The sequence below is a fragment of the Oncorhynchus masou genome, chromosome 3, assembly GCF_036934945.1.
Source record: "Oncorhynchus masou masou isolate Uvic2021 chromosome 3, UVic_Omas_1.1, whole genome shotgun sequence".
Lineage (NCBI taxonomy): Eukaryota > Metazoa > Chordata > Actinopteri > Salmoniformes > Salmonidae > Oncorhynchus > Oncorhynchus masou.
The window spans coordinates 42,481,813-42,770,170 of record NC_088214.1 but is presented as its reverse complement, the minus strand read 5'-3'; the positions used below and the strand labels follow the sequence as shown (position 1 = coordinate 42,770,170).

General features: G+C 42.5%; 9 protein-coding genes, 1 long non-coding RNA gene, 4 other non-coding genes and 3 pseudogenes across 23 annotated transcripts; 10 read left to right on the top strand and 7 right to left on the bottom strand.

Moving 5' to 3' along the window:
• Positions 1-47,389: 47,389 nt before the first annotated feature.
• On the top strand, positions 47,390-79,688 carry LOC135517201 (receptor-interacting serine/threonine-protein kinase 2-like). 3 transcript variants are annotated; one of them, XR_010452012.1, is made up of 13 exons: positions 47,390-47,688; positions 48,078-48,231; positions 50,305-50,460; positions 53,963-54,120; positions 55,119-55,168; positions 55,544-55,705; positions 56,498-56,583; positions 57,007-57,111; positions 63,874-63,964; positions 64,209-64,415; positions 72,739-72,948; positions 76,228-78,169; positions 78,227-79,688. XR_010452012.1 is itself a non-coding variant. In XM_064941296.1 (12 exons), exons 1-12 carry the CDS (start codon positions 47,492-47,494, stop codon positions 76,662-76,664), a joined length of 2,013 nt encoding a protein of 670 aa, XP_064797368.1. In that variant the 5' UTR covers positions 47,390-47,491; the 3' UTR covers positions 76,665-79,688. The 3 variants fall into 3 exon arrangements, 2 of the variants coding, with proteins under 2 accessions (XP_064797368.1, XP_064797381.1); XM_064941296.1 differs by having other exon boundaries at positions 76,228-79,688; XM_064941309.1 differs by lacking the exon at positions 72,739-72,948 and having other exon boundaries at positions 76,228-79,688.
• Positions 79,689-87,277: 7,589 nt separating this feature from the next.
• LOC135517244 (Y+L amino acid transporter 2-like) lies at positions 87,278-97,607 on the top strand. Its single transcript, XM_064941373.1, has 10 exons — positions 87,278-87,441; positions 87,890-88,414; positions 89,679-89,804; positions 90,626-90,770; positions 91,478-91,601; positions 92,904-93,007; positions 93,394-93,490; positions 93,705-93,854; positions 94,044-94,227; positions 95,843-97,607. Exons 2-10 carry the CDS (start codon positions 87,907-87,909, stop codon positions 95,935-95,937), a joined length of 1,533 nt encoding a protein of 510 aa, XP_064797445.1. The 5' UTR covers positions 87,278-87,441; positions 87,890-87,906; the 3' UTR covers positions 95,938-97,607.
• A 12,336-nt stretch (positions 97,608-109,943) lies between these two features.
• Positions 109,944-115,269, bottom strand: LOC135517356 (uncharacterized). 2 transcript variants are annotated; one of them, XR_010452026.1, is made up of 5 exons: positions 114,749-115,269; positions 113,957-114,067; positions 113,785-113,861; positions 113,311-113,445; positions 109,944-111,151 (listed from the first exon to the last, which is right to left on the bottom strand). It is a non-coding gene; the product is annotated as an uncharacterized LOC135517356 (long non-coding RNA). The 2 variants fall into 2 exon arrangements; XR_010452027.1 differs by lacking the exon at positions 113,311-113,445.
• Positions 115,270-120,429: 5,160 nt separating this feature from the next.
• On the bottom strand, positions 120,430-123,806 carry dcun1d1 (DCN1, defective in cullin neddylation 1, domain containing 1 (S. cerevisiae)). The gene is made up of 7 exons (XM_064941478.1): positions 123,652-123,806; positions 122,535-122,748; positions 122,204-122,372; positions 121,832-121,962; positions 121,646-121,728; positions 121,379-121,475; positions 120,430-121,069 (listed from the first exon to the last, which is right to left on the bottom strand). The coding sequence occupies exons 1-7, from the start codon at positions 123,652-123,654 to the stop codon at positions 120,993-120,995; spliced, it is 774 nt and encodes a 257-aa protein (XP_064797550.1). The 5' UTR covers positions 123,655-123,806; the 3' UTR covers positions 120,430-120,992.
• Positions 123,807-132,344: 8,538 nt separating this feature from the next.
• eif4a2 (eukaryotic translation initiation factor 4A2) lies at positions 132,345-142,095 on the top strand. 2 transcript variants are annotated; one of them, XM_064941393.1, is made up of 12 exons: positions 132,345-132,451; positions 133,348-133,408; positions 133,550-133,615; positions 133,742-133,874; positions 134,065-134,204; positions 134,612-134,780; positions 134,916-135,025; positions 140,033-140,176; positions 140,519-140,656; positions 140,782-140,871; positions 141,166-141,245; positions 141,349-142,095. In XM_064941393.1, the coding sequence occupies exons 3-12, from the start codon at positions 133,610-133,612 to the stop codon at positions 141,491-141,493; spliced, it is 1,155 nt and encodes a 384-aa protein (XP_064797465.1). In that variant the 5' UTR covers positions 132,345-132,451; positions 133,348-133,408; positions 133,550-133,609; the 3' UTR covers positions 141,494-142,095. The 2 variants fall into 2 exon arrangements, with proteins under 2 accessions (XP_064797465.1, XP_064797456.1); XM_064941384.1 differs by lacking the exon at positions 133,550-133,615.
• Positions 133,152-133,210, top strand: LOC135519091 (small nucleolar RNA SNORD2). Its single transcript, XR_010452267.1, has one exon. It is a non-coding gene; the product is annotated as a small nucleolar RNA SNORD2 (small nucleolar RNA).
• LOC135519079 (small nucleolar RNA SNORD2) lies at positions 133,571-133,641 on the top strand. The gene has a single exon (XR_010452264.1). It is a non-coding gene; the product is annotated as a small nucleolar RNA SNORD2 (small nucleolar RNA).
• LOC135519096 (small nucleolar RNA SNORD2) lies at positions 133,932-134,001 on the top strand. The gene has a single exon (XR_010452268.1). It is a non-coding gene; the product is annotated as a small nucleolar RNA SNORD2 (small nucleolar RNA).
• LOC135519086 (small nucleolar RNA SNORD2) lies at positions 134,468-134,538 on the top strand. Its single transcript, XR_010452265.1, has one exon. It is a non-coding gene; the product is annotated as a small nucleolar RNA SNORD2 (small nucleolar RNA).
• Positions 142,096-148,939: 6,844 nt separating the features above from the next.
• Positions 148,940-161,618, bottom strand: LOC135517263 (lactosylceramide 1,3-N-acetyl-beta-D-glucosaminyltransferase A-like). Of its 2 annotated transcripts, none has more exons than XM_064941407.1 (2): positions 161,242-161,618; positions 148,940-151,365 (listed from the first exon to the last, which is right to left on the bottom strand). In XM_064941407.1, exon 2 carries the CDS (start codon positions 151,027-151,029, stop codon positions 149,866-149,868), a length of 1,164 nt encoding a protein of 387 aa, XP_064797479.1. In that variant the 5' UTR covers positions 151,030-151,365; positions 161,242-161,618; the 3' UTR covers positions 148,940-149,865. The 2 variants fall into 2 exon arrangements, with proteins under 2 accessions (XP_064797479.1, XP_064797487.1); XM_064941415.1 differs by lacking the exon at positions 161,242-161,618 and adding an exon at positions 161,111-161,225.
• LOC135507378 (E3 ubiquitin-protein ligase TRIM39-like) lies at positions 156,608-187,875 on the top strand (annotated as a pseudogene).
• On the bottom strand, positions 170,159-171,906 carry LOC135518461 (uncharacterized; annotated as a pseudogene).
• A 2,774-nt stretch (positions 187,876-190,649) lies between the features above and the next one.
• Positions 190,650-193,754, bottom strand: LOC135507369 (protein DVR-1-like; annotated as a pseudogene).
• A 1,815-nt stretch (positions 193,755-195,569) lies between these two features.
• LOC135517222 (F-box-like/WD repeat-containing protein TBL1XR1) lies at positions 195,570-232,893 on the bottom strand. 4 transcript variants are annotated; one of them, XM_064941351.1, is made up of 16 exons: positions 232,699-232,893; positions 232,535-232,570; positions 231,436-231,497; positions 222,645-222,737; positions 218,422-218,567; positions 211,431-211,665; positions 210,378-210,510; positions 208,838-208,979; positions 208,317-208,380; positions 207,888-207,985; positions 204,443-204,625; positions 203,949-204,023; positions 203,609-203,736; positions 203,019-203,184; positions 202,583-202,684; positions 199,668-200,403 (listed from the first exon to the last, which is right to left on the bottom strand). In XM_064941351.1, exons 4-16 carry the CDS (start codon positions 222,700-222,702, stop codon positions 200,320-200,322), a joined length of 1,614 nt encoding a protein of 537 aa, XP_064797423.1. In that variant the 5' UTR covers positions 222,703-222,737; positions 231,436-231,497; positions 232,535-232,570; positions 232,699-232,893; the 3' UTR covers positions 199,668-200,319. The 4 variants fall into 4 exon arrangements, with proteins under 4 accessions (XP_064797432.1, XP_064797423.1, XP_064797407.1 ...); XM_064941360.1 differs by lacking the exon at positions 199,668-200,403 and adding an exon at positions 195,570-199,661 and having other exon boundaries at positions 232,535-232,893; XM_064941335.1 differs by having other exon boundaries at positions 232,535-232,893.
• Positions 232,894-243,000: 10,107 nt separating this feature from the next.
• On the top strand, positions 243,001-244,790 carry LOC135517311 (calcium-activated potassium channel subunit beta-2-like). The gene is made up of 4 exons (XM_064941505.1): positions 243,001-243,080; positions 243,298-243,465; positions 243,865-244,060; positions 244,506-244,790. Exons 1-4 carry the CDS (start codon positions 243,019-243,021, stop codon positions 244,788-244,790), a joined length of 711 nt encoding a protein of 236 aa, XP_064797577.1. The 5' UTR covers positions 243,001-243,018.
• A 2,504-nt stretch (positions 244,791-247,294) lies between these two features.
• On the top strand, positions 247,295-269,049 carry LOC135517190 (phosphatidylinositol 4,5-bisphosphate 3-kinase catalytic subunit alpha isoform-like). Of its 2 annotated transcripts, none has more exons than XM_064941284.1 (21): positions 247,295-247,643; positions 248,612-249,022; positions 249,196-249,405; positions 249,660-249,910; positions 252,022-252,267; positions 252,581-252,666; positions 252,791-252,896; positions 253,406-253,558; positions 253,805-253,939; positions 255,996-256,120; positions 256,355-256,436; positions 262,329-262,493; positions 262,787-262,890; positions 263,161-263,332; positions 263,559-263,665; positions 263,842-263,963; positions 264,139-264,217; positions 264,772-264,942; positions 265,302-265,419; positions 265,674-265,825; positions 266,114-269,049. In XM_064941284.1, the coding sequence occupies exons 2-21, from the start codon at positions 248,671-248,673 to the stop codon at positions 266,382-266,384; spliced, it is 3,207 nt and encodes a 1,068-aa protein (XP_064797356.1). In that variant the 5' UTR covers positions 247,295-247,643; positions 248,612-248,670; the 3' UTR covers positions 266,385-269,049. The 2 variants fall into 2 exon arrangements, with proteins under 2 accessions (XP_064797356.1, XP_064797346.1); XM_064941274.1 differs by having other exon boundaries at positions 247,295-247,661.
• Positions 269,050-269,583: 534 nt separating this feature from the next.
• Positions 269,584-283,776, bottom strand: kcnmb3 (potassium calcium-activated channel subfamily M regulatory beta subunit 3). Its single transcript, XM_064926915.1, has 4 exons — positions 283,691-283,776; positions 273,582-273,785; positions 271,390-271,564; positions 269,584-269,979 (listed from the first exon to the last, which is right to left on the bottom strand). The coding sequence occupies exons 1-4, from the start codon at positions 283,774-283,776 to the stop codon at positions 269,584-269,586; spliced, it is 861 nt and encodes a 286-aa protein (XP_064782987.1).
• Between the last annotated feature and the right edge of the window lie 4,582 nt (positions 283,777-288,358).

Sequence of the window (288,358 nt, the reverse complement as noted above, 5' to 3'; positions counted from 1 at the left end):
GTGCAGACACAGGCAACTAACCATAGACAATAACCCACGAAATACCCAAGGAATATGGCTGCCTAAATATGGTTCCCAATCAAGGTCAGGACGCCGTGACAGTTACTGGTATTACTATCACTGATGTTATTATAGAAACGTGTCTTGTTTAAAGAAAATGATTACTAATCAAAACCATTTCTTAATATTATCATGAATGATCCCTTTCTATCTTTGATTATATATGTCAATGAAATTGTAAAATTACATTCTGGAAAGCCTGAATTCTCATTAAAATATAGGTAACACCATTGACAAAAAGGCAACACATTTTCTTTATGTAGTAAAAATATACAAATATATTAAGCTGTCATTTATGTTGATATACATTGTTAAGGGGTTATTAATAACTATCTGGCTAAGTTGTGGTTACAAAAAAAACGATATATATATATATTTTTTAAATAGCTGGTCAATAATTCATAGGATGACCCAGTTCCACCTCTGACACCACTACGCTGATGTCGGCTAAAGCGGATCTGATTGAATAGAGCCCTAAGTCAAGCAGTAGCAAGCAGCCTTTCCCTGATACTAACAAAGTGCCGCTCAGCAGTTCATGAATTTTTGCTGTAAAAGCCGATGGTGTAACACACCACAATAAACCCATGTCACACCCTGGCCTGACCAAATAAAAGAAGACAAACACAATATACTTCGACCAGGGCGTGACAGAACCCCTCCCCTAAGGTGCGGACTCCCGGACGCACATCAAAACAATAGGGGAGGGTCCGGGTGGACGTCTGTCCATGGTGGCGGCTCCGGCGCGGGACGTGGACCACCCTTTATCAATGTCTTAGTCCCTCCTCCTCGCATCCTAGGATAGCCCACCCTCGCCGCCGACCATGGCCTCGTAGTCCTCACCCAGAACCCCACTGGACTGAGGGGCAGCTCGGGACTGAGGGGCAGCTCGGGACTGAGGGGAAGCTCGGGACTGAGGGGAAGCTCGGGACTGAGGGGAAGCTCGGGACTGAGGGGAAGCCCAGCACTGAGAGGAAGCCCAGCACTGAGAGGAAGCCCAGCACTGAGAGGAAGCTCAGCACTGAGAGGAAGCTTAGGCAGGTAGTTGGATCCGGCAGATCCTGGCTGGCTGGCGGATCTGGAAGAGTCTGGCTGACTGGCAGATCTGGAAGAGTCTGGCTGACTGGCGGATCTGGAAGAGTCTGGTTGACTGGCAGATCTGGAAGAGTCTGGCTGACTGGCAGATCTGGAAGAGTCTGGCTGACTGGCGGATCTGGAAGAGTCTGGCTGACTGGCGGATCCTGGCAGACTGACGGATCTGGCTGTTCCATGCTGACTGGCGGCTCTGGCTGTTCCATGCTGACTGGCGGCTCTGGCTGCTCCATGCAGACTGACAGCTCTGGCGGCTTCTTGAAGACTGGCAGCTCTGGCGGCTCCTTGCAGACTGGCAGCTCCTTGCAGACTGACAGCTCCTTGCAGACTGGCAGATCCTTGCAGACTGACAGCTCTGGCTGCTCCATGCAGACTGGCAGCTCTGGCTGCTGCATGCAGACTGACATCTCTGGCTGCTCCATGCAGACTGACAGCTCTGGCTGCTCCATGCAGACTGGCAGCTCTGGCTGCTCCATGCAGGCTGGCAGCTCTGTGTGCGCTGTAGAGGAGAAAGGCTCTGGCAGCGCCGAACAGGCGGGAGACTCCGGCAGCGCAGGAGATGAGGAAGGCTCGGGCAGCGCTGAACAGGCGGGAGACTCCGGCAGCGCAGGAGAGGAGGAAGGCTCCGGCAGCGCTGGAGAGGCGAGGCGCACTCTAGACCTGATGCGTGGTGCTGTCACTGGTGGTACTGGGCCGAGGACACGCACAGGAAGCCTGGTGCGGGGAGCTGCCACCGGAGGGCTGGTGCGTGTAAGTGGTACTGGGTAGACCGGACCGTGCAGGCGCACTGGAGCTCTTGGACACCAAGCCTGCCCAACCTTACCTGGTTGAATACTCCCGGTCGCTCTGCCAGTGCGGCGAGGTGGAATAGCCCGCACTGGGCTATGCAAGCGAACCGGGGACACCGTGCGCAAGGCTGGTGCCATGTAAGCCGGCCCAAGGAGACGCACTGGGGACCAGATGCGTAGAGCCAGCTTCATGGCATTTGGCTCAACGCTCAATCTAGCCCGGCCGATACGCGGAGCTGGAATATACCGCACCGGGCTATGCACCCGCACTGGGAACACCGTGCGCACCACAGCATAACACGGTGCCTGCCCGGTCTCTCTAGCCTCTCGGTAAGCACAGGAAGTTGGCGTAGGTCTCCTACCTAGCGTGCCATACTCCCTGGGAGCCCCCGGCTGACTCCCGGGCTTCCTTGCCAACCGTGTTCACTCATAACGCCGGCTCCTCTCTCCGACTGCCTCTGCTCTCCTAAGTGCCTCCACCTGTTCCCATGGGAGGCGATCTCTTCCAGCCAGTATTTCCTCCCATGTGTAGCAACCCTTGCCATCCAAAACGTCCTCCCATGTCCATTCTTCATTTTGTTGCTCCTGCTGCCGCTGTTGTTTCTCCTGTTGCTCCTGCCTGTTGACACGCCTCTTGGTCCTGTTGTGGTGGGTGATTCTGTAACGGTTCTCGTCTGTCGAAGGAGAAGCGGACCAAAATGCAGCGTGGTGGTTATTCATGTTCTTTATTGAAAGGGAACTCAACATGAAATAACTAACAATACAAAACGACAAACGGAACGTGTAAACCTATACAGCCTATCTGGTGAACAACAAACACAGAGACAGGAACAATCACCCACGAAACACTCAAAGAATATGGCTGCCTAAATATGGTTCCCAATCAGAGACAACGATAAACACCTGCCTCTGATTGAGAACCACTCCAGACAGCCATAGACTATGCTAGATACCCCCACTAAACCACAAACCCAATACCTAACAAAACCCCAAGAAAAAACACACCACAATAAACCCATGTCACACCCTGGCCTGACCAAATAAAAGAAGACAAACACAATATACTTCGACCAGGGCGTGACAGACGGGTTCTGTATGCAGGATCAACTTGAGATCTACATCTTGATTGATGATGTGCTGTTGCACTCAGCTGCACTGCGCTTCCCATGTTAATATGGCCCTCTGTGAGGGGCAATCTTTAACTTCATAATGTTATTTACTGCCACAGCACTGAACCCACGTGCAGGTATGTTCGGAGTGTTATGGTATTTGGGTCACGGGTTGGTCTGAATGCGACATCAAGAAACAGGATGTTATCGACATGTATGCCCTCCCCCACGCTAGACTTGGCTAAGGACATGTGGGGTCAATTGGAACAACGACAGCTGGGAGCCTTCCATCCTTCTTGCCAAACACCACCCATTCCTCTTTAGAGGGCTCTAGGCTATGTACAGTGCACAACCTGCAGCCTACATTGATTTATTTATTTAAAAGCCCCCACCAGTAGAAATCAATTTTCTTTCGAGCTGAGAGACGATGGCCAGAGCATTTAAGGATTTTAACGATTTAAGTCAATATGTCATCGTTTTAGTCCAAAGTATGATATATTTGGGCTGCCACTTCGTGCAAAACCGTGTGAATGTGGTGTCCTTTCCTGATGAAACAGTATGACATACAAATTATTTTCAGCCTGCGTTTCTTTTCAAGCCTGGGCTTTATTTGAATGTTACCACCCACCAGCATGTTTATTAATCAGAAACGGCTGCAAAGCTATTCCTGTGACTGAGTTGATCCAAACAGCCTTGTGTCCACTTGGCCGCATGAGCCATGGTGCAAATTAAAATAGGGAGTGCAAATTTGTTTCAGCAACTCCACCTTTTTTTTTTTACACGAAAATGATCATAATCCATTGGATAATTTGTAAATGTTCACTTTTTTTTTTAGCTTATTTTTCACATTTTATTGGTCACATACACATGGTTATCAGATGTTATTGTGAGTGTAGCGAAAGGCCTGTGCTTCTACTTAGACAGTGCAGTAATATCTAACAATTCCACCACACCTACCTAATACACACATATCTAAGTAAAGGGATGGAATAAGAATATATACATTTAAATACATGGATGAGTGAACACCAAGCGGCATAGGCAAGATGCAATATATAGTATAAAATACAGTATATACATATGGGATGAGTAATGCAAGATATGTAAACATCATTAAAATGCCATTATTTAAGTGACTAGTGATCTATTTATTAAGGTGGCCAATGATTTCAAGTCTGTATGTAGGCAGCAGCCTCTCTGTGTTAGTGACGGCTGTTTAACAGTCTGATGGCCTTGAGATAGCTGTTTTTCAATCTCTCGGGTCCCAGCTTTGATGCACCTGTACTGACCTCGCCTTCTGGATGGTAGTGCGGTGAACAGGCAGTGGCTCAGGTGGTTGTTGTCCTTGATCTTTTTTGGCCTTCCTGTGACAACGGGTGCAGTAAGTGTCCTGGAGGGCAAGTAGTTTGCCCCCGGTGATGCGTTGTGCAGACCGCACCACCCTCTGGAGAGCCCTGTTGTTTTGGACGGTGCAGTTGTGATACATCCTGACAAGATGCTCTCAATTGTACATCTGTGAGGGTCTTAGGGGCCAAGCCAAATTTCTTCAGCCTCCTGAGGTTGAATCAGCGCTGTTGCGCCTTCTTCACCACACTGTCTGTGTGGGTGGACCTTTTCAGTTTGTCTGTGATGTGTACACCAAGGAATTATAACATTCCACCTTCTCCAATGCTGTTCTGTTGATGTGGATAGGGTGGTGCTCCCTCTGTTGTTTCCTGAAGTCCACGATCATCTCCTTTTGTTTTGTTGACATTGAGTGAGATGTTGTTTTCCTCACACCACACTCCGAGTGCCCTCACCTCCTGCCTATCATCTGTCTCGTCGTTGTTGGTGATCAAGCCCACTACTGCTGTGTCGTCTGCAAACTTGATGATTGATTTGGAGGCGAGCATGGCCATGCGGTCGTGGGTGAACTTTTTTAGAAATGTTCTAAATTGCGTGATATTAGAGAGACATGAGTAAAAGAGACTTGAAGTTGTGTCTCCTCCTGTCTATCATGAATTGATCTATATTTTAAAAGGATCTCTTACAATTTTGCACTGATTTGCTTCATTCTGCTACACTCACTGTGCTCTTCCAGTGGTTGGCATGCTAGTTTCAAGTGTCCTTTGACTAGGGTTTGAGTCCCAGCCATACAGGGATGGAACTCATATATTACATGGCTACTAAGTGACCCTTCACAAGTGGCTTGTCCTTTTTATACTGAAACAGCAAATTCTTACACTGGCCTTGTTCGAATACCAATACTTACGTCCTAAAAATTAGGCAACAGCTGATTAATTAGATGCAGTGTTTTCGGAAAGTATTCAGACCCCTTCCCCTTTTCCACATTTTGTTACGTTACAGCCCTATTCTAAAATGTATTAAATGAATAAATGTCCTCATCAATCTACACACAATGGCCCATAATGACAAAGCAGAAACAGTTTAGACATTTCTTTTGACAAAAGTATTAAAAATAAAAAACAGAAATATCTTATTTACATAAGTATTCAGACCATTTGCTATGAGACTCGAAATTGAGCTCAGGTACACCCTGTTTCCATTGATCGTCCTTGATGTTTCTACAGCTTGATTGGAGTCCACCCGTGGTAAATTCAATTGATTGGACATGATTTGGAAAGACACGTCTAAATAAGGTCCCACAGTTGACAGTGCATGTTAGAGCAAAAACCAAGCCATGAGGTCGAAGGCAAGATTCTCTGGCCTGAATACCAAGCGTCATGTCTGGAGGAAACCTGGCACCGTCCTTACAGTGAAGCATGGTGGTGGCAGCATCATGCTGTGGGGGTGTTTTTTAGCGGCTGGGACTGTGAGACTAGTCAGGATCGAAGGAAAGATGAACGGAGCAAAGTACAGAGAGATCCTTGATGAAAACCTGCTCCAGAGCACTCAGGACCGCAGACTGGGGCGAAGGATCACCTTCCAACAGGAAGTCTCTGTCCCTGAGTGGCCCAGCCAGATCCCAGACTTGAACCAGATCAAACATCTCTGGAGAGACCTGAATAGCTGTGCAGCAACGCTCCTCATCCAACCTGACAGAGCTTGAGAGGATCTGCAGAGAAGAATGGGAGAAACTCCCCAAATACAGGTGTGCCAAGCTTGTAGCGTCATACCCAAGAAGACTCAAGGCTGTAATCACTGCCAAAGATACGTCAACAAAGTACTGAATACTTATGTACATTTAATATATGTGTATATATATTTTTAAACATTTGCAAACATTTATAAAACCTGTTTTTGCTTTGTAATTGTGGTATTGTGTGTGCAGATTGATGAGGGGGAAAGAACAATTTAATAAATTTTAAAATAAAGCTGTAGCAAAATGTGGAAAAGTGAAGGGGTCCTGTCACGTCCTGACATTAGTTCCTTTTTATGTCTCTATTTTGGTTTTGTCAGGGCGTGAGTTGGGCATTCTGTTTTGTTCTGTGTGTTGTATTGCTATGTGTTTGGCCTGGTATGCTTCCCAATCAGAGGCAGCTATTAATCGTTGTCTCTGCTAGAGAACCATACTTAGGTAGCCTGTTCCCACCTGTGTTTGTGGGTAGTTGTTTTCTGTTTTTGTAGTCAGTACGAGACAGGACTGTTTGTCATTCTCTTGTTTTTCCATTCAGTGTTCAATTCATAATAAAAGATGAACACGTTGTTACGGTTTTCTAGGTGTGAAGGAGAGTCGGACCAAAATGCGGTGTGTAGATTACGATCCATGTTTAATGAACTGAAGAAATGCGAATCAAAATACAAACACTACAAAAACAATGAACGTAACAAAAACAGCCTAACAGGTGCAAACTAATACAGACAAAAGGACATAAGGACAATCACCCACAAAACTCAGAATATGGCTGCCTAAATATGGTTCCCAATCAGAGATAATGATAAACACCTGCCTCTGATTGAGAGCCACTTCAGACAGCCATAGACTTATCTAGAACACCCCACTAAGCTACAATCCCAATACAAAACACACCACATACAAAAAAACGTTACACCCTGGCCTGACCAAATAAATGAAGAAAAACACAAAATACTTCGACCAGGGCGACACACGTACCACGCTGGACCTTGGTCCTCACCTTCTTCAACCCACGACAGACATTACAGGTCCAAATACTTCCCGAATGCACTGTAGATAAAAAGGTGCAAAGTTATGTGCAGACACAAAACATCCACAAATTCAATATTTCTCTTGGTCAAATAACATACAAACCACTTAAACTGTATCGTACAAATTCTGGTCATCTAGGTTTGGCACCTGTAGACCTTCCATCACCATTAAGAAAAACAATGCACAGTACAGTAATTTAGTACATTGTGACATCATGTGGTGATGATGTTATGGTTTTCTTCTGGTGAAAGAGAGGAGGACCAAAATGCAGCATGGTTATATTCATACATTTTTAATGAAAGATGAACAATATACAAACCAAGAACCATGAAAAACCAAAACAGCCCTATCTGGTGCAACAGAGACAGGAACAATCACCCACAAAATACCCAAAGAATATGGCTGCCTAAATATGGTTCCCAATCAGAGACAACAATAAACACCTGCCTCTGATTGAGAACCACTCTAGGCAACCATAGACTTGCCTAGAATACTATACTACACACAACCCCATCAATCTACAAAACCCCTAGACAAGATAAACACATAATCACCCATGTCACACCCTGGCCTGACCAAAATAATAAAGAAAACACAAAATACTAAGGCCAGGGCGTGACAGATGAGGCTCAGTTAGTAGAGCATGGTGCTTGCAACACTAGGGTTATGAGTTTGATTCCTAAGGTGGACCAGTACGAAAAAGTATGAAAATGTGTTGTAATCACTACTGTCAGTTGCTCTGGATAAGAACATCTACTAAAATGTCAAAGGAAGCAATAGACCATTTCCATTTACACATAGAAATAAGTTGCATTTGCAAAGAATTTCAAGAAAATGGAAAACATATATCAAGCAAGTATTATTAAATTCCACAAGTATTATCAGATTAACTGATTTTTTTACAGATAATTATCAGACTGTTGCAAATGCTGGTAAACACTCAAATACAAATACACTTTGGTTTTTCACCAAAGTAGTGCACTGGGCATTTACTAGTCCTGTATTAGTGGACCCCGCAGTGGAGAAAAAAATCGCAGCACCCCCACCCTCAAACTACTTTTTGTACTGCACTTTTTTTTAAACCAGAAAATTATCACAATCCATTGGGTAATTTGTCATTTTCAATGATTAGCAGTGTTTTGAGCTAGTATGTATTAAAATAGATATGTCATTTTTTATTTACGATATATTAACAGATTGCATCAAGATTAAAGGTGTTTTCAGAAAGTTTTGCTTCACTCCCTCACACCCCGTGACGGGCTTAGTGATTTGCAGGCACCCGCATAGAGGCCAGTCTAAGCAGATTTAAGTAAAAACTATAACTCGGCCATTCAGGAACATTCACTGTCTTTTTGGTTAGCAAATCCAGTGTACATTTGACTTTGTACCTGGGGTTATTGTCCTGCTGGAAGGTGAATTCCTCTAATAGTATTTGGTGTAAAGCATACTGAAGCAGGTTTTCCTCGAGGATTGTATTTGTGCGTACCTCCCGTTTCTTTTCATTCTGAAAAACTCCCTTTTCCTTACTGTACCACGATGCAGCCACAACCTTGCTTGAAAAATAAGGAGGCAGCTACTCAGTGATGTGTTTGATTGCCCAAAAATATATGGCTTTGCATTTAGGCCAAAAAGTATTAATTTTCCATGTTTTTTGCAGTATTACTTTAGTGCCTTTTTGCATACAGTTATTTTGATTTTTTTTTAAATCTTTTTTTATTCTTCATTTGGTCATTATTATGGAGTCACTACAATGTTGTTGATCCATCCTCAGTTTTCTCCCATCACAGCCATTTATTTGGGCTGCAATTTCTGAGGCTGGTAACTCCAATGAACTTATCCTCTGCATCAGAGGTAACTCTGGATCTTCCTTTCCTGTGGTGGTCCTCATGAGAGCCAGTTTCATCATAACATTTGATGGTTTTTGCGACTGCACATTGAAGAAACTTTCAAAGGTCTTGAACTTTTTTTCGGATTGACTGACATTCATGTCTTAAAGTAATGATGGACTGTCATTTCTCTTTGCTTATTTGAGCTGTTCTTGCAATAATATGGACATGGTCTTTTATGGACTTGTATACCACCACTACTTTGTCACAACACAACTGATTGGCTCAAACACATTAAGAAGGAAAGAAATTCCACAAATTAACTTTTAATAAGGCACGCCTGTTAATTGAAATGCATTCCAGGTGACTACCTCATGAAGCTGGTTGAGAGAATGCCAAGAGTGTGCAAAGCTGTCATCAAGGCAAAGGGTGGCTACTTTGAATAATCTCAAATATAAAATATATTTTGATTTGTTTAACACTTTTTTGGTTACTACATGATTCCTTATGTGTTATTTCATAGTTTTGATGTCTTCACTATTATTCTACAATGTAGAAAACCATTGAATGAGTAGGTGTGTCCAAACCTTTAACTGGTACTGCATATCTCGGTACATCAAATCAAATGTTATTTGTCACATGCGTCGAATACAATAGGTGTACAGTGAAATGCAGTGAAATGCTTACTTACAAGCTTACAACAAAACATGTGTGTTAAGTAAAACAGATAAGTAAAAAAGAAAGTGAAAATAAAAGTAACAAATAATTAAAGAGCAGCAGTAAAATAGCAATATACAAGGGGTACCGGTACAGAGTCAAGGTGCGGCGGCACCGGTTAGTCGAGGTAATTGAGGTAAAATGTACATACAGGTAGAGCTAAAGTGACTGTGCATAGATAATAAACAGAGTAGCAGCAGTGTAAACAAAGTGTCTGGGTAGCCCTTTGATTAGCTGTTCAGGAGTCTTATGGCTTTTGGGTAGAAGCTGTTAAGAAGCCTTTTGGACCTAGACTTGGCGCACCGGTACCACTTCCCGTGCGGTAGCACAGAGAACAGTCTATGACTATAGTGGCTGGAGTCTAACAATTTTTAGGGCCTTCCTCTGACACCGCCTGGTATAGAGGTCCTGGATGGCAGGAAGCTTGTGCCTCCTCCACGGACCAGGCCTCTAGTAGGTCTCCCCAGCCTGGTGAGTCCGTTGCCTGCTCCACGGGCCAGTCCGGGGACCGCAACGTGGGTGCCCAGTCCGGAGCCTGCAACGAGGATGCCCAGTCCGGGGCCCGCAACGAGGATGCCCAGTCCGGGGCCCGCAGCGAGGGTGCCCAGTACGGGGCCCACAGCGAGTGTCCCCAGTCCGGGGCCAGCAACGAGGGTCCTCAGTCCGGGGCCCACAAAGAGGGTCCCGAGTCCGAGGCCAGCAGCGAGGGTCCCCAGTCCGGGGCCAACAACGAGGGTCCTCAGTCCGGGGCCCACAAAGAGGGTCCCCAGTCCGAGGCCCGCAGCGAGGGTCCCCAGTCCGGGGCCAACAACGAGGGTCCCTAGTCCGGGGCCCACAGAGAGGGTCCCCAGTCCAGGGCCAGCAGAGAGGGTGCCCAGTCCGGAGTCGGCGGCGAGGGTCCCCACACCAGAGGCGACACCAAAGCAAGGTGAGCCAGAGGTGGAGCGGGGTCTACGTCCCGCACCAGAGTCTCCACCGCGGATAGATGCCCACCTGGATCCTCCCCTATAGGTTCAGGTTTTGCGGCCAGAGTCCGCACCTTTGGGGGGGCGGGAGGGGTTATTGTTACGCCCTGACCTGAAGCAGGGACAGCTGTCTATCGTAGGCAGCCTTCTTTCCCTGTTGTTTTGTGGGTAGTTGACTTTTGTTAGTTGCACTATAGCCCTGTGAGCTGCACGGTTGTTTCTTCGTTTGTTGTTTTGTTGGCGACATTTTAATTAAAAGGAAAATGTACGCTCACCACGCTGCACTTTGGTCCACTTCTTATGACGCCTGTGACAGTTGATGTGTTTTACTTTCAACATATCAACATAAAAGAATGCACTGGCACATTTGAGCTAACTTGTTGCAGGTGCATGGTAATGTTAAAGGAATTTGATTCCTATATGTTCATCAACCAATTCAAATAAAACAAATAAAAGAATTTGTAAGATACTTATTTGCATAAAATGGACAGACCAGTCTCAAAATCAATCAATAGCGTTTATTCTCGAGAGTACTGATCGTGGTACAATTTACAACAGGTTATATACTAAAAATGACATCATAGGTTTTATTCTGTCCTTCCTCCACTCCGATACAATGGTTGTATAGTTCACAAGCCTTCCCACATTGTCCATCACCTGATAAATAATCTACTACTAGCCCAAGGTCTCTCCTCTCCCTGTGTAGAGACAGGATGTCCTGTAAGGAACACAGCATTCCAGCCAGTCTGATGATATCTCCATTAATTTCTAACAAGGAACAGACAGTCCTTCTAATTCTGGACGAAAACTACACACATTACATTCAGCATTATGATTATAATAAGATTCAGCGAGAGTGCCTTTTTATGTCTCTATTTTGGTTTGGTCAGGGTGTGATTTTGGTGGGCATTCTATGTTTTGTTTTCTAGGTTTGTGCTTCTATGTTTTAGCCGAGTATGGTTCTCAAGCAGGGACAGCTGTCTATCGTAGGCAGCCTTCTTTCCCTGTTGTTTTGTGGGTAGTTGACTTTTGTTAGTTGCACTATAGCCCTGTGAGCTGCACGGTTGTTTCTTCGTTTGTTGTTTTGTTGGCGACATTTTAATTAAAAGGAAAATGTACGCTCACCACGCTGCACTTTGGTCCACTTCTTATGACGCCTGTGACAGTTGATGTGTTTTACTTTCAACATATCAACATATCAACATAAAAGAATGCACTGGCACATTTGAGCTAACTTGTTGCAGGTGCATGGTAATGTTAAAGGAATTTGATTCCTACATGTTCATCAACCAATTCAAATAAAACACTCTGACCATTTTTAAGAATTTGTAAGATACTTATTTGCATAAAATGGACAGAGACCAGTCTCAAAATCAATCAATAGCGTTTATTCTCGAGAGTACTGATCATGGTACAATTTACAACAGGTTATATACTAAAAATGACATCATTGGTTTTATTCTGTCCTTCCACCACTCCAATACAATGGTAGTATAGTTCACAATCCTTCCCACATTGTCCACCACCTGATAAATAATCTACTACAAGCCCAAGGTCTCTCCTCTCCCTGTGTAGAGACAGGATGTCCTGTAAGGAACACAGCATTCCAGCCAGTCTGATGATACCTCCATTAGTTTCTAACAAGGAACAGACAGTCCTTCTAATTCTGGACGAAAACTACACACATTACATTCAGCATTATGATTATAATAAGATACATACATCCATACAGTAACATAGTAGTATTCTGTTTAGTCATAGTTCTGATTGAAATGTATACATAATTTAGTCATTATTCATAAAAATCCCTTAACAGGTAACAATTAGATAAGTTGAAAGAAAAAAAGAAACCCACACACTGCTCTTGCTCGTATCACTTTTTTTTATTGAAGCTTACATGTTGGCCTCTTGGCCTTCGTCAGAGTTCTTTGCTCTACTACACTAAATAAACAATTTCATGTGAAATAATAATAATTTATTACATTTCTATAGCGCTTTTCATGACAATCTCATCAAAAGCACAAAAAAAGCAAGATCAAGGTTAGGTCACAAGGTCAAGTCTTTGAGCGCATGCATCCTCCAAAGATGGAGAGGGACAGTTTATGGCGGCTTGACCGGAGGAAGGTGGTCAGGGAGATGGTTGATGAAGAGATGGAGTCTGGTGACGATCTTGTAGAGGGCTAGCTACTCTGGGAACCAGCCCGAGTTGTGTAGCCAATGGATTTCTCCTTCAAAATGTATGGTACATGGGTATTGCCTCAGCACCTCTGTGTGCCAGAAAGCTCACCACTCACTGTTCAGAATAGTAGCTAGCCAGTTGACATCATTACGAGCCCTCTGCCTCAGCCCTCATTCCTCTATTGCATCTCCCATTTCTCTCAAGCTTCAGGTGACTCTTCAATTAATACATGCTTAGTCCTATAGTTAACTCAAGTTTACTCCAAATACATCATTCTAAATGCTTGCTACTTAGCCAGCTAATGTTTGCACAAAACAACAACAGTCCGGCACTCCGCTGTTGGGAAAGTTCACTGGGTGGGGCTACAGAACAATCCTTTCTGGTTCATCTGCGAAGCCATAACTGATGGTTTGCTCAAGACAGCAGGGAACTCTGAAAAAGAAACGCACTCCAACTGGGAATAATCTTTTTAAACGGTCATCCATCTTGGAATTACAAGTCGAAAACACTGGCATCATCCTACTGTACATGCCGTCATGAAATGGATTAGCGCAAACCCTACCCTTGTAATGAAGGTAGGCCTTAAGGACATGCACAGTAGAAAGCCATTATTAGCAAATATCACTATCATGAGGGTGTGCAGAAAGGAATATATTAAGGTTCATGTGATTTAATTTCAATACATTGCCAAATTTGCTGCTTGAAATTAAGTTGCAATTTGTTTGCTTCATGTTATGTATCATCCTAGTATAATGTAATGCAGTTCAACATTATCACCACAAGGTGTCAGTGTTCGAATTTGTTTAGTCTAGCTTTACTGTAAACAAACGACTAGCTTGTCACGCCCTGACTATAGAGAGCCCTTGGTTCTCTATGGTGTTGTAGGTCAGGGAGTGACTAGGGGGTGTTCTAGTCAAATATTTCCATGTTTGGGTTTTAGTATGGTTCCCAATTAGATTGGGGATCATACTTACGGTCTCCCTGTACCCACCTGCATTTGTGGGATAATGTTTTGAGTGAGTGCATTCAGCACCTCGTAGGTCACGTTCGTTGTAGTTTGTTTATTGTTTTCACTGAAATAAAACATGTAGAACCCAACTCACGCTGCGCCATGGTCCGTCCTTCAAAACGATCGTGACATAGCTAGGTCTCGTAAACATGAGGTCGAATAATAAATGACTTGCACAAGTCGGCGGTTCATTAAAACTGCAGTATGTTTCTTAATCAAAACTAAGTGGGCAACAGATCTGAGTAAAATATAGTTGCGTTTTGGAAAAAGCAGACAAAAAGTGTAGTGACAGATTGGTGAGGGAGGAGAGAGGGGTTGTTAGTGGAGTAATTACTGCTGCTAGCTAACTGTTTAAGTAAACAATGTGGCCGTGAAACATTGGACTCATATGCTACTACATAGTTATATTGTTGGGTGATCTATCGAGCTAGCTGGCTAACAAAGTAAGCTGATCTTTCTCTACCTTCACATCACGCTAGCTTTGCGGTGTTATCTACTGTGCTAGCCAAATGTAGCTTTGGGACACAACATCTGGAGTCGATACACAGTGACTCCCGGTGTTGTGTCCCAACGCTAAGCCAAATGTAACACCAGATCAAATGGAGAATAAACGGGAAATAAACATTGTCTGATGATTTTGTTTAGTGGATCTGGTATCAACAAGTTAATGTGTATGTATATAAGTAATTTGTTTTGTTTTAAGGTTGGATCAAGAAATACGAACTTGTAATAATTATAGCTATCAATTATGGTGTGCTGCAGTGCCCAATGCTTACTGGGGAATTTCTTGATTGCGCATGCTTATAGAATGTGTTGACAGTTGAAAAGGTCTATATCTAGTCATTTACTTTGAATAGATTGTGATGGTAGGTCTCAATAGGTGTTTGGTAGTCCTTTACAGTTCTTTCTGATTGCTTAGGCACTATCTTTGAAATTGTAGGCTATTTTTGCAAAACTCTACACACTAACCACAAAACCTTACACCAATCCAGCAAAACATTATACCTTTCTTTTAAAAGCAAACAATTCTTGCAAAACTCTTCAAACTCTTTTTTTAAAGGTGTTTTTGCAGTCAATACAGTACACATAAACCATCATTTGAATAAGCACACAAAACACCAACTACGCACTGATAGCATAAATGAAAAACACTTGAGGCTTTTGCTCTTTTATTTATTATTCTCAAAATGTTCTAACACTTCTCAAACAAAAGCTCTGTAGAAAAAAACGAAACCAGTTGTGCTAGAAAAATCAGAACAGAAAAAAATGAGTCTACACACCTACTTTGTGGGTCAAGCCATAAGACTTCATCCACATCACATGCGATAGGCAGCGTGGAGTGCCGTATCCAGGCCTGGCATGACCCCTGATCGATGTCTCCACAAGCCTCTTCCATTGCCTGTAGAAGGGGGTATGCGTTGGTGGGGCTGGCAATCATACACCATCCAACGGCATTCAGAGAAGAATAATTCAATAGGATTCAAGAACGGAGAGTATGGGGGGAGATTGAGTGCGATGAAAAGTGGGTGACCTGTGAACCAATTGTGGACCAAAGCAGCCCGGTGGAAACTAACATTGTCCCAGATGCTAACGTACCTGGGCTGCTCAGGACCCTGGTAATTAGGGATTAGTCTGTTGTGGAGGGTGTCCAGAAATGTGATAATGTGTGCAGTGTTGTAAGGGTCTAGGATTGCACATATTAGATACAAGTTGACGTAGCTGTCAGACGTCTTTGTCCTCGTCTTGTCGTGTCCCGTGTATATATCTTGTTATACATTTTTCTTTGCATATCTTTTTTATATTTTTCTAAACCTCAACTTCAAAAAATTCTCCTGCAAACTGCCTCACCCAATGTGGTATGTGTCTGCTATTTTCTAAAGTATTTTTCTTTACTTTCGAACCGGAATCCCCCAACAGAAGCTAGCCAGCTAACTAGCTACTAGCTAGTAGTCAGCTAACCACTGCTAGTGGTCATAAGCTAACCTCTAGCTCGGAAGTTTGCACAACGCGATTCAAACCAGAGCATACCGAACTTATTTTCTCTCCATATCCCCGGATTACTACCGCAAGCTCTGAACCTTTTCAACTGAATCATCAAAGCTAGCTCGCTGCAATCCGAGTGGCTACTCCTGTCGCTGTCCCGAAGCATGCACCAATTAGCCTGGAGCTAGCCCACGCTAGGCCCATCTCCCAGCTAGCTGAAGAGGTCCATCAGCCACTCCTTGGGCTACAATACCAATTTTGCCAATTGGCCTGGACCCCTTTTACTACACAAAGCCCTGCTAATCCAGCACGACTGGACTTCCGACGTAATCTGCCTGAGGGTTCTTTTTCCAACAGGCTCCTCCGTCACGACGTCCCCTGAATGCCCAACTGTTAGCCTGCTATCCGCGGCCTGCTAGCTAGCAGGACTGTTATCGGACTGTTAGCTGAATAGGTCCATCGGCCAATGTCTTGGGACACTATACCTATTTTGCCAATTTGACTGGGCCCCTTTACTACACGGAACCCTACAAATCCATCACGGCTGGTCTGCCGACGCAACCGCACAAGGAGGCACCACACGAGGAGGCAACAACAGACTTCTTCCGTTGCAACGTCCCTCTAAGGCCCTTCTGCTAGCTTGCTAGCCCTGGCCCGCTAGCTGTCTGAATCGCCGTGTCTCCAGTCAGTTTAACTACTCCCTGGACCCCTATGATCACTTGGCTATGCATACCTCTCCCTAATGTCAATATGCCTTGTCCATTGCTGTTCTGGTTAGTTATTATTGTCTTATTTCACTGTAGAGCCTCTAGCCCTGCTCAATATGCCGTAGCTAACCCTTCAGTTCCACCTCCCACACATGCGGTGACATCACCTGGTTAAAATGATGTTTCTAGAGACAATATCTCTCTCATCGTCACTCTATGCCTAGGTTTACCTCCACTGTATTCACATCCTACCATACCTTTGTCTGTACATTATGCCTTGAATCTCTTCTATAGAGCCCAGAAACTTGTTCCTTTTACTCTCTGTTCCAAACGTACTAGACGACCAGTTCTTATAGCCTTTAGCCGTACCCTTATCCTACAACTCCTCTGTTCCTCTGGTGATGTAGAGATTAATCCAGGCCCCTCAGTGCCTAGCTCCACTCCCAATTCCCCAGACACTCTCATTTGTTGACTTCTGTAACTGTAAAAGCCTTGGTTTCATGCATGTTAACATTAGAAGCCTCCCCCCCAAGTTTGTTTTATTCACTACTTTAGCACACTCTGCCAACCCGGATGTCCTAGCCGTGTCTGAATCCTGGCTTAGGAAGACCACCAAAACCCCTGAAATTTCCATCGCCAACTAACATTTTCCGACAAGACAGAACTGCCAAAGGGGGCGGAGTGGCAATCTACTGCAGAGATAGCCTGCAGAGTTCTGTCATACTATTCAGGTCTGTGCCCAAACAATTCTGCCCCCAGCTGTGCCCTGGACACCATATGTGAATTTGATTGCCCCCCATCTATCTTCAGAGCTCGTGCTGCTAGGTGACCTAAGGTGACTGGGAGATGTTTAACACCCCGTCCTTCCTACAATCTAAGCTTGATGCCCTCAATCTCACACAAATGATCAATGTACCTTCCAGGTACAAAATCCGTAAAACACGGGCACTCTCATAGATATCATCCTAACCAACTTGCCCTCCAAATACACCTCTGCTGTCTTCAACCAAGATCTCAGCGATCACTGCCTCATTGCCTGCATCCGTAATAGGTCTGCGGTCAAACGACCACCCCTCATTACTGTCAAACACTCCCTAAAACACTTCAGTGAGCAGGCCTTTCTAATCGACCTGACCCGGATATCCTGGAAGAATATTGACCTCATCCCATCAGTAGAGGATGCCGGGTTATTCTTTAAAAGTGCCTTCCTCACCATCTTAAATAAGCGTGCTCGATTCAAAAAATGTAGAACCAGGAAAAGATATAGCCCTTGGTTCACTCCAGACCTGACTACCCTGTGGCGTACTGCATTAGCATCAAATAGCCCCTGTGATATGCAACTTTTCAGGGAAGTTAGGACCCAATATACACAGGCAGTTAGGAAAGCAAAGGCTAGCTTTCTCAAACAGAAATGTGCATACTGTAGCACAAACTCAAAAATGTTCTGGGACACTAAAGTCCATGGAGAATAAGAGCACTTCCTCCCAGCTGCCCACTGCACTGAGGCTAGGATACACTGTCACCACCGATAAATCCACGATAATTGAGAATTTCAATAAGCATTTTTCCATGGCTGGCCATGTTTTCCACCTGGCTACCCCTACCCAGGACAACTGCCCTGCACCCCTCCACAGCAACTCGCCCAAGCCTCCCCATTTCTCATTCACTCAAATCCAGATAGCTGATGTTCTGACAGAGCTGCACAATCTGGACCCCTACAAATCAGCCGGGCTGGACAATCTGGACACTCTCTTTCTTAAACTATCTGCCACAATTGTTGCAACCCCTATTACTAGCCTGTTCAACCTCTCATATCGTCTGAGATCCCCAAAGATTGGAAAGCTGCCTCGGTCATCCCCCTCCTCAAAGGGGGAGACACTCTAGACCCAAACTGCTACAGACCTATATCTATGCTACCCTACCTTTCTAAGGTCTTCGAAAGCCAAGTTAACAAACAGATCACCGACCATTTCGAATCCCACCGTACCTTCTCCGCTATGCAATCTGGTTCCCGAGCTGGTCATGGGTGCACCTCAGCCACACTCAAGGTTATAAACGATATCATAACTGCCATCGATAAGAGACAATACTGTGCAGCCGTATTCATTGACCTGGCCAAGGCTTTCGACTCTGTCAATCACCACATTCTTATCGGCAGATTCAACAGCCTTGGTTTCGCAAATGACTACCTCGCCTGGTTCACCAACTACTTCTCTGATCGATTTGACACACTGAACTCTGAGGGCCTGTTGTCCGGACCTCTGGCAGTCTCTATGTAGGGTGCCACAGGGTTCAATTCTTGGGCCGACTCTCTTCTCTGTATACATCAATGATGTTGCTGATGCTGCTGGTGATTCTCTGATCCACCTATACATAGACTGTATACCATTCTGTATACTTCTGGCCCTTCTTTGGACACTGTGCTAACTGACCTCCAGACTAGCTTCAATGCCATACAACTCTCCTTCCGTGGCCTCCAACTGCTCTTAAATACAAGTAAAACTAAATGCATGCTCTTCAACCGATCGCTCCTGCCCGCCCGTCCAGCATCACTACTCTGGACGGTTCTGACTTAGAATATGTGGACAACTACAAATTCCTAGGTGTCTGGTTAGACTGTAAACTCTCCTTCCAGACCCACATTAAGCATCTCCAATCCAAAATTAAATCTAGAATTGGCTTCCTATTTCGCAACAACGCATCCTTCACTCATGCTGCCAAACATACCCTCGTAAAACTGACCATCCTACCGATCCTCGACTTCGGCGATGTCATTTACAAAATAGCCTCCAACACTCTACTCAACCAATTGGATGCAGTCTATCATAGTGCCATCTGTTTTGTCACCAAAGCCCCATATGCAACCCACTACTGCGACCTGTACTCTCTCGTTGGCTGGCCCTCACTTCACTCTCGTCGCCAAAACCACTGGCTCCAGGTCATCTACAAGTCTTTGCTAGGTAAAGCCCCGCCTTATTCACTGATCAACAGAGCAGCACCCACCCGCAGCATGCGCTCCAGCAGGTATATTTCACTGGTCACTCCCCAAAGCCAATTCCTCCATTGGCTGCCTTTCCTTCCAGTTCTCTGCTGCCAATGACTGGAATGAACTGCAAAAATCACTGAAGCTGGAGACTCATATCTCCCTCACTAACTTCAAGCACCAGCTGTCAGAGCAGCTCACAGATCATTGCACCTGTACATAGCCGATCTGTAAATAGCCCATCCAACTACCCCATCCCCATACTGTATTTATTTATTTTGCTCCTTTGCACCCCAGTATGGATCTCCAAATTTTAATTCTGTACAATAAGCGCCCAACACATAAGGCGCTGGTTCTGGTTGTACATCCGATGGAGAAACACTAAGGGGTTATGATCAGTATATACAATCACTGGTAGGGCACTGGAACCAATATATACCTCAACGTATTGTAGAGCCAACAACAAAGCAATAACTTCTTGTTCTATTGTGGCATAGTTTGTTTGATATTTATTACATTTACGTGAAAAATAACAAACAGGATAATCCACTCCACTCTTGTCCTGCTGCAGTAGAACAGCACCAGCACCTCTGGCACTAGCATCTACTTCAAGTTTGAACGGTTGTTCAAAATCCGGAGCAGCAAGTACAGGGGTACTATATAAGAGTGCTTTCGCAGAGTCAAAAGCTCTCTTACAATCAGGGGACCACACAAATGAGCAAATCGGTTAGTGGAGCAACTACCGCAGAGAAGTTCTTACAGAAACTACGGTAGTAGCCAACCATCCCTATAAAGCAGCGTAGCTCTCGTCTGGTGGTAGGTGCGGGAAAAGCAGTTATAGCCAAGACCTTGGCATCAACAGGGCGCACCTGTCCATGGCCGACCTCTTTACAGAGATAGGTAACAGTAGCCTTCCCAAACTCGCACTTTGCCAAGTTCAGGGTTAGAGAAGCAGCTGCCAACCGTTCACATACTACCCTTAGAGAGTCAACATGATCTGACCACTCAGATGAATAAATTACTAGGTCATCAAGGTATGCACTACAATTAGGAACGCCAGCTAATACAGAGTTAACCAGTCGTTGGAAAGTGGCTGGTGCATTTCGCGTCCCAAAAGCCATGACTGAGTACTGTAGGAAGTTGTCTGGTGTCACAAAGGCAGAAATCTCAGAAGCACGTGAAGTTAACAGAACCTGCCAGTAACCTTTTAAGAGGTCCAACTAAGTTACATACTTAGCAGCACCAATAGTGTCGATACAGTCGTCCAGTCTGGGTAACGGGTATGAATCTGGCATTGTAACAGAATTTACCTTTCGATAATCTGTACCATCAGGTTCAGGAACCAGAATGCAAGGAGAACTCCAAGGGCTTGAACTTGGCTTAGCCAGGTCATTCTCCAACAAATATCTCACCTTATCCCTCATTATCTTCCTCTTGGAAGCGTTGATACAATATGGGTGTTGCTTGATAGGTGTAGCATTTCCAACATTAATGTCATGTTCCAACACGTTTGTGCGAGTAGGAACGTCATTAAAGAGACATGGAAAACTGTGTAGTAGCCTCATAATATCGTTGGACTGTCTGTCCGTTAAATGAACCAGACCGGATTGGATAGACAGCAGCATTTCTGAGTTGGGCAATCTAACACACTGCTGTTGAGTATTGCGCAACTCCAATCCATCAACATCATCAATATGACAGTCCACTATCATAGCAGTAGTAGCAAAGGAGACAGCAGTACCTTCCTCTGTTTTTGAACTATCTAACTGTGTGATGGGTCGGGTGTGGTATGCATTCAACATGGCACACACGAGATTGGCGTTGTCTATCAGGAGTTTGAAGCACATAGTCAGTTTCACTTATTTTCTTCTCTATGAAATAAGGACCAGAGAAACGAGCTGACAGTGAAGATCCTGGAACAGGTAATAACACCAGTACTTGGTCACCTGGCTGTAGTGGACGAGAAACAGCCTCTTTATCATAGTGTCTTTTCATGCTCCTCTGTGAGGAAGACAGAGCTTCCTTTGCGAGAGCACAAGCTTGGTGTAGGCACTCACAAAAGTGACTAACGTAGTCCAACATATTCTCATCTCCTGTACACAACTCTTGGGACAAGAACTGTTCTTGACACTCCCCAACCCGGATCCGGGATCGTGAATAAAGCCTCAGGCTCATTAGCATAACGTAACGTTAACGATTTCTGAAAATCGCAAATAAAATGAAAATAATACGCCTGCTCTCAAGCTTAGCCTTTTCTTAACAACACTGTCATCTCAGATTTTCAAAATATGCTTTTGAACCATAGCAAATCAATCATTTGTGTAAGAGTATTGCAAGCTAGCTTAGCATTTTGCATAGCATTTAGCACGCAACATTTTCACAAAAACCAGATAACCAAATAAATAAAATCATTTACCTTTGAAGAGCTTCGGATGTTTTCAATGAGGAGACTCTCAGTTACATAGCAAATGTTCAGTTTTTCCTGAAAGAATCTTTGTGTAGGAGAAATCGCTCCGTTTTGTACATCACATTTGGCTACCGAAACGAACCGAAAATTCAGTCACCAAAACGTCAAACTTTTTCCGAATTAACTCCATAATATCGACCGAAACATGGCAAACGTTGTTTAGAATTAATCCTCAAGGTGTTTTTTCACATATCTCTTCATTGATATGCAGTTCGTGGAAGCCTGCTTTCCCCTCAGAATCGCATGGAAAAATACCAGCAGCTGAAAATGACGCACCAATTTCGACGGAGGACACCGGGCGGACACCTGGAAAATGTAGTCTCTTATCGTCAATCTTCCAATGATATGCCTACAAATACGTCACAATGCTGCAGACACCTTGGGGAAACGACAGAAAGGGCAGGCTCATTCCTCTCGCATTCACAGCCATATAAGGAGACAATGGAAAACAGCCTCAAAAATCCTGCTCATTTCCTGTTTGCCGTTTCATCTTGGTTTTGCCTGTAGCTCCCGTTCTAGGGCACCCACAGACTATATCTTTGCAGTTCTGGAAAATTCAGAGTGTTTTCCTTCCAAAGCTATCAATTATATGCATAGTCGAGCATCTTTTTGTGACAAAATATCTTGTTTAAAACTTGTTGCCATACACATAATCGTTAACAGAAACTGGTTAACCGATTTTGTCTTCGGTAACAGTCCAACACAATCAACCACCACCTGCTCGAATGGTTCACCTATGACAGGTATGGGACAAAGAGGAGCGGGAGGAATAACCTGATTTGGTTTTCCTGTTATCTGACATGTGTGGCATGTCCGACAGAACTGAGCCACATCTTGTTTTAAACCTGGCCAAAAGAAATGTCGAAGGATCCGATCATAAGTCTTTGTGATTCCTAAATGACCAGACCACTGGTGATCATGAGCAAGAGATAACACATTTTGTCGAAAGGATGTAGGAATCACTATTTGGTAAACAGCATTCCAATCTCCACTCGCGTCAACGTGAGATTTCCATTTACGCATGAGGAGATTACCATCAATGAAGTAAGCCACGTTCTTCTTCTTCACATCTTCCAATGAGACAACACTAGAAAAACATTTAGCAAGCTTGTTGTCAACCTTTTGGTTAGCAATCAGCTGCTCACGAGTGACTGGTAACTGTATTGCATGAGCAATACATTGTTTGATTCTTTCCTGGGCTGTTTGTCAGAGGTGATCAGCTTCCCAGAGGTATCACACAACCCATCCTCTTGATCAACCTCTTTGAACAGAACAGTGTTCGACAAATCTATCACGTCACCCTCTTGTCTTCAGGCCATTTCAATGCAACAGCTATACGTTCAAATACACAAAAATAGGAGTCAACCTCCGACTCTCTGAACAAAGGTACTAAGGCAATCTGCCTACTAATGTCAAACGTGTTTGAGGACACAGCTGGTGAGGACAACTCACTAACAGTGACAGCAGGACCGGAGGCTAGCCTTGCTGTCTCTGCCTCCAGCTCCATGTGGAGCATTTTGAACTCCATCTGACGTTGTTCTTTATCTGCCTCAATTTTACTCCAAATCTAACTGCCGCTGTTCTCGTTCTTTATCTGCTTCAATTTTCCACATCTCCAAATGCCGTTGTTCTCTTTCTTTATCTGCCTCAATTTTCCACATCTCCAAATGCCGTTGTTCTCTTTCTTTATCTGCCTCAATTTTACACATCTCCAAATGCCATTGTTCTCTTTCTTTATCTGCCTCAATTTTACACATCTCCAAATGCCGTTGTTCTCTTTCTTTTTCTGCCTCAATTTTACACATCTCCAACTGAAGAGTCTCTCGCCTAATTTGGGCTCTCTATTCCGCCTCCAGTTGGAACTGTGTTGAATGGACATCCCTCCTGGCATCAGCGGTTGACAGTGGATCAAAACGGGCCAATGTGGCTGGAGCTTTAGCCTCAGACACCAATGGGCTTACAGGAGCAGCAACATCCGCTACAGGGGTAGTAGGCTCAGGCAGCGGTAACACAAGCACCTGCACTTCCAACAATACATTTAACACTAGCTGTTTAACCTCTGCTTTAACTACATTCTGTGGAATCGATACTGAATAATTGTCAGCCAAGGTCTGTAAATCAACTCTACGACATTTATCAAAAACCTCCCATGAAGGGTTATCCAAAAAGGACTTCTTAAACTATTTCACAAGAGCCAACAAAAATAGCAAACACTAATGCTACATCAGCTATAACGCTCAACAATGAACTATACCACTACAACAATCTGCACGAGCAGCATGGGTGTCAGTAATGACAAATCCCGGACGAGCCCCCACTTATGTTATGAATCACCACTTATGAATCCCGACAGTCTAGGGGAGATGGTAACGAGACCCGTAACATAACTCATGCAAATTATAATAGTGAAAAAGTAAGTACGAAATAACCACAGACAACTAAATTATCATCAAACACATGGTTTATTAGAAAACACACGGTAATGGGGGGGAAGCAGGAAAAGGGGCTGAGCTGGACCCAAGGAAAGAAATAATAAGTATTCAAAAACACCCCTAAGCTAGACTAGCCTATTTCAACAACAACTAACTAACCAAAAAAAAGTGGGTGGTCCGCCCAGTTCTAATTAGTGTATTTAACAAAGTTTACCTACGGGTAGTGTATGCCCATGGGCGACTTGTCTTCCCCCTTTTCCCACCAGCAAACAAACACAAACACCATAACCAAAAACAATACTCACAGGTGAGGACAAAGTGATATGGAAGTGCTCAAACAAAAGAGAGCTCAATACATAAAGAGAGACAGAGACGTAGTAGAGAGTGAAACAGAGAGATCTACAGACATGGCATTTACAGAGAGATTGAGCTCCAGAGCCAACAGGGGTTTTAAACCAAGGGAAAGGAACTGTGATTGGGTAGGAAACAGGAGGAGGTGTGTCTTCTCATTGATGATTGGTGACTGATTGGGGAGTGATGATTTTCACCTGTGAGGGGAGACGGATAGAAAAGAACACAGGATACATACACACAGGAAACCTGTATCCGTAACAACATCTATCACTCCAATGTTTAATTGCTATAACGTAATTACCTCACCAGTATGGCCTATTTATTGCCTTACGTCCCTTATCTTAACCTATTTCCACACACTGTATATAGACTTTTTTCCTATTATTGACTGTATGTTTGTTTATTCCATGTGTAACTCTGTGTTGTTGTATGTCGAACTGCTTTGCTTTAACTTGGCCAGGTCGCAGTTGTAAATGAGAACTTGTTCTCAACTAGCCTACCTGGTTAAATAAAAAAAATAAAAAAATGTTGGAGGATGTCATTTTGACTAATAGCCGCACATGTTGTTATGTTGCCACCACGTTGTCCCGGGACGTTGATGATGGCAAGGTGTCCGATGACATTTCTGTTTTTTTGTTTGAAACCTGCCTCGTCCACATATATTAGCTCATGATACACAGCATCTGCTTCTATCTCCACGACTCTCTGAAATAGACGAGACAAAACAATGTTGCACAGTACGAAAAGACAGGGATTAGTCAATATGATGTAGCACCATACACTTCCAGATCCAGTACCAATGATAGGATAGTATAGCTTACCTGAACATATTCACATCTCAGTTGATTTACACGGTCTGAGTTTCTTTTGAAAGGGAATCTGTACAGTTTCTTCAACCTAATTCTATTGCGTTCAATCTAATTCTATTGCGCAGAGAGACTCACTCTTTTGACGTTTTGGAATATGGTGTTATCTGCCATTATGTGGTCCTACAGTTCTCGGAGTCTGATGCAGTTATTTGCAATGCCCATATTTACAATGTGGGTCTCCTGGTCTGGGCTGAACAGTCGACCTCTTCCACCAGATACTGGTTTTCTTGCACTTCTGTAAAGACATTTGAATGGTTTTAGTGATAGATCCTTCTCATTATGAAAGTACAGTACATATAACTGTACCAGTAAGACTACAGCACTTAGTTACTTACCGGTTTTCATTTCGAAATATCCAGATGATACCTGCAACAGTATAGCGGCTCAGATGTGGTTGAACCCGTTGCCCAGCATCCCTCATGCTCATCCCATGGTTGACAACATGGTCAACCACAGTCGCTCTGATTGCATCAGTTTTTGTGTTCCTGACTCCCCTTCCTCTTTACTGTCCTCTCCTTCTCCCCCGTCCTACTTCACCACTTCCTCCTCCTCCTCTTACTACTTCTCGTCCTCCTCTTCCTCCTCTAGTTCTCATCTCTCTTCCTCTCTGACCAATATTGGCCTCCATTGTTGTCCAAACCTTATGTTTACCTGTGGCTTATTTATAGTGCTCAAGCTCTGATTTGTAAGTGAACTCGTTATCTAAAAGTGTTTTCACATGTGTCAATGTGGAAAGGCAATTGGCGAAATAGTGTAGCAATGTGTTATAAAATGCCAAACTGAGTGTAAAGCAGAGAACGTGCACTCAGTTTGGCACACTTGCTAAATGCATTGGCTGCAAGTTTGAATGGTTTCAGAGATGGCTTCAAGAATCATTGTTAGTGTTTAAGCATTCAGAGAAAACTGTAACTGCCATTTCCCCGAAAGTCAGACTTCCCACACGCCAACACATATTTCTCTGCCTAGGTTAGCCAATGGTTATTCAGAGAGAACTGTAACTGCCATTTCCCCGAAAGTCAGACTTCCCACACGCCAACACATATTTCTCTGCCTAGGTTAGCATTGGCTTTCACCAAATTGTGTGTGGTTATCCTTAGATATTTTTTTCTTTTTTCTTTATTTAACTCGGCACGTCAGTTAAGAACAAATTCTTATTTTCAATGATGGCCTAGGAACAGCAGGTTAACTGCCTTGTTCAGGGGCAGAACGACAGATTTTTACCTTGTCAGCTCAGTGATTCAATCTTGCAACCTTTCAGTTACCAGTCCAACGCTCTAACCACTAGGCTACCTGCCACTCCCAGATATATTCTCCAGACTTATAAATAGGGAATTGTTGATATATTGTCAAATTTTTATGATAGATGACATTTTGTTCTGAAAAAAAATGCATTTTTCTTTTTACCTTTCTTTAGTCAAATCAAATGTTATTGGTCACATACACTTGGTTAGCAGATGTTATTGGTCACATACACATGGTTAGCAGATGTTATTGGTCACATACACATGGTTAGCAGATGTTATTGGTCACATACACATGGTTAGCAGATGTTATTGGTCACATACACATAGTTAGCAGATGTTATTGGTCACATACACATGGTTAGCAGATGTTATTGGTCACATACACATGGTTAACAGATGTTATTGGTCACATACACATGGTTAGCAGATGTTATTGGTCACATACACATGGTTAGCAGATGTTATTGTGGGTGTAGCGAAATGCTTGTGCTTCTAGTTCCAACAGTGCAGCAATATCTAACCAGTCATCCAAAACCGAATGCACACAATCTAACTAAAGGAATGGAATAAGAATATACACTACCATTCAAAAGTTTGGGGTCACTTAGAAATGTCCTTGTTTTTGAAAGAAAATCACATTTTTGGTCCATTAAAATAACTTCAAATTGATCAGAAATGCAGTGTAGACATTGTTAATGTCGTAAATGACTATTGTAGCTGGAAACAGCTGGCTTCTAATGGAATATCTACATAGGCGTACAGAGGCCCACCATCACTTCTGTGTTCCAATGGCACGTTGTGTTAGCTACTCCAAGTTTATCATTTTAAAAGGCTAATTGATCATTAGAATATACTTTTGCAAATATGTTAGCACAGCTGAAAACTGTTGGACCATTTTAGTTTGTCCGTGAAATGTACACCGAGGAACTTAAATCTTTCCACCTTCTCCACTGCTGTCCCTTCTATGTGGATAGGGGGGTGCTCCCTCTGCTTTTTCCTGAAGTCCACGTTCATCTCCTTTGTATTGTTGACGTTGAGTGAGTAGTTGTTTTCCTGTCACCATACTCCGAGTGCCCTCACCTCCTCCCTATAGGCTCTCATCATTGTTAGCAATCACGCCTACTACTGTTGTGTCATCTGCAAACTTGATGATTAAGTTGGAGGTGTGCATGACCACGCAGTCCTGGGTGAACAGGGGGTGTATGTGTACTCCCTGTTCACCCATGATTGTATGGCCATGCACACCTCCAACTCAATAATCAAGTTTGCAGATGACACAACAGTAGGAGGCCTGATTACCAACATTGACGAGACAGCCTGCAGAGAGGAGGGGAGAGCCTGGGAGTGTGGTGTCAGGAAAATAACCTCTCACTCAATGTCTACAAAACAAAGGAGCTGATCGTGGACTTCAGGAAACAGCAGAGGTAGTATGCCCCATCCTCATCAACAGTGAAGAAGGTGGAAAGCTCCAAGTTCCTCAATGTACACATAATTGACAATCTGAAATGGTCCACCCAGACAGACAGTGTGGTGAAGAAGGCGCAACAGTGCCTCTTAAACCTCAGGAGGCTGAAGCAATTTGGCTTGGCACCTAAAACCCTCACAATGTTACAGCTGCACAATTGAGAGCATCCTGTCGGGCTGTATCACTGCCTGGTATGGCAACTGCACCACCCACAACCACAGGGCTCTCTAGAGGGTGATGTGTTCTGCCCATCGCATCACCGGGGGCAAACTACCTGCCCTCCAGGACACCTACAGCACTCGATGTCACAGGAAGGTCAAAAAGATAATCAAGGATGACAACCACCCAAGCCACTGCCTGTTCACCCTGCTATCATCCGGAAGGCGAGGTCAGTACAGGTGCATCAAAGCTGGGACCAAGAGACTGAAAAACAGCTTCTATCTCAAGGTTATCAGACTGTTAAATAGCCATCACTAGGCAGCTTCCACCTGGTTACGTAACCCTGCACCTTAGAGGCTGCTGCCTCATATACATAGACTTGATATCACTGGCCACTGTAATAATGGAACACTAGTCACTTTAATAATGCTTACATATTTTTGCTTTACTCATCTCATACGTGTATACTGGTTTCTATTCTACTGTATTTTTGTCAATGCCACTCCAACATTGCTCATCCTAATATTTATATACTCCTTAATTCCATTCTTTTACTTTTAGGTTGTGTGCAATGTTGTGAATTTTTAGATATCACTGCACTGTTGGAGCTAGAAACACAAGCATTTCGCTACACCCGCAATAACATCTCCTAAACATGTGTATGTGACAAATACAATATGATTTGATTTAATCTCAGTTAAAGCACCCGAGAGAGCGAAACAGCTCCTCTCTGTCTCAGTTTGTGTAGATTCTGATGCTGTGGAACAAAAGAGTATGGCTTGTCATACTATTTCTGACCAGACATCAGATGCATAGAGGGGCGCTGTTTTCTCCGGTGACATAGTTTCAGCAGAGAATAATCATTTATTTGAATTAATAGGATCCCCATTAGTTAAAACCAATGGCGAAGGCTAGTCTTACTGGCGTCCATAATGAAAAATACAGATAGACTTTACAATTGACATACATTTAAAAACATTAACATGTAGTGTGTGTGTGTGACGAAGCAAGAGGGCACACTCATCAAAATCAGTCCAGAATAAACCCAATACGTTTCTATGGGCATATTATGCAGATCTAAGCTTGTCACCTGCATTCCCTCCTTTGGGACAAAGACTCCCATTGTTAGGGTGGAGACATGAGTATCTCGCCATTATATACAGATCTCTGGTTTCAGCCTCTTGCGAATTGGAATGTTGGCGTGTGCACAGTGCAAGGTCAGGATGCTGGATTGTCTTAAAGTTGAACCGTTATTCGTTGTCTGAAGAAGAGGACTAGGAATCATCAGACCAAAGCGCAGCGTGGTAAGTGTTCATGCTTTTTATTGGAACTGAACACTATAACAAAAATAATAAAGAGAATAACCGAAACTGTCCTGTAAGGTGCAAAACACTAAACAGAAATGAACTACCCACAAAAAACATGTGGGAAAACGCTACCTAAGTATGGTCAGAGAAAACGATAGACAGCTGTCCCTGATTGAGAACCATACCCGGCCAAAACAAAAACATTGAAAAAAAACATAGAATGCCCACCCAAATCACACCCTGACCAAACCAAAATAGAGACATAAAAAGCTCTATGGTCAGGGCGTGACAAGTAAATAGATGTTTCGCCAAACTTATATAATTACTCCCGTTTAAATAAAGTCATTCAAAACATTTCCCCAAGGAGCATGACATAGACACAGAGGATCATTACCTTCTTTTAAAAAAATAACTGTATTGTTTCGAACCACATGTGTGTAGGCCTATGCCTAATTACGAAGCCCGCAATTTGGGAAGTGTGCGTAAACGGTCTAGCTGATTGAGTTGCGGCTGTCAGGGAAAAGCATCTAACATATGTGTGAAGATAATGTGTCTTGAGTATAAATTGATGCATCAAGAAGAAGAGGGGTGTGTGGTGAAGATATGGTTCCTCTACAGAATACATGCATATGCACGAAAGCGCCCATTTTGGCAACGTCTGATTTCTGATTGTATTAACTCACCACATACACCACCAATACGTTGAGCTTCTCACACCATTGTTCCTGTTCCCAAGAAAGCTAAGGTAACTGAGCTAAACGACTACCGCCCCGTAGCACTCACTTCCGTCATCATGAAGTGCTTTGAGAGACTAGTCAAGGACCATATCACCTCCACCCTACCTGACACCCTAGACCCACTCCAATTTGCTTACCGCCCAAATAGGTCCACAGACGACGCAATCTCAACCACACTGCACACTGCCCTAACCCATCTGGACAAGAGGAATACCTATGTGAGAATGCTGTTCATCGACTACAGCTCGGCATTTAACACCATACTACCCTCCAAGCTCGTCATCAAGCTCGAGACCCTGGGTCTCGACCCCGCCCTGTGCAACTGGGTACTGGACTTCCTGACGGGCCGCCCCCAGGTGGTGTGGGTAGGCAACAACATCTCCACCCCGCTGATCCTCAACACTGGGGCCCCACAAGGGTGCGTTCTGAGCCCTCTCCTGTACTTCCTGTTCACCCACGACTGTGCGGCAACGCACGCCTCCAACTCAATCATCCACTTTGTGGACGACACAACAGTGGAAGGCTTGATTACCAACAACGACGAGACGGCCTACAGGGAGGAGGTGAGGGCCCTCGGAGTGTGGTGTCAGGACAATAACCTCACACTCAACGTCAACAAAACTAAGGAGATGATTGTGGACTTCAGGAAACAGCAGAGGGAACACCCCCCTATCCACATCGATGGAACAGTAGTGGAGAGGGTAGTAAGTTTTAAGTTCCTCGGCATACACATCACAGACAAACTGAATTGGTCCACTCACACAGACAGCATCGTCAAGAAGGCGCAGCAGCGCCTCTTCAACCTCAGGAGGCTGAAAAAATTTGGCTTGTCACCAAAAGCACTCACAAACTTCTACAGATGCACAATCGAGAGCATCCTGGCGGGCTGTATCACCGCCTGGTACGGCAACTGCTCCGCCCACAACCGTAAGGCTCTCCAGAGGATAGTGAGGTCTGCACAACGTATCACCGGGGGCAAACTACCTGCCCTCCAGGACACCTACACCACCCGATGTTACAGGAAGGCCACAAAGATCATCAAGGACAACACCCACCCGAGCCACTGCCTGTTCACCCCGCTATCATCCAGAAGGCGAGGTCAGTACAGGTGCATCAAAGCTGGGCCCGCTTGACTGAAAAACAGCTTCTATCTCAAGCCCATCAGACTGTTAAACAGCAACCACTAACATTGAGTGGCTGCTGCCAACACACTTACTCAACTCCAGCCACTTCAATAATGGGAATAGATGGGAAAGGATGTAAAATATATCACTAGCCACTTTAAACAATGCTACCTAATATAATGTTTACATACCCTCGATATTCATCTCATATGTATACGTATATACTGTACTCTATCATCTACTGCATCCTTATGTAATACATGTATCACTAGCCACTTTAACTATGCCACTTTGTTTACATACTCATTTCATATGCATATACTGTACTCGATACCATCTACTGTATCTTGCCTATGCTGCTCTGCACCATCACTCATTCATATCTTTATGTACATATTCTTTATCCCCTTACACTGTGTATAAGAAATTAGTTTTGGAATTGTCAGTTAGATTACTTGTTGGTTATTACTGCATTGTCGGAACTGGAAGCACAAGCATTTCGCTACACTCGCATTAACATCTGCTGACCATGTGTATGTGACAAATATCATTTGATTTGATTTGATTTGACAGTTAGTCAATTAAATCTGTATCGAAAGATAGTTCATCTATATTTGATAAATCTTTCCAACACTCCCGGCCTCGATAATCACCAAGCCTTGGTGTGAAAGAGCAAAATATTCAGATTTTATGATTCCATATATACAGTGAAAACATCATAAAAATAGCTGTCTGTCCAGAGCTCACTGGCCCAGGAAACTCTGGGGGCCAGGATTAGGCAATAGTTGATACAATGTTGCAAGTTCGTTAGCCACAGCTCAAGACAAATAGAAAGGGAGGCAGACAGGCGGAGTAGAGAGATGGATATATTCTATAGTTTTTATTTGTTGGCTTTAGGCCTGTATATTTGACTTAGTTGATGATTGAAGTTTGGCCTACTGCTGCATTGGCTGTAGTCTATATCTCCGAGTTCTATGTTCTCATTTCTTTAGCTGCCATTTTTATTTTATTTCTTTATTTCACCTTTATTTAACCAGGTAGGCCAGTTCTCAACTACAACTGCGACCTGGCCAAGATAAAGCAAAGCAGTGCGACAAAAACAACAACACAGAGTTACAAATAAACAAATATGCAGTGAATTTGATTTATTTTACCTTAACTAGGCAAGTCAGTTAAGAACAAATTCTTATTTTCAATGAAGGCCTAGGAACAGTGGGCTAACTGCCCTGTTCAGGGGCAGAATGACAGCTTTTTACCTTGTCAGCTCAGGGATTTGATCTTGCAACCTTTCGGTTACAAGTCCACCACTCTAACCACTAGGCTACCTGCCAATAACATGATAGAAAATCTATGTACAGTGTGTGCAAATGTAGAAGAGTAGGGAGGTGAGGCAATTGTCACGCCCTGACCACAGAGAGCCCTCGGTTCTCTATGGTGTTGTAGGTCACGGCGTGACTAGGGAGTGTTCTAGTCGACAACATTTCTATGTTTGGGTTTGAGTGTTTGAGTAGTTCCCAATTCGAGGCAGGTGATTATCGTTGTATCTAATTGGGGATCATACTTAAGGTGTCCCTGTTCCCACCTGCATTTGTGGGATATTGTTTTGTGTATGTGCTTGTTGCACAACGTAGGTCACATTTCATTGATGGTTTATTGTTTTGTTGGAAGTTTCACTGTAAATAAAGATGTGTTACTCTAATCACGCTGCATCTTGGTCCGTCACAACTGTGACAGCAACAAATAGGCCATAGAGGTGAAATAATGACAATTTAGCATGAACACTGGAGTGATAGATGTGCAGATGATGATGTGCAAGTAGAGAGCACCTCTGAGATCTGCAGATCCTCTGAGCTGGTGAAAGAACAAGACCCACGGCTTAATGAAGTCACGACAGGGAGACTCTGCATCGTGGTCACATCCGTTCCCTCTGAGAGGGTCTTCTCGAAAACGGGACAAATAATTACTGAGAGAAGAAACCCCATCAGCCCCTCAAGTGAGGCAGCTTGCATTTCTGAATGCAAATCTCTCATAAAAACTAAATATGGTCGGCATTGCTGTGTGCTTGTTATAGCATGGCAATAAAGGAGAGACAGAACAGAGACATCAGTTTAATGTTTTAAGTGGGGTGCTGCAGTTTTGCACATTGTTATGTATTTTTCTTTGACATGGTGCAATATTCTATTATTAAGTTGTTCAGATTGTATTTGTTTTGAATTGTTACATTATTATGCACTTTGTTTATATACATTAAAGTTATAATTTAAATGCACGTGTAATAGTATCTTTCTTTTTTACAAATTTTTATTTAAATTTGTGGGATGCTGCAATTTTGTAAATTATTATGTTTTTTTCTTTGATATGGTGCAATATTCTATTATGCTGTTCAGATTGTATTCATTTTGAATGGTTAGATTCATATGCACTTTGTTAATATACACTAAAGATATACTTTAAATGAAAATGTTTAATAGCATTCTTTTTCGTAACAAACCAATGCATTTTTATATACATTGTGGTTAAGGTAGAGTAGGATTTCATTTAATAATTTAATTAGAATTGTATTAACACCAATCATAGTCAAACTATCGCAAACTGTTTGACTTTAAAAAATACAAAACATATTTTTTTAAAGAGCCATTTGGGAGCCAAAAGAGACGGCTCTTTTTTGTTACGTGTTAGTTGTTGACGTGCCAGACTGGTTTGTTTTTTCTGTGGTATTTCACAAAGATGTTTATTGTTAAACATAATTCTTGTGACTGTTTTGTGCGTTTTGCACTTTTGTCTCAATAAAGTGTGCGCTTGTTTCACAAAATCACAGAATCTTACACCTACCATGGAGTCAGCAGGAGCAGGTACCCCGATCAGAGGAGTTGAGGAATGCGTCCAGGAACACGCGGCAATGCTACATCATCTCGGTGCCATGATGGATCACGTTGTCCAGACCATGGACCGCTGGGAGAGACAGGAAGTCTCTACCCTTCCCGTCCGGATCCAGCTCCAGTGGAGTGCATCTTTCCCTTCCCAGGGAGTATGATGGGACGGCCGGCACAGTGCCAGGGGTTCCTTTTACAACTGGACCTATACCTGGCCACCATTTACCCAGCTCCCTCAGGAAGGGAGAGAGTATCCGCCCTCCTCTCATGCCTCTCGGGGAGAGCTCTGGAGTAGGCAAACACGGTGTGGGGAGAGGAAGACGTGGCATTAGACCACTTTGAGGAGTTCACCCGCCGCTTCCGGGCCATCTTTGACCATCCGCCTGAAGGTAGAGCGGGGAACGACTCTTTCATTTGAGGCAGGGGACGAGGAGCGCACAGGATTTCATGCTGGAATTCCGGACGCCGGAGCAGGATGAACGACAGGGCCCTCATTGACCAGTATCGATACAGCCAACATGAGGACCTGCTGATCATCCGTGGACGTCCTGAGGGGGCTCTGTCGGTGTCCATCTCCCAGCACTCCCGCTCCGGTGCCCATGGAGTTGGGAGGGGCTGCGCATAGGAAGGCTGGGGGAGGGGCCTTCACGTGCACCATCTGTGGCCGCAGAGGGCGCACTGCCGGTCGGTGCCGGGTTGGTCCCTCTGGGAGTCGAGGCAACAGGCAGGGCACTCTGGTGGGTACCCCAGGTGAGTCTGCACCACTCTCATCCAGAGTCCTCTGTTGTCCAACTGTTTGTACCTGTTTGTTTCCCTGAGTTCTCCCCGCATTCCCAGCATAAGGCGCTTGTCGATTCAGGCGCAGCTGGGAATTTTATTGACAGAGCATTAGCTCTTAGTTTAGGGATCCCCATTATTTCTGTGGATAGACCATTCCCGGTTCACGCTCTGGATAGTCGACCATTAGGGTCCAGGCTAATCAGGGAGGCCACCATCTCCCTGGCCATGGAGACGCAGGGGGGTCACGAGGAGAGAATCAGTCTCTTTCTCATTGACTCTCCTGCATTTCCAATGGTACTAGGTCTTCCCTGGTTGGCTCGTCATAACCCCACATTCCTGGCAACAGAGGGCTCTCACAGGGTGGTCGCGAGAGTGCTCGGGGAGGTGTGTAGGGGTTTCCGTTGGTGCTACCACGGTGGAAAGTCAAGACCAGGTCTCCACCGTGCACCATCCCCCAGAATATGGGCTCTCGCCTTCTGTAAAATTAAGACGACCCAATTACCACCCCATCAACGGTGGGATTGTGTGACAAATCTCCTGGTAGACGCTGCACTTCCCAGGAGTCATGTGTATCCCCTGTCACAAGTGGAGACGGTGGCTATGGAGACATGTCTCCGAATCCCTGCGTCAGGGGTACATTTGGTCCTCCCACCTCCTCGAGTTTCTTTTTTGTGAAGAAAAAGGATGGAGGTCTGTGCCTGGGCATTGACTATAGAGGTCTCAATCAAATCATGGTGAGGTACCTCTTATCGCCATGGCGATTGAGTCAATGCACGGGGCGCACTTCTTCACTAAACTGGATCTCAGGAGTGCGTACAATCTGGTGCGTATCCGAGAGGGAGACGAGTGGAAGACGGCGTTTAGTACCACCTCAGGGCATTATAAGTACCTCGTCATGCCGTACGGGTTGATGAATGCTCCATCAGTCTTCCAATCCTTCGTAGACGAGATTTTCAGGGACCTGCACGGGCAGGGTGTAGTGGTATATATTGACGACATTCTGATATACTCAGCTACACGCGCTAAGCATGTGTCCTTGGTGCGCAAGGTACTTGGACGACTGTTGGAGCATGACCTGTACGTCAAGGCTGAGAAATACCTGTTCTTTCAGCAGGCCGTCTCCTTCCTAGGGTATCGCATTTCCACATCAGGGGTGGAGATGGAGAGTGACCTCATAGCAGCTGTGCGTCATTGGCGGCGATTCTTAGGGTTTGCCCATTACTACCTGAGATTTATCCGGGGTTTTGGCCAGGTGGCTGCTCCCATTACCTCACTGCTGAAGGGGGGTCCTGTACGTCTTCAGTGGTCGGTTGAGGCGGACAGGGCTTTTGGGCAGCTAAGAGCTCTGTTTACCTCGGCTCCCATGCTGGCCCATCCGGATCCCTCTTTGGCATTCATAGTGGGGGTGGACGCGTCAGAGGTTGGGATCTCTCAGCGCTCGAGCATGCCACCGAAGCTCCGCCCCTGTTTTTTCTTCTCCAAGAGGCTTAGCCCGGCGGAACGGAATTATGATGTGAGGGATCGGGAGCTGTTGGCTGTTGGCTGTGGTTAAGGCTTTGAAGGCGTGGAGACATTGGCTTGAGGGGGCTAAACACCCTTTCCTCATCTGGACTGACCACCGCAACCTGGAGTACATCCGGGCAGCTAGGAGACTGAATCCTCGTCGGGCAAGGTGGGCCTTGCTCAATCTCAAAGGTTCTTTGTAGATCCTTTTGAAAACCATGCAGGGTTTTTTATTCTGGTTATCCATATAATATTGTTAAAATTCTTTATGTTTTATTATTATGCTAATTGACAAGTTGAATTAGATGTTCCAGCTCTGGTGAAGAAAGCGTTGGGTAAATTAAAATCGGCGAAGATCACAAGAAGTGGGCTTGTTTTGATTTCGTGTGTTTCTGACAATCAGAAAAAGGGCTGTTGGATCTCACTCAAGGTCACCTATTAAAGGAGTAATTTCTTGTGTTTCGTAAGAAGTTGATATTGAAATGTTAAAATACATTTCTGGAGTGATTGATGTACGCTGGAAGAATCATGTGGTAATTTGCAGGAAAGAGAAGAGATTGTCTGTCTTTGTGGGTTTTTTTATGTGGAGTGCAGCTGGGATATGTGTACTATCCAGTCAGGGCCTTCGTATCCAGACCTTTGCAGTGTAAGCGATGTAAAATGTTTAGACATGTAGAAAGTGTCTGCAGATGGAAGGAGCTGATAAATGGGACGTGTGGGGAAAATCCCCGTGATGGAGACCGTTTAGCAGAAGAGAGTGGCCAAGGAGTAACGTGTTGTAACTGTGGTGGAGAATATAAGGAGACATCCTTCGAATGGCCAAATCTCCTACACAGAGGAGGTAAAAAGGGTAGAAAGGTCAGATGGTAGTGAATGCAAGTAGCTCTATATTGCAACACACACATTGTTTCATTGAGTGAAATGTTTGCCCTTTGATTGTTTACTTTTATAAATTAACCATTACTTATGCCACCAGTAGGCCTAGTAAATTAACCTTAATATCTGTAATTTGGTTACATTCATTTCTGTTAATGCGCGTATTAATTACAGTCATTACATTTACATGCCCACTAATAATTCAATATTAAACCGATTATGGCAGTAGGCAGGCTATGCAATAGCCATGTAAACACCTTTTTTTGCTGACCTTAAATTGGCGTGAGGTCAAAATCAAAAGTAAGCATACGCTGATTAAAACACCTGGTTTTCTGAGCAATCTTTTGCATTATTAGGGCATGTAAACCTCTTAAATCAGTGTTCCAGCGGTGCATTTGATCTGCATGTTTTAGCACCAACCGAGTGAGCCTCCCTTTTTAGTGCGAGTGAAGTGTCGTTTGGGACCAGCAGCAGCTTTCCCAGAAGGGCGTTCGGGGCGGCGCCCCACTTGTGATTGATAAAAAATAAATAAAATACAATTGTATTTTAAAAACATATATACACTGAACAAAAATGTTTAAAAATGTAAAGAAATTCATTATGCCCAGATGTGCATCTGTTTGTCAAAAAATTTAATAAATAAGTAAAAGGAGTGGATCAGGAAAACAGTCACTATCTGGTGTCGTGACTGTCATCTATACTGTCATTTATGTTTGATTGTTACCCAATTTAAATTAATCATGTAACAATTAACTCATTAGGATTCGGGGCACCACGAGAGCGGTTCTTTAAAGAGTTACCATGTCCCGAATTAAACTCTAAAAGGTCTTTACCTATCACTGACAACAATACGGGAGCTTGGAGTCGAGTGAGAGCGAGAGAGAGATGTTCATGTGTATACTTTACACATGAACCGCCGACCGCTTGGAGTAAGAAATCATGTATTTACATGAAAATCCTTGGTTTCTGGTTTCTCGCGGTAGACAGGGCCTTCTCGGAAAGAGTGTTGAGCCTTTTCCAGGCACGCTTGTAAGGCTCTGATTGTCCAAAAGGGGTTGACCCGTCTTCTACTGTTGTTCTCCTCTGCCGTCGTCCGGTATCCAGTGACTTCTCGTGTAGTCCTGAACAGAACTACAGAGTTCATTCTACTTCCATTCAAAGATACTTCTTTGAAGATAGGCTTTCTAGCCTTGTCGATGGTTCCCACTGGGGTGATAAGAGTAGCGTACCATGGTGATTTTAGAATAGTAATTTCTCTACCGTAACCCGCCGCCAACGTTGTTTTAGGGAATTTGGCAGGACGTACAACCGGCCTCACAACCGCAGACCTCAATATCCGGCTTCTTCACCTGCAGGATCGTCTGAGACCAACCAACCAGAGAACTGATGAAGCTGTGGGTTTGCACAACCGAATAATTTCTTCACAAACTGTCAGAAACCATCTCAGGGAAGCTCATCTGTGTGCTCACTGTCCTCACCAGGGTCTTGACCTGACTGCAGTTCGGCATTGTAACCGACTTCAGTGGGCAAATGCTCACCTTCGATGGCCACTTGCATGCTGAAGAAGTGTGCTCTTCACGGATGAATCCCGGTTTCAAATGTACCGGGCAGATGACAGACAGAGTGTGTGGTGTTGTGTGGGCGAGTGGTTTGCTGATGTAAACATTTTGAACAGAATTCCCCATGGTGGCTGGCGATGGTGTTATGGTATGGGCAGGCATAAGCTACGACCACCGTAGACAATTGCATTTTATCGATGGAAATTTGAATGCACAGAGATACCGGGATGAGATTCTGAGGCCCATTGTTGTGTCGTTCAACCACCGCCATTACCTCATGTTTCAGCATGATAATACACGGCCCCATCTTGCAAGGATCTGTACACAATTCCTGGAACCTGAAAATATCCCAGTTCTTCCATGGCTTGCATATTCACCAGGCATGTCACCCATTGAGCATGTTTGGGATGCTCTGGATCGACGTTTACGACAGCGTGTTCCAGTTCCTGCCGATATCCAGCAACTTTGCACAGCCATTGAAGAGGAGTGGGACATCATTCCACAGACCACAATCAACAGCCTGATCAAATCTATAAGGAGATGTGTCACGCTGCATGATGCAAATGGTGGTCACACCCAATACTGACTGGTTTTCTGATCCACGCCTTTATTTTTTATTTAAAAAAAACATCTGTGACAAAAGATGCATATCTATTTTCCCAGTCATGTGAAACCCATAGATTAGAGCCTAATGAATGTATTTAAATTGACTGATTTCCTTATATGAACTGTAACTTTCTTTTAAATTGCTGCCTGTAGTGTTTATATTTTTGTTCAGTGTAATTACAGAATACAGCTTCTTCACAATAATTCGTAAAGCCGGAATCACCTTAGAAGCTCAGATATAAGGGAATGTACACAACCGTTCAAAAGTTTGGGGTCACAAAGAAATGTCCTTGTTTTTGAAAGAAAATCACATTTTTTGCCCATTAAAATAACATCAAATTTATCCTAAATACAGTATAGACATCGTTAATGTTGTAAATGACTATTGTAGCTGAAAACGGCAGATTGATTATGGAATATCTACATAGGCGTACAGAAGCCCATTATCAGCAACCATCACTCCTGTGCTCCAATGGCACGTTGTGTTAGCTAATCCAAGTTTATCCTTTTAAAAGGCTAATTGATCATTAGAAAGCCCTTTTGCAATTGTGTTAGCACAGCTGAAAACTGTTGTTCTCATTAAAGAAGCAATAAAACTGTCCTTCTTTAGGCTAGTTGAGTATCTGGAGCATCAGCATTTGTGGGTTCAAATTACAGGCTCAAAATGGCCAGAAACAAATAACTTGCTTCTGAAACTCGTCAGTCTATTCTTGTTCTGAGAAATTAAGGCTATTCCATGCGAGAAATTGACAAGAAACTGAAGATCTCGTATAACGCTGTGTAATACTCCCTTCACAGAACTGCGCAAACTGGCTAAATTCACTAACCAGAATAGAAAGAGGAGTGGGAGGCCCCGGTGCACAACTGAGCAAGAGGACAAGTACATTAGAGTGTCTAGTTTGAGAAACAGACGCCTCACAAGTCCTCAACTGGCAGCTTCATTAAATAGTACCCACAAAACACTCAACGTCAGCAGTGAAGAGGCCACTCCAGGATGCTGTCCTTCTAGGCAGAGTTCCTCTGTCCAGTGGCTGTGTTCTTTTGCCCATCTTAAATCTTTTATTTTTTTTGATATGGCTTTTTCTTTGCAACTCTGCCTAGAGGCCAGCATCCCGGAGTTGCCTCTTCAGTAATAATAAGTTGCATAGACTCACTCTGTGTGCAATAATAGTTTAACATGATTTTTGAATGACTACCTGTCACACCCTGACCTTAGAGAGCCATTTTATTTCTCTATTTGGTTAGGTCAGGGTGTGATGTTGGGTGGGCATTCTATGTTTTGTTTTCTATGATTTTGTATTTCTAAGTTTTGGCCGGGTATGGTTCTCAATCAGGGACAGCTGTCTATCGTTGCCTCTGATTGGGAACCATACTTAGGTAGTCCTTTCCCTCCTTTCAGTGTGGGAGGTTAATTTTTTTGTGGCACATAGCCCTTAAGCTTCATGGTTGTTTTTGTAATGGTTTTTGTCCGCGTCATTTCTAATAAAGGGAATATGTACACTCACCACGCTGCACCGTGGTCCACTTCCTTTGACGGCTGTGACACTACCTCACCTCTGTACCCCACACATACAATTATCTGGAAGGTTCCTCAGTAGAGCAGTGAATTTCAAACACAGATTGGTAGATGGGTAAAAAAAATAAGCAGACATTGAATTAACTTACACTTTGGATGGTGTATCAATACACCCAGTCACTACAAAGACACAGGCGTCCTTCCTAACTCAGTTGCTGGAGAGTAAGGAAACCGCTCAAGGATTTCACCAGTAGGGCAATGGTGACTTTCAAACAATTACAGAGTTTGATGGCTGTGGAGAAACCTGAGGATGTATCAACAACATTGTAGTTACTCCACAATACTAACCTAATTGACAGAGTGAAAAGAAGGAAGCCTGAACAGAATATAAATATTCCAAAATATGCATCATGTTTGCCACCACTCACTAAAGTTATACTGCAAAAAATGTCCTGAATACAAAGGGTTATGTTTGCGGCAAATCCAATACAACACATTACTGAGCACCACTCTCCATATTTTCAAGCATAGGGGTGGCTGCATCATGTTATGGATATCAAATCAAATTTCAAATCAAATCAGATATATTAATAAATCCCTTTTTACATCAGCAGATGTCACAAAGTGCTATGCAGAAACCCAGCCTAAAAGCCCAAACAGCAAGCAATGCAGATGTGGAAGCACGGTGGCTAGGAAAAACTCCCTACAAAAGGTAGGAACCTAGGAAGAAACCTAGAGAGGATCCAGGATCTGAAGGGTGGCTAGTCTTCTTCTGGCTGGGGGGGGGGGGGGGGGGGGCGACGATGCCCCCGGACAAGGCCAAACAGGCGTGAAATAACCCTTCCCACTTTGCCAAAGCACAGCCCCCACACCAATAGTGGGATATCAACAGACCACAAACGTCCTGCCTTGAGACAATGCCGAGTACCAACTATGAAGAGGTTTCATCCAAATATCGGATTAGATGATAAACACGATTTTCACTGTTCATGACTTTTACTTGTTTTTAGCAACCAGAGAAATATGTCTTAATCCGGTTTTAATCGAGTTATCTAACTAGATAACAACCAAAATATGAGGTGTATCCACTTATGTCTTGACCTCGGCATGAAAAATACATCTTTACCTGGTTATAACCAACTTCACAACCAGAAAATGACGGCAATAAGAGGTTCCTGTGTCATATGTTTACCGCTTGGTTACTTGTGCAGGTTAGAAAAGTCCCACATACTGTACTAGAAGAATCAGACCGTAATTCAAATCATGGCACATAATGGAATTTCTTCACTGGGTTTCAGAAGTGAGTTTCAAAGACTTTAACATGAAGGTTCAAAAGCTCTGCCAAAAGACTGGTGGGCCTAATGCATATAACCCAAACACTGAGAACAAACGGAAAACTGCCTCTACTGATGTAGGAATTTCATTTTTATCTGATTTTTCCACTCAGTCCAGGTGTTCTTGAGATCAGATTCAATAACCACCAGCCAACCATAACTGCCCTGCCAATTACTACAAAGTGTATTGGACAGCAATAATCAAACAAACTGCCGGTGTGAATAGCCAATCCACTGTAAATGTGGGACGTTGAACATGTGAAGAGACATTTTTGTTGGTGCTTTTGCCCAACATCTTTCCTCCCTGCCCTTTTCTCTCTCTCTCTCTCTCTCTCTCTCTCTCTCTCTCTCTCTCTCTCTCTTAATGTGTCTAATCAAACACAAATCTGACCCAATCAGGACTCTGCTCTCAAGCACTGTATAGGGCCGGAAAGCTATAGGAGAAGAATATAATATATGTCCAGGACATTGAGTATCCTTTTGAGTCGAAATGGAAGAAAAGTAGGCCAACTGCGTTCCGCCTTTAAAATGAAAAAGACTCCAAGAGGAGTTTGGAAATTGATGTTTATAACACAATCTGTGTACCTTTTTATCGCATATGCACATCTTGGGATTGATTCTTCTTGGCAAAGTATTTGTATTTTGTGCTTATTTATGTAAAAAGTACTTCAGTCAGCAAACCTTTAAAATCATTAAGAATGTATTTGACACACAGTAATATAGTAAAAAATCCCCATCAAAATCCGTCAATTTAAGCCAGAGAGAGATCTGTTTTTTTTTTGCATGTGTTGCGTCCCAATCCACCTCATCCGCCAATATCGGCCTTCCGCATCTGTGGTGGAAGGTGGCCGAGTTACAGTGGTGTTTGTCAGATCATGAGACATCTCGAAAATGGGTCTTCTCACTCTATGGAAAGGGGACACTCACAAACACAATGGCGTTCTCCGTTTTGCTCTATGACCCCAACAAGTGTCACGGGACTCAACCGAAGGTAACCCATGGTAACATTGTGCGAACAATAATAAGGGGTTAAATACAAATATTTCCTGAGCATTCTTATATCTCCTAGACATAGACCTTACTCAATTCAATTACATTTACTTTATTACCTTACTCCCTGTGATACATTGTTTTACTTTTATGAATGTGTTATTCAATGCGTTTCTATGGCCTTAGTAGTAAAGGCCAAATTCAATATTTTATTTAAAAAATAGTTTCATATATATATTTTTTATACCTAAAGGGGTCCTAAAATTCTAAATCAAATAGCTAAATGACCCATGGTATGAACATCTTAAAACAATTCCATATGCTAGCTTAGTACCACCCCAACGGCTTAGACTTTTAGAGGTTAATCAATCACACCCTTTCCCTTTTTCGCCTCTCTCAGAGTAGTGTTTCCTGTTCTTAGCCCATGCTGAGACTTCATGGGAAGCATATGGAGCTTTAGCTATCTGTTAGATGGAAGAATAATAGGAAAATGGAAATAATATGTATATCTGAATATGAATATCTGGGGGGGCAGGTAGCCTAGTGGTTAGAGCATTAGGCCAGTAACCGAAAGATTGCTAGATTGAATCCCAGAGCTGACAATGTAAAAATCTGTCGTTCTGAGCAAGGCAGTTAACGCACTGTTCCTAGGCTGTCATTGTAAACAATGTTTTTTTTCTTAACTGACTCACACATCCCAAAACATGCCGACAGATCTACCATCTACCAATTATCTTTAGTCTGTCCATGAGAGATTATATAAAGTGGAATATTGGAATGTAAACTGACACTTAAATACATTTCAACTCAATATCTAACATGGTACGTAACAGTTCAGCCTAGAGTTAACTGTAAGAAAGTGTGTTTACAGTACCACCTTGTGGTTGAGCAGGGGAAGTTACGTTATTCCCATTTGCCTACCGGTACCATCTGGCTTTTGCTCCCATGTTTACGTAGATGATGATCCTTTTGGCTGATGGAAGAATTGAAGAACTAAAGTTTATTCCTTGATTTTTCGATTCATGTCACTTCAAGATTTTGTGTTGTGTGTGACTCGATTAAAAGATCGATCAAGTTTATTTGGATGGCTTGTTGCAGGGAGGTATGCACCTGAATAAAGTACTACAGTACCTGGCTTTGTAGAAAATATATTGATGTAAAACAGCTAGAGAAAGATAAATATTGCGGTATATTTCCACTTGATAATTATACCTCGCGGCATTAGATAAGAACAGAACAAGTTTCGGAAATCTAAAGGCCGCCTACCCATAGACAATGTAATCTCATGTCGGACTTCTTCTGCAGGGTCAAGAAGAACATGCCCCGATGCCGTGACCAATCATTTATATTTACAATAGATTACTTTTATGGGGCGCTGTTTTGAAGACACCGTGCATCCATCTTGTCACTCGTTTTTGCCAAATGTATAATATTACAGACGCCTTAATGTATACTTTTAAAATAAATCATGTGAGCGAAACAGTAAAGAGATGACCAATGTTACTATCCCCAATGCAACAAACATATTTAAATGCACGTAATTTTTTCCTTTAAACATGTCATTTAAATACTGTAGAATACAATTAATTCCTATGGAGGACTGCTAAAACTGGGGAGTGCCAAATATGGCCGACCTGTGGATTCAAAGGCCCTCAATGGCCAATGCATAGTATCCGCAATGCATTATACACTGCTCAACAAAAATAAAGGGAACACTTAAACAACACAATGTGACTCCAAGTCAATCACACTTCTGTGAAATCAAACTGTCCACTTAGGAAGCAACACTGATTGACAATAAATTGCACATGTTGTTGTGCAAATGGAATAGACAACAGGTGGAAATTATAGGCAATTAAGCAAGACACCCCCAATAAAGGAGTGGTTCTGCAGGTGGTAGCCACAGACCACTTCTCAGTTCCTATGCTTCCTGGCTGATGTTTTGGTCACTTTTGAATGCTGGTGGTGCTTTCACTCTAGTGGTAGCATGAGACAGAGTCTACAACCCACACAAATGGCTCAGGTAGTGCAACTCATCCAGGATGGCACATCAATGCTAACTGTGGCAAGAAGGTTTCCTGTGTCTGTCAGCGTAGTGTCCAGAGCATGGAGGCGCTACCAGGAGACAGGCTAGTACATCAGGAGACGTGGAGGAGGCTGTAGGAGGGCAACAACCCAGCAGCAGGACCGTTACCTCCGCCTTTGTGCAAGGAGGAGCAGGAGGAGCACTGCCAGAGCCCTACAAAATGACCTCCAGCAGGCTACAAATGTGCATGTGTCTGCTCAAACGGTCAGAAACAGACTCCATGAGGGTGGTATGAGGGCCCGACGTCCACAGGTGGGGGTTGTGCTTACAGCCCAACACCGTGCAGGACGTTTGGAATTTGCCAGAGAACACCAAGATTGCCAAATTCACCCTGTGCTCTTCACAGATGAAAGCAGGTTCACACTGAGCACATGTGACAGACGTGACAGAGTCTGGAGACGCCGTGGAGAACGTTCTGCTGCCTGCAACATCCTCCAGCATGACCGGTTTGGCGGTGGGTCAGTCATGTGCTCGCCAGAGGTAGCCTGACTGCCATTAGGTACCGAGATCCTGCAAGTGTTATGTTTGCGGCAAATCCAATACAACACATTACTGAGCACCACTCTCCATATTTTCAAGCATAGGGGTGCAAGAGGAAGGCATTGATGCTATGGACTGGCCCGCCCTTTCCCCAGACCTGAATCCAATTGAGCACATCTGGGACATCATGTATCGCTCCATCCAACAACGCCATGTCGCCAGGAGTTGGTGGATGCTTTAGTTCAGGTCTGGGAGGAGATCCCTCAGGAGACCATCCGCCACCTCATCAGGAGCATGCACAGGCATTGTAGGGAGGTCATACAGGCACATGGAGGCCACACACACTACTGAGCCTCATTTTGACTTGTTTTAAGGACATTACATCAAAGTTGGATCAGCCTGTAGTGTGGTTTTCCACTTTAATTTTGAGTGTGACTCCAAATCCAGACCTCCATGGGTTGATCAATTTGATTTCCATTGATAATTTTTGTGTGATTTTGTTGTCAGCACATTCAACTATGTAAAGAAAAAATTATTTAATAAGAATATTTTCTTCATTCAGATCTAGGATGTGTTATTTTAGTGTTCCCTTTATTTTTTGAGCAGTGTATGAACTGGTGACAGCGTCCAAGATGGTCAACCGTTGTTTTCAATGTAATCTTCTCACATTCGCGTACACCGTTTCATGGTTGTTGCCATCGTTCTAGATCCGGTTTTAGAGAGCTGATAACACCTGCATTCAGTGCTCACTGGAGCAGCGACGTCGTCATCCAGAAACATGACAGATAGTGGATTCATTTAAAAACATGTCATCTTTGGCTGTGAGTGCAAAAAAATGTTTTAGCAGCCTTTATGACACTTACGTGAATCATTTAATGGGTCTTTTGTGTACAAAGGTGATGTATTATTGGAAATTTTCAAATTTAACTTATCTATAGACGGGTTGGTTGTTTAAGCAACAAAACCAATGCGGGCACAACTATGGGGAAAAACAGATGTGGTTGGCATGCGAGTCAAACGTCATCAAGTGAGGTGGCTATTGTACCTAAGCTGAATGGATAATTTATCAATCGATGCTCTGCTCTGTCACTCCACCAATGGGTTCTTTCGTTTCGTCGGGAAACCGGAACCCCCAATTCCCCTTTCTCTTTTAGGCAAAGGACAAGCCTTTTGAAAGAGTTCCTTTTTTTCTAGGCTCACAATAATTATGGAGCAGCACCACATGGGCTGTGTGAACCTTTGTAGTCTCACGAGCAATCTACCGGTGATCTCCTATCAAAAGCTGACGGATTTACATTACCTGAGCAAAGGTGGGTTCGGAAGCGTGTTCAAGGCACAGCATTCCGATTGGCGGACCACCGTTGCCATCAAGTGCCTGAAATTGGATTCTCCTGTTGGCGAAAGGTATTTTTGTTCAAATCATTCTACCAGATTAAGTAGGACTATGCCATTAGGTTTTATCTGGCTAGAATCAGTCATTGCCTACGCAAATTAGATGTTGATTCATTTATCCAGAGGCCCCTGCGATTGCCTTACAGAATGCTGCTGCTGTCTACATTTTGGACTGACAATGACGCTATGTCAACAATCAGTAACAGCAACAGAGTGGTAGAGACCTTGTTTTCTTCTCATGCATGCCCCTATGAATGGGAGACAGTGAAATAAAAAATTATGTCACTCGAATGTACTTTCTCTATACACATGAGAAAGCAATAGGAATGTTAATTCATGTGCCATCATGACACCATGACAGTAATGCCAAAAGGTTATCTAATCTAGGACTGTGTTTGCAGGGAGAGGAATTGCCTGCTGGAGGAGGCGGAAGTGCTCCACAAGGCCAGATTCAACTACATCATCCAGATCTTTGGCGTGTGCAACGAGCCTGAGTTCTTCTGCATCGTCACCGAGTACATGAGCAATGGCTCGCTGGATCAGCTGCTTCACGAGGTAGGCCTACATACACTTAGTAAGAACAGTGTACGTGCATAAACAAGGGAGTCGGGACTGAGTCTCTTGCCATATCAGTCTATGGGGTGGAATTTCTTTCTCCAACTGTTTCAAACAGAGTTATAGTATGAGTTCAATCATTTTCAATGGAGAAGCAGCCACTGAAGCGGCCAGCAGCATACCACCTTGCATCCCACTGCTGGCTTGTTTCTGAAGCTAAGCAGGGTCATGATTAGATAACCTTTTGGCATTCCCAGTTAGTCCCTAGATGGGAGATCAGATGCTGCTGGAAGTGGGGTTGGAGGGCCAGTAGGAGGCACTCTTTTCTCGGGTCTAAAAAAAGATCCCAATGCCCCAGGGAAGTGATTGGGGACACTGCCCTGTGTAGTGTGCTGTCTTTTGGATGGGATGTTAAACAGGTGTCCTGACTCTCTGTGGTAACTAAAGATCCCATGGCACTTATCGTAAGAGTAGGGGTGTTAACCCCGGTGTCCTGGCTAAATTCCCAAGCTGTCCCTCATACCATACTGTCACCTAATCATCCCCAGCTTACAATTGTTCACTCATCCCCCTCCTCTCCCCTGTAACTATTCCGCAGGTAGTTGCTGTAAATGAGAATGTGTTCTCAGTCAACTTATCTTAGTTAAATAAAAAATAAAAATGGACAATTCAGGCTTTGGTATCAGATTACTGCTATGCTCCTACTAGGACGGGAAATGCGAGTGCTGCAATGTTGGTACAAAGTGTTTATGGCTCTTTAGCCGTAATCAGGATATTTTTGACTAACCTTTTCTTGGCAATACTTTCTTCGTTCTCAATACAGAAGAAACCTGTCCATTTATAAGAGGCTGTGGTACTCCAAAAACCTGTTATTATTGTATATGGCGGCGAACCGTCATTCAGGGTAGGTGGGGCCATCTGTTTTGAGCCCCACATTTTTTTGCCAACCCCCCCCCCCCAAAACAAATGTTAAAAATTAATACAATATTTTTTTTTTTATAAATAATAAATAATAATATATATATATATATATATATATATATATATATATACTACCGTTCAAAAGTTTGGGGTCACTTAGAAATGTCCTTGTTTTTGAAAGAAAAGCACATTTTTTTGGTCCTTTAAAATAACATAAAATTTATCAGAAATACAGTGGAGATATTGTTAATTTTTTAAATGACTATTGTAGCTGGAAACGGCAGATTTTTTAAATGGAATATCAACATAGGTGTACAGAGGCCAATTTCAGCAACCATCACTCCTGTGTTCCAATAGCATGTTGTGTTGGCTAATCCAAGTTAATAATTTTGAAAGGCTAATTGATCATTAGAAAACCCTTTTGCAATTATGTTAGCACAGCAATAAGCTGTTGTGCTGATTTCAAAGAAGCAATCAAACTGGCCTTCTTTTGAGTATCTGGAGCATCAGCATTTGGGGTTCGATTACAGGCTCAAAATGGCCAGAAACATTTAACTTGCTTCTGAAACTCATCAGTCTATTCTTGTTCTGAGAAATAAAGGCTATTCCATGCAAGAAATTGCCAAGAAACTGAAGATCTCGTACAACGCTGTGTACTACTCCCTTCACAGAACAGCGTAAATTGGATCTAACCAGAATAGAAAGAGGAGTGGGAGAACCCGGTGCACAACTGAGCAAGAGGACAAGTACATTAGTGTCTAGTTTGAGAAACAGACACCTCACAAATCTCAACTGGCAGCTTCATTAAATAGTACCAGCAAAACACCAGTCTCAATGTCAACAATGAAGAGGCCACTCCGGGATGCTGGCCTTCTAGGCAGAGTTCTTCTGTCTACTGTCTGTGTTCTTTTGCCCATCTTATCTTTTCTTTTTATTGGCCAGTCTGAGAGATGGCTTTTTCTTTGCAATTCTGCCTAGAAGGCCAGCATCCCGGAGTCGCCTCTTCACTGTAGTATCAAAGCCAATGACGAATTTTCGAACCAATACATTCTGCTTCACTTTCTCGTTCTCTCCCTACTATTTCCACTCTACCTTCTGTGTAGACTTTTTTCACATGTACTCTTTCCCCTTGTCTCCTCCCACACTCTGTAGAATAACCTTTACCCCCTGCTGGCCTGGTCGTTGAGGCTGCGTGTCCTGTATGAGATAGCTCTGGGGGTGAACTTCCTACACAACATGACCCCCCCCCTCCTGCACCACGACCTCAAGACACAGAACATTCTGCTGGATGGGGAGTTTCATATCAAGGTGTGTGTGTGTGTGTGTGTGTGTGTCAACCTCAGTCTTATTAAGCTTGGACTCACATTATAAAGTCTAATTCCTGTTTGCAAAGGCAATTTGTTACATTTTAAATTACATTTAGTATGACAGTTGTCTTCATGGTTTCAATTAGTGATGCACCGATATTACATTTTTGGCTGATACCGACATTCCGATATTTTCCTTGCCATAGAAACTGATAACCGTTATTTTAAATGTATGCAGGCTTTTAAGCATTCTAGTACAGTTAACGCACACACACATGGACACAGCGGTCTAAGGTACTGCATCTCAGTGCAAGAGGCGTCACTACTGTCCCTGGTTTGAATCCAGGCTGTATCACATCCGGCCGTGATTGGGAATCCCATAGGGCAGCGCATTATTTCACTTATAATTCACTGTATCACAATTCCAGTGGGTCAGAAGTTTACATACAGTAAATTGACGGTGCCTTTAAACAGCTTGGAAAATTCCAGAAAATTATGTCATGGCTTTAGAAGCTTCTGATAGGCTAATTGACCTCATTTGAGTCAATTGAAGGTGTACCTGTGGATGTATTTCAAGGCCTACCTTCACACTCAGTTCCTCTTTGCGTGACATCATGGGAAAATCAAAAGAAATCAGCCAAGACCTCAGAAAATAAATGTTTGACCTCCACAAGTCTGGTTCATCCTTGGGAGCAATTTCCAAACGCTTGAAGGTACCATGTTAATCTGTACAAACAATAGTACACAAGTTTAAACACCATGGGACCACGCAGCCGTCTTTCCGCTCAGGAAGGAGAAGCGTTCTGTCTCCTAGAGATGAACGTACTTTGGTGCGAGAAGTGCAAATCAATCCCAGAACAACAGTAAAGGACCTTGTGAAGATGCTGGAGGAAATGGGTACAAAAGTATCTATATCCATAGTAAAACAAGTCCAATATTGACATAACCTGAAAGGCCACTCGGCAAGGAAGAAGCCACTGCTCTAAAACCGCCACAAAAAAGCCAGACTACGGTTTGCAACTGCACATGGGGACAAAGATCATACTTTTTGGAGAAATGTCCTCCGGTCTGATGAAACAGAAATAGAACTGTTTGGCCATGATGACCATCGTTATGTTTGGAGGAAAAAGGGGGAGGCTTGCAAGCCGAAGAACACCATCCCCACCATGAAGCACGGGGGTGGCAGCATCATGTTGTGGGTGTGCTTTGCTGCAGGAGGGACTGGTGCACTTCACAAAATAGATGGCAGCATGAGATAGGAAAATTATGTGGATATATTGAAGCAAAATCTCAAGACATCAATCAGGAAGTTAAAGCTTGGTTGCAAATGGGTCTTCCAAATGGACAATGACCCCAAGCATACTTCCAGAGTTGTGGCAAAATGGCTTAAGAACAACAAAGTCATGGTATTGGAGTGGCCATCACAAAGCCCTGACCTCAATCCTATAGAACATTTGTGGGCAGAACTGAAAAAGCGTGTGCGAGCAAGGAGGCCTACAAACCTGACTCGGTTACACCAGCTCTGTCAGGAGGAATGGCTATCCGAAACGTTTTACCCAAGTTAAACAATTTAAAGGCAATACACTCAATTAGCATTTGGGAGCATGTAAACTTCTGACCCATTGGGAATGTGATGAAAGAAATACAACCTGAAAGAAATTATTCTCTCTACTATTATTCTGACATTTCACATTCTTAAAATAAAGTGGTGATCTTAACTGACCTAAGACAGGGAGTTTTTACTAGGGTTAAATGTCAGAAATTGTGAAAAAGTGAGTTTAAATGAATTTGGCTAAGGTGTATGTAAACTTCCAACTTCAACTGTATGTCCTCATTTACCAGTAAAACATAATCAGAACTTATTTCTTTCACTTACTTTCTGTGCTGTTTCATTTGTTCAGTTGTTTCATTCTCAACCAGGATTTCACTGCTTTACATGAAGTTTCAGCTCTGTCTGTCCATGGCCTCTCTTCCTCAGTGCGTACTGTCACTTTGTCCGTTTCCAACCTGACCAGCTGTGTATTTAACACTTCACGTAAACCCTGTTTCTTGTCTGCATCGAAGTAGTGGTCCTTGTACATAGCATCGAGCATGGTGGCGACACAGTAAAGAGAATGCGACTGAATCGCTTCACAGTCTGTGTCTGCAGTTTTGTTGAGCAGGTATTTCAACGCCATGACAGCGGGTATCGCGTCTGCTGCAGGCGCAGTAGATGTGCTTATTTCTCGAGTCAGCTGTTCGAATGGAGCTAGCTAGTGTGTTCATGTTCTCAAATGCCATTGAAGTGGCAGCAGCGGTATGACAACCAGCACATTCATGAGCGTGCAATACGACTTTCCTCAGTACGAAATCCTAGACGACCCACTCTGCTGTCCGACTCGGCATGCTCATGGGGCAGATATCGCTGGTCCAAAAATGTCAGTCGTGAAGCTAAGAGCAGTGACTCTATTACTGTGGAACTCCGGTAGAGCAACATCTGAACCGGTGCTTGACCAGTCGGCGAAAGCCAGTGGGGGTCAGGAGAGAGGGTTAGAATATGAATGAATTGGCACTCCATTATCCAAAGCAACCATCCTGCATCAACCAATTGGATCTTAATTTGTCCTTTATTTTCATGCTAGTTGCCTAATGTGTCTTTTAACTTGGCCCAGATTTAATTTGGTTGTGCACCAACTCCACTTTCCAATGTCACTGACAAATACTCAATTAACAATGAACAATTGTAATTTTGAGAGGGAAAAGCGAAAAATAATAACTAGCTCGCAACATGTTTTATAATTTTAAAAGTAGATCTCATGCTAGAAAAAGTTGGAGACCCCTAATGTAGACCTAAATATTTGGTTAGTCTGATTGTCAGTGTCTTTTTGGAAGTCCAGGGTTGTGTTCTGTAGGGAGAGAACGTTGAGCGAAGTGGGTCGGTACTACTTGGACTCCATGTCCAATAAGAAAATTGATTTTCACGTTTTCGCTGCAAAACAGTTTGTTTACGTGTGCCCTACTGAACACGACCCAGCTCTCCAACAGGTTGTTGTCATTGTTGTCTACACCCCAACAGGTTGTTGTCATTGTTGTCTACACCCCAACCAGATCACTCTTCTGCCACATCTGGTCTCTTGGCCTATCCACCCCTACAGGAGGGCAGCTCCCGCTCAGCCCCGTCCAAGCTCTTTCCTGTTCTGGCATCCCAATGGTATAACCAGTTTCCACCTGATGCTAGGATAGCAGAGTCCATGCCCATCTTCTGGAAATGTCTGAAACCCTAACTCTTCAAAGAGTATCTTTAAATAAGATATCTGTCTTATTCCCATAAGTTTACACTTGTCTTTTCCTATCTGTACTGACTTTGTTGACAACATCTTTATTGAGGAAACATGTACCTAGGGCTACGACTTTGATACGCGGTTGTCTCACCTAGCTATCTTAAGATGAATGCACTAACTGTAAGTCTACCTGGGTAGGAGCATCTGCTAAATGACTAAAATGTAATGTAAATGTCTGTCCAGATAGCAGACTTTGGCCTGTCTAAGTGGCACCAGCTGTCGATCAGTAAAGGCTCGGGATCCAAGCCACCTGAGATGGGAGGCACCATCATCTACATGCCCCCAGAGGAGTACGAACCCTCCAAGAACCGCTGTGCAGTCGTCAAACACGACATCTACAGGTGAGCCAGCCAACCAGAACCAGGGTTTGAGTTCTAGCTATGTTGACAGATCTCTTTGTGGTTTACAGAGCATCTCTGGCATGACAATGAAAATCCGTGCACTCGGCTAAAGTATGAAGTGATATGACATCCGGGCTACCGAGGAAGAATATTAACATTTCTTCAGACCACTATCTTAAAGGTTCCTTCACGATTCAATGTGTAATATAAAATCTAACCAGATCTACTCAATGATTTAATTTTTTTTTTTTTGCAGTAATAATGACTGACAATAACTCCCTTAACCAAATCCTATGTGAGTCAAATGCAATTTGAAACGTGGGTGAAATTTGAATAGAAAATATGTTTCTCTGGAAGTTGAGCAGTCTTTCTGTGGTGACCCACCACTTTACAACACAACTACAACATTCTCAGTGTATCTTTTTAAAGGGAGAGGAGCAGAAGTGTGTCAGCCAGCTAAGGATTTTTGACATAACTTTCTAAGAAGTCTCTGTACTGCAAGGCACGTTTATTATTTAACCTACGGTAAAACTACAAGGCACGTCTATTACTTAGCCGACGGTAAATTGGACCGCATTCCTCACAAACAGTGAGGTACTTTGTGTTAAGCTCCAATTTCAATTTCATCTCAGTGATTGACTATAGGGAGCTTGCCCTTTCTAGATGAACGCCCCCTTAAATGAATCCTTTGTAAGAGCGAATATGTCAAAAAGGAAATGTAGAAAAAAATATATGACACTAGCCCTTCAACTTCCCCTAACCTCTGATTTACATTCACTGGGGCTTTTGGGACTTGAACAGATGTCATTATGACTGAGTCATTTTGTCACTGGAAATTGTGTTGGTGTAAGACTGAGGAAATTAAATGTGTGACTTCCTCCCTTTAAGGGAAGGCCAACTCATCTGACATAAGTGTTTTTTTGTCCCCAGAGGTTGCTATTCTAACTGTGGGCCAAATAATGTGATGTTCCTGTTTTTCGTGATGTTCCTGTTTTTAGTTACGCTATCATTATGTGGGAGGTGCTATCCAGGAGGATACCATTTGAAGGTAAGTCATTGTGTAGATTCTTTCTTTACTGTTAGAATACATTGCATTTGCCAACATTAGTTCTGTATAAGAATCATGGATGTTAATGACCTCACTTTTGTGGAAGCATATACTGTAGCTTCATTCAAAAAATGTAATTTTGTCAGCTATAATGCTTCCATACATATAGATTAGCCACATGACCTCACTGTGTTTGTAGTCAGTGACGTATACCAAACTCATGAGTTGATGTTTCTGGTCCTCTGCATGCTCAAAAAAGGAAAAACAAAGACCAAATATAGTTGGTGGCAGCGGTGGGATTTCCAGCCTCAAGTGATATTAAATCTTCATTCGGAACTAAAACGCTGAGTGAGAATTGGTATGTTTTCTGTACAGAGGCAACCAACCCCATGCAGGTCATGTTCAGCGTACTGCGTGGGATACGTCCCGACATAGGCCTGGACTGTCTACCAGGGGACATCCCCAGCAGGGAGACACTCATCAACCTCATGACCTGCGGCTGGACCGCCAACCCTGACGAACGGCCCTGCTTTCTCAGTAAGAGACATAATAATAATAATAGTATATTTATTTTCTATAGCGTTTTTCATTACAAGTAGAATCTCAAAGTCACTTAAATCAAATAAGGGAGTTCTTGGGCAATAGTCTTCCACAACTTCAGATGCAGTTTGGAAAAGCAGTATCTTAAAGGGAGAGAGCATTGATGGTGCAGCCAGGCAGGGAGGTAGAGATCCTCTGACAGACAGGTCCCAGAGTGCTTCATCGGGCACCTCGTCGTCTTCGACGTTCACAGCTCTTCCTTTGTAGTTAGGCTGGATCTTCCACCACAAGAAGTGTAGCACCCACCTGGGTGATGCTTCGGCGGCAGTAAGACCACCACACCTCGGCAGTAGTCCGGAGAAGCTCTCCATCCCCTCACACCCAGTCCACTTCCCTCCAGGAACCTGGGCAGGCCAACAAGCTGATGCTGCTGATCGGTGTTGCTGCATCGTTCAAATCATATTTTAGCTTGCGAGCTCTAACCTTTGACCTCAATTCATTTGTAAGAGCCATGACCTCCAACTCATTACCTTAACGTAGGATGAAGTTGCCCCTAGACTCAGATCAGTTTGGTGCTTTCCTAACCCAAATGGTTAGTTAAGGTTCTGTCTGATTCTGGATCTGCCCCTGTCACCTTACCTTGTTACTTGGAGCTGAAACCGAGCTTGATCAACATGTCTAGCGCAATATTTCAATGTATTATCAATGTATTATCTATGTAGGTGTTGCAAGTATACATTTGACCCTGAAAGCTACAGAGCCATAACCACTTCTCCCTGTCTTGTGCAGTGTGTGTGATAGAGCTGGAGCCAATACTGAAGAGGTTTGATGAAATTGACATCCTGGAGGCTGTGCTGGAGGTCAAGAAGTCAAAGGTCAGTCAGTGCGAGACTGCACAGGACACAGGTCACAAGGAAAATAATTTGGCAGGATATGTTTGGCAGTGCAAACACGTTTGTCAATATATATACAGAGTTCCAAGTCATTCAGTGTGACTCAAGTAACACTGTATGTGTGTATTGCGAAAGGTTTTCGATTGCACAAATTTGATGACATCAGACCTGACCAGGGTTTGCAGCGTCGTGTTTCGTGATATGGCTTGAAATAGATGACTCGACAAATGACGAACAGAGAGAAAAATGGATGACTTGACGTTTCGGTACAAATAATCCGGCACCGCCTACTTTTACTTTATTCTTCAATATTAGAAGGTGGAAGAAAATGTACACAGTGATTTGCATCTGTTTGTGGCATCGTATATCATATTCCCTCTCTTTCTCGTCCCCCTCTCTCTCTAGCTGATGAGGAGGGCAGGCTGCTACTCTGCCACACCCGTGGCGGGTGAGAAGGGGAGGGAGGAGAAGATTTTAAACATTCTGAAGGACAACCCCAGTCCCTGGCAAGTGAGTACACTTACCTTTGAAACAGCACCATCCACGGGGAATAAAGTTCTGTCACTGCAATGGATTTCCGTCATATAGATTCTGGAGAGGACGTTTATGAGATCGGTGTAGATCAATAAAAATCTCTTGGGGGGGGGGGGCTGGTTTGGTTTGAGATGACACAGCTTAATGCAGACAGAATACAAAAGTATTCTCAAATATGAGATTTTCTCAGTTATGCCGTGTGCACAGAACTGACATGCATGATTGTTGCTGAAACGCCAATGTTCAGATGAAGGGAATTTAAATAGTTTATAATGTACTTCACAGCGGCGCTCAACTCAGACAGCTGTATGTTGCGTACTCTAGCTGCTGGATAAGTAATTCAAAGCCTCTACTTTATCACTCAGGATATAACTTTCCAGTACTACTATATTTGCCATGTAACATTGTTAAAATAACATCAGACAACACCATAGTAGAATAGTTTACCTAGTCGGCTTGAGGTTGTGTGTTTTAAGCGAGATAAATATTCCTCTCGAGGCGCATTCAAGTTGTGACAGCCATAGGAGGGAAACGTATTCTGAAAGCATTCAATGCACTACAAAGCACCCCCACACCTCCTCCCCCATGCTTCACCGGTGGGAAACACACATGCAGAGATCATCCGTTCACCTACTCTGTGTCTCACAAAGACACGGCGGTTGGATCCAAAAATCGCAAATTTGGACTGATCAGAGCAAAGGACAGATTTCCACCGGTCTAATGTTCATTGCTCGTGTTTCTTGGCCCAAGCAAGTCTCTTCTTATTGGTGTCCTTTAGTAGTGGTTTCTTTGCAGAAGTTTGACCATGAAGGCCTGATTTCACACAGTCTCCTCTGGACAGTTGATGTTGAGATGTCTGTTACTTGAACTCTGTGAAGCATTTATTTGTGCTGCAATCTGAGGTGCAGTTAACTCTACTGAACTTATCCTCTGCAGCAGAGGTAACTCTGGGTCTTCCTTTCCTGTGGCGTTCCTCATGAGAGCCAGTTTCATCATAGCGCTTTATGGTTTTTGCAAATGCACTTGAAGAGACTTTCAAAGTTCTTGAAATTTTCCGAATTGACTGACCTTCATGTCTTAAAGTAATGATGGACTGTGGTTTCTCTTTGCTTATTTGAGCTTTTCTTGCCATAATATGGACTTGGTCTTTTACCAATTAGGGCTATCTTCTGTATACCCCCCACCTTGTCACAACACAACTGATTGGTTCTAGCGCATTAAGAAGTGAACTTTTAACAAGGCACACCTGTTAATTGAAACGCATTCCAGCTGACTATCTCATGGAAGCTGGTTGAGAGAATGCCAAGAGTGTGCAAAGCTGTCAAGGCAAAGGGTGGCTACTTTAAAGAATCTCAAATATAAAATATATTTTGATTTGTTTAACACTTTTTTGTTTACTACATGATTCCATATGTTTTAAAATGTAAAAAATAAAGAAAAAGCCTGGAATGAGTAGGTGTGTTCAATCTATTGACGGGTACGGTGTATATTATACTGAATAAAAATATCATCGCAACATTTTCAATGATTTTAATAAGTTTCATTTCATATCAGGAAATCAGTCAATTTAATTAAATTCATAAGGCCATAATCTATGAATTTCATATGACTGGGCAGGGGTGTTGGATCCGTGTGGCTCAGTTAGTAGAGCATGGCACTTGCAACACCAGGGTTGTTGGTTCAATTCCCACAGGGGACCAGTATGAAAATATAGGCACTCACTCTGGATATGGGCATTGTCGCTCTGGATATGGGCATCTCGTAAATGACAAAAATAAAAAAAACATATGTAATTGCAGTCATGAGTGATCCTTGAAGGGCATAGGCCCACCCACTAGGGAGCCAGCCCTAGCCATTCAGAAGGAGTTTTTCCCCACCAAAGGGTTTTATTACAGACAGAAATACTCCCCAGCATCCCCCATCAGACGATCCCGCAGGTGAAGAAGCCGGTTGGACGTACTGGCAAATTCTCTAAAACGATCTTGGAGGCAGCTTACGGTAGAGAAATAAACATTCAATTCTCTGGCAACAGCTCTGGTGGACATTAAAACTTGAGACATCTGTGGCATTATGTTGTGTGAAAAACTGCACATTTTAAAGTGGCCTTTTATTGTCCCTAGTCAGGTGGATGGATTATCTTGGCAAAGGAGAAATGCTCACTAATAGGGATGTAAATACATTCCTGCACAACATTTGAGGGAAAGAAGCTAATTTTAGCAAATGTATAAAAATATAAAATCTGAAATACATTATTTACCTAAGTATTCAGACCCTTTGCTATGAGACTCAAAATCGAGTTCAGGTGCATCTTGTGGTAAATTGATTGATTGAACATGATTTGGAAAGACACCGGTCTATATGAGGTCCCACAGTTGACAGTGCATGTCAGAGCAAAAACCAAGGCATAAAATCGAAGGAATTGTCTGTAGAGCTCAGAGAGAGGGTTGTATCGAGGCACAGATCTGGGGAAGGGTTCCAAAAAATGTCTGCAGCATTGAAGGTTCCCAAGAACACAGTGGCCTCCATCATTCTAAAAAGGAAGAAGCTTGGAACCATCAAGACTATTTCTACAGCTGGCCACCCGGCCAAACTGAGCAATCGCGGGAGAAGGGCCTTGGTCAGGGAGGTGACCAAGAAACCGATGGTCGCTCTGACAGAGCTCGGAGAACCTTCCAGAAAAACAACCATCTCTGCAGATCCCAACAATCAGGCATTTATGGTAGAGTGGCCAGACGGAAGCCACTCTTCAGTAAAAGGCACATGACTGCCTACTTGGTGTTTGCCAAAAGGCACCTAAAGACTCTCAGACCAAGATTCTCTGATCTGATGAAATCAAGCCTGAATGCCAAGTGTCACGTCTGGAGGAAACATGGCATCATCCCTAAAGCATGGTGGTGGCAGCATCATGCTGTGATGATGTTTTTCAGTGGCAGGGACTGGGAGACTAGTCAAGATCGAGGGAAAGATGAAATTATTAAAGTACAGAGAGATCCTTGATGAAAACCTGCTCAGGACCTCAGACTGGGGTGAAGGTTCACCTTCCAACAGGACCACAAGCCAAAGCACAGACCCAAGACAATACTGAAGTTTCTTTGGGACAAGTCTATGAATGTCCTTGAGTGGCCCAGCCAGAGCCCGGACTTGTACCCGATCGAACATCCTTGGAGAGACCTGAAAATAGCAGTGCTGCAACGCTCCACATCCAACCTGGCAGAGCTTGAGAGGATCTGCAGCGAAGAATGGGAGAAACTCACCAAATACAGGTGTGCCAAGCTTGTATTGTCATACTCAAGAAGACTCGAGGCTGTAATCGCTGCCAACGATGCTTCAACAAAGTACTGAGAACACTTATGTCAGCACACTTATGTCAATGTGATATTTCCGTTTTTTTATTTTTAATACATTTGCACACAAAAATGTACTGAACGTCACTACTTTTTAAATGCACTTCAAATAAAGTTTGATTTATTCACATTCTTCAACTTCATTTTTTTGATGGAGATGTGAATCCAACATATTAAGAACTTGTAGATAAAATGTGAAATCAACCAACATCCTTCAAGACAACATCAAAAGATAAAAGTGTATTATTAATATGGTGAATTTGGCATCCTATTTGTAAGGCGAATAGTAACTACTTCTAAACTTCCAAAGATCCAGTCAACCATGGATGAATGACAGTATACCCTAGCTACTCGATAAAATGATGGTGTCCTTTGCTGGACACATCAGATGTCAATGTAGCCTACATAAACCCAAACTCACTCCACATTCAGCTTGGGTAAGAAACGTTTGTTACTTTCAACTATTCAATGTTATTTTGGTAGAATACGCAAATGAATATGGAAGCAGATCAATGTCAAAATGTGTTGACATGATAGCTAAAACTGAAACATACACAGCTTGTTTGTTACCAAAGCTAAGCAGGTTTATAGAGGTAGGCATCTGGATGGTACACTCCTGGATGGTAGACCAATTCTAACTTAAGTGCATTACCCTTCTTAACAGTAGGAGTCACTGTTCAGGCAGGAATCGTTGGACTGTGCCTTCTCCTTGTCACGGTTTTCTGTATGCGAAGGAGTGTCAGACCAAAATGCGGCGTGGCTATTGCGATCCATGCTTAATGAAAACAAAGTGAACACGAATCAAATACAAAAACAATAAACGTAATACGAAAACCAAAACAGCCGAACACTGGTGCTAAGTAGCACACGACGGGAAAAGGACATAAGGACAATCACCCACAAAACCCAACACCAAACAGGCTAACTAAATATGGTTCCCAATCAGAGACAATGACTAACACCTGCCTCTGATTGAGAACCATATCAGGCCAAACACAGAAACAGACAAACTAGACACACAACATAGAATGCCAACTCAGATCACACCCTGACCAAACAAAACATAGAAACATACAAAGCAAACTATGGTCAGGGTGTGACACTCCTTTAATTTCAATATACAGTATGTCTTTATTTAGATTGATGGCATGGCGTTGAAACAATGACATTGATTTAAACATTCCATTGCACTATCAACATTGAAACAAGACCAAATAACATGTGTCTAAATCAAATCTTAAATCCAACATAATTTCAACCAATAATACAAGCATTTGGAACACCTGCTTTTTCCATGACATAGATTGACAAGGTGAATCCAGGTGAAAGCTATGATTCCTTATTGATGTCACTTGTTAAATCCACTTCAAATCAGTGTAGATGAAGGGGTGGAGACAGGATAAAAAACACTGCTCAAAAAAATAAAGGGAACACTTAAACAACACAATGTAACTCCAAGTCAATCAAACTGTCCACTTAGGAAGCAACACTGATTGACAATAAATTTCACATGCTGTTGTGCAAATGGAATAGACAACAGGTGGAAATTATAGGCAATTAAGCAAGACACCCCCAATAAAGGAGTGGTTCTGCAGGTGGTAGCCACAGACCACTTCTCAGTTCCTATGCTTCCTGGCTGATGTTTTGGTCACTTTTGAATGCTGGCGGTGCTTTCACTCTAGTGGTAGCATGAGACGGAGTCTACAACCCACACAAGTGGCTCAGGTAGTGCAGCTCATCCAGGATGGCACATCAATGCGAGCTGTGGCAAGAAGGTTTGCTGTGTCTGTCAGCGTAGTGTCCAGAGCATGGAGGCGCTACCAGGAGACAGGCCAGTACATCAGGAGACGTGGAGGAGGCCGTGGGAGGGAAACAACCCAGCAGCAGGACCGCTACCTCCGCCTTTGTGCAAGGAGGAGCAGGAGGAGCACTGCCAGAGCCCTGCAAAATGACCTCCAGCAGGCCACAAATGTGCATGTGTCTGCTCAAACGGTCAGAAACAGACTCCATGAGGGTGGTATGAGGGCCCGACGCTCTACAGGTGGGGGTTGTGCTTTACAGCCCAACACCGTGCAGGACGTTTGGCATTGCCAGAGAACACCAAGATTGGCAAATTCGCCACTGGCGCCCTGTGCTCTTCACAGATGAAAGCAGGTTCACACTGAGCACATGTGACAGACGTGACAGAGTCTGGAGACGCTGTGGAGAACGTTCTGCTGCCTGCAACATCCTCCAGCATGAGCGGTTTGGCAGTCATGGTGTGGGGTGGCAATTCTTTGGGAGGCCGCACAGCCCTCCATGTGCTCGCCAGAGGTAGCCTGACTGCCATTAGGTACCGAGTTGAGATCCTCAGACCCCTGGTGAGACCATATGCTGGTGCGGTTGGCCCTGGGTTCCTCCTAATGCAAGACAATGCTAGACCTCATGTGGCTGGAGTGTGTCAGCAGTTCCTGCAAGAGGAAGGCATTGATCCTATGGACTGGCCCGCCCGTTCCCCAGACCTGAATCCAATTGAGCACATCTGGGACATCATGTCTCGCTCCATCCACCAACGCCACGTTGCACCACAGACTGTCCAGGAGTTGCCGGATGCTTTAGTCCAGGTCTGGGAGGAGATCCCTCAGGAGACCATCCGCCACCTCATCAGGAGCATGCCCAGGTGTTGTAGGGAGGTCATACAGGCACGTGGAGGCCACACACACTGCTGAGCCTCATTTTGACTTGTTTTAAGGACATTACATCAAAGTTGGATCAGCCTGAAATGTGGTTTTCCACTTTAATTTGAGTGTGACTCCAAATCCAGACCTCCATAGGTTGATAAATTTGATTTCCATTGATCATTTTTGTGTGATTTTGTTGTCAGCACATTCAACTATGTAAAGAAAAAATTATTTAATAAGAATATTTAATTCATTCAGATCTAGGATGTGTTATTTTAGTGTTCCCTTTATTTTTTTGAGCAGTGTAATACTTTTCAAGCCTTGAGACAATTCAGAAATGGATTGTGTTTGTATGCCATTCAGAGGGTGAATAGGCAAGACAAAATATTTAAGTGCCTTTGAACGGGACACGGTAGTAGGTGCCAGACACACCGGTTTGAATGTGTCAAGAACTACAATACTGCTGGTTTTTCACGCTCAACAGTTTTCCGTGTGTATCAAGAATGGTCCACCATCAAAAGGACATCCAGACAACTTAACATAACTGTGAGCATTTGAGTCAACTTGGGCCAGCATCCCTATGGAATGCATCCCTATGGACACCTTGTAGAGTCCATGCCAAAACAAATTGAGGCTGTTCTGAGGGCAAAAGGGGGAACAACTCAATATTAGGAAGGTGTAGTAGATTGGAGCGTTAACCCGATTTTCTTACCGTCCTTCTCTCACTGCCATAGGGAAGTTCTGGCTCTGGGTCTTGCTCCTCCCAGGACACGGACATTTCCCGACCGAGCTCCCTCACTAGCACCAATGCCCCACATTTTAAAGGTAAGCCTACCTCCTTTCCTGTACTGTGATTGACAGCTGCAAATGACTGCTGAAGAGTTTCCTGAGTACTATTCTGTTGCTGCGTTGTATACTCTTCTCTTTTGAAAAGACTTTGAATTGATACATCTTTCCTCAAGTTAATAAGGAGAATATCCTCCTCTTCCCTGGAGGAGCCTCCTCTGATTGACACCCATCTCTCCCCATCTTCCATTCCCCCCCAACCCCTCCTTTTCATCCCTCCTAGAAGTATCCCTCACGTCGTTCATGTCCCACAACCTGGAGCCCCTCAGAAAGCAGACCCTAGAGGACAACCACCTCAACGACTACCCCCAGAGTGCCAGGCCGCTGAATAACCTCAATATTCCCCTCAAACCAGGCCTGCCGGAGACGGAGTGTGTGATGCACCTGGACAACCTCACCCTGAAGTCACAGCCATACCAACCACAGCCAGGTGATAGAAGTTCACAACCAAATCACAACATGACTAACATTACACCCTCCTAGTCTCACTACCTACAGTGCCTTCAGAAAGTATTCATATCCCTTGAGTTATTCACCATTTTGTTGTGTCACAGCCTGAGTTCAAAGTGGATTAAATAAATATATACATATTTAATCCACAATAGCCCATACTGACAATGTGAAAACACGTTTTTCAACATTTTTGAATATGTATTGAATCAAAAATACTGATATCTCACTTACATAAGTATTCACACCCCTGAGTCAATACTTTGTAGAAAATCTTAATCAAAGATTATTTTTGTTGTTGCATACACATTTTGTAGATGTTATTGCGGGTGTAGAGAAATGCTTGTGTTTCTAACTCCAACAGTACAGTAATATCTAACAATTCAGAACAATACAAGTCCAAAAGTAGAAGACTGGAATTAAGAAATACACTGAAAAAATATATAAAAGCAACATGTAAAGTGTTGGTCCCATGTTTTATGAGCTGAAATAATAAATCTACACACAAAATAACACCAAAAGCTTATTTCTTTCAAATGTTGTGCACATATCTTTATATCCCTTATTAGTGAGCATTTCTCCTTTGCCAAGATAATCCATCCACTTGACAGGTGTGACATATCAAGAAGCGGATGAAATCGCATGATCATTACACAGGTGCACCTTGTGCTGGGGACAATACAATGTCACTTTAATTTGTGTAGTTTTGTCACACAACACAAAGCCACAGATGTCTCAAGTTTTGAGGGAGCGTGCAATTGGCATGCAGGAATTGGCATAACTGCAGGAATGTCCACCAGAGCTGTTTCCAGAGAATAGAAGTTTCTGCCTCCAATGTCGTTTTAGAGAATTTGGCAGTACTTCCTACCAGCCTCACAACCACAGACCACATGTGACTATGCCAGCCCAGGACCTCCACATCATGCTTCTTCACCTGTGGGATCATCTGAGGGGGTTGGGCAAGTGCTGAGGAGTATTTCTGTCTGTAATAAAAGCCATTTGTGAAGAAAATAAATAATTGGCTGGGAGGGCATTGTCATGTAGGAGGGTCATGTCAGGATGAGCCTGCAGGAAGGGTACCACATGAGGGAGGAGGATGTCTTCCCTGTAATGCACAGCATTGAGATTGCCTGCAATGACAACAAGCTCAGTCCGATGATGCTGACACACCACCCCAGACCATGACGGAGCATCCACCTCCAAATCAATCCCACTACGGAGTACAGACCATTCCTTAGACGAAAAATGGGAACCCGCCATCACCCCTGGTGAGACACAACCGCAACTCGTCAGTGAAGAGCCCTTTTTGCCAGTCCTGTCCGGTCCAGCGACGGTGGGTTTGTGCCCATAGGCGACATTGTTGCTGGTGATGTCTGGTGAGGACTTGCATTACAACAGGCCTACAAGCCCTCAGTCCAGCTTCTCTCAGCCTATTGCGGACAGTCTGAGCACTGATGGAGGGATTGTGTGTTCCTGGTGTAACTCGGGCTGTTGTTGTTGCCCTCCTGTACCTGTCCCGTAGGTGTAATGTTCGGCTGTACTGATCCTGTGCAGGTGTTGTTACACGTGGTCTGCCACTGCGAGGATGATCAGCTGTCCATCCTGTCTCCATGTAACACTGTCTTAGGCATCTCACAGTACGGACATTGCAATTTATTGCCCTGGCCACATCTGCAGCCCTCATGCCCCCTTGCAGCATGCCTAAAGCACGTTCACGCAGATGAGCAGTGACCCTGGGCATCTTTCTTTTGTTGTTTTTCCAGAGTCAGTAGAAAGGCCTCTTTTTTAGTGTCCTAAGTTTTCATGACTGTGACCTTAATTGCCTACCGTCTGTAAGCTGTTAGTGTCTTAAAGACCGTTCCGCAGGTGCATGTTCATTAATTGTTTATGGTCATTGAACAAGCATGGGAAACAGTGTTTAAACCCTTTACAATGAAGATCTGTGAAGTTATTTGTATTTTTACAAATTATCTTTGACAGACATGGTCCTGAAAAAGGGCTGTTAATGTTTTTTCTGAATTTATGTACAGTGCATTCAGAAATGATTCAGACCCCTTGAGTTTTTCCACGTTTTGTTACGTTACAGCCTTATGTAAAATGTGATATTTCATTTTTATTTTGCTTTGTCATTTCGGGGTATCGTGTGCAGATTGATTTAATACACTTTAGAATAAGTATTCTGACCTTTTACTCAGTACTTTGTTAAAACACCTTTGGCAGTGATTACAGACTCAAATCATCTGACGCTACAAGCTTGATACACCTGTATTTGGGGAGTTTCTCCCATTCTTCACTACTGATCCTCTCAAGCTCTGTCAGGTTGGATGGGGAGCGTTACTGCAAAGCTATTTCCAGGTCACTCCAGAGATGTTAGATCGGGTTCAAGTCTGGGCCACTCAAGGAAATTGAGACTTGTCCAGAAGCCACTCCTGCATTGACTTGGCTATGTGCTCAGGGTTGTGGTCCTGTTGGAAGGTGAACCTTCAATCCAGTCTGAGGTCCTGAGCGCTCTGGAAAAGGTTTTCATCAAATATTTCTCTGTACTTTGCTCCGTTCATCTTTCTCTCGATCCTAACTAGTCTCCAAGTCCCTACCGTGACCATTGGGTTCATGGTCACCTCCCTGACCAAGGCCCTTCTCCCTCGATTGCTCAGTTTGGCTGGCCAACCAGCTCTAGGAAGACTCTTGGTGGTTCCAATCTTCCATTTGAGAATGATGGAGGCCACTGAGTTCTTCGGGACCTTCAATGCTGCACACATGTTTTTGGTACCCTTCCCCAGATCTGTGCCTTGACACAATCCTGTGTCTGAGCTTTAAAGACAATTTCTTCAACCTCATGGCTCGATTTTTGCTCTGACAGGCAATGCCAAATGTGGGACCTTTTTATATAGACAGGTGTGTGCCTTTCCAAATCATGTCCAATCAATTGAATTTACCACAGGTGGACTCCAATCAAGTTGTAGAAACATCTCAAGAATGATCAATGGAAACAGGTTCCACCTGAGCCTCATCGCAAAGGGTCTGAATACTTATGTAAATAAGGTATACATTTGCAAAAAATATGTTTTTTTGCTTTGTCATTATGGGGTATTGTGTGTAGATTGAGGGGGGAAAGATGTGTAATCAATTTTAGAATACCTTCCGAATGCACTGTGTGTATTAGCTATTTGACACTTGGGGGGTCAGAACAAAACGGAGAACACCATCCTGACTTTGCATTTCTGTAAAGTAAAAATATGTACAAAAAAATGTAGAAAATAAATCAAACTTATGTTACTTTAATATTGCTATACATATGTACAGTTGAAGTCGGAAGGTTGCATACACTTAGGTTGGCCTCATTAAAACTCGTTTTTCAACCACTCCACAAATTTCCTGTTAACAAACTATAGTTTTGGCAAGTCGGTTAGGACATCTACTTTGCATGACAAGTCATTTTTCCAACAATTGTTTACAGACAGATTATTTCACTTATAATTCACTGTACCACAATTCCAGTGGGTCAGAAGTTTACATAACCTAAGTTGACTCTGCCTTTAAAAAAGCTTGGAAAATTCCAGAAAATTATGTCATGGCTTTAGAAGCTTCTAATAAACTAATTGACATCATTTGAGTCAATTGGAGGTGTACCTGTGGATGTATTTCAAGGGCAAACCATCAAACTCAGTTCCTCTTTCTGTGACATCTGTCAGGATTTGGCCAGGGTTGTTCCGGTTTTTGGTCACTAGATGCCCCCATTGTGCTTTTTGACCTTTTGCTTTCCCTTGATCCCCATTATTATTTGCACCTGTGCCTCGTTTCCCCTGATTGTATTTAAACCCTTAGTTTCCCTCAGTTCTTTGCTCTGTGTTTGTATGTTAGCACCCAGCCCTAGTAATCTGTGTACTCTTGTTGATCCCGGTGGATGCTCTTGTGGAATTCTGTTTTTTTTGTTCTTGTTTATTTATTTTTGAGTATCTTTTGAGGCTTTTTATGCTTTACCTACCACCTTGTGGATTTACCTTTTTGTCTTGGAGGATTACCTTGTGGATTACCTTGTTCTTGTGGAATTCCTTTTGAGGTTGTGGAGTTACATGTTTTCCTGAAGGACTTCACTTCTTACTTTATTAAATACACCGTCTCAAGTACTGCTGTGTCTGCCTCATCTTCTGGGTTCTGCTGACTATTCCTGGCTCAGTTGGTTAAGTGACTGTTTCTCACTCCGGAGACCCGGGTTCGTAACCGGGTCCTGACAGAAACACAGAGCCAAAAATGAACCCAGAGGCAGCCAGTTCCCAGGACCTTGTTGCCATGCTGTCCCACCACCAGGAGACTGTCCAACGCCACAAAGCTGCCCTGGTTCAGCAAGAGGCCTTAATGGCCAGACATTCTCATCTTGTCGGAGATGCTGACTTCCATAAAGCAGATATCTGATCGACTTACCCCGGCAACAGTTCCCGTCCCAGTACCTCAGATTCACGTACCCATGGCAGTTAACCCCCTGGCTGAACCTCGTCTTCCACCTCCCCAACGGTTCTCAGGTGATCCAAGTGCTTGTAAAGGGTTTCTCACCCAATGTTCTCTCTCCTTCGAGCTGCAACCCTCGTCGTTTCCCACCGACCGGTCTAAGATCGCATATATCATCACCCTGCTGTCGGAAAAAGCCCTGGCCTGGGCTACTGCTGTGTGGGATGCCCATAGTTCCTGCTGTGCCAGCTACTCTGCCTTTGCTGAGGAATTCAAACGAGTGTTTCAAGGCCCAAGCAGTGGTTCCGACTCAGCCAAACAGCTCCTGACTCTCCACCAAGGTCGGCGCAGCGTGACGGACTATGCCATCCAGTTCCGCACGGTGGCAGCAGCGAGTGGCTGGAACAACGAGGCGCTCACGGTGTGCTTTCTGAAAGGCCTTTCCGACACTATCCAAGATGAACTGGCCACTCGGGAACCACCGGACAATCTCGAGTCCCTGATCAAGTTGGCCTCACGCATTGACCAGCGTCTGAGAGAGAGAGAACTCAACCGTAGACCTCTAGCCCCTATCAGTCCCAGCTCCGAGTTCCCACCTTTATCCTCGCTGGCTCCACCGGAACCCATGCAGATTGGACGCATCTCCCAGGCTGAGAGAGACCGCCGGATGAGGGAGCGACGCTGTCTATATTGCGGCAAACCGGGCCATTTCCGTTCCACGTGTCCCGGGCTCCAGGGAAACGCTCTGTCCCGTACAGACCGGGGGGGAACTGTAACGGGAAACACAACCTCCTCCCATCCGTCCAACTCCCGTCTGCTCATTCCAGTCACCCTTTGCTGGGACAACCACAAGCTTCACCTTCAAGCCTTGGTAGACTCTGGAGCCGCAGGTAACTTCATGGATGGTGTCTGGGCGAAGGAGAATGGCGTTCCCTCTGAACCTCTAAGTGACCCCATGAGGGTTACTACATTGGATGGAAGCCCTTTGGGATCTGGACTTGGGATCTGGACTTGTCACTCATGTCACTACCTCCTTGCAACTTTCAGTTTCACAACACCAGGAATTGATGAACTTTCATTTGATCTCCTGTTCCGAGTTCCCTCTCGTCCTTGGATACCCCTGGCTTCACAGCCATAACCCTCACATCGACTGGTCTGTGGGCACTATCAAGCAGTGGGGTCCTACGTGCCAAGCTACTTGTATTTTCCCGAATTCCCCGAGTTCTACTCCCGAGTCTTTAGAATCCATCGACCTGACCCGAGTTCCCAAGTGTTACCATGACCTCAAACTGGTGTTTAGCAAACAGAGGGCCACCATGCTACCACCCCATAGACCTTATGATTGCCCCATCGACCTGTTTCCGGGCACTTGCCCCCCCAGGGGTCGGATCTTTTCCCTATCTCCACCCAAACGAGCTGCTATGGATACCTACATCAAGGACGCTCTGGAAGCAGGCCTCATGCGTCCATCCACCTCCCCGGCGGGAGCAGGGTTTTTCTTTGTGGCCAAGAAAGACGGTGGATTACGTCCTTGCATCGACTACCGGGGACTCAATGCCATAACCGTCCGTAACCATTACCCGCTACCCCTTATGGCCACAGCCTTCGAGCTGCTCCAGGAAGCAGTTGTTTTCACTAAGCTTGACCTGCGGAACGCATACCATCTTGTGCGGATCAGACCTGGTGACGAGTGGAAGACCGCTTTCAACACGCCTACTGGTCACTATGAATACTTGGTGATGCCCTTCGGCCTGACCAACGCCCCAGCGGTGTTCCAAGCGCTCATAAACGATGTGCTTAGGGATATGCTTAACATATTTGTTTTCGTTTACTTGGATGACATCCTCATCTTTTCGAGCTCCCTTCAATAACACACAAAGCATGTCAGACAAGTACTCAAACGCCTCCTAGACAGCCATCTGTACGTTAAGCCGGAAAAATGTGAATTCCATTCATCCCGAGTACAATTCCTGGGATTTGTAGTGGAACCCGGTCGAGTCCAAATGGACCCCAGGAAGGTAGGGGCGGTAGCGGATTGGCCCACTCCCAAATCCGTTAAGGAAGTTCAGCGTTTCCTGGGCTTCACAAACTTTTACCGCAAGTTCATCAAGAACTTCAGCTTGGTGGCAGCCCCTCTCTCAGCTTTAACCAAGGGTGGCAATGCAAGGTTTTTGTGGGGAAGAGAAGCTGAGACGGCCTTTCAAGGACTCAAGCAGCGCGTCCTCTCTGCTCCCATCCTGATACTACCGACTACGGATGAACCGTTTGTGGTGGAGGTAGACGCATCAGAGGTTGGTGTTGGAGCTGTCCTGTCTCAGAGGGGTGAAGACAAGAAGCTTCATCCGTGCGCTTTCTTCTCACACCGGCTTACCCCGGCTGAGAGGAACTACGATGTGGGGATCGTGAACTCCTAGCGGTTAAGATGGCATTGAAGGAATGGAGACACTGGCTCGAGGGGGCTTCTCACCCTTTTCAAGTGCTTACGGACCACAAAAATCTGGAGTATATCCAGCAGGCGAAGCGGTTGAACTCTAGACAAGCTAGATGGTCTCTTTTCTTCAATCGATTCCAGTTTATCCTCACCTATCGGCCCGGGTCGAAGAATCTCAAACCGGATGCCCTGTCCCGAGTCTACGCTCCTGCCATTCGAGATGACACAGACATGCCTGTCCTTCCTGCTGCTAAGATCGTGGCTTCGATCTCGTGGCAAGTTGAGGATACCGTGAGACGAGCTCAAGCTATCGAACCGGACCCGAAAGGAGGTCCTGCCAATCGGTTGTTTGTCCCCAAGGCAGTGAGGACTCAGGTCCTTCTGTGGGGGCACTCCTCTCGCCTCACCTGTCACCCGGGGGTAGGTCGCACCTTGGAGTTCATCCAGCGTAAGTTCTGGTGGCCTACCATAAGAGAAGACGTTGCCACTTTCGTCAATGCCTGCCCCGTGTGCTGCCAGGGCAAATCTTCTCACCTCCGCCCTCAAGGACTCCTTCACCCTTTACCTGTTCCCCACAGACCCTGGTCCCATATCTCATTGGACTTTATTACTGGCCTTCCTCCATCCCATGGCAATACTACTATCCTAGTCATAATCGACAGGTTTTCAAAGGCGGCCAGGTTCGTCCCTCTGACTAAGTTACCTTCTGCCAAGGAAACAGCTGAGTTGGTAATTAATCATGTGTTTCGAGTCTTCGGCATTCCTCAAGATATGGTTTCTGACAGAGGTCCCCAGTTCGCCTCAAGGTTTTGGAAGGCCTTCTGCCAACTCATGGGAGCTTCTGCCAGTCTAACTTCAGGGTACCATCCGGAGTCCAACGGCCAAACAGAGAGGATGAATCAAGAGCCGGAAACCATCCTCCGATGTATGACTCGTAACAACCCGTCCACATGGTTGTCCTTTATTGTTTGGGCCGAATACGCGCACAACACCTTGCGCTCCTCCTCCACTGGTATGTCCCCGCACGAGTGTCAGTTTGGCTATGCCCCTCCATTGTTCCCGGACCAGGAGGCAGAAGTCAGAGTGCCTTCAGCCTTGAAGTTCGTCAGACGCTGTCGGCTTATGTGGAGGAAGACCCGTCTTAATCTTATGCGTTCCTCACAGAGGTACCAACAACAAGCCAACAGACATCGCCGTCCCGGGCCTACCCTGCGCCCCGGCCAGAGAGTCTGGCTCTCCACAAGAGACTTACCACTACGGGTGGAGTCTCGCAAGCTGTCCCAAAGATACATCGGTCCCTTTAAGGTTGCCAGGAGAGTTAACCCAGTTTCTTATCGCCTACACTTACCCAGATCCCTTAAGATTAATCCCACGTTTCACATTTCCTTATTAAAACCTGTTGTTTTTTCTCCCCTTGTCCCGGCAGACAGACCTCCCCCTCCGCCTCGTGTCATTGGAGGCCAGCCGGCTTATACCATCCATCGGATACTGGATTCCCACCGGGTGCAGCGGTCCTGGCAGTATCTGGTGGACTGGGAAGGCTATGGTCCCGAGGAGCGCTCCTGGGTTCCTGCCAAAGACATACTGGACCCTGACCTCATTCGTCAGTTCAGGGCCCTCCACCCCGACAGAGCTGGTAGGAACGTCAGGAGCCGTTCCTAGGGGGGGGGGATTCTGTCAGGATTTGGCCAGGGTTGTTCCGGTTTTTGGTCACTAGATGCCCCCATTGTGCTTTTTGACCTTTTGCTTTCCCTTGATCCCCATTATTATTTGCACCTGTGCCTCGTTTCCCCTGATTGTATTTAAACCCTTAGTTTCCCTCAGTTCTTTGCTCTGTGTTTGTATGTTAGCACCCAGCCCTAGTATTCTGTGTACTCTTGTTGATCCCGGTGGACGCTCTTGTGGAATTCTGTTTTTTTTGTTCTTGTTTATTTATTTTTGAGTATCTTTTGAGGCTTTTTATGCTTTACCTACCACCTTGTGGATTTACCTTTTTGTCTTGGAGGATTACCTTGTGGATTACCTTGTTCTTGTGGAATTCCTTTTGAGGTTGTGGAGTTACATGTTTTCCTGAAGGACTTCACTTTTTACTTTATTAAATACACCGTCTCAAGTACTGCTGTGTCTGCCTCATCTTCTGGGTTCTGCTGAGTATTCCTGGCTCAGTTGGTTAAGTGACTGTTTCTCACTCCGGAGACCCGGGTTCGTAACCGGGTCCTGACAACATCATGGGAAAATCAGCCAAGACTTCAGAAAAATAATTGTAGACCACCACGTGTTTGGTTCATCCTTAAGAGAGCAATTTCCAAATGCCTGAAGGTACCACATTCATCTGTACAAACAATCGTACTCGAGTATAAACACAATTGGACCACGTAGCCGTCATACCGCCCAGGAAGGAGAAGCATTCTGTCTCCTAGAGATTATCATACTTTGGTGCGAAAGGAGCAAATCAATCCCAGAACAACAGCAAAGGACCTAGTGAAGATGCTGGAGGAAACTGGTACAAAAGTATCGATATCCACAGTAAAACAAGTCCTATATCGACCGCTCAGCCAGGAAGAAGCCACTGCTCCAAAACCGCCATAAAAAAGCCAGACTGCGGTTTGCAACTGCACATCGTACTTTTTGGAGTAATGTCCTCTGGTCTGATGAAACAAAAATATAACTGTTTGGACATGATGACCATCGTTATGTTTGGAGGAAAAATGCTTGCAAGCCGAAGAACACCATCCCAACCATGAAGCAAGGGGGTGGCAGCATCATGTTGTGGGGGTGCTTTGCTGCAGGAGGGACTGGTGCACTTCACAAAATAATGGCATCATGAGGCAGGAACATTATGTGCATATATTGAAGCAACATCTCAAGACATCAGTCAGGAAGTTAAAGCTTGGTCGCAAATGGGTCTTCCAAATGGACAATGACCCCAAGCCAACTTCCAAAGTTTTGGCAAAATGGCTTAAGGACAACAAAGTCAAGGTATTGGAGTGGCCATCACAAAGCCCTGACCACGGTCCTGTAGAAAATGTGTGGGCAGAACTGAAAAAGCGTGTGTGAGCAAGGATGCCAACAAACCTGACTCAGTTACACCAGATCTGTCAGGAGGAATGGGCCCAAATTCACCAAAAGTATTGTGGGAAGCTTGTGGAAGGCTACCCGAAACATTTGACGCAAGTTAAACAATTTAAAGGCAATGCTACCAAATACTAATTAATTGTATATGTGTGTGTGTGTGTGTGTGTGTGTGTATATGTATGTATGTATGTAAACTTCTGACCCACTGGGAATGAGATGAAAGAAATAAAAGCTGAAATAAATCACTATTATTCTGACATTTCACATTCTTAAAATAAAGTGGTGATCCTAAGACAGGAAATGTTTTACTAGGATTTAATGTCAGGAATTGTGAAAAACTGAGTTTAACTGTATTTGGCTAAGGTGTATGTAAACTTCCGACTTCAACATGTGTGTATGTGGATGGTATATAAAACATTTAAATATGAATAAATAATGAAATATCACATTTACTTAACAGCCCAACCCATTCTGTTTGGGTGGACCATTTCAGATTGTCAGTGGTGTGGACGCAGAGGAACTTGAAGCTTTTCACCTTCTCTACTCCGTCGATGTGGATAGGGGCGTGTTCTCTCTGCTATCTCCTGAAGTCCATGATCTGTTCCTTCATTTTGTTGAGGGAGAGGTTATTTTCTTGGCTCCACCGCTATCCTGAAAAAAATTCCTCAGTCCTTAACGATTACAAGGATACCCATTACATGATGCAGCCATCACTGTGCTTGAAAATATATAGGGATAGTGGTACTCAGTAATGTATTGGATTTGCCCCAAACATAGCACTTTAAATTCAGGACAAAAATAAAATTGCTTTGCCACATTTTTTGCAGTATTACATTAGTGCCTTGTTGCAAACAGGATGCATGTTTTGGAATATTTGTATTCTGTACAGGCTTCCCTTTCACTCTGTCAATTAGGTTAGAATTGTGAAGTAACTATAATGTTGCTGAACCATTCTTAATTTTCTCCTATTTTCTCCTATCACAGTAACTGTCTTCAAATCACCATTGGCTCCCTGGTGAAATCACTGAGTGATTTCCTTCCTCTCTGGCAACTGAGTTAGGAAGGAGGCTTGAAACTTTGTAGTGACTCAGCGTATTAATACAACCATCCAAAGTGTAATTAATAACTTCATCATTATCAAAGAGATATTCAGTGTCTGCTTTGTTTTTTTTTTTTACCAATCTACCAATAGGTGCCCTACTTTGAGAGGCATTGGAAAATTTTCCTGGCCTTTGTGGTTGAATCTGTGCTTGAAATTCACTATTCAACTGAGGGACCTTACAGATATTTGTGTGTGAGGTAGAGATTGGGTAGTCATTCAAGTCATGTTAATAACTATTACTGAACACAAGTGAGTCCATGCAACTTATATTATGTGATTTGTTAAGCACATTAAGCTCCCGAGTGGCACAGTGGTTTAAGGCACTGCAACTCAGTACTAGATGCTGTATCCCAACCAGCCTTGATCGGGTGGCACACAATTGGCCCAATGTTGTCTGGGTTAGGGGAGGGTTGGGTTAGGCTGTCATTGGAAAATAAGAATTTGTTCTTCACTGACTTGCCTAGTAAAATAAAGGTTACATTTTAAAAAAGCTAATGTTTACTCCAGAACATATTTATGCATGCCATAAAAGGGATTGAATACTTATTGACTCAAGAAATTTAAGAATTTAATTTTAATTTTATGTAAAACGGAATTCCAATTTGACATTATGGGGTATTGTGTGTAGATCTGTGACACCATATCTAAATTGTCAAATAAGTCTTGGTGCGTATATTTTCTTTAGGCACTGTATATTACCTCTCATCTAATACCTACTTTGCCCCCCACCTTCCCCAGATTTCACCCTGCCATCAAACCCCCTCGGCCACAGGCTGGGCCCCATGGCATGCTGGATCGCGGCACGGCGCGAGGAAATCGTCTCCAAGATGACGGAGGCCTGCCTGAACCAAAGCCTGGACGCCCTGCTTGCGTGCTCTCTCCTGATGCCCGAGGACTACGAGCTGGTGGTGAACCGGGCCACCCGCACTGCCAAGGTCCGCCAGCTCCTTGACACCTGCCACCGTCACAGCGAGGACTTCTGCCGCGTGGTGGTCCGCAAACTCAAGGACAACAAGCAACTGGGCCTGCAGCCATACGCCCCAGAGCTCGGCTCCCTTGTGGCCGCACCAAACACCAGCACACCCCCACTCTCGGTGTCCGACAACAACCCAAGGAATTACTGGGACAGAACTAGTCCAGAGAAGACCAGACACCAGAAAGACTATAAACTGTAACAGACTGTAGGTGGTGGAAAAATACCCTACTGTCTCTTAGTCCTGGGTCATTTTCATTAGGCAACACATGGAAGAAAACTAACTCAAACTGAATAGACTACCTGAATGTTTTCCTTTGCACAATTTTTTTGAAACTTTTTGCTACAGTGTGCCCTAATGAACATGACCCTGGGTTTTTACTGTGAACTTTGACTTTAGTGGGGGATGGTAAAGCCCAGCTGTCTCTCACATTGCTTATGGTGGTACCCACTCACACAGAGCAAAACTGTATGTTGCTACTGTTCATCAAACTGTTGAGCAAAAATACTTAAAAAAACAAAATCACATCATCTTTAGAAACATTCCCGTTCTCTAAAAAGCAGAGGATGGGTTGGGATTGACAATCAAAATCTGTGAGTATTTAATCCAGGCTTTGAATAATTATATAATTATAATTAATAAAATTATAATTATATTATGGATTTTATATAATTTTTCTGGTAAATCATTTTGTTCTCTCAAAACATTCCCTTTGTTCTGAGTGATTGGGGTACAGGCCCTGGAGTCTTGAGTTCTGCTTCTATGCATCCTTCTGTTCTCTCCCCTCGGCACGGTTTTATCCAGAGAAATATATCCAGACAGACTGTAACATCATACTCATCTACAGTATGGCTCTGGTTTTACTCTTATTTTCAGTGGACAGTTTAGACTCATCTGTAGCTCTCCAGGTCCGATAAGATACTCGACTGGAGTTCTACCGTGTTGAGGTCACTGTAGCTCTCCAGGTCCGATAAGATACTCGACTGGAGTTCTGCCGTGTTGAGGTCACTGGAGCTCTCCAGGTCCGATAAGATACTCGACTGGAGTTCTGCCGTGTTGAGGTCACTGTAGCTATCCAGGTCCGATAAGATACTCGACTGGAGTTCTGCCGTGTTGAGGTCACTGTAGCTCTCCAGGTCCGATAAGATACTCGACTGGAGTTCTGCCGTGTTGAGGTTACTGTAGCTCTCCAGGTCCGATAAGATACTCGACTGGAGTTCTGCCGTGTTGAGGTTACTGTAGCTCTCCAGGTCCGATAAGATACTCGACTGGAGTTCTGCCGTGTTGAGGTTACTGTAGCTCTCCAGGTCCGATAAGATACTCGACTGGAGTTCTGCCGTGTTGACGTTACTGTAGCTCTCCAGGTCCGATAAGATACTCGACTGGAGTTCTGCCGTGTTGAGGTTACTGTAGCTCTCCAGGTCCGATAAGATACTCGACTGGAGTTCTGCCGTGTTGAGGTTACTGTAGCTCTCCAGGTCCGATAAGATACTCGACTGGAGTTCTGCCGTGTTGAGGTCACTGTAGCTCTCCAGGTCCGATAAGATACTCGACTGGAGTTCTGCCGTGTTGAGGTTACTGTAGCTCTCCAGGTCCGATAAGATACTCGACTGGAGTTCTGCCGTGTTGAGGTCACTGTAGCTCTCCAGGTCTGATAAGATACTCGACTGGAGTTCTGCCGTGTTGAGGTTACTGTAGCTCTCCAGGTCCGATAAGATACGTGACTGGAGTTCTGCCGTGTTGAGGTCACTGTAGCTCTCCAGGTCCGATAAGATACTCGACTGGAGTTCTGCCGTGTTGAGGTTACTGTAGCTCTCCAGGTCCGATAAGATACTCGACTGGAGTTCTGCCGTGTTGAGGTCACTGTAGCTCTCCAGGTCCGATAAGATACTCGACTAGAGTTCTGCCGTGTTGAGGTCACTGTAGCTTGGTCTCAACTGGATCAACCCCCATTCCCTTTTGTTTGTCCCCAAAAAATTGCACTAATATCATTGTGTTTTGGGTATTTCTTTACCACTGCCTTTCCAAGCCATGTTTTTATTTCTCTTGTAGACTGTGCACGTTCTGTTCATAGGAGCTTTAGTCGACATAGGATGGGCCAAAGCTGTTGAGGCCTTATCTCTTTATATGATATGTACATCCCCATCGAGAAGAAAAAGAAACGCACACCTATTAAGGCGAGGTGCTGGCTAGCGGATTAGAAAACTTGAAAATAAAGGAGAGTCGCACACTCTAGGAGCTCAGATGCAAAAATGTAATGTCCGACGGTATAATCATCAGGGTATAATCAAACACTGCGAGATGGCTTGTTTATATTGTGTCAAAAGACACACAGGTGTCTGTAATCATGGCCAAGAGTGGCCTAATATCCATTGGTTAATTCTCAAATATTAAAATTGCATACAAAGAACAGCATACAAAAAACAAATGGATAGCATACGAACATAAATAAATTTTAGACTACACAAGCTTACAAACAATTACAATGGCAAAGTCACAATAATCAGGTCTCAACGTAGACTTTGATCTGAAGCCATTATTGTGACTTTGCCATTGTAATTGGCCACACCAGATACTGACTGTTACTTTTGATTTTGACACCCCCCCTTTGTTCAGGGACACATTATTCCATTTCTGTTAGTCACGTGTCTGTGGAATTTGTTCAGTTTATGTCTCAGTTGTTGAATCTTATGTTCATACAAATATTTACACATGTTAAGTTTTCTGAAAATAAACGCAGTTGACAGTGAGAGGACATTTCTTTTTTTTTTGCTGAGTTTAGTAACATTTCCTACAACAGGAACTAACCCTTAGAGCTGGGGTTGGTTATCCTGCACTTCAACAAAAACATTCAGCCTCTGATTGTGTGTCTGAAGCTAAAGGGGAGTCAGTCAGGCCTGCCCAAGGCCCAGGGTTCCTGTCTGGAAGCTGCTTTCCACTGTGCCTACAGGCCTAGGATTATTGCAGTTTAGCTGAAGTTGAGCCCAAAAACACAATTCCCATAGATGGGTTAGCTGACAACATCACTGCAATGGAGCAGAAGTCCAGATCGCTACTAACAATGACAAAAACTGCCATGTGGGGAATCGTAAATGACTCATTTCAGCTAGTTTCATATTGTTCTTGATACCTTTGTCTTGTTTTGACTTATTTTATGTCAATGTTAATATGGATACAGTTAGCTAGCTAGCTAACCAACAACTGTAACAATGTATTTGAGACAAGTGCTCAAATGTATGTATGTTTTCAATAAACATTGGAGACGAAAAGCAGCTTACATGTTGTCAACAATCTAAGCCAACCACGTCTGTTTTGCCACATAGTTGTGCCCGCATTGGTTGTGTTGCTAAACAACCAACCCGTCTATAGACGGCCTCATAGATAAGTCAAATTTGAAAATTGCCAATAATACATCACATTTGTACACAAAAGATCCATTCAATTATTCACGTAAGTGTCTTAAAGGCTGCTAAAAAAAAATTGCACTCACAGCCAAAGATGATATGTTTTTATATGAATCCACTATCTGTCATGTTTGTGGATGACGTCGTCGCTGCTTGCTTCTGCTCCAGTGAGCACTGAGTGCATGTGTAATCGGCTCTCTAGAACGATGGTAACAACCATGAAATGGTTGTCTAAAATGGGCCAAAGGAAATTGTTTTGTAGGAAACTTCATGAATTGCATGGACTTCATGTTTCATATTCAGTGATCCATCCTCGGTTGTCTGCACAAGACAGGTCTCAAGTAGCAAAGGGAGCTTCCTGGCACACATGACTGGGAATTGAAGCATACTGTAGCTTTTATACTAATGGAATATATACTGTATATACCGTAACAGTGATTACACTGTAAAGTCACAGTCTAATGTAACTATCTGCTCTAGGTAGGCAGTCATTTATAGCCTTGGGGCTGTCGTCGAAGGGGCCAACTATACTGAACAAATATATAAATGCAACAATTTCAAAGATTTTATTCAGTTACAGTTCATTTAAGGAAATCAGTCAATTAAATTCATTGGGTCCTAATCTATGGATTTCACATGACTGGGAATACAGATAAGCATCCGCTGGTCACAGATAAGTAGGGGCATGGTTCCGAAAACACGTCAGTATCTGGTGTGACCTCCATTTGCCTCATGCAGCGTGACACATCTCCTTTTCATAGAGTTGATCAGGCTGTTGATTGTGGCTTTTGGAATGTTGTCTGGAACACGCTATCGATCCAGAGCATTCCAAACATGCTAAACGGGTGACATGTCTGGTGAGTATGCAGGCCATGCAAGAACTGGGACATTTTCAGCTTCCAGGAATCGTGTACAGTTCCTTGCGACATAGGGCCGTGCATTATCATGCTGAAACGAGGTGATGGTGGCAGATGAATGGCACGACAATGGGCCTGAGGCTCTCGTCACGGTATCTCTGTGCATTCAAATTGCCATCGATAAAATGCAATTGTGTTTGTTGACTGAAGCTTAGGCCTGCCCGTACCATAACCCCACTGCCAACATGGGGCACTCTGTTCACGACATTGACATCAGCAAACCGCTCACCAACACGATGCCATACACACCATCTGCCCAGTACATTTGAAATCGGGATTCATCCATTAAGAGCACACTTCTCCAGTGTGCCAGTGGACATCGAAGGCGAGCATTTGCCCACTAAAGTTGGTTAGGACGCCAAACTGCAGTCAGGTCAAGATCCTGGTGAGAATAACGAGCATGCAGATGAGTTTCCCTGAGACAGTTTCTGACAATTTGTGCAGAAGTTCTTCAGTTGTCCTGGTGGCTGGTCTCAGACGATCCTGCAGGTAAAGAAGCTGGATGAGGATGACCTGGGCTGGCATTGTTACACATAGTCTACAGTTGTAAGGCCGGTTGGACGTACTGCCAAATTCTCAAAAACAACTTTGGAGGAGGCTTATGTTAACATTAAAATCTCTGGCATTATCTCTGGTGGACATTTCTGCAGTCACCATGCCAATTGCGCGCTCCCTCAACTTGCTGTGGCATTGTGTTGTGTGAGACAACTGCACATTTTCTTTACATGCCACACTTGTCAGGTGGATGGATTATCTTGGCATAGGAGAAATGCTCACTAACAGGGATGTAAACAAAGATTTGAGACAAATGTGTCACGCCCTGATCTGTTTCACCTGTGCTTATCTCCACCCCCTCCAGGTGTTGCCCATATTCCCCACTTATCCCCTGGGTATTTATACCTGTGTTTTCTGTCTGTTTGTGCCAGTTCGTCTTGTTCGTGCAAGTCAACCAGCGTTAGCTGTCTACAATGCACGCTCTCACCTGTAGAGGCATCAGCAGGGTCCCTGTGTCATGACTGTTATGCCATTTTCATCTGCTTCAACCTCTGCTAACACATACCCAGAAGTGACTATGTGCCAAAACACACTGCAGTTTAAGTTGATCAATTTCCTGATAGAACTATTAATTTTGCGTGGTTCTCTCACTCACCAGCCTCTCTTTCTTCCTTAGTTTCTGTTTCTCTCTGCCAGTTCATGCATTGACTCCATATAGGGAACTAATGCAGAGATGTGTTGTTTCTAGAGGCCTTATCATCACTGCACTTCCTTAAATGGGTGCTGAAGGCACTGTGGCTAAGTATAAAGACCTCGGGTCCGTGCCCGACATTTGTGACCCTCCGGAATCGAGGAGCACATGGGTGTGGTTAATCTAAGTGTTCTTACCTATTTTGTATTTGTGCTGTTGTATATTTAACAAGGCACATTGTTTGCCCCCATGATAAGGGTGCTCTTTGTAAGTTTGTTTTCAGTGTTTGTTGAATTGGAACATGTGCTGTGCCAATGGTCTGTGGTGTAGGGCGGCAACTGGCGAGCCAACGCCAGCCAGGAGAGAATCTCTTCCACAATCCTCTAGACTTTTACTGCCATATCATTGATACTCATCCAATGTATTATTTTCCACAATTGTTTTCCCATGTGATATTTGCACAAAACTCCAGATTTGATCAACTTAGATTGTAATTCGATTGAATTTGCCAATATATATTGTGGGGCAAAATATTGTGTATCTACAACTCTCATTGGATATGTGTTTCACATTTTTTATTCCACTATTCTATTTATCTTTAGTCTAACTCTTGCATTGTTCAAATCCATTATTTGTCTGTTATGTTAGAAAAGTGTCTGAAGAATATATATATATATTCCTGGACAGACTTGTTTTCTCAATGTCTATTTATGTACTTTTTTCACATCTACAATCAACAATCAAAGATCCTGCATACATAATATGTATGTACACTCCACTACATATTTATTTGGACAGTATAGACACTTTTTTTTAATTAGGCTCTATACACATTTTGGATTTGAGATAAAATGTTTCATATGTGGGGTAAGTACAGAATGTCACCTTTTATTTGAGGGTATTTTCATACATATCTGTTTTACCGTTTAGAAATGAAAGCACCTAGCCCGCCCCATTTGAAGTTTCTATAAGTATTTTTTTCCTGTAAGTATTTGGACAAATTAGTATATTCAAGTTGTCAAAAGTTTAGCATTTGGTCCTGTAATCCTAGCACACAATGACTACATTAAACTTGTGGCTAAACAAACTTGTTGGATATATTTGCAGTTTGTTTTGGCTGTGTTTCGGGTTTATGTTTTGCCAAATGGGAACTGAATTATAAATAATGTATTGTCATTTTGGTGTCACTTTAATTGTAAGTAAGAATATAACATTTTCTGAACACTTCTACAGAAAACAAATTTGCATTGTCATTTCATAAAATGTCCATAATATATCTGGCATTAGCAGTGGAATGATAGTGTTTTACAGTATTACCTACCTGCCAGTGGCTTTGATATTCGCCTATTGATTTATCATGTCCTCTCGTTATCCGTTCAGCTATTATTAATAAACAGATGTTTTCGTCATGTCCCAAAAAACTTACCGACACTCGCGAATAAGACCATAGAAAGTTGATTCATTTAAACGATACATACGAAGTTGATTCATTCTTGTTTTTACAAAACGAACGATTCACTTCGGGTTTGTGTTAGTTTGGATTCGGTTCAGTCAGCCTGCAAACACTTCTAAAGTAGCTAAGATAAACATGACTAAACTAAAAAAAAATGTGTGAGCTTGCTTCAGCTGAATAAAAAATATTTGTAGCCAACCAGAGCCATTTGATATACACTGAATGTACAGACATTAATATTGAGTTGCACCCCTTTTGCCCTCAGAACAGCCTCAATTCATCGAGGCGTGGACTTAACGTATTGAAAGCGTTCCACAGGGATGCTGGCCCATGTTGACACCAATGCTTCCCACTGTTGTGTCAAGTTGGCTGGATGTCCTTTGGGTGGTGGACCATTCTTGATACACATGGGAAACTGTTGAACATGGACAAACAGGTGCGCCTCGCACCTACTACTGTACCCCGTGCAATGGCACTTAAATCTTTTGTCTTGCCCATTCACCCTCTGAATGGCACACATACACAATCCATGTCTCAAGGCTCAAAAATCCTTTAACTTGCCTCCTCCCCTTCATCTACACCGATTGAAGTGGATTTAACAAGTGACATCAACAAGGGATGATAGCTTTCACCAGGATTCACCTGGTCAGTCTTTGTCATGGAGCAGGTGAGCAGGTGTCCTTAATGTTTTGTACACTCGGTGTATTCAATTAGTAAGTTATTTCAAAAGTCATGAAATGTATTTGGTTGTAAATGTTGTACATCAAGGGTGGCCAACCATCCTCCAGCAGAGCTAATGGGTGTGCAAGCTTTTTTTTCCAGTCCCCCTTTAACAAACCACATTTTAGAAATGAGCTGCTCAACTGGACCAGATGTGTTTGAGCCGGGCTTGATCAAAAGCCTTCACACCCATTAGCTCTCCAGATGAAGGGTTGGCCACAGGTGTTTTATAGAGTTGCCTAACAGGTGTTCTACTTTGCGTGGGGTTAAGTGCCTTGCACAACCACAGGAGATGGTCCATGGGATCAGAGAGCAGCCTCCCAGTGTCAATACCACATTACACTTACTTCGTTAAACGTACATAGAGGCGCCGCTAATGGTTGGTCATGGAAATATTGTTAGAAGTCATGGAAAAGTCCTAAAATTCCATCGGTCAAAATGTGTATGAAACCTGTACTGTGAAACACTATAATTCCACTACTAGCGCCAGATCCAGTATATTATGGAAATGTTCTAAAATTACAATGCAAAAATACAAAGAAATCCTGTGTAGCAACTTTCATATGGATAAACATGAATCGTCAATAATGCTGAGTGAGAAAGTTAGAGGAACAAAGACCATATCCCCCCCCAAATGCTAACCTCTCACCATTACCAATAACATGGGATGTTCCTCTATCTTTCTCACTCATCATTATTCACTCATCATTCATGATTATCCAATACATTACTTACTATTCATTTCTAATCCGCAACGCAACCAAAACAAATGCACCCAACAAGTTCCTAGGAATATGGGACCAAATAAAACTTTTGACTACATTTAATACACTATATGTGAATTTGTACAAATACTTATTAGCCTTTAAAATGGGGTCGGGGCGACTAGATACACAGAGTGCGTCTACTGTATTTCTAAACACTAAAACAGAGTTGGAGTCATTGCAGCTAAAGGTGGCATAACTAGTTGAGTGTAAGGGGGCAATTCATTTTTCACACAGGTGCAGTGGGTGTTGTATCACTTTGTTCATGAAATAAATTAATTAAGTATGTAATTGTGTTATTTTTCACTTCAGTTCCCTTTATCTAATATTAGGTTTTGGTTGAAGATCAAAAATTTGCAAAAGTAGAGAAAATTATAAAAGGGGACAAATTCATTTTCACCGCACTGTATGCTTTGACGTTTTAGATACCAGTGTGCTTTGTCATTAAAACCTCTTAAGGATCTGACCCTCTTTTTTCTTCCTTTTTTCCCACCTAAATGACACCCAAATCTAACTGCCTGTAGCTCAGGACCTGAAGCAAGGATATGCATATTCTTGACACCATTTGAAAGGAAACACTTTGAAGTTCGTGGAAATGTGAAATTAATGTCGGAGATAATACAAATTTAAAAAAGTGCATTTAAAAAATATAGTTTTTCATGATGTTTAAAATGCAATAGAAAAGCTACAATGTATTATTCCAGGTTAGGTGCAATTTAGATTTGCCACTAGATGGCATCAGTGTACGTGCAAAGTTTTAGATTGATCCAATGAACCATTGCATTTCTGTTCAAAATGTTCTATCAAGTCTGCCCAAATGTGTCAAATTAGTTTGATACATTTTCAAGTTCATAACTGTGCACTCTCCTCACAATAGCATGCTTTTCTTTCACTGTAGTAGCTACTGTAAATTTGACAGTGCAGTTAGATTAACAAGATTCACGAGAATTTAAGCTTTCTGCCCTTATCAGATATGTCTATGTCCTGGGATTTTTTTGTTTGTTACTTACATTAGCCTACGTTAGCTCAACCGTCCCGCAGGGGGGGGTGTAAAGTGTAGATTTCTTTCCTATTTTTTCTTCTTTGATTGATTTTCACTGATTGCCATATTATGAATCCATATTCCCTACCATGCATGATTCCTTCTATCCTGGAAGACATATTGTGATAACAGAGATAGCAATGCTCTGGTTTCAATACTGTCACGAACTTGATCGAAGTCCGTAACAAAAAGGGAGACAGACAACGTGGCGATAAGGAATTCCAAAAATATATTTATTAACAGAAGTAACGTAAATACAATTAACAACGGTGTGTGTAGTCAGTCATCAGTAGTGTAAGTGAGTGTGGTTGCGTGCATACATGTGATAATGAGGGGCGTTGAAAGGTGCCAAAGCCAACAAACAAACAAAACAGCCACAAAAATGCCACAACCAAAATCTGACCGTCTGCATGGAGAGTCTCCTCAATGACTGGGGAAGCTGTGTATTTATCCCAGGACACACCCGGGCCCAGGTGTGTCCCATGTCGCTGACGACCCTCCCAGCTCCGCCAGCCGTCATAAGGAAAACAAGAGCAAAGAGAAAGAATACGGCAGACAGTGTGGGAGGGTCGTCACAATACTCCCTATGTCACAGTTTCGCAAACTCGTTCCTCGGGACCCCAAGAGGTGCCTGTTTAGGTTTTAGCCCTAAGCACTACAGAGCTGATACATATAATCAAGTAATCATCAAGCTTTGATCATTTGAATCAGCTGTGTAGTGTTAGGGCAAAAACCAAAACGTGCACCACTTGGGGTCCCAGGGACCAAGTTTGGGAAACGCTGCCCTATGTAGTCAGTCACACTTGATATTCTATTTTCTTGTATATCACCTTATAAGACCTTCCATAAATCAGCCTATTGTTGTCCTGCAGGCCTCTTTTCTTCATTACCCCCACCACACTACTGTTCAGACATGGTATCATGACTTCCTGTGTACAGTCAATGTATAATGTTTCCCTTGTATTAGAGGCCATGTTTGTTTGTGACTGCCATGTTGCGAAAACTAAATGGTCAGGGGCCAAACTGTGATATATTTCATCATTCAAGTCTCGGCCTAGTCTTTACAGTACAGGAATGTGCAGCTACAAAGTAATTCAAGGACACTTGAGTGGGATCAATGGTGGGACTCGACTCCACAATAATATCCACGTAAACATTTTTGGTTTGGTTTTACTCGGCCCAGTGAACTGCATCCGGCATTTATCTGGACTACCTCAGGGCAAGAAGAGTGGGGGTGGGCTCTCTTTCGGAGTACCGACATTCTCCCGAAATAGCAGGAGAGAGGGCGTCATCGCTGGGAAAACAGCCATTGCACTGGGATTGCAACACTGACTGTCCTGTTGCTACCTCTCAACTGTGTGAGCTCCTCCAGTTATATTTGAGTCAGGAAACTCATCGTGGGGACATGACTGGTCGACGTTTGAGCATTCAGCCTTAGAAGAGGAAAATCCCTGATTCTCTGTTGTGACCCTTGTTCTCTTGAAGTCAACAGGTGCAGTAAATGTATATTTTTTTTTTACTATGTTTTATCACTAGATCATTGGGTTTATCGATTTGTTTTCTACCCGTGACTTGGACTCTTTGTGTAGACGACCATGGTAGAGGAGACTTACTTGTGACCAGAACATTGTGTCCATTTGTACAATTACAATTGGATAGAATGTATATTTGACCCTTCTGAAGATGTAAGAGAGCAGGTGCTCTGGCTCTCCTTTAGAGGACATGGCAGGATAATTGTTTTGGTTTTAGTATCAGGCAGCCCCTTAGACCAATCCAAATTTAAAGAGATACTTCACCCCAAAATCAAACAAAACTAAAGTGAAAGATTGGCACTTTATTTAATGTAATGGGTTTTGGAATTAACTGAGGGTGGGCATTGTCTAATATTTGAATCGTAATACATTTGATTAACTTGACCTTTAACCTCCTGTTTTCCTCAGCTCCACATTAAGGCAGAATGAGAGAGAAGCTGGCTGCCATGTCACGATCGTTGTGCCCCGGCTCGCAGGCCGAGGCCAGCGGCGACCTAAAGACACCGAACGGCGGCGAAGAAAAGATGCAAATGAAGCGCGAGATTTCCCTCCCCAATGGCATCTGCCTCATCGTGGGCAACATGATTGGCTCTGGAATCTTTGTCTCGCCTAAAGGCGTCCTCATGCACAGCGGCTCTTACGGGCTATCGCTAGTCATCTGGGCTCTCGGCGGCATCTTTTCCGTTTTCGGAGCACTGTGCTATGCAGAGCTGGGAACCACGATCACCAAATCGGGCGCTAGTTACGCCTACATCCTGGAGTCGTTTGGCGGTTTCCTAGCTTTTATCAGGCTGTGGACGTCCATCCTGCTCATTGAGCCGGCCAGCCAGGCGGTCATCTCGCTGACCTTCGCCAACTATCTAGTGGAGGCGTGGTACCCCACCTGCCAGCCACCCTACGACGCCATCCGCCTCATTGCTGCTGCCTGCATCTGTAAGGGACTTGCCTCTGTTTGTTTTTACCACTAACATTAAGTTACAAATGGAAGACTTTATGGACCAGTTTCCCGGACAATGATTTAACCTAGTCCTGGACTAAAAAGCTATTTGTCCATGTCCCAGAAACTGTCTCTTTGGGTTTTATCAATTTCTATTGGGGATAACTAGGGTCTAGTAACAATGACTATTTTAGGTAAAGACTCAAAACATTTCCAGACTTGTTCTTTGAGAGGCTTCTGGTAGAGGTGTGTCTATTCATGTCTGTCTAAACATGTGATTGTGAAGAATAGAATTGACTTTACTCGATTTTTTGGAATGAAGGGTGTTTTGGAAAGTATTTGTTTTTGTGTGTGTAATGGTACTGTATGTGCCTTTACTAGAATGAGGCCATGTTCAGATAAACCACTCTCTTTAGTCACGCAAACACATCCTCGACTCAATGCCCAGTCAGAGCATTAAAATAGCCCTGAACCCACTTTGCTTTGTGCAGCTCCTCTTGGCCATCTGAAATTGGCACTGAGCTGGTATTTAGGTTAGAGAGCAGCAATGCCGTGATTCAGCCACACTGTCCAGACTAGAGTTTCCCTCAGCCCAGAGACATCTGCCACTAGTGCAAGAGGCTTGACAGCCAGCATGAATCAGCTATGATCTGGGTCTCCGGTTCATTTACCAAGTAACTACAGTGCTTGTCTGTGTAAAACAGGCCCCACTTAAACGGTTATCTCCTCGTCAGGACGCATAATTAGGAAAACTCTGGGCCCTAGATTGGTTTGTCGGACGTTTGGTTTCTCCTCGCAAGCACACGCACACACACACACACACACACACACACACACACACACACACACACACACACACACACACACACACATTTGACTCATCATTATGGAGTGAGAGTGAGAGAGAGAGAGAGAGAGAGAGACACATTCCATTAAAACATGCCATTATTTTTCATCTGCCAGTACTGTACCATCTCTGTTCCATCAGTTTCATGGCAGTGAAGGGATGTGAGGTGCTTGCTTTTCCCTCTGCTTCAGTTACCATTGGTCTCAGTTACACAAACAGTACAGATTGTTCTGTGACAGAGATCAACTATTTGGGGATTTGGAAGGGGTAACTAAGGAGCATACTGATATTACAAAAAAAAATGTTCTACTTTTCTTCTGTTTTGTCCTTTTCTTTCTCCTACTTTGCATCCGTTTCCTACAGAATATCATCTCTCTCCCCCCCAACCCCCCCTCTCGCCCTCTCTCCGCCAGGCATGCTTATCTTTGTAAACTGTGCCTATGTTAAGTGGGGAACCATGGTCCAGGATCTGTTCACCTACGCCAAGCTCATGTCACTCATCCTCGTCATCATAATAGGTATCATGAAGATAGCCAAAGGTAGGAGAGATTGTGACGTGGAGGGGATTTGGGCGGAAGATTCACTTTTATTTTTTGCTGATTGTAGACTTACTCCAATCCATTTTAAAAACTTGTTAGCTAGCAATGTCCACTATAACCTGGCTAACATTTTCGGAGAATGTAGCACTGCTAGCAGAATGGCTGCTTCTGTTAGCAGCCATTTTAAAGAATGGGGAAAGTGAGGGAGAACACCCCTCTTTGTGGCAGGGAGAGCCCTTTCCCCATGCTTTTGAATGCATTGCTAACGGAAACAATCCCTTTTCACTAGCATTGCTACATTCTCCGAAAAGATACTCAAGAGAATTCGACAATAAGATGATTAACATCCCTTTAAAAGGTGGAAATCTGCAGTACAAACATTAGCAAAGCATACACCCAGCCTCAGCTTTGGTAAAAACTGAGGGATGAAGCTGAAGAAGTGTAACCACACTCAAATTCATAGACAAAGCTATGGTTACAAGGACTGAATATCCCTGATATCAAAAGTATGCGTTTGATGCTATTTAGTGTTTGTTTACAATTATAGTATTTAGAAACAATGGAGTGAAAGATGCTTTATATTTTTGAACTACGCTCATGAGGCATTTAGAAGATACTGTATATAAGGAATCACTGGGAATATTGTATATCGTTAATTAAAAAATCCCCAAAATAAATCACCAATCTCAGATTGCCCATTTGAATGTTCAGAGTGACAAGGGGGGAGGGGGGGGGGGTCTAAAGATATGCAACAGAAGGGATTAATGCTACATTTCTCTTTCCCTCTGCCCCATCTCCCTATTTCTCCCTCCTGCCTGTAGGAGAAACCCAGAACTTTCAGAATCCGTTTGAGGGTTCCTCCACGGAGCCTGGGTCTATAGCTCTGGCCCTCTACTCTGCTTTGTTCTCCTACTCTGGCTGGGACACACTCAACTTTGTCACAGAGGAGATCAAGAACCCAGAGAGGTAATATTATTTTATAACGGGGCCATACTGGGTCATGGCATTATACATGCATGATTTTTATTCATATTTTTTTAGTCGATCGGATCCATCTTAGCCCAGAGAGTGGTGGACTTGTTCGCAGGCGTTATACACCCAACAAAGTATACATCTCCTCTCTTCCACTCTCACAGCCTTTGCCCATTATAAACTCAAACATATTTCAGACTGTACTGTGTATCACTGTACTCGTGCCTGGTTTAATTTGAGTTCAGCCCATATTCAGAGAAGCTGCATCAGTAGTGTCATCCCCAATCAGCCATGCCCCCTTCACCCAACACTTTCTGCCCTTAGAGCAAAGACAACATCACTATTCATGATTGGACTGTATATTTGGATGGTGTTACGATGATTACGCACCCGGAGTAAAATGGGAGCCATGCTCAAGGCCTAGTTTGGCATGGCGGTGAAGAAAGGACAAGGTCTTGAATAGGGACAAATGTTAAAGAGCATTGGGTTTATTTATACTTGGGTCTATTGTACAAGAGTATAATGATGACTGATATTTCTTTATTGATGACAGCTTCTTTTGGTAACAATCACCAGTTTTTCCCAAACATTTAAAATAAATACTTGTGTATAAGAAGTATTGAAAATGGCCTCACCCACTAAATAAAAATGATGGATTTGTTTCGCTGACCTATTGACCTCTGACTTCTTTATTGCTATAGGAACCTGCCTCTGGCCATTGCTATCTCCATGCCCATTGTGACCATCATCTACCTGCTTACCAATGTGGCCTATTACGTGGCTCTGGACATGTCCTCTCTACTAGCCAGTGACGCTGTCGCCGTGGTGAGAACCTCCTGACCCACATGCTAAAAATAGGGCCAAATATGGGGGCTGTTAAGATCATGTGACCCGTCTCTGTGTCCATGTTGTTAGAGAGTACTATAGTGCAATATATCAGATAAACCGAGATGACCATTTGAATCATTTCAGGAAATGTAGTTATTTTACTAGAAGACACGTTGTTGCATGCAACATAAGTGATAGCACTGAATTCTACGGTGTATTTTAAATATAATAATTATATACCTTTGATAATATACTGAACAAAAATATAAATGCAACATGCAAGATTTTCAAAAATATCAGTCAATTGAAATAAATTCATTAGGCCCGAATATATTGATTTCACGTACAGATATGCATCTGTTGGTCACAAATACCTTTAAAAAAAAAATTTGCCTCGGGATCTCATCACGGTATCTCTGTGCATTCAAATTGCCATTGATTAAAAGCCATTGTGTTCGTTGTCCGTAGCTTATGCCTGCCCATAGCATAACCCTACCGCCACCATGGAGCACTCTGTTCACAACATTGACATCAGCAAAGTGCTCGCCCACACGACACCATACACGTGGTCTGCGTTTGTGAGGCCGGTTGGACGTACTGCTGAATTCTCTAAAGCGAGAGGTCTGCTGGGTGCAAACTTGAACGTTGTGTAAATTCTGTGCAACTTCCAGCGTGCGTTTACTGTGAACACTAAGGTTGTACCCACTTTAAGTTAGTTTCAGACAGTGGTCAAGTAGGCTTTACAAAATAATGCATTTTATTATTCCCATACCATTATTACAGAGAATCAGACAAATTATGCTACCCTCTGCTTATTGGCTACTTATATTATTCAAGCCTGTCTCAAAATACAACACTGCCCCTTTAAGACCAAGCTTATGGGGAACATTGGTTGGATGCGGCTTATGGTAGAGAAATTAACATTCAAATTTCTGGCAACAGCTCTGGTTGACATTCCTGCAGTCACCATACCAATTGCACCCTCCAAGGCAGTGTGTTGTGTGACAAAACCACACATTTTAGAGTGACCTTTTATTTTCCCCAGCACAAGGTGCACCTTTGTAATGATTATGCTGTTTAATCAGTTTATTGATGTGCCACACCTGTGAGATGGATCTTGGCAAATGAGAAATGATTCGTAACAGGGATGTAAAAATTTGAGAGAAATAAGCTTTTTGTGCATATGGACATTTCTGGGAACTTTTATTTCAGCTCATGAAACATGAAAGCAACATTTTACCTGTTGTGTTTATTTTTGTTCAGTGTATTTTACTGAAACCATTTCGTCTAATCCCACAGACTTTTGGAAATGCGGTCCTGGGACCGTTCAAATGGATCATTCCCATTTCCGTGGCCATGTCCTGCTATGGAGGACTCAATGCCTCCATCATCTCTGCCTCCAGGTACTGACCACATTTTTCTGAAGTTTAAAGGGATAGTTCACGTTTTTGAAGCTTTAGCTTTTAAACATTTTTTTTATATGCATCTAAAGTGTTGTTGTTTCATCAAAACTTTTTTAAGTTTGTTAGATTGTTATTCAGCAACCAATGTCAACAATCACTCAGCGAGCATAATTGGAGCATGTAGCATGCTAGTAAAAACATATTGAACTAGTTAGTGGTCATTGAAAGCCAGAGCTTTATCCCTTCAATGACTGGCAATGGACGTTATCTGAGATATTTGAATGTCCTACAATCAACCTGTGGTTAGACCACCTCAGATATTAAAATCAAGTTTTACGTCCGAAGCGCTGAAACATTCCATTGTGGCCGCTGAATGCCCTGTCCAGGTTGTTTTTCGTGGGGGCGAGAGAGGGACACCTTCCAAACAGTCTGAGTATGATCCAGGCGGAGCGCTACACACCTGTCCCCGCCCTCATATTCAACGTGAGTGACATCACATCTCCATAGAGCATAATGCTCTCTTTTTGATATCTTACTGTATAGTATATCTCTCAGGTCACAAGTGCAGGCCATGGCCCTCCTAAAGCAACCACAAAAGGAATCTGTGATCCATCTTTCGAGAAACACTCGTCTATGGTGCATTCAGATCAGACCCACAGTGGAATGTCACTCATCCCTGGGTTGTTTGTTCTTCCAGGGGTTGATGGGCTTGATCTTTCTGTGCGTGGAGGACGTGTTCCAGCTCATCAACTACTTCAGCTTCAGCTACTGGCTCTACGTGGGCCTGTCTGTGGCCGGCCTCATCTACCTGCGCTTCACTCAGCCAGACAGACACAGACCTGTTAAGGTAATGTTAGAAAGATTGGTGTCTGAATTTGAGTCTTGTGTGTTTGATTGGCTTGTCTCTCTCTCTCACACACATACAGACGAGAGAGAGGGATGCCAATGGATGAGTAAACTTGCATCTGCATAGTTGTGCATCATCACCATAGCTTGATTCGCTGTACCCTGGCTAACCACTGGCTCCTCTCCACAGCTCTCCCTGTTCTTTCCCTTTGTTTACTGCCTGTGCAGTCTGTTCCTGGTCATCGTCCCTCTGTACGGCGATACCATTAACTCCCTCATAGGGATCGGCATCGCCCTGTCTGGAGTGCCTGTTTACTACGTGGCCATATACCTGCCTGAGGACAGTAGGCCCAAGTTTATATGCAAAGTAAATGGTAAGGATCAGAGTTGTAGACACACAGACACAGGGCTGGTTTCCCAGAGACATTTTAAAAGTACTTCAGGACTTGAAAGCTAAATGGAAATGTTTTTTTGAAAGTGCTTTCTAGTCCAGCAGTTGGTCAAACCGTCACCCATTTTTGCAGACTATCACTGTAAGATATTCATATGCAGTGTAGCTAGAAAGTAACTGGGAGTTTTGTAATTTTGAATTCTAATTCTGCCATTTCACGTCTGAACAAAAATGATTTCAATGTGTGTGAAGCAGACTGGCGTGTTCACACATTTTTCACGTGTTTGCGGATTTATATGAGTAAGAATGAAAAGTTGAAAGTGTGACCCAAAAATCTAAAGACGTATCATTTTCAAGCATGATAGTAAAGGGTGCTAAGTTGGAAATCTGTAGGAACACCTGAGTTTATTGGGTGGCTGATTAACAAAGAGTGCCGTTGTAGGCAAGAGATAGACATAGTCAGTGTACAAAATATTAGGAACACCTAACACCTTCCTAATATTGAGTTACACCCCCTTTTCCTCTCAGAACAGCCTCAATACCTCGGGGCATGGGACTCTACAAGGTGTCGGAAGCGTTCCACAGGGATGCTGGCCAATGTTGACTCCAATGCTTCCAACAGTTGTGTCAACTTGGCGGGATGTCTTTTGGGTGGTGGACCATTCTTGATACACACGGGAAACTGTTGAGCGTGAAAAACCCTGCAGCATCTGGCACCTACTACCGTACCCCATTCAAAGGCAGGGTAGCCTAGTGGATAGAGTGTTGGACTAGTAACCGAAAGGTTGCAAGTTCAAATCCCCAAGCAGACAAGGTACATCTGTCGTTCTGCCCCTGAACTTGCAGTTAACCCACTGTTCCTAGGCTGTCATTGAAAATAAGAATTTGTTCTTTAACTGACTTGCCTAGTTAAATAAAGGTAAAATAAAATAAAAAGGCACTTAAATATTTTGTCTTGCCTATTCACCCTCTCTGAATGGCACACATATACACAGTCAATGTCTCAATTGTCTCAAGGCTTAAAAATCCTTCTTTAACCTGCTTCCTCCCCTTCATCTACACTGATTGAAGTGGATTTAACAGGTGACATCAAGTGATCATCATGGATTCACCTGATCAGTCTATGTCATGGAAAGAGTAGGTGTCCTTAATGTTTTGTACACTCAGTGTATTTACTATTGATGGTGAAGGGAAGGATAAATAACTCCTTTTGGGGTTTTCAGAAGGTTATCATCACTGTAGCAACCACAGCTCTGTCTGTTACAAATTGTTTGCTGTGCACCCTATCCATGTTGACCAGTGAACAACAAGTCCTCTGAGTGTAATTTGATTAGACTGTTTTTAGACTCGGTGGTTTGTTTTTGGCTGTGGATCTGGGGACTAGGGGTATATCAGCAAATGTGGTTCAGGGAAATGTTTTGTCAGTCCACAAATGTCACACTTTGTCCCTGAGCTTATCAAGCCCCGATGTGACTTAGTAGTCTGGTGTATTACATGAAAGAAACCACACATTAAAATGTATTTGGGCTTTTCCAACATAAACTCTGCCTGACCACTTGTTTACATTTCTCTTCATCTCTCTCCCCTCTCCTTGCCAGCCTGGGTCACCAAATACACCCAGATCGTGTTGTACTGCTGTCTGACTGAACTTGATGTGGAACCAGAGAAGCGAGAAGACAGCAAAGCTCAGTGAGGAGGCCTGGTGCCCCCCCCCCCCCCCCCCCCATGCCACGCATGATGCACATGCCTGGAACACGAAACCTGACTGAGCCGTGCGTGGACAAAGGCTGCACTGAAGGGTTGGCTGGTGGGGGCTCGATGCCTGCCCAACTACCACATTGCGTTCTCAAAGGCTTTCCATGTCTTGAGGACAAAAGAGGAGCTGGTACTTGATCATGTGCGAAAGGAACTGATAACTGTGGGAATTGTTTTTGTTTTTTGCCGAACATATTATATTTTCCTGTAAGAGTATGACTGCTCATTGCGTAATATGCTCATGGTAATATAATATCATGTGCTTACCTGTGTTCTTCTTCAAGTGTTTATACCTTAATGTTCCTCCAAGAGGTTTACCTAGTTCTTTCTTTGGATAGCACTTACAGTACACGTCCTACAGTTCTGACAGTCAACAGTCTTTGGCTTGTGTCTTCTTGTGCCGAGTCACTAAGTGGTGGTCTGACAATGTTATGACTTACAAAACATGGCCGAATGGACCAATCGGTATGCTGTAAATTACATACAGTAGAACTAATCACATAACACATGTATTAATTGCAATATGAGCTCTCAAACAGGGATTTGATTATTAAAGTGTTTGGTTTTGAATTGCTCAATGATTATATTTCAACATGCTAGTTCCTAAAACTGTTGTGGCCTACCATTTTATTTAGCTAGGCTTGGGCTCCAATGCAACCCATGTTTATCTCAATATCAAATCATTTCTGGGTAACAATTAAATACCTTAATGTGACTGTTTTTCAATTAAAATGGACAAAAAGAAACAAAATAGCTTCTTAGCAAAGAGTAATTTCTCAAGCAAGAATTCTGCTAGGATTATCTGTGAGTGGTCTGAGTGGGGAGGGGAAAACTGAAAACTAGCCTTTATTGACAGAGGTTTGAAACTTTCTTTTTGGTCTATTAACCAATTTACCACCTGGTGATGTCACCGGGCAGACCAATACGCCATCCCACCAAATCAGGCTGAAATTTCAGGCAGTCTTTTAAAAACAGCTTTTTACATGAAAATGGCATTATCATAATTTTCACTATTTCGCAGCATTATTCCAACTTCATAGTGCAGACTTATATATAAAACACAGGAAATCACATTTTTGATAACACTAGGCCTTTAAAGCTCGGAGTTACTCAGTCAATAGCACTGTATATCACTTTTATAGTGGCCTGAATCGTGTTTTATTTTATGTTTTCATGAAGCTAGAGACTTAAAGTAGTCGTCAGGGCTATTTGTAAAGTATAATCTTTCAAACCGTTTAGATGTTAGGCAATCTGGCACACGTGGACCACTGTCACAACTTTTCTTTGTTTCCTCAGCCCACCTTCTCCCTTTACCAACCTTGACCCTATCCCTCTCTCCTTTACTCCATGTCTTTTCCCTTGATCATTATGTCTCTCTGTCTCGCTCTTCCTCGTTCTTGGGAGATGTTACAACACCTGATGAGGGTGTAGTTGTAACTTTTGACATTTTGATACAGATTTGATTGATCCTTACCCAAAAGGTGTTTCTCTCTTGTTCCATTTTTCGTTCTTGAGCATACGAGTGAAAGCTGTGATTAGTCAAATCATGTGTTGTTTCCTTGTTACCATTATTTTCTAGTATGAATTAAATATTGAATATCCATTTTCCCCCATGCCTTTTCATTTCCAAGGCTCATAATAAACAGAAATACCTTATTTATATAAGTATTCAGGCCCTTTGCTATGAGACTCAAAATTGAGATCAGGTGCATCCTGTTTCCATTGATCAGCCTTGATGTTTCTACAACTTTATTGGAGTCCACCTGTGTTAAATTCAATTGATTGGACATTATTTAAATCACACACCTGTCTATATAAGGTCCCACAGTTGACAGTGCATGTCAGAGCAAAAACCAAGCCATGACGTCAAAGGAATTGTTTGTAGAGCTCCAAGACAGGATTGTGTCAAGGCACAGATCTGGGGAAGGTTACTCAAAAATTGCTCAAAAAAGGTCCCCAAGAACACAGTGGTCTCCATCATTCTTAAATGGTAGAAGTTTGGAACCACCAAGACTCTTCCTAGCTGGCCTCCCAGCCAAACTGTGCAATTGGGGGAGAAAGAGCTTGGTCAGGGAGGTGACCAAGAACCTGATGGTCACTCTGATAGAGTTCCAGAGATCCTCACTTGGAGATGAGAGAACTTTCCAGAAGGACAACCATCTCTGCAGCACTCCACCAATCAGGACTTTACGGTAGAGTGGCCAGGCGGAATCCACTCCTCAGTAAAAGGCACATGACAGCCCGCTTGGAGTTTGCCAAAATGCATCTAAAGGACTCTCAGACCATGAGAAACAAGATTCTCTGGTCTGATGAAACCAAGATTGGCCTGAATGCCAAGTGTCACGTCTGGAGGGCGTTCTTTTTAAAATTCTTTTTAAAATTCTTCAAGCTCTGTCAAGTTGGTTGTTGATCATTGCTGAACAGCCATTTTCAAGTCTTGCCAAAGATTTTCAAGTCGATTTAAGTCAAAACTATAACTAGGCCACTCAGGAACATTCAATGTTGTTTTGGTAAGCAACTCCAGTGTATATTTTGCTTTGTGCTTTAGGTTATTAACCTGCTAAAAGGTAAATATGTCTCCCAAAATCTGTTGGAGAGCAGACTGAAGCAGGTTTTCTAGGATTTTTCCTGTGCTTAACTCTAATCTGTTAATTTTTTATTAAAAAACATCCTAGTCCTTACAGATGACAAGCATAGCCATAACATAATGCAGCCACCACGCTTGAAAATATGAAGAGTGGTACTCAGTGATGTGTTGTATTGGATTTTCCCCAAACAGAACGCTTCATATTCAAGATTTAGTCCATTTCTGTCTTCAAATATTTGTTTTCTGTACAGACTTCCTCCTTTTCACTCTGTCATGTAGGTTAGTATTGTGGAGTAACTACAATGTTGTTGATCCATCATACCCTTTCTCCTATCACAGCCATTAAACATTAAACAGCCATTAAACTGATTTAATGTCTCCTATGACAAAATGTTGAAATCCCTGAGCGTTCTCCTTCCTCTCCGACAACTGAGATAGGAAGGACGCCTTTATCTTTGTAGTGACTGGGTGTATTGATAGACCATCCAAATTGTAATTAAGGGATTTTTAATGTATGCCTTCTTTAATTTTTAACCATCTACCATCCGAACATCACACTTGCTGACAGGTACAGGAGGGCAACAACAGCCCGAGTTACACCAGGAATAGACAATCTCTCCATCAGTGCACAGAGTGTCCTCAATAGGCTGAGAGAGGCTGGACTGAGGGCTTGTAGGCCTGTTGTAAGGCAGGTCCTCACCAGACATCACCGGCAGCAACGTCACCTATGGGCACAAACCCACCGTCACTGGACCAGACAGGACTGGAAAAAGTGCTTCTCATTGACAAATGCGGTTTTGTCTCACCAGGAGTGATGGTGGGATTTGCGTTTATCGTCGAAGGAATGAGCGTTACACCGAGGCTTGTGCTCTGGAGCAGGATCGATTTGGAGGTGGAGGGTCCGTCATGGTCTGGGGCGGTTTGTCACAGCATCATTAGACTGAGCTTGTTATCATTGCAGGCAATCTCAACCCTGTGCATTACTGGGAAGACATCCTCCTCCATGTGGTACCCTTCCTGCACGCTCATCCTGACATGCCCCTCCAGCATGACAATGTCACCAGCCATACTGCTCGTTCTGTGCGTGATTTCCTGTAAGACAGGAATGTCAGTGTTGTGCCATGGCCAGCAAAGAGCCCGGATCTCAATCCCATTGAGCACGTCTGGGAACTGTTGGATCGGAGGGTGATGGCTAGGGCCATTCCCCCCAGAAATGCCTGGGAACTTGCAGGTGCCTTGGTGGAAGAGTGGGATAACATCTCACAGCAAGAACTGGCAAATCTGGTACAGTTCATGAGGAGGAGATGCACTGCAGTACTTAATGCAGCTGGTGGCCACACCAGATACTGACTGTTACTTTTTTTTGACCCCCTTTTGTTCAGGGACACATAATTCCATTTCTGTTAGTCACATGTCTGTTGAACTTGTTCAGTTTATGTTCATACAAATATTTACACATGTTAAGTTTAATGAAAATAAACACAGTTGCTGAGTTTAGAACCCTCTGTGGAAAGGGTTCTACATGGAACTCATAAGGGTTATCCTATGGGACAGTCGCATAACCCTTTTGGAACCCTTTTTTCTCAGAGTGTAGGCCAGTGACACAAAATCTCAATTTAATCCATTTAGAATTCTGTAACGCAACAATATGTGGAAAAAGTCAAGGGGTGTGAATACTTTCTGAAGGCACTGTATGCATTAATTGCCTGGGTAAGCAGGCACACAAGAGGCACTGAAGGACCCTGAGTCCTGTGAGCACTGCAAACTGCTGACGAGGGCAGGTCTGAAGAGGACACTTAAACAGGCTTTGTTCTTGGTAGTCCCTCTCGCCTCCGAGCCAAGAGCAACAGCTGAGGCTCAGCTCCCTGTAACCGAGCCCAGTTGGTGCGATGCCATGGATAGCCTCGACTCAATCTCCTCACTGTCTGATGATGTAGTGTCAGGGGAAGGCGAGTTAGGGGATGACGAGGATTAATCTCACAGATTTCCTCGAGATAGCTCAGGAGATGGTGGCCGACAACCCTGTTCTCCCGCCCTCTCAGGCCCGCAGGCCTGACGGTGCAGAGAGCAGTGGAGCTGCTTCATGTCTGCAAGTGGGCCGCGGCACAACTCAGGACCTATTAAGGGGCCTATACGATGGGAAGAGACTCACGTCCCATACAGCCCCGATAATATACTGTAACTGCTCCCCACAGTATCAGCTTGCCTCAGGGAAGTTAAGAGCTTGTGGGATAAACCCCTCACTAGCAAGATTCTTGCTAGTGGTACACTGAGCATGGACATGTACAATATGGAGGAATCCGGGTTTGGCAACCCTCTCACCGTGGAACCGTTACCGACACCAGCGCCTCACTCCCTAGGAAGATGGAGCGCTTTACTGCCTCCGTTTTTTTAGAAGACATACAGGGCATCAGCCAAAGCAATCAGAGCTCTCAATGTGACGTCTTTATTGTAGGCATATCAGGCTGAGTTACTAGAGTTGGTGGAAACTCTGGCCCTATACGCTTGGGAGGAGATCTATATGATTAAAGACCTGAACTTCCATGACACCCATAGTGCCATTCAAGGCTGTGGTCGTACCATGAGAAAGGTGGTGGAAGGAGAAAGGGAGCTTTGGTTGAGCTTATCCATCTTAACGGACAAAGAAATATTTGACCTCCTGGATGCCCCAATGACACCCAAGGAGTTGTTCAGGTCCACTGTCGCTGCAATGTGGCAGAAGTGTGACATGCGCCCAGTGGTGGAAAAAGTTCCAAATTGTCATACTTGAGTAAAAGTACATACCTCTCTGCGCACAGATCCCGTTAGCGGGATTAAATTCGACAACATACGATGAGCGCTACATAAATAGTCATATTAAACATTCCTGAAAATACAAGTGTCTCACATGGTTCAAAAGCCTAGAATCTTGCTAATCCAACTGCGTTGTCAGATTTCAAAAAGGATTTCCTGTGAAAGAATACAATGCGATTATCTGAGGACAGAGCCCCATACCAAAATACTATTTCAACTAGCACAAGCGTAACAAAATCACAAATTGCAATAAAATAAATAGTTTACCTTTGACGATCTTCCTCTGTTTGCAATCCCAAGGCTCATTGTTACACAATGAATGGTCTTTTGTTTGATAAAATCCATTTTTATAGCCTAACAGGAAACATTTTGTGAACCGCTTGAGTCGTGAATTCCGTCTCATTCAATTTGACGAAACAGTCGATGTAAATACACACACTAAACGTGACTTTATCCAGTCATCTGGTTGTTTGTAACACAACCAAACTTGATGGGTCATTTCGCGGGACGTATTGACTGAAAGAAACCGATTTGAAGACAACAAGTAATGACCTCATTGTGCACCAATTATATGACCGCTGTTTCATTGATTGACTGTATCTTAACCCAATGACCACGGATCGTCTTGAAATCTAGCTTGGTAGATAGCCAATGAGCTGAGGCAAACGGCAATATGTAATGGTTGTGTTGGAAGACCAACCCATGTAGTAAACTCCGGCGTAAAGAGGGTAATTCACCATTGACCTCCGATCCAATTCACCATACCGGAAGAAGCCACGCGTGTTACGCACAGCACTATTTTGGTAAAGCGCATCTTCAACTGTTTATATATCAAACAGTATGGCGACTAAGTCAGGGAAAGCTAAATCTAAGTCTAGATATACAGCCAGCAATTGTGCAAGTTCTCCCACTTAAAAATATGAGAGAGGCCTGTAATTTTCATCATGGGTACACTTCAACTATGACAGACAAAATTAGAGTAAAAAAAATCAGAGAATCACATTATAGGATTTTTATTGAATTTCTGCTCCCTAAAACACTTCTGCGAGCAGGCCTTTCTAATCGACCTGGCCTGGGTATCCTGGAAGGATATTGACCTCATTCTGTCAGTGGAGGATGCCTGGTCGTTCATTAAAATGGTACCAAGAATATGCATATCCTTGGTTCTGGGCCTGAGCTACAGGCAGTTGGATTTGGGTGTGTCTTCAGGCAGAAATTGAAAAAGGGTTTTTAGAGGTTTTTAATAGAGAGTTCCTCAAGTAAAAGTGAAAGTCGCCCAGTAAAATACTACTTGAGTAAAAGTCTAAAAGTATTTGGTTGTAAATATACTTAAGTATCAAAACTAAATGGAATTGGTCAAATATATTTAAGTACCAAAAGTAAAAGTAAAAATATAAAATATATTAAGCAAAGCAGATGGCACAATTTTCTTGTTTTTAAAATGTATGGATAGCCAGGGTTACACTCCAATGCTCAGATATCATTTACAAATGATGCATTTGTATTTTGTGAGTCTGCCAGACCAGAGGCAGTAGGGACGACCATGTGTTCTCTTGATAACAGAGTGAATTGGAACATTTTCCTTTCCTGTTAAGTACTCAACATGTAATGAGTACTTTTGGGTGTCAGGGAAAATGTATGGAGTAAAAAGTACATTATTATTACTTCAGTACTTTACACCAATTAATGCACCAGAATTAAGGCGAAGCCCGTTGGTTCCTGCATCTCTCCCCAGACTCACAGCTGGGAGGGGGCAACAATGCAGCAATCTGCCAAGACTCAGGCTCCTGAACCAGGCCAAACCTGTAGGGAAGCAGTCTCACGATGCAGCCAAAGCAAGGATCCGACCCTATAACCCTCTTAAGGGAGGTAAGAAGAAGTGTTGTGTTCGAGACCACCTAAAGCGAGACCGATTCAAGACCAAGACCGGAGCAAATAGAGTCCAAGTCAAGACCGGGGGGACAAGGGTTCCGAAACTGAGTCAAGACCGAGACCAGAAAAATACGAATCCAATTCAAGACCATGATTGTACTTTTTTCAAAACACCACCATAATAACAGTTCAAAATGTAAAGTATTTCTGTGTTCATATTTTAGAACAACATATGGATTCTTTAGACATTCTGAACAGTGAAAAAATGCATACTGAGGGAAAATAATGGCACTTTACAAATTATTACTAACCCAAACACAGTGAGGATGGGCCTTCCACACCTTCAGAGAAGTGCTAAGAATGTATTAAATAATTATTATAACAATATAATAATATTAATCTCATCAGTTTTCTTTGTTGGAAAGGAAAGGGTTAACACTGAAGAGAGAAAAAAGATCCAATCAGGATTTTTCTTTGCTGGTCTCTGGTGAGATACATCTAGCTAGCTTCGTCAGCCATTGGCTAGGCCATCAGAAGCTAGATAAAGGCATCTGCCATTTAACTGTATTAGGGAAACATTTTGGAGAGAAAGTGGAATCAACCAATCACGTTTTGACTTAATGGATGGGACTGTTTTTACAGAAACGTCTAGAAACTTCTGCCTTCTTGAAGGCCAACAGTCTGTCTCTCCACAACAACGCCGGATTCCTGCCGTAATCCCTGGACCACTACTTCTGATCTTCACAGCTAGCTTGCACCCAGTACCGAAGCTATCCCTGAGGCCCACCTCCCGGCCTACTCAGCTGTTCACCCGAACCCCACTCATACATGGCTAGAGCCCAATACTCCACCGGATCCTTGCTGTAAACTCTGGACCTTGGCTAACGCCACTGCCACTGAGCTAGCACCAGTTAGCCGTGAGCCAGGCACATCTCCCTGCCAACCCTGAGCTGACCTCCCCTACCACCCCCGGGCTACTAACTTTAAACGCTGTGTCGCTAGCATAGTGGCGGCTTCCCTGTCCCATCTACTGCTGCCCCCTGGACACAGTGATCACTTGGCTACATAGCTGATGCCTGCTGGACTGTCCATTAATCACGGTACTCCATTCTGTTTGTTTATGTTTTATCTGTTGGCCCAGCCGCAAACTCAGGCTCTGTGTGTAGTTAATCTGACCCTCTCTGCCTAGTCATCGCCTTTTTACCTGCTGTTGTTGTGCTAGCTGATTAGCTGTTGTTGTCTCATCTGTTGTTTCAGCTAGCTCTCCCAATCAACACCTGCGATTACTGTATGCCTCGCGGTATGTCTCTCTCAAATGTCAATATACCTTGTATACTGTTGTTCAGGTTAATTATCATTGTTTTAGTTTACAATGGAGCCCCTAGTTCCACTCTTCATGCCTCTGATACCTCCTTTGTCCCACCTCCCACACATGCGGTGACCTCACCCATTACAACCAGCACGTCCAGAGATACAACCTCTCTCATCATCGCCCAGTGCCTGGGCTTACCTCCGCTGTACCCGCACCCCACCATACCCCTGTCTGCTCATTATGCCCTGAATATATTCTACCATGCCCAGAAATCTGCTCCTTTTTGGTAGATTTGCAGTGGTCTGATACTCCTTCCATTTCAATATTATCGCTTGCACAGTGCTCCTTGGGATGTTTACAGCTTGGGAAATCTTTTTGTATCCAAATCCGCCTTTAAACTTCTTCACAACAGTATCTCGGACCTGCCTGGTGTGTTCCTTGTTCTTCATGATGCTCTCTGCGCTTTTAACGGACCTCTGAGACTATCACAGTGCAGGTGCATTTATACGGAGACTTGATTACACACAGGTGGATTGTATTTATCATCATTAGTCATTTAGGTCAACATTGGATCATTCAGAGATCCTCGCTGAACTTCTGGAGAGAGTTTGCTGCACTGAAAGTAAAGGGGCTGAATAATTTTGCACGCCCAATTTTTCAGTTTTTGATTTGTTAAAAAAGTTTGAAATATCCAATAAATGTCGTTCCACTTCATGATTGTGTCCCACTGGTTGTTTATTCTTCACAAAAAATACAGTTTTATATCTTTATGTTTGAAGCCTGAAATGTGGCAAAAGGTCGCAAAGATCAAGGGGGCCGAATACTTTCGCAAGGCACTGTATTTAAAAAAAAACTGAAATATCACATTTACATAACCATCCAGACCCTTTACTCAGTACTTTGTTGGAGCACTTTTGGCAGCGATTACAGCCTCAAGTCTTCTTGGGTATGACGCTACAAGCTTGGCACACTGGCTCGGACTCTGGCTGGGCCACTCAAGGACATTCAGAGACTTGTCCCAGCTGTTTGCTTAGGGTCGTTGTCCTGTTGGAAGATGAACCTTCACCCCAGTCTGAGGTCCTGAGCACTCTGGTGCAGGTTTTCATCAAGGATCTCTCTGTAATTTGCTCCATTCATCTTTGCCTCGATCCTGACTAGTCCCTTAGTCCCTACCACTGAAAGAAATCCCCACAGCATGATGCTGCCACCACCATGCTTCACCGTAGGGATGGTGCCAGGTTTCCTCCAGACGTGATGCTTGGCATTCAGGCCAAAGTGTTGAATCTGGGTTTCATCAGACCAGAGAATCTTGTTTATCATGGTCTGAGAGTCTTTGGGCGCCTTTTGGCAAACTTCAAGCGGGCTGTCATGTGCCTTTCACTGAGGAGTGGCTTTGTCTGGCCACTACCATAAAGGCCTGATTCATGGAGTGCTGCAGAGATGGTTGTCCTTCTGGAAGGTTCTCCCATCTCCACAGAGGAATACTAGAGCTCTGTCAGAGTGACCATCGGGTTCTTGGTCACCTCCATGACAGGGCAGATAGGGAGTGAGAGGGGGGTGGTACAACCCTGGGAGGAAGGAAGGGACAGAGGGGAGAGAGGCAGAGAGGGAGGGAGAGTGGGTGGTACAACCCTGGGAGGGAAAGAGTTCTCATTCCCTTAAATCAATCAAATATATTTATAATGCCCTTTTTACATCAGCAGATGTGCTTATACAGAAAACCCAGCCTAGGTAGAAGTACAGTGGCTAGGAAATACTCCCCAGAAAGGCAGAAACCTAGGAAGAAACCTAGAGAGTAACCAGGCTCTGAGGGGTGGCCAGTCCTCTTCTTGATGTGCCGGGTGGAGATATATAAGAGTACATGGCCATTACGGTCAGATTGTTCTTCAAGATGTTCAAACATTCATAGACGACCAGCAGGGTCAAACAATAATCACAGTGGTTATAGAGGGTGCAACAGGTCAGCACCTCAGGAGTAAATGTCAGTTGGCTTTTCATAACCGAGCATTGAGAGGTTGAGACAATAAGTGCAGGAGAGAGAGAGAGAGAGAGAGAGGGGCGAGAAAGGGTCAAAAGAGCAGGTCCAGAATAAGGTAGCTAGTCCGGTGAACAGGTCAGGGTTCTGCAAGCAGAAACTGGACATTGTCCGACAAGGTAGCACATCCGGTGATTGATTACCTTTAGGTTTTATTTTCCTCTCTCTATCCCACCATAAATAGGGTAAAGGAAGCATTCTCTTTTTTTATGTGCATAGCTGACTATTTTATTATATATTCAATTAAAACAAATGCTCATATCTTTGAGTTACTCTACTTACTTTATGTTTGCATATAAGCAATGTAAAGAGGCTGTGTATTCTACAGGGAAACCCCTAAAAAAATATTGTTTTATTTATTGTATTTTATATTGCATTGTCGTCTAACTCAAAAAAAGTTGCATGAAAAAGAATCAAATCAAATAACTCAGGTGAGTGTTTTGTTGAAAAAGGTGTACTGTACTCGTGGTCATATTGCAAAACAACTTGCAGCCTTGAATCACTCCCATTTTGTGGTGCTGAATTAAACCAAAATGAATATAGAACTGTTGTTTCCGATCAACAAATATGTTAGAATTAATGTTGTTGTATTGTACTGGAATACATGACAGCAAACTATAATTTAATGGGTTCAAATAAGATAAACTATTATAATAGGATTCTGACTAGGGGGCCAAGACTATTGGATCCAACAGGATTACTTTGGATTTCCAATAGGAAAAAAGTAATCCAATAGGAATCTGATAGAGGTGACAAAAATCCTATATGATTGACAGAATCCTATAGGATTCTATTGGAAAAATCACTATTCCTATAGGATTTTTTTGACTCGGGTCTACTTAAAAAGCTACTGAGAGATTCTGGCATTTAAGCCCTTGTTGTAATATCCAGTCAGACGATCTGGTGGATACCATTTTTATGTCTCTGCGAGCTGATTGAAGGATTTTGGCGGTAGTTTCATGTGCTATTGCTAATTAGCATTAGCGCAATGACTGGAAGTCTACAGATATAGTAGCAATGCTACTGGAATCCACAAGTTCATCTTTCTCTGAGTCAGTAGAACAAGGGCTTGAATGCCAGAACCTCGCAGTATCCCTTAAAATACTGTCGGGAATTCATCTTGCCTTGGTCTGCAAACGTGATTAAAGATGTGCATTAGCCTATTATAAAGGCCATATGAGCAGCTGCAAGGAGTGTTGTTAGTAAAATAATTCAAGTTTCATTAAAAACTGTATTTTGTTGTGTCATGTAGGTAGCAAGCCATGCATGATACACATATACTGAGCTGTCCATAGTGCTGAAGTTAGAGATCAATGTACCGGTAATGCAGAAGCCTACTGATCGCCAGCAGACCACATCAACTCGTGACACATGGCCATGGGTACGTGCAGGGCCTTCAGAAAGTATTCACACCCCATTACTTTCTCCACATTTTGTTGTATTACAGATTCATTTAGAATGGATTAAATTGAGATTTTGTGTTACTGGCATACATACAATATCCCATAATGTTAAAGTGGAATTATGTTTAGATATTTTACAAATGAATACAACATTTAAAGCTGAAATGTCAATGAGCATTCAACCCCTTTTTTATGGCAACCCTACATAACTTCAGGAGTCAAATGTTGCTTAAACAAGTCACATAATAAGTTGCATGGACTTACTGTGTGCAATAATAGTGTTCAACATTATTTTTTGAATGACTACTTCATCGCCAAGAAACAGAAAAGAGCTAAGCACAGGCAAAATCCTAGAGGAAAACATAGTTCAGTCTGCTTTCCAACAGACACTAGGAAACAAATTCACCTTTCAGCAGGACAATAACCTAGGACATTGAATGTCCCTGAGTGGCGTAGTTAGAGTTTTGACTTAAATTGGCTTGAAAATGGCTGTTTAGCCATGATCAACAATCAACTTGACAGAGCTTGAAGAAGTTTTAAAGAATAATGGAAAACATATTGTACAATCCAGGTGTACAAAGCTCTAAGAGACTTACCCAGAAAGACTCACAGTTGCCATAGTGAAGATACCAACGTGAGGAAATAACACATATGGAAACATGTAGTAACCAAAAAAGTGTTAAACAAATCTAAATATATTTTGAGATTCTTCAAAGTAGCCACCCTTAGCCTTGATGATGGCTTGGGGTGAGTTGGACAGCAGAGTGAAGGAAAAGCAGCCAACTCAGCATTTACATTTGCATTACATTTAAGTCATTTAGCAGACGCTCTTATCCAGAGCGACTTACAAATTGGTGAATTCACCTTCTGACATCCAGTGGAACAGCCACTTTACAATAGTGCATCTAAATCATTTAAGGGGGGGGGTGAGAAGGATTACTTTATCCTATCCTAGGTATTCCTTGAAGAGGTGGGGTTTCAGGTGTCTCCGGAAGGTGGTGATTGACTCCGCTGTCCTGGCGTCGTGAGGGAGTTTGTTCCACCATTGGGGGGCCAGAGCAGCGAACAGTTTTGACTGGGCTGAGCGGGAACTGTACTTCCTCAGTGGTAGGGAGGCGAGCAGGCCAGAGGTGGATGAACGCAGTGCCCTTGTTTGGGTGTAGGGCCTGATCAGAGCCTGGAGGTACTGCGGTGCCGTTCCCCTCACAGCTCCGTAGGCAAGCACCATGGTCTTGTAGCGGATGCGAGCTTCAACTGGAAGCCAGTGGAGAGAGCGGAGGAGCGGGGTGACGTGAGAGAACTTGGGAAGGTTGAACACCAGGCGGGCTGCGGCGTTCTGGATGCATATGTGGGAACTCCTTCAAGACTGTTGGAAAAGCATTCCAGGTGTAGCTGGTTGAGTGAATGCCAAGAGTGTGCAAAGCTGTCATCAAGGCAAAGGGTGGCTACTTTGAAGAATCTAAAACATCATTTATAATTTGTTTAACACTTTTTTGGTTACTACATGATTCCATATGTGTTATTTCATAGTTTAGATGTCTTCACTATTATTCTACAATGTAGAAAATAGTAAAACATAAAGAAAAATCCTTGAATGAGTAGGTGTCCAAACATTTGACTGGTACTGTATATGGCTGACTTGGTTAAATAAACATGGTTTCTACCGACTCCTTGTGGATTTGTGTACAGTAACTCGATAAGAACCATATTCTCCTTCAATAATTATGAATGCCAACATGAGTTTTGACACATAGCCCTAAATATATGCAAGTGCAAGCAAACAAGCTGCTCTGAGGTAGGCCTTCCTTCAGCACTTTCAAAATGGATACCGACAGAAATTCAGGTAGATGTTAGATCAGATAAATTCAGCAAGATGTTGATGCCTTAACTTTACTCTTCTTTAAGTCACCACACACAGAGAGAGAGAAAGAGAGAGATGCGGTTAGCTTCTTGAAGTATTTTATTAGGCCTATTGTGGTCTGAAAAGGAAGGAAAACACAATCACGAGGATCCACTTTTATAGACAATATACAGACGCACAGACAGCGCATTGCGCAAACAAAACAACCCTCCAAATATTATCTGAAATCACATTTGTCCATTACTTAACTTTTTGTTGAAAAAAAATATTTGAATAGGAAGAGACTATCACTGGCAAACATGGTTACAGACCCAACAACATTATATAGTATCCCCTCCTAGCGGTAGAAAAGCACACGAGCTAATTATATAATACACAAAGTAAGCAAAACAATGAAATGCATAATTCCAACATTGCTTAAAATGATTAGGTACTAATGAGATAGACCTATATAAAAATTGTGATGTACAAACTACGGCATAAGGGAACGATGAGCGGATAAGAGGCAAGCCGTAATTTCGATTAAGACATTCAATGATGAGCAAGCCAAGACGGATGTGGTTGACATGCCTATTTGTTCAACACTTTTGAAATGGTCAGCGACAGCATTCAGAACATCAGCCATTCTTACAGTATTTTCCCTGTACACCAAGTCAGAACTGTAGGATAAATAACAGGGGCATATAAGGAGACAATGAAAGCTCTTATAATATTCAATGATGACATTTCTCTAAAACAGGCTAATCAGTCCACCAAGTCAGAACACAAGGCTAAATTCTGAGAGGGAAAGGGTGTGATTTAGGGTGACACACATGGGCTACTAACAGCCTACTACACAACATCAGGTGGCATGGCAGTCCTTGTGGGCAAACTTTGTCATCAAACTTTGTCATCAAGGTCTGGCATTCTCTGGATTTATGGTGCTTTCAAGACAACTGGGAACGCTGAAAAAAACGAGGTTGAATCATGACGTCAGTGACCTTCAGGTCAAAAAGTCGGAGCTCTAGAAAGAGGCCCGAGTTCTCGACTTGGAATTCAGAGTCGAATACAAACCTCTGTAGCATCTCTTTAATTTGTTTTTACTGAAACAGAATTAAAAATATCGTAGAAAATTCAGTAAGTAGTATAATAGTTCAAATTGGCATACTGTATAAGTTGCAGCACATGATGTGCCATAAAACATGTTAACCTGTTATGCATTGAATCCTAATCCATCAAACCTTCTGGACAGTTTTCACAGTCAGATGAAATTCCAGATTAGGTTGCTGCGCACCAATGACGTCATAGAGCTAGAAGAGAGAATATTTGACGTAATCTAAAACTCATCTGATCCATATCTTATTCCAACAGAAATAATATTATTATAATAGATAACTAATATTTAGTGGAACTATATATAAACTATATACAGTGCCTTGTGAAAGTATTCGGCCCCCTTGAACTTTGCGACCTTTTGCGACATTTCAGGCTTCAAACATAAAGATATAAAACTGTATTTTTTTGTGAAGAATCAACAACAAGTGGAACACAATCATGAAGTGGAACGACATTTATTGGATATTTCAAACTTTTTTAACAAATCAAAACCGGAAAAATTGGGCGTGCAAAATTATTCAGCCCCCTTAAGTTAATACTTTGTTGCGCCACCTTTTGCTGCGATTACAGCTGTAAGTCGCTTGGGGTATGTCTCTATCAGTTTTGCACATCGAGAGACTGAAATTTTTTCCCAATCCTCCTTGCAAAACAGCTCGAGCTCAGTGAGGTTGGATGAGGAGCATTTGTGAACAGCAGTTTTCAGTTCTTTCCACAGATTCTCGATTGGATTCAGGTCTGGACTTTGACTTGGCCATTCTAACACCTGGATATGTTTATTTTTGAACCATTCCATTGTAGATTTTGCTTTATGTTTTGGATCATTGTTGGAAGACAAATCTCCGTCCCAGTCTCAGGTCTTTTGCAGACTCCATCAGGTTTTCTTCCAGAATGGTCCTGTATTTTGCTCCATCCATCTTCCCATCAATTTTAACCATCTTCACTGTCCCTGCTGAAGAAAAGCAGGCCCAAACCATGATGCTGCCACCACCATGTTTGACAGTGGGGATGGTGTGTTCAGGGTGATGCGCTGTGTTGCTTTTACGCCAAACATAACGTTTTGCATTGTTGTCAAAAAAGTTCCATTTTGGTTTCATCTGACCAGAGCACCTTCTTCCACATGTTTGGTGTGTCTCCCAGGTGGCTTGTGGCAAAATTTAAACAACACTTTTTATGGATATCTTTAAGAAATGTCTTTCTTCTTGCCACTCTTCCATAAAGGCCAGATTTGTGCAATATACGACTGATTGTTGTCCTATGGACAGAGTCTCCCACCTCAGCTGTAGATCTCTGCAGTTCATCCAGAGTGATCATGGGCCTCTTGGCTGCATCTCCGATCAGTCTTCTCCTTGTATGAGCTGAAAGTTTAGAGGGACGGCCAGGTCTTGGTAGATTTGCAGTGGTCTGATACTCCTTCCATTTCAATATTATCGCTTTCACAGTGCTCCTTGGGATGTTTAAAGCTTGGGAAATATTTTTGTATCCAAATCCGGCTTTAAACTTCTTCACAACAGTATCTCGGACCTGCCTGGTGTGTTCCTTGTTCTTCATGATGCTCTCTGCGCTTTTAACGGACCTCTGAGACTATCACAGTGCAGGTGCATTTATACGGAGACTTGATTACACACAGGTGGATTGTATTTATCATCATTAGTCATTTAGGTCAACATTGGATCATTCAGAGATCCTCGCTGAACTTCTGGAGAGAGTTTGCTGCACTGAAAGTAAAGGGGCTGAATAATTTTGCACGCCCAATTTTTCAGTTTTTGATTTGTTAAAAAAGTTTGAAATATCCAATAAATGTCGTTCCACTTCATGATTGTGTCCCACTTGTAGTTGATTCTTCACAAAAAAATACAGTTTTATATTTTTATGTGTGAAGCCTGAAATGTGGCAAAAGGTCGCAATGTTCAAGGGGGCCGAATACTTTCGCAAGGCACTGTACATACAGGTCATTGCTACCAGGGAAATACACAAAACAAAAATATAAACGCAACAGGTAGTGTTGGTAGTGTTGCTTCATGAGCTGAATTAAAAGCTTCCAGAAATTTTCCAGAAGCACAAAAAGCGTATTTTTCTCACATTTTCTGCACAAATATTTGAGCATTTCTCCTTTGCCAAGCTAATTCATCCACCATCATCCACTGGTGTGGCATATTACAAAGCTGATTAAACAGCATGATCATTACACAGGTGCACCTTGTGCTGGGGACAATAAAAGGCCACTCTAAAATGTGCAGTTTTGTCACACAACACCACAGATGTCTCAAGTTTTGAGGGAGTGTGCAATTGGCATGCTTATTGCAAGAATGTCCACCAGAGATGTTGCCAGAGAATTGAATGTTAATTTCTCTACCATAAGCTGCCTCCAATGTCATCACAACCGCAGATCACGTGTATGGCGTCCTGTGGGCGAGCGGTTTGCTGATATCAACATAGTGAACAGAGTGCCCCAGGGAGTCAGTGGGGTTATGGTGAGGGCAGGCATAAGCTACAGACAAAGAACACAATTTAATTTTATAGATGGCAATTTGAATGCACAAAAATACCATGATGAGATTCTGTGGAATATTGTGAGGTCCATTTCTTTTAAAGGTATCTGTGACCAACAGATGCATATCTCTATTCCCAGTCATGTGAAATCCATAGATTAGGGCCTAATGAATGTATTTCAATTGACAGATTTCCTCATATGAACTGTAACTCAGTAAAATCAATGAAATTGTCGCATGTTGCGTTTCTATTTATGTTGAGCAGATGCATCACTGTTAGGGTTGAGTTTTTTTTATTTTATCAAGCAGACCACCATAATTGCAGAAGGAAACATTACCTGACTCAAGACTGGATCAACTGTAGTCTTATTTAGCTCCTGATAAGAAGTGACAGCTGTTCGAAGAATTGCAAATCCTATTAGGGTAAAGAGTATTAGATTAACTCAGTACATAAAGACAATTATTAAAGTATCATAATTAAATGCATGTACTTCATGCTTATATACCCACCACTAGTAGCTGTGCCAGTACCAAATGGTGGGTCCACATATGGAGTAGTGGGAGCTGGAGGTGTTGTTACCTGTGTTGTGCTGTTCACTTGTCCCATTGAAGGTGTTGGAGCTGATGGGGAAAATATTGACGTGAAATTGTATTTCATTAGCCTGAATTCCAGACCTGTTTTATGCTAACGTTTCACTCCTTGTACTCAGTGTCATTATGGAAAACATTACAAAAATGACAAGGAGTGGAATGTTAGCCCAAACAGACTGGTACCCAGTCTAGTATCTCATATCTACTGTATGACCACAACCAGCAATAAAAAAATGTTTTCCACAGTAGTCATCACACTTCTCTACTTTCTTCTATAATTCTAAATTCCACACACAAAATGATCCAGTTTCAATGATCTGATTCTACCTTTATTTAACTAGGAAAGTCAGTTAAGAACAAATTCTTATTTTCAATGACAGCCTAGGAACAGTGGGTTAACTGCCTGTTCAGGGGAAGAACGACAGATTAGTACCTTGTCAGCTCGGGGATTCGATCTTGCAACCTTTCGGTTACTAGTCCAACGCTCTAACCACTAGGCTACCTGCCGTCCTATTGCATTGTTCTATTATTTTCCGACCATAATAAATAAGTTAGACTTACTCATGACTAGAAGACACACTGACTATTCCATGTCTTCACTGATGTCTGGGTTTGGTCATACTTTAGCAATCATTGTCCTCTGGACTAAAGGTCTCACACGCCTTTATTTTGATCATAAACACAAAATAAAATATTAAATGGATAACTTACCAAAGGTTTGCCCTGCAGACAACACAAAACATCCACCACAAAATAATAGGAACAGCATTATGTTGATTCAGATGACAGAACACCGACTGTGTTCTGGTGTGACGAGATTCAGTTCAGCGAGTCCATCTGACAATCTTTGTGTCGCCTCTTTTCTTTGTGGGAGTTGCCTTTTGAACAATGCTCAGGTTTTCAAAGAAATCATTTGTGGCACAAGTGATTTGAGCCAAAAAGTCAGGCAGCCTCTATTTGAATAGCTATGAGGAAGTTGTTTCATATATCAGACACACCGTTTGATTTATTTTTTCATTTTAAGGCCTTTTTCGTTCTCATCGCTGCAACTCCCCAAAAGGGCTCGGGAGGCGACGGTTTCGTCCTCGCCAAACCGTGCTTCTTAACACCCGCCCGCTCAAACCGGAAGCCAGCCGCACCAATGTTTCAGAGGAAACACCGTCCAACTGACGACAGAGGTCAGTCTGCAGGCGCCCGGCCCACACAAGGAGTTGCTAGGGCTTGACGAGACAAGTAACCCCCCAGCCAAAACATCCCCTAACCCGGATAATGCTGGGCCAATTGTGTGGGCCCTATGGGACTCCCGATCACGGCTGGTTGTGATACAGCCCGGGATCAAACCCAGGTCTGTAGTGATGCCTCTAGCACTGCAATGCAGTGCCTTAGACCACTGCACCATTCGGGAGCCCCTTTACCCATTGTATATCAAGACCTCAAACAGCCACTCCTCAGTAAAAAGCACATGACAACCTGCTTGGAGTTTGCCAAAAGGCACCTGAAGACACTCAGACGATGAGAAACAAGATTCTCTGGTCTGATGAAACCAAGATTGAACTCTTTGGCCTGAATGCCAAGCGTCGCGTCTGGAGGAAACCTGGCACCATCCCTACGGTGAAGCATGGTGGCGGGAGCATCATGCTGTGGGGATGTTATTCAGCACTATCATGCTGAAACATGAGGGGATGGCGGTGGATGAATGGCACGACAATGGACCTCAGGATCTGTGCATTCAAATTGCCATCAATAAAATGCAATTGTGTTTGTTGTCCGTAACCTATTGTTATAGTATATGACATTAGTGGTTATGTAGCCTGTGTTATAAAGGCAGTTGACATAAGGGCACATTACAACAAAGTTGCCTGTCAACGTCTTATGTAACTGTTATAAAGGTTTTACTATGAATGCATACATAAGGGGGACGACAGTAAAGTGTGACCCAATAATTCAATGTTTTGCAATTCATGGTTTGTTTTCTGTCATAGAATAATGGTAACACGCTTGTTATCATGCTGGGAAACCAGTTCTTTGTTCATGGACAGGATCCGTGACTAGGCCTCTTCAGTCCTATCGTTCAGAAACGCCCCTTTGAAGCAGGCTGTGGAGTGTATTGTTCCTGCCCTAAAGATAGAATCCTCAAACAAATAAACACGTAAATACACACCCGCACGCACTGTCAGGGAATGTTATTAATACAAGCAGCCAATGTAAGCCAGGTGATGAACTGAAAAGGAGAGAGATAATGATAGAGCTTAGGACAAATCTAGAACACTGCACATGAGAAAGGCAGAGAAAGAGAGAAAGAAAGAGAATGGTAAAGTAACACAAAATGGAAGTTAAGTACACAAAAGGCGATTACAAACTGGGTGGTTCGAGCCCTGAATGCTGATTGGCTGAAAGCCGTGGTATATCAGACTAAGGGCGGTATCCAGGCACTCCGCATTGCGTCGTGCGTAAGAACAGCCCTTAGCCGTGGTATTTTGTCCATATACCATACCACCTCGGGCCTTATTGCTTAATTATACTCCAGGTTCATAAGCGAGTGAGAAAATGATGGCCCAGTGGAAAACCCATGCTCACGTAATGGCTAGGGCCAGGAGTTTTTCCCTGGTCAGGTCCATGTCGTCTCCTGACACTCCTCACCTTCAAAACACAACAGGCATAGAGGCCTGAGCTTCGTAGGAATCAGGTTGTCTCACTAGGAACGTTTCCTCATACTGTACGTACTGGATTCAGTCACTTGGTTGAAGGATTTGCGATGCGTCGCGCCTGTTGACGACGTGGAGCGTGTTCTCCAGCGCTCGGATCACCTTCTCCTCTTTCTCTCTCGGTCAGCCTTACAAGAAGCACATCACCCATGGTAGAAACATATTCTCAGTTGATTTGGAAACAAAGTTCCATTCTCTTAAAACAATTAACACAAATGTCAAAACTAAACTCAGCAAAAAAGAAACGTCTCTCTCAGGACCCTGTCTTTCAAAGATAATTCGTAAAAATCCAAATAACTTCACAGATCTTCATTGTAAAGGGTTTAAACACTGTTTCCCAAGCTTGTTCAATGAACCATAAACAATTAATGAACATGCACCTGTGGAACGGACGATAAGATCACCGTCTGTAAGCTGTTGGCAATTAAGGTAACAGTTATGAAAACTTAGGACACTAAAGAGGCCTTTCTACTGACTCTGAAAACACAAAAAGAAAGATGCCCAGGGTCCCTGCTCATCTGCATGAACGTGCCTTAGGCATGCTGCAAGGAGGCATGAGGACTGCAGATGTGGTCAGGGCAATAAATTGCCATGTCCGTACTGTGAGACGCCTACACAGCGCTACAGGGAGACAGGACGGACAGATGATCGTCCTCGCAGTGGCAGACCACGTGTAACAACCCCTACACAGGATCAGTACATCTAAACATCACACCTGCGGGACAGGTACAGGATTTGCAACAACTGCCCGAGTTACACCAGGAACGCACAATACCTCCATCAGTGCTCAGACTGTCCGCAATAGGCTGCGATAGGCTGGACTGAGGGCTTGTAGGCCTGTTGTAAGGCAGGTCCTCACCAGACATCACCGGCAACAACATCACCTACGGGCACAAACCCACTATCGCTGGACCAGATAGGACTGGCAAAAAGTGCTCTTCACTGACGTTGCGGTTTTGTCTCATGGTCGGATTCGCATTTATCGTCGAAGGAATGAGCATAACACTGAGGCCTGGACCGGGATTGATTTGGAGGTGGTGGGTCTGTCATGGTCTGGGGCGGTGTGTCACAGCATCATTGGACTGAGCTTGTTGTCATTGCAGGCAATCTCAACACTGTGCGTTACAGGGAAGACATCCTCCTCCCTCATGTAGTACCCTTCCTGCAGGCTCATCCTGACATGACTCTCCAGCATGACAATGCCACCAGCCATACTTCTCATTCTGTGCGTGATTTCCTGCAAGACAGGAATGTCAGTGTTCTACCATGGCCAGTGAAGAGCCCAAATGTCAATCCCATTGAGCACATCTGGGTCCTGTTGGATCGGAGGGTGAGGGCTAGGGCCATCCCCCCCAGAAATGTCAGGGAACTTGCAGGTGCCTTGGTGGAAGAGTGGGGTAACCTCTCACAGCAAGAACTGGAACATCTGGTGCAGTCCATGAGGAGGTGGCCACACCAGATACTGGCTGTTACTTTTGATTTTGACCCCCCTTTGTTCAAGGACACATTATTCAAGTTCTGTTAGTCACATGTCTGTGGAACATGTTCAGTTTGTCTCAATTGTTGAATCTTATGTTCATGTAAATACTTACACATGTTAAGTTTGCTGAAAATAAACACTGTTGACAGTGAGAGGACGTTTCTTTTTTTGCTGAGTTTACATAGCATTGTCAAAAGTCAAAATTGGCTTTATCGTAAAAATGTATGAAAACTAAAATGTTTTTCTTGGTCTTAATTTAAGGTTAGGGTTAGTAATGAGGTTGTTTAAAATCAGATGTTAATAAGACAAATTGTAGAAATATATTAAATATACACGTCTACCAGCCTTGCGACTGTGATATATAGGCCTAAAGGCCGAGACAATAAGACATGGTGGCAGAATAAATTTAACAACACCGGTGTTGTTTCACAAAACCGGACAGCAACCTCTTTCCAATGAAGCCCACAAAGCATATTGAATGTACAGTAACAGACAGTTACATGACCTACAGCATGATCAAGCAAGTTAATGTTTCCGAAATTTTACAACCACTAAACAACTATTGATTAAGAACCACAGGGAGTTACCACAAGTCGCAAAGAAAACAGGGGCTGCCTCCACTATTCCAGCATCATCAAATCACCTCTACTTAGTCTAATACAGTGACAACTAAAATATATTTAAAAAACAATTTAGTCCAATCAACGTAAGCTAAATATGATCTGGCTGTCCATGGTTCTGTACGCTCCTGCAAGTGGAAAAACATGTTGACTCACTTTACTTGTAGATCAACACCAATACCATCCTCCTCTCTTTCATGTTGATGAAACGGTCTGTCACTCAGTACAAGGTTTTAATTTTTGTTCTCCTAGGCTCTGGCTAAAATGCTTGCTCGCTAACCTAACTTCCATTCATGGCCAACGTTAGCTAGTTAACAGTAGCCTTCTACATCTAGCTACATATTGAACCTCCATCCTCTCAGGACAGGGGCACAACAATGTATGAATTAATGGTTGGATCAGAATTGCATTATAATTATTGTCCAGTAGAGAATTAAGTAAAACCACAAGTCCAAATCCCTCTCTCCATCCATGGCTAATTTAGGAAAGGGACCATTTTAGCTAGCCACCAGAGGACAACATCACAACGAGATGTAACAATTTGTTTTATGTCTATGCGCTCTAAATGGGATTTGATAGGAGTGATGCCAAATCCAAGCTGGTTTCCCATTACACGTTTTTTTTGGTGAGCCAGGACCATTCAAGGTTGAGCTCGCTCAGTTTAGCTCAAGGCTGATTGGCAAGGCTGATTTGTAAGGGGAGGCCAGATGCTCGCTGGCTTCCCTTTCCTTCAATGCTACGGGAGGCAACAATTTCGTACTCAGTTGGACAGCATCAGATAGATGGCCTACACGTAGAGAGATAGTGGGGCGCTGTTTCGCTCGCTCGGATGCTTTCTCCTGTGAGATACATTCAGCCTCTTACAAACACAGAGACGAAAGACTTTTTCGGGGGGGCTGGCTTCCCTTGGCATCCATGAACACACGCTACTGCTCGTTGATGAGAGGTCGAAGGAAAATGGCAAGAATCATGCAAGCTAACAGGTGGGCCACAAACAGGTAAATAATTGCACAGTACAACAGTGGTGTGCAGAACGGTATCTCAGAACGCACTTGCCGGTCATTGTCACGGATGGGCTAATGCCTTGACTATCACATCTGGTTCTACTCCTATCCGCTAAGAACAAAAGCGGCTCCAATGGGCACGCGATCACCAACCAACACTTGAGTGGAACAACATCACCTAGTCCGACTAATCCCTGACCCTGTTGCGTCATGCTGATGGCAGAACCAGGATTTGGCGTAAAGAGCAGAGTCCATGGCCGCATTTTACCTGGTGTCAACGGAATATAATCACTCATTCGTAGAATGCAAATTGACAGCAAGAAGCCCAAACAGATGTCATATTTGACTAAAACAATTTAAAACCTTTCTTCGTATTCGATCACATCCCTCTCTATGAGTGGGAATATGTAGGAACAGAAAAATAAAATATGTATAACCCCCCCAAATTGGAAGAATAGTACATCCTTTCAGCATATGCCAGACAAGTTCATATGAAATGCAACTTTCCGGTATAAACTTTTTCATAGAAAAATTACAGACCAGTGTGCATCATCAACACACAAAGAGCCTTGGACACATTAAAGAGATACCAAATTGAAACATTTTATTACCTTATACGTGTATTGAAAAGCATTATGCTTAAAACCAAAAAAAATATTACAATCAATGCTTTTGTACTGGTCAGTCACACAAATGTCTCATAAAACAAAATTCATAGCAGGAATGCACACAAAGTATTAAAATTCTATTTCATATTTAAAGAATGACATTCCCTCACGGACCCTTGTATTTAGAATACGATACAATTGTATTTGTCTTTTCGGGGTGTTGGTTTGCTTCACGCGAACCTTGACCGCGTATACTAAACACTGGGACAGGAACTGTAAGGTCCAGGATGGCGACTCCTCTCCAGGAGGCTAGAGTCGACGCAAAAAAGCCCCATACTAAAGATAAAAGCCCAAACCACCACAAGACGACTGACGAGGAGACATGCCTTTTACATAGTCTTTGTGTAAAACATCTCAGTCCTGAGGGTTGGAAAAGGCAACATAGATCTCAGCTCAGTGCAGTCCCCTGTGCTCCGTTGCACCGCCTTGGTTGTGTTTTTTGTATAAACAAACGTATGGACGTTCCGAGTTTGGGAACCTAGACTGCTGTGCTTTTGGTACCGATGTGCGGCCGCGCAAACTCCACAAAATCGTCAATGAGGACTGGCCACGCTCCTTGGAGGGAAGAGACAAAAATGACAGAAAAACAATGAAATGTCTCTATTAGACCCATGAGGTAAAACATTGACTAGACAATATTCTCACTAATGTTTCATGCTTAACATGAAACTTGCTTTATCTTAAAAATGGAAGCACAAAAGATGCTGGATTAAGAAAGAAAACAACCTTTAATATCTAGTGATTATTGGAAGAGGCAACAAGTGGGCTGGCTCCATATTGTTCTATTCACAACCAATTCCATTGTCATGCACCAGACCTGAGGCAATGGATAGCTATAGTTTAAAAAATGTTTTGAACACAAACCTTCCTCGTCATAATTGGACATGTCATCAGTTATCATTGTGCTGAAGTCTAACAAGAGGTTCCAGGTGTCCTTAGGGATTGATCGTTTATGGTGCTCCTGCAGGGGAAGTAGAGGAAAACATCCAAATGAGCATCAAGAGAAACAACTAACCTCCATTTATCGTCCAACATGTTTATTGAAGCCTTCAACTGAAGCAAACCCACAATACCATTTCCCTTCGGGGGACCAATAAAATGTATTAAATTAAGTGAAAATAAATAACTTACCACTAAAAATGTATTCCACAGGTCCAGGAATTTGAATCTTCCAGCCAGTACTAAATTCCAATACGCAATTGCCATTTCTAAGTCTAGAAAATGCACAACAATGAGCACATGTCTGAGAGAAATCCAAGTCCAAGGAGCAGAGTAGACTATGAAATTAGATCAGGAGAGTCAAAATTGATTGCTTACCCAAACCTTTCTGGCCAGGATTCTTTGCAAAGTTAAATGTAAATTGGTAAAAGTCCTTAAATTTCCCTTGGTCCTTTAACTCTTGCTCCATTTTTGGTAGTTGGGCTTTTAGTTTCTCTATACTGTCACACCTGAGGAGAACAAAATAAGCTTTAGCACCAATTACTGGTTTAAGTGTTAGCCTACCCGATGTGGAGAAAGAGCTTAACCTACATTCAGTTACACAACTAAATGGCTGATAGTGATGATGGATGACAATTTCCTCTATAGTTACATGATGAAACCAGGTAACACAAAAACATGTCACTTAGAGTCAGTCACATTGGACACAGAAATAAAGTGAAACCTATCTCTTGCAAAGCCAGTCCTCACCCTTGTTCTGCCATCCCGTCCATGAACTCCTGTCTGGAGAACTCGCACTGTGTTGCTGCCCGGAACTTCCAGGCAATGAGGAGCACACTAATACTGGCCGGGTCCAGGCCCAAGTCGTCACAGAACTGCTGGATGCCATCTATACCGATCTTGTTGTCATCTTGTGGGTCTAAGTAAAGGATAAAGGGGGTGGGTTCAATTAATACTTTCATCACTGTGAGCAACAGCATGCATGGCATACAGCAGTTTTTTTTATTATTTTTTTTACAGCCAGTAATACTGCTGTTTTAACTGTCTTAAAACCTTCACAACCTTGAGTTATGACACTTACCTCTGTATCTGTTGTAGAGCTGTTCTAACTTTTTCTTGTCTAATGCTCCTTTTAGATTCGAATGGTAGAGGTCTGGATTTTGGAAAAAGTTGTCTGTGGCGACATCTAGTTTCCAGTCATTCTGTGACAGACAGGTCAATGCAGTCTTCTCATTCGATTGTGTGAAGATCATGAACTGTCGAACTTTATCCTTCTGTGAGGACTTCAGCTTGTTCTGTGTAAAGAGACATTTTCAGGACAAACAATATGGAGTACGCAGGTTAAAAGACAACCTGTAGCTTTCATTCTGACAATGCTTTGTCAAAACTAAAAACCATTCATTGTAACTCCTGCGCATTTTCCAAATGACACCCTGAGGTATAGCTCTACTCAGGCTCAGAATTGTGAGAACTTTCAAAACTGTATAGCCTTAGGTAGAAATCCCATTCCTGGCAGCATTCTGCAAACCTAACAATACATGCATCCATTGCACACTTCTTCTGATGGTATCTTGTCAATAAGCACAACCTTGAATGCATGTAGTCAGTTGTGTAATGACTTTCCTCTAGGTATCTACTCAACATAACGTAACACTGCTTAGTCGACTATGCATGCGAGGTTTGGGTGCAGAACATTGTTACCATGACATACAGAGTACAACAATTAAGTTATTGTACCATTCACACATTCTAATCCAGTATGCACTACTTAGTCAAGGCGTTAATAGGCAAAACAAACAGGCCTACTCAAAACTATGATCCGCGACGGCGCATACATGTTCATTTTAAAGACAAACTAGCGGAGATTGGCCGGGTTCTTTAGCAAAGTTAGATTGCTAAATTGACTCTCTAGTATATGTTGTTGGCTATAGCGGTCTGACAACCTAGCTATGCTGCATTATTGACACGCTAGCTAGCCTGGTGGTTCAATGACAATGAACCGAAATCCAGCAGAGTTGCTAAAAAAAAACTAGCTAGCTAACAGTAACAGCTAGCGTTAGCAGTGTTTAGGATGAAAAACAAAGGTAACAGATAACCGTTTACGCAAGTTTGTTTAAATTCAGTGTTAATGTGATAAACTAAGGAGGGGATAACTACAAATAGACACCAAAACGAAATAAACAGAACATATTCCTCACCATGTTTGTAATTGCCCGACTCTCGTTTTCCCACCGCTGTGAAGCAGGCAAGAATAACTAGCTAAACTCTTCCGGGTCACGGATTTTTGCAACCCTTCAGAATAATGGTGTGTTCGTAAATTCACTTTGGAATGGCTGAGTGTGATCTGGGCGTTCATATATTCAGAGCTTTTCGCACTCGGAGCGCACACTGGACCCTCTGGCCGAGGAGTAGGATTGATCCGAGCGTTCTGACCTCACAACGGCAGTCAAGCACCCAAGCTAAAGTTGGCTAGCTAGCTAGAAACTTACAGACACAAGTGAGAGAACTCACTTTGACAGTTTTACTCGCCTTAGCATACTTAACTCGCATGTAACTATGTCGCTGGCAACAGTTTAATGACGTTTTGTTACACCGGTCATATTGAGCGTTCGTAACTTCATCAGTTTTTCTGCACTCTGGCACACTCAGACGAGAGCGCTCTGAAATAGGAGTAGATAGCCAGAGCGAATTTATGAACGCACCCTAAGAAATGTATAAAATTTCCCATCCTGTCAACTTTGTAAATTAATTATTATGGGAAATGGGGACCATTGTCGATATATTTTACAATAGTTATCATACAAATAACGATTAAAAAGATTTATATAAAATGTGTTTTTTTTTCAAGACTATATTATCAACACATGTTTTGTGTGTGTAATCTTATAATTTATTGGACGGTACACAATTTTCTGTACTTTGTGTCGCAGTGAAATGGTGGCCCATTCTACTCAGGAGTATTTATACACTCCAAGTCATTGTGCACAGTGGAAACCCGTCATTCAAATCAGCTTTTGCAGTTCCGATTTTTTCCCGGCACAAATCATTCTTCATTGACAGTATGGCCAATGTTGAATGTTTATCATTTTAAACTAAGAAAAGAGAACCTTATTCTTAGACTTGGGACCACACAGCCACTCCAATGAATAGCAGGCTCAGGATTGGAGAGCCCCACCTGTTTTGAGCTCCACATTTTTAGTAAACCATTTTTGGGGGGGGCTTTCCTGTTTTGCATGTTATTTTGGCATTCATATCACATATCAGTTTGCAACAATGTAAAAAAATATATATATCACTGAGTTAATAAAGCCACATACAAACATGGTCTCTTATTTGTTTTCTTGAGTAAGGCAGCTTCAAAATGCAGGTGTTTCAGCCGAGCTCAGTGCTTTCTGTGGTGGTGCCAAGTCTAAGGTTCGAGCTCGAAAATTCAAGCCCCTTGAGTGCTGCCATAAGAGTTACATTAGAAATGCCCATCCATGAAGGCTCAAGGTCCTTGGCCACAGATAAAATGATGTCAAATCACATTATATATACAGTAGCTTTGATTGAACTTTCAAAATCTTAGCAGTCATCATCATGAATCAAGTCAACAATCTACTGGCAAATCCTTTTTAATCCTTGTCATATGAAGAGAAATAACGAAGATAAATTATATATAAACTGTATCGGTGCTCATCGGCCATTGAACATAAACATTACACAACAAGTTGGAAATTGGAAATTCAACAATGAGTGGTTTGGAAGGAATCCGTGTCTAGCTGCAAGCATTGCAAAGCAATCATTAGCCTGCTATTCAGTGGAGTGGCTGTGTGGTCCCAAGTCTTAGATCAAGGGTATCTTTTCCTAGTTTACAATGATAAACATTCAACATTGGCCATGCTGTCAATGAAGAATGATTGTGCCCCATGTAGGTTATAGGCTACATGTGGTGCACATGTAGCCTATAACCTGTTTTTAAGAAACGTAATCATTGAATATTGTAAGAGCTTTCATTGTCAGCTCATATACCCCCTTTATTTATCCTACGGTTCTGGCTTCGTGTACAGGCAGAACACTGTAAGAATGGCCCATGTTCTGAATTCTGTCGCTGTGCATTTCAAAAGTGCTGAACAAATATTTATATTGACTACATCCGTCCTAACTCGTCCATTAATGTCTTAATCGAAATTACGGATTGCCTCTTATCCGCTTTTCGTCCCCTTATGCCATAGTTTGTACATATCAATTGTTAGTAGAAACCACATTTGTTGAAGCAAGTCAGCCATATCAGCTATGTTTTTTTTAAAGGCTGTAAATGAGGCTGAATTAACGGTTTCACTGCCAGACAAGGCTCCACTAATGGCCAGGTGTAGCAGTGGTATAGTGTGATTAATGTATTGTTTAGTGTTGTGTTGTGTAATGATTTTGCTGGCATGCATCCCACATATTATTTTTTTTGCCCCAAAGATTTACTTGCTAAAATCGGCACTGATTGTGTGGCCCTTAAGGCCAGGTACAATAGACTGAAAATACATTTTTGCATCTACCTATCAATTTTGCATTTTGGTGGTATTTTGGTCCATTAACATTAGTATTTTCAAAAGGTAAACTGAACAAATTCCAAAATTTTCGGAAAATTTATATGTCTTCAGTTGGTCATACTAATTTTAAATTGTATTACATTCAGATTTTTTTTTTGTCACTGGCCTACACACAATACCCCATAATATCAAAGTAGAATTATATTTAGAATTCAAAATGAAAATTCAAAATGAAAAGCTGCAAAGTCTTGAGTCAATAAGTATTCAAACCCCTTGTTATGGCAAGCCTAAATCAGTTCAGGAATAACAATTTGCTTAACAATTCACACTCTGTGTGCAATAATAGTGTTTCTCATGATTTTTGAATGACTACCTCATCTCTGTACCCCACACATACGATTATCTGAAAGGTCCCTGAGTCGAGCAGTACATTTCAAACACAGATTCAACCATAAAGACCAGGGAGGTTTTCCAATGCCTTGCAAAGAAGGGCACCTATTGGTAGATGGGTAAAAAAAGCAGACATTAAATATCCCTGTGAGCATGGTGATGTTATTAAATACACTTTGGATGATGTATCAATACACCTAGTCATTACAAAGATACAGGTGTCCGTCCTAACTCATTGCCAGAGAGGAAGGAGCCCGCTCAGGGATTTCACCATGAGCCCAATGGTGACTTTAAAACAGATACAGAGTTTCATGGCTGTGATAGGAGAAAACTGAGGCTGGATCAACAAAATCGTAATTACTCCACAATACTAACCGAATTGACAGAGTGAGAAGGAAGTCTGTACAGAATAAAAATATTTCAAAACATACATCATGTTTGCACCAAAGCAATAAAGTAATACTGGAAAACAAATGTGACAGAGAAATTTGTTTTTTTGTCCTGAATACAAAGTGTTACATTTCAGGCATATCCAATACAACACATTACTGAGGACCACTCTCCATATTTTCAAGCATAGTGGTGGCTGCATCATGTTATGGGTGTGCTTGTAATCACTAAGGACTGGGGAGTGTTTCAGAATAAAAAAACAGTATGAAGCTAAGAACAGGAAAAATCTTAGAGGAAAACCTGGTGCAGTCTGCTTTCCACCAGACACTAGGAGATTAATTTGCCTTTCAGCAGGACAATAACCTATAACACAAGGCCAAATCTACACTGGAGTTGCTTACCAAGAAAACAGTGAATGTTCCTGAGTGGCCGAGTTACAGTTAAATCTGCAGTCGTGGCCAAGAGTTTTGAGAATGACACATTAATTTTCACAAAGTCTGCTGCCTCAGTTGGTATGATGGCAATTTGCATATACTCCAGAATGTTATGAAGAGTGATCAGATGAATTGCAATTAATTGCAAAGTTTCAATGCATTTCAATGCATCCAATGCATTTCAGCCCTGCCACAAAAGGACCAGCTGACATCATGTCAGTGATTCTCTCATTAACACAGGTGTGAGTGTTGAGGAGGACAAGGCTGGAGATCACTCTGTCATGCTGATTGAGTTTTAATAACAGACTAGAAGCTTCAAAAGGAGTGTGGTGCTTGGAATCATTGTTCTTCCTCTGTCATCCATGGTTACCTGCAAGGAAACACGTGCCATCATCATTGCTTTGCATTAAAAAGGGCTTCACAGGCAAGGATATTGCTGCCAGTAAGATTGCACCTAAATTAACAATTTATCGGATCATCAAGAACTTCAAGGAGAGCGGTTCAATTGTTGTGAAGAAGGCTTCAGGGTGCCAAAGAAAGTCCAGCAAGGGCCAGGACCGTCTCCTAAAGTTGATTCAGCTGCAGGATCGGGGCACCGCCAGTACAGAGCTTGCTCAGGAATGGTAGCAGGCATTTTCATCTCACTGTGCGTGCAACTTTTGGAGGATGGCCTGGTGTCAAGAAGGGCAGCAAAGAAGCCACTTCTCTCCAGGAAAAAACATCAGAGATAGACTGATATTCTGCAAAAGGTACATGGATTGGACTGCTGAGGACTGGGGTAAAGTAATTTTCTCTGATGAATCCCCTTTCCGATTGTTTGAGGCATCTGGAAAAAAGCTTGTCCGGAGAAGACAAGGTGAGCGCTACCATCAGTCCTGTGTCATGCCAACAGTAAAGCATCCTGAGACCATTCATGTGTGGGGTTGCTTCTCAGCCAAGGGAGTGGGCTCACTCACAATTTTGCCTAAGAACACAGCCATGAATAAAGAATGGTACAACACATCCTCCGAGAGCAACTTCTCCCAACCATCCAGGAACAGTTTGGTGACAAACATTGCCCTTTCCAGCATGATGGAGCACCTTGCCATAAGGCAAAAGTGATAATTAAGTGGCTCGGGGAACAAAACATCAATATTTTGGGTTCATGGCCAGGAAACTCCCCAGACCTTAATCCCATTGAGAATTTGTGGTCAATCCTCAAGAGGTGGGTGGTCAAACATAAATCCACAAATTCTGACAAACTCCAAGCATTGATTATGCAGGAATGGGCTGCCATCAGTCAGGATGTGGCCCAGAAGTTAACTGACAGCATGCCAGGGAGGATTGCAGAGGTCTTGAAAAAGAAGGGACAACACTGCAAATATTGACTCTTTGCATCAAATTCGTGTAATTGTCACTAAAAGCCTTTGACACTTATGAAATGCTTGTAATTATACTTCAGTATCCCATAGTAACATCTGTCAAAAATATCTAAAGACAGCAGACTTTGTGAAAATTAATATTTGTGTCATGAAAATACCTGAAAATCTATGGCAATATCTTAAAATGGTTGTCTAGCAATGATCAACAACCAATTTGACAGATCTTGAAGAGTTTTGAAAATAATAAATGGGCAAATGTTGCACAATCCAGGTGTGGAAAGCTCTTAGAGACTCTACCCAGAAAGACTTACAGCTGTAATCGCTGCCAAAGGTGCTTCTATAAAGTATTGATTTAGGGGTGTGAACACATATGTAAATTTGATATTTCATTTTACAATAAATTTCTAACATTTAAAAAATTGTGTATGTGTAGAATCAATTTAATCCATTTTAAATTCAGTCTGTAACACAACAAAATGTGGAATAAGTCAAGGGGGATGAAAACTAGGCACTGCACATCAATCACTTCAAAGCTCACTACATTAAATGAAACATAATTTAAAAGGCCATTTCATAGAGTGTTACAAACTGCACTAGGCCTATATTTAATAAATTACTTTGAAGAGATGGTGATTGGGTCTAAATAGGAGTTTGTTGTTTGGTAGTCTAAATTCAGTGTAATTGTCTTTAACATTAACTTCTTATGGCGAGGGTTTCCACTAGCGGCACCCCTCGACAACATTCTGCTGAAAAGGCAGCGCGCGAAATTCCAAAATATATTTTTTAATATGTAACTTTCATACATTAACAAGTGCAATGCACCAAATGAAAGATAAACTTCTTGTTTATCTACCCACCGTGTCCCATTTCAAAAAGGCTTTACAGCGATCTACTGATATATCTACTAATAATATGCATATATTAGCAACTGGGACAGAGTAGCAGGCAGTTTACTCTGGGCACGCTTTTCATCCAAACGTGAAAATGCTGCCCCCTATCCCAAACAGGTTAACTGCCATTTCCCCGAAAGTCAGACTCTTCCCACACGCCAAATCATTTTTTTCAGCTCCAGAAGCACCTGTATTCACCAAATTCTGTGTGGTTATCCTTGACGGGAATTGTTGATATGTTGTCCTTTTTTTTCTAGATAACATTTTCTTTGGAAAAATCTTTACTGTTTAATGATAGAAAGATGAAAAAAGTATTTATCCACAATCTGCTCTGGACAAGTCTGGTCCTGGAGTGTCTTAACAGAATAAAACCAAAAATGTATTCGTGCAATATGTAAATATGCACATATTTAATGACATATTGCCTCACTTGCATATTTTTATACAATATTTCAGAACTATTTTAATACAATAAAGTTTTATATTTGTGTCTACATTCAACTGGTAAAATATTAAGTGGGGGGTGAGGGGTTATGAGGGTGTGTTGCCTGGCCTTAAATCAAATCAATCAAAATGTATTTGTCACATGCTCCGTATACAACAGGTGTAGACTTTACCGTCCTCTGTTCTCTGTCCTCCATCCTTTCTCCTCCATGACCCAGAAACCGATAAGTGGTCGAGGAGTGTGTCAATTCGCTAGTAGGCAAACAGAAGTGTCTCCCCCTCCTCGATAACCACCTTTCATGTTTATCCACTACTGCCTAGAGTTTTGAAATCTGCCACACCCCCTTTGAATCAGCTTTTATTTTGTCATAAGATTTTTTTATTTATTAACCTACACACAACAGAAATATAAACTAAACATGTTAAATGTTAGTCCAATGTTTCATCAGCTGAGATCCCAGAAATGTTCCATAAGCACAAAAACCATATTTATCTTACAATTTATATCCCTGTTAGTGAGCATTTCTCCTTTGCCAAGATAATCCATCCACCTGACAGGTGTATCAAGAAGCTGATTAAACAGCATGATCATTACACAGGTGCACTTTGTGCTGGCAACAATAAAAGGCCACTCTAAAATGGGCTCCCGAGTGGCGCAGCGGTCTAAGGCACTGCATCTCAGTGCAAGAGGTGTCACTACAGTCCTTGGTTTTTAATCCAGGCTGTATCACATCTGGCCGTGATTGGGAGTCCCATAGGGCGGCGCACAATTGGCCCAGCGTCGCCCAGGTTTGCCGGGGTAGGCCGTGATTGTAAATAAGAATTTGTTCTTAACTGACTTGCCTAGTTAAATGAAGGTTAAATAAAAATATAAGAATAATAACATTTTAAAAAGTGCAGATTTGTCACGCAACACAATGTCACATTTGTCTCAAGTTTTGAGGGAGCGTGCAATTGTCATGCTGACTCCTCGAATGTCCACCAGAGCTGTTGCCAGAGAATTCAATTTTTTTTTTTACCATAAGCCGCCTTCAGAGATGTTTTAGAGGATTTGGCAGTATGTCCAGCCGGCCTCACAACCGCAGACCATGTGTATGGTGTTGTGTGGGAAAGCGGTTTGCTGATGTTAACATTGTGAACAGACTGCCCTATGGTGGCAGTGGGGATATGGTATGGGCAGGCATAATCTACGGACAACGAACATAATTTGAATGCACAGAGATACCATGACGAGATCCTGAGGCCCATTGTCTTGCCATTCATCCGCCGTCATCACCTTATGTTTCAGCATGATAATGCACAGCCCCCTGGAAGCTGAAAATGTCCCAGTTCTTCCATGGCCTGCATACTCACCAGACACATCACCCATCAAGCAGCCATAGATTAGGTCCTAATTTATTTATTTAAATGAACTGATTTCCATATATAAACTATAACTCAGTAGAATCTTTGAAATTGTTGCATCTAAACACTAGGCAGGGTAGCCACAATGGACAGTAACATCTCATCCTGTGTTCTTGGAATCTAAGAACATGGCAACCATGTTCCGTGTATGTTTGATGGAACGTTGATGGAATATTCTCCTAACCCTCAGAAAATGGTACACATGAATGCTCTTATTAAAACACCCCATAAAACCCATCTAGAACATTTGTTGTATATTCGGAGAACATTTGCCACCATGTTCTGCTAGACATTAAGGGAATGTTCTCCTAAGACCAAAACATATATATATATATTTTCTTAAGTTCTCAGGTTTTTGCTAACATAGATAGAATGTTCACCTAACTACTGGAAAGAATTGACACTCAAACAGGTGAACATTGTGAGCTGGGTTTGCACCTGCAGGTTTTACACAAGTGAAATACTGTATTTAGCTATCAAATGCAAGACTTTGTAGTTGGGGTTTTAGTTGTGAGATTGATAATGACATACATTTCTGGGCGGGAATTCATTGAATTGAATGCTTTACTTTACACAACAACAAAAACATGTATACATTTTTTTTCATGGGCCTGGGCTGGGAAGGCTATAAATCTAGTTAGAAAATAATTCAAAACATTCCAAATGTATGAGTGGTAAAAAAGTGCATGAACTATACATGAGAAATGAGGAACAGAGGAGACTGTGAGGTTAGAAATGATTTCATAAAGTTGATATGTTGTATTGGCAAAGGTGTATGCACCATTTTGAGTAAATTCCCCATAGAATTTAGCATGCCATAAATTTTGACATGATGAGAACGCCGTAGTAACCCAAATGCATGCAACTTGTGCTGCAATATCCTTCCGCTATAAAATATAGTCTACCTATTTTGTTGTTTTCGCGTTGTAGAACGCAGCGTCACAGTATTAACACACAAAACACAAATATTAGTGTACTAAAAATATTGTCTTTGTGTGGAGAATGTCTTGTCTGTCCCGAAAAATGACCAGATTGACTCTTTACATAGCAGTGAAAATAGTCCGGCCATATAAAATCGCTTGTCCTCCCGGCTGTAGATCTCTTCCAGTCGCATGTTGAAGTTTGAACTGATCATGTCTAGCGATTCTCCTGATTACAACAGGTAAAAGCCTTGTTTCCTGGTGTCACCTTAAAATGACATGCATTTTCCATTCATCTTGTAGCTATTCGTAGGAAACTAGCTAGCTAGGTGATTTACAACGTTGGACCCCATTGGCATTAGCTTGCTAGCTAAATGTTAGTTAACGTTAGCTAGCCACGTTAGTGTTCGGTCAAGATGGTAGTTTACGTCCGCCTCATGGTTAGCTGATGCAAAGAACATGCAGGAAAATATACAATTTGATTATCTAGACACAATGTTGACATGCCTACACTCAGTGAATGTGATGCTTACCACTAAAACCAGCTAGACAACGTCATATAGTGTCATCAACGGCCTAGTTCCAACCTAGGTTGACTTAAGTTTCAGCCAGACTAGAGTAATCAATTTATGGCTTTGACTCCAGCTAGTTTGGCTAAATGATCTAGGTAGTTGGCTGACGTTAGCTAGTCCGCTTGCAAACATTGCAACGCACTTACTGAGTTGGCGGCAGGAATAGAAGGGGAGAAACTGTGTTGATCTTATTGAATTTCATAGGCTTATCAGCCCCAACGAAGATTAGTTAGCTAATGTTATGTAACTTGTGCCCTATCGGGATGCTGACACGTGCGAGACAAACCAACCAAATTGGTGACGTTGGGACACCACAGGTCTTACTCCATAAGCAACACTAGCTAAATGTAATTTAGATTCTACTGATGTAGTGTGGGATGATGGCATACCATCTTTCGGGACTGACCCTGGAATTTCAACTCATCACACTTTCATGTTAAACTTTGCTGATGTGGATTTTCCTGTCATTTATTCACCAACCCTCTCCCAATAACCATATTCAGGTTAATATGAATGTTTTTTGGTTGCTCCGTTTGTCTGACTCTGCCCCTTATTTTCACCTATAGCTCAAGAGATCGTGAGCATGACGCAGGGCCAGAGGGGATGGAGCCTGATGGTGTCATCGAGGTACGTTTTCAACTCACTCCTTACTGAATCCAAATTACTTTGGTTAAAATAAATGCTGGATCTCAGATTATTGGTGTAATCTGTCCATGACTGCTTTGGTCTGAAAGTTTACCCGACTCCTTGCACACCACTTGATTTCAGTTCCCTTCTGTAACAAGGGTTGAGTGAAATGATGGCATTTCATCTTTCGGGACAGACCTGATGATGGTGACTACTTTTTATACTGATCACTCAACCTCCAGCATAGACCTGCAGTTGACTCCCTGTAATCAACTACTTTTGTCGTCTTTATAATTTGTACACTTTAAACTAAATACTAATGTCATTGTGCAGAGCAACTGGAATGAGATTACAGACAACTTTGATGACATGGCCCTGAAGGAGACACTCCTTAGGGGTATTTATGCGTATGGTTTTGAGAAGCCATCAGCCATTCAACAGAGGGCAATCATTCCTTGTATCAAAGGTATGTAAATCAATGGTTTGTTTATACCAATAAATTAAAGTTAAACATCCTCTTATTCATTGAAATGATGGCATACCATCATTCAGGACTGCAGTGGAGAACTTATATTTAGTCTTACCGATCACTCAAGTGAATTTGGACTTAATTTGCATTCTGATCATGAAACCCCTTTGCTCCCACCCCCACCCAGGCTACGATGTCATTGCCCAAGCCCAGTCAGGCACTGGCAAGACTGCCACGTTTGCCATCTCTATTTTGCAGCAGCTGGACATGGAGCAGAAAGAGACCCAGGCCTTGGTACTGGCCCCCACCAGGGAGCTGGCTCAGCAGGTATGCTGTACCTGAGGTCAGGATAAACTTAAGTGTGTATCAGACCAAGGCGGCATATTAAGTCTCAAACAAAAAGGTATTTATATTTTCCCCACTTCCTCCCTTCATGCAAAATCAACAAATTGGACTGAAGGAGGTGATGGATCTCTTAGGATCGGTGTAGTCTCTGTCCATGGCTGCATTGCTCTGAAAGTTGACCTGACTCCTTGCACACCACTTGTTATGGGGGGGGGGGGGTTCAGTTCCCTTCTGTAACGAGGGTTGAGTGAAATGATGGCATTTCATTTTTTGGTACAGACCTGATGATGGTGAATGCTTTTTAGACTGATCACTCGAGAAACCCTCAAGTCAATATAATGCATTGATATCGAGTGTATATCACCATTAAACATTTTGACTCGTTTCAGATCCAGAAGGTGATTCTGGCTCTGGGAGACTACATGGGGGCTGCCTGCCACGCCTGCATTGGGGGCACCAACGTCCGCAACGAGATGCAGAAGCTGACGGCCGAGGCCCCCCACATAGTGGTTGGGACTCCAGGCCGGGTGTTTGACATGCTTAACAGGAGATACCTGTGTAAGTACTCATCAGTGTAAGTATCTGCCATCTGACCAACTCATTTCTCTCGTCCATTGGTAATCTTTAGAGGCCTTCCTAGCTTGTTGATAACAATGCATGTGCTAAATTGCAGTCTTGTCTACTATATTATAGCTCCAAAATGCATCAAGATGTTTGTCCTGGACGAAGCTGATGAGATGCTGAGTCGTGGTTTTAAGGATCAGATCTATGAGATCTTTCAGAAACTGAGCACAAACATTCAAGTAGGTCTCTTATCTTTATATACACACGGAACATGTATACATACACACATATGTAAAGTGTTGGTTTCGTGAGCTGAAATGAAAATATCCCAGAAAATGACCATACTAAAAGCTTATGTTTCAAATGTGGTGCACAAATTTGTTTACATCCCTGTTAGTGAGCATTTCTCCTTTGCCAAGCTGATCAATCCACCCGACAGGTGCTGTATATCAAGAAGCTGATTAACAGGGATGCAAACCAGTCACCTTTCAGCGAAATGTATCGGTTTGAATCCAAAACAGGTAACCTACGTGGTCTGTGTAGATCAGATGAAAAAAGGCTCAGCCAATTGTTCACGTAACCGAATCCAGCACGTGACTGAAGAGACAACAAACTTGCTAGTTACAGCATCAGCGAGCGCTCTGGAAAGACAGCGGCGAGTGGAAAGGCAGTTTGCCAGTTAGATAAGCGCGTCCCCTGAATGATAACGAAGAGGTAGGTGAGAAGCCTGACCACGGGGGGGAGGGAAGGTGATGAAGCGTACTTCATGAGCTGTAACTGAATACACTGGCGTTATTTGTAAAGTTTGAGGTGAGGGAGCAATTGTGGTGGAACAAGAATTGTTAGCATTAAGTATCTTGCTGGCTGGATTGAATTCTCCATTAGCTAGCCAGAGAAATGTTGAGCAAATTAGCTGATCAAATTTAGTTTATGATGTGACAATTAGCTGGCTAAAGTCAGACTGCTTGCTAACGTTAGTAACAAACAATTCGCTATAGTATTAAGTGGTATATGACTCTTTGACATTCCTCAAGTTAGTTGCTTACTGGACCCTGGCAATCTGTGAAATGTTAGTTTATCTATGAACTTGTGTTTTCCTTCTACGGTATGTGGTTAATCTTCAGGATGAAGAATTGGGTCAAAAATGAGGCGGTAGTTGTCAAGACAAGTGGATTCAGGGATCAAGTGTAGCTGGAGCTGGGCCTGGCTTAAGCTGGATGCCACTATAGAGGTGAAGGGAACACCACACACTTCCCCCTCTTTCTCGCTTGTTCACTTTTTCAATACAGTGGATAAAAAGGGCTGTGCCAACAAAGGGGCTCTTGCTGGCACATTGTAGAACCCATGTACACTTTGCCTGTGGAAAATGTAATAACGTGTAGTTTAGCCCAGAGATATTGCTTTTGTTGTGTTGAACTTGACAGTAACACGTTCGAGGGAAGGGGGATTATTATGTTTTCATTCAGTGAACGTTATTTTTGCACACATGTAGCCTTGTGCACTTGATTGACTTTTTTCTGTAGTTGTCGCTATAAAAGAGCAAAAATACAATGTGTATTTCATTCTCTTTCTGACTGTCTCAGATGATACCGCAGGTGAATGAATTTCTACTCGAACTGTCTCAGGGAAGCTCATCTGCATGGTCGTCCTCAGTAGGGTCTTGACCTGAATGCAGTTTGGTGTCGTAACTGACTTCAAAGTTGTTTGAAGTTAACGTTGTGACGCGTGGCCCATGGTGGCGGTAGGGTTATGGTATGGGCAGGAATAAGCTATGAACACAGCGTTTTATCAAAGGCAATTTGAATGCAGAGACAGTGACGAGATCCTGAGGCCCATTGTCGTGCCATTTAATCCGCTGCCATAACCTCATGTTAAAGCATAATGCATGGCCCCATGCTTGAAGGATCTGTACACAATTCCTGGAAGCTGAACATTTCCCAGTTCCATGGCCTGCATACTAACCAGACATGTCACCCATCGATAATATTAGGGATGCTCTGGATCAATGTTATCCAGCAACTGCAAAACCTGGACCCGTACAAATCAGCTGGGCTTGACAATCTGGACCCTCTATTTCTCAAGCTATCCGCTGCCATTGTCGCAACCCCTGTTACCAGCCTGTTCAACCTCTCTATCATATCGTCTGAGATCCCCCAAGGATTGGAAAGCTGCCGCACTCATCCCCCCTTCAAAGAGGGAGACACCCTGGACCCAAACTGTTACAGACCTATATCCATCCTGCCCTGCCTATCTAAGGTCTTTGAAAGCCAAGTCAACAAACAGGTCACTGAACATCTCGAATCCCACCGTACCTTCTCCGCTGTGCAATCTGGTTTCCGAGCCGGTCACGGATACACCTCAGCCACGCTCAAGGTACTAAACGATATCATAACCACCATCGATAAAAGACAGTACTGTGCAGCGGTCTTCATCGACCTGGCCAAGGCTTTCGACTCTGTCAATCACCATATTCTTATCGGCAGACTCAATAACCTCGGTTTTTCCAATGACTGCCTTGCCTGGTTCACCAACTACTTTGCAGACAGAGTTCAGTGTGTCAAATCGGAGGGCATGTTGTCCGGTCCTCTGGCAGTCTCTATGGGGGTGCCACAGGGTTCAATTTTCGGTCCGACTCTTTTCTCTGGATATATCAATGATGTTGCTCTTGCTGCGGGCGATTCCCTGATCCACCTCTACGCAGACGGCACCATTCTGTATACTTCTGGCCCTTCCTTGGACACTGCTATCTAACCTCCAAACGAGCTTCAATGCCATACAACACTCCTTCCGTGGCCTCCAACTGCTCTGAAACGCTAGTAAAACAAAATGCATGCTTTTCAACCGTTCGCTGCCTGCACCCGCACGCCCGACTAGCATCACCACCCTGGATGGTTCCGACCTAGAATGTGTGGACATCTATGTACCTAGGTGTCTGGCAAGACTGTAAACTCTCCTTCCAGACTCATCTCAAACATCTCCAATCTAAAATCAAATCTAGTCTGCTTTTTATTCCATAAGAAAGCCTCCTTCACTCACGCCGCCAAGCTTACCCTAGTAAAACTGACTATCCTACCGATCCTCGAATTCGGCGACGTCATCTACAAAATAGCTTCAAATTCTCTACTCAGCAAACTGGATGCAGTTTCACAGTGCCATCCGTTTTGTTACTAAAGCACCTTATACCACCCACCGCTGCGACCTGTATGCTCTCTTCGGCTGGCCCTCGCTGCATATTCTTCGCCAGACCCACTGGCTCCAGGTCATCTACAAGTCCATGCTAGGTAAAGCTCCGCCTTATCACTGGTCACGACGGCAACACCCACCCGTAGCACGCGCTCCAGCAGGTGTATCTCACTGATCATCCTTAAAGCCAACACCTCATTTGGCCGCCTTTCCTTCCAGTTCTCTGCTGCCTGTGACTGGAATGAATTGCAAAAATCGCTGAAGTTGCAGACCTTTATTTCCCTCACCAACTTCAAACATCAGCTAACCGATCGCTGCAGCTGTACATAGTCTATTGGTAAATAGCCCACCCAATTAACCTACCTCATCCCCATACTGTTTATTTATTTACTTTTCTGCTCTTTTGCACACCAGTGTCTCTACTTGTACATGACCATCTGATCATTTATCATTCCAGTGTTAATCTGCAATATTGTAATTTTTCGCCTACCTCTTGCCTTTTGCACACAATGTATATAGACTCTTTTCTACAGTGTTATTGACTTGTTTATTGTTAACTCCATGTGTAACTCTGTCTGTTCACACTGCTATGCTTTATCTTGGCCAGGTCGCAGTTGTAAATGAGAACTTGTTCTCAACTAGCCTACCTGGTTAAATAAAGGTGAAATAACAAACTTCCCACAGCCATTTTTAAGAGGCGTGGAAAACATTCCACAGGCGACAATCACCAGCCTGATCAACTCTATGCGAAGATGTGTTGCGCTGGTCGAGGCAAATGGTGGTTACACCAGGTACTGACTGGTTTTCTGATCCACCCCTAACTTTCATAAATGCTGGGTTTTAACAATTTCTTTTTGTACTTTTTTTTTTTTGTGTATTTTGCATGAGGCAAATTGTGGTCACCAGATACGGACTTTAAAAAAAAATAAATCCTCGCCCTTAACTTGGTATCTGTGACCAACAGATGCGTATCAGTATTGTGAAGTCCATAGATGGACTTATTTCAGTTGACTGATTTCCTTATGAACAAAACGCAACAATGTTAGTTCATAAGGAAATTGATCAATTTCATTAGGCAGTAATCTATGAATTTCACATCTGGGCAGGGGCGCAGCCATAGGCCCACCCGCGTATTAGCCTTGCCCAGTCTCTTAGTAGCCAGGCCCAGTCAATCAGAATTAGTTTTCCTCAAGGGCTCGTATTACAGACAGTCCTCGTTTCATCAGTTGTCCGGGTGGCTGGTCTCGGGACAATCCCGCAGGTGACTAAGCTGGATGTGGAGGACCTGGGCTGGCGCGGTTACGCGTGACCTGCGGTTGTGAGGCCGTTTTGGCTGCACTACCAAATTCTCAAACTGTTCGAGGTGGCTTATGGTAGATTAACAACATTAAAATCTCAGACAACAGCTCTGGTGAACATTCCTGCAATTTGCATGCCAATTACACACTCCCTCAACCTGAGACATTTGTGGCATTGTGTCAACTACACAAGTTATTGTCCCCAGCACAAGGTGCATCTGTAGTGATCATGCTGTTTTAATCAGCTTCTTGAAGTGCTACATGTGTCAGTGCTACATGATTATCTTGGCAAATAAGAAATGCTGACTGAAAGGGATGTAACAATTTTATACACTTTTTGGACATTTTCTGGGGTCTTCAGCTCAAACATGGGACCAACACTTTACACGTTTAACATATTTTTGTACAGTAACTCAGTAAAATGTTGTGCAAGTATACACAGCTGTTTTGCATTTGCTGAAGAGCATAGAAGCTGAACCTGTGACCTTATATTCGCACGGCAATCATATGGGATTGTTTTCCCTAGTCACTTTATGTGTAAGTGGGGTGACTGGTTAGCCTGGTTTCTGCCACAATGCCAGCAGAGTATTGCGTGGAAGGAGAGCACTACGCACTGTGCTGGAAATGCGTCGTGGTCTAACCTCGTTCTTAATATCCGTTAACGTCTGTCTCGGCCCAGTGTGACAATGAATCGTCCACTTTGGATGCCGAAGTGAATGTCTCCAGTTCACCTTGTTACAAGTGTTTTCTCCGGTGTCTCCACAGGTGGTCCTCCTCTCTGCTACCATGCCTGCGGATGTCCTGGAGGTGACCAAGAAGTTCATGCGAGAGCCCATTCGCATCCTGGTGAAGAAGGAGGAGCTTACCCTGGAGGGTATCAAGCAGTTCTACATCAATGTAGAGCGCGAGGTGGGTTGTGCTCACCAATGCCATGGCTCTACATTTATTCAGTTGCAAATATTGAGTTCCTGTAGTCCAACCAAGTATATAGCATTTCCCTTCTTTTAAAGCACCCCGCTAAAATTGTTGGGGGTGAAGCCTCTGGGCTTGACCCTTGCGGACATGTGAGCATCGGTACACCATAGGAAGAGAAGTGAAGGCAGCGTCGCCAATGAGACTAGGGCGAGCCGTTTACTGTCTTGTGTCTCAAGGTTCTGTGCTACAATCTAATGATCCATTTAGAAATAATTTGTCATAAGGCTAGCCTGGCCCGCTCAGTAAAATGACCTGTACCCTTCCTGTTTCTTCCAGGAGTGGAAGTTGGACACGCTATGTGACCTGTACGAGACTCTGACAATCACTCAGGCAGTCATCTTCCTCAACACCAGGAGGAAGGTTGACTGGCTGACGGAGAAGATGCACGCAAGGGACTTCACTGTCTCTGCTCTTGTAAGATCACCAGACATATTGCTATGAGAATTATAATGCAGCTCAAAATGCCGTCATGTTGGACAGTTGTATTGTAAAGTTCAGGTTGAATGAACATGTTTTAAATGTGTTTTTTTTTTTTTTAGCATGGAGACATGGATCAGAAGGAAAGGGATGTGATCATGAGGGAGTTCCGGTCTGGCTCCAGCAGAGTGCTCATCACTACTGACTTACTGGTGAGGCTAGAATATCACTCTGCTCTGTCATTAGTGATGATTTTTAACATTGGTACATGTTGCGTTATCCCAAAATGCAACCCCAAAGGTTTTATCCTCTGCGATGGCCCTGTTATGGCTTTGAGCTAATACCTTTTGGGAGATAAAAGGTCTGTTCTCCACCACGGGTTTCTCTCGCTGTAGGAATCTGTTACTTAATGTCAGACTACATTTTAAAATCAAATGTTCTTTTGATATTCATGTCGGTGCCTCAACTTTGCTTCTTTCTAACTAGTGTTTGTGTTGCTATTCCAGGCTCGTGGAATTGATGTGCAGCAGGTTTCCCTTGTCATAAACTATGACCTTCCTACAAACCGAGAGAATTATATTCACCGGTATGTAGTCTGAAGTTGATGCCGTGTGGTATGACTGAGTCTTTAATGTATTTGCGAAGTTTGCTCCTGGACCTGACATTGTGTTCCCCATTCATTTCTACAGAATTGGTCGCGGTGGCCGTTTTGGCCGAAAAGGCGTGGCTATTAACTTTGTGACCGAAGAGGACAAGCGTATCCTTCGGGATATCGAGACGTTTTACAATACGACAGTTGATGAGATGCCTTTGAATGTGGCTGACCTGATTTGAACCAGTGATTTGAGAAATTTAATTTTTAGCGCGGTGCTAGCGGTCGTACACTTGCATTGTGCTTACGTTATTGTTCGAGGTAAACTTCTCTCAATGCTATGCCTGAATCAGACTTCGGATATTTTGTAGGATAAGGCGACATCGATGGTCTCTGGTGGACAGTTGTAGATTCAAACCTTTTTAAAGAGTTTGTTGGTCAGAGCTACGAAAGCCTTGGCGACAGGTAATATTATGGTTGTCATCAGTTTATTTCGGTGTTCAACAAAGGTTTGTGTAGTAGATGTGCTTGACCGTTTAGTGATCTTCTTGTGGACAAAACGGTATAAGTGCTGTATTAATAAGTCTGCCAATTATGTTACGCTAACAAATGTTCTGTGTAATTGCAATTCTGCACTATTTGTTAGATTTAACCCTCCTATTTTATGCAATGTGTCAATTTAAGTGTACTCTATTTTATCACTTTGTCCAAGTCCTTGGTTTTACCATATTTTGCTCACATGCAGTTTACCTCTTTGTTTTTCCAGAACACAACGTTTAGAGCGTGTAGCTATTTTCCCTTAAACTAATGAATGTATTAATAAAACCGAACTTGCTGTACTAAATGATAGCATGCATTGTAATTTATGACATTTTTAAATAGTTGGCGAATGACCTTTTCTAACCTCTCCCTGGGGACCTCAAGCAGTTTCATGCATTTATCTATACCGGAGCTACTTGCGCACCTTTTTTTTTTATCTTGTCAACTGATATCAGCCCTTGTTTAGATCTAATCAAGTGTTCTATTTCAGGGCTACAATCAGGGAGGGAGGCTTGAGTTTTGTGGTGGTGCATTTTCTGACACGTGGTTGAGGGTTCGAGACCTGCTCCCTGCTTGTTTCATTACATTGGTGTCAAGTGATCGGACCTTGCATCCACGACAGTGAGCGCCTATAATACCCTGACTACATCTGCAAAAATAAATGTAGAAATCTGTTATTGCACCCACACTGCTCGCGGGTGTCAACAAGCGTCTGCGTTGTCAAGGGCTAAAAAAAGAAGTCCTTTCTATTTTTGGCGCAGATTGCGCTGCAAGTCCTTCCTCTCCCATCTCCTCGGTTTAAAGAAGCAGATACCCACGTGCCAGCTCCTCTGGTTATACCCACGTGCCAGCTCCTCTGGTTATACCCACGTGGGTGATTGAGAGACGAGCTGTGTTGCCGGTCGTCGTGGTGATGCTATGAAAGTTTAGATAAACCACAACCATGGTTTAGTTCTCTCTAACTCGCCTCAAAACAGTGGAACTGGTGTTTCATTGTTCCCCTCTGAACAGGGACTAATTTAGACCTGGGACACCAGGTGGGTGCAATTAATTCAGGTAGAACAGAACAGCAGGCTCTGGACCTCGTATTGTAAGCGTTTTGAAGACCCCTGGTGTAGTTGATACGTTATCTTGTCCAATGAGAACATGACTTCTTAGGGTGTTTTCACACTTGGTCCCGTTCAGAAAGTTTGAACTGTTTGCTTACATTTTTTTGTACAGTGTGAACATGCCAAATGACGTCAGACTCAAAAGAGCTCCTGAAACAAACCAAACTGGGACCATGCGGTGGTCTGAGATCGGTTCTCTTAAATCCTGGGGCAATGTGAACACAAAGCTCCCCAGGTTTGCTTGTCATGATTCCCACACCACACACTAGACTAATGCAACACCGTTTCCCCTGACAACCTCTCGCATTGGTGCCACAAAAGAAGATTTTGACGGTTGTGCTGTTTGTTTTTTGGATATTGATTAGCGATTGTCAAGGACACAGGTTTTTAGCTTATACATTGCAAACAAAGAATCTGAACTAAGAGCTTCTGAAGCTGTTGCTTGAGTGTGGGAAGATGACATATTTGGTGACATCAACATACAAAATCTATTCTCTCTCTTAAATGCGCAGTAGCCTAACTTGGGTGTACAATATAATTACGGTGTTATTTGATATGTAGTTTATTACTATTTATTCAGTTAGCAATAAAATGCACATGTAATCAGAAGATACTATTAACAATTCATGTCCCATATTTCAATTTAATAGCAATCTATTAGCTTCCAAAATGTATCTAGCTGTCCGATTAACACATTCTGATTGAATGTGTAGTCTTGCACTTTGTAAAAACCCAGAGTGCATTTTGGGAAAAGATCTTGATTCCTTTCTAAAGGATTCGGTCCACAAAATGGGTGAAGTGAACAGGCAAAAGAGTTGCCGACTCATTCAAAAGCAAGGGCAGTGTGAATACAAAAGAGAACTGAGTTATTTTGGTTCTTTTTGACCCCACTTTAAAGAGGACTGAGATCGGTTATTTTAAAGAGGACTATATGTAAAAACACCCTTAGGTTCATGTCAGTTCAGCATCTTTTGCTGTGCCATACAGAACGGAGGCCTTTCTCAGCTCAATATTGCCACCTAGTGGATCAAAGCCAGCATATATTGTGGAGAAGCTTTGTGTCCTATTTCACCAATCAAGAACAACCAGTAGATGTCTATGCTCACTGAGTATTAGGATATTGTTGCAGAAGGCTGCTAGTGGAGTTTCCAGCTAATGATTTCCAAAATTGTATCTTGGTGGACAAATGGTTTCTCTTTATGATTAGACTAAGCGATTGGTCAATGGATAACTATTGAGTACTTGTAGACCTACAGGTGCCATGCTTTAGTAAACATTGCATATGGGAGCATAGACACATCTGTATGTCACAACACAAAGGGCCTACATGGACTGTTTACTCAGAGATTATTGATATACTCAGACTGGTCTCAAATCTGGGACATACTTGAATTCAGGACAGTCGAGTTAGTATGTTTTGATATGGTGATATGAGACTGAAGGTTAATTAAGGCAAAAACAAGAGGGTGGTTGATCGGGCATGTAACATGAACATCTAGCGATCCAAAAGTAGCATGTTCGAATGTCATCACTGACAATTTGAGCTATTTAGCAACTTTGAAACTACTTGGCATGTTAGCTAACCTTAATCCTTTTAGCTGAAATTTAACCTAAATCCTAACCTTAACCCCTTGTCTAGCTGACATTCGCCACAACTAATTGGAATTCGTAACATGCACGTCTTGCAAATTAGTAACATATTGTACAAATTACAATTCATATCATATGAAATAGATGATGGACATCGACAAACTAACACATATCATACAAATCAATTATCCATCTCTTTGTGCATGTGTATAGGTCTGAGGCAGGCAGGTTAGTTATAATTATAGTCTGCCTCAGGGGCACTGAGCAGCTCAGTGAATGCGTAATTGGCTATGATATGTGCATTTATTTTTAGCACATTAACTCTGTTCTTTGACTCCCACGTTCACAGAAGTCAATGCAATTATGCTGGCAGGGTCGCTTCGGGAGGGAGGAGAAAAATCTATTAACTCATATTGGATATTTAGATGACTTCAGAGTGTCTGATCCTGCTTGGCCCGGTTTTCCTTGCAGAGAAGCCAGTCTTCTGGAGGACTGGAAAGAAACATGGAAATACAATGTTGATTATTGTAAAGCTACAATCTTAAAGCGACAACCAACTAAAAGGATTATGTTTGGGTAGTTTTGTCATTCTGAACAGGACGTTACAATAGCAACCCAAGGGCAAGATGAATGTTAAAGCTAAATGTCCAGTATAGTGGCTATGAATCGTTGGAGTTAGGTTGTTGGAGCCTGTTTTGTGCTCCTCTTTGAACCATTTGAGTGAATTATTTTCTATGGCGTTGCCTTGGAAACAGGCCCAATGTTTGGAGAGCGGCTAATCTCAAAGATATCCCTACGCACCTCTTTCAGCACGAGTGGTGGGCCATCAGGCATAGAAAACACACAAAAGGAAAACGGCTCAAGAGAAAATGGGTGCGAGGGATATACACTATATAAAAGTATGTGGACACCCCTTCAAATTGGTGGATTTGGCTATTTCAGCCACAGTCATTTCTGACAGGTGTATAAAATCAAGCACGCGGACATGCAATCTTTTTAGACAAACATTGGCAGTAGAATAGCCCGTACTGAAGAGCTCTGACTTTCAATGTGCCACCTTTGCAACAAGTCAGTTTCTCAAATGTCCGCCCTGCTAGAACGGCCCTGTCAACTTTAAGTGCTGTGATTGTGAATTGAAATCATCTTGGAGCAACAACGGCTCAGCCCCGACGTGGTAAGTCACATAAGCTCACAGAACCGGACCGCCAAGTGCTGTGCGGTGTGTAAAAATCGCCTGTCCTCAGTTGCAACACTCACTACAGAGTTCCAAACGGCCTCTGGAAGCAACGTCAGCACAAGTACAATTTTTTACGCACTCGGAGGTCCCGTTCTGTGAGGGGCAGCTCTAGCAGGGCAGAAAGGACAAACTGACTTGTTGGAAAGGCGGAATCCTATGACTGTGCCACTTTGGAAGTCACTGAGCTCTTCAGTAAGGCCACTCTCCTGCCAATGTTTGTTCCTGGAGATTGCATGGCTGTGTGATTGATTTTTCTACACAACGGCTGTGGCTGAAATAGACGAATCCACTAATTTGAAGGGGTGTGCAAATACTTTTGTAAATATAGTGTACATAAGGGTTACATTTATTTTATTATTTTTGTACAATTCAACCACTTATCTTACTCAAGCCACATATCAGAAATGCACTCACTCAAAACGATTGTAGATTGTTATTGTGGAGACTGAAAAGCCCAGTTTTAATGTCTTATATCAACAGAAATAGAGCTCCAGTTTTTAGGCTACTGTCACTGAGGACCTGAAATTGTCCCGTCACACAACAGCTCCTCTTCAACCTCAGCAGGCTGAAGAAATTTGGCTTGGCCCCTAAGACTCTCACAAACTTATACAGATGCACCATTGAGAGTATTCTGTCGGGCTGTATCCCTGCCTGGTATGACGACTGCATCTCCCGCAACCGCAGGGTTCCCCAGAGGGTGGTTAGCCAAACGCACCATCGGGGGCACACTGCCTGCCCTCCAGGACATTGACAGCACCTGGTGTCAAAGGAAGGCCAATCGGATCATCAAGGACCTCAATCTCCTGAGCCACCCCGTTTCCATCTAGGAGGCGGAGACAGTACAGATGCATCAAAGCTGGGACCGAGAGACTGATAAACAGCTTCTGTCTCCAGGCCCTCTGACTGTTGAACAGTCATCACTAGCCGGCCTATGCTCGGTACCCTGCCCTGAGCCTTAGAGACTGCTGCCCTATGTACATAAAGTCATTGAACATTGCTCACGTTAATAATGTTTACATACTGTTTTACCCACTTTATGTGTATATACTATATTCTAGTCATGGCTCATCCTATATAACTACTGATGTACATACCTTTTCTATACACACACCATTCACATACAGTACATATACATTTGAGTGTACAAAACATTAAGAACACCTGCTCTTTCCATGACATAGACTGATCAGGTGAGTCCAGGTGAAAGCTATGATCCCTTATTGATGTCAATCAGTGTAGATGAAGCGGAGGAGACAGGTAAACAGACAATTGAAACGTGTAATGTTTGCCATCGAGAGGCTGAATGGGCAAGACAAAATATTTAAGTGCCTTTGAACAGGGTATGGTAGTAAGTGGCAGGCGCATTGGTTTGTGTCAAGAACTGCAACGCTTCTGGGTTTTTCACGCTCATCAGTTTCCCGTGTGTATCAAGAATTGGTCCACCACCCAAAGGACATCCAGCCAACTTGACACATCTGTGGGAAGCATTGGAATCAACATGGCTATTCCCTGTGGAATGCTTTCAACACTCTGTAGAGCCCAAGCCCAGACAAATTGAGGCTATTTTGAGGGCATATATATATTAGGAAGGTGGTCCTAATGCTTGGTATACTCGGTGTATATTTATTTATATTCTGGACTCTGATATTGCTTGTTCTGATATGTCTTAATTTGTTATTTTTTAAACTTTTGGATTGTGTATGTATTCTTATTGTATTGCTAGATGTTGCTGCACTGTTGGAGCTAAAAACATAAGCAATTCGCTGCACCTGCGATAAGATCTGCCAAACTGTGTACGCGACCAATAGATTTGATTTGACATCCTCGAAAAACTCCCACTGCCTGAAACAAAAGTGAAATTATGTCAACAGCCATCAGACAGAATGTCCACCGCAACACAACCCAGAGCTGTGTGATGAGGCTTGTGTGTCACTCTCATCTCACCCACTCCCCCGCACACTCTCCGCTGGTCAATGTGCGGTGCTATGGAGAAGTGAAAACCCCATGAAAGGGGATGGAGCTGTTCTGTTTTCTCCCAGGTGAATTAGTTACGAAATGAGTCTATACAGGGCTGGCTCTAGCCTAAGCAAGATTTGGTTGTGGCCCCACCATGCGGGTCATTTGTTTTTAGTGGCCCCCCTCTTGACGGCAGAGATACGTTTTCTGCAGTTCTATACATTTTGGGGTGGAGAAACACTTTGGCTATTTTATTTAAAATGTCATGCAATTCTACTAACTTTGCTACGGGGCAGAGAGACATTTTTGCAGTCTTAAAGCCAATTTCATGCGCTTCTACTCATTATGACATGGCATAAGTCAATGATATCTGAAGGAGAGTGACTAATGGTACAGACAAACTGAAAATTCTGACTGCCGATAGGTACTTATGAGGCCGTTACTTCTCTTGATAGGACAAAAGATGTCCCTGCTGTGTACCGACCTGGTACCGACGAACCTGCTGTTTCTACTGTAGAAAAACAATGCTTGTTAGTGGCTGAGAATTTGACTTTGAACCAATTAGAAAGCACGAACCTCCACGTGGGGAGCCGACAGATGGTTAGTGTCAACAATAGCTTACTACAAATTCTAGCTAGCTAGCTAGCAACAACATTCGCCACAGAAGGGACAAGCAAAACAAACTGCTCCCACCTTGTGGCGTGTAGTATTCAAAACGAAGCAAATCAGAGGTAAAACTTTTCTATTTGAGGAACAATAAGTTAACTGCCGACACTCTTGGAAGAAGTGCTAAGTACCCATCAGCAGTCATCAAGTACCCATCAGCAGATTTCTCAGTGTGTCTGACCCTTAACAAAATCAATGGGGGCCCCCTGGAGGTCATGGCCCCTGGGCACGTGCTCTGTGTGCATGGTCGGTATTCGGCCATAATTAATGCAGGTTTAGATAACTGGCAAGACTCATTTACCAATCAAATAATTGGTAGCTGACATGGCTAATTGAGTGACTGTCAGTGACTGACAAAACAAGAGAACAACTGTTGATGAACAACCAAATTTCAACAGTAAGTTGAGACCCAGTCTGAGTTCCCCCCAAAAAAAATAACTAAAAATAATTCATCCTTGGAGCTGGCCCTGAGTCTGCATCACATTTCAGTCTACCTGGAAGCCCATTGTTTGTTTCCTGTTTACTTTGCGACAGGTTGAAAAGGCTGCCAATATGCTTTGGGCTGGGTTTCCAAATGAAATACAAAGAAATAGCTTGAAAGCTGCCGTATATTTCACCTGCATCCTCATGTAATTTACAGAACAATTCATTAATTAAGAATAAGCAATCAGCTGACATGCACAATACTTTGAATCTGCAGGTGGAATTTTGCACCTCGTAACATAGACACTTTTGGCACTCACACATAATAGCCTATACAGTGTGTGTCAGTGTCACTATTCACCACTAATAACTCACACATAGGCTACACATTAATGTACCGCTACACCCCAGACAGCTTACACCTTACGACTGCAGAGTTTGTAAGACTTTATTAACCTCAGTGTCAAATGACTGCTTGCAGTTTCATACTGCCGGCCAACCATATGGACTGTTAAGTTATAATAAAGTTATAAACAGTCTTCTTGTTAACCTTAGCTAACCTTACCGGGAAACGACAGACAATGAGCCAATTGTGTTCATGCGCAGTTAGTTTTAAACCGCATAATCAACAGAATTCAAGGCCAGGGAAACATTATCTCAATCAGTTTAATGGAAGGAGATGGGGGAGTGGGAGAAGAGATTCACTGTGAATCCTATGTTTCAACATTATGTCTGGACAGTATCTCCTTGGGAAGCATCTGTTGTTCATCACATTCAGTCTCTACCCTCCCAGAGAGGTGGGACTATTCAATACATCTTAAAGCTAGCAAGAACTGGACCACTGCCAGCCATATAGATAGACAGTTGCTGTGAAACCATATAGATAGACAGTTACTGTAAAACCATATAGATAGATGGTTAATGTAAAACCCACATTTACAGCAATAGATATGACTCATGCGTTTCTCCCTCCATTAACACAAAACACGTTTCTCTACCCCCCTTCCCTCCTCAGTCTTTTAAAATAATGGGAGTGATGAAAGCAAAATGATCCCGCACTCCGTTTTGGACCAAACAGAGTAAGTTTACAGTACTACAACAAGGCTGCCTTGCAGGGGTAGGTGTTGAAGAAGTAGGGTCTGCACAGAAGGGTGAGTTTCACTGCCGTGCAGTACAACCTCCCAAAAAGTCCCGATGTGACCCTTTTGACCTCCGGGTTTGTGGCGGCTTCCCAGAGCTCATAAATGTCGGCCACATGGCCGTGCGATGTCATCATCTTGTCGTAGATGCACAAGTGGTAGGGCGCCTTGCCTTCGCCTGAGAAGTACACGTGTTCCTGTGGCGACACGCCCATGGCATTGGCACAGATGCCCATGAAGACATCGTCAATGTACAGCGAGGCATTGAGCGTCAATGAGGCCTGGTAGATTTTGTCCGCCACGTCTCTCGAGACGACGTAACCGGCCCCTGCCGTGTAGTCCGGGTATGACGCCCAAGGGTACAGCTCTTGCGGGACGTAGTACTTGCTTTCCTTCTGGCGGATTGGTGGCGCGCCTCTGTGCACGTGACCGATCCAGAAGTCCGTCACGCCCTTCCTGTCCGTGTCTTGCAGGTAGCGCACCAGGTTGGGCATGTGCACGAAGATATCATTGTCAGCCGTCATGAGGAATCGGGCATGCGGGCAGTAGAAATGAGCCCAGCGGAACTGTAGCAGAAGCTTGAGGGTGAGATTGTGGAACGTGTCCACAAAGTCCTGCTGGACCATGTCGCCATGCCTGCGGTCCTCATCGACAAGGCTGTCCTGGATGCCTCCGCTCCTCCCCCTCCACGTCTGGGCAGTCTCATGCTGCGTGGGAAGGCCCAGCACAAACATCACCTTCACCGTCACCCCCAGGTCTTGGCGAATGTAGGTCTCGTTGCCCCACGTCGACCGTATGGCTCGTCGTCTCTCGAAGTTCTCCGGGGAGGACTTTATGAGCAGAAGCAGTAAAATGTCCTTCTCTCCTGAACACTTGTACGGGTGGTTGAGTAGGTAGCGGTGGTTGCTGAACATGTGGGCCTCCTGTCGTGGGATGGTGAAGCTCTTGTTGATGAAAGTGTAGCTGTTGACCAGGTAGCGGTAAGAGTAGGAGTTGATGTGGCTCACCATGCCACTGTCCAGCTGCTCCCAGCATACCATCACCACCGACAGCACCAGGCATGTGGTCATCAACTGCACGCACTGGCACTTGCGGATCCGCCGGAAATTCACAAACATCCTGGAAAATGTATTCTGGAACCTTCCGGTGTTCTTCCTCTGTCAGGTCAGAGTGGTGATGGCAACAGTGGTATGCGTGTCTTTGTGTGTGAAAGAGCAGCTGCTGAGGTAGTTGTTCCTGTGGCTCTTTGCAGAGCAGTGTGTGTGTGTTCCATCCTAGTTTTCCCACCTGGAGCAGGAGTCATGCGTGTTTCGGGGAGATTCACAGGAGGGCCTCCCGGAAAGCATCGCCTCTATCTGGCAAGTCACTCACACTCCTGTTGTTACTGATTCCCACACATCCGTCCTCATAGTGGCTCGGACTCGTCCAGCATCCCCAGGTTGCCGACCATCGCTCTGAAATGGAACAGAGAATGCACGTTTTACTCTGTGTTGACAATTAAGTGCAATAAAATGTTCCTTAAAGTAAGCCAGACAAACAGATCAATCAACGAGTCTGACACTGAATATTAGAGTTTTGACGGGGTCTGGTTGTTCTCAAACATTTCCCATTAGGCTGCTCTGCTGTGTGTTTACTCTGTAATTAATCTAGAAACTACAATGTTTTAACTCCTCAATACAATGTTAGTTAATGCAATGTTATCACTAGAGTAATAACAACATTACTACACAGGTACAAGAGCAACTTAATGTAAAGGCTTAACATTTTTAATGTTAAACAGTTGCTATATTTACTCATAGTTAGCTTAGCTTTTGCTTCTATAACTTAAGGTTACGTACATAACCCCGGTTCTCTGATATTATGAGTGAGACATCTCAGTAGAGAGATTCCCCAGAATCTTATAAGAGTCTTAAAGAACGGAACATACACTTCTGTCGGAGACCGTCAGGTCGAATGGCAAGTGAGAGAGCCCCTCCCCCCACACCAAAGAGCCACTCGCCTGGTTTGTGAGACATTCTCGAGCATGCCGAACTTCCTCACACTCTTGCAAGTAGGGGAATGTGGTGAGATGTCTCATAATGTCAGAGAACCTTGATTACAACAAGTAACCTTAAGTTATCTTTCAATGATTTGATTTGACATCTCACTAGTGGGATGATGAGAAAGGGGCCTCCCCTTGCAGAAAGGTGCCCAGGACACAAAGTGTTGGTCGCTCTTGGGGAAAGCTCTTGTCCTATCCAAGTACATGTGCAACTCGCATACTGGACACAAACTGCATAGCCGCTCTTCTTCCATAGAAGGGAAAGGCGGGGAGTAGAAAGCCACAAGCTCCAAGGCGAGACCATTGTAATTGACACTAACTTTCGGCATAAAGGCAGGGTTGAGTAACAAGGTAACCTTCGAAAAGCCCCAGGCAAATTGTAAACACTAATGGTGAACTGACAGTGCATGTACTCACTCACTTTGTCGAGGTAAGGGCGACCAGTTACATGGTCTTAAAGGAGATATTTCATCTCCACAATGTCCAGTGACTCAGAAGGTAGCTGTGAAATAGCCTCAAGCACAATAGAAAAATCCTGTGACGGGACTAAAGACTTGGGAACCTGACGTAACAGGAAACAACATACAGTGCCTTGCGAAAGTATTCGGCCCCCTTGAACTTTGCGACCTTTTGCCACATTTCAGGCTTCAAACATAAAGATATAAAACTGTATTTTTTTGTGAAGAATCGACAACAAGTGGGACACAATCATGAAGTGGAACGACATCTATTGGATATTTCACACTTTTTTAACAAATCAAAAACTGAAAAATTGGGCGTGCAAAATTATTCAGCCCCTTTACTTTCAGTGCAGCAAACTCTCTCCAGAAGTTAGTTCAGTGAGGATCTCTGAATGATCCAATGTTGACCTAAATGACTAATGATGATAAATACAATCCACCTGTGTGTAATCAAGTCTCCGTATAAATGCACCTGCACTGTGATAGTCTCAGAGGTCCGTTAAAAGCGCAGAGAGCATCATAAAGAACAAGGAACACACCAGGCAGGTCCGAGATACTATTGTGAAGAAGTTTAAAGCCGGATTTGGATACAAAAAGATTTCCCAAGCTTTAAACTTCCCAAGGAGCACTGTTGCAAGCGATAATATTGAAATGGAAGGAGTATCAGACCACTGCAAATCTACCAAGACCTGGCCGTCCCTCTAAACTTTCAGCTCATACAAGGAGAAGACTGATCAGAGATGCAGCCAAGAGGCCCATGATCACTCTGGATGAACTGCAGAGATCTACAGCTGAGGTGGGAGACTCTGTCCATAGGACAACAATCAGTCGTATATTGCACAAATCTGGCCTTCATGGAAGAGTGGTGAGAAGAAAGCCATTTCTTAAAGATATCCATAAAAAGTGTCGTTTAAAGTTTGCCACAAGCCACCTGGGAGACACACCAAACATGTGGAAGAAGGTGCTCTGGTCAGATGAAACCAAAATTGAACTTTTTGACAACAATGCAAAACGTTATGTTTGGCGTAAAAGCAACACAGCTCATCACCCTGACCACATCATCCCCACTGTCAAACATGGTGGTGGCAGCATCAACGGGGTGTCTTGTCGAAGCCTGTATGACAGGCCGAGATAGCGGCTAGAGAGAGACCTTACAACCCCTATAGGTCTAAGCCCCTGCATTGCAATATCTAAAATGTATCATTTAGCCATTTTAGGACCCCTGTAGGTATTATATATATATACATATATATATTGAATTTGGCCTTTACTGCTATAGCCCATAGAAATGCATTGAATAACACATTTGTAAATAGCTAAAAATAAAATATTAGGAACAAGGTTTTTGAAGCATTTGAAATTTAGAACCATGTTTGATCACATTATTCAGGGCACATTTGACCCCCTATGCACTTTTTGTCATTTTTACAGCCCGGTACTGGATTACCTTCAGAAGACTCCCCTGAAGCCTGCGTGTGTCGTAAAGCAAAACAACCCACACCTTCGTGTTCGTGAGATATTAGTTTGTAGCTCCAACGGTTCGGTCTGGATAGTTGGTTTTGTGAGAAGACCTCTTAAAAATGAGGATGTCCGCGACAGAGTTCAGACAACTGCCGCAAAGCTTGTGGATGTCGTAGAGCCAAACAACCGACACGGTTGGGTTCGTGAGAGTCACATTTTTTTAAGGTGGCGACTTATTAGTTTTACATACAATTTCATGAGGATTTCCTTGTCCAGTTCTTCTCGTGTAGAAAAAGGCAGCTTTCACAAGACCGATCTTATGGAATAGGCACAAACTTTATACCTACGAATGCTTGACCGTATCTTTCCCAGATCTGTTTCACCACTTGGGGGAGAAGTCTCCATCCCCTAGATTGGGACTCCCTCTGGAAAAGAAGTCTGTGCCTGTGTTTGGTACGACATGAGTCTCTAAGTCTAAGTGTGCGCTGCTTCACAGGATAATCCTGACGGATAGTCTGTTTAAACACAGGGAGCGAGTGCCACTCTGGCGGGTTGATGTATGCCACTACAGTCGTATTGTCCGTTCTGATCAAGACAATTCCAAAGGGAGAGTCGAAAGTGTTTCAGTGAAAAAAGCACTATCAACATTTCAATGTCATTTATGTGAGAAATGCTGAGTTGTGGAGACTAAACTCATTTTATTGCATTTCCCTGTGTCCCAGCCCTTGAGTGATGCATCTGTCTTCACCACTATCTACCCTAGGGGAGTGCCAGGAACAAAGATCAAGTTTTTTTTTCCAGTGACAGAGAGCCAAGAGACACATGGAAGTGACCTTTATCTGGCAATTGAGCTGAAGCCGTGTACACAGGTTTGGGACTAACACTCAGCGCTGGAAGTCTCTCATCCTCAGTAGACCAAGAGATACTACGGAGATGGTGGATGCCATCAACCCCAGCACTTGGAGGCAAATCTTGAACACACGTTGTGGAACCGGGAGAGGCACTGTCAAAGGGACATGATGCGGTCTTCCAAGAGAGAGAATCCAGCATTAAGCCTAGGTATTCTATTCTCTGTGATAGCACCAAGCAGCTATTTTTCTGAATGATCTGGAACCCTAGCTCGGTGAGGTTGGTTTACCAGAGAAGTTGTGTCTTGTTCCGCTTGTCCCCGTGTTGGGGAGCAAAGCAGGTAATTGTCTATGTAGGTGGAGACTCAGCCCCTTGTTTCTCAAGGGTGTGAGCGCTACCTCTGCACACATTCTGAACGTTCAGGAAGTCAGCGCTAGCCTCAGAAACCTGTAGGTTCACCGAGGTAAACCAGTCGCCTGGACGAATAGAGACAGCACGTTGAACGCACACATGTAGAATCTTAATTTGATCACTCTTTTTGTTTTTTTTTTTGTTTTTTTACCCCTTTTTCTCCCCAATTTTCATGGTATCCAATTGGTAGTTACAGTCCTGTCCCAACCCACAATGCCCGCTTAATCTGGAAGCCAGCCGTACCAATGTGTCAGAGGAAACACTGTACACCTGGTGACCGTGTTGCTGAGAATTTTCCTGTACATCAGGAAATTCAAACTTTAGAAGCCTTTTTAAATTCAGGCTTTAAAAAGGCTCCGAAAGTTTGTAATTTCCACTAACTAAAAATGTATCAACTCCTCCAAAATAATATTTTATTGCTGAGCAAACTGGCTCGAATTAAGATCGTACCTCTGTAAGCAGACGGAATGTGAATTTCGTCAAATAGCTGTCGAGGACACAGAGGTCCAGAATGGAGCAAAACCCTCCCCATTTCTTGGGAAGCAGGAAGTACCAGGAAGTAGAAGCCGAGGTGGCTCTCTGCTACTGCTATCGCCCTGATAGGCCCTTTGCTTAATAAAGAGAAGATTTCCTGCTTTATTATGTGTGCCGAGTCGCCAGTCGCTACTGATTCCAAAATTCAGTTGAAAACTAGTGGTCTCAGAGAGAATTGCAGTCTGCACCTCTTCGTAACTGTGGATCAGACTCAGACGCACGGCTGTACTTCACATGCACACCAGTTCCCTGCTGGAGCGCCCTCTGGTGGAGATGGAGCGAGTCCTTTTCATTGTATTTTTGCTTTGTGTACTTAGCATCTCGCCTGGAGACAGCAGAGTTTTTTTTATTTAGAAGGGCAGTGTTGACACACTGGAACAAGGGGAAAGTGCTTGGTGGCAACTGACAATTAGTCTTCCTGCCCCAGCTGCTACAACTAGAGCCGGGGGGGAGCGCCATGGCACGGAGAGCACTCGGGGGTATAGTGAATTCCCTCCGACCTTTCTTGAGAGCTAATGCATGAGAATGGGTCTCTTTAGGAGCAGAGACGTCTCTCCCTCATAGGGGAGGTGCCCCTTCGTAGCAGGGGAATCAACTGGGAGGGACCTCGATGCGGCTGCAGCGAAATGCCGTTTTCCCCACTGTCGGCCCCTATTTGGAGATCCCACTGTGTCGCGGAACGCCCTGGTTTCAGTGAATTTGCCCTCTCCCTGAAGTGAAGCTTTCGCTTGTGGCTACCCGGCATACCCATTCACGATTCTATAGGGCAGGGAGAAGTTTAAGGCTTCTGCCGCATGGCAGCGACAGCCGGACCTTGCGGCAGAAGCGCCAAGGAAATCTGCTTTCTCGTTGTCCAACAGGCTGGACAGATTGAGCCACAAGGCTTTCTCCCATGGCACACTGCCTGTTTACAGACATCAATGAGAGAATACAGTGTATATGTCATCCGCCATCAATGCCCCTCTAAGGGTGGAAGAGGACCTAGCGGCTTTTGCCTCCTCGTCCTCTTCCTTCTCCGCTGCCTGGAAGAGGATGGTCATACATGGCCGGAGGTCGTGGAACGCTGCTTCCACGTGAGATGTCAAAACAAATAATTGAAAGAGACCCTTTGGCGGATCGCAATGCTTTTTCAGCTAATCAGGGTAATTGAGTGTCATAATGATGAATTGTGGGTCCTTTTAGTCATACAGGCACACAGAGGCATGTTTCACTGGGCAATGTCTCAGCCACTGTGTATGTTGAGGTAATAAATATTACCTGCCAGGGCTTTGAAGGATTATTCATCACTGGAGAGGTTAATATGCAGAGTGATAGTTCACCCAAATTACAGAATTACACACTGGTCTCCTTACCCTGTAAGCAGTCTATGTGCAAGGTATGACAGCAACCCAAGCTTTGGTTTAGTTTCCCTGGCAGTGGCTGTCACTGTTACCAAATACTAAAAGTCATGGGACTGATATTAGCATTTTCTGAGCATGATGTTCAAATCATCTATAAGTGACTTTTGTGAGCTTCACAATCAATTTGAGATACTTTCAGAAGATGTGGACATGATGTGCTTAAAAATACTAATATCGGTCCCATGTAATATATACCGTATGCTATATTATATACAGTATACTACATATCACAGGAAGTTGGTGGCATCTTATTTGGAGAGGAGGGGCTCATGGTAAATGGCTGGAGCGGAATCAGTGGAATGGCATCAAATATATCAAACACATGGGCTGCTTCCAAACACTTGAAAGACACACCCTCATCCACTTACCCTCGCCTTATGCCCTTGGGGGAATCCCCATCGCCACCTTGGTGGGTGGTCCAAATGTTTATTATACTAGGCAAGTCAGTTAAGAACAAATTCTTAATTTCAATGACGGCTTAGGAACAGTGGGTTAACTGCCTGTTCAGGGGCAGAACAACAGATTTGTACCTTGTCAGCTCGGGGATTCAAATTTGCAACCTTTCGGTTACTAGTCTAACGCTCTAACCACTAGGCTACCCTGCCGCCCCATGATTAGCCAAGCAAGGGAAGTTTGCAATGTATACGCCTCAGCCCTCATTTTTCGGCTTTGCGAGTATACAGTAATGTTCACTCTGGGGCCTGAAACTCCCTTTAATTAATTTCGGGACGATTGTACATCCACTAAGAAAAGTCAGCGAAAACTTAAAATCAACATACAAGTGTAAGTAAAAACGAATGCAAATAAATGACAAATTGTGCTACTAATGCACATGACGGCACAAACAGGTCTGGTAAAAAGTAAATGTTTTTGTTTGGTTAGCTTTTGGAAATTGTAGAAATAAAACATTTTCCTTCTTCAGAAGTTCCAGCTAGGCAGGCTAACATTAGCTAGCTAATTAATTTGCTAGCTATCATACGGTAGGTGTATATTAATAAATGTATATATATATTAATAAATGTGTGTATATATATATATATATACATAAGTAGACATGGAATCATAATTGACTGTAGTGCATATACATCAACCACAAGCTACCGATGGCTGAAAACACAATCATCGCGGGATGAACGAGTGACAAATTTCAGCCTGAGGATGGTCCATTTAAAAATCATTCCTTCCTCCCTCGCCCTGCAAGTGTATTACTCATCAGACGTCATGATATGTCATCAGAAGTTTCCACTTAATTTGAGGGCATAGGGTGTGTCTTTTAAAGTGTTTGGACCGTAGTCATGTTTCGATATGTTAGCTTTGTTCTGGCCACTACTATGAACCCCCCCCCCCCCTCAGCAGCCTCCTATGCTATTTTTGTACCTGTTTGAAATCTATAGGCTTGTCATTCAAACTAAAGCAGTTTCATACCATAAAAAGAAGTACTTCTGTTTTGTTCCTCTTCTCTGACTTCCTGCTGTGTGTTTGTGTGACATTAGCTGAGAAGTCAAACGTGTGGCCGGTGAATGATAAAAGCCAGCACAGCCAAATGTGGCACTGGGGGTTCTCCCATAATGGAGGGGTTTAAGATGTGGACCCACCAAAACCGCTGAGAGCCGTGGAAAGTGTATGGCACACAATGGAGGGCATCAGAATAGCTCTGGGAGCACAATGAGAGCGTGGATGAGAATAGGCTGTTCCGCCCATTTGGCCTGGGTAAAAACCAAGGGGGGGGGATCATGGATGGGCTTGGGAATCCAGGCAAACCACCGGGCTGTCGCGCCCCGAGAGCTTTTTAAACATCATTAGCCTGCCTCTTCCTAATGGGGTCACTCACTCAGAATCTCTCTCGTTCTATCCTTCTCTCTTCATAGTTCTCTCTCTCTCTCTCTCTCTCTGCCTGAGAAATGTGTCAGCCTTCGAATAAATGTGAGATGAGGCAATGCGGATTTGTCGAACCTCAAAAAAACTTTCAGAAACCCTCATGTATTAATGAGAATGTTGACTGTTTGTGTGTTACAGTAAAGCCCATGCCTGGATGAGTCCGTGTTTAGATGTAATGAACTGTTTAGACAATGTTCAGAGTGTTCAGACAATGGCTCAAGAAAATGTTTTTTTTTGTGTTCTTTCACTACCACCTCTGTGAGCTTTGATATGTTTAGCCAGCTTTTTGGACGAGAAAAGTGTCTGCAAATGTTCTAGTTGAGCTAAAACTGGAGTTTATCGGGAATGGAAAGTTCAAGCACACCACTCCACTCTCACAACAGCTAACTGTATATGAAATGAGGTGTCATTATTCATTGCTAAATGAATGTAACAAGTCAATATTTTAATATGCGACTCTGAATAGCAGTCAACGTTGTGTTACTACGATGTATTGCGCGCCATGTAATTGTGTGTGTACTAGCGTCTTTGACATAAGACATATTGAGTATACTGCCAAGGCACTTAGGTACTCTGTTAAAAAGATAAGGTTTTTTATTGGCTTTCCCGGAGATGGTGCCATGGCCTAACAATCTAACAAAGACCAAGGTGTGCCTCACCTCAAGTCTCATCATTGACGTCTGCCATTAACTTGTTCAACAGGTTTTGTTTGGCAGCTGTTGGAAGTCAAATATGATTTCCCTCATAGATGTGTGTGTGCGGTTTGTAATATGTGGTATGTCCTTACCTTTACTTAAGCTACTTCCTTTCTTTAACCTTTCAAGTAAATGCAACCCTGTGATTTGTTGCGCAGATGGATCCTGTTCACTCAAACATGTTGTTCAGGAAATATCAGTATTGCCTTGGGTTTGATGTTAAAGGTCAATTGCAGATGTTTGTTTTTTTATCTCAATATCAAATCATTTCTCAATAACAATGAAGTGCCGTACTGTGATTGGTTTAAATTAAAATGGTAAGAAAGAAACAGCTTCTTAGCAAAGACCAATTTCTCAGTCATGAATTTAGCTAGGACTGTCTGGGAGTGGTCTGAGTGGGGAATACTAAAAACTAGCTGTTATTGGCAGAGAGGTCTTTCTTATTGGTCTATTAACTAATTTACAGGCAGGCCAAAGGTCCATCCCACCAAAACAGGCAGACATTTCAGGTGATCTTTTTAAACAGCTCTTACGCTAAAAGGGCATTATCATAATTCTCACAGTATTATTCCAACCTCACATTACGGAAATAGAGTGTACAAAACATTAGGATCGTAGGTGAATACAGGTATGATCCCTTATTGATTTCACCTGTTGAATCCACTTCAATCAGTGTAGATGAAGGGGAGGAGACCGGTTAAAGGAGGATTTTTAAAAAGTCTTGAGACATGGATTGTGTATATGTGCCATTCAAAGAGTGAATGGGAAGATAAAAGATTGAAGTGCCTTTGAACGGAGTAGACACCGGTTTTGAGTGTGTCAAACTGCAACGCTGCTGGGTATTTCACGCTCAACAGTTTCCTGTGTTTATCAAGAATGGTGCACCACCCAAAGGACATCCAGCCAACTTGACACAACTGTGGGAAGCATTGGAGTCAATATGGGCCAGCAAGGTACCGGTAAAGATCAACAAAGCAAACTGTGTTACTAAATTGCCTCGGCATGAGACCTGTCTTAAAGAGGCATCACTATGCCGGGCTGACAGGTGCTCCACATCCACTGCCAACTGTGTTAATTCCAATTGAATTGGTCACCTTGTCTTCAACACTCGATAAAATATTCCTGCAATGTGATACACTCTAAGACAGCACAAAAAGGCAACAAAAAACCCCTGAAAAACACTGAAGCTAATTGTTCAGTTGCTCACATGACAACCAACTTCAAATCAACTTATTTACCATTAATATTTCTTACTCCAATAAAATGAAACGGACATAGTTTGGCCTCGGTACAATCCTCAGTATACATCCTGAAACAGTTTAAACAGATTCTGCTAATCATTTTTGATAATATTAATGGTTTTGATGATATTATTGTTTCAAATTAAAATGGTAAGAAAGAAACAGCTTCTCAACTATTGAAATTCTTCATGGAAGCGCAAGTTCAAACCCGGTGAGTTCCTTACTCACACAATTAACTCCGTCTAAAACCAGCTTCTGTGAAAGTGAGCCTTGTCTGTCAGCGTAGCTCCAAAGTCACAGGTCGTATAAATAGATCTCACACTTGAAAGAATCCTTGCTGAGCACACCATGCCACTTACCGCTGAGAGAAAGTATCAATGCTGCTGCTATGTATCCAAGTGACTAGTTGTAAGAAGAAGTAGTCCCAGTAGCCTAATAACAACCACCTCCTGTTGAGTTCAGTGAATTGAGTTCTCTCGCTCTCTCCCCTCCTGTACAGATTCTCTCCTTGTAATAGCTCTGGAAGTATTTCAATGTACCTCTCCCTGGAGTGATGAGGGTGTAGTCACACACACACACTCTACTTTCAGGAGCAGTGGCAGCAGCTGCCAGTTAAGCTGTGTGTTAGTGTATGAGCCTCACTCTGTCCAGAGCGTGTGAATGCTCTGCTTGTGAGTATCTGTTGCCTTGGTTGCTACTACCTCCTGCTCATTTCCCCTCACACACACACTGTGAGTGTGCGGCAGAGGAGGTGAGGGAGGAAGAAGCACAGATGAGGGAGCAAAAGACTGCCTTCACCTCCACAGCCTGCCCACACATTTACAAGCAGAGGTTTTCCCTTGACAATATTACATCCATAAACAAACAGAACAGCAACTTTAGTTCCAGATCATGAATACATTTCCACACATACCTTAATACTCATCTCATAAAGAGAAAGTAAAGACAAAGGAAATTATCTGTGTCATGTATCTATTACCATATGAGGCTGGGTTAAGATTGTCACATCTTTCCAACAAAACACTACACACATCTACATATAACATTATACACATCTACATATAACATTATACACATCTACATATAACATTACACTCATCTACATAACATTATACACATCTACATATAACATTATACTCATCTACATATAACATTATACACATCTACATATAACATTATACACATCTACATATAACATTATACTCATCTACATATAACATTATACACATCTACATATAACATTATACACATCTACATATAACATTATACACATCTACATATAACATTATACTCATCTACATATAACATTATACACATCTACATTATACACATCTACATATAACATTATACACATCTACATATAACATTACACACATCTACATATAACATTATACTCATCTACATATAACATTATACACATCTACATATAACATTATACACATCTACATATAACATTATACTCATCTACATATAACATTATACTCATCTACATATAACATTATACACATCTACATATAACATTATACTCATCTACATATAACGTTATACTCATCTACATATAACGTTATACACATCTACATATAACATTATACACATCTACATATAACATTATACACATCTACATATAACATTATACTCATCTACATATAACATTATACTCATCTACATATAACATTATACACATCTACATATAACATTATACTCATCTACATATAACATTATACTCATCTACATATAACATTATACTCATCTACATATAACATTATACACATCTACATATAACATTATACTCATCTACATATAACATTATACTCATCTACATATAACGTTATACTCATCTACATATAACATTATACTCATCTACATATAACATTATACTCATCTACATATAACGTTATACACATCTACAAATAACATTATACACATCTACATATACCATTACACACATCTACATATAACATTATACACATCTACATATACCATTACACACATCTACATATAACATTATACACATCTACATATATTTTTCCTCTTTTGTTGCCTTACAACTTGGAATTAAAATGGACTTTTGGGGGGTTTGTATAATTTGATTTACACACCATGCCTACCACTCTGAAGATGCAAAATATTTGCTATTGTGTAACAATAAAAATAAGACAAAAAAAACAGAAAACTTGAGCGTGCTTAACTATTCACCCCCCCCAAAGTCAATACTTTGTAGAGCCACCTTTTGCAGCAATTACAGCTGCAAGTCTCTCGGGGTATGTCTCTATAAGCTTGGCACATCTAGCCACTGGGATTTTTGCCCATTCTTCAAGGCAAAACTGCTCCTTCAAGTTGGATGGGTTCCGCTGGTGTACAGCATTCTTTAAGTCATACCACAGATCCTCAATTAGATTGAGGTCTGGGCTTTGACTAGGCCATTCGAAGACATTTAAATGTTTCCCCTTAAACCACTCAAGTGTTGCTTTAGCAGTATGCTTAGGGTCATTGTCCTGCTGGAAGGTGAACCTCTGTCCCAATCTCAAATCTCTGGACGACTGAAACAGGTTTCCCTCAAGAATTTCTCTGTATTTAGCGCCACCCAGCATTCCTTCAATTCTGACCAGTTTCCCAGTACCTGCCGATGAAAAACATCCCCACAGCATGATGCTGCCACCACCATGCTTCACTGTGAGAGTGGTGTTCTCGGGGCGATGAGAGGTGTTGGGTTTGCGCCAGACATAGCATTTTCCTTGTTGACCAAAAATCTCCATTTTAGTCTCATCTGACCAGAGTACCTTCTTCCATATGTTTGGGGAGCCTCCCACGTGCCTTTTGGCGAACACCAAACATGTTTGCTTATTTTTTTTCTTTAAGCAAGGGCTTTTTTCTGGCCACTCTTCCGTAAAGCCGAGCTCTGTGGAGCGTATGGTTTAAAGTGGTCCTATGGACAGATACTCCAATCTCCACTGTGGAGTTTTGCAGCTCCTTCAGGGTTATCGTTGGTCTCTTTGTTGCCTCTCTGATTAATGCCCTCCTTGCCTGGTCCGTGAGTTTTGGTGGGCGGCCACCTCTTGGCAGGTTTGCTGTGGTGGATTGGATTTTTCTCAGGCTTTCGCCTGCAACATCAGTTCTGTTATACTCACAAACAATATCTTTACAGTTTTGGAAACGTTAGGGTGTTTTCTATCCAAAGCTGTCAATTATATGCATATTCTAGCATCTTTTCCTGACAAAATATCCCTTTCAAAACTGGAACGTTTTTTTTTTCTTCAAAAAATGTAAATACTGCCCCCTAACACCAAGAGGTTATTAAGTAAGCAAATCAAATGTGCATATAAAAGCAACACAAGTAAAGTAATGTGCATGTAAGAACAATACAACCATATGTAAATAAACAAAATATGTTGGTTGGGTGACTAAACTACAAAGCGTGTTATCGTGTGCAATGGGCAAATAGAGTCTGCAGACACGATGCATATAGCAGCAGAACAACGTGTAGTGTTTTTTCAAGAGTAGGTAACACTGAAAGCTTTAGTTTACATTATTGACAAGCTATTATACAGACAAACCATGACATTTTCCCCCATTCCGAAGTCCCCACATCATACATTGAGCTAAAAGTTAACTTACCTTACATTCTCTATAAAGTAATGGGAGGTGGTCACAAAATTGACTCAAGAGATTTGAAACCCTAACCCTAACCCTAACCCCTTTTCACAGAGATTTTCTTTTGCATGTTCGGCAGACAGGGTGACCATCTTTGATTAAGTTTCCCTCGGGCACGCTTGTAAAACCCAAAATACGACCACACTTCAGATTTGGTTCTCTTAGAAGGCTGAAAAATCTCCCGAGCGCTGTCACTGCCTTCCTCCATGTTTTCACACAAGACAAAACCCACATTGCATGCTGAGCCTGCATCAGACTGTTGCTAATTTTGGTTGATGCTGGACAGTATTTACCATGAGTTTTTCAAACCACGGTAATCAAACACGGTTTTAATGATAACTACAATTTGAAACGGTAATACTAACCGTCGGGAATTTTACCCTGGTTTATCGTGAAACCGGTAACTGTTTCATCCATAATGCCCAGACGGTGTTGGGCTTTACAAATAAGACAGCGAAGTTGGAAGGGGATCTTTGTTCTTTATTACGAGGAAGGGAAGCAGAAATCGAAAGGAAAGTGAAGGATTTCTTCCTCCGTGATGATGTAAGTCGTATAACAATCGGCCGCAAACAAACCATCACAGGAGTAAAAAACAAAATGCAGAAGAGGCTTCTGACTGACACAATGAAGAAACTGCACAGGAAATTCCTGTCTGAGGAACTAGGTCAGTTGTCCTATACCTCCTTCTGCCGCCTTAGGCCATTTCGGGTTGTTACACCCAATGACACTGATCGTGAAACTTGTCAGTGCAAATCCCATGAGAATTTACAGTTCATGGCAAATTATCTTCACAGACTTGGGCTTGTGTCCACCAAAAACCTTGGTCGACTCAAGTATGTGTGACCTGAAATCGAAGCTATGTGAATGTAAGGATTGCTTCGTCACCAATCATCCAACTCTGAAAACTCCTGGAAATGTAGAAGTTCCTCTGACATAATGGACCTTGGAGAAGATCCAAAAAGATGAAGAGAAGTGCTCCATGAAAATCGTGAAGAGGGTCAAAATACCAGAAACTGGTCAGTCAGTTTCAAGAAAGGCTCGCCAAGTTTAGGCAACACATCTTTAATATCAAGTGGTAATACTGGGCCTATAGAGAGCTTAGGGAGATTCTGGAGAACAATGAATGCTTTCTGCACATTGACTTCAGCGAAAACTACTCATGCAAATACATGCAAGAGATCCAGTCCATGCATTTTGGAGGATCTCATCAGCAAGCCACTCTCCACACTGGAATGTTTTACACTGCTGCAGACCAACCACCAATTGCTTTTTGCTCCATTTCACCATCACAGAGACATGATCCACTCGCCATTTGGGTCCACCTTGATCTGGTTCTTGGTATGTTGAAGCAGAAGTACCCTGAAGTCAGCTGCTTCATTTCTTTACTGACGGGCCGGCTACACAATAAAAGCAAAAAGGGAACTTCTACCTACTTGCCACAGAACCCCACAAACAAGGCTTTCAAGAGGTCAACTGGAATTTCTTTGAGGCCAGCCATGGCAAGGGGGCACCAGATGGTGTGGGAGGGGCCCTCGAGAGAGCTAGAGATAGAACAGTGCACAATGGAAAGGATATCCCAGATGAACAGGCTCTGTTCAATGTCATAAAGGGTCTTAACTCCTCTGTGGAGATGTTCGTCATTACTGAGAGTGATGTGGAGGCAAGAGCCCTCCTTCCTCCCCATGGACACATACATTTTTCTTCTGCAGTAGCTGGTTGAGTATCGAAATGGATACGGTGTTTGTTACTCTTTATATCTTATCCTATGCTATCTCTTCTCACCTCAGAAGCCTGCCTTAGATGCCATTAAAGGAACAATGAAGTTTTATCAGGTTATCAGTGTCTCACCAGGCCAGATAAAATACAGGGACATTACTTGTCTGTGCAAGAAGGATAGTGGCATGTTGAACAGTCCTTGTTTTCAGCTCAAAGAGGCAACTCTGGGTGACCTTGCAGCATCTAACCAGCTCCCTTCATCTCATGACCAGGCTGACACCAGATGGTGACCTGGCACCATTGAACTTAATCACGTAGGGGATTGGTGTATTGTCAATTATGACCATGAAGGATACCCTGGCATCATCATGGATGTAGAGGAACATAACATTAAGGTGAAGTGCACGCACCAGAATGGCATCAACAAATGATTCTGGCCAAGTCCAAAGGAAGATATTTGTTGGTACTCTGATGGACAGATCATTTGTCTGATGCCAGAGCCACAGGCTGTTAATAAACGATCTATACAGATGGAAAAATCCACCTGGAAGTATGTGGAAGAGCATTTGGGGTGAAAGAGGGAGAGATGGAAAGAGGGGGAGTGAGAGAGAGAGAGGGGGAGAGGAAAAGAGGGACAGGAATGTGTTTTAATTCATGCTAATTCCAATGATTTTGTACCGGCAATATATTTTTATGTTGTTGTTTTTAGCAATGAATATGTAATTAATATGTACAGTTCTAATGTTGGTACTACATGTATTACTATGTCGATGTCTATTCAGTGTTCACTATTCAGTGTTCAGGGTTGAATTTATGTTCTGTCCCGTTATAGCTGTGCACCCTGTTATACCTTGGTCCACAATGTTTTCTTGGCATATTTTTTCAAATGAATTCAGTTACATTGTCAAACATCTAGAATTTGTGTCATGTATTTTAAAGAGTAAGACACGGCCAACACCACACAATTATAAACTTGGATCAAATATAATTAATACCTGGCTCAATTTAGAAAGATAAGGTGCAAATCAGATGAAGTTCTATATAAAACCACACATTGTATACAAAATCTGTTATTTCTTTATAATTTGACCAGAACAAATGGACAGGCTTGACAAGGGGACATAATAGCTTTATGAAAATGGAAATATGATTAAAATAGTCCAATGAAAGTAATTAAAGACAGGTACGTGCATGTCTGTAACAGGGTGGGCATATCATATGGCCGATTCACTGAAAATGTGTTCAGAATGATCTAACTCTAAGTGCTGCAGCTTGGCCAACATGTTTTTCTGCACTCTAATATTTCCTTTTTATAGTAAAACATCAAAGGAATACAAATTCTGAAATAAAAAAGGTCACATTTTGCATTGTCCAAATGGTACTGTTTTGTGATATTGACCCAAGAGAGCTTATTTGGAGTATAATTTTTCCGAGGCCGATATAAAATAACTTAACTGTCTGAGGTAGGCTATGAGACTTAACATCATCTTTCACAATAAAACAAAATAATATATATCCTAATAGAAGTGGGATTTTTTTTCTATTAGGCTAACTAATTAGGAAACTGGACAAAAATGTAGCATCCTACATAAAACAATCATTGAAAGAAGGTGATGTCTGTCAGGACCCGGTTACGAACCTGGGTCTCCGGAGTGAGAAACAGTCACTTAACCAACTGAGCCACGAATAGTCAGCAGAACCCAGAAGATGAGGCAGACACAGCAGTACTTAAGACGGTGTATTTAATAAAGTAAAAAGGAGAAGTCCTTCAATACAAAAATGGCAAATCCAAAAGGTGGTAGGAATAGCACAAAAAAGCCTCAAGAGATACTCAAAAACAAAAACAGAATTCCACAAGAGCATCCACCGGAATCGACAAGAAACCACAGAACACTAGGGCTGGGTGCTAACATACAAACACAGAGCACAGAACTGAGGGAAACTAAGGGTTTAAATACAATCAGGGGAAACGAGGCACAGGTGCAAATAATAATGGGGAACAAGGGAAAAAACATAAGGTCAAAAAGCACAATGGGGGCATCTAGTGACCAAAACCCGGAACAACCCTGGCCAAATCCTGACAATGTCTGTGTCTGAATGTCTGTATCGGGATAGCCTGCTCCTGAAACCACAGAACAAACAGAAAATACTTCAATATAGACCTAAATATCCATAGATAAGCACTCACAATAATGTTTGTATTTACTAAATACTTATTTACTAAATACTAAATACATATACAAATATATTCCATTAAGTTACTTACTCAATGGGAAAAGTTGCATTTCCCCTTGGACACAATATTGTGGATGTCGCGTGAGATGGATGTGATTTTGCTCCGCAGGCTGTCCTCGATTGACTTAGGTGAAAGCCGGTTCCTGTCGTCCATATTGCGTTCATAGAGAAAAATTAGGACATTGTTAGCACATAGAATGCAAGTTTTCGATGTCTGGAATTCAATCAGCTCAGTATTCTCCACCTAGGCGGACTGTGAGAGGATGACATACAAACGTAATGATACCATTGGGCATGCTGAAGTCTTAAAATCTGATGGAGAAGTAGTCCCTCGTCTGCTTGATGAAATCTTCCATCTGCTCGGTGACAATGCTGCGGCCTGGTCCCTCTGGGTTAAATGCGGAAGACACATTTCATTTGAATACATTCAATTGGACAACTGACTAGGTATCCCCCTTTCCCTTTCCACCTATCATTTCTTCAGTGTGCTGAAGTGCAGTAGCCTTCCAGATGACAAGTCCATATCAAACAACTCCAGCTTCCTAGTAAAGGTCTCAAGTTTTTCCTCCATGTCCACAAATGTTTACCCTCTTCCGTTTATGTGACAGAATATCTCAGCCAAAAAAGCTGCGTGTGTAGCTTGCAGTTAACGCTTCAATGTTTCTGCGTCGAGCCTATGTTTGGGGCGGGAAGGCCACAAAGAACACTTTGAAAGTTCCATAATGACATCTGAGATTGAATTGTTTGAAAACAGCAACATTTTCATTGCAAATCAGACACTGCCTTGGAAAGGATGGTAAGATGAACGCATCTCTCTTTGTACATTATTCCCTGACACTTTGATTTTCATTATCCACCTTACTTTTGATAGTTTTTGAGAGCATCGTTTTATAATTTTATCAAGCTAATTGTTCTGAACAAATGTTTACATTAATAAAGGTAGTGTAGCCTACAGTAGGCTAAATAGACCTGTTTTCCCCCCACCAATCAACGCATAGTATCAGGTAAGACCCAGATGCAGACCGTGTCAAAGTAACAACAGCAACAGGGGCAAAGGTACAGGATGGCATGCAGGCTCAGAGTCAGGTCAAGCAGAGGTTGGAAATCCAGAGGTGGGGCAAAGGTACAGGACGACAGACGGGCAAGCTCAGGGTCAGAGGCAGGCAGAGTGGTCAGGCAAGTGGGTACAGGGTCAGGACAGGCAAGGGTCCAAAACCAGGAGGACGAGAAATGAGAGACTGGGGGAAATCAGGAGCTGACACAAAAACGCTGGTTGGCTTGACAAACAAGGCGAACTGGCAACAGACAAACAGATACACAGGGGATAATGGGAAGATGGGCGACACCTGGAGGTTGTGGAGACAATCACAAAGACAGGTAAAACAGATCAGGGTGTGACAGTGCTCCCCCCTCTAGGGGCATCACCTGGCGTCCTACCATGGCGCATACCTGGTTGACTGGGGTGCCGGCGGTAGAAGTCGGCAATGAGGGCTGGGTCCAGGATGTCTATAAAGGGTCCCAGCACCTCTCCTCTGGGCCATAACCCTCCTAGTCAACCAGGTACTGGGAACCCCTGCCCCGTGGTCAAACCCTCAGGAGGCGTCTCACCGTGTACGTCGAATGGTCATCGACGGTCGGCGGGCCTGGAAATAGAAGACAAAGGGCTGTGAGACACAGGCTTAATTCTAGACACATAGAATGTAGGATGAATACGAAGGGTACGGGGCAACAGAAGGAGGACAGCAGAGGGGCTAATGATCTTGGAGATGGGGACATGGACAATAAATCGGGGGGACAGTTTGCGAGACTCCACCCGGAGGGGCAGATCCTGGGTGGACAGCCATACCTTCTGCCCGAGGCGATACCGGGGAGCTGGGGGCAGATGGCGATCCGCTTGTCGTCAATACCCGGAGCAAGAAGCTCGTGATTCCTTTCCGTGGCGTTGAGGCGATGGGAGAAGAAGGCGCAGGGATGTAGCTTGAGGTCAAGGGATGAACGCTGGGACAGGACAGACCCCACTCCAACATCCGAAGCATTGGCTTCCACCACAAACTAACGAGATTGGTCAGGATGAACCAGGAGCTGTGGTGAAGCGATGTTTGAGGTCCCGGAACACCCGGTCAGCAGCTGGAGACCACGTGAACGGAACTTTGGGCTAGGTGAGTGCTGACAGGGGGAAGCCAGTGTGCTGTAACCCCGGATAAAGTGGCGATAGAAGTTGGCGAACCCCAGGAAACATTGCAGCTGCACCCTGGACGTAGGCTGAGGCCAGTCCATCACTGCTCTCACCTTCCCGGGATCCATCTGGACACTCCCAGCAGAGATCATGTAACGCAGAAAGGGGATGGTTTGAGTGATGGAATTCGCACTTCTCCGACTTCACAAACAGCTGATTCTCCAGAAGGCATTGAAGGACCTGCCGGACGTTGAGCACGTGTTCTTGAGGGGAGCGGGAGAAGATGAAGATGTCGTCAATGTAGACGAAGACGAACCGATTCAATATGTCATGGAGGACATCATTCACCAGAGCCTGGAACACAGCAGGGTGTTGGTGAGGCCAAAGGGCATGATCAGATACTCGTAGTGGCCACTGGCTGTGTTGAAGGCGGTCTTCCACTCATCCTCCTCTCGTAGCCGCACCAGGTGGTAGGCATTCCGTAAATCCAGCTTGGAAAACACAGTGGCCCCCTGGAGTGGCTCGAAGGCCGAGGAGATGAGTGGTAGTGGGTAACGGTTCTTAACCATAATGTCATTGAGTCCCCGGTAGTCAAAGCACAGGTACGAGAGGAAGAGGGACGAATAAATCCAGCAGCTAGAGAGTCCCCATTGCCATGGTCTCCGGCCGCAACAGAGACGTCCCCAGGTGGCGTGGTGCTAGGGAGAAGGTCAATCCCGCAGACATAGGGTCGGTGCGGCGGAAGCGATGTGGCTCGGGCCTTGCTGAACACCTCCCGGAGATCCTGGTACTCCGCGGGAATGGTGGAGAGGTCCGGGACACCTTCCGAGCCACTAGGAAGATGTCCCAGGTAAGGTTGTGCTGACTTCAAGCAATGGGAATGGCAGAACGTGCTCCAGCCCATGATGGAACCAGTAGACCAGTTAATGAGAGGATGGTGTAATAACACGGGAACCACAGGGGACCTGATGACCACGAACTGGACAGCCTTGCTGTGGTTACCCGACACCCGTAGGTTGATGTGAGTGGTGTTGTGTGTGACCCAGCCTATAGAGCGCCCGTCCAGCACTCTAACCTCCATGGGAATGGAAAGGGTGGGGATGTTCAGCTCGGATGCCAGGGTAGCATCCAAAAAGCTCTCGTCGGCCCCAGAGTCAATGAGAACCCGGAGAGATTTGGACTGGTCTCCCCACAGCAGAATGGCATGACAAGGGGTGCGAGCCGGGGAAGTAGGAACGTTGTCCATATGGCCCACCAGAGTACTTGCTCCTACCGGTGAGCCTGGTTTCTTTAAAGGACAAGAGGACTCGAAATGATCAAGTCCCACAATACAGACATCTCTTTGTGTCAATCCTGTATTGCCGTTCTGCTGACGACAGCCCAGTTCTGCCGACGACAGCCCAGTTCTGCCAACGACAGCCCAGCTCTGCCTAGTGGCATAGGCTCAGGAAGCTGTAACCCTTCCGTCTTCGGCAGCTCTCGGGACAGATCGGGAAGCCTCGCATTCTCTCGGCAGCGAGACCGTTGGAAGCTTCCAGGACAACTCGGAGGCAAGGTGGCATCCCTTTTACACCATTTTAAAGATACGCTTGTTGTAAATCCAGCCACAGTGTTCGATTTCAAAAAGGCTTTTACGACGGGCATGCTTTTCATCTGGATGTGAAAATACTGCCCCCTACCCCAAAGAAGTTAATCCAACCGCTTTGACAGATTTCAAAAAGGCTTTACGGCGAAAGCATACCATGCGATTATCTGAGGACAGCGCCCCCACATCAAAATACTTTTTCAACCAGCACCGGCTTCACAAAAATCACAAATAGTGATAAAATAACTCACTTACCTTTGAAGAACTTCCTCTGTTTGCAATCCCAAGGGTCCCCGCTACACAATTAATGTTTGTTTTGTTCGATAAAGTCCTTCTTTATATCCAAAAAAGTAAGTTTAGTTGGTGAAATTGATTTCAGTAATCCACTCCTTCAACATGCAAACAAAGGAATCCAAAAATCTACTGCTAAACTTTGTCCAAACAAGTCAAACAATGTTTCTTATCAATCCTTAGGTACCTTAATATGTAAATAAATATACATATAATATTTCAGACGAAAGAAAGTGTTCAATAGAAAAGGAAAATAACTAACAGCGCGCCCTTATTCACACGCGCCAAAAGCCTACCTTTCCTGATGAGAACACCTTGAATAAACTACAACTACTTGTTCGTTTTTTGAGAAACAGGCCTGAAACCCTGTCTAAAGACTGTTGACTTCTAGTGGAAGCCATAGGAACTGCAATCTGGGAGCTATTGTTTTGTGTATCCCATAGGCTAGCATTGAAATGGCCTGTGACCTCCAAAATAAACTCAGGATGGATTTCCCTCAGGTTTTTGCCTGCCATATCAGTTCTGTTTTACTCACATACATTATTTTAACAGTTTTAGAAACTTCAGAGTGTTTTCTATCCAATTCCAATTCTACCATTATATGCATATCCTAGCTTCTGAGCCTGAGTAACATGCAGTTTACTTTGGGCATGTCATTCAGGATACTTCCCCCTAGGCTTAAGCAGCAATGTGTAAAAATTCCTTCTCCATCCTGAAGAACGTATTCAGTGAACACAGACGCAACATGTTACATCAACAAAAAGCCCAGTTTGTCCAGCTGGCATTTGAGAGGGACATTTTGTGTACTTGGTTCATTGTGCTCTTGTGGCGGGCCGGGCGCCTGCAGGCTGACGTTGGTCATCAGTTGAACAGTGTTTCCTCTTGCATTGGTTAAGCAAGCGGGTGTTAAAAAATGAGGTTTGGCAGGATGCATGACTCAAACTTTGACTCTCCCGAGCTCATTGGGGAATTGCAGTGATGAGACAAGAGCGCAATTGGATTTCACAACATTTTAGCTGACGTGATATTTCCGACATGACAGTAGCTCATTTGAATCTGCCATGAATAAATAAAGTAATATAGTAGTAGATGCCCATTCCGAGAGCAACACACACAGAGAGAAAGTTACTTTATCTACAGTGCATGGTGAAAGTCTCCACACCCCTTCGAAGTCTTCACATTTTGCTGCTTTAAAAATTATATCTAAAAAGGGATCACATGGGGTTTTCATCCTACAGGTCTACACAACCTAATCCACATTTCAAAATGAAATGCAAAAAAAAATATGTTTTCATTTTTGTATGTCTTCACACCCCCAAAGCTTTGGCACATTTTTCAGATGTCAGTTTGTCTATTTTCAAAACTCTTAAATACAAAACGGATAACGCTTGTCATGCCCCGTTTTATGTTCAGACCCTTTGATTGAGCATTCATTGGAGTTGAACACGTCTTTGAACCCTCAGTCATTCATATACAATCACAGTTTTTTGTGAAATACCATGATAAAATGTCATTTAGTCACCAATACCTCAGATGATCAGTAGATAATTTCGTCATTTTAATCCTTAAGAGTCTATTGCCAATTTAAATAACATTATAGAAAAATCCCCACAAAAATGTCTGTAGCGTGCGAATGGCTAATATGACCAATCTCTGGAAAGTGGAGACTCTGACGAACATGTCGTTGTTCTCCGTTTTGTTCTCTGACCCATACAAGTGTCACAGGACTCGTCTGAAGGTAACCCATATAAACAAATGGGGGTACAGTATGTAGGTAGTTTTGTGTCCAAAAAACAAAAATATTTCCTGAGCTTCAAAACCTTCTTTTTTGACTGTCTCTTTTGACATTTATAAATGTGTTATTCAATGCGTTTCTATGGGCTATAGTAGTAAAGGACAAATTCAAATATTTTGAGAAAAATAAATCGATTATACCTAAAGAGGCTCTAAAATTCAAAATGTGATAGCTAAATGATCGATGGTATGACGATTTTAAAACATTCCATATATCAGCTTAGCATAGAATGCTTTGAATACTTTATACTGTAGCATACATGTTTTGTGTTCTATGTTGTTATGAGTCTTGTATGTACCATTCGTCACCACACATGAAGTTCCTTCCAAGTTACTTGATTTGGAACTTTAAAACCATCAGCTTACAGTGTGTTTCAATGACATTCATATAATCTTTTACTTTAATTTTCAATCCAAGTACTTCAGCAGTGTATTGTAAACTACACCATCATTTCAAATGGTAGCACATCAAATCAAATTTGATTTGTCACCGGTGTCGAATTCAACAGCTGTGTAGACCTTAGAGTGAAATACTTACTTACAAGCCCTTAACCAATCATGCAGTTTTAAGAAAAAAAGTGTTTAGAAAGTATTTACTAAAATAAACTGAAGTAAAAAATAAATAAAATAAAAAATAAAGTAGAGAAATAGAAAAACAACAAATAATTAAGAAGCAACAACAAAATAACAGTAGCGAGGCTATATACAGTGGATGCCGGTACAAAGTCAATGTGTGGAGCCACAGGTTAGTTGAGGTAATTGAGGTAATATGTACATGTAGTTAGAGGTAAAGTGACTCTGCATGGATAATAAACAGAGTTGCAGCAGCGTACAAATGGAGGTGGGGGGACAATGCAAATAGTCCGGGGAACCATTTGATTAGCTGTTCAGGAGTCTTATGGCTTGGGGGTAGAAACTGTTAAGAAGCCCTTTGGACATAGACTTGGCGCTCCGGAACCGCTTGCCATGCGGTAGCAGAGAGAATGGTCTATAACTAGGGTGGCTGGAGTCTTTGGCAAATTTTGGGGCCTTCCTCTCTCTATAGAGGTCCTGGATGGCAGGAAGCTTGGCCCCAGTGATGTACTGGGCTATACACACTACCCTCTGTAGTGCCTTGCAGTCGGGGGCCATAGAATGACTCTTTCCACCTTGCCCTACTATACTGAAGCGATCAACCATATATGATTTTGTTTAACCTTCCAACCTAAATTCATGTCAATAGATACATTTTTAGGGCAGGAATATAGAAATGCTAAAGGTTTGTCAGTTCTCAAACTGTTTACGTAAACTAGGCACTAAGTTATCCATTTTGAGCAGTATGATTAATGTGCAGTATGCAAATTGAAATAGCGATTTTGTGCGGTGAACAACTAATTTTGTGAATTTATTTGTTGCGCTCAGTCCATTGAACATTTGCTTTTGCAAGAGTTGTGAAACATGAGACATTTGCTGTCAGAATGCTCAGTGCAGTGGAGCCCATATTATGCCATTCTGCAACCCACATCCTTGTTCTGAACAATTAACATATCTTTATCTTTCACTTCATCAGCAGGAGGAAACACCTGGAATAGTTATCATCATGGAACATAAAATAACATTCAATTATAGACCATGATTAGTAATTGAATTGTTATAATCTGGTATCTAGTACCATTGTTGCAAAAGTTTAATTGCATTTCAGTCAGGTTTTTTTTTACCATATGTGTTGAATGACTAAAGTAACAGGAAGTTGAAAAAATTCACAATTTCGTCATTTGACACCTAGTGAAATGCAGAAGTTACAGGAATTTCAACATTTTTAAAGTTCAAATCAAATCAAATTTATTTATATAGCCCTTCGTATATCTGCTGATATCTCAAAGTGCTGTACAGAAACCCACTCTGAAATCCCAAACAGCAAGCAATGCAGGTGTAGAAGCACGGTGTAGGTAATTGCAGATGGTCCCTTTAACATATTGGGATATTTGTAATTTGTCTGTTTTTACACATTAAAACATGGAGATGGAACTCTGTGTTGTGTATTGTTTTGGTATAACTGTCATCATCATTGCTTAAATGGCAAATCTGAGAAAGTACAGACGCGCAACAGTAAAGAAATCTCATATTCTGAGAATATGGCAACCATGTTCTGGGTATGTTTCTATCAGAAGCAACACTACCACCTGGGCCATTTTTTGGCAATAAATGAGGAACGTTCCAGATAGAAATGCAATGACTAGAACTGATGTGATTCCTTATCAGAGACACATTTGCTCTACATGGTCTATGTGGTGTGGATTTCAAAAAGTAGATAGAGAGAGTTCTCTTTGAGATGCTCAGCTATCTAGAATTCTACCGATTCCCACTTTTCATTGAGAAACACATTTGAATTAGATCATATACTGTACCTGTATTGTAACTGCTGCCAAATAATTTCATTAACATATATTGAAAAGAATGTGAAAGTAGGGTGAGTCTTCTAGCGGGTCTCGAACTAAGACCACCAGAGCCAATGATGAACACCTGGCATCCAGGTGGATTAGTGGATTTGCCTCTATCGGGGAGCCCCTTTCAGAGACGGTTTACCACGTTTCTTTGATACGTCTGACCCAGTGGCCCTATATTGGTGTTCCGGTGAGGGGAGTGACACTCCCAGGCAACGATGCATGTGGTGATGGTCAGCCCACTACGCACCGGCACCAGAGACACATGTATTTCTCAAACCCTGTCTTTAATAAGTTGATGCCGTTCCTACTAAATCCTCCAGCTAGACGAGACCTCTCGAGCGGCGCCTCGGCACCAGTGGCTTCGGCCATGGGAAGTTCAGGGCCTCCCGCTGGGCGTACAGTAGATTCCTCCCCTGATAGATAGAACCGGTCCCTGGCCGTTTTTCGGGCACCTGGTATTATTTTGGGGTAACCAGGCCCATATTTTAGAAAGGCTATTTGATCTATATAGGGGGATCCAGGCCAGCTGTGGGAGCTCCCCACTACGGGCCCAGGTCAATGGGGTCCGCCCCTTGTCATTTTAGGAGGATCATCAAAAATCAGGCTATGTCCAAACTTCTCAGAAATCGCACTATGTTCAACTTTCGCTCCAGAGACTATGTCCAGCCGTGCACCTGGTGATAGAACGGGTTACCAGGTTTTGATGGGGAAATGGTTTCAGGGGCCAGCCCTCACCCAGTAGGCCAAAAAAAAGGGGGACAACCAGGGCACCCACACTTAAGAAACCTTCCTCGGAGACGAAAGCATATAGTCCCGCTGTTACGAACCGCGTGCACCTGGTCACCCAAAATGGCCTTCGTGCACCTGGTCACCTGAAACAGCCTTTGTGCACCTGGTCACCTGAAACAGCCTTTGTGCACCTGGTCACCTGAAACAGCTTTTGTGCACCTGGTCACCCAGCTGCTTTCCGCTCAGAGACTTGGATTACCAGGTGCTGGTGGAACTTTTAACCAGGGTCTCCACCTTCACTTGTCTGCTTGTGTTTCACATTATTACTTGCCTGCCAGAGTTGTGATTTGTTGTGATATTCGCCTATTGATTTCTCCCTTCGGGCAGGCAAAATGGGAAAGCTGTTTTTACTTCGTGGCTGTGTTATCTAGTGGTAACTGGGGCAAGCGGCCTATGTAGAAATCGTTGCCATTTCATGGTTGCTAAAATTCTACACTGTTCGCTCAATTTTAGTTTCTGTGAGAAAACAAGTACGGAATCGTGTAGGGTATCATTTTACAATATAAATCGCTTTAAAAAATATTTTCAATAACAAAAAAATGTCGTTTTTACAGCTGTTTGAACTGGTGGACCAACATTGAAATTAAAATGCTCAAGTGCGAGTCTCCGCCATGTTACTGAAATGGTATGCAGGGTATTCAAACTGTTGAAACTGGTTTTCCCGAAACTATTTTAGCTTCATATTGTTTTTACAACTATCGTGTACTCTTGGTGCGTTCAAAGCAACTTGTAATCTCAGAATCGGCGAGTTAAAATCTGTGTCATTTTTTTGTGTAGAGCTTCCTATTGGTTGATTGTGATACTTTCCAAGTGGGAAACTCAGAGCTCCTCTTTCTACCACGAGTTTGTTAGTTGGAAAATACTGTTTCCCCTTATGACAATGACTGGGTTGCTCCCTACAGGTCTAAATTATTAACCCTGTCTACTTTTTATCCTTCACTGTGTATGAGTTTATTCTGAACTCTAGATGGCATGATTTCTCATTTTATATTTGGGTTCTCATAGCAACCTAACTTTTTGAGACAAATCCATGTTTTAGTTGTACAATATTGTACTAGTTTTTAGGTTGTTTTATACTGTAGTGACAGTAATTGGAATACAGCTGCATTACTTTCTGTTTATTCATTAAAAAAAATAACATTGTTTGAAATGACCCAGGTGGTGCTAGTGGGTGGAGATTCAGAAGACAAACCATAATCAAAACAGGTTCTTAATTCTGTGGATGGCGGTGAACAACAGGACTCCTGAAAATTATTCTGCATTCTATACTCTCACTGGTTTTTAAAGCACTATTATAGTAAAAAGATGGCTTCACAGACAGATTGTAAGTTGACATTTTTTACATTTACATAAACAATATCCGTTTTCTGAAGTGTTATTATGGTTATTATAGTAGCTATTTAAGCTATTATCATTTCAACATCTTGGCCATGTTCTGTTATAATCTCCACCCGGCACAGCCAGAAGAGGACTGGCCACCCCTCATAGCCTGGTTCCTCTCTAGGTTTTGGCCTTTCTCGGGAGTTTTTCCTAGCCACCGTGCTTCTACACCTGCATTGATATGCTTTAGATGCTTAGACAAGTTCTCACCGTGTCATTATGTGCTGTGTAGTTTCTGGCAAACAACTCTTACCAGAAACGGGTAAGGAAGTTTCAGTTTTGATCAAACAGACAAATATATGCTCCACCTTTCTTAACACGGTTCACTTAAACCAATGTTTCAGTCATGAATGTCTCATCTGACGAAACAGGAACCCCAACACTGGTTTAAATTAACCTTAATATATTGTGAAGGAGCTCCACTATGCAAAATATTATTTTGTTCTAATCGTTAGGATCTGGACAGCATTCCACAGTCCAACAATTATTTTCTGAAACAATCTTAAGAAGGTAAACAGGTTATAGGCAAGGCAAGATACAGATGATCAACCGTGACATCTGTTCTCGACAGGAATGTAGTGTGGTCAAACCAGTCTTTTCAATGCCAGCAGTCTGTAGTATGAAATGTTCTTTGAAATTCTTTTGGCTTCACTTTCACTCTCAAACCAGCCAGTCATTGGAATGTCCATACTGTGTTCTATTCAACAGAGGAAGAAAAGCCTCAAGCATAAAGTACTTAAGTTGTTGGCACAAATAAAGGTAAGGTGAATGAAATGCATAGTATGTCTACAGCGTAGACAAAGCCGACATGCCACAGCATTATCACAATAATGTGGGGTAGACAGCAGCAGAATCCATTCAGGACTCAATTCATTGTCCCTCTTTCCATAGGGAACGGACAAAGAGAAAGCAGATTTCACCTTTGATGAGTCTAAATGTATCATCAGAGAGCTTGCTGCTGAACTGAGCAAGGTAGTTCAGGTACGTCAGTCTGTATAGAGAAAAGAAGGTATGTGATCATATGTTCTCTTACATTGCCATGAGTCATAATCCGTTGGTCCTGTACCAGTCCTCACAGATCAGCAACACCTCCCTTCTGACCAGAGTGAATGAGGATGGATCTTGTCAAGAGGAGCGTCAAGACTTTATACTGCAGTGGGCTGAGGAACTGAAACACTCATCGCAGACACAACAGGTAAATAACACATACACATTGGGACAGTTACCACGGACTCATATTAAGCTTAGTCCTAGACCACAAATCATTTGGGATGCTGATCCAGGACTAAGCTTATTCTCTGTCCTGGAAACCGCCCCCATATGTTGGAGGTTCACCTGGCGCTGGTTCAAACACAACACTACAAGCAGTATAAGTACATGTCATGTGCATACAGTGTTGACAGCCTGTTGCTCTGGATGAAGTAACATACAGTGTTGACAGCCAGTTCCTCTGGATGAAGTAACATACAGTGTTGACAGCCAGTTCCTCTGGATGAAGTAACATACAGTGTTGACAGCCAGTTGCTCTGGATGAAGTAACATACAGTGTTGACAGCCAGTTGCTCTGGATGAAGTAACATACAGTGTTGACAGCCAGTTCCTCTGGATGAAGTAACATACAGTGTTAGCAGCCAGTTGCTCTGGATGAAGTAACATACAGTGTTGACAGCCAGTTGCTCTGGATGAAGTAACATACAGTGTTGACAGCCAGTTGCTCTGGATGAAGTAACATACAGTGTGGACAGCCAGTTGCTCTGGATGAAGTAACATACAGTACTGACAGCCAGTTGCTCTGGATGAAGTAACATACAGTGTTCGCAGCCAGTTGCTCTGGATGAAGTAACATACAGTGTTAGCAGACAGTTGCTCTGGATGAAGTAACATACAGTACTGACAGCCAGTTGCTCTTGATGAAGTAACATACAGTGTTAGCAGCCAGTTGCTCTGGATGAAGTAACATACAGTGTTAGCAGCCAGTTGCTCTGGATGAAGTAACATACAGTGTTGACATCCAGTTGCTCTGAATGAAGTAACATACAGTGTTGACAGCCTGTTGCTCTGGATGAAGTAACATACAGTACTGACAGCCAGTTGCTCTGGATGAAGTAACATACAGTATTGACAGCCAGTTGCTGTGGATGAGGTAACATACAGTGTTGACAGCCAGTTGCTCTGGATGCTGTAACATAGTGTTGACAGCCAGTTGCTCTGGATGAAGTAACATACAGTGTTGACAGCCAGTTGCTCTGGATGAAGTAACATAGTGTTGACTACCAGTTGCTCTGGATTAAGTAACATACAGTGTTAGCAGCCAGTTGCTCTGGATGAAGTAACTTACAGTATTGACAGCCAGTTGCTGTGGATGAAGTAACATACAGTGTTGACAGCCAGTTGCTCTGGATGCTGTAACATAGTGTTGACAGCATGTAACTCTGGATGAAGTAACATACAGTGTTAACAGCATGTAACTCTGGATGAAGTAACATACAGTGTTGACAGCATGTTGCTCTGGATGAAGTAACATACAGTGTTGACAGCCAGTTGCTCTGGATTAAGTAATGTACAGTCTTGACAGCCAGTTGTTCTGAATGACGCAACATACAGTACTGACAGCCAGTTGCTCTGAATGACGTAACATACAGTGTTGACAGCCAGTTGCTCTGAATGACGTAACATACAGTGTGCTCAAGAAGTATTGGGACAGTGAAACATTTGTTATTGTTTTGGCTCTGTTCTCCAGCACTTTGGATTTTAAATGATACAAAGACTACCATGATTACATATGGTCCTGAATGAATAGTGAATAATGATTATTGAGAAAGTTACAGATGTACAAATATCATATTCCCAAAACATGCTCACCTCTCACCATTACAATAGCAGGGTGGTTAGCATTTGGGGGGTATGATATTCGTGCGTCTAACTTTCTCACTCATCATTATTCACGATTCATTCAGGACTATCTGTAATCATGGTAGCATCCACATTAATTAAGATGTGTTTAGAAACATATGATATTCTTATTTGCAATAAAAGTTACTCCAAAATGACACAATGTATTATTTACCATTAATTTAATTGGGCACAAAATAATCTGAAACACAACCAAAACAAACAGCAAATGCATCCAACAAGTGTGTAGAGTTACAAGCTTGATGTAATCATTGCGCGCTAGGAATATGGGACCAAATACTAAACTTTTGACCACTTTAATACACATATAAGTGAATTTGTCCCAATACTTTTGGTCTATGTACAAAAATATCTAAACGATTCACCTGTTATGGATGAAATTACCCTCAACTTAAAGCTGACAGTGTGCACTTTAACCTCCCTCCCAGTCATTATATAATTTAAAATCCAAAGTGCTGGAGTACAGAGCCAAAACAACAACAACATTGTCACTGTTCCAATACTTTTGGAGCTCACTGTATGATTTACTGTTGAAAAATGCAAACAGAGGATTGTAACCACATGTTTTGCTGTTTACCAGACACCAGCAGGGGAAATCACAAGACAAGATCAACAGAAACCAGACAAGGAACAGAAACTGAGGGAAGCCACGAAAGCCCTTTCTGAGTGGGCCTGGAGACTCAAGGATATGGAACAGGTGAGAGGAAGACCTTAAAACTAAAACTAAAATAAAAACCCACAAAAAATAATCTGTAACATTACAATGATACATAACACAGGGAGATTATCCTATGATATCACCCCGTGTCTCTGCGTCTCTGCAGGACTCCGTGTGTCTGGGTGAGGATGTGTGTTCAGTACTGCAGGATCTGGAAAGACAGTGGAAGAGGGGGAAGCTTCCCAACATGCTCCCTGTCATGGACTTCCTCATCTGGAGCATACTACAGGAACAGCAGGAGGTCAGGCATAAACAGACACTTATTGAATGTCTCTTTAAGTGACATTCGGCTGAGCGGTAATATAACATACCTGTTGTTTTCACAGGGTTCCATTGTAAAGCATTGGCTCAGAAATAGACAAAGGTCCAGAAGCAGAGGTGAGTGTTCTGCTACAAAAATAAATAGTTGCACACTCATATATTGCACACTCAACAGCAAATGCTGTTTATATATATATACAGTGGGGCAAAAAAGTATTTAGTCAGCCACCAATTGTGCAAGTTCTCCCACTTAAAAAGATGAGAGAGGCATGTAATTTTCATCATAGGTACACTACAACTATGACAGACAAAATGAGAAAGAAAAATCCAGAAAATCACATTGTAGGATTTTTAATGATTTTATTTGCAAATTATGGTGGAAAATAAGTATTTGGCCAATAACAAAAGTTTATCTCAATACTTTGTTATATACCCTTTGTTGGCAATGACAGAGGTCAAACGTTTTCTGTAAGTCTTCACAAGGTTTTCACACACTGTTGCTGGTATTTTGGTCCATTCCTCCATGCAGATCTCCTCTAGAGCAGTTATGTTTTGGGACTGTTGCTGGGCAACACGGACTTTCAACTCCCTCCAAAGATCTTCTATGGGGTTGAGATCTGGAGACTGGCTAGGCCACTCCAGGACCTTGAAATTCTTCTTATGAAGCCACTCCTTCGTTGCCCGGGCGGTGTGTTTGGGATTATTGTCATGCTGAAAGACCCAGCCACGTTTCATCTTCAATGCCCTTGCTGATGGAAGGAGGTTTTCACTCAAAATCTCACGATACATGGCCCCATTCATTCTTTCCTTTACACGGATCAGTCGTCCTGGTCCCTTTGCAGAAAAACAGCCCCAAAGCATGATGTTTCCACCCCCATGCTTCACAGTAGGTATGGTCTTCTTTGGATGCAACTCAGCATTCTTTGTCCTCCAAACACGACGAGTTGAGTTTTTACCAAAAAGTTCTATTTTGGTTTCATCTGACCATATGACATTCTCCCAATCTTCTTCTGGATCATCCAAATGCTCTCTAGCAAACTTCAGAAGGGCCTGAACATGTACTGGCTTAAGCAGGGGGACACGTCTGGCACTGCAGGATTTGAGTCCCTGGTGGCGTTAGTGTGTTACTGATGGTAGGCTTTGTTACTTTGGTCCCAGCTCTCTGCAGGTCATTCACTAGGTCCCCCCGTGTGGTTCTGGGATTTTTGCTCACTGTCCTTGTGATCATTTTGACCCCACGGGTTGAGATGTTGCGTGGAGCCCCAGATCGAGGGAGATTATCAGTGGTCTTATATGTCTTCCATTTCCTAATAATTGCTCCCACAGTTGATTTCTTCAAACCAGGCTGCTTATCTATTGCAGATTCAGTCTTCCCAGCCTGGTGCAGGTCTACAATTTTGTTTCTGTTGTCCTTTGACAGCTCTTTGGTCTTGGCCATAGTGGAGTTTGGAATGTGACTGTTTGAGGTTGTGGACAGGTGTCTTTTATACAGATAACAAGTTCAAACAGGTGCCATTAATACAGGTAACTAGTGGAGGACAGAGGAGCATCTTAAAGAAGAAGTTACAGGTCTGTGAGAGCCAGAAATCTTGCTTGTTTGTAGGTGACCAAATACTTATTTTCAACCATAATTTGCAAATAAATTCATTAAAAATCCTACAATGTGATTTTCTGGATTTTCTTTCTTCTCATTTTGTCTGTCATAGTTGAAGTGTACCTATGATGAAAATTACAGGCCTCTCTCATCTTTTTAAGTGGGAGAACTTGCACAATTGGTGCCTGACTAAATACTTTTTTGCCTCACTGTATATATATATATATATATATCGCTGTGCCACCTTCAGGGTGTTTTACCCAATAAATGACTGAGAGTTTATATATAGAGAGCGTGTGACTCTCTTTATTTATTTTTCATAGCTTACATTTTATTCGCTGTTAGTCAGCACCTCCACACAAAATACTATTCTCTTGGTGTGCTCCAGCTCATGCTTTTTATTAGGTTATTAACTAAGTCAACACAGATTGTATTAATCAGTTCATTTATCTAATATGTTTTGGTTTTCTTAATGTTTTTCCCTTAGTGACTCTGAATCGCGTTCCTGACTCAAGTACGTCAAATCCCACTGTTCACATCTGCTTAAAACAACAGCAAAAAATGTAAATGTTTTGTAGTTCTTCGTTGCTAACGTGATCCTAAATGTTGTCTGTTTCATTGCAGTTTGGAACTTGATTTTAAAAGCATCAGGTTGGTATGGTTTATTGCCAACGCAAATATTATTCAAATGAGATAAAACCGAAAGACTTGTTTCATTGTTCTGGTATGATTAACAGCTTCATTATTTCAATATCTTTGCAGTTGAGATCACTCTGGATGAAAAAAAAGCCAACTCAAATCTCTTACTGTCCGCTGACAGGAAAAGAGTGAAAATGGCCACCATCTTTGAGGATGTTTTTGATCCCCGATATGGATACAACCCTAGATCCCACACGTATGATGGCTGGTGGTGTGTGCTTGCAAAGGAGGGCTTTACATCTGGGAGACATTACTGGGAGGTGAGAGTCTGGGGCAAGGCAGAGTGGAGGATAGGTGTGGTTAGAGTGTCAGCACCGAGGAATGGCTTTGCAAATCTGAACACAAAAGCTGGTTACTGGAACTTGCGTCTGCGGCTTGGGGAGCTCATGGCTCTAAGTGCACCAGTCATTAAACTGAACCAGTCTCCACCCTCTAGGTTAGGGGTGTTTCTAAGACATAGAGGAAGGACAGGTATCCTTCTATGATGCAGAGGAAAGATGCCACATTTACACTTTTAATGTCAATTTTGATAACTTTGGAAAGATTTACCCTGTTTGGAACAATTGAGACAGACAGAGAGCTGGTTATTCTGTAGGGAAAATAACTTGATGCAAGCTGTCCGGCTTACTTTATGGGCATCTCAATGTATAGTTGCTGACTGTCTCAACTCACAATTCCCTGAGATTGCAAAAGGTGTTCCTCAAGAGTCCATTTTAGGGCTGTATTATTCACACTGTATGTAAGCAATCGGGGGAGAACAGCCTTGGTCAGAGAGGTGACCAAGACACAATGGTCACTCTGACAGAGCTCCAGAGTTCCTCTGTGGAGATGGGAGAATCTTCCAGAAGAACAACCTTCTCTGCAGCACTCCACCAATCAGGCCTTTATGGTAGAGTGCCAGACAGAAGCCATTCCTCAGTAAAAGGTACATGACGGCCCGCTTGGAGTTTGCCAAAAGGCACCTAAAGGAATAAGACGATGAGAAACAAGATTCTCTGGTCTGATGAAAACAGGATTGAACTCTTTGGCCTGAATGCCAAGCGTCACGCCTGGAGGAAACCTGGCACCATCCCTACAGTGAAGCATGGTGGTGGTAGCATCATGCTGTGGAGATGTTTAAAAAATGTATACATATATATATATATATGTCACCTTTATTTAACCAGGTAAGCTAGTTGAGAACAAGTTCTCATTTACAACGGTGACCTAGCCAGGATAAAGCAAAGCAGTGCCACAGAAACAACAACACAGAGTTACACATGGAATAAACAAGCGTACAGTCAATAACACAATAGGACAAAAATAAAGTCTATATAAAGTGTGTGCAAATGGCATGAGGTGGTAAGGCAATAAATAGGCCATAGTAGCAAAGTACTTACAATTTAGCAGATTAACACTGGAGTGATAGATGAGCAGATGATGGTGTGTAAGTAGTGATACTGGTGTGCAAAAGCGCAGCAAAGTAAATAAAAACAATATGGGGATGAGGTAGGTAGATTGGGTGTGCTATTAACAGATGGACTATGTACAGCTGCAGCGATCGGTTAGCTGCTCAGATAGCTGATGTTTAAAGTTAGTAAGTCTCCAGCTTCAACGATTTTTGCAATTCGTTCCAGTCACTGGCAGCAGAGAACTGGAAGGAAAGGCAGCCAAAGGAGGTGTTGGCTTTGGGAATGACCTGCTGGAGCGCATGCTATGAGGGTGCCCATGTTTAAGGATTTTGGGTTGTACCTGGTGGTTTCCTTGAAAATTTGTGTGAGATTGAGGGCATCTAGCTTAGATTTTAGGACTGTTGGGGTGTTAAGCATATCCCAGTTTAGGTCACCTAACAGAACGAACTCTGAAGATAGATGGGGGGCAAGCAGTTCACATATGGTGTCCAGGGCACAGCTGGGAGCTATGCCCTGTTTGGGATTGGAGATGGGTACGGCTAAAGGCTAGAGAAACTGGTCGTCTAGTGCGTTGGGGACAGAGAATAAAAGGAGCAGATGTCTGGGCGTGATAGAATTGATTCAGGGCATAATGTGCAGACGGGTATGGTTGGGTGCGGGTACAGTGGAGGTAAGCCCAGGCACTGAGTGATGATAAGAGAGGTTGCATCTCTGGACACGCTGGTTATACTGGGTGAGGTCATCGTATGTATTTCAGAGGCAGGGACTGGGAGACTAGCCAGGATCGAGGGAAAGATGAACGGATCTATGTAGATCCTTGATAAAAACCTGTTTCAGGGTGGCTACTTTGAAGAATCTCAAATATAAAATGTATTTTGATTTGTTTAAGCCTTTTTTGGTTACTACATAATTCCATATGTGTTATTTCATAGATTTGATGTCTTCACTATTATTCTACAATGTAGAAAATAGTAAAAATAAAGAAAACCCTTAAATGAGTAGGTGTGTCCAAACCTTTGACTGGTACTGTATGTAAATATGATATTTCAGTTTTTTATTTTAATACATTTGCAAATATGTCTTAATGTCTTAACCTGTTTTTGCTTTGTCATTTTGGGGGTATTGTGTGTAGATTGATAAGGAAAAAACAGTTAATCAATTTTAGAATAAGGCTGTAATGTAACAAAATGTGGAAACAATTCAAGGGGTCTGAATACTTTCTGAAAGCACTGTATATGAACGCTGCTGCCTCTTCAAATCTATGATGATTCTACGAGTGATGTGCTTTATTTGAATGGTTTTCTTTTATAATATGTACACATATTAATGAAGTATGGAATCAATGTATATAAAAAAAACTTATTTCTTGACACATACATTTGTTTGCTGATTTACTCATGTAGAATAAAGAAGGCGGGGAGCTTAATGGTGAAATCATTGACAAAAACATTTTTTTTCTGTAGCTACAATGTTTAATATGTAACTACTCTTTGCCTAGAGAAAGAGTGACCATAAGTACAGACATCTCCAGGTAGAGTAAGGCCCTTTGTACACCATCGAAGAGTAACAGTTTGTTTACTATTTATGCTATTGCTTGAGTCCACATGATTGTTCACCTCAAGGAGCTGTTAGTACGCAATATCTAGAAATCTTTTTGAGACAATAGTAGCTGTTAATGCAGCATAGAAACAACAGTGTATAGCCTACACTGTTGATTTACAAAAAAATAATATTTAACCTTTATTTAACCAGGTAGGCTAGTTGAGAACAAGTTCTCATTTACAACTGCGACCTGGCCAAGATAAAGCAAAGCAGTTTGACACATACAACAACACAGAGTTACACATGGAATAAACAAACAAACAGTCAATAATACAGTAGAAAAAGTCTTTATACAGTATGTGCAAATGAGGTAAGATAAGGGAGTTAAGGCAATAAATAGGCCAATATAGCAATTAAACACTGGAATGGTAGATGTGCAGAATATATATATATATATACACATGTGTATATATTTTTATATATATATATATATATGAATGTGCAAGTAGAGATACTGGGGTGCAAAGGAGTAAGATACATAAATAAATACAGTATGGGGATGAGGTAGATACTTCCACATAATCTAGAAAACCACATAGCATTTCCTGTTTTTTAATGCAGCATTGTTTTACATTTTAGGACACTGTGGTTTCTACATTGAACTGCCTGCAGAGCTAAACATGTAAAACCTCCAACACCATTGTTCTGAATAAGAATTTTGTTAGTGCATGTAACTCACTACAGTGTAGACCCTTTTGACCTCACCGCAGTCAAAAAACAACATGTAGAAGGACTCAAAGACACTGCCTTTTGACAACATTGGAAAGAAGCCAAACAGGATGAATGCTGCTTATAGCATGGGTGGCAGGAAGCCTAGCGGCTAAGAGCATTGGTCCCTAGTCTGAATCCCCGAGTCGTTCTGTCGTTGAGCAAGGCAGTTAACCCCCAACAACAACTGCTCCCTGGGCGCTGATAACGTGGATGTCGATTAAGGCAGCTCCCTGCATCCCTCAGTGTTAAATGTGGAAGACACGTTTCGGTTAAATGCATTCAGTTGTGCAACTAGGTATCTCCTTCCCCTTTCCCCATAAAACAATAACTGAAAGCCAGGAACTCTGTTCTGCTTCTTTCCTGCAACCAAGGCAATTTCAGATAACTATATAATTCATAATGATGAGATCTGCCAACAGCCCAGGTCTGGTTTGAAAGCTTCCCCCACCTAGGCATTCTTTGAAAGGTATAGAACAGGTCTGAGGTTGTGTGATAACAATGGCAGCAATGAGAATAGCCTCATTGTTGAGATTTTCTCTGTTCATGGCAGCCAAACAGAAACATCTTACAAGTTCACTGGAGTTGATTATATACGATGCAAATATGTTGCCAGCAAAGCTGTTTTGAAACATCTTCGACACTCACTCCCATTCTCTTGATTTTTTTATATTTTTTTTAATGCAGAATGAAAAATAGGTCAGATATTGCTTTCGGCATGTGTAGTGGCCAGAGGATGGCACTATAAATCCCAGTCTGTGAGAGGTATATCAATTTCTATCTGAAATTTCTGTGTTAGGTGAAATGTGTCCATATGAAGGTGAGAAGCTTCAAGTTCCTCTGCGTACACATCATCAACAATCTGAAATGGTCCACCCACACAGACAGTGTGTTGAAGTAGGCGCAACAACGTCTCTTCAACCTCGGGAGGCTGAAGAAATTTGTCTTGGCCTCTAAGGCCCTGACAAACTTTCACATATGCACAATTGAGAGCATCCTGTCGGGCTGTATCACTGGCTGGTACGGCAACTGCACTGCCTGCAGCCACAGAGCTCTCCAGAGAGTGGTGCGGTCTGCCCAACGTATCACCAGGGGAACACTGCCTACCCTCCAGGACACCTACAGCACCCGATGTCACTGGAAGGCCAAAAAGATCATCAAGGACATCAACCACCCGAGCCACTGCCTGTTCACCCCGCTACCATCTAGAAGGCGAGGTCAGTACAGGTGCATCAAAGCTGGGACAGAGAGACTGAAAAACAGCTTCTATCTCAAGGCCATCAGACTTAAATAGTCATCACTAGCAGGTACCACCCGGTTACTCAACTCTGCACCTTAGAGGCTGCTGTCATATATACATAGTCATGGATTCACTGGCCACTTTAATAATGGAACACAAGCCACTTAAATAATGTCTACATACCACTTTACTCATTTCATATGTATATACTGTATTCCATTCTACTGAAATGTGGTCAACGCCACTCCGACATTGTTCATCCTGATATTTATATATTTCTTAACTCCATTCTTTTACTTTAGATTTGTGTGTATTGTTGTGAATTGTCAGATATTACTGCACTGTAGGAGCTAGGAACACAAGCATTTTGCTACACCCGCAATAACATTGCTAAATATGTGTATGTGACCAATAACATTTGATTTGATGTGCCAAACTGAGGAGAGAGACCATCTATCTGTATGACGATGTCAAAGCCATTTGACCACAGGAGCCTCACTGTATGAGTGATAAAAAAAATGTTTAAAAAACAATGCATATGACAAATCAATTTTTCCTAAAATCCACTCCACTAATCAACAAGGCATTTTCTTTCTTTTCACACCTCCTCATGCATTTCATCTACAGCATCCTCATCCATCACCATGTCCTTGTAGTGGCGTAGGACTACATTGTCGTTGTTGTTGTAGTAGAGCATGGAGACAGGTGATAGGTGGATGGGTACTCAGCAGGGCTGGGGTGTGCCGCAGGGGTCCTAGGAGTGTACCAGTGTCTGCAGGATGGCATGGTTGGTGCCGTTCTGGCTCTCTCACTCAGCGGGAATGGGCACTCTATGTGGCAGTAGTCCTACCAGCCCACGTCCTTGAAGTCGATGTGGCAAATCAAATCAAATTGTATTTGTCACGTGCACCGAATGCAGTGAAATGCTTACTTATAAGCCCTTAACCAACAACGCAGTTTTAAGAAAATATCAACAACAGAAAAGTAAGAGATAAGAATAACAAATCATTAAAGAGCAGCAGTAAATAACAATAGCAGGGCTATATTTTTTATTTCACCTTTATTTAACCAGGTAGGCCAGTTCTCATTTACAACTGTGACCTGGCCAGGATAAAGCAAAGCAATACGACAAAAACAACTATGCAGAGTTCCACATGGGATAAACAAACGTACAGTCAATAACACAATAGAAATATCTATGTACAGTGTGTGCAAATGTAGTAAGATTAGGGAGCTAAGGCAATAAATAGGCCATAGAGGTGAAATAATTACAATTTAGGATTAACACTGGAGTGTGCAGATGATGATGTGCAAGTAGAGATACTGAGGTGCAAAAGAGCAAAAATAATAATAATAATAATATAGGGATGAGGTATTTGGGTGTGCAATTTACAGAGGGGCTGTGTACAGGTACAGTGATCGGTAAGCTGCTCTGACAGCCCGATGCTTAAAGTTAGAGAGGGAGATAAGTCTCCAGCTTTTGTGATTTTTGCAATTCGTTCCAGTCATTCGCAGCAGAGAACAGGAAGGAAAGGGGGCCAAAGGAGGTGTTGGCTTTGGGGATGACCAGTGAAATATACCTGCTGGAGTGCGTGGATGTTGCTATGGTGACCAGTGAGCTGAGATAAGGCGGGACTTTACCTAGCAAAGACTTATAGATGACCTGGAGCTAGTGGGTTTGGCGACGAATTTGTAACGAGGGCCAGCTAACGAGAGCATACAGGTTGCAGTGGTGGGTAGTATTTGGGGTTTTGGTGACAAAACAGATGGCACTGTGATAGACTACATCCAATTTGCTGAGTAGAGTGTTGGTGGCTATTTTGTAAATGATATTGCCGAAGTCAAGAATCAGCATGAGCGAAGGAGGCTTTGTTGCGAAATAGGAAGCCGATTCTAGATTTAATTCTGGATTGGAGATGCTTAATGTGAGTCTGGAAAGGGAGTTTACAGTCTAACCAGATACCTAGGTATTTGTAGTTGTCCACATATTCTAAGTCAGAACCGTCCAGAGTAGTGATGCTAGTCAGGCGGGCAGGTGCGGGCAGCAATCGGTTGAAGAGCATGCATTTAGTTTTACTTGCGTTTAAGAGCAGTTGGAGGCCACGGAAGGAGTGATCTATGGCATTGAAGCTCGTTTGGAGGTTTATTAACACAGTGTCCAAAGAAGGGCCAAAGAAGTATACCGAATGGTGTTGTCTGCGTAGAGGTGGATCAGAGAATCACCAGCAGCAAGAGCGACATCATTGATATATACAGAGAAAATAGTCAGGGAGTACCGGTACAGAGTCAATGTGCGAGGGCACCGGTGTCGAGGTAATTGAGGTAATATGTACATGTAGGTAGAGTTATTAAAGTGACTATGCATAGATATTAACAGAGATAAGCAGCAGCGTAGAAGGGGGGGGCAATGCAAATAGTCTGGGTTGCCATTTGATTAGCTGTTCAGGAGTTGATAGACGACTCTCCACTTCCGCCGAGAGCAGCACGAGAGCGGGTTCAGGGACACGGGCCACCAATGAGGTCTGGAACTCTGGGAAGGTTACTGTTGGCCCGATCGGGAGAGTGTTTCTCAGGTGGTGGGCCATGATGATGTCCCTGGCCAGGGTGTGGGTGGGTTGAGGCTTTAGCTCCAGCCCGTAGGTCCTCCCTGGTTGAATTAACACATTGAATAACAGATTCAATACATGGAACAACAGATAGAACATGGAACAAAAACTATCTAAAGGAAGTTTGTTCTGAAGTGTCTGTCCTATATCGGAGACATTTAAGAAAGATCAGGAAACATTTTATATATATATATATTTTTTTTTTAACATGTATTTAGCCCATTATTTTTGGCACTAAACTGTCTCCATATAGACTTCCATAGAAAATGTTTAACTGGTACTGGGGGACCTTCAGACGAGTCTCACCTTCCCACAGAGGGGTCCTATTAGTGTGTAGCCCAAACTGTTCGGACACTACAGACAGAAGTTGGCAGATCGGCTCTTCCGACTTCATGTTGTGAGAGTCTCATCGTTCCATAGAGTGGTCATAATAGTTTGTAGGCTTAACTGTTCGGACGCTACAGACGAATGTGTGAGAATACCGCTCTAGCTCTCTCACCTTTCACTGCAGATGCAGAAGTGCGACATGCGGTGGATTGAGATGCATCCAATGCAAAAACACTGATTGTGTTGTTATGCTAATTCGAATCACATGGGGCCTTCGAAATTGACTGTAGGGGGTTTTAAGCCAGTTCTCAGCCAAGGCTGTGAGGTCCAGCGAGAGGGATCTGGGCTCTGGTTCTAGCTGCACCGACTGGGACTGGGGCAGCACCAGCCTGCGGTTGGCCTCGCGGTTCGCTCCCCTCAAGGTCGCACGCAGCACCTTGTACAGGGATACACTGAGAGCCCGTGGGCCCAGGAGGAACCTTGGTGTGCAGAACACATCCCACTGGAACTTGATTTCAAGCTGCGCCAGAGAGAGCTGCTCCAAGGGCTGTAGAAAGATGAATAGATGTTTCTCCACACAGCCGTGGCCCTCAAACTCCAGCCTGACACCAGTCTGAGAACAGTGAAAATAAGACATATTAGGTTCACACTTTAGTAGGGCCCAGGTTTCAATTTACAATTGATTTTGCAATGTCACAGTCAATACAAGCCTTTATCTGTAATAAAGAAAGCCAATGCTCTCTGACTTTGTCCCCTAGTTTCTTTTTCATTGGTATATTTCACCCAAAAACAATAGGAGTGAATTAACTCGGAAGCAACTGTTTTCAAAGACCAAACGGTATCTTTTGAATATCAAACTTGTTTGAACTTCATTGTGTATGTATGCCTATGTAGGTCAAAAATGACTTGACCTCAAATTGTTATTCTGATCATTTTTTTAACCAGACATTCCTCTTTCTTCCAATGATCTTAAATGGAAAGGAGCACTTCAAACAACAACAAAGAGGACACCCAGACACCTTTTTTGGTGAACAGCTGAGGGATGGCACTGGAGAAATGTAACCGCTCAAATTCATAGACAGACCTATGAATGCAATGACTGACCCTCTGTAAAATATTGTTTATACCATGTTTTAAGCTAAACAATGTTTGCTTACAATTACATTGTTTACAGTGGAGTAGGATACAACAACCCACTGGGCACAGATGTCAATTCAATGTCTATTCCACTTGGGTTCAACATAACTTCAATGAAATGGGGTGGAAACAACGTTGATTGACCAGTGGGAAGCTTCTTCTGGGGTTCTGATGGTGTAAAACAGTAGAACTAAGCTCATGAGGCATTTAGTCTAAGTTATATTCCTCAATAATCAATTGCGTGTCTTTCTGTTGCGTGATTTCAGTCCTGGAGGTGTGTTTCCTGACCCATTCTACATTTGGTTAATGATATTTGTCCCACATGAGACGCAAAAGCCTATTTCACTTCCTCAAAATTGCCAGAATGAATGTAAAATGACTCAAGAATTTTGCAATTAATGTCGACATTTTTGCCAATAATGTTTTAATTGCTCAATTTGACATTTAACTACGGTGTTTGGTGCAGTATTTCTCAAGTTTAAAAAATGCGCAACGTGTTGTCATATGTAAACAAAGCCAGAGCTGCTGGGCAGGTCTGTCTTACTGTCTATGCTATTGGATAGAGGGCAATCACCGCAACTGTTCACCCCATGTTAGTGAGCAAATGGACATGGTCAAATCAAAACCCAATCTCCAGTTACCCATTGTGACGCAGGGATGTTCCAAACTCCGTAGATTCATGACCAAAATGATCCTGTTTACAGTTTGTAGTCAATTTTGACACTCGGAATAACTGTTTCTGACTCAAATCGATGCCATTTAGGCCATTTTCGATGGGATTTGTTGCTTTTGAAAGGCAGTCGCTCATTAAATGTCCACAAATGTCCCAATCGCAGATTGCCTCTTTAAAGTCTACCCGTCAGTTTTGTAATTGGCTGTGACATTCGCTAATTCATTTCTCCCGCTGGACCAGAAAAATGCGAAAACGGTTTTGACTTTGTGGAGGTGTTATTTAAATGAAACCGGGGCAAGCAGCCAATGTAGAAACCGCTGTAATTTTCCTGGTTGCTAAAATTCTACACTGTTCGCTCAATTTCTGTTTAAATGAGAAAACAAGCACTGAATAGTGTAGGATATAATTTTACCATCTGTGAAATATATTTTCGACTCATGAGCTAGGGTTCGACTGTCGTACCCAATCAGAACCCAAAATATAAGCTTGTAAATAGTTTTTTTAAACGTCAAACCGCCTCAAAACATGGTTTAAACTAAAACGTTGATACCATAGATGGTCAATCCTTGTATCCATAGCTTGGTCTACGATTTGAGATAACATTTCTCCAGCCTCGCCCCTCATCTTTTTACCGAACCGGGGTGGGGAGGCCACTTAGTTATTGTTTCTACTGCGGATTGCCACTTTAACTGTACATTGAGGTAGAAAGCAATACAACAGAAGGCCCTCTAGGTGTCATGAGGAACAAAGCAAGTCAACAGAAAAACCACTTGGCTATTATCAAAATAGATTTTATTCTAGAAGTTTCAAAGATCTGAGTGATATTACAACAGTCAAATGCGTAGGTTGCAGAGAGAGTCTCAGCAACCATATGAGAGAGAGAACATAAGGGTGAGGGCAAAGACATGGAACAAAAAAAAAAATCTGCAAACAGGTATTTATTTACATGGTCCAGGGTGTTATGACACGTCCTTGTTAAAGTTGAGATTTATTGTTTTTGTTCATTTTTGCGTACATAGCTACAAATAAATCTGAATTATAAAAGTTTCCAAAGAGTACAAAACCTTCAAGGGCTTTTTAGACATAGCAAAGATAGAATTAGTACTTTAGGTAGGAACAAAAAAAATAGCAAACACTTGAATGCAGTGTAAAAAGCGACTCTTTTTAAAAACAAAAGGGTTATAAAATACCATTCCACTGTCATAGACTTCATAATAAATCGTGTCATCATGGTACAATCCACTCACTGTTGATTATATTAAAGAAAACTTCAAAATACTCTTAGCTTCTGTACAAAATTTGTAAAACAAGTGACATTCTGAGAAAGAAAATCGCAAAGGAGGCCTTTGAAAAGACAACAAAAAACAACATTGTTGTTTTAAAGCAACAGGATGATAGCTAGGGCTAAGATATGGGATTTTGGAATGCCATGAAGTTGGCCTGGATCCAATGTGTAACCAATAAGTCAACAGTTTAGACACTACTATTTCCCCTTCCTTTTTAACGGAACTACTGCACACGTTCAGCTGAGTGAAATAAAACCACGAGCATTAATCCCTGTCTGGATGTGCCAACCAGGGTTGGGAGTCAACTCTAAATTAAATTTATGGGATGAACTGAAATTCCAATTCAAGAATGTAAAAAAAAAAGTGGCCTTCATTTTGAATGAGGAATTTTTTTCAATTCTTGAATTGAAAGTTCACTTACAGAATGAATCAAAATAGAATTGACTACAACCCTGGTTTAAACATCTCCCTGTTACGCATTATTCTGAAGTGCAGGAAAAAAATAACATAAACCCAGTCTTCGGGCTGCTGTTCTCTTTTATAGCTATGACCGTTTAATGGTATTTTATAAAGAACCATTTCTCATGGTAAAAGACCCACATGATGTATAGTACCGCCACATTTTCCAAGCATGTCTTCAAGAGTTAGATTTTTTTTTAAAACCACCCTTGCACTTGAGTGGCATATAAAAAAGAATTGCCTGTGATGTCACAGATATATTATATATAGTTACATGAAGTCATATATGTCCCAAAGTCTGCTTCTCATCTCAACGAATCTCCCTGCAAAAAAAAAGGCGTAAAAAAAAGGCGTAAAAAAAAAATTACAATTAAAAAAAACCTGCACCTTCTGAAACACCACAAAACAAAAACATTGTCTATCCATGCATAGGCCTCAACACAGCCTGTGTTGGTGCTGTGCACAAAATCACTTTTAAAACCACGACCAAAGAGCAGACACAGCATTGTGTCCTAAACAGAACACTTAAAGCAATGGTTCACTCCAAAAATCTAACTTTGTCAGATGTTTATAGAACTCAAAAAGTAGTCTTGGAACGTAGACTAATCTCGTGTAAAGGCGTCCGCATGCTTCCCAGCCGAAACAGTTTGGAAGAGTTTGTGCAAATATTATGAGGACATTTTGTGATGTTTTTGTTCATTTTGGACTTCAGTAAGGGTTTTTCCAGGCACACAATATTTTCTTGAGAAAAGCCGAGGTTGGTAGCTGAAGTCTACACCTGTTCGTCAGTGATTGGTCAAATTCCTGAAGAACAGGATTCTTCAGTGAAGTCTGTGTTGACATTCAACGAGACAACTCATTTTCATGCACATTTTTTCATTGAGAAATACTGCACCAAATATCTTAGTCGCACAATTTTATATCTAAGATCTCCTCTGCAAAAATGTAAAAATTAATGATAGATTTGGGGCGGCAGGTAACCTAGTGGTTAGTGTTGGACTAGTAACCTGAAGGTTGCCAGATCGAATTCCCAAACTGACAAGGTAAAAATCTGTTGTTCTGCTCCTGAACAAGGCAGTTAACCCACTGTTCCTAGGCCGTCATCGAAAATAAAAATTAACCGACTGACTTGCCTAGTTAAACAAAGGTAAAAAATTAATAATAATAACTCAGGATTTAGATTAATCTTAGATTAATTTGGATTATTTTGAGAAAGTGTATACTGGCTAAGGTGTCTCAAAATGGACAAACAGTACTATTGCCGCTTGTTTAATTTTTTTTAAGTGAAAGTCTTTTACGGAAGTCTACGAGCACACCTGTTCAGTTCGCCTAGCCGACTTTGGCTAGCCGCCAGGCAAACTGAAGCATGCGGACGCCTTTAGACCTCGTTCGGGTCCGAAAACTACCGGCTAACTTTGACGTCGGAGTCAACCACCTAAACATGACACCTGAAGACATCAACATAAACATCACTAGATCCCAGACATCAACAGTCAATGACAATCATAAACATTTTGCTCAACATGACAAATTGCAATAAGGTTGCCCAGCGTTAACATTTCAAATGTGATGAGTTGGTTGTCGACTGAAGGAAGCATGGTTGAAACTGACTGCAGACATTTGAAAGGGCCGGTGTAATGCAAGTGTTACTGCTGAAATCAAGACAGTATGTCCAGATTAATTACCAAGCAAGACCGGTCAACAAAACAAAGCAAAAAATAAACTTAAGTGATGGCTTAGTCTGATTATCATTTAGCATTTGTTAGCTTAGCACGCAATGGACAGTGGAGGTACAACATATCGTGAATAGCACAGCTCAGATGTTAATTGTAACATCCGCTATCAACCAATCAGGATACAGGGAGAGTGTTCAATAGGGAGAAATCGTTCTGAAACGTGGAGGTTCTAAATGAACGTGTCCAAAGTGAAACACGTGTTTTTCCATTGCAAAACTTGTTGCTACTTAGTGTACTACTGAACACAACCCGCCTGTAGGACATTGTGGCTTTGAATGTGGGTTGTCCTGTCATTCATGAGCTACCCAAAGCACTGCCATCCCTATATTCTGGCTAAAAGCTCCCCGGAGGCACAGATCGAGGATCAGCTTACCATCCCCCAATCCTAGCCATAACGGGAGAAAATGCCAAACTGACCTTATAACGGTGTCTGCAACTTCCCCTAACCAATCCATTACATTCAAATCTAACATCACATGTAGTTAGGATGGGGCTTTCTAGTAGCTGCAGTGATGATCTTTATTAGAATTCTCAGATGTCTACTAAGCTAACAGTTTTGCACACCTGAAGCCATTTAAAGGTAATAAGAAGTACAAGTATGCATATGGCACCTTTAATCCCCACTAGCTGCTCTCCCAAAAATGTTTAATAAAAGGATTTTGGCAAACTGAAAAAAAAAACTTTGAATTTAATTGTTTGAAGCTTTGAATTGAACTTTATAAATATATATTTGTTCAATGTATTTGTGAACCACAAAAACATGCATGTACAGTGCCAAAATGAATGATTTCTCCCAATATCAGTTTGAAACCCAAATTTAAGAAAAAAAAAAATCCTACTGATCTTACCTCTCTCGACATGTAACACAAACCTACAGCAAAACAAAATGGCCACAGGACAACAAAAAATGTGGACATGTACAATATGCACACACCAACAACATGGGGGGGGGGAAGCTTAACATTTCTCATTTCTGGTATAAAGGATAAAAAATAAATAAATAAAACAACAAATTGCAGATATTTTGGTCTGTATGCAATGGGTCCTCTTCTCTTCAATATGATTTTTGTCCGGGTGACCATAATATAGTCATTTTTCTCTCCTGTGGGTCTGAGTCGGACTTGAGGGAAGTCCAGATCCCCTTTGTTGGGGGTTAGTTTGACCTCTTCTCTGGAGGGGTAGTCTGTGTGTTTATGGGGGTGTTGGGGTGCTCTGTTTGGCTGTGATGGTAATGGTGGTGGTGGTTGTGATGATGGGCCATGGCTTCTGATGGGACTACAGCAGTGTAGACGACAGGCTGGGACAGTCATTTTGGCTATGTACACATTCGTAGTCGGTCCATGGCTCCCCAAACGAGCGTCATTTCCTCAGGTCTAGTACACAAACCTGGAACGGAAGGGGGAGAGGTTAAAGGTCAAATGCAATGAGCAGGGCAAGGTTGTTGTTTTTTTCTGACCATGTGACCAGAGAAACCCCTGGCCTTAACAATAAGAAACACACATCCATTATTAGTCTAAGTAGTGCTGTTTCCACTGCTGAAAAACACTTCCTTTCATTATTAAAACTCAGCTGTGCCAATGTGTAAAACCTCTCAAGTCCAGTCAGAACAATAGCTATTGACTTCCTAACCGCCCCGGACAATAGACACTGCATTATGCAAGGAGATAAATTGGTGGTGGGTCTCACTGCACTAGGACAACCCCTTACAGATTATCCGTAGATGCTCAAGCCTATTGACAAACTATCTGTGTGATTAATTACTCCACAGCTGCAACTATTGACATAAAAATAAACATTGTTTACTGCTCTAGCTGTAATACTGACACTTGATGAATAAAACAGATACTGAAAACTAATATATATTTTTTAAATGAAACAGTTGGACAATGGATGAAGACACTAAACTCTTTGAATGTCTTAAATCCATCATTATTTAATGAATTATAGCACATAAAACATTTTACTGGAACGGACAAATAATGTATCAAGTTCAAGGATATTGGTGGGAATTCAGGTTTTCAACGAGACACTGAGGTACACTTTCCTAATATTTTGATGCTTCCAACAGTTGTGTTAAGTTGGCTCGAAGTCCTTTGAGTGGTGGACCATTCTTGATACACACGGGAAACTGTTGAGCGTGAAAAAACCAGCTGCATTTCAGTTCTTGACACAAACCTTGTCTCAGGGCTTAAAAATCCTTCTTTAACATGTCTCCTCCCCTCCATCTAAACTGATTGAAGTGGATTTAACAGGTGACATCAATAAGGGATCATAGCATTCACCTGGTCAGTCTATGTCATGGAAAGAGAATGTATACTCAAGTCTATTTTTCAAACGGTATCAAGTATTTATTTTATATTGTGTGTCACATCGTTACATTTGTCATTTCACAAACTCTTATCCAGAGCGACTTAGTTGTAGTGAGTGCATACATTTTCTCAGTACTGGTCCCCAGCGGGAATCGAACCCACAACCCTGGGCATGCTCTACCAACTGAGCCACATGGGACCACGAGTCATGACAGCAGTCAAATTCAACATGACCGTTCAGTCAAGGCAACTAGGCTTCTCCAAGCTCTGATGTTGCGGATGGTCATTAGCAACCTACCAAACTTGCTTACTGCCTGGTACTCAGTGCTCCGTTTTCCCTTGAGAGGTGCGTCGGAGCATGGCGGCCATGAGAAGGGAATTACAATTAGCCTATCATATTCAGGCCAAGGGCACAATGGCCACTTTGGCCGCAAGAGGCATAGATTTTTTTAAGGGCAACACAAGGGGGATTCCGCCGGGAAATTCAAGGCCTGGTGAGAATATTATCAAGTGCTTGTCAAATTGTGAATGGGAGACTGATGGTGTGCAGATTGACTTTTTTCAAATCATCATTAGTCTCATCATGCAGCATGCATAGAATGTCTTAAACATCAAAACATATAGCCCAACCTTTGTATCACAATTAAAGTTAAGCATATACCATTTCTTCGTTAACCGCTCGACACAGAATAGTCGCATGTGCGCACTTCCTCCGGAATCATTGAGAAAATATTGTTTCTATTTTATTAAGCTATGTTCAATTGTATTCTTCATACTATAAAATAATTTTAAAAAATAAAGCCATGGAATTCTAAGCAAATCTGCTAAATGAACTAGTGTAGCCCACCGCCATATGGCATAGCCAGATCAGGACCTAACATAAGGACAACTCAGAGTATGCTATTCTGTTCTTCTGAAATAGACTACATTTTCTTCATATAATGTTTCTTTAGACCGGTCTAAAATAAATCATGAATTTACTGTGATTGCGTAGACTATATTGAATAGATTTCTTAAGACTTTTTTAAAAAGTACACATTCCAAAGGTTTGCGTCAGTGGTTTGTAAGATGTGTGTGGAAGCCAGGAGATGCTAAACTTGGTTATGCTAATTAACGGTCAATTACTGTGAGCTTGGTAGTTATTTGCTTGACGGTCACTGGCTGACAATTTCAGGACTGTGACAACCCTAGGTGGAATAGGGCTTACAACCACAAAAACGTCCTCCGATTAGGCCTACCTACACTTTTCTAGACTGCCTCTTTAAATACTGTTGTCACGTTCTGTTGCATAATTCAACAAGCATGTCAATAGCAGGATACGCTCTGATTAAAAAATCAACACGCTCGGCTCTAGATTACACCCATCTACAGTATACACACTTTACATTGTTTGTGAGATCAGATAAAATATCACTATAATCAGTGTTCACATTCGGAAATGTGTTTAATTTCAGCTCATCTAATTTGCAAACATTTCAACTGTATCAAATGAGAACTTTTTTTGTGTAATGCAAGTGGCGAGATGTGTTAAATCTCTGACGAAGCTTTAGCGTTCATATAGATTCACTGGAAAGACGATGAATTCCATTGAGCCCATTTCAGCCATTACCGGGGTGGGTTCGACAGGCCATTCCAAACATTTTCCCGGTCGTAACGTTAACGGGGGGGACAACAGGTAAGAAAGAGTATGATGAGTATAATGAAAGCAATCAATCCAGCGAGATTGAAGTGAGAATTGGATTTGGCACCTCTCAAAAACACAGTACATAGATGGCTGAAAAAAGGCAGATCCTAAGGTGGGCTGGGCATGCGAGTTGCTATTAGCACAGTGCCATCATCCATATATAGGTGCCACTAATAGGTGATCAGTGACCATAAATGAAGCCAGAAAAAAACTTAGATAGACCCTAGATATAGCTTTTAACTGTGGTCTAATATTTGTTCCTTCTGAAATCAGGAAAATAACTCCTGGCCACGAAGAGGCGGCTGGTGACTTACTGATCCGTCTGACGCGCTGGCTCCCACTTTATCCCCCGTGGCGTTCCAGCACACCTCGAAGATGCCCCCCGTTCCCCTGTAGCTGTGAACTAAAGCACCCGTCTGTACGGACAGACAGACGGATGTGATCAGCAAAACAATGATAAGCAGGAGAACTGGGGACAAGTCAATTTCAATTATGCTTTACACGCATCTCAATTAGGGCTGAATCCTTACTTGAGAATAGTTTGAACAAATCACCGGTTGAAATCAACGCATGATTCACGTGCAAGTCAGAGTTTTGCACTCACATCTCAAGTTAGGATTTGGACCTAAATATTCAAACCCCATGCATCGACCATCAGACCAGCCCTGCAATAAACAGTTGGTCTTGAGATGTGAATGACGTATGAGTGAGAAGAGCGTGTGTGTGTGTGTGTGTCAGTCCATCCTGTACCTGTGTGTTCCAGATGTGGACACACTTGTCGAAGGAGCCGCTGGCTAGGTGGCGCCCATCGGGGCTGAAGGCCACACTGTAGACGGGCTCTTGGTGGCGGGTGAGCGTGTGGATGCACACGCCGCGCTCCACGTCCCACAGGCGCACAGTCGAGTCAAACGACGCACTGGGGGGAGATGGAATAAGACTTTAGTCCATCTTGGAAAGGAAATGCATCTTTTGCTCTGCTCCTAACCTCCAAGACGCCGCCACAGAAAAGCAGACACACTCTGGAGGGAGTACAGGGTCAGCCCCAGTGCAGCGCCCCCAAGCAATTTAGGAGAGTAAAAGGAGAGGAAAGAGAGAAAGGAAGAGAGAGGAAAGAGGGAGAGAAGAACCATTCACTTTCATTTAATTACAGTGACTATCCTGGGATCTATTCAGTTGGGGAAAACAGAACGTAACAGATTGAGAAGCATAGAATGAACATACATGATCTCCATACTACAACATGTACAGATTCTAAATGCATTTGTTTGACAGAAAACCCCTTTTTAGCCCAAACCCCAGAGGCATGCTGGGAGTTGGAGTGGTTCCTAGCCTTATATTACCTGGCCAGCATCAGATTGGCATTGGGGTTGTTGGTCCCAGGCCCCGTGGGGCTCCACTTGATAGTGTAGATCTCCTTACTGTGGGCCTGCAGGTCGTGGACACACAAGTCCTGCTTCATACTCCAGATCTGGTAGAGATGGAGGGGAGAGGAGAGAGAGAAAGAGGCGTGAGGACTCCAATCAATTATATGAACCGACTTGGGAAGAAGAGATTCTAGTTATGGCTTATAAACTACGCCAAAAGTGGACCCCGATAACACTTATTTTGTACCGTTCCTACTCCATGAAATGACATATTTGGCAGTAGATAGGAAGTTGTGTGTGAGCTGTGTGTCCTGACCTTGAGTGTCATGTCGTCAGAGCAGGAGGCCAGCAGACTCCCCGTAGGATCCCACTTGATTGCGTTCACTTCATTCTAGAGGGAAAAGTCAAAGGGGTTATGAGGGGAGGGAGGATACAAGGAAACATTGCGTGAACTTTATAACATGGGTAGTGCACAAACAGGGCGCACGTAGAAAGGCACTTCCTGCAGTGATGTGACGAAACAGGATGGACAAAAGCTTTCACCTATCCTCTATATTCAGATCAATGCGTTTGAACCAGAGGGCGCCACTTTAGACTACTGAAATGAATCAATGACAGTCACAATGGCTGCGTTTACACAGGCAGGCTAATTCAGATCTTTTGACCAATCAGATTAGATATTTTGCAAATAACTGAACAAAAGATCAGAATTGGTCTGCCTATGTTAACAAAACCAGTGTTAACGTGACAGGGAGAAGAGACTATTGAGATGCACCCAGGCCAGAGAGCCAGTCCAGTCTCACGTCTTACCGTGTGTCCCTGGAAGGTCTTGACTGGCCGGTCCTGGCCCAGCTTACACACATGGATGCACATGTCCGTGCTGCAGGAGGCAAACGTGTTGTTGCTCTGCCAGTCCACGTCCAGGGCCGGCGCTGAGTGAAAGGGAAATTGCTGCTTGGCCTCCCCTGTGTGAGCATCCCAAATGATCGTGGTCTAAACGAGAGAAGGATACATTGTCAGAGTCTTTTCGTCATGTGCGTGACAAAATGACAATACCATGACAACGAAAAAAAACATCTGGCTTTCTCCACATACTCATTCCAGGGTTCTCTATTTTTTTATTACTATTTTTCGACATTGTAGAATAGTGAAGACATCAAAACTATGAAATGACACATATGGAATCATGTAGTAATAGAGGTCGACCGATTACGATTTTTCAACACCGATACCGATTATTGGATGACCAAAAAAGCTGATACCGATTAATCGGCGATTATTATTATTATAATATATATGTAATAATGACAATTACAACAATACTGAATGAACACTTATTTTAACTTAATATAATACATAAAATCTATTTAGTCTCAAATAAATAATGCAAAAGCAAAGTGTTGGAGAAGGAAGTAAAAGTGCAATATGTGCCATGTAAAAAAAGCTAATGTTTAAGTTCCTTGCTCAGAAGATATGAAGCTGGTGGTTCCTTTTAACATGAGTCTTCAATAGTCCCAGGTAAAGAGTTTTAGGTTGTAGTTATTATAGGACTATTTCTCTCTATACCATTTGTATTTCATGTACCTTTGACTATTGGATGTTTTAATTAGGTACTTTAGTACTGTCAGCATAATCTCAGGAGTTGACAGCCTTGAAGTCATAAACAGCACAATGCTTGAAGCATCGCAAAGAGCTGCTGGCAAACGCAGTAAAGTGCTGTTTGAATGAATGCTTACGAGCCTGCGGCTGCCTACCATCGCTCAGTCAGACTGCTCTATCAAATCATAGACTTAATTATAATAACACACAGAAATACGAGCCTTAGGTCATTAATATGGTCGAATCAAGAAACTAGAATTTCGAAAACAAAACGTTTCAGTGAAATATGGAACCGTTCTGTATTTTATCTAACGGGTGGCATCCATAAGTCTAAATATTGCTGTTATATTGCACAACCTTCAATATTAAGTCATAATTACGTAAAATTCTGGCAAATTAGTTCGGAACGAGCCAGGCGGCCCAAACTGTTGCATATACCCCGACTCTGCATGCAATGAACGCAAGAGAAGTGACAATTTCCCTAGTTTAATATTGCCTGCTAACATGAATTTCTTTTAACTAAATATGCAGGTTTAAAAATATACTTCTGTGTACTGATTTTAAGAAAGGCATTGATGTTTATGGTTAGGTACACATTGGTCAGCCTGCCATGCAGTCTCTTTGTGGAGTGCAATGTAATCGGGCCATGATCGGTGTCCAAAAAGGCTGATTACCAATTGTTATGAAAACTTGAAATCAGCCCTAATTAAAATCGGCCATTAATTGGTCAACCTCTATGTAGTAACCAAAAAAGTGTTTAAACAAATCAAAATCTATTTTATATTCTTCAAAGCAGCCACCATTTGCCTTGATGACAGCTTTGCACACTCTTGGCATTCTCTCAACCAGCTTCATGAGGTAGTCACCTGGAATGCATGGCAGGCTGACTACCTGTTATGCGAGTGCAGCAAGGAGCCAAGGTAAGGTACTCAGCTAGCATTAAATGTATCTTATAAAAAAAACAATCAATCTTCACATAATCACTAGTTAACTACACATGGTTTACGATATTACTAGTTTATCTAGCTTGTCCTGCGTTGCATATAATCGATGCGGTGCCTGTTCAATTTATCATTGAATCACAGCCTACTTCGCCGAAGTAAAAGTTAATTTGTGGAATTTCTTTCCTTCTTAATGTGTTTGAGCCAATCACTTGTGTTGTGACAAAGTAGAGGTGGTATACAGAAGATAGCCCTATTTGGCAAAAGACCAAGTCCATATTATGGCAAAAACAGCTCAAATAAGCAAAGAGAAATGACAGTCCATCATTACTTTAAGACATACATTTCAAGAACTTTGGGCGTATCTTCAAGTGCAGTCGCAAAAACCATCAAGCACTATGATGAAACTGGCACTCATGAGGACCGCCACAGAAAAGGTAGACCCAGAGTTACCTCCGCCGAGAGGATAATTTCATTAGAGTTACCAGCCTCAGAAATCGGCAATTAACTGCACCTCAGATTGCAGCCCAAATAAATGCTTCACATAGTTCAAGTAACAGACACATCTCAACATCAACTGTTCAGAGGAGACTGCGTGAATCAGGCCTTCATGGTCGAATTGCTGCAAAGAAACCACTACTAAATGACACCAATAAAGAGACTTGCTTGGGCCAAGAAACACGAGCAATGGACATTAGACTGGTGGAAAGCTGTCTTTTGGTCTGATGAGTCCAAATGTGAGATTTTTGGTTCCAACCGCCGTCTTTGTGAGACGCTGAGTAGGTGAACCGATCTACGCATGTGTGGTTCCCACCGTGAAGCATGGAGGTGGTGGTACGATGTTGCTTTGCTGGTGACACGGTCTGTGATTTATCTAGAATTCAAGGCACACTTAACCAGCATGGCTAATGACCCAAAACACACCTCCAGGCTGTGTAAGGGCTATTTGACCAAGAAGGAGAGTGATGTTCTGCATGCGATGACCTGGCCTCCACAATCACCTGACCTCAACCCAATTGAGATGGTTTGGGATGAGTTGGACCGGAGAGTGAAGGAAAAGTGCTCAGCATGTGGGAACTCCTTCAAGACGGTTGGAAAATCATTCCAGGTGAAGCTGGTTGAGAAATGCAAAGCTGTCATCCAACGCAAAGGGTGGCTACTTTGAAGAATATCAACTATACTTTTTTTAGTTACTACATGATTCCATGCGTTATTTCATTATTTTGATGTCTTCATCAATGTAGAACACAGTAAAGATAAAGAAAAACACTGGAATGAGTAGGAGGGAGGGGTTGTTCTTAATGTTTTGTACACTCATGGTATTTTCACTGAGTTTGGAATAATACTGTGAAATTGTTACAATTATGATAAAGCCCTTTTAGTGTAAGATTTGTTTGAAACGACCGCCTGAATGTTCTGCCTGCTTTGGTGGGAAGGATTTTTGGCCTGCCAGTAAATTAGTTAAATAGACCAATAAGAAAGAGAGTTCCAAAACTCTCAGCCAATAACAGCTAGTTTTCCCCTCCCCACTCAGACAACAACCAGACAAAATCTTAATTGAGAAATTGCTCTTTGCTAAGAAGCTATTTTTATTTTCAATGAAAATTGCCAAAAAGAAACAATCACAGTAAGGCACTTGATATCAAATCCTTTCAGGGTAAAAATTTAGATAAAATGTCTGCATTGGACCTTTAACACACAAACAATTATCTTACCTTATCTACTCCTGCACTGAGGATAAAGTTGCCTTTCTTATTCCATTTGAGGGCAAATATAGGACCTTTGTGCTGGCCCAAGGTACTGGCGAGGTTACCTGCAAAAAACATGTCATGGTGCTTGGTTAGCAAGAGAACAGTACTTTAGACCATCTGTGAATCTGTTTAGAAATGTTGAGATGTGAAAGTTCTGACATTAAAAAAAAGAGCCAATACGGAACTTTTGCCTTCGAGGTTGCTCTTGAGCCACACAAAGGGGTCCCCTAAATGGACAGAAATATTGTCCATAATGACCTAATTGGACAGAAAGCATCATTCCTCCCCTCGCCTGTGAGCAAAAGTTTATATTGTTCCCCTAAAACTAAGGATTCAAGCCAACATTTTACGTAAACAATTAGCATGCCCATAGTGTATCTTTAAATTGCTTACCGTCTTTAGTCCATATTCTGGCAAAGCCATCGTACGAGCCTGTGGCTAGCAGCGTACCCTCACTCTGAAAGATAGAAATTCCTCAGTAATTTTTGGGACCAAAACAAAATCTTTTCAATAACCTGTAGTTCTGGGTTTCTGTTGCACCCCAAATTAGGGCAAAACATGGCACTGATCCTAACTTGAGATTTATGTGAATTACTCAAATCTAGGCTTAAAGTCAGTTTTTCCTACATCTCGAGTTGTGATTTGGCCAAAAGTACTTAAAAATGCTGGTTCAGTATCCTCCAACAACTTGTATATCAGGGAGAAATGACAGCCTGCTCTACTGTAAGTCTATATTCTGAGTAGCGGTAGTGAAAGCCCTGCATTTTCCATGGGAGGGAATGAAGCAGTCCCATATATCCGGTTGGGAAGCGCTGCCAGAGAATGCCTTTGGCAGCCGAGACACACACCAGAGTGTGTACACACACAGTCTGTCTGCCCCCACCCCTCAAACACACATTCTCTCTCTAACCCACATTCCAGTCCAGTGAGGTGACGTCTTTGTTGCTGGGTACGTCCTGACCCCCCTCCCGTATGCAGTGTCTCAGCACCAGCTGGGTGGAGCTGCCTGTGCTGTTCTCACTCAGGTTCCAGATCCGCGCCGTTGAATCCCCAGACCTGCGCGCGCGCACACACACACACACACGTTACACACTGTCGTCTAATGTGCAACTTCTTTGGCTAAAACATAGCAACATTAACCCTTTACAATCGTGGGAATTGGACTATAGCGATAGGGCTAAATTGAATCTTAAAATACTCAAGATACATTCAGTGAAATGACAAGACTAATTCCTGGAAGATGTGGGGTAGGAGGCCACATAAGATTTTTTTTAAATAATAAAAAACAAGTGTTTGAGTGAGAGGACTAACTGGGGTCTCCAAGTGGCCACATATCTCCAAAGTGTACATCATTCCTAAGCATTTTCAATACACTTTTATGACTAAAAGAAGAGTCTTCTAAAAAAAAAAAAGTTACTTTTTAGTTGCTCTCCTAGCTGTGCCGTTGAGGAAGCACACTTGTAGTTGTTTCGTTTGGAATACAACTCTGCATCCCCAACATCACACAACTACTGTTGTTTACGCAATCCAAAAGCGGTCCATTTTAAATAGCAATCTGGATCAGGTGGGCATGATTTGAAAGCTTGATCTATTGCCAACATGACTAGTTGAGTTATAAAATACGATCTTACAGTGTTAGGCTTTCACAAGGCGATTCAGAGAAACAAGTCGAATTTTGGTGCGCATAGAAAAGAGTCATGAGTGCATTTGCTGCGGCACGTTTGACACAATAAACCAACATCGGCTCATTCGGTTAGGAACAGAATCATTAAGCCTAGGCCTACTCACCAAACAGATGTCATGGCCGTAATTCATCACCATGCAACGTTCAATGTGGAATTGTTCATCCATTTAGAAAATCCCAAAGAACATGCAGAATAAACTAAATTGAACATCTGTCTGTGTATCCCTGAAAACATTGTCTTTCTACTCACCAAATTGAGCATCGTTTTAAATAAATCACTCTTTGAGGAGAGAGCTCAGACGTCATGTATAGCAGGTTACTGTACAGCCACTACGTTCCAATTTAGGCACTTACTAGTGCTCAAATCTCCAATTTTCAAACTGTATAAGGGTATGCGTGTAAAGGGCTAATAAAACACACTTCTCGGGATTAAATTAAATGCGAGAGTACATATACACATGCTTTATCTTAAGTTTACCACCAACACTATGTTGTAAACTTCCTTGATTAAGTTCTACTCATCAAAATGTAGGTCAACGCATACTAATCATGAAAACTACCAATGCTATATGAAGGGGGAATTTACTTTATGAACAATAAGCATTTATCTTTAGGCTGTCTTTCTCTAGAAACAGGGATAGAGAAGTAGAAGGAGAGGGAGAGAGTGAGTGAGGAGGGTGAGAGAAAAGGAGAGAGGAGTAGGAGAGAAGAAGACAGACAGTGAAACCAAAAGAGAGAGAAAGAGAAGGATAAAGGAGTCGGTTCTGTACCCTGAGGCGAGCAGGTCATTGACGGGGTTCCAGGCACAGATGAACACCTCGGACTCGTGGCCTCGCAGCACCATGGCCTTGTTCTGGGGAATCTCAACATCCCCGTCCACCTCCATCATGTCTGCATGGTGGTCTGGAGGGGGAGAGGATGGAATACACCATAGAGTTAGATAGAGGACTCAACTTTGTATCAAACGGATTATATCCATCTTGCTTACCATCACATTGAGATCTTGGGCTGCCCCCTAAATCTCCCAAATGTGCACTTGGACATTCCCTGACCATCTTTTATAAGTGTGGGATTGATGTAAGCATTGGCTGAAGGGAGTTTCGACCACTTAAAATGCATGACGGAAGAAACGTCAAGATTTTCATTGGTCAGGCTTGTCGAGTAGCAGCTAAACCTATGCTAGTGTTAGTAGGATTGATGGCGAGGAAAAGGTAAAACAATCTCCATCAGTTGTGCTTAAACACAAGGAGGTGATTATGTAGGTCTATCTATGTATTGTAAATCATTCGTACTGTTTTTCATTTGTACTGTCAAATCTTAATTCAATTCCCTCTTCCAATAAATTCCATTTAATTCAATTCAAATTCCAGGTCAGTCTTTGAATTCAGAGACAATTCAAGTCCTCAATTCCAATCCCCCCAATTCCAATGTTAGGTGAATTCAATTTCTAGTTCAATATTATCCCCAAGAATTCCCCAAATTCCAATTCCCTCAGGTCTTAAGGCCGATAATGTCAATGTTCAGACAGCTTCGCTATACTAGAAATATACAAAATCAGTTTAAATTATTTCAAACAAATCCTGCACTAATTTCATTAACTGAGTAAATCTTTTTACAATTACAATTCAACACAATTACATAACTTGAATTCAATAGAATTCCCTTCATAAGTTAATAAAAAATGGAATTGGAATTTCAAATAAAATTGGATTTGATCCCAGCCCTGGTTATGATATCATGTTAACTATTAACGAACGGGGGAAAAAAGTCTAAAATTCAACAAAAATAAAAAGGGAGGTGTCATAATGAAAGGATCTGCTCACTTGCTAAGGCGTGGGCGCCATTCTCCTCGCCGTTGGCAGCGGTTCCACCCTCTCCATTCTTGGTGCTGCCGGGCTGGGGGCCCTGGGTGCCACTGGCGCTGCCAGCCCCGGCTGCCTGCTGCTGATGGGCCAGCTTTTCCCGGTAGGCCTGCTGCCGCGTCTGCACCACATCGGGCATCACAGCGTCGATCAGAGACAGCGACTCGATGGGCCTCCCGTCAAACAGAGTGCCATCCTGGATGACACGATACAGGGGTTGCAGCATTAGCTTTAAGAAATCTGCATTTTCAAAACGCTGACTGTCAAAAAAAATCTGGGATTTAATCTGCATTTCATATAGGAATTGGCATTTGACTGTACTCGCATGAGCTATTTTTAGAACAAGGAAAACAATGTGCACATTTATCTATATGCCAAAAGTGCCTAATTTATCAAAAAACCATTACAGATAACGAATCCTTATTGCTAAACTGCCTCATATATCCATTTAACATTATTTTATTGAAACTGTAACTGGTTATATTATATCATGGAACATAATCTACAATGTGGCGGCAGCTAGCCTCGTGGTTAGAGCGTTGGGCCAGTAACCGTAAGGTTTCTGGATCGAATCCCCGAGCTGACAAGGTAAAAATCTGTCGTTCTGCCCCTGAGCAAGGCAGTTTTAACCCTGTGTTCCCTGGGTGCCAAAGATGTGGATGTCGATTATGGCAGCCCCCCACGCCTCTGATTCAGAGGGGTTGAAATTAAGACACATTTCGCGTTAACGCAGGATTATACGTTTTTCACACAGAAAAGTACAAATTCAGCAAATTTTTGTCGTCATGATTTTTTACAATAGCCAACGTTGACTTTGTGGCTGTGGTAACTAGTGATAACCACAAAGTAGCCTATGAGGAAAATTACGCAGTTATTTATAAAAAGTTAGTGAGACAGAGGAGAAAGGGAATTTAGCAAGCAGAACCGTGTGATGCCTGGCCTGGTTTATTTTTTGTTGTGTACCACAAATGCACATGTACAAATGTCACACTAGAATCAAAGCAAATGAACGTAGTCTTCAAGACAACGTTGACCAAATCGTTTACAGTATTGTAAAATTAAATAAAAAATTAAATAAAATGATCTCCGGGTTAAATATTGAGTTGTGACAGTTTGAGTACTCATGCCCATTCCTAGTTTCACATTGAAAGTCAAGTGTTTTTTTGTTTGTTGCTTCAATCGAGTGATACAGGGTATGCAACTCTAGTTTTTCTTCACACAAAATGCATTAGCGCAACACGAGGCAGAAAACTGTTTTCATCAATAACAACAGAAGTGCTAATCTATTTGGCTACCAGCCACACAAGTAAATTAGCGTACAAAGAAAAAGCAAGGTATTTTTTTCAAAAACAATGCATATTTTTTTTAAATGAATAGAAAGAATGTAGCCAGCTACATTTCCTAATGTTTTGTTTGAAGTTAATCTTGCATTTTAAATTTGCGACTGGAGAAAAAACTAAAAACTAAAATACACCGGACGAAGGTACCAGAGGAAAGTAACCTACACAGTCAGAGCGCTGTCTGGTGGTTCAATGACAAGAGCAAATATATTTATCCCAGTGGAGAAGTGCAACTGAATTTTCAATAGGAAGCACTTTAGATATCCGTTTACAAAATGAAGCAAGAACTTTTCTACATGTTCCTTTTCTGTGTAAAAAACGCACCATCCTGCATTAACGCGACCCGAGACATGTGTTGGGGTTTCAACACAGCTGTTGCCATTGACCAGTGATACAGGTTCAGAAATGTTTTAATTAAAAAAGGGGAATTCCACTCAAAAGTTCAAATTTTATGTTTTGTTCTTAACCTTTCAACAGATATGTCTAACATCGGGCTGGGCGATATAGCCTAAATATCATATCACAAAATGTTTCACTTTTTTAGACAGTATGACGCTATTTTATGTTTTTGACTACTAAAAGTTCTAAAAATGACCCTAGGGTGGCAACGCAAATTGTAAGTGACTGCAATGGGGATTTCTTCATTCTGATTGGTTTGAAGTTGGATTGAACAGTATAAAACAAACTCAGCATTTTAAACCATTTCTTGCACTTTTGTTATAATTTCCACACTGTGCCATGCGGGGCTGCATGATATGGGCACACATCTAGGTCTAGTTAATTGAACTGTTTGAATCATATAATCATTATTCTAATACATTAGGCAGAATATAGTGGGCAGGGAGCTCCTTGCATGCATTTATTTCTTTATTATTGAATGATTAAAACATACTTGCCGTAAAGCCACTCAACAACTACATCACATTAGTCATCTAACAGACTCCCATCCAGAGCGACACACACAAGCAACCAGGGTCAACGCCCTGTTCAAGGGCACGTCAGCAGATCTCCCCCACAAGGTCAAAAAACAGGGACCTGAACCAGTGCTCCATCAGCCACCGGCCTAAGCTCCCAACTGCCAGCCCTCCAAGACGCCTTCCCCCCACAGATCCCCAAGAGCTGCCCCTCAACCAAAACAGAAAACAACAATGCAAAAAACAACCAACAAAGATAAAGGACAACAAAAATCATAACAGCAAGGCCAACTGAATATGTTTGAGTGCATGTATGGCACGATACCATATATATATATATACACACATCTTTCAACTATGCTGTGATGTTTGACATAATCGAATAGAATCCAAAGATAGCGAGTTGAAGATAAATACTTATACTAAGAGTATTAATATATTATTAATTGACTGACCCGGTCTCTCCAGATCTCCCAACAGCACTATTTATAAGGACAATTTTAGATCAATGTTCTGCATTGTCAGCCATTCCTGAACCTGAGACCAGAAACAGGCTACCTGAGGGCAATACCAAAATAAATGGTCTATTGATTCTGTATCCTCATAACAAAATCTGCAGAGCTTCAATGATTGAATGCCCGAAATATTCAACATTATGTTGAAATTCTTATTAGGTTGGAATTCTATATAATAATTTTATCTGAAAAGCACAAAGTCTTGAATCTTGGGTAGTTTTATAAACTCAGCAACAACAACAAAAAAGTCCCTTTTTCAGGACACTGTCTTTCAAAGATCATTTGTAAAAATCCAAATAACTTCACAGATCTTCATTGTAAAGGGTTTAACCTGTTGAGTGTAGGGGCAGTATTTTGATGTTTGGATGAAAAATGTACCCAAATTAAACTGCCTATTTCTCAGGCCCAGAAGCTAAAATATGCATATAATTGTCAGATTAGGATAGAAGACTCTAAAGTTTCCAAAACTGTCAAAATATTGTCGGTGAGTATAACAGAACTGATATTGCTGGCGGAAACCTGAGGAAAATCCAACTAGGAAGTATTTTGAAAACTCCCTGTTCCATTGCATGCCTTCCCACCATTTAAAGGGATATCAACCAGATGTTTTTCCTTCCACATGGTGTGAACAGTCTTTAGACATAGTTGCAGGCTTTTATTCTGAAAAATGAGCGATAATGATCACATCGCATCAGTGGATGGCTGGGTGCCAGCAGAGTTTTGCATGCACAAAAAAGACATTGCATTGTCTGCCCCGCCGTGACCGCGGATTTCTGAACAAAATGCGCCAACCAAATAGAGGTATTTTGGATATAAAAATAATCTTTATGTAACAAAAGGAACATTTATTGTGTAACTGGGAGTCTCGTGAGTGCAAACATCCGAAGATCAAAAGCAATAAAATTAATCGCTTACCAATCTACTTTGCTGCTAGCTGTTTGTAATGTTTTGTCTGCTGAGAGAGATGTCCATATATAAACGCTTGGTTTGCTTTAGCTGTAAAAGCTTTTTTGAAATCTGACACGCGAGGTGGATTAACAACAAGCTAAGCTGTGTTTTGCTATTTTGCATTTGTGATTTCATGAAAATTAAATATTTTTTAGTAATTTAATTTGAATTTGGCGCTCTGCAATTCAGCGGATGTTGACAAAAATTAAACACGGTTTCCCACGCTGAAACAATTAATGAACATGTACCTGTGGAACGGTCAATAAGATACTAACAGCTTACAAACGGTAGAAAATTAAGGTCACAGTTATGAAAACTTAGAACACTAAAGAGGCCTTTCTACTGACTCTGAAAAACACCAAAAGAAAGAAGCCCAGAGTTCCTGCTCATCTGCATGAATGTACCTTAGGCATGCTGCAAGGAGGCATGAGGACTGCAGATATGGCCAGGGCAAAAAATTGCAATGACCGTACTGTGAGATGCCTAAGAAAGCGCTACAGGGAGACAAAATGGACAGCTGATCATCCTCGCAGTGGCAGACCACGTGTAACAACACCTGCACAAGATCGGTACATCTGAACATCACACCTGCGGGACAGGAACGCACAATCGCTCCATCAGTTCTTAGAATGTCCGCAATAGGCAGGTCCCCACCAGACATCACCGGTAACAACGCCACCTATGGGCACAAAACCACCGTCGCTGGACCAGACAGGACTGGCAGAAAGTGCTATTCACTTACGAATTGAGGTTGTCTCACCAGGGGTGATGGCGGATTCGCATTTATCGTGGAAGGAATGAGCGTTACACTGAGGCCTGTACTCTGGAGCAGGATCGATTTGGAGGTGGAGGTTCCGTCATGGTCTGGGGCGGTGTGTCACAGCATCATCGGACTGAGCTTGTCGTCATTGCAGGCAATCTCAACGCTGTGCGTTACAGGGAAGACATCCTCCTCCCTCATGTGGTATCCTTCCTGCAGGCTCATCCTGACATGACTCTCCAGCATGACAATGCCACCAGCCATACTGTCGTTCTGTGCTCGATTTAACTTCTCTAGGATAGGGGGCAGCATTTGGAATTTTGGATGAAAAGCATGCCCAAATTCAACTGCATGCTACTCATACCCAGAAGATAAGATATGCATATTATTAGTCAATTTGGATAGAAAACACTGAAATTTCTAAAACTGTTTGAATCATGTCTGTGAGTATAACAGAACTTATGTAGCAGGTAAAATCCTGAGGACAAACCATTCAGATTTTTTTTATTTAAATTTGAGGTCACCCTCTTTTCAATGAGTTTTCATTGGGAATCCAGATTTCTAAAGGGACTTGCTTGCAGTTTCTACCGCTTCCACTGGATGTCACCAGTCTTTAGAAATTGGTTGAGGTTATTCCTTTGTGTAATGAAGAAGTACGGCCATCTTGAACGAGGGTCACTTCATGTGTACTGTTTGATAGAGCGCATGACCAGAAAGCATGCTTGAGTTTGTTTTCTTCCTGTATTGAACACAGATCATCCTGTCTTCAATTTTATCGATGATTTAATTTAAAAAAATACCTAAAGTTGTATTACAAAAGTAGTTTGAAATGTTTTGGCAAAGTTTACAGGTCACTTTTGAGATATTTTGTTGTCACGTTGCACAAGTTGGAACCTGTGTTTTTCTGGATCAAACGCGCCAAATAAATGGACATTTTGGATATATATAGACGGAATTAATCTAACAAAAGGACCATTTGTGATGTTTATGGGACATATTGGAGTGCCAACAGAAGAAGCTCGTCAAAGGTAAGGCATGATTTATATTTTTATTTCTGCGTTCTGTGTCGCGCCTGCAGGGTTGAAATGTTCTGTCTTTTGTTTATGGGGGTGCTGTCCTCAGATAATAGTATCATTTGCTTTCGCCGAAAAGCCTTTTTGAAATCTGACATGTTGGCTGGATTCACAAAACGTGTAGCTTTAATTTGGTATCTTACATGTGTGATTTCATGAAAGTTTGATTTTCATAGGAATTTATTTGAATTTGGCGCTCTGCATTTTCTCTGGCTTTTGGCCAAGTGGGACGCTACCATCCCACATATCACAGAGAGGTTAATGCAAGACAGGAATGTCGGTGTTCTGCCATGGCCAGCAAAGAGCCCGGATCTCAATCCCATTGAGCACATCTGGGACCTCTAATGAAACTGATTTACTTTCCTATTTTTATTCCTCTGCCAGTTTTGATCCTTTATATTGGGCAGACAGACCAGTTCCCTACATCCTACGTGCCTCCTACCTGCTTGGGGTAACGCTGTAATAAATTATTGGTTGTACTCTTGGATTGAGCAGACCTTCCCCATACAATTCTGATAACTCTACCATTCCAATATCATTTAAAAACAAAATACCCTTTTCAAACATCTTTCCCATAAATACAGGTCTTTTATCAACCAGCACGTTTAGGTTCAGCCATAATATTTGTTGTGCATTGTTGTTTGACATGAAAATGAATGAATTATTGACAGGATAGGAACCAAAGTGTTGGTCAATTTTTCCAGGGGACCGTAATGAGATGTTCTTAACCCTTGTAGCTAACATATGTTTAACCTATTCTTCTCTGATTTAAGAAATTGTTGCACAAACAATATCCTTATCTAGGCCTACACCAGCACTGGTACCAGGCTGTATTAGCTTTATACATTTGTTCTGACTAAGAATATTTAGCAAGCAAGCAAGCTAGCTAGCCAGCTAACTAGCGATAAGCATCTAAAAATATTTATTTTAGTCACAAATGGCTAAGAAAATACAAACTAACAGATAGTGTATCTTACTGTCTGAAAACTACTATTAGTTTGTGTAATTATAGAACACATGGAAAGCAGCAGAGTTTTCACCAACATCTTGTTCCATCTATCTGACCATGCAGACTGCCGAGTGAACGGCAAGAAAGTGTTTGTGACTCCGTGGTCGAACATCTATTCTCTCCTTGTGTGAAAGGGGGCAGGGCTTTGTGTTGGAAGTGACATGCAGCAGGAGGGAAAGACGACTCAAGTAGCAAACAGAGTAAATTATAAAAACATTTAACATTCACATATCACATTTAACTAACCAAACATTGAAATACCGTTATAGATTGTAAAGTAAAACCCCAAACCGGTCCATGCATCAATCCCGGTATATAGTAAAATGTGGTATACCACCCGGTGAGTTTGGGGTACAGTCAGTAAATAGGAAAGTTAGCGTTGTGGGTACTGACCTCATTGATGCTGACCTCTGCCTCCACGTACTGCAGGCCCTTCTGGATGATGGAGATGAGGGCAGCAGGGGGAACCAGGGCTCCGTTGATATTGGACTGGCTGATGTGGCTTTCTATGCCAAAGGTGAACGCCGAGTGGGAGAAGCCTGGCAGAAGGATGGTGCGAGAGGAAGGGGAAAATGAGTTGCACACCACTGCGTCACTATGTTTACATTCACCTTGCAGAGTTTACACTCTGCGGGCAAAATTGGTTGAAATGATGTCATAATAATGTCATTTCAACCAATGTCTGGTTGTAATAAACATTTCAACTCGCTTTGCCCACTGGGCAGCACTCAGTTAAGATTCATTTTGGGGATTATGGTAGCTGAAATGTTTGCGATATTAAGCATTTTCCCTGGATTTAAGCTAGATAATTTGCAGATCTGATAATGGAAAAATGTATTGCTTTCCCAAATAGTTCAAAAAACTATTTTCAAAAGGGTGAGACACTTATTTCCGGAACCGACTCAGCACAATGTAATCGGTAGCTGACTCTATAACCACTCCTATCTGTCATATTTTTATTTATTTATCTGAGACTATAGGAAAGTCTTTGTCCTAAGGCCTGGAGTGAAGCCAAAGTAATTCCGCTACCCAAGAGTGGTAAAGCGGCCTTTACTGGTTCTAACAGCAGACCTATATGCTTGCTGCCAGCTCTTAGCAAACTGTTGGGAAAAACATTGTGATAATAAAAAGATTGTGGGAGCTGTGCTGTTAGATTTCAGTGCGGCCTTTGATAATATTGACCATAACTTGTTGTTAAAAAAAGGTGTGTTTTATGGCTTTTCAACCTCAGTTCTGATTCCACAATTTGGCAATCTAATAGAACTCAAAGGGTTTTCTTTAATGTGAAGTGTTGTGTACCGCAGGGCAGCTCTCTAGGCCCTCTATTCTATTTTTACCAATGCCTGTCACTGGCATTAAACAAAGCATGTGTGCCCATGTATGCTGATGATTCAACCATATATGCATCAGCAACCACAGCTAACGAAGTCACTGAAACCCTTAACAAAGAGTGGCAGTCTGTTTTGGAATGGGGCGGGGGGTCAGTAATAAACTAGTCCTGAACATCTCTAAAACTAAGAGTATTGTATTTGGTACAAATCATTCCTTGTGTGCTATACCACAGCTGAATCTGGTAATGAATGGTGTGGCTGTTGAACAAGTTGAGGAGACTAACTTACTTGGCGTTAACTTACATTGTAAACTGTCATGGTCATAAAATATAGATTGAATAGTTGCAAAGACGGGGAGAGGTCTGGCAGTAATAAAGACATGCTCTGCTTTTTTGACACCACACTCCAAAAAGCAAGTTCTGCAGGCTCTAGTTTTGTCTGATCTTGATTATTGTCCAGTCGTGTGGTCCAGTGGTGCAAGGAAAGACCTAGTTATGCTGCAGCTGGCCCAGAACAGAGCGGCACATTTTACTCTTAATTGTAATCAGAGGGCTGATATAGATACTATGCAAGAGTTGAGGAGAGACTGACTATCACTTCTTTTTACAAGAAGGTCAATTCAATTGATTGGACATGATTTGGAAAGGTACACACTAGAGGTCGACCGATTATGATTTCTCAACACCGATACCGATTATTTGGAGGACCAAAAAAGCCGATACCGACTAATCTGCCAATTTTTTTATTTGTAATAATGACAATTACAACAATACTGAATTAACACTTATTTTAACTTAATATAAAACATCAATAAAATCAATTTAGCCTCAAATAAATAATGAAACATTCAATTTGGTTTAAATAATGCAAAAACAAATGTCTGCCATGTAAAATATGTGCCATGTAAAAAAGCGTTTAAGTTCCTTGCTCAGAACGTGAGAACATATGAAAGTTGGTGGTTCCTTTTAACATGAGACTTCAATATTCCAAGGTAAGAAGTTTTAGGTTGTAGCTAATATAGTATTTATAGGACTATTTCTCTCTATACCATTTGTATTTCATATTCCTTTGACTATTGGATGTTCTTATAGGCACTATAGTATTGCCAGTGTAACAGTATAGCCTCCGTACCTCTCCTTGCCCCTACCTGGGCTCGAACCAGGAACACAGACAACAGCCACACTCGAAGCATCGTTACCCATCGCTCCACAAAAGCCGCGGTCTTTGCAGCACAAGGGGAATAACTACTCCAAATCTAAAAGCGAGTGACGTTTGAAACAGTATTAGCGCATACCCAGCTAACTAGCTAGCCATTTCACATTGGTTACACCAGCCATTTGGCTAATAGGCTTGAAGTCATAAACAGCGCTGTGCTTGCTGTTTGAATTAATGATTATGGGCCTGCTGCTGCTCAGTCAGAATGCTCTATCAAATCAGACTCAATTATAACATAATAACACACAGAAATACGAGCCTTTTGGTCATTAATATGATCGAATCCGGAAACTATCATATCAAAAACATTTCACATTATTTCAGTGAAATACGGAACCGTTCAGGAATTTATCTAAAGGGTGGCATCCCTAAGTCTAAATATTCTTGTTACATTGCACAACCTTCAATGTATGTCATAATTACGTAAAATTCTGGCAAATTAGTTCGCAATGAGCCAGGCAGCCCAAACGGTTGCATATACCCTGACTCTGCGTGCAATGAAAGCAAGAGAAATGCCAATTTTACCTGGTTAATATTGCCTGCTAAACTGGATCAGTAGTTATAACTAGTAATTATGATTGATTGTTTAATGCAAGCTAGCAATTTACCTTGGCTTCTACTACATTCGTGTAACAGGCAGGTTACCCGTGGAGTGCAATGGTTAGAACTTTGGACTAGTTAACTGTGCGGTTGCAAGATTGGAACCCCTGAGCTAACAAGGTGAAAATCTGTCGTTTTTCCCCTGAACAAGGCCGTTAACCCACAGTTCCTTGGCAGTCATTGAAAATAAGAATGTGTTAACTGACTTGCCTAGTTAAATGAAAAGGTTAAAAAAATCAAAATCGTTGGAAATCGGCGCCCAAAAATACCGATTTCTGATTGTTATGAAAACTTGAAATCGGCCCAACTTAAATCTGCCATTCCGATTAAATCGGTCGACCTCTAGTACACACCTGTCAGAGCAAAAACCAAAGGAATTGTCCATAGAGCTCAAAAACAGGATTGTGTCAAGGCACAGATCTGGGGAAGGGTACCAAAAAGATTCTGCAGCATTGAAGAACCCCAAGAACACGCTGGCCTCAAAATCATTCCTAAATGGAAGAAGGAACTGCTGGCCGCCCGGCCAAACTAAGCAATTGGGGAAGAATGGCTTTGGTCATCTTCCTGACCAAACCTCCCTGACCAATAATCCAATGGTTACTGACAGAGCAACTCTGTGGAGATGGGAAAACCTTCCAGAAGGACAAACATCTCTGCAGCCCTCCACCAATCAGGCCTTTATGGTAGAGTGGCCAGACGGAAGCTACTCAGTAAAAGGCAAACCTGGCACCATCCATACTGTGAAGCATCATGCCGTGGGGATGATTTTCAGCAGCAGGGACAGGGAGACGAGTCAGGATCGAGGGAAACATGAATGGAGCGAAGTACAGAAAGATCATTGAAAAAAAACCTGCGCCAGAGTGCTCAGGACCTCAGACTGGAGCGAAGGTTCACCTTCCAACGGGACAACGACCCTAAGCAGTCAGCCAAGCCAATGCAGGAGTGGCTTCGGGACAAGTCTCTGAATGTCTTTGAGTGGTTCCGCCTAAGCCCGGACTTGAACCCAATTTAACATCTCTGGAGAGAATTGAAAATAGCTGTGCAGCAATGCTTCCGATCCAACCTGAAAGAGCTTGAGAGGATCTGCAGAGAAGAATGGGAGGAACTAATAAGCAAACAGCTGGGACGAGTCTCTGAATGTCCTTGAGTGTCCTTGAATACTTTCCGAAGGCAGTGTGCCAAGCTTGTAGCGTCATACCCAAGAAGACTCAAAGCTGTAATTGCTGCCAAAGGTGCTTCGACAAAGTAATGAGTAAAGGGTCTGAATACTTATGTAAATGTGATATTTCCATTTTTGCAAACATTTCCCAAAAACATTTTTTGCTTTGTCATTATGGGATAGTTTGTAGATTGATGAGGATTTTTTTAAATCAATTTTGGAATAAGGCTTTATAACGTAACAAAATGTTATAAAAAGTCAAGGGGTCTGAATACTTTCCGAAGGCACTGTAGATCAGATGTGGGTCTTACCTGACTCTTGCAGGTATCTGTACACCAGGAAGTTGACCTCATCACTGCTAATGCTCATTTTTAATCCTGGTGGTCAACGAAGGGAATGGGAGCCTAGGAAGAGAGAGACACACCCACACAGTTACAACACAGCCTGACAAAATATGAATGCTGTACAGCTTGTGTTATACTCAGATACGTATTAACTGATTAAAACAGACACTTCAAACAAACCCAGTGCCTTGAACATTTGAACGATTGCCGATGGACTTCAGTTTACCACTACACCGATTAGTGACGAGGCATCTAGTTGGAACTGAGCTTGCTTTTGAATTTGGGAGTCTTGGAGAGTGGCAACATTTACAGTCTAGACGACATGTTGAAAGTCAATGGATAGTAGATCCATGCAAATACCCTGAGTCAATAAAATAAGGTGTAAAAATGACAAACTCACAACGCAGAGTTCCACACTAACATTTTCCCCTGGTGGCACTGGTACCTCTGTTTCAGTTAGTGGCACCAGCCCATGATCTGGTGGCACCCCCTAAACATATTTGCAGTGTCAAACATGCCTGCTTGTCAAATATCTCATCCCAAAATCAGGGACATCAATATGGAGTTGGTCTCCCCTTTGCTGCTATAACAGCCTCCACTCTTCTGGGAAGGCTTTCCACTAGATGTTGGAACATTGTTGCAGGGACTTTCTTCCATTCAGCCACAAGAGCATTAGAGAGGTTGGGCACCGATGTTGATTGCTTAAACCTGGCTCGCAGTCGGCGTTCCAATTCATCCCAACAGTGTTCGAAGGGGTTGAGGTCAGGGCTCTGTGCAGGCCAGTCAAATTCTTCTACACCGAGCTCGACAAACCATTTCTGTATGGAAAGCGCATTTTGCACGGGGCAATGTCATGCTGGAACTGGAAAGGGCCTTCTGCAATCTGTTGCCACAAAGTTGGAAACAAAGTGTGACACGAGAATATTAGAGGACACACAGGCCATTTTGAAAATGAGAAATAGCATTTTAGGGGCAGTCTCTCTCTTTCATAGCGACACTAGTTGCTTCCAAAGTTGTGCTTTTCCCCCTATTGTATTTTGAAATATTATACAATAGGGCTGGGAATTGCCATTGACCTGAAGATATTATCACGGTACCTAGGTGCCGATACGATATGTATTGTGATTCTCACAATTCTATATGTATTGTGATTCAATACTGCGATCTGATGCTCCAAGCATACTGCTCATTATGTCTGCTGCAGACGAGAGAGCATGAGAAAATTAGTTTGTCATGGAAATGCTGAAACTGGAAGTGCTGAAAACTAGGCTCACTATTTAAAAAGATGGAGAACAAGCTATAGGGTGTAGAATACCAGCATTTTGGCACTAGTACAGCCGACTAGCGTTGGCTAATATCTAAAAACCGACACTGACTCCTCCAAGTACCAATATAATAGTGTCCAAAAATAATATTGTCCCCCCCCCCCCATCACTATTATACAATCATGAGGGGGGACAGTGTGTGAGGCTTGCACATTACAACAGCAAGCCCCAGCTAAACAGGCAGCAGGGCAGACACTGCTGGGCAGACACTTTACTGTTTAACAAATTAATGGTTTTATCTGCCCCAAAATTTGAACCTTTTGATTGAGGTGTCCAAGTAGAATGTGCAGCTTGCACCAGTGCGACCAATTTAAAAATGTTTACTTGCACAGCTAAGTCAAAGGGTAACAAAATGTGACTAAATGGTCACAGTCTGTAGCCCTGCCAACAGATGACTAACTGCACTATGTAACACCATATCAAAATGGGCAAGCCTTTTGATCCCTTACCTTGCCTGACCTACTTTGGGGAAAATTCATAACACTCTGTGGTTACGGCCAAACTTATCATTATCAATTGGCAGTACAATCATGGAGTTAAATTCCATCCTGGCCCTTAGGCAAGGCACCAGTTTCCATTCATTACCCCCACAACTGGAAATAATTACTGAGCCCTCCTTAAGAGGGCAGGCTGACTCATGTGGACAAAACCACTGGGGGCAAGGAAAAGGGGGGTTAGGAATAACATCCCGCATAGTTCGTATTCCTGAGATGCGTATTTATTCAAGTGAGCCACACACTGTTTAACCTAGACCGTGGAAAGAAACAGGGACGTGTAGGATGGCTGGATTGGAATTTATAGCACTTCATCATTCTAGCCCACTGAAAAGTACACACCGAGACCAGAAATGATAGCTAATGGTAAACAAATCAAGAGAGCCTTGGACTCTGGAGAATGCGATGCACTTCACGACACAGACAGAATCATGACAGTGGTAGGAATGGGATCGCGTAGCAATATGTGGCGTTAGTCACGGGTACAGCTGATGTGTTATCCTGAATGTACAACCAAACCCATAGGAGACACCCATAGTTGGTCCTATTCACATTGACTATGAGGGGTGAGGTTGCTGAGAAACAAGCAGTGTGTCAACATTTCAAGATATACAGTTGTAGTCGGAAGTTTACATACATTTAAACTCAGTTTCACAATTCCTGACATTTAATCTTAGTAAAAATTTCCTGTCGTAGGTCAGTTAGGTTCACCACTTTATTTTAAGAATGTGAAATGTGAGAATAATAGTAGCGAGAATGCTTTATTTCAGCTTTTATTTCTTTCATCACATTCCCAGTGGGTCAGAAGTTTACATACACTCAATTAGTATTTGGTAGCATTGCCTTTAAAATTGTTTATCTTGTGTCAAACGTTTTGGGTAGCCTTCCACAAGCTTCCCACAATAAGTTGGGTGAATTTTGGCCAATTCCTCCTGACAGAGCTGGTGTAACCGAGTCAGATTTGTAGGCCTCCTTGCTCATACATGCTTTTTCAGTTCTGCCCACAAATGTTCTATAGGATTGAGGTGAGGACTTTGTGATGGACACTCCAATACTTATGGACAATGACTTCAACCGTACTTTTGGAAGACCCATTTGTGACCAAGCTTTAACTTCCTGACAGATGTCTTGACATGTTGCATTAATATATCCACATAATTTTCCTACCCCATGATGACATCTATTTTGTGAAGTGCACCAGTCCCTCCTGCAGCAAAGCACCCCCACAACATGATGCTGCCACCCCCGTGCTTCACGGTTGGGATATTGTTCTTTGGCTTGCAAGCATCCCTCTTTTACTCCAAACATAACGATGGTCATTACGGCCAAACAGTTCCATTTGTGTTTCATCAGACCAGAGGACATTTCTCCAAAAAGTACGACCTTTGTCCCCATGTGCAGTTGCAAACCGTAGTCTGGCTTTTTTTAATAATGGTTTTGGAGCAGTGGCTTCTTCCCTGCTGAGTGGCCTTTCAGGTTATGTCGATATAGGACTCCTTTTACTGTGGATATTGAAACTTTTGTACCGGTTTCCTCTAGCATCTTCACAAGGTGTTGTTGATGTTGCTCTGGGATTGATTTGCACTTTTCACACGAAAGTACATTCATCTCTAGGAGACAGAACGCTTCTCCTTCCTGATCGGTATGACAGCTGCGTGGTCCCATGGTGTTCATACTCGCGTAGTATTGTTTGTACAGATGAACGTGGTACCTTCAGATGTTTGGAAATTGCTCCCAAAGATGAACCAGACTTGTGGAGGCCTACAATTTTTTTCCTGCAGCCTTGGCAGATTTTTTTTTCTTTCAATGATGTCAAGCAAAGAGGCACTGAGATTGAAGGTAGGCCTTGAAATACATCCACAGGTAAACCTCCAACTGACTCAAATGATGTCAATTAGCCTTTCAGAAGTTTTTAAAGCCATGACATAATTTTCTGGAATTTTACAAGCTGTTTAAAAGCAGTCATCTTCTGACCCACTGGAATTGTGATACAGTGAATTATAAATGAAATAATCTGTCTGTAAACAGTTGTTGGATTACTTGTGTCATGCACAAAGTATATGTCCTAACCGACTTGTCAAAACTACAGTTTGCTAACAAGAAATGTGGAGTGGTTGAAAAATGAGTTTTAATGACTCCAACCTAAGTGTATGTAAACTTCTGAACTTCAACTGAGAATTAAATCTAAAAAGTTTATTTTATTTTTTCACACACACGTGTTATATGCCGAGTACACTGCTCTTCTCGTGTCCCATACCAATAACAGGCAGGGTCCCTTTCCTTGATTCCACACCGCTCTAAACCCTCAGAGGTAATAGTCACACCTGTGGTGAAAGGGGCATTATTCTTACCAAACCACATGACATTTGATTTAAAGGTGTTCAGAACAAGGTTAAGGTCAGAGAAAGCTTATTGGACACCAAGAAAGCTTCGTTGTTGAGCATTTAACACAAAAATCTGGGAAGGGGCCAGTTGAGTATAAGACTATCATCTGCATATAAATGGATGAGAGAGCTTCATACTGCCTGAGCTATGTTGTTGATGTAAATTGAGAAGAGTGTGGGGCCTAGGATTGAGCCTTGGGGTACTCCCTTGGTGATAGGCAGTGGCTGAGACAGCAGATTTTCTTACTTTATACACTGCACTCTTTGAGGTAGTTCGCAAACCAGGCCAAATACTCCTTAGCCGGCCCACAAGAATGGAATGGTCTACCAAAATCAAAAGCTTTGGCCAAGTCAATAAAAATAGCAGCACAACATTGCTTTGAATCAATTGCAATGGTGACAACATTGAGGACCTTTATTAAGGTTGCACTGACACATCTTTAACCTGAGCGGAAACCAGATTGCATACCAGAGAGAATACTATGAACATCAAGAAATCCAGACAGTTGATTATTACGTTTTTCCAACACTTTTGATTAACAGGGCAAAATAGAAATAGGCCTATAACAGTTAGGATCAGCTTGATCTCCCCCTTTGAATAAAGGACGAACCGTGGCTGCCTTCCAGGCAATGGGAACCTCCCCAGAAAGGAGAGACGGGTTAAAATGGTCAGAGATAGGCTTGGCAATCATAGGGGCAGCAACTTTAAAGTAGGGTCTAAACCATTGGACCCAGATGTTTTTTGGGGGTCAAGTTTCAGGGGCTCCTTTAGCACCTCAGTGACTGATTGCAGGGAGAAACTTTGTAGCGGGGCAGGGGAAACAGAGGGAGAAGCATTGGTGATAGTCACATTAGAAGGGGTGGGAAATGAGGAAATGTTGGATGGGCAAGGAGGCATGTCTGAATCAAATAGAAATCCTGACTCAATGAAGTGGTGATTAAAGAGCTCAGCCATGTGCTTCTTGTCAGTAACAACCACATCATCAACTTTAAGAGACATGGGCAGCTGTGAGGAGGGTTTATTCTCCAGGCCTTTAACCCTTTTCCAGATCTCCTTGGGGTTAGACACAGAGAGTGGGCCTTAATTAAACCTCTGATATGAAGAGAATGTCCCTGGAACCATCGATCCTCAGCTCGACTTTATATCCGAGATGCTAACTATGGCGTTGTTGTTCAAAACATCAACAAAATAACAATGAAATGCCAGCCATTCTAGCCTTGGACCATTTCTTTCCCTCCACACATTTCAGTGGAAAGGATTGTAGTCTGTTTGTATACAAGCCTCTCTGTGGGCTATACTATAGCTTCTACTGTATCTCACCTTTTGCACTGAACACGAGGCCCAGGGCTATAAGAATGAATGTATTAAAACAGCACAGTTTGTATGAGAGTTTATGTGCAGGAATGCATGTCAGATACAGCTCGAGAAGACAAGCCAAAATGGGTTGAGGCGTTTATTAATGGTCATGGCTGTGTATTCCAACTACCCCACGCAAATATTTACAGCGTTTGGGGGACGGAAAGTATTTTTTTACGGGTTTTTTTCTAGGGCTGGGCGATATGGCCTTTTCAAACTTAGTGATTCACAACATATATCTAAAAATGTTAAGGGTCAATACACTATTTCAAACAGTCAGGAATAATCTAATGAATTCTGTCCTTGTAAAATTATACCTAGGCTAAATATAAGATCCACTACAAATGAAAATATTATAACCTGCTTTGTTGCAATAATCACTGATCTGACTTTCAAGTCTAAGAAAATGCCCTTTTTGTTACAAATTTAACCAGAACCACTGATAATGGCCAACTTCTTACCAGGCATTATAGAACATTAACACAGGTCTCAAACAATCTCTCAAGCACAAGCCCACCTGGTAGTGAGTAGCCAGCTAATCTTTATATTTAAAGTTTAGCCAACTTGGATCTACAGTGCATTCGGAAAGTATTCAGACCCCTTGACTTTTTACACATTTTGTTACAGCCCTATTCTACAAATATATTTTTATATATCCTCATCATTCTACACAACACCCCATAATTACAAAGTGAAAACAGGGGGTTTAGAAATATTTGCAAATGTATTATATAAAAAACAGACATACCTTATTTACATAAATATTCAGACCTTTTATGAGACTTGAAATTGACCTCCGGTGTATCCTGTTTCCATTGATCATCCTTGAGATGTTTTTACAACTTGGTAAATTCAATTGACTGGACATGATTGGGGCGGCAGGTAGCCTAGTGGTTAGAGAGTTGGGCCAGTAACCGAAAGGGTGCTAGATCGAGTCCCCTAGCTGACAAGGTAAAAATCTGTCATTCCCTGAACAAGGCAGTTAACCCACTGTTCCTAGGCCATCATTGTAAATAAGAATTTGTTCTTAACTGAATTGCCTAGTTAAAAAAACATTTTAAAGAATAATTTGGAAAAGACCCTAACTGTCTATATAAAAAGGTCCCACAATTGACAGTGCATGTCAGAGTATAAACCAAGCCATGAGGTCGAAGGACTTGTCCTTAGAGCTCCAAGACAGGATTGTGTCGAGGCACAGATCTGGAGAAGGGTAAATAGAACAAGTTTGGAACTATCAAGACGGAAGCCACTCCTCAGTAAAAGGCACCTGACAGCCCGCTTGGAATTTTCCAAAAAGGCACCTAAAGAACTGACCATGAAACAAAAATGGAACGCATTGGCCTGAATGCCAAGCGCCACGTCTTAATCTTAAGGAAACCTGGCACCATTCCTACAGTGAAGCATGGTGATGGCAAGCATCATGCTGTGGGGATGTTTTTCAGCAGCAGAGACTGGGAGACTAGTCAGGATCGAGGAAAAGATTAATTGGGAAAAGTACAGAGATCCTTGATGAAAACCTGCTCCAGAGTGCTCAAGACCTCAGACTGGGGTGAAGGTTCACCTTCCAACAGAACAATGACCCTAAGCACACAGCCAAGACAATGCAGGAGTGGCTTCAGGACAAGCCTATGGATGTCCTTGAGTGGCCCAGCCAGAGCCCGGACTTGAACCCGATCAAACATTTCTGGAGAGACCTGAAAATAGCTGTGCAGCGACGCTCCCCATCCAACCTGACAGAGCTTGAGAGAATCTGGAGAGAAGAATGGGAGAAACTCCCCAACAACAGATGTGCAAAGATTGTAGCTTCATACCCAAGACGATTCGAGAAAGTAATCGCTGCCAAAGGTGATTCAACAAAGTACAAAGTAAAGTATTGTATGTGTGTAGAATGAGGAGGAGATATATATATTTTTTAAACCAAAATCAATTTAGGAATAAGGCTGGAACGTAACAAAATATGGAAAAAGTCAAGGGGTCTGGATACTTTCCAAATGCACTGTATTTGTTTGCTAATGGACACACCTTCCTGTCCATCTCCAACTGTTTGAACAAAATAGCCTGATCACTGTGTTTAGATGTGGAAATCAAGAGGCCTACCCGGACAAGAAGATGCTTATTTCTCAGAATGAGTTGACAATTCCTTAAATAAATGAGTATTTTTATGCTCTTTGCACATTTACAAAACAGACTAGACAGCTAGCGCATAACCGTCTGGCTAAAATGCTGCTAACGGTACATGGTACTGCAATGCCGCCTGCGACAAACTGAGTATTAATTTTCCACATTCATTGATACTGCCGTCTTAGTATGGTCTGCTCTACATTTTGGGAGTGGAGACATAAAATGGGTATCATTATGGAGGTTAAGTTCTCCTCCATTATAGTACAAATAATGTCTCAATGTGTTTGGGTGTCCATATGACCGATTATGTTAGACCAAACCTCAAATGCAAATAGCGAGTTGAAACGGCTTGTTGTCAGAGAGGAAGTGGCAGGGGGAGGGGCTTGGTGTCTGTGTGCAAAAGTACACAGTACAGAAAGAGCGAAGGAGACGAGACCAAAAAGACAAAACACTCAAAGAAACAAAAACAATACTTGACTTTTGCAATACAGGCATTTGGAACATTGCGCTAAAACATTCTTTTGAATTAATTCAATATATCGCCCAGCCCTAGTTTTCCTCATGCCTCGTTTGGGTGATGACAATTCAGTCGGGTCAAGGAGGGCGAATATGGCTCACCGGTGTGAGTAAATTGTCTCTCTGTTTGACATGCACTGAAGTACAGGCCTCAACCCCAGAGTCCTGACACCTTGCCGAGGGTCTGACTGTATCGGCAGACTCCTCTCCTGCTCCTTCACGAAAGTTGACGGTCTGTTTGGGGATTTGAAAACCCAAAGTGCACTGAGTGGATGAGAAAGGACTATGTTGGTGAAAAGTGACGCACATCATGGGAGATGTGCTCCTGTGGGATATCCAAAACAACTCCGCATTCTGGTAGTCCAGGTCTGAGCCAAAGTATGGAGAAAGTCATCCTTACAATGCAATCGTCAGGCATGTCAGTGTGATTCTGTGATAACCACTGTGCTTTCTATTATACATATAAGACAAAAGCACAACTTGTGTGTTGCTTCGGAAACACTTCTCAGCTATCACTATGCATGCGATTACATACGATTATGTCAGCCCCAGAATACTCACCATGTGATCAAGTGTCTTTCAGAAGCTCATTGCTCCACCATCCAGAGGAGGAACTCAGCAATCTAGGAACGAAGACAGTGAACAGAATAATTACATTTACACTTGAGTCATTTAGCAGATGCTCTTATCCAGAGTGACTTAGTTAGTGCATTCATCTCAAGATAGCTAGGTGGGACAACCACATCTCGGTCATAGTAAGTTTCATCAATAACGTCAGTGCTGGAAAAGTCAAGTGTGAGTGTTAGTTAACGAAAGGCATTTATTTTTAATTCCAGTTTATACACTGTTCATGTTGGCTCTCTCTGAGTAAGTACATAAGAGTGAAACCTTGAGTATACTGTTTAGAAGTATATAGCTATCATGGCAAGAGGATGATGCTTTCATAGCAACTTCAGAGCTCATAATTATGCACGACAACTGGGACTTAACAACCCCAGTACATTGATATATTACCTGCCAATATTGTATGGAAATTGTAAGGGAAATGTTGCAGTGCCTACGCAGGCAGATTGAGGAAAGAGTTAAAAACTGACTGGCCAAGAGGGGTGTGTCGCTATACTATCAGACTGGGTCAGTGATGAATCCATACAGCCAATGGACCTTTGTGCTACAAGTGCCCTGGTAGGAGTATGCAAGAAGCAGACGGGGAAGAATAATTACCTAGTTACTACTGTAACGTTAGAAAACGCTATCATAGTCAACGTTATAACATTGGCACACTACACCAGTCGGCACAATTTACGATCCGTAACTTAACGTTAACTACCTAACTGCGCAATTTAGGTTTTACCTCATTTATAAACGTTAGCTAGCAACAGTAATATTAAAAAACGATTTCGTCTAACGTTAGCTAGCTGCCGTTAGTTGGCGTTATGTCACCGGCTAGCCTAAGCTAACGTAGCTCGCGCGAAGAGCACAAAGCCCATCCCCCACACGGTTGTACGCAAGAGGCTAAGCTAACGTAGTGATTAGCTAGCTAGCCTGGCACCGCGACGTGGTTTTTCGGTCGCCACTCTCCCGCGACCATGAGGCATTGCTAAACAAGGATTTAGCGGCAGCTAACTAGTTAGTCACAAAAAAAACATAGTACAGGGCATACCTTTAGAAAGGGGTCTCAATATTTTTGCATTTATTCCTGTGTTCCAACAACAAAACAAAAAAAAACAAGATTCGTTCTTTATATGAACGGTGCTGGTTAGCTAGCAAGGCTAGCTAGCTGGTCTTTCAAAATGTGTCCCCATAATCCAGTAGCTAGCTACCTACTTTGTCTGAAATCTTTTGATAGATGGCTTCCGATGTAATCCACGTGTTAAAGCTTAACCATGTTATCTCTTTCCAAAGATTGCAAAATTGATATAACAAGGAAATTAATTAACATTTTAACGCTAATAGATAAGATACAAAGCCAGGCGGTTCGAAGCCAACGGCTTCAGACACTCAACACAGTGACGCGACTTTCCCTACAAAAATGGGCAGTCCAGGCAGCTTGCTACAGTATTTCCAAACATCACTCATTGAAGCGAGGCACAGAAAGCATAGTCACATGTAGAAAAAGTGTACAGGAAATGTTATTTCCTGCAAAACGATTAAAACGTATGGTAAACCAATATTGTATGAATTTAGATAATTAGATGCCATACAGTTCTGTGAATGTATATTTTATACAACCGGTCTCTTTGAATGTATTAATATTGTCCATAAAGAAATGTGAGAGTTCAACTACTCAGAATAGAATTATGAAGAAATAGGCAACTCACTTTCACAATCATATACAGTACTTAGAGCCAGCACACAATGGCTCCATCACAGAATAACCATCCCTCCCCCTCCTCCCAAATTGGGTTTAAGAGCCTTCACTTGGTTCCACCAATCAGATGAAAAGGAAAAAGTATAGAGGCTTCAAGCTAACAGCCAGCCACCAGTCAAAACAGTGTTTCCCCCATCCCCCACTATTGCACATTTTTGCCTGGCTGGGCACCACTAACCATAGATAAATTACTCCCCACCCTCTATCCTTTGCTGGTCATTCATATTGAGAAAGTCAATAACAAGCTGACATTATTGATGTCTACATATATAACTGTTTTCTATTTGCATACATTTTCCTACGTGCATTGCACTGTTTTAGCTGGACATGCTGATCAAAAGATACATGGGAGTAAGATCTTCTGAGAAGCACTTGAGAAGGCTGTTAAAGTGTCATGGAAGTTATACATCACCCTGGGATGAGACGTTGAGATGGGATCATTCCATGATTCCTCAGTACATTTTAGATCTACTATAGCTGTATCAAAGATAGGATGACGATAGCACAAGCTTTTCCTGCCATAATTAAAAAACTAGACTGAATAGTACTGATTCAGTGCTAACATGTGACTGTTTTCCTCAAACTATCCCCAAGTGAAGATGCTGCTTCATCGCTCCAGACTTCCCTGTGCGAGATGATGACACATCAAGAAATGGTGAATGTGACCAGCAGAAACACACAATAAGAGCAACAAGAGGAATAGGTAGTGAGTAGCCAATATATAGCACATCCTTCATTCCATGTTTTTCTTCCTTTTCCCGCCACTATGGAGTACAGGCTCAGCAGGGAGTCTCAGCAGGTCTCTCTCTCACTCTCTCGCTCTCTCTCCCCTACACATGCACACACATGATGCAAATTCAAATAGATGGAAATGTAATCCATGTTGTGTCTCATGGAATGGACAGCATGTTGTTACACTGCGTCCATAAAGAATTATTTTATTCACTATTCCCCACCACCTAGTCGCAGGGCCTTCTCAGTTCCCGGTGATAATGGTTGCTAGCTGCTTACGGTAACGGATGAAGTGAAAAAATAAACATGAAATAACCCTGGTAACTAACAGCACAGACAGAGCAAGAGTAAAGCAATAACCAACGCTTCCTATCTCCGTGTCAAGAAAACATGTGCACTTTTTTCCCCCTATACCATTATAACTGAATAGCATTTGTTGTTGTTGTCAACAAATTAGGATGTTGTTGTTTAGTTGGTAAAGTTATTGTTGGTTTTAATGTGATTTGAAGGTGGTCAGATGATGATCAACTGAATGTGTAATACTGCATGCATGTTCCCATTGGGTGCATCTGGCACATCGGAGGACTGATACTGTGGCTGTTACAGTGCTGGTGCTACAGTACCCGTTGTACTACAGTTTCTTGTATCCCATTGATGTTGTTCCCCTAGCTACTGCCTTTGCTGCTCTGAGCTCTCTCCCTTTGATCCTCCCACCAAATTATCTCAGTAGTCATCTGGCTCAGTGTTAACATCCCAGCAGTGGTCATTAGACTTCCATGTCTAATATCTCTTAATGTGCCCCACACCGATGCCACAGTCTGCACGCACACAACACAGATAAACACACTGTGCTCTAAACACACAGTGAAGAGGTGTGTTTAGAGCACAGTTTTTAGGGTATGGTCACTAGGGTGTGTCTGCACTTGCTTTCTACTACGATTCCTGGATTCATGTGCCTGTTTGGGCCAAAACTGTTTGTTTCTGTGTAGAAAACATAATGAACATGCAATCGCTAACTAAGCAGCAGCAAGCCAGAAAAATTTACGCATTTGTGTTGTCAGAGAAAGTGTACTGTATTGTACTATTGTGAAATCAAATGTGCATTGTTCACTGCTATGTAGCTCAAGGTCAACGCTCCAACAGAGGGCTTAGTACAGAGCTGTACGTCTCTACATAATTGGTATTTTTCTCACATGCTCCCTCCCTCTCTCTCTCCTCCCCTTTGTGGAAAACAGAAATATATGCTCCATCACTCCCACTGTGTGTGGGCGCATTGGCAGCCTCTCTAATCAAATGCAGGGTGCATTCCCCTTTCCCAATGCCAGGGTTTACTCAATGCATTATTCAGCAGTCTAACTGTACATGGCTTCAACACCAATTCTCTCCCCCACTTACATAAATCCACTGATCCATATACAGGACATGCATACACGAGTGCTTAAAAACCACTAATGTTGAAACCGTAAAGCATGATTTGGGTTAGCACAGTAGCTCCATCTGTTATGGTTATTTTGCCATAGCTGTGTGCTTACGGGGCTGTACTGTAATCTGAGAGTGCAATATGTTATATATTAGAAAGATATTGTCTACATTTTACACTGAAAGGTGCTGATTGTGCGGGAGGAATCGGAGCATGTATGTGGGACACGAAGTGATGTATGTTAGGGATTTGAATAGGAATCAAAACACTGCCTGATTATCTGTTGTGTGTGTACCTGCTTGGGTGTGTGTGTGCGTGTACATGCGTGGGTCTGTGGCTGTGAGGAGGTTGCTGTAGCAGGACTATTAGATGAAGGGGTTGCAATGGATATAAGCACAGCGGTAACTTGTTTAAATATGCGGAGGACCTGTTGGCATTGTGTAATTGCTTGGATACAGCTACGCCAATGAAAGCTTTCGCCGGCTCCCTTGGCGACAGTAGTATTGCGTACATTCTCTTTTTTTTCTCTTTGAGTGTGTGTATGGGTTGGAGGCGGGGCTGGGGGCTGGGGGGGGGGGAGATAATGAGGGAAAACAGGACAAATCCTTCAAGGCAGAATATCTCCAACACTGCTATAGGCTACTGTGATTGTTTTGTTCCAGATACAGAAGAGTCAATTAGCCATCATCGCTCACTATTATGACATCGACAGCATGACCAGAGCGAGTGGTGCACTTTGGCAATTCATCATAAATCAATGTCAGTGATGCAGCCCAGTGTAGGTCTACTGACAATATGGTATCTAAAAATGAAGGGTTCATTCAAAACCTAAGTATACAGATAAAAAATATCATCACCTCAATAATATGTCACTTTCTTTGTGCACATTCAGAACACAGCACTTCCTCATGCACAACGTCAACATGGTGCAATCAATGCATGCTGATTTATCCCCATGAATGAAAGCCTGTGTGGCATCATCATGCTCATTCTGTCCCCAGCAGCCAGCTGGAGACAGACTACTGCATGGGCTCCAGTGCCTGCTCAGCACCAGTTATTTTTTATCCCAACCAGGGGAAACAAAGGGGAAGAATCGGCTTTCATCTCCCATTACTCTTGTTGCTTCACCTCCAAATCTGGCCCACACAGAAAGTCTCAGATTCTCCTGCGAATCTTCCTCCACCGCAGCTATGTTTAGGCTTAGCCACACATATACAACAAATGCCATTCCTTTTGTACTTGTGTCATGTCATTCCTACTCTTTGGCAATATTGGGCACGAGTTCTCCCTGTTTTCTCACTATATGATGGTGATGGGCATGGTTAATTTTTGGGCCTAAGAGCAGAGGCCATGGTAAAAACATTGTTTCCCAATAGGAAGGCAGCTTCATGCCACTTTTTAAGGCTCCTGAGGGAGGTTCTAACACAGAGTTGACGTTACACTGCTGACAGAGGTAGCTTAGTAGCTCATTAGGCAGGGGCTGAACCTCCCTTGGGAGGAGAAGATGGAAATACCAGCAGAGGCTGGTAGTGAATGATCGTTATGGATGGAAGACCAGTAATGAGCCAATTAGGATCCAATATGGCTGCATGGCTACAAAGGGTTTCCAAGGGAATCCCCGAAGCAGATCTATAGTATGGAGAAGCCACTGAGGATATCTTATAATGCCGTCCTCTAATGTAGCTCTGGATGTATAGAAAAGGGATCAATCATTGCTTTAAGTCAATAATAATAATATAAATAAACAGTATGATGACCCAAATATACAATATAGAATACACTGAGTGTACAAAACATTACAAACACCTTCCTTATATTGAGTTGCACCCCCTTTGGCCCTCAGAACAGTTTCAATTCATAAGAGCATGGACTCTACAATCTGTCAAAAGTGTTCCACAGGGATGCTGGCACATGTTAAATGAAGGTTAAATAAAATAAAATGTTGACTCCAATGCTTCCACAGTTGTGTCAAGTTGGCTGGATGTCCTTTGTTTGTGGACCATTTTTGATAAACACGGGAAACTGTTGAGAGTGAAAAACCCAGCGGCGTTGCAGTTCTTGACACACTCAAACCAGTGCGCCTGCCACCTACTACCATTCCCCGTTCAAAGTCACTTAAATATTTTGTCATCAGGTGACACCAATAAGGGATCATAGCTTTCACCTGGTCAGTCTATGTCATGGAAAGAGCAGGTGTTCTTAATGTTTTGTACACAATATATACAGAATAGTGAATTTTAAATTCCAAAATTCACATAAATGAATGAAACAATAAATTAGAACATGCCATTTATTTCAATTGAAATGTTATCTCAAAATTGTAAAATAAAGATATTTTAGTTGATAATCACAAGGATAATAACAGGAAAGCTGCTTTGCATTTTTCTGTTTCTATGGCAGCAGAGACACCTTGTGGCAAAACAGGAAAAATATCTCCTGTTCTATAGCTGCAGTGTATACCCTACCAAGGAATGGTACTCCAGCACTACAGAGGACTGTACATCAAACTTTCTTCCTTCACACACACACACACACACACACACACACACACACACACACACACACACACACACACACACACACACACACACACACACACACACACACACACACACACACACACACACACACAAACACACACACACACCGTCACACCTGAGCAAATGCTATAACAGTGTCAGACAGCCATTGGGCCAGAAAAAATGGCTAAATATTGAGGCACTCAAATTCAATGTGTCTTGACTTCTTGGCCAACTCATTTTAAGCTTGGGGTATGGTACTTGTCACTCAAGTTGCCCACACAGGTATGACAAGCATGCGGTTGACTGGGGTTGGATAACTCCATACTTTCCGATTCTTATTCTTCATTCCTTTGGTTGTGAAATTACTCTAGTTTCTGCTTCATGCTGGGAGCATTGCAAAGGAGCACGTGTCTTTTTATAGACTAACCACTGGGACACCTGGCCACAGAACAATAACCACTCGAAGGACAAGGCAGAAAATACATCCTGAGACATTCTCTAAAAGCAAATGTTGGTATCCAAGAAGTCAGAGGAAGATTATTAGCATGGGCCAACTTTGAAATGCATTGTGGCTGTAGTGAGTGTAAAAATGCCAGGCCATGTGGTGAGATTTAGCACACACTAAACTGTGGAAGATCAAAGCAGAGTCCCCAGAGGGATTGTAACTAATGAAATAAACACCTCACTTTTATTTATCTTATTTCTAATGGGTTCACGGTCCTCTGTAGCTCAGTTGGTAGAGCATGGAGCTTTGGCGCTTATAACGACAAAATAATGCGTTAGATTCCCGGGACCACCTGTAAGTAAAATGCATGCATGACTAAGTCGCTTTGGATAAAAGTGTCTGCTAAATGGCATATTTTGTATATTAACATGTAATGTCATCTCCGACAAATTTAGTCTGATCAAAGAGAAACACGCACACATACAGTACAAAAGTCCTACAGAGGCCTTAGGTTGCTCTGCCAAAGATGGCCACTTATGTAGGTGTATTTCAAACATCCTTTGAACATTTCGTTGAGCAAGAGAAACGTATGCGTTGGAAAACTGAGATTTCCAACACTTTCTATTGATTTGACCTGACCTGAACAAAACATCAAAACGTCAACAAAGAACGACACTGACACATCCAACACATTCAGAGGCGGTGTGATTCTAACTGTAATACAAGACTCAATGTTGGGAAAGAATTTGAGAGTAGTAAAGCGTTTGTCTCGCAGGGTCTGCAACGGTAGGAGGACATGGTTCATTAAAGGGATAATGGGAATGTAGAGAGGTACAGTACATTCTTGCTGTAGCCAGCGTTTTCACAAACCATGGTCATTGAAGCATCATCGCCATCCTTTAGCCACGGACAGAGACAATTTTCTCTCCTGTTACTTCATATGATGAATAGCGCATACTCAGCAACCGTTACATAATTAGATAACATGGAGGGCATATGGGTTATCCTTAATTATTCTCTTAAAATGGTGGTTACTGTGAACCGTATGCAACCATCTATAATCAATATGTTCTTATCCATGTTCATGTGTATGGGGGCTCTATCATGCTTAGCTGAGTACTGCCTCCAATTTCCTCCAGTAAGTCCTGAAGTACTGAAATTAATACATTTACAATTGTAACATTTTTTTTTAATAGGAAAATGCATTTTCACTTTAAACATATATGAACTGGCTATTTCCATTATATATTTAGAGTAAATGTGGATAATATATTGTAAGATACATATATTTTACACTGTAGTTTCATATACAGTGTGTAAATTATAAGAGAGTATTATTGTCAGGAACCTATATGTGGGTACTATAGTTCTTATCAGATCACTAACATTATTATCTGAGAGGTGAAACATATTTTGAATCCATTTTCCCCAATTGTTACGTGCTTTTGTACATATGTTTCAATATATCTATTGGTATATTTGACTTAAATTTCATTCATGGGCCAGCTGTTGGGAAGCCCTGCAAGGTCAGGCATTGAATTGGACTAAAACACAGGGCTACATTCCATACTTCACTGGCCATTCCTTGTATCATTAGCGACAAAATCACTTGCCAGTGCACTTTTAACTTCCATGGTGCATGAAGCACAGCTACAAATCTTTTGGACCAGAAGCTTTTAAAAAGCATTTCCAGCATCCATACTCAGGAGCAGGAGCAAAGGGGACACAGTCATTGTAAGTATTTCCCTGGTTGAATTCAATACAGGTAGGCTATGCATGCAATTTCAGGCACTCAAGAGGTAACGATTACAGCTATTGATCAAAATGTAGTTTAAAAGAAATGATGCTGTTACGACGTGGCACTTGCAATCATTTAACTTTATTCAACAGCATTTAACTTTATACCGTCAATCATTTAAGCTGAACTATGTTGATATCCATGCCATTGCCTGTTTAATTTATTCGAGGTTGTGCTATCCAGCAGTGTTTTTTCAAAGTCTTTGCATTACAATGTTGTCAGTCAGCAACTAATAGACCCATAACTTTTCTGATGTGGGCTGTTTTTTGGGCTATTTTACTGTTGGTATGGAGACAAGAACATCACACTTTATGTTATGGGAAATTACGTGTTCTGCTAATTGTTTACAATTTGTATTTATTAATTTGTAAATAATCCAAAGATCAAATCAAACTTTATTTAATGTGCATGTACAATCGCACCACAGTCGAATAGTACAAGAAGGAGATATAAAATGTAAAAAAACACAAGGCAATAAAAAAACATAAACTTTGTGTTTTATTACCAACTAGCTTCATCTCTGTTTAGGCTGAAATCTGTTGTCATCCAATGTTTAAATTCCTTGATGCATGCCTCAAGGCAAAGTATTGTGAGATTTAAAAGAAAATTACATTTTGAGTGTTATCTGCATAGCTGTGAAAGTGAATGGCATGTCTGCAGATTACATTTCCAAGTGGTAACTATAAATCAACTAATAAGGGTCCAAGAACAGAGCCATGTGGAACACACAAATAACATTTGGAACGTTTAGACAAGCAACAGTCTTCTGTAGAATGGAAAGGGAGTTTTTATTTAAAATATATATATATATATATTTCACCTTTATTTAACCAGGTAGGCTAGTTGAGGACAAGTTCTCATTTACAACTGCGACCTGGCCAAGATAAAGCATAGCAGTGTGAACAGACAACACAGAGTTACACATGGAGTAAACAATAAACTAGTCAATAACACAGTAGAAAAAAAAGAGTCTATATACATTGTGTGCAAAAGGCATGAGGAGGTGGGCGAAATGGGCCTATCATTTTTCAAATCACTTTGCTGTTTAGAGATATGAGTTAATAATGTTCAAAATTGGTAGGCCTGTTACAGGGAGAACTTATTTGATCAGCTTGTTAGGAATAGAGTCAAGTTGGCAAGTGGAAGACTTAGAGCATATGACAACCATGTCGTCATATGCCAACCCACTGGGCACAGATGTCAGTTCAACTTCTAGATTTGATTTACATTTGGTTGAGTTGTCAACTGATATTAATTCAATGCGAAATCAAAAAGGTTTAAAAGGTTGGTGAAAAAAATATGAAATTCCCTTATATTGATGACTTTGCAAATCCAATAAGTGTTCCAAATTGATTCAAGGTCATCGCATAGATTTTTTTTTTTTATGACATGGAAACCCTGTTGATTCAACCAGTTTTTGCACAGTGGGAAGGGAGTAAAACAGTTAAAAATATGTACATTTCCGGCCTGTTTTTATTTTCATCTACGATTTAAGATGAGAGAAATTAGATGCATGTTCAGAGAAAAGGGCTATCCTACCATGCCCGACGCCAATCTTCAAGGTTGGAGGAGCGCGATTTACGCTCTAAATTTTGTGTGGCGTGTTTCAAGGCTCAAGTATTGGTATAACAGGGGACATGAGCTTTGCCCAATTGATATTGACAAATGCACACGCTGGTATTGCACCACTGCAATCAAGTCAAGGAAATGTCTTTGTTCCAAATCATACTTTCAATAAAGGCCTGGCAATCTCCAAAGTGGGACTGCATCGACCCTCACCTTACACACTTACCCCTGGACGACCTGAAACATGTAAGTCATAATGTCTGGGTCATATTCATTAGTGCACACCGTAGCAAAAGAAGGCAAAACACTTTTCAACAGACCATGAAAATGATGGCTTCTTATTGAACTACTTCAGGTAGTCCCTCCCTGTTTCGATCTGTATGTTCAGTGATGATGCCTTTACTGGACTCGAAGTGCCAGCCAATGAGTTTGTGTAACAGGGGTTACGTTCCAATGGTTCATGCTCCAGCAGGTACGTCTTTCAAGACAACTTGATCGACATTAACACCGTTCATCCATAGTCATCTATTATCCTGTCTCACCTTATTAACGTGTCTTTGTGTTGAATGAGGTGTTTGTTTACCTGGTGACGCTGCACCTAATCGTCCGCTATATTAGAGGAACACTACCGTCCTATTAAAGTTATTGAGTCTCGATCCTGGTTATGGCGAATCTCTACTACCCATGCTTGATGTCTCGGAAGAAATAGGCCTACTTTGTCTTTCCTTTTGAATTGTATCAACCTGTTCATATTTTGCCAACAACTTAGAATTGGCTTTCACACAAAGGGTAGTGAATATGACTGCAAAATCACGCGACACTGGTAGACTTTTTCTTTTGCTCCATCTCTGTATTTGAGTTGCAAAACTGTCTTAAAATAACAAAAGAGCGCCTGTTGCCTTGTGTCTGTGATGGTACATATAAATGCTATATTTCAAACAACAGAGTTCTATTTCAGCGTTGTTTCCATGACACAAAAGTTGGCAAAAGGGGTCATAAGCGGGCTGACTGAAGAGTTCCGATGATGAAATACTAGGAATTACCATCATTAATCTAATCCGATGTTATAATCGATAATCTGTCATTATGAGTGTGAGTCATGCCATTTCATTCCTCAATATCTAACAAATCAATATTGAGCAAAATGTCTAATCTACTGTTGATCTGTCTATCTATACTATCTATATATAGAGTTCAGAGTGATAACGGACTGTTATTTTTTGCAGGCAGTTCCAGCAGTCTGTCTGCACAGCTTCTTCAGTGAGCAGAGGTGGTCTTGGGGTGTCTGGGAAGATGTTCTTTGTGACAGGGGCCAAAAGTGCAGGAGGGGCATCATCGGGAGGAGGAGCGACGAGGTACAGTGTCACTCTGAAAATCACTCCAATTTAATAATTAATTTACATATATTTTATGTTGACATGCAGTGGAGGTTCCCCCAAGTAGGAAACAGATCATGGTTCTCCCCATTATTAAATTGAGGAACATTTCAAACGATTAAAGTAAAAAATAAGTATTCTTGTAAAATTAATTAAAATGGACTTGACCCCAATCCTGGTCTGACCACAACCTCAGGTCCATCTACCAGAAGTTCCGGGATGTTGACCTGCTGGACAAGAAGACGGTGACGGCTCTGAAAGCTGGAGAGGACCGGGCTATTCTCCTGGGCCTGGCCATGGTCATTGCGTCGATCATGATGTACTTTGTCCTGGGCATCACCATTCTACGCTCTTATGCAGACAGGTATTGCACTATCAATCTGACAGTGGATCATTTTTTGTCTATTTTGTAATTTTGGTGAACTCTGCTGTTGCTAATTCTCAAAGACTGCAATTCAATCAACCTGCCTTTGTAGTGTTTATGCAGTATGTTTGTTTGTCAGTATTTGTTGTGTGAACACTATGGCACAGCATGCCACAGTATTATGGAGGGTTATCAGTTATCAGTGCAAATTCAATGTTTAAATGCTAAATTGTAAATGTGAAAATTACGCATCTACCTCCGGGGGGTGTCTACTCTGTATTTTTATACCCCAAAATCATTCTGCAATATTATTTGACCACAGAGATAAATATATGTTTACCTGCCGCTGTGTAAAATCCTACAATACATTTGAATTCTTCCCCTCATCTCTCCATATAGTGTGTGGACAGAGGAGAGTGTCTGTATTGTGGTCAACTCCACCATCATGGCAGACGTGAACTGCTCTTACAGCTGTGGCTCGGACTGCTGGAGAGGCTCTAAGTACCCCTGTCTGCAGGTCTACGTCAGTGTCAACACCACGGGCAGGCTCAGCCGCTTATCTCACAATGAGGAGAGCTGGGACTCCAACTTTGAGGTGAACCGAGGGTCAGAATGGAGGCTGTGAATGACTGAATGGTTTGAAATCTATTGCTGTTGGCACAAGCCAGGGTCATGTGGGCCTGCTTCTTCCTGGTCACATGGTCAGGAAAACTCCTAGAGCTTTGCATGACTCATGATGCTCTATTTCCATGTTTAAGTCAACAGGAACACAAGTTTATTTGTACAAATAAATATTCACGTTGGGTATCTGGGGATGCTTACAAAGGCACGCAACCGGAAGGTTGCAAGTTCAAGCCCTCGAGCTGACAAGGTACAAATCTGTCGTTCTGCCCCTGAACAGACAGTTAACCCACTGTTTCTAGGCCGTCATTGAAAATAAGAATTTGTTCTTAACTGACTTGCCTAGTTAAATAAAGGTAAAATAAAATAAATTAAGGGACCTGAACTAACATCATTGCCACCAACTTTTCTCTTTCCAGTGTTTCTACGTACCAAAGTGTCACAAGGACACTGCAGCCATGCACCACATGATCGTGAACATCTCAGAACGCCTGAAGCCGCACCAGCAGGTGCCCTGCTATTACGACCCCAGCGACCAGCAGGAGAGCGCCCTCTTGACCCGACTGTATGACCACAGCACCGTCTTCTACTCGCTCTTCTGGCCCTCCTGCATGCTCACGGGGGGCACTGCCATAATCTTCATGGTCAAACTCACCCAGTACCTCTCCATTATGTGTGAGCAGGTAGTCAAGATCAAGAGGTGAAGCTTGCTAGCGCAGTAACTGAGAGCGACAAACATGGTCTCAAGTCCAGACAGATAATGACATGAAAGGGATTGTTTTAACCTAATGGCCCTGTGACCTCTTGTAATGTCGCTCTCTCAACGCTGAGACATTTGGAACAGGTGGCTTGATTTGCTTCTGTTCTACTTACGGACTGTTGCAAATTGAATGTGAAAGGAATGTTCTGAAATGGACATCTAAGCAGCTAAATTAATGCATGACCTCTGTTGCCTGAAAAGCAACATGCATGCATGCATAGTAGTGGGAAGTAGTTGGGGGTGGGGACAAACCTTTAGCCCGCGCTGATGCTGCAGATGGCTATATCGGTCTGCTAATACAGGACTATTAAAGGCCCAGTGCACTACTTTTGTGATTTAAAAAAAAAAAAATATATATTTTTTTATTTTTAATTCAGATTTTTCAGGGGGTGCTGCAGCACCCTCAGGAACCCTGCTTCCCGCGGCTATGCATACATGTCAGAATATGCAACCTTTTCACAGAAATTAACAGGTTATTTTAATGTTGTTTTTTATCTACCTTTGCAAGTCTATTTGTCATATGTACAGGATACACAGTACAATGAAATGCTTACTTGCAGGTTCCCGCTCGACAATGCGACCACAATAAGAAATACTTAGTAAAAGATTTGCAGACTTTGAACACGGGGCTCTAACAGAAAGCTGGGTACCCTCTCTTACAATCCTACATTTGGAGTAATGTTGAGCACGTGTCCTTTATCTCACAGACGACAATGCCGAGCAAAATTTTGCTGACGGAATGAGAGAGTTCATTCTCCCAAATTGTCCACTGTGTTTGCTGAAGATAATTGTTCATGACCTACTGTGTTGAGCAAAGTTAAAACCTTGTGCAGTTCCTGTATGTCATTTTTGCAGAAGAGGGTTAAAGACCATTGTCGAAATACCCGAACTCGCTAGAATATGCTGAATCCTATGGGGAAATTGCTGAATGAGAGCATCAACATATTTTATGGGTCAGCCATAGCTTATATTATTTACAGTTATTACCATTTTATTGTTCAGTTTGTCATACAAAAATTGTGTGCTATGCAAAAATGTTTTTCTTTGTCTTGTGTCTCTCTGATGACAACCAAGGAAAGTTGCTACATCATGTTTTTTACACATTTTGCTCTGTATGCAATAAATTACCTCATAAAATAAGATATTGATGCAATTATGACTTCTCATGGTGAGGCATATCAAAATTAAATAAATAATTTGACAGTGAATTTAAAGCATTTCTACAATCAAGCAATTGTTTACAAATGATGCAACTGTAATAAACCTTCTTGTTCAGAATTTCTTAGAAATTATCCCAATAAAAACTTTCTTGTTATTTTATTTTTTTATCTCACTGTCACTGGGCAGATTTCCTTTGAGGGCATTTGGCATGACAGAGCCTTTCCTTGCTTGAGACAAACTTTGCCCCTGGCTTTGCATAGGACTGGCTTTGGATGGAAATAGACCTTGTATGGATTCATCACATCTTTGACATTGTCGGTTTCACTGTTATCACACATGTTGTTTACTTGGCGTCTCATGGGGTGTGCCACTTGCCCACTTCCAGCTCCCTCTGACAGCAATGGAAAGCAGTAAATCTTTTACAAGCAAGAAAGGTGGCTTCCTTGAATTTGACCCCCTCTGCTCTCCCCTTCATAACAATGACCAGAAGTATAGTGTAACGGCTATTTGAAGAAGGTGTGGACCAAAGCGCAGCACGTGTTCATGATTTTTCAACTGACCACTAAACCGTGAATAACCGGAACAGTTCTGTCTGGTGCAGACACAACCCCCCCCCCAAAAAAAACAACCCACAAAACACAGGTGGGACAATGATAGACAGCTGCCTCTGATTGAGAATCACACCCGGCCAAACACACAGAAATAGAAAACCTAGAACACAAAACATAGAATGCCCACCCCAACTCACGCCCTGACCAAGCCAAAATAGAGACATAAAAAGGATCTCTAAGGTCAGGGCGTAACACATAGTTTTGGATCGATAGCCATAAGGAGTGACCAGTAGGACTAATTGTTCTGGTGGACTGTAAGTGCAGGGTTTTGTTCACGTCCAGCATTCAAACAGATTCATCCCACCTGTTTACCATCCCTGGCTACCAACTACTGTTGGATACCCCTGTCTTACATCTCCATATTTATGGTACTCAAGCATTTTTTTTTTACTTGATTTGTTGCAATGCTGTCAGAATATAACGCTTTTATTTCAGGACTGTGTTTTCTTACAAATATTTTTGAGTGTTTTAACACTTTTAAATAGTATTTCAAATTTTTAAAATGCTGTTGGTGAGATGGCATAAATTGTTTGAATAGAAGACAGAAAGAACATTCTATGCATCATGTCTTCCGAGGTCAAAAGCCCGATGCCATGGTCGTCACTAGTTTCTATAGCCACAAAGTCTTAAACCCCGCCCATTTCTTAAATGTATATTCTTAAAATTGTATTTTAAACCTAATCCTAACCTAAACCACACTGCCAACCTTATGGTCAACCCTAATCTTATATTAAGACCAAACAGCTGTATATATTTTCTTTTGTCGATTTGGATTTTGTGGCTATAGAAGCTAGTGGAAACCGCCAGGCAGGCAGCTTTGTCAAACGAACATTAAGCTCTCTGACCAGCGGCTTGCGAGCAATCAATATGCCGTTTTTTCGCTATTTAGCTGTGCATCACGACATGGAATGTAATGGACTTATTATTTGGGAAAACATTCATATTGACAGCGAAAGACGTCTTTGTTGAGAAACCGGACTGTCCCGATATTTGGATGGAGTAGCAAGCCAGCGCTACGACTGAGGGTGAGAGGTCTAGAACGGGTAGGAATATGGTTTGTTTAGCTAGCTAGCTCACAGTTGCCTCAAATTTGCTAGCTGTTCTCGGGAGAAAGTTGCATGTTATGACTGAAAACAGGGCGTTACTTGAGCGAGACGATAACCAAACTGTTTGCCTGCAAATGCCAGGTATTTTGTCATAAAATAGAAAATGGTGTCAAAAGACAATCATAACTAATGAATACATAATTTAACGAGACGACAACACGGCTAGTTGTAAATATGATGAGGCATTGACATTGGACATTGAGCTTGTGCCAGCTAGCCTAGCTAAGTCTGCACAAACAACTAGCTTGCTAATGGCTAACGTAGCGGTTTGTTAGCTAGCTAGCGGCACCGGTGTTTTAGTTAGCTAAGTTTAACCCTGTCACTCACTAGCTATAGATGCATTCTAGTGAGCAAATAACAATTGCCGGTTAGTTCTCAAACTTGTGCCATCCTAATATACCCACAGGACAGAATTAATGATGTTACAAAATTCTCTAAACCGCTAACTGTTAGTTAGCATGCTAGGTAGCTACTTCATTAACTAGCTAACTACAGTCTTCCCGTTCCATTACTTGTGACACTTTGCTTCACCACTGTGAGTTTGTCAGATTACACAGTGAGTGACCTGTCAACCTCTCCACGTAGCTATCAAACTGTCTATTGTTATGTAAAATATTTTCTTCGAGCAACATCTGTCCAAGGGTAACTGTCGTTTCCTGCTTGAGCTGTCCCCATGCATTTCCATTTTTTTGACAATGAACAATATAACTTATTATTTTATAATGTAGTGTAAGCAACTGCCTGCTATAATATTATAGTTATTAGTGAGCACTTGCACTCAATGCCTCTGCTCTCATTAAACATATTTAGTAGCTAACTATCTCATGCAGAATGGAAATGTTATAAATGGGTCACTGCATCTTATGTAATTGCCTCTCTCTCTCCAGCTGGTCGACCCAACTCATTGTAATTATTAGCATAGTGAGGAGCAGCCGACCCGACCACCATGCCTCCCAGGCCATCTTCGGGGGAACTATGGGGCATGCACTTGATGCCCCCAAGCATCATGGTGGACTGCCTTCTCCCCAATGGGATGATTCTGACATTGGAGTGCACACGTGAGGCCACACTCATTTCGGTGAAACACGAACTCTTCAAGGAGGCCAGGAAGTATCCGCTCCACCACCTCCTACAGGAGGAGACCTCCTACATCTTTGTCAGCGTTACCCAAGAGGCTGAGAGAGAGGAGTTCTACGATGAGACGAGGAGACTGTGCGACCTAAGGCTTTTTCAGGCCTTCCTGAAAGTCATCGAGCCAGTAGGCAACCGAGAGGAGAAAATACTCAACCGAGAAATTGGTATGTCTCTTGTATTCTTTATACAAAGTCACTGATGTCGCATAAGCACACAGAGAATGGTGTGACCTCAGGCCGTTTTCAAATCAAGCCCAATTTCATGAATACTGAGAGGATAAAGCTTGATAAAATGTAGCTGTAGAAGTGCATGAATTTTTTTTCTTGTGTGTGTGCAGGTTTTGCCATAGGAATGCCAATATGTGAGTTTGACTTGGTCAAGGACGCAGAGGTCCAGGACTTTCGAAGGAACATATTAAATGTCTGCAAGGAGTCTGTGGACCTCCGAGACACTAACGGACCCATCAGTAGAGCGTTGTACGTCTACCCTCCCAATGTAGAGTCGTCAGTAGAACTACCTAAGCACATCTTCAATAAGCTTGACAAAGGTAGGACATGGGAGACACAATTAAGTTTTGGGGTCTGTGGCAAAGGGAAAATAGCACAGCCACGTACAGCCTAAATGTGTATCAAAATAGCCTATTGTAAGCATTGACAGAACCACCATCCACTTGTTTTAAATATATGGTGGTTTGGTGACGTGGGATGTTTCGGGTTGGATGGTGGAAGACTTGAACTTACATTTACTTGGCTTACCACGTTATGATACTTTAATAACATGTTTATTCCGCTTTCCCTCCAGGTCAAATCATAGTGGTCATATGGGTCATCGTGTCACCGAGCAACGACAAGCAGAAGTACACGCTGAAGATCAACCATGACTGTGTGCCGGAGCACGTGATCGCAGAGGCCATCCGCAAGAAGACACGTAGCATGCTGCTGTCCCACGAGCAGCTCAAGATGTGCGTGCAGGAGTATCAGGGCAAGTACATCCTCAAGGTGTGCGGCTGCGATGAGTACCTGCTGGAGAAATACCCCCTGAGTCAATACAAGGTAAACACACACTGCTCTGATGCCTACTCCATATCTTGAATACGGATACATTCAAACATCTGTAGTTAGTCTCTTGCCTGTGTGTTTTTTGAATATAAGCGAATCGAAAGAAGAAATTCCCAAATAAGGTCTTTTTTGACGACAGTCTGTGATTTGAAACTTTCTTTGAAAAATAATGTTGAGGACATCCTTTCTTTGAATCCTGTCTGTAGCATGTTTGAATGACTGTCCAATGACTAACTAGTAGAGGTCAACAGAGTATAATTTTTCGCCGATACCGATTATTGGAGGACCCCAAAAAAGCCGATACCGATTAACCTGAATTTTTTTTAAATGTAGTTGTAATAATGACAATTACAACAATACTAAATGAACACTTATTTTAACTTAATATAATACATCAATAAAAATCTATTTAGCCTCAAATAAATAATGAAACATGTTCAATTTGGTTTAAATAATGCAAAAACAAAGTGTTGGAGATGTAAAAGTGCAATATGTGCCATTTTAAAAAAAAAAAGATAACGTTTAAGTTCCTTGCTCAGAACATATGAAAGCTGGTGATTCCTTTTAACATGAGACTTCAATATTCCAAGGTAAGAGGTTTTAGGTTGTATTTATAGGACTATATCTCTATACCATTTGTATTTCATATACCTTTGACTATTGGATGTTCTTATAGGCACTTTAGTATTACCAGTGTAACACTATAGCTTCTGTCCCTCTCATCGCCCCTACCTGGGCTCGAACCAGGAACACTTCGACAACAGCCACCCTCGAAGCAGCGTTAACCATGCAGAGCAAGGGGAACAACTACTCCAAGTCTCAGAGCAAATAACGTTTGAAACGCTATAAGCGCGCACCCCATTAACTAGCTAGCCATTTCACATCGGTTACACTAGCCTAATTTTGGGAGTTGATAGGCATGAAGTCATAAACAGCGCAATGCTTGAAGCACAGGGAAGAGCAGCTGGCAAAACGCACAAAAGTGCTGTTTGAATGAATGCTTACAAGCCTGCTGGTGCCTACCATCGCTCAGTCAGACTGCTCTATCAAATATCAAATCATAGACTTAATTATAATGTAACACACAGAAATGCGAGCCTTTGGTCATTAATATGGCCAAATCCTGAAACTGTCATTTCGATAACAAAGCATTTATTATTTCAGTGAAATACGGAACCGTTCCGTATTTTATCTAACGGGTGGCATCCCTAAGTCTAAATATTCCTGTTACATTGCACAACCTTCAATGTTATGTCATAATTACATACAATTCTGGCAAATTAGTTTGCAACGAGCCAGGCTGCCCAAACTGTTGCATATACCCTGACTCTGCGTGTAATGAACGCAAGAGAAGTGACACAATTTCACCTGGTTAATATTGCCTACTAACCTGGATTTCATTTAGCTAAATATGCAAGTTTAAAAATATATACTTCTGTGAATTGATTTTAAGAAAGGCATTGGTGTTTATGGTTAGGTACAGTCGTGCAACGATTGTGCTTTTTCCGCAAATGCGCTTTTGTTAACTCATCCCCCTGCGTTATATGCAACGCTAGATAAACTAGTAATATCATCAACCATGTGTAGTTATAACTAGTGATTATGATTGTTTTTTATAAGATAAGTTTAATGCTAGCTAGCAACTTACCTTGGCTTCTTACTGCATTCGCGTAACAGGCGGGCTCCTCGTGAGGCAGGTGGTTAGAGCTTGGACTAGTTAACTGTAAGGTTGCAAGATTGATTCCCGGAGCTGACAAGGTAAAAATCTGTCGTTCTGCCTCTAAACAGGCAGTTAACCCAGTGTTCCTAGGCCGTCATGAAAATAAGAATGTGTTCTTTAACTGACTTAGTTAAATAAAGGTGTAAAAAAAAAAAAAACCCGGCCAAATCGGTGTCCAAAAATACAGATTTCCGATTGTTATGAAAACTTGAAATCGTCCCTAATTAGTCGTCCATTCCGATTAATCGGTCGACCTCTACTAGTGAGCAATGTTACACAGATAATAGCAACTGTGCAAAACAATGTTTTCCATTCTTTGAATGTTTAATACCTCTCGCTTGGTGTAGCGTCTAATGTTCTAATGTCTATTGCCTTTCCTTCCCAGTACGTAAGGAGTTGCATCATGCTGGGGCGCATGCCCAACCTCATGCTAATGGCCAAGGACAGCCTGTACTCACAGCTGCCCATCGACACCTTTACCATGCCCTCGTATGCCCGCCGCATCTCCACGGCCACTCCCTACATGAACGGCGAGACGGCCACCAAGTCTCTGTGGACCATCAACGGCACTCTGAGGATAAGGATACTGTGTGCCACCTACGTCAATGTTAACATCAGGGACATTGACAAGGTACTGTACTTGAGGACCTTTGGGTGGTGTTCACTAGGGCGTATCAAAATGTTTTGCAATGGGAAAACAAAACCCCATGTTCTTATTAAATAAGTTCAAGTAGAACCTTCCTGTTTCCCCCAAAACAATCCTCACTGATCCCTGTTGTCAGTTCTGTTCAGTGCAGGTCCTCGTGGAGAAGGGGAACTACATTTTAGGTCATGTTTGGGGCCCAAATGTTCTGGATGTCATTGTTGTTTTAGTAGTGCAATAAAGGTTTTCTGTCAAAGACATCTATGTAAATTATTCATGTGTGTCTCTGCTATTGATCTAGATCTACGTCCGGACTGGGATTTACCACGGTGGGGAGCAGCTGTGTGACAACGTGAACACTCAGCGCGTGCCATGCTCAAACCCCAGGTATGCTATCCGGCATCCATAATAAATTACTTTCTTAATTAAGTACTTGCTAAATCAATAGCCTACTTAATGTTAGCTTCATAGGGATGTCTGTTTGAGAGAGTGTTTTTGTTGTACATCCAAGGTGGAACGAGTGGCTGAACTACGACATGTACATTCCAGACATCCCCCGCGCTGCCCGACTCTGTCTGTCAATCTGTTCTGTGAAGGGGAGGAAGGGGGCCAAAGAGGTGAGCTCTCCCTCCTGCTCACCGGTCTCTGGAATTTGTTGTTTCTGACAGAAAATAGTTACTTTGGTTTGACCAAAGTATCAATAGTGTAAATCAGGTCTTTCGCCCCCAGGTATTTTGAGTTAATGTCGGTGTTACTGTTGTCATGGAGGCTGGAGGGAAACAGCTTTTGTGCCTGATGTGGCCTCCGGGCCGCCAGTCAGTTTGAGATCCCTGGTGTAGATTAATAATGATTGGGGAATACATGGAGATGTGGAAAAAGTAAATGAATTGGTTGTTTGGGTAGTGTAATTGATCTGAACAGTACTACTCACTTTCCTGGCTTTGACAAATCCTACTTGTGTGTCACGTGTTTTTCTTTGCACAACAATAGCTTTCAATCTCGTACTTGTATAGCTTGGGATTCTATATCCTCTTTATATATTTTTAACCTCGATTTACATTGATCCCAATTTCAATGCAACTCCATACATTGACTACAATCCATCATTGTACTAATGTTGCTGCAGGAGCACTGTCCACTAGCCTGGGGAAACATCAACCTGTTTGATTACACACACACGCTGGTGGCTGGAAAGATGGCCCTCAACCTATGGCCTGTGCCCCACGGCCTGGAAGACCTGCTCAATGCTATCGGAGTCACCGGCTCCAATCCGAACAAGGTCTGAGGTGTAGGCTAGCTAGCTACACACGCATATGGAAAGACATGAATTGGATATAACACTCACACAAAGCTACAGTTAGAAATAATCTGCATCTCCCCTCTCACTGTCTAAGCCTCTTATCCATCTTTATTAATTACTCATTGACACACAAGTTAATCCCACAATAATAGGGTGCCTTTGTTCTCATAAGCCCTTTTGGATGACCCCAAATGACCTTTCCATTATATTGCTCTGGGCCCACAGGAAACCCCTTGCCTGGAGCTGGAGTTTGACCACTTCAGTAACCCAGTGAAGTTCCCCGACATGCCGGCCATCGAGGAGCACGCCAACTGGAACATATCCCGGGAGCTGGGCTTCAACTATTGCCACACCGGTTTGGTAAGTCCCAAGTGTTTTTGTTTGGTCTAAGTCAATATTGACATTGTATGTTAATCTGTTGTAATGATTTAACCTTTTCACGTATGAGTTCCAAATATCTTGTGTAACAGTCGCACAAGTGTATTTAAAAAAAATACAATAAAAATGTTATGCCCGTGATGTCTGAATGTACTCACTGTTCCAAAATGTGATTGTTACACAGCAGGACAGTTAACCCGTGCTGCCCTCAAACCAAGGCACCCTACCTACTAATTATCTATAGGCTATGTCAATTAAAAAGTGTTTTCGGACAGGTTTAATTTTCTAACAGTTGAGGTGTGTTCCGCCTCTTTATTAATTCACAAAAGAAGTAGCCCATTTCACTGTTGCGGACAATTTATGTTTGAAGCTTTGTTTAACACTTTTTTAAATTTTTTAAAGCATGCTTCAATGTGTTATTTCATAGTTTTGATGTCTTCACTATTATTCTACAATGTAGAAAATAGTGAAAATAAAGAAACCCTTGAATGAGAGTAGGTGTGTCAACTTTTGACTGGTACTGTATGTTTTCAGGTACTGGTGACAAATAATGCATTCTGATTCTTGCATAGATTGTAATGGACACATGATGTGTGTAAAATACTTTCTTTTGTTGAAAGGTAGTTCTTATTATGATGCGCTAAGCTATTTGCCAGCTATGTGTGGCACTATGTTCGTTGACATTATACAATGCATTCTGGTTGTCAGACCAAAGATGTTATAAAACATTAATTTTTTTAAACGAGGTGATGGGATAGTTCACTTGACTGATGGAACTCTGAAAAATATGCGGTCAAATCGTGACGTGAGTGATCTTCAGGTCGGAAAGTCTGAGCTCTAGAAAGAGGCCTGAGTTCCCGAGTTGGAATTCAGAGTTGGCATTTTTCCCAGCCTGAGCTTCCCCCCTAAGTTAACAGTTGTCTTCAATGCACTAAAGTCGGATGTCTGAGATTTCAGAGTTCCCATGAACGTGGCATCCAATTGTATCTATGGTACCTCAGGATTTTTATTTAGTGTATGAACTTCTGTGTTTGACCCCCTTTTATTGATAAATCCCTCATAGTAATATTTCCTGCATCATAAACCCCCCCCCTAAAAAGGGTTTCATCCGTGTTTAATTTTCGCGCTACAGTTAGGCTAGCTTGTATTTGTAGTGATGATCTGTGAGGTGATAATGTTTTTACATCAAACAGTTTGGCCACTTTTCGGAACATTACAAATAAGTGAATATTTTTCAGGCAATGGGAGCAGCCATCTTTGACTTTGTTTATTTGCATCTTGTAGTCAAAGGCATTCTGTGATTAGGGAGTTTTCGCTTGTCAAACATAAACCAACATGGCTGCCATCGTAAAGAATTTAGCTGCTGTTAGCTTAGCTCCCACGCATCTCTTTTCTAAACAATATTACTCCCTTGTGCTTACCAGTGATGTGCTACATTGTAAACAAGTCTAGCTGTTAAGTTAATGGCTTTTTTTTTTCAGCATAACCTGTTAATTATACTGGTTTATGTAATGAATGTGGATGTGTTCCGTATGATTTGGCTGAAGTTCACTTTTGTATTTTTATTTTATTATTTTTAAACAAAATGTGAAATTTAGGGATAAAGTTGTAAAGACCTTTTTATTTCCCATCAGTACAAAACATTGTTTAGATGCTTTTCAGACAACAAAGCGGTTTTGACGTGGTTGTTACAACATACGTTTGGTTGCTACTGTTTCAATCACATATTTACAACGGTATGCTGCAGGGACCACTCAACAATTATCACAAATGTGATTGTACATGTCAAAGGGTTAATGCTGTTGACAAGTTGTGTGTGTGTGTGTACTAGAGATGCCCCAGGAGACACTGGTGATATGTTCATGAGGCATAAAACATGAACAAAAGCTTTGAACCAGGTGTGAACCGGTGTGTCCAATATGAACTCTGGTTTCGTTTTCTATTGCGAAACCTTTTACAACTGAGTGATTATTGAACGTGACCCTGCTTTCCACCAGTACTGTAGTTTTAATAAGCAGCATAATGTTCTCTATTGCAGAGTAACAGACTGGCAAGGGACAACCCTCTGACGGACAGCGACAACGAACAGCTGCGCCTGGTGTGTAACAGAGACCCACTGTCTGAAATAACTGAGCAGGAGAAGGACTTCCTCTGGAGGCACAGGTATTACTCTGTGTGCTTTATCAACAAATACATATATTTATATTATGAAAAAAGCATAAACAAAACCCATGTAAGATTTATCCAACATTTCTTACACCTGAAATAGTCTGCTTACTTGCTCAAGGTACTGGTTATAATAATATGTGTGCTGCTCATGATTTGAGAGGTGTGTGATCTTAATGGAGGAAAGCAATTTTCTACATTCAAATGTTTGCTATTTTTCTCTTACTGTAGACATTACTGCGTCAGTATCCCGGAGATACTGCCCAAGATTCTCCTGGCAGTGAAATGGAACTCCAGGGATGAGGTTGCACAGGTAAACAGTCTCTCATTTCAATTGCTGTCTTTATAGCCTACCATGGCAAGGGGACATTTGATATACACTGAACAAAAATATAAACACAACAATTACAGTTCATATAAAGAAATTGGTCCATTTAAATAAATTGGGCCCTAATCTATGGATTTCACATGACTGTGAATACAGCTATCCTTTAAGTAGGGGCGTGGAAAAGCAGTCAAATCAAAGTTTATTTATCACGGGCGCCAAATACAACAACCTTACAGTGAAATGCTTACTTACAGGCTCTAAACAACAGTGCAAAAAAGGTATTCGGTGAACAATAAGTAAAGAAATAAAACAGTAAAAAGACAGGCTATATACAGTAGCGAGGCTATAAAAGTAGTGAGGCAAACATACAGACACCTGTTTGTCAGGCTGATTTGAGGTAGTATGTAGATATGGTTAAAGTGACTATGCATATATGATGAACAGAGAGTAGCAGTAGCGTAAAAGTGGGTGTGGTGGGTGGAACACAATGCAGATAGCCCGGTTAGCCAATGTGCGGGAGCACTGGTTGGTCGGCCCAATTGTGGTAGTATGTACACTGAGGGGAAAAAATGATTTGATCCCCTGCTGATTTTGTACGTTTGCCCACTGACAAAGAAATGATCAGTCTAAAATTTTAACGGTAGGTTTATTTGAACAGTGAGTGACAGAATAACAAAAATCCAGAAAAACGCATGTCAAAAATGTTATAAATGGATTTGCATTTTAATGAGGGAAGTAAGTATTTGACCCCCTCTCAAAGATTTCTGTCTCCCAGGGGTCTTTTTATACAGGTAACGAGGTGAGATTAGGAGCACTCCCTTTATCTGTGATTCTGTGGACAGGTGTCTTTTACAATCAGATTCCAAACTCTCCACCATGGCCAAGACCAAAGAGCTCTCCAAGGATGTTAGGGACAAGATTGTAGACCCATACAAAGCTGGAATGGGCTACCAGACCATCGCCAAGCAGCTTGGTGAGAAGGTGACAACAGTTGGTGCGATTATTCGCAAATGGAAGAAACACAAAAGAACTCAATCTCCCTCGGCTTGGGGCTCCATGCAAGATCTCACCTCGTGGAGTTGCAATGATCATGAGAACGGTGAGGAATCAGCCAAGAACTACGCGAGAGGATCTTGTCAATGATCTCAAGGCAGCTGGGACCATAGTCACCAAGAAAACAATTGGTAACACACTACGCTGTGTAGGACTGAAATCCTGCAGCGCCTGCAAGGTCCCACTGCACAAGAAAGCACATACATGCCTGTCTGAATTTTGCCAATGAACATCTGAATGAGTCAGAGGACAACTGGGTGAAAGTGTTGTGGTCAGATGAGACCAAAATGGAGCTCTTTGGCATCAACTCAACTCGCCGTGTTTGGAGGGGGATGAATGCTGGCTATGACCCCAAGAACACCATCAAACATGGCGGTGGAAACATTATGCTTTGGGGGTGTTTTTCTGCTAAGGGGACAGGACAAATTCACCGCATCAGAGGGATAATGGACGGGGCCATGTACCGTCAAATCTTGGGTGAGAACCTCCTTCCCTCAGCCAGGGCATTGAAAATGGGTTGTGGATGGGTATTCCAGCATGACAATGACCCAAAACACACGGCCAAGGCAACAAAGGAGTGGCTCAAGAAGAAGCACAAGGTCCTGGAGTGGCCTAGCCAGTCTCCAGACCTTAATCCCATAGAAAATCTGTGGAGGGAGCTGAAGGTTCGAGTTGCCAAACGTCAGCCTCAACCTTAATGACTTAGAGGAGTGGGACAAAATCCCTCCTGAGATGTGTGCAAACCTGGTGGCCAACTACAAGAAACGTCTGACCTCTGATTGCCAACAAGGGTTTTGCCACCAAGTACTAACTCATGTTTTGCAGAGGGGTCAAATACTTATTTCCTTCATTAAAATGCAAATCAATTTATAACATTTTTGACATGTGCTTTTCTGGATTTCTTTTGTTATTCTGTCTCTCACTGTTCAAATAAACCTACCATTAAAATTTTAGACTGATCATTTCTTTGTCCGTGGGCAAATGTACAAGTTCAGCAGGGGATCAAATATTTTTTTCCCTCACTGTACATGAATGTATAGTTAGTGACTGCATATATGATAAACAGAGTAGCAGCAGTGTAAAAAGAGGGGTTGGGGGGGCACACAATGTAAATAGTCTGGGTAGCCATTTGATTACCTGTTCAGCAGTCTTATGGCTTGGGGGTAAAATCTGTTGTGAAGACATGTACCGGAGTGCCATGTCTAGGACGTCTTTCCATGCGGTAGTAGAGAGAACAACCTATGACTGAGGTGGCTGGGGTCTTTGACAATTTTTAGGTCCTTACTCTGATACCGCCTCGTGTTGAGGTCCTGGATGACAGGCAGCTTCGCCCCAGTGATGTACTGGGCCGTACGCACTACCCTCTGTAGTGCCTTGCGGTCAGAGGCCGAGCAATTGTCGTACCAGGCAGTGACGCAACCAGTCAGGATGTTGCAGCTGTTGAACCTTTTTGAGGATCTCAGGACCCATGCCAAATCTTTTTAGTTTCCTTAGTGGTAATAGGCTTTGTCGTGCCCTCTTCACATCAGTCTTGGTGTGTTTGCACCATTATAGTTTGTTGTTGATGTGGACACCAAGGAACTTGAAGCTCTCAACCTGCTCCACTACAGCCCCGTCAATGAGAATGGGGGCATGCTCGGTCCTCCTTTTCCTGTAGTCCACAATCATCTCCTTAGTCTTGGTTACATTGAGGGATAGGTTGTTATTCTGGCACCATCCGGCCAGGTCTCAGACCTCCTTATAGGCTCTCTTTGTTGATCAGGACTACCACTGTTGTGTCGTCTGCAACATTATTGATGGAGTTGGAGTCATGCCTGGCCATGCAGTCATGGGGGAACAGGGAGTACAGGAGGGGACTGAGCACGCACCCCTGGGGAGCTCCAGTGTTGAGGATCAGTGTGGTAGATGTGTTGCTACCTACCCTCACCACCTGGGGGCGGCACGTCAGGAAGTCCAGGATGCAGTTGCAGAGGGAGGTGTTTAGTCCCAGGATCCTTAGCTTAGTGATGAGCTTTGAGGTTACTATGGTGTTGAACGCTGAGCTGTAGTCAATGAATAGCATTCTCACGTAGTTATTATTTTTGTCCAGGTGGGAAAGGGCAGTGTTGAGTGCAATAGAGATTGCATGGATCTGTTTGGGCAGTATGCAAATTGGAGTGGGTCTAGGGTTTCCGGGATAATGGTGTTGATGTGAGCCATTACCATCCTTTCAAAGCACTGTAGTCATTTAGGCAGGTTGCCTTTGTTCTTGGTCACAGGAACTATGGTAATTTGCTTGAAGCATGTTGGAATTACAGACTCAATCAGGGACATGTTGAAAATGTCAGTGAAGACACCTGCCAGTTGGTCAGCACATGCCCGGAGCACAAGTCCTGGTAATCCGTCTGGCCCCGCAGCCTTGTATATGTTGACCTCTTTTTAAAGGTCTTACTCATGTTGGCTACGGAGAGCTTGATCACACAGTCATCCGGAACAGCTGATGCTCTCATGCATGCCTCCGTGTTGCTTGCCTCGAAGCGAGCATAGATGTGATTTAGCTCGTTTGGAAGGCTCATCACTGGGCAGCTTGTGGCTGTGCTTCCCTTTGTAGTCTGTAATAGTTTGCGAGCCCTGCCACATAAGATTATCGTCAGAGCCAGTGTAGTATGATTCAATCTTAGCCCTGTATTGACGCTTTTCCTGTTTGTTGGTTCGTCACGGGACATAGCAGGATTTCTTGTAAGCTTCCGGGTTAGAGTCCCGCATTTTGAAAGTGGCAGCTCTACCCTTTAGCTCAGTGCGACTGGTGCCTGTAATCCATGGCTTCTGGTAGGGGTATGTACGTACAGTCACTGTGGGGATGATGTCCTCGACGCACTTATTAATAAAGCCAGTGACTGTGGTGTACTCCTCAATGCCATTGGAAGAATCCCGGAACATGTTCCAGTCTGTGATAGCAAAACAGTCCTGTAGTTTAGCATCTGCTTCATCTGAACACTTTTTTAAATTTTTTTATAGACCGAGGCACTGGTACTTCCTGCTTTAATTTTTGCTTGTAAGCCGTAATCAGGAGGATAGCGTTGTGGTCGGATTTACCAATTTTCAGCTTCCAGGAATTGTGTACAGATCCTTGCGACATGGGGCTGTGCATTATCATGGGGGGCAGTTGGATGGCACGACAATGGGCCTCAGGATCTCGTCACAGTATCTCTGCAGTCAAATTGCCATCAATAAAATGCAATTGTGTTCGTTTTCCGTAGCTTATGCCTGCCCATACATAACACCACCGCCACTGTAGGATACTCTTGTTCACAACGTTGACATCATCAAACCGCTCGCCCAACCAACGCCATACACACCATCTGCCCAGTACAGTTGAAATCTGGATTCATCTGTGACGAGCACACTTTTCCAGCGTGCAAGTGGCCATCGAAGGTAAGTATTTTCCCACTGAAGTTGGTTACAACGCCAAACTGCAGTCAGGTCAAGACCTCGGTGAGGACAATGCGCACACAGATAAGCTTCCCTGAGTCGATTTCTGACAGTTGGTGCAGAAATTCTTTGGTTGTGCAAACCCACAGTTTCATCTGTCCGGGTGGCTGGTCTCAGACGAACCCCCAGGTGAAGAAGCCGAATGTGGAGGTCCTGGGCTGGTGTGGTTACACGTTGGTCTGCGTTTGAGGCCAGTTGGCCGTACTGCCAAATAATCTAAAACGATGTTGGAGGAAGTTTATGGTAGAGAAATGAACATTCAATTCTCTGGCAACAGCTCTGGTGGACATGCCAGTCGCACGCTTCCTCAACTTGAGACATCTGGCATTGTGACACAACTGCACATTTTAGTGGAGGGTAGCCTAGTGGTTAGAGCGTTGGACTAATAACCGGAAGGTTGCAAGTTCAAATCCTTGAGCTGACAAGGTACAAATCTGTCGTTCTGCCCCTGAACAGGCAGTTAACCCACTGCTCCTAGGCCGTCATTGAAAATAAGAATTTGTTCTTAACTGACTTGCCTAGTTAAATAAAGGTAAAATTAAAAATAAAATAATTGTCTCCAGCACAAGTTGGAGCAGTGTAATGATCATGCTGTGTAATTAGTCAGCTTCTTGATATGCCACACCTGCCAGATGAATGGATTATCTTGGCAACGATGATATTTTAGAGAAATGTGCATATATAAACTCTCTGGGATGTTTTATTTAAGCTCATGAAACATGGGACCAACGCTTTACATGTTGCGTTTTATATTTTAGTTCAGTGTACATTCATTTAATACAGGTTGTGTTGGTAAATTTAGATTGCACTCTGGAGATTTGTAATTTCAGAGTGTTGTCAGATTGTCTGTCTGTAAATTAAGAGTTTTTCACGCGTTCAGAGCGCGGAGTAAGGTTGATCCAAGCTTTCTTACCTTACAACGGCAGTCTAGCCCCCAAGCTAATGTTGGCTGGCTTGCTAGCTACTTCCAGACACAAATGAGGACACCACTCTGACAATTTGACTTGCCCTAGCAGAGCTGGTTAGGCTGTTTTCATGTTATCTGGAATGTTGGTTATGGTCACTGTGCTGCTGGCAACAATTGACTGTTTTTATGCTGACGTTTACTGACACTGGTTATCTTCAACTCGTGTTGCACATTTGTAAATTCATCAGTTATTCTGTACTCTGGCACACACTGAGTGCTCTGAAATTGGAGTAGATAGCCAGAGTGAATTTACGAACACACCCACAGTTTTGTCACTTAGCCATTGGATGCCATTATTAAGACGGTCATTCGGTTTGTTTTCCAGTTTGTTCCTCTAACTTTGATTTCAATTTATATACTTTTCCAATTGTATATCTTTGTTCCAGATGTATTGCCTTTTAAAGGACTGGCCAGCCATAAAGCCAGAACAAGCCATGGAGTTGCTGGACTGCAACTTCCCCGATCCCATGATCCGAGACTTTGCTGTGAAGTGCCTTGAAAAATACTTAACGGATGACAGACTCTCTCAATACCTCATTCAGCTGGTCCAGGTACAATAATAAGAACCACTCTTAGTCTGTAATGAATCAAGAGATGGGGTGTGGCTTGTCTATTCTATTCACATACTATTCTTGGATTCAACATGTCTGTCACTGTCAGCTTGATGTGTTTTTGAATGGCTTTGACACCTACATTTGACAGTGTTTTAATTATTTGACACTACATAAAGAATTCAATATGACCCCTCAGGCTAACTGCTTCCTTTTACATGGTGGCTTCTAATCCTATCGGATGCATTTTATTTGGGTGTGTGTTCTGAACATACTGTATTTCTGGCCACCAGGTTCTGAAGTACGAGCAGTACCTCGATAACCCACTGGCCCGCTTTCTGCTGAAGAAGGCTTTGACCAATCAGCGGATAGGACATTTCTTCTTTTGGCATCTCAAGTGAGTTTGATTTCTGTGTGTTTCCTTACTAGTCCACTAGCCGTATGGTGTTTATGAAACCAAATGTGTGTGTGTTGTGGATTGCTTGAATTTGCCTTAGGCAGCCAGAATTCCATTCTGCTTGTGTAAAATCTTGTAGAACATGCTTAATTTCTGCATTTTAAGGTTTACGTAAAGAAAAGGCTTCGAGGTTACATTGATTGAGAAAAGTCTTGCTAGTACATTTGTACAGTGGTGCACAATCGCATAAGTTGTTCTCTCTGCCTCCAGGTCTGAGATGCACAACAAGACAGTGAGCCAACGTTTTGGTCTGCTGCTGGAGTCCTACTGCCGGGCCTGTGGCATGTACCTGAAGCACCTGAGCAGACAGGTGGAGGCCATGGAGAAGCTCATCAACCTCACAGACCTCCTCAAGCAGGAGAAGAAGGATGAGGCCCAGAAGGTAACGTTTGCGACGTGATCAAGGCCTTTCCACTTCCCACCCTAATATGGAAGCCTCAATTGATCAGTCTTTTTCGTGATCATGTTTTTCTTACTTACAACAAACTACCGGTAGATACTAAGCAAAAAGGAGTGTGGAACGGCTATAAAGGCCTCCTTGGTCTTCAGGACTATGGACTCCCTACACTTGCAGAAAAGTGAAGCGTGCGCTCTCTCTCTGCCCTCAGGTTCAGATGAAGTTCTTGGTGGAGCAGATGAAAAGGCCTGACTACATGGATGCCCTACAGAGCTTCACCTCTCCGCTCAACCCAGCTCACCAGCTGGGAAACCTCCGGTACTACTCACAGTAGACTTAACCACGAACGTCCACCTATTCTTCTGAATGTTTAAAGAAAGAAACCAAGAAATGTGTCCTGTGAAATTCCGGTTTAATGACAGGTTGTACTGTGTTCAAAATGTTTAAATGACGTTATTCTGAGTCTGTGTTGATACGTTTGCCATCTCTTTCAGCTTGGAAGAGTGCCGGATGATGTCATCGGCCAAACGGCCTCTGTGGCTCAACTGGGAGAATCCCGACATGATGTCAGAGCTGCTCTTCCAGAGCAACGAGATCATCTTCAAAAATGGAGACGGTACATTTTGCTAATGCAAAACGAATCGTCCAACCCCCTTGACTCACTATGGACACACTAGACGATAAACATGCTTACTGAATCCCATTTTGCCCTGGCACCGATTTCATATTGCATTAGTGTGATCAAAGCTCGGACTCCTCATCCTGCTATTTCACTCTCACCTCTGCTTCAGATCTGAGGCAGGACATGCTGACTCTGCAGATCATTAGGATAATGGAGAACATCTGGCAGAACCAGGGGCTCGATCTCAGGTACTAGTCTCTGTATCCGCAATGACGCAGCAGCACAAATGAATTTTCCATTACACCCTTCATGTTCTTCTCCTTGATGGCAGGAGCCTAAAATTAGGAACGACTCGTCTGATCCGTTAAACATTGAGTCCATTACTTTCCGTAGGAGCTAATAATGTAAACTCTGAACTGGAAGCTAGTGTAGCCTAAATGAGATATGAAACGGCGGAATGTAGGTCGATTGAAAGTCGGGTTGATTTTTGAAGGGAGTGAATGTATAGCTTCCATAGGTAGGCCGTCATTTGTTCTTAACTGACTTGCCTAGTTAAATGAATCAGGGAAATGAATTGTTACTTCCAGATTAGGAGTAATATTTCTTAGCTCTGTATCATATTGTACTGATCACATCCCAATCTCCGTTGGTGGATTGACCGTCAGGATGCACTTCTGATTGAACCGACGGAATCAATGCAGGTGTATCGAGATGGAATGACTGGTAGATGAATGATGTATCGATGAAACACTGTAGCCATGGTAGACCTACCGGTCATCCTATTTGGTTGTTTTGTCCCCAGGATGTTGCCGTACGGCTGCCTGTCCATTGGCGACTGCGTGGGCCTGATCGAGGTGGTGAGGAACTCCCACACCATCATGCAGATCCAGTGTAAAGGAGGCCTGAAGGGGGCACTGCAGTTCAACAGCCACACGCTGCACCAGTGGCTCAAGGACAAGAACAGGGGAGAGATGTGAGCACTAGGCTACGTTCCAATAGCCACAACAGCATAGCATACATCTTAGAATGCATGACCAGTAGGCCTTCATTCCTACTTTCTTCTACATGGTGTTCTTCTAAGCTATGCTAGGTGCTAAACACTTTGTCATGCTAGATTATGTGGTTAGAAATATTGGGTGTATATTAAGGAATAGACTCTCACATGGGGGGGGGGTTAATCCTTGAAAGGGCAAAAGTATCCAAGAATTGCCTATAAGTGGAATGTACTGTATTCTTATAAAATGCCTTATGATGTCTTTCTTTAGCTGCAATAGGATTGTTGTAGTTTCATGCCTTTGGTCTAATGACATATACCCATTGACATGTGTCCAGGTATGACCAGGCCATTGACTTGTTCACACGGTCGTGTGCGGGATACTGCGTAGCCACCTTCATCCTGGGGATCGGTGACCGACACAACAGCAACATCATGGTCAAAGATGATGGACAGGTACTTCACAGACTCAGGGTTGCAAAATTCTAATATGTTTCCCAAAATTAACTAGTTTTCCAGAAATCCTGATGTGAAGATTTCTGGAATTACATAGGAAATCTGGGAATCCTCCACCAGGATCTATGGGAAAGCTACTGGAATTTTGCAACCCTACAAAGACACTTTTTTTTCTCTCTCTCTTGACGTTCCCTGGTTATTGGAGGCCTGTCAGCAGTTTTTGATGCTCTTTGTTTTCTCTTTTCTCCTTGCAGCTATTCCACATCGACTTTGGCCATTTCCTGGATCACAAGAAGAAGAAGTTTGGCTACAAGCGAGAGCGGGTGCCTTTTGTCTTGACACAGGACTTCTTAATCGTTATCAGCAAAGGAACCCAGGAGTGCACAAAAACCAGGGAGTTTGAGAGGTACAGTATCTGTATTTTTGTTAATGTAAACTTTCCTATCAGTGAATATTAGGGATTAGATTCACTACTCTGAAGTGCAAGGCAGTGTTTTCCTCCATGTAGCCTTTTTTTAACTCTTTTAATTGATCTGAACATGAAATTGTGATATAGAATGATATCATTGCTCTACTGGTAATACATTACAACTTTATTAATACCCTCAGGAGACATTTTGAAGCACGGTTATTAGCACAAAAACACATGCTTCTTAACCCAGCTAGGTTCACAAATGTCCTCCCACTCCCCCAGGTTTCAGGAGATGTGCTACAAGGCCTACTTGGCCATCCGGCAGCACGCCAACCTCTTCATCAACCTGTTCTCCATGATGCTGGGCTCCGGCATGCCCGAGCTGCAGTCGTTCGACGACATCGCCTACATCCGTAAGACCCTTGCCCTGGACAAGACGGAGCAGGAGGCCCTGGACTACTTCATGAAGCAGATGAATGATGCCCACCACGGCGGCTGGACCACCAAAATGGACTGGATCTTCCACACCATCCGCCAGCACGCCATGAACTGAGAGGTTCCATAGGCCTGGAGAGCAGCAGCAACGCAGAGAGGACAAGGGCGGATCTCGACACCATCCGCTAGCTAAGCTCGCCATGAGCAGAGATGGCAGAGCAGACGGGGCTAGCGCCCATGAATCTAGATAGAGCTGTTGGATGAAGTGAAAGGCTAGAACGGGTCTCTAAATCATCCGCTAACTTATGAACCCATCCATTAGAAGGGTGCCAACTGGATATTAGGTATGCACCGATGGGGGAAATTATGGGCTGATACGATAATCATATTTTTGGGCCATTATTTTTCCCGTGTTGGTATTGCAATATGGCCATAAAGTTTTCTCCTTGTAAATTTAGGGGACCAATCATGATTACCAACAATTTGATGACTGCTGATCTCTATTTTATTATCAGTCAATAGTGATATGAAGGGTGATCTATTGCTTTATCAGGCAATATATCACGTCTACTGATATGCGGGCCGATTAAGAAAATAAAAAGATTGTCATCGGATATTGTGCATCCCTAAATAGCGTACCCCATCCACTAGTTTACTATGGACAGAGTGGTTCTCTAGCCTACGTTCTGCTAGCACGCCAGGACACCATGAAGGCCTGCCCAGGGTCATGTTCATTAGGGCATGCAACAGAAAGTGAACAATTGTTTCTTATTGGACAAATCATGGCAGTCAGTTTTCTTCCGCTTGGAGCCCAATGAACACTACCCAGAATACCACCAGCATTGTTAAATCCCAGTGGTGCATGGTTAACAGACACGAGGATGTCCGTTCATCGTCTGCTGTCAACTTTAAGGCCAGCAAGCAGAACTTTCTGACCCATGTTTGATCTCAAGTGACGATTACACAGTGTCCCCTCAGATTGAAACAGTCATGTTTCGTGACCTCAAGTATGACATTTTGTACAGAAGTATCCCAATGGTCTCGTATCCATACTGTGCACATATTATTCTGAGTCTTTATTTTCTACTGAGCCAAAGTACTAAAATATATATCTCTCTCTCACCCACCCACCCCCGACAGCTTAGTTATCGGTCTTACCGTGGGAATGAGTCACTACTATTCCAATCCCTGTGTATCTTCTGTGTAGCACTGATCTCTAACATTTGTATTTGTTTGTCAGTGTTACGACGCGTGTGGAGCATTCAGGTGCAAAATGGCTGCCGTCCAGCACCGTTGGCTGCAACGCAGACGTTTTGGATGACCGACAGAAAAGAACTGTAAAGTCCTTTTGCGACGCCCAGATGAAATAGATATTCAAATTCATCCTCGTTCTGTTTTTATTGGTTGCTTTGTTTTTAAAGGGAAAGGGGGGGGGCGAAAAGGATGTGCAATGTTATAGAATGCCGTGCTGTTACACTATGCAAATTGTGATATTTATGTACTGTACTATAGACTTGTAATACTGGTGTCAAGGCAAAGTAGGGTCAAGAGATGGGAGTATCTCTGAATTGTGCATATATACGGCATTAAGGGTGTCTCAACTATGTACAGACAGTACACAGAAGACAAATGTACAATTATGCACTGTGACAGTATCACTTCTCTTCCCTAACAGGGTGACTCTGGAAGAACTGAAAAAAGGCTATTGTACCCTACCTTTCACTTTAGGAAACTAATGAAAAGAAACAACCCACAGGTCGGAAAACTATCAGTGAAACATCTAAACACACATTTTAGGAAGTGTTTGAAACCATTTTTTTTTTTTAACTGAATTGGAATTTGCTTCACCCCATCTTTATAAAATTCAACTATGTGTAGATTAGACACTATTCCAGACTTCCTCAGCATTCTCTTTTCATATGAACTCCCTATACAGTAAAAAATTAGTTTTTTTTACTGATGTGAATGTGGTTTTCTGTTCCCTTCCCCGACAACTTCCCTTGTAAGTGTGGATCCTGCAGTTTGCTCATTGCATAGAGCTAGGCTATTAGTCAGTTGTATGCCAGCTTCACCAAATTATTTACTGTGTGTGTTTCTGTACAGGTTACAGACTGTTGGGCAGGACCCAGTCAAAACGAGACAACTACAATACCCATAGTACATACACTATGCAAGCGCTATCATAAATGTTTCTTTTCATTTTTGCTGTGGGAAATGTCATCCTTTTCTCTTACTAGTGTTTACTTGAAGTTCATGTTAATTACCTTTTTTGTTACTGGTGAGGTACAATGGCACACCATGAAGAGAACTGCTACTTTGTGCAAATCAATTTCGTTGAATAACTCTAGAGGTAATATATTTTTGTATTCTAAATGTAGACAAACTCAAAATATAATCGCTAACCCTCCCAAAAACATTGGACTTATGCATAATACATCCTTTTACACCCCAGTAGACAGCTTGTTGTCGTTGAAATGAGAAACGAGTGACGAATGAATGAAGGAGGAAAATGTATCTAGTGGAGTTTCACTGAAGGTCTGCTGCTCTGACTATGAGTACAGTGTAAAAGCACAATGGTGAAAAGCTATCCTGCATGTTTTTAAAGCTGATATTCTTATCTAGCTATTCATCTTTGTAAATATTGTTTGACCTGTAGTATGCACTAATTAATCTTTCATACTCATTCATTTTACCATGTCTGGAAAGAACCCTGTATGCATTCACTCATTGTACTGTTGAATAAAAATTATCTGTATCCCTGTCTCATTTTGAGAACCAATGCATTTAATTTCTTATTATCCATTTTCCATGCCATGATAATTAAAAAGGACAATATAAAAACTCAGTTAATCCTACATCGTTTCAGTAATATCTAACCTCGTCCCCATATATTGACAGAGAAATGCAGCTAGTTGATTATAGTACCTGCTTTGACTAACCATACCAGGAAAAAGTACCTTCAAGTCAGCTTATTCAGCACAGGTGGTTGGTGCCACCTTAATTGGGGAGAAGGGGCTAGTGGTAATGGCTGGAATGGTATTCCATTCGCTCAGTTCCAGCCATTTATTATGAGCCAGCCTCCACTACTATTCAGTCATAGAGTGGGATTCCCTGCAGCCCTTGTGCATATCAATAAAAAACAATCCAGGACAAGGTGGATAACGTAATTATTTCAATTTCCTACTACATCAACCCATAGACTCCCTTACAGTGGGGATCACCAACACAGTATGTTATCTCCATGTCCTTTCACTGGATATATTCAATACACATTGTAGTACACTTATTGTATATTGGAACACAGCCACTCTCAGCTATCACTTCACTGAGTCATCCTGCATAGGTGAGTGCTGTCCAGAGCCAGACCACCCAAGGAGCTGATAGAGTTTGCCTTGGGTATTTGTCATCGTTGTCAGCCTACCCCCTGTTACCTCATTACCCAGCTCCGTACAGAGGTGTGCCAGTCTCTGGTTGAGCTTCACCAGGCCCACCAGTAGAGCTCCCCCACTCAGCATCAAGCTGGGCCACAGCAGAGACCACAGGGCAAGGCCTAACGTGTACTTCCTCTTCAAAATGGTGTCCTCTGGGTATTTTCTGGGGTCGGAAAGACAACGCAACTCACTGCCTTGTGTCTCCTCCAAAGTGTTTTGGATTTTCTGCACTTCGCCCACAAGGACTTTCCTGTCTACTTGACATTTGGGTATGTAGAAACACTGCAATGATAAGGGAAAAATAGTATACATATTTTGTTTATATTATCTAAGTCCGATATATATCATGACTTGCACGCATGACTAATGCACATAAGCTAGACACCAGTCACTCCGGATGGAAGCTTCTCCTTAATGACTGAAGCAAATTTCTCATATTAGCGACATTCAGTCACTGGTGGCCTTTATTCTACAGTTGATGTTGGAAGTTTACATACACTTCGGTTGGAGTCATTAAAACTCATTTATCAACCACTCCACAAATTTTTGTTGACAAACTATAGTTTTGGCAAGTCAGTTCGGTCATCTACTTTGTGCATGACACAAGTAATTTTACTTATATTTCACTGTATCACAATTCCAGTGGGTCAGAAGTTTACATACACTAAGTTGTCTGTGCCTTTAAAATGCTTGGAACATTCCAGAAATTGATGTAATGGAACCAGGTACAAAAGTATCTATATCCACATTAAAACGAGTACTTTATCGACATAACCTGAAATGCCACTCAGCAGGGAAGAAGCCACTGCTCCAAAACCGCCATAAAAAAAGCCAGACTACGGTTTAAAACTGCACATCTGGACAAAGATTGTACTTTTTAGAGCCATGTCCTCTGGTCTGATGAAACAGAAATAGAACTTTTTGGCCATAATGACCATCATTATGTTTGGAGGAAAAAGGGGGAGGCTTGCAAGCCAAAGAACACCATCTCAACTGTGATGCACAGGGATGGCAGCATCATGTTGTGGGGGTGCTTTGCTGCAGAAGGGAATGGTGCACTTCACAAAATAGATAGCATCATGAAGATGGAAAATTATGTGGATATATTGAAGCAACATCTCAAGACATCAGTCAGGAAGTTAAAGCTTGGTCACAAATGGGTCTTCCAAATGGACAATGACCCCAAGCATACTTCCAAAGTTGTGGCAAAATGACTTAAGGACAACAAAGTCAAAGTATTGGAGTGGCCATCACAAAGCCCTGACCTCAATCCCATAGAATTGTTTTGGGCAGAACTGAAAAAGTGTGTGCGAGCAAGAAGGCCTACAAACCTGACTCAGTTACACCAGCTCTGTCAGGAGGAATGGTACAGAATTCACCCAACTTATTGTGGGAAGCTTGTGGAAGGTTACCCGAAGCGTTTGACCCAAGTTAAACAATTTAAAGGCAATGCTACTAAATACTAATTGAGTGTATGTAAACTTCTGACCCACTGGAAATGTGATGAAAGAAATAAAAGCTGAAATAAAGCATTCTCTCTACTATTATTCTGACATTTCACAATCTTAAAATAAAGTGGTGATCCTAACTGACCTACGACAGGGAATTTTTACTAGGATTAAATGTCAGGAATTGTGGGAAAAAGGTGTTTAAATGTATTTGGTGTATGTAAACTTCCGACTTCAACTGTACCTCAGGGTTGAGGAGTACAGACTCTTCATCGTAGTGTAGGCGAGCCTTCTGTCCAGAGGTACTGAGGTTGACCAGAACCCTCAGGCATGGGGCAGTGCTGACCCCTCTGCAGTCGGCCCACTCATCCAGAACATCAACCTGGACCAGCAAGCAGCTGGCCTCCTCATGCCAGTCACTGAAACCATCAGCAGTTGATGAGAAGCAGTTGTGTAAAGTACTTAAGTAAAAATACTTTAAAAAGTACCGCTTAAGTAGTTTTTTTATAAGTATCTGTACTCTACTATTTATTTTGTTTACTACTTTTAATTTTACTTCACTACATTCTGAAAGAAAATGTACTTTTTACTCCATAAATTTTACCTGACACCCAAAACTACTAGTTCAATTTTGACTGCTTAGCAGGACAGGAAAATGTCCCAATTCACACACTTACACTAAACAGAGAACATCCCTGGTCATCCCTACTGCGTCTGATCTGGAGGACTCACTAAACACAAACACTTTATTTGTAAATGGCATCTGAGTGCGCCCCAGCTATCCATACATTTTACAAACAACAAAATTGTGCCTTCAGGTTTGCTTAATATAAGGAATTTGAAATTATTTATACTTTTACTTTTGACACTTAATTACATTTCAGACCAAATACTTTTACTCAAGTAGTATTTTACTGGGTGGTGTTTACTTTTACTTGAGTCATCTTCTGTTAAGGTAACTTTACCTTTACTCAAGTATGACAATTGGGTACTTTTTCCACCACTGATGAGAAGTTATGGTAACACTGTAGCTGTCCTTATGCATGCATTCACAACACCTTTATAACAGCTATATAACACAACATTTGTCATAAGCTGTTATAAGTTGTCATAACTAGTTATGAGGAACTCCACATTATTTTATAAAACAAGTTATATATAATTGGTTTATTGATGACTGTTCATACTGTTGTCATACTGGTGGTTATCTTGTTGTCTGAACAAATACAAATACAAATACAAAGTACATCTATACTCCCCTTTGCCCATATGTCTTAGAGATTCTTTAAATGGTTATGTTTTGTGATACTCTCAACTCATCCTACGGTTTTATAACACCTCAAATGAATGTCAATTTACTTAGTATCTGTGCACACTTTACAAGGGTGTATGACATGGTTATGAGGCCCATTATTCCATTCAATGTAATGTGACACAGAGGTTGGTAAATTAATTAATAACCTGATATAATACCTTATATGTAGACTATGAGTAGCATGTAATAACATATGACAAACGTTTTCATGCAGACTATGTAATAGCAGTTGTTATTAACAGTTTCCCTTAGAGCATGACAACAGTATGAAATATCACCTATAACACCAATTATAACTATTTTATAACATCATGTGGGGATTCTCATAACTAGTTACAACAATTCCTGACAACTTATGACAAATGTTGTAACGGCGTTCTTCTTTAGTTGAAAGAGAGTCGGACCGAAATGCAGCGTGTAAGTTACTCATGTTTATTATGAGAAGACAAACGAACGAACTATACACGAATAACTAATAAATACAAAAATAACAAACAGAACGTGAAACCAATTACAGCCTGACTGGTGCACACTACACAGAGACAGGAACAATCACCCACGAAATACAAAGCGAAAACCAGGCTACCTAAATACGGTTCCCAATCAGCGACAACGAGAAGCACCTGACTCTGATTGAGAACCGCCTCAGGCAGCCAACCTAATTAACACACACACACACCCCTAATCAACTACAATCCCAAACACTACAAACCCCAATACGGAAATACAATACATAATAAACCCATGTCACACCCTGGTCTGACTAACTAATAAACTAAAACACAAAATACTAAGACCAAGGCGTGACAAATGTTATGTTTTCTATAGCTGTTATAAAGGCGTTATGAATGCATGCACAAGGACACCTACAGTAGTGTTACTAAAGTTCGTACATTATTGGCCATCTTGTATTAACTCAAATTCTTCACTTTGAAGATGATCATAAGTTACAGTACAGTCATCTCCTACGAATTCAGCCCAGATGATGTTGATTCTTAGAATCATATGATTGATTCTTAGAAATATAACCTATTGTAAGTGTACAAAACCACCTGTGTCCACTCACCAGATAGTGATTCTGCTCTATATATAAGCGTCTTATTGACAGAGGCCTACCTTACCTGTTTAGGTGGGGTTTAACCAGAGTGATCCCGATCAGAAAGTACATGAGCACAGAGAAGGCCATCATGCTGAAGCCCATGAGCATGGCTCTGTCCTCCCCCACACTGGAGGCCATCACCTGAGCCTTGGCCCTCTCCCCTCCGCGCCCGTACCCTCCTCTCCGCCACACCTGCTCCCTCGCCGCCAAAGGGTGGAGGATCTCCCTTTGTCATAGGCACACACATACATGCACATGAATGAATGCACACACGCAAATGAACACACACGCTCATGAATGAACACACATACAGTGGGGCAAAAAAGTATTTAGTCAGCCACCAATTGTGCAGGTTCTCCCACTTAAAAAGATAATTTTCATCATAGGTACACTTCAACTATGACAGACAAAATGAGAAAAAAAAATCCAGAAAATCACATTGTAGGATTTTTATGAATTTATTTGTAAATTATGGTGGAAAATAAGTATTTGGTCAATAACAAAAGTTTATCTCAATACTCTATATACCCTTTGTTGGCAATGACAGAGGTCAAACGTTTTCTGTAAGTCTTCACAAGGTTTTCACACACTGTTGCTGGTATTTTGGCCCATTCCTCCATACAGATCTCCTCGAGAGCAGTGATGTTTTGGGGCTGTTGCTGGGCAACACGGACTTTCAACTCCCTCCAAAGATTTTTTTTATGGGGTTGAGATCTGGAGACTGGCTAGGCCACTCCAGGACCTTGAAATGCTTCTTACGAAGCCACTCCTTCGTTGCCCGGGCGGTGTGTTTGGGATCAAAAGGCATGAGGAGGTAGGCAAATAATTACAATTTTGCAGATTAACACTGGAGTGATAAATGATCAGATGGTCATGTACAGGTAGAGATATTGGTGTGCAAAAGAGCAGAAAAGTAAATAAATAAAAACAGTATGGGGATGAGGTAGGTAAAATTGGGTGGGCTCTTTACCGATAAGACTATGTACAGCTGCAGCGATCGGTTAGCTGCTCAGATAGCAGATGTTCGAAGTTGGTGAGGGAGATAAAAGTCTCCAACTTCAGCGATTTTTGCAATTGGTGGCTGACTAAATACTTTTTTGCCCCATTGTATGTGCATGAGAATGGCACGGACTCCATTCCAGCCAAGGTTCAAATTACTGTCAGGGCAAGCAAAAGCCCATTTCTCTCACTAAAGAAGAGAGATTGAGAAGTGAAGAGGGAGAGAGTAGGAAAGATACATATTAAACCTGTGGCTTCTTATTTGTTCAGAAATCAAATCACTTTTTCAGAAACAGTCACTTGTGTTATTGTTTTGTGAAGATGCAGTCTTGTTTTGCTTGAAATGAGAACATTTGTGAAAGGTCTACTTTTATTTATGATTACGCTGCATATCTATTTTACCTCATGTTTAATGTGTCTGCATTGAAAATGTGCAATAAATATTGCCGAAATGTTTTTGAAATGTAGTACTTGTTTATTAGCTATACATATACAAGAACTACATACGCCCCCAAATCATAGCGCACGTTAGACATTTTAATGGCTTGGACCTTTTGGGGGGAGAAAATGTTAAGTCACTGGACCTCTTTGAATTCTAATTGTGCACCCCTGGGCCAGGCCTTATAGATTTATTTCTCAACTTTCCTAATATGAAGCACATTGCTTTGCAACTGGAGTAACCCTCCTGGCTGGCATGAAAATGAACCTCTGGAAAGCATCCTACAGTGCCTACTATGTCTTTTTCCCCCCATGCCTCCGTTCCGACAGGTGCACGATAACGGCCCATTCTAAATCAAAACTCATTTCACACATATATTATTTAGTATATGTAAAAGACGAGATCAAATTGATGATAGTATTCTCACCCGTCAGACTATCAGTTATAAATTATGCCCAGCATTTACAGTCTAAGGCATGAAACAGCGCATTCATTTTTTTTTTCAAATCGTAGACCCATGCATTATGTAACCAGAAGGTTTCAGAAGGTTTGTATCACAACTAAAGTGGCCAAATAACTTTAAATGTAGCCTACAGTTGTCACGTCCGTTGTAAGGAGGAGACCAAGGCGCAGCGTGGTAAGCATACATTCTTAATTTATTAAACGAATGAACACTGAAACAAACTAACAAACAACCGACTGAACCGTGATACTATACACATGCGTGCTAACAGGCAACTACACATAGACAAGAACCCACAAAACACCCAAGGGAATATGGCTACCTAAATATGGTCCCCAATCAGAGACAACAATAAACAGCTGCCTCTGATTGGGAACCAATTCAGGCTACCATAGACATACAATTACCTAGACTTACAAAAAACCCTGGCTATACAAAAAACCCTAGACAATACAAAAACTAACATGTCCACCCTAGTCACACCCTGACCTAACCAAAATAATAAAGAAAACAAAAATAACTAAGGTCAGGGCGTGACAATAGTCCTAGAACCCCTGGAACAGAGTTAATGGTTATAGGAGGAAGGTATATCATGTGTGCAATTAAGCTTGGAATGTGTTGAGTGCAGGGAAGCAATTACATGTGGCAGGCATTGATAAGGGGAGAGAGCCATGGATTAGTGATGGAGGGGGCCAGGGAGAAATAAAAGTTCATGGCCCGTATCACTAGTGTCCTGCCTAGCAGTAAAAAACGATGCTTGGGTAGGAGGAGGCTCAGCCTATGAGGAACGGTTAAATATCAGTGCTTGTGTGAAAATGTGTTTGTCTAATGCAGCTGTATTGATCCTCTGGGAAGAATAAACTTGGTTAAGCTTTCATAATGTCTGTTGAGTTTTTTACTCTGAGAATTAGAACCTAACATTAGTGAAACATGTGCAGTCATTGCACAATCGCAAAAATGTCTAAAAACCTGTTTTCGCTTTGTCATTATGGGGTATTGTGTGTAGATTGATGAGGAGTTGTAATTTTTTAAATTCATTTTTAGAATAAGGAAGTAAAGTAACAACATCTGAATACTTTCCGAATGCACCATATATAAACTGAGTGTACAAAACATTAAGAGCACCTTTCTAATATTGAGTTTTGTACCCCCCCCCCCCTCCCTGTCTTGCCCTCAGAACAGCCTCAACTCTACAAGGTGTCGAAAGCGTTCCACAGGGATGCTGGCCCATATTGACTCTAATGCTTCCCACAGTTGTGTTATGTTGGCTGGATATCGTTTTGGGTGGTGGACCATTCTTGATACACACGGGAAACTGTTGAGCGTGAAAATCCCAGCAGCGTTGCAGTTCTTGACACAAGCCGGTGCGCCTGGCACCTAATACCGTCCCCCATGCAATGGCACTTAAATCTTTTGTCTTGCCTATTCACCCTCTGAATGGTACACATACACAAACCATGACTGAATTGTCTCTACACTAACGGAAGTGGATTTAACCAGTGACATCAATAAGGGATCATAGCTTTCACCTGGTCAGTCTATGTCATGGGAAAAGCAGGTGTTCTTAATGTTTTGTACACTCAGGACTTTGACATTGCTCGTTCTGATATTGGTAAACTATTTGGATTATGCGTGTATTGTTATTGTATTGCTAGATGGTACTGAACTATTGGATATTTAAAAAACCTATGCAATTTGTTCTTAACTGACTTGCCTAGTTAAATAAAGGTAAAATAAAATAAAATATTCATTATCTCCAGCACCAAACCAGTGACTACGTACAGCGCATTCGGAAAGTTTTCAGACCCCTTGACTTTTTCCACATTTTGTTAAGTTACAGCCTTATGCTAAAATGTATTACATATTTTTTCCCCTCATCAATCAACACACAATATCCCATAATGACAAAGCGAAAACAGGTTTTTACAAATCTTTGCAAATGTATTAAAAAATAAATAACATAAATATCTTATTTACATAAGTATTCAGACCCTTTGTTCTGAGACTCAAAATTGATCTCCGGTGCATCCTGTTTCCATTGATCATCCTTGAGATGTTTGTTGATTGGACTCCACCTGTGGTAAATTCAATTGATTGGAAAGGCACACACCTGTCTATAGAAGGTCCCACAGTTGACAGTGCATGTCAGAGCAAAAACCAAGCCATGAGGTTGAAGGAATTGTCCATAGAGCTCCGAGACAGGATTGTGTCAAGGAACAGATCTGGGGAAGGGTACCAAAGGATTTCTGCAGCATTGAAGGTTCCAGAGAACACAGTGGCCTCCATCAATCTTAAATGGAAGAAGTTTGTAACCACCAAAACTTTTCCTAGAGCCCTGCCTTACCAAACTGAGCAATCGGAGGAGAAGGGCCTTGGTCAAGGAGGTAACCAACAACCCGATGGTCACTCTGACAGAGCTCTATAGTGCCTCTGTGGAGATGGGAGAACCTTCCAGAAGGACAACCTTCTCTGCAGCACTCCACCAATCAGGCCTTTCTGGTAGAATGGCCAGACGGAAGCCACTCCTCAGTAAAAAGGCACATGACAGCCCGCTTGCAGTTGCCAAAAGGCACCTAAAGGACTATCAGACCATGAGAAACAAGATTCTCTGGTCTGATTTTTATTTTTATTTTTTATTTCACCTTTATTTAACCAGGTAGGCTAGTTGAGAACAAGTTCTCATTTACAACTGCGACCTGGTCAAGATAAAGCATAGCAGTGTGAACAGACAACAACACAGAGTTACACATGGAGTTAACAATAAACAAGTCAATAACACAGTAGAAAAAAAGAAAAAAGAGTCTATATACATTGTGTGCAAAAGGCATGAGGAGGTAGGCGGATAATTACAATTTTGAAGATTAACACTGGAGTGATGAATGATCAGATGGTCACGTGCAGGTAGAGATACTGGTGTGCAAAAGAGCAGAAAAGTAAATAAATATAAACAGTATGGGGATGAGGTAGGTAAATTGGGTGGGCTATTTACCGATGGACTATGTACAGCTGCAGCGATCGGTTAGCTGCTCAGATAGCAGATGTTTGAAGTTGGTGAGGGAGATAAAGGTCTGCAACTTCAGCGATTTTTGCAAGTCGTTCCATCGTGACAAGTGAAGTGAGATAAGGCGGAGCTTTACCTAGCATGGACTTGTAGATGACCTGGAGCCAGTGGGTCTGGCGACGAATATGTAGCGAGGGCCAGCCGACTAGAGGATACAGGTCACAGTGGTAGGTGGTATAAGGTGCTTTAATAACAAAACGGATGGCACTGTGATAAACTGCATCAAGTTTGCTGAGTAGAGAATTGGAAGCTATTTTGTAGATGACATCGCCGAAGTCGAGGATCGGTAGGATAGTCAGCTTTACTAGGGTAAGTTTGGCGGCGTGAGTGAAGGAGGCTTTGTTGCGGAATAGAAAGCCGACTCTAGATTTGATTTTAGATTGGAGATGTTTGATATGAGTCTGGAAGGAGAGTTTACAGTCTAGCCAGACACCTAGGTACTTATAGATGTCCACATATTCTAGGTCGGAACCATCCAGGGTGGTGATGTTAGTCGGGCGTGCGGGTGCAGGCAGCGAACGGTTGAAAAGCATGCATTTGGTTTTACTAGCGTTTAAGAGCAGTTGGAGGCCACGGAAGGAGTGTTGTATGGCATTGAAGCTCGTTTTGAGGTTAGATAGCACAGTGTCCAAGGAAGGGCCAGAAGTATACAGAATGGTGTCGTTTGCGTAGAGGTGGATCAGGGAATCGCCCGCAGCAAGAGAAACATCATTGATATATCCAGAGAAAAGAGTCGGCCCGAGAATTGAACCCTGTGGCACCCCCATAGAGACTGCCAGAGGACCGGACAACATGCCCTCCGATTTGACACACTGAACTCTGTCTGCAAAGTAGTTGGTGAACCAGGCAAGGCAGTCATTAGAAAAACCGAGGCTACTGAGTCTGCCGATAAGAATATGGTGATTGACAGAGTCTGTTGGCCGAGGTTGGAGTAGCCAGGAGGAAGGCATGGCCAGCCGTTGAGAAATGCTTGTTAAAGTTTTCGATAATCATGGCTTTATCGGTGGTGACCGTGTTACCTAGCCTCAGTGCAGTGGGCAGCTGGGAGGAGGTGCTCTTGTTCTCCATGGACTTTACAGTGTCCCAAAACTTTTTGGAGTTAGAGCTACAGGATGCAAATTTCTGCTTGAAGAAGCTGGCCTTTGCTTTCCTGACTGACTGACTTCCCTGAACAGTTGCATATCGCGGGGACTATTCGATGCTATTGCAGTCCACCACAGGATGTTTTTGTGCTGGTCAAGGGCAGTCAGGTCTGGAGTGAACCAAGGGCTATATCTGTTCTTAGTTCTGCATTTTTTGAACGGAGCATGCTTATCTAAGATGGTGAGGAAGTTACTTTAAAAAAATGACCAGGCATCCTCAACTGACGGGATAAGGTCAATATCCTTCCAGGATACCCGGCCAGGTTGATTAGAAAGGCCTGCACGCAGAAGTGTTTTAGGGAGCGTTTGGCAGTGATGAGGGGTGGTTGTTTGACTGCGGATCCGTAGCGGATACAGGCAATGAGGCAGTGATCGCTGAGATCCTGGTTGAAGACAGCGGAGGTGTATTTGGGGGCCAGTTGGTCAGGATAACGTCTATGAGGGTGCCCTTGTTTACAGATTTAGGGTTGTACCTGGTGGGTTCCTTGATGATTTGTGTGAGTTTGAGGGCATCTAGCTTAGATTGCAGGACTGCCGGGGTGTTAAGCATATCCCAGTTTAGGTCACCTAACAGAACAAACTCTGAAGCTAGATGGGGGGCAATCAATTCACAAATGGTGTCTAAGGCACAGCTGGGAGCTGAGGGGGGTCGGTAGCAGGCGGCAACAGTGAAAGACTTGAGTAGTTCGAACTGTTTGGGTATGGACCTGGAAAGTGTGACATTACTTTGCAGGCTATCTCTGCAATAGACTGCAACTCCTCCCCCTTTGACAGTTCTATCTTGACGGAAAATGTTATAGTTGGGTATGGAAATCTCAGAATTTTTGGTGGCCTTCCTAAGCCAGGATTCAGACACGGCAAGGACATCAGGGTTGGCAGAGTGTGCTAAAGCAGTGAGTAAAACAAACTTAGGGAGGAGGCTTCTGATGTTGACATGCATGAAACCAAGGCTTTTTCGATCACAGAAGTCAACAAATGAGGGTGCCTGCGGACATGCAGGGCCTGGGTTGAAACCAAGATTGAAACCAAGATTGAAACCAAGATTGGCCTGAATGCAAATCGTCACGTCTGGAGGAAACTTGGCACCATCCCTACGGTGAAGCATGGTGGTGGCCGCATCATGTGGTGGCGATGTTTTTCAGAGGCAGGGACGGGGAGACTAGTCAGGATCGAGGCAAAGATAAACAGAGCCAAGTACGGAGAGATCCTTGATAAAAACCTGCTCCAGAGAGCTCAAGACCTCAGACTGGGGCAAAGGTTCACCTTCCAACAGGACAACGACCCTAAACACACAGCCAAGACAACACAGAGTGGCTCAGCCAGAGCCTGGGCTTGAACCCGATCACACATCTCCGGAGAGACCTGAGAATAGCTGTGCAGCGTCGCTCCCCATCCAACCTGACAGAGCTTGAGAGGATCTGGAGAGAAGAAACTCCCCAAATACAGGTGTGCCAAGCTTGTAGCGTCGTACACAAGATGACTCGAGGCTGTAATCGCTGCCAAAGGTGCTTCAACAAAGTACAGAGTAAAGGGTCTGAATACTTATGTAAGTGTGATATTTCAGTCTTAAATTTTGTATACATTTGCAAACATGTCTAAACAAACATGGGCTATTGTGTCTAGATATTGCCAGCAGCATACCACCCTGCATAACACTGCTGGTTTGCTTCTGAAGCTAAGCAGGGTTGTCCCTGGTCAGTCCCTGAATGGGAGACCAGATGCTGCTGGAATTGGTGTTGGAGGTCTAGTAGGAGGCACTCCTTCCTCTGGTCTAAAAAAATATCCCAGTGCCCTGTGTAAGGTGCTGTCTCTCGGATGGGATGTTAAACGGGTGTCCTGACTCTCTGAGGTCATTAAAGATCCCATGGCACTTATTGTAAGAGTAGGGGTGTTAACCCTGGTGTCTTGGCTAAATTCCCAATCTGGTCCTCAAACCATCACAGTCAACTAATAATCCCCAGTTTACAATTGGCTCATTCATTCCTCTCCCCTGTAACTATTCCCCAGGTCATTGCTGCAAATGAGAATGTGTTCTCAGTCAACTCACCTGGTAGAAAAAGTTGATTGATGAGCAATTTATTTTGAATCCATTTTATAATAAGTCTATAACGTAACAAAGTGTGGAAAAGGTCAAGGGGTCTGAATACTTTCCGAATGCACTGTATGTGAGAACGGGCGTGTGTTTATGATCTGTGGTTAAATAGATAAAAATGCTTACATTTTAAAAAAATGCTTCTCTGTGACATCCCTGGGTAGGATTAAAAGTACACGTTTCTAGCCAGAGGAAGAGTATTTTCTTGCTCCCTACAACACCTTGATTCTCAGTGTTTAAAAATCACTGTTTAATAAAAAAACAACTTTTGATGATGTCATCAGGTAGAACTTTTGAACTACAAAACGTAGAAATGCGCCGTTTTCACATAAACTCAGCAAAAAAAGAAACGTCCTCTTACTGTCAACTGTGTTTATTTTCACAAATTTAACATGTGTAAATATTTGTATGAACATAAGATTCAACAACTGAGACATGAACTGAACATGTTCCACAGACATGTGGCTAACAGAAATGGAATAATGTGTCCCTGAACAAAGGGGGGTCAAAATCAAAAGTAACAGTCAGTATATGATGTGGTCACCAGCTGCATGGCCCTAGCCCTCACCCTCTGATCCAACAGGTCCCAGACATGCTCAATGGGTTTTAGATTCCGGGCTATTCGCTGGCCATGGCAGAACACTGACATTCCCGTCTTGCAGGAAATCACGCACAGAACGAGCAGTATGGCTGGAGGCATTGTCATGCTGGAGGTTCATGTCAGGATGAGCCTGCAGGAAGGGTACTACATGAGGGAGGAGGATGTCTTCCCTGTAAGGCACAGTGTTGAGATTGCAGGCAATGACAACAAGCTCAGTCCGATGATGCTGTGACACACCGCCCCAGACCATGACGGACCCTCCACCTCGATCCCGCTCCAGAGTACAGGCCTCAGTGTAATGCTCATTCCTTCGACGATAAATGCGAATCCGCCATCACCCCTGGTGATACAAAACCGCAACAGTGAAGAGCACTTTTTGCCAGTCCTGTCTGGTCCAGCGACATTGGGTTTGTACCCATAGGCGATGTTGTTGCCGGTGATGTCTGGTGAGGACCTGCCTTACAACAGGTCTACAAGCCCTCAGTCCAGCCTCTCTCAGCCTATTGCGAACAGTCTGAGCACTGATGGAGGGATTGTGCGTTCCTGGTGTAACCTGACGATCAGGTCGAAAAGGTTGAAAAGTGGCAGAATTGCCCTTGAAGGTTTGGGATAGACTCAAAGAGTCTACTTTTATTTTATATTTTTTTTGCCATGGGCTTCTAGAGCTTCTGTATATATAGGCACACACACCATAATTATGTTTGGAACATAATGAACTAAAACTGCAATAAAATAGTTGATGAGTCCGGCCATGCAATGCAGAAGTCATGGTAAAACTGTGGATGGTATTTTCATCTTTATCTTTTATCTATTGTTCTGATATGAGGGGGTCCCTGATGAATTTGCAATCACAAAGGGGGTCCTCGACGCAATAAAGTTTGGGAACCTCTGCTCTAATCTTATCAACAGGGGTCATCAGAATGATTACTGCGAGAGACATTTGATATACTCTGTGTTCCTTTACATTACCTTGTAACTTGTGGGATGTAAAGTAGAGTGTAAATAATCGCTTGAGCACATTAAGATAGACAGAACCACCACTCGAAACGCTTTCTAGGAATTTGATTTGTTTTCCCTGTAATAGGAAGTCTCACTTGCAGAAAGGAAGCTTTGATGTACAGTTTTGCTCACCCACCTTCCAGTTTCAGAAATCCCCACCCATTGATTCTTCAATTAAATTCAAAAACATTATTTAGGTCATCCCTAACCTATCTGGGACCAAGTTAGGGATTACTTACAGATCTCTTCGTGCTGTCTTGCCAACTCTTAGGGTCATTGGCAAGACAGCACCAACAGATCTGGGATCAGTCTAGCTAACCTAACCTGTGTCTTACCGTGTCTGTCGCCTCCGTGCACCCTGTAGGTTGATGCTAATGGGGACGCTAAAAGACTTCCGAGGTGAGGCTGTGTTCAAGAACATTCCTGCCTTTCAAACACTCCAACAACTTCCTGTAGTCTGGTTGCCCAGTGTTTGTCAACCACTGGCCCAAGTACCAGCTCCGGTCCCTGGGATGATGCTCAGCAGTCCCTGAGATGTTCAGTTAGCTGACTGTGATTTTATCTTTTTTTTGTGCTAGTTTAAATGACCTTGTCCCCAAAGGAGGAAACAATCTAGCTTGCCGGTACTTCGCACTAAAAAAGGTTGAGAAAACACTGTAGTAGTTTTTCCAATGGTCCTACAGCGTATTCTCATATCTTCTCCTCAGCTCTACTCTTTAATGAAGCAGCATGATGACTGTATGATGACGGCTCTATGTACTGACAGAGATATACTGGAGGGAATTCCCTGTGTTTGCCGTTCGCCAAGGCTAGAAGGTGAGCGTAAAACATCCTCCCCTGCCTCTCAACCTGCTCCCAGGAGTTTCTATAGAAACAGCCAGGTAAGATGCTAATGATCTCCCATTGGACCTAAAGCTAGCAGCACCACACCTTGTTGTCCATGATAAGCTCATTGTTATGGAAAGAGGTATACGCTAATTTAGTTCAGTATTACATGTAGCTGGTGCTATTGTGTTTGTCACAGAAAACCTGATCCAATGACAATCTAAATATATACACTGAGTATACCAAACATTAGGAATCAAATCAAATCCAAGTTTATTTGTCACGTGCGCCGAATACAACAGGTGTAGACCTTACAGTGAAATGCTAACCAATAGTGCAAAAAATGTATTAGGTGAACAATAGGTAGGTAAAGAAATAAAACAACAGTAACAAGACAGGCTACATACAGTAGCGAGGCTATAAAAGTAGTGAGGCTACATCTACATACAGACACCGGTTAGTAAGGCTGATTGAGGTAGTATGTACATATGGTTAAAGTGGCAATGCATACAGTATATGATGAACAGAGTAGCAGTAGCGTAAAAGAGGTGCCAGGTGTAATCTGGAACACACCTTTCTGTGTTTTCTAAGACTGATGAGAACGGGAGCTACGGGTAGTGCCAGAGTGTTAGTAGGTGACGTAAGCACCCAGATGAAATAACATATATTTAATTAAATAAAAACCGAAGATGTTAATATCATCCAGTTACTGTAGCTGCCTATTGTTAGAATTGCGTCAATTCGAATCTGGTATCAGGATAAATATGACAATGAGTCACTGATTGTATACTATGTATTTTTTATTAGCTAAGCAATAAGTGGTAAATGCAATTTTCGTATATACGGGCTCTCTGTCCCACCTCGCAGGGCAAAACAGAGAACTGACAGGATGTATGTAAACAGTATTCTTTATACTGTGATAGACAGTTCCAACCCGTCTGTTGGCCTATCACAGTAGAGACTGGGTGTGGTTTAAACTTGCTCAGCCTATTGCAGGCGCTCAGGCAGGTCCCCGCCTCTTGGCGCTTCTGTTGATAGATGTAACTGTTGCTGTAAAGAACATCCATCCGCTCATACCGTTATCTCGCACCTGGCTCCTGTTATCTAACAAAAGGCCGCTTGTTCTCGCAACACCCAGCTCTGAATGTGCCCCCCTCCCAACTCATTGAACAGTTCCTGTCTTCATGCTTCTCTGTATTTTTCCATCATGAGAAAGTCCCATGGCCCTGACACTTTCAACAATGTTTCAAGTCAGCTATGTTGCATAACACATATATACATCCACAAAAGCCAACAGCAGATAATATTCAATCATATATATACTAACAGGCTATAGTGCATAACACAGAATCCTCATAATCCCCCTTTTTACACTCCCAAGGGATGTAACCACACCATCCGATATACTAGGTTGCTGATGAACCCAGGAACTTTAAACCTTTATTTTGTGAATATATGAAGTGATGCACGTCCCTTTGTTGATTAACATATATATAAACTGGAGTTTTTGATTCCCCCTTTTGACACCCACAAGGGTGTCACTCATTATCCACATTATCCTTTATTTCAGCGATCCCAACATAGTAATATGTTAATAGCATTTCATGAAAATAATAAAAAGTTTATTATTAATAAAACATAATTTTTTTACATTATTTTTCTACAGAAAAACAGAAGAAGAAAAAATCAACCAAGAAAAAAAAAATCAACAAGTGATATATGCTTTTGTCTCCCCCTTTTGACACCCATAAGGGTGTCACTTATCAAAAACAGGAGAAAACTTTATTGTTTATTGACATGTAAGATATAGGATAAAACTTTGGTCATGGAAAACAGAGTAGAGCAAAGCAAAGCATTATTATAAACCATCTGGTCCTCTCAGCTACTCCTATCCTGCACCAGGTAGGCACCATGCCACCCAGGAACTCGAAACCTTCACAACAGGGAGAACAAACATACTGGAAAGAAAACCTATCATAAAAAATGTAACAAGGAACTGTGGTGGTGTAATATTTATTCTACTACCTCACCCACAGCATACCATGGGTCATCCTCAGTCAGTCTCATCCTCCCTTAAAGCATGCTTCAGTATCAGCATCTCCAACTGGAGCATCAAGCAAAGGCATCATGCCTGAAGCCTTCACCACATCTGTAACAGACTTCTTAAAACACGGTATGATGCAAGCAGCACAACACATCAATAACAAAAATACAAGAATTAGGGTCAGAAATACAGTAACCACCATACCAGTGTACTTACCAAACCAGGTTCCCAACCAAGAGAACAGTCCAGACACCTCCACCCCCGCCATGGTCCTCATCTCAGCAGATGTGCATCAAGCCCATTAAGGGCCTTAGATATACTACCATCTGTACTGGTGTTATTAGGAATAAATGTGTAACATTGTTCACCGAACATCTTAAGGCTCAAAGAGGAACAGAGGGTTGAATTGGGCTTAACCTGGTAAAAACTTCTCAGAATACACAACCACCCCTCTCCTTCTCCTATAGCAAATGGGTGTGTAGCCAGAACAGGTCTAGCATGCAGTCCTTTCGTTTCAGGGTCTTAGCTGTATACCTCATATAAGACAGCCACAAATTGTCCCTACCATCAAAACCAGTCTCAGTGCCTAATTGATCAATAGCTGAATAGTCTCTAACGTTAATTACCTGAATGGGATTTGACACAGTGGTGGTGGGTGGTAGGCTCGGTCCAGGGGTAGTAGAGGGGTGTGTCTGGCTCTGGTTCGTCTGGGACCTCTGTGGTTTTGGCAGCACCTTAATAGAAAACACACCCATCGTGTCTGTCCTGGTCCTTTGTAGTCCGAGGGTGTAAGTGCCTGCATCAGAGAGCTTAATAGTTTTGATGGTTAGTAGGATTTCATCACCTTTACAGAGTTCAACAGTGCTCCTAGGTTTCCCCCATATCATGGAAAACCAATCCACCTTTGTGGGATCCCCTATGCTATAAGGAAACCCTCTTCTCCAATCCCAGAACTGTCCCAAGTTGGTTATCATGTAATCCCCAAAATATGACACTATAATGTAAATTTCACTGCCTTTTAGTATTAAATTACCTTAATATCAGTATTACAAATGACCCTATATTCTCCATCCAAATGGCTTTCCAATGAGGCTGATCAGACCACAAAGGAAAGTTACAATGGAGGTCATAAGTCATACCACCCCTCCAAAGAAGTGTTTATATTAAACAACATTCCCCTATCAGAAAATTTCACCTATTTAATTAAGACTCAGAAAATATAAACTTATAATATTTCATATGTGAGTGTACCACTTTAAGATATCTTGTCTCTGGGAACATTGAAATCCCCTTTAACCCAAAACGTTTGCTACAAACAAAACCTAATAATTATAATAATACCCTCAAATAATTTGTTTTAAATTTCCTCAAAGTTCCAGTTAACTCATTCAGTCTTTAAAGGATTGTCTCCCCAAAATGCTTTATACCCTGCCAATAAACTCACACAATTGTGATAAACGTGCACTGTCCCTTTAACATAAAATAAACTCAGCCTGCAATCCACTTTGCGGGCTTTTCATTGTTCCCCATAATGAAAACAGATTATAATGTTAGTATACCTTAACCACCTGTTTAACTTCAAATGGTGTTATCTGAACAATCAAACCAAAATCAACAACCGGGAATTATTTTAAAACGATATTCAGCTACTTAAAAAAAACAAAAAACTTTTTTTTTTCTTTCTGTAAAGTGACTCAAAGCTATAATGCACGCATTTTCCCTCTAAATGACACAACCAATTTCTCTGTCATAATTTGGGGAATGTTATTGTGTAGTCAACGTAATTACGCAGTTTTACCTTCCAACTTCCTCTACCCCAAAATGTAAACGTGCCATGTACGTCACTAAATTCATAAGAACATTTCGATGGGCACAAATCTATTTTAATTGTCTCTTCATTATTATTTAGAATTAATCAGATTTAGATAACTGTCTCATCCCATGACGCAGCACCTTTAAAAAAATAAAAATCCGACTCCATTCCCAATAGGCTATTCCAGTGATCATTTGGGAAACAATGTATTACATAGAAATTGCCTCGCCATTATTTTGAATGAATTAGTCTCTCAATTCAACCTAAACAATCATTAAAACGTTCAGTCATATCTTGAACAAATACTAATAACCGTATCAA

Bases quoted from the DNA above. Each gene is read 5' to 3' on its own strand.
- LOC135517311 (XM_064941505.1), top strand. From the start codon at position 243,019: ATGTTCTTTGTGACAGGGGCCAAAAGTGCAGGAGGGGCATCATCGGGA. The intron at 243,081-243,297 runs GTACAGTGTCAC...CCACAACCTCAG, and splicing joins TCGGGAGGAGGAGCGACGAG to GTCCATCTACCAGAAGTTCC. The intron at 244,061-244,505 runs GTGAACCGAGGG...TTCTCTTTCCAG, and splicing joins GCTGGGACTCCAACTTTGAG to TGTTTCTACGTACCAAAGTG.
- dcun1d1 (XM_064941478.1), bottom strand. The intron at 121,963-122,203 runs GTGAGGACTGGC...TGTTCTCCTCAG, and splicing joins GACGGGATGGCAGAACAAGG to GTGTGACAGTATAGAGAAAC. The intron at 121,476-121,645 runs GTAAGTTATTTA...CTTCCCCTGCAG, and splicing joins TGTGGAATACATTTTTAGTG to GAGCACCATAAACGATCAAT.
- eif4a2 (XM_064941384.1), top strand. From the start codon at position 132,402: ATGTTGAAGTTTGAACTGATCATGTCTAGCGATTCTCCTGATTACAAC. The intron at 134,781-134,915 runs GTAAGTACTCAT...ACTATATTATAG, and splicing joins GCTTAACAGGAGATACCTGT to CTCCAAAATGCATCAAGATG. The intron at 135,026-140,032 runs GTAGGTCTCTTA...GTGTCTCCACAG, and splicing joins AACTGAGCACAAACATTCAA to GTGGTCCTCCTCTCTGCTAC.
- kcnmb3 (XM_064926915.1), bottom strand. From the start codon at position 283,776: ATGTTCTTGAACACAGCCTCACCTCGGAAGTCTTTTAGCGTCCCCATT. The intron at 273,786-283,690 runs GTAAGACACAGG...CCTATGACAAAG, and splicing joins GCACGGAGGCGACAGACACG to GGAGATCCTCCACCCTTTGG. The intron at 269,980-271,389 runs GTACAGTTGAAG...TTATCATTGCAG, and splicing joins CTGTACTCCTCAACCCTGAG to TGTTTCTACATACCCAAATG.
- LOC135517263 (XM_064941407.1), bottom strand. From the start codon at position 151,029: ATGTTTGTGAATTTCCGGCGGATCCGCAAGTGCCAGTGCGTGCAGTTG.
- LOC135517244 (XM_064941373.1), top strand. From the start codon at position 87,907: ATGAGAGAGAAGCTGGCTGCCATGTCACGATCGTTGTGCCCCGGCTCG. The intron at 89,805-90,625 runs GTAGGAGAGATT...TCCTGCCTGTAG, and splicing joins TATCATGAAGATAGCCAAAG to GAGAAACCCAGAACTTTCAG. The intron at 93,008-93,393 runs GTACTGACCACA...TGCCCTGTCCAG, and splicing joins TCCATCATCTCTGCCTCCAG to GTTGTTTTTCGTGGGGGCGA.
- LOC135517222 (XM_064941335.1), bottom strand. From the start codon at position 222,702: ATGAGCATTAGCAGTGATGAGGTCAACTTCCTGGTGTACAGATACCTG. The intron at 207,986-208,316 runs GTAAGCAATTTA...TGTTTTTTGCAG, and splicing joins CAGAATATGGACTAAAGACG to GTAACCTCGCCAGTACCTTG. The intron at 200,404-202,582 runs GTAAGTCACCAG...CACGCTCAACAG, and splicing joins CCAGCGCGTCAGACGGATCA to TTTCCCGTGTGTATCAAGAA.
- LOC135517201 (XM_064941296.1), top strand. From the start codon at position 47,492: ATGGAGCAGCACCACATGGGCTGTGTGAACCTTTGTAGTCTCACGAGC. The intron at 63,965-64,208 runs GTAAGCCTACCT...CATCCCTCCTAG, and splicing joins CAATGCCCCACATTTTAAAG to AAGTATCCCTCACGTCGTTC. The intron at 72,949-76,227 runs GTAGGAACGTCA...CACCTTCCCCAG, and splicing joins CCTCCACCCCGACAGAGCTG to ATTTCACCCTGCCATCAAAC.
- LOC135517190 (XM_064941284.1), top strand. From the start codon at position 248,671: ATGCCTCCCAGGCCATCTTCGGGGGAACTATGGGGCATGCACTTGATG. The intron at 252,897-253,405 runs GTGAGCTCTCCC...ATGTTGCTGCAG, and splicing joins GGAGGAAGGGGGCCAAAGAG to GAGCACTGTCCACTAGCCTG. The intron at 263,333-263,558 runs GTAACGTTTGCG...CTCTGCCCTCAG, and splicing joins AGAAGGATGAGGCCCAGAAG to GTTCAGATGAAGTTCTTGGT.